General features: G+C 40.3%; 2 protein-coding genes and 1 long non-coding RNA gene across 6 annotated transcripts; 2 read left to right on the top strand and 1 right to left on the bottom strand.

Annotated features, from left to right (window-relative positions):
- Nucleotides 1–1,882: 1,882 nt before the first annotated feature.
- On the top strand, nucleotides 1,883–48,151 carry dcun1d1 (DCN1, defective in cullin neddylation 1, domain containing 1 (S. cerevisiae)). 3 transcript variants are annotated; one of them, XM_067995214.1, is made up of 7 exons: nucleotides 1,896–2,426; nucleotides 11,960–12,176; nucleotides 27,063–27,231; nucleotides 34,168–34,298; nucleotides 38,828–38,910; nucleotides 44,325–44,421; nucleotides 45,326–48,151. In XM_067995214.1, the coding sequence occupies exons 1-7, from the start codon at nucleotides 2,424–2,426 to the stop codon at nucleotides 45,403–45,405; spliced, it is 780 nt and encodes a 259-aa protein (XP_067851315.1). In that variant the 5' UTR covers nucleotides 1,896–2,423; the 3' UTR covers nucleotides 45,406–48,151. The 3 variants fall into 3 exon arrangements, with proteins under 3 accessions (XP_067851317.1, XP_067851315.1, XP_067851316.1); XM_067995215.1 differs by lacking the exon at nucleotides 1,896–2,426 and adding an exon at nucleotides 2,755–2,774; XM_067995216.1 differs by lacking the exons at nucleotides 44,325–44,421; nucleotides 45,326–48,151 and adding an exon at nucleotides 35,678–35,817 and having other exon boundaries at nucleotides 1,883–2,426; nucleotides 38,828–38,911.
- An 18,463-nt stretch (nucleotides 48,152–66,614) lies between these two features.
- Nucleotides 66,615–209,402, bottom strand: atp11b (ATPase phospholipid transporting 11B). 2 transcript variants are annotated; one of them, XM_067995213.1, is made up of 31 exons: nucleotides 209,191–209,402; nucleotides 187,797–187,913; nucleotides 183,552–183,641; nucleotides 181,767–181,847; nucleotides 179,466–179,573; nucleotides 178,614–178,742; nucleotides 167,659–167,762; nucleotides 167,449–167,496; nucleotides 160,813–160,877; nucleotides 158,492–158,573; nucleotides 156,314–156,449; nucleotides 153,735–153,932; nucleotides 153,022–153,177; nucleotides 149,128–149,300; nucleotides 145,838–145,906; nucleotides 144,835–144,908; nucleotides 144,151–144,254; nucleotides 141,622–141,803; nucleotides 136,552–136,755; nucleotides 130,208–130,361; nucleotides 128,614–128,716; nucleotides 127,466–127,611; nucleotides 126,723–126,782; nucleotides 124,156–124,283; nucleotides 122,514–122,652; nucleotides 117,046–117,111; nucleotides 115,046–115,149; nucleotides 112,061–112,226; nucleotides 101,915–102,000; nucleotides 72,628–72,761; nucleotides 69,507–69,595 (listed from the first exon to the last, which is right to left on the bottom strand). In XM_067995213.1, exons 1-30 carry the CDS (start codon nucleotides 209,281–209,283, stop codon nucleotides 72,668–72,670), a joined length of 3,459 nt encoding a protein of 1,152 aa, XP_067851314.1. In that variant the 5' UTR covers nucleotides 209,284–209,402; the 3' UTR covers nucleotides 69,507–69,595; nucleotides 72,628–72,667. The 2 variants fall into 2 exon arrangements, with proteins under 2 accessions (XP_067851313.1, XP_067851314.1); XM_067995212.1 differs by lacking the exon at nucleotides 101,915–102,000 and having other exon boundaries at nucleotides 66,615–69,595.
- A 5,612-nt stretch (nucleotides 209,403–215,014) lies between these two features.
- LOC137331040 (uncharacterized) lies at nucleotides 215,015–229,970 on the top strand. The gene is made up of 3 exons (XR_010965359.1): nucleotides 215,015–215,168; nucleotides 227,745–227,958; nucleotides 229,454–229,970. It is a non-coding gene; the product is annotated as an uncharacterized lncRNA (long non-coding RNA).
- The last annotated feature ends 13,823 nt before the right edge of the window (nucleotides 229,971–243,793 follow it).

Raw genomic sequence — 243,793 nt, 5'->3', positions numbered from 1 at the left:
TATGAAGTTACATTAATTTAAAGAGAAATCATTCTTCATCTGTATGGCTGTAAATGTGGTCTCTTGGCTTGAAAAGTGCGCAGTGACAAATAAGGAATGCTGACATTTTACATCCGAGTATAATTCATTTGGTCGATTGTATCCTGATCTATTACTCCTGGAAGTCCTGTAAATTTGGGCTTAAGAGAAGCCAGGAGATCTTTGTCAGGTCGTTATATTATGCAAATTAATCTTAGTAAATAATATTGGTTATATTATTTGATGTGCTACCGACACCAGCATTTCGTATTAATATAGAGATATTTACCTAAAAATATGTAATAACCTGAGACAAAGGTTTACAAAATTTCTTCCGGTCCCCAACCCCAAGCTATACTTCACAATATCTATCAAAAGTTCCACCACCGTTATTAAAACCTGACCAGTTGCTTCACGAAGATGACATTTCCATAAATGACATTTCCATGGTTACAGCAGCCCAGGAACCATTGTGTTCCGAGGAGTCACAAGTTGAATTTGCACCAAGTGCTAAGTTTGATAAATGCAGTTTGGACATATAAGGTTAGTTTCGCAAATCAGTTTTGTTTTGGCGAGTGTACCCTATCAAAACAGAATGATTTTTTGTAAACAGTCGATCTTTCGCAATGGATATATAATATTCTAAATCATACTCCAGATTAATTTGACCTTTTACGTAAGCGATTATTTAGATAATCTTCATGATTCCACCTTCATGAGCAATCAGCAACCCAGCTGAGTCTGATTTTCAATGTAATTCTTAAATTACAGACTAAGATACCGTATTTTCATAGACAAATCATTGCACCTCGTGCTGGGGCAGAGAGGGGGTGCATTGTCAAGCCAAACATCATAATATGTAACTATTTGTGAGAACGTATATATACAAATATTATCATAGTTCTTACACAAGACTGCACAGTTTTGAAGGTTTAATTTAGCTATGAAGCTATGAGCAAAAGGAACAAGAGAGGTCTTGGCCCCAGTAGGACATTTTACAGCATGGTTATTAAAAAGGAGGTGGGCAGTATTTGGCCCAACAGATCACCATTTGAGCAACACCCGTCCGAAGAACATAGGAACAGGAATAGGCCATTCAGCCTTTTGAGCCTGTTCCATTCAATTAGGGCATGACTGATCTGTATCTTAACTCCAGCTACCTGCCTTGGTTCTGAAACCCTTAATACCCTTGCCTAACAAAAATCTATCAATTACAGATTTAATATATCCAATTGACCCAGCCTCAACAGCTTTTGGGGGAAAGAGTTCCAGATTTCCTCTCCTCTTTGTGTGAAGAAGTGCTTTCTAACATCACCCCTGAATGGTCTACCTCTAATTTTAAGGTGAGACCCCCTTGTTTCAGATTCCCCACCGGAAGAAATAGTTTCTCTCTATCTACACTATCAAATCCTTTAATCATCTTAAACACCTCAATTAGATCACCCCTTAATCTTCTATATTCAAGCCTAGTCTGTGCAACCTGACCTCATAATTTAACCCTTTTAGCCCGGGTATCATTCTGTCGGTTTAATATATCCTGAATAGCCATATTACACTTTCTCACTCAAAGACGATGACTAATGCATCGCATAAAGGAGATTGGAAGTATTGTAGTAGATCTACAATCTAGAAACAAGAGATGAATTACAACCATGGGTTTTGTAACATGTAACACGATATGCAGGGAATAGCAGGAACATAGTAAAATCCACTAGACGAGATTACATTTTTAAAAATCGGAGATGTCTATATAAGAATATATTTAATTTCCTGCGCGGTGCCAATCACTTGACGTAATGCAAGGAAAGTCCCTCCCACGGCCCTCTGACGCAGGGAGACTGTTGGAGGCTTTTTCTTCCTTTTGCGAGTTACTGCCTGAAGCTCTGTTTGTTTGTGTGTGTGTGTGTAGAGGGCATTATTTTATGTTATTTTTTTTAAAGCATTTCTTTCCCCCCCCCTCCCTCATAGCCCCTTCCTCTAATTACCCTTCCCTCATGATCTTCACAAAGTATAACAAATTTTTCTTGCTCCTCCCCTCAAAAGAGTTGTGGTGTGTGTGTGTGGTGTAATTTTTAAAAAAATATAATTTTTTTTTCAGCCCCACAGCAGAGACTTCCTGCAGAGAGTGTGGGCCGGTGTAGCGGCGCTGCTGCTGCTGCTGCTCGTGGCTGTGAGTGAACTCGAGGAGGAGTTAGTTTGGAAGTGAAGTTTGGTTTAGCCCCCGCCCCGTGGCCGCACTGCCCGGGCTGCAGGCAGCGAGCGGCTCCTCCAACTTTTTTGTGTGTGTGTGTGTGTGTGCCGTGTGGGGGGAGTGCGCTGCACTGCGCATGAGTGTCACCCACGGTGACTGCTAATTGTCCGTTTTTTTTTTCTTTTTCTTTTTAAAGAGGCCCGAGCGCTTGAAGATGGTGAGTGTTTTATCAAATGATCTTTTACATTAAAGCGCGCCAGGGAGCCGACACATCCCTTTAGCAGCAGCTGCTGTTCGGTTCGACCCGACCCGACCCGACCGCCCGCTCCGCGACAGCCGGGCCCCGCCGCCTCTACCGGTTTTATTATAATACATTTCCAATTGAATCGATTTATTTTCCTCGGCAATGTGAACATTGTGGGGTTCGGAGTTGTGGGGCCTGAGGTTAGCCTGAGTGTGACAGGCCCAGGTTCTACCGGCACCCGGCTCGGCTAGCACTGGAGGAAAGTCAGTGGCGCCATCGTTACTCGAGGCCCGCTGCTTTAAAGGCCTACATCAGACGGATGTGTGTTGGGTTTTCATAATTTATTTTTAAACTAAATTGTGGACGAGTTTGTTTAACGATGACTGAGGTTCGGTTTCGTGGGCTGGTGTTCAGATTCAGTGTTATATAAACTCTGCTCTCCTCTCCCGTGTAAAGTGCCGGGGTTTCTATGCTATTTTTTTAAATCGCTCTGTTCCTTTTTTCTCTGCCTTTCTCGTCTAAACTGCGTCACTGCAGAGGGTTTCTTGGGTTTTACTCTGATCAAATGTATCCGCCAAATAGAAATTGCCAACTAATTTTCTAATGGGGCTAATACTTTGTCGTTAATGTCAACGCTTGCAACAGCCATTCGTTAATTTAGATTTTTTAATTAATGTTGCCCAGGGTTTAGCAGTGGAGAAGACTGTTTTATTTTTGGTTTACTTAAGTTGAAGAGATTGTATTGTATACATTTTTATTTATGTAGCTCTTACACACCACCTTGCCTGTCATTGCTATTCCATGATTCTTTTCTTGCGTGATTGATCAATCAGGACTTTATCGTATTTGACCATTGTTAATATTTTGTGGCAAGTATGACTGTGGTGAACTTGAATGCATGGTTTGCAAAAAAAAAGCTTTTTGTTGAGAACGGCTGAACAAGTAGGGACAAGAATAGCTGCTGCACTCATTTGTGCTTCTGTAAATTAGTGCAATTTTGTACCTGTATGGAGAAAATGACTACTTGGGAGTGAAGAACAAAGCTGTAGTGTAATTGAAGATTTCAAATTCTGTTGAGGCACAATAATAAAATGTAAGGGTGTTTAATCATTTGACTCTTGACTCTTTCCCCCCCGCCCCCCCCCCCCCCCCCCAAAACCCAGGAGATTGAAAAGGTCTTGAACTCTTCCTAACATATTTTGGGGAAAGAAAAGCCTTATGTTCCTAGAATTTTTGTGCTGCTCTTGTGTCTCTGAGTTATGACATTCATAACCTTGTAAAGCATTAATACTGTTAACATGGTTTTATTACTGAATACTGTGTTTCTGTTCCTTGTCTTATATATCTATCGTGGCATATTGATATATATCGGGCATGGAATTTCTTAGTAATTACCTTTTTTAGACGCTCTCACTTCAGTGACATCCCAATCATACAGTCCTTGGGTTAATGTCACCATATTTCAAGAATATGGAATATGATAATGGTTGATGTCTGCAACGATAGCTACTGCTGGTATGCTCCTGTGAAGTGCGCCTTAGGATGTTTTTCAGGACGAAGCAGTCTGCTTGATCGACACCCCATCCAGCAGCTTAAACATCCGCTCCCTCCACCACCGGCGTATCATGGTTGCAGTGTGTCCTATCTGCAGGATGTATTGCAGCAAGTCGCCAAGGCTACTTCGGCAGCACCTCCCAAACCCGTGAACTCCACCATCTAGAAGGGGAGCAGGTGCATGGGAACACCATCATCTCCAACTTCCCCTCCAAGTCACACACCATCCTGACTTGGGCATATATCGCCGTTGCTCCATAGGTCAATATCCTGGAACTCCCTTATGTAACAATACTGTAGGAGTACCTTTGCCACAAGGACTGCAGTGGTTCAAGAAGGCGGCCCACCACCACCTTCTGAAGGGCAACTAGGGATGGGCAATAAATGCCGGCGTTGCCAGCTATGCCCGTTTCCTGAGAATGAAAAAATATATAAATACAAGTTGACCAAAAATGGGACTAAAATACCTGTGTGCCACCAACAAATGATTTATAGGTTGTATTCTCACCAAGGGTTCTGATGACTGTGTATTTTACAACAATGTTCTCACGCACCTTTTGATTATATTACTGCCTTATATCATTAGTCTACAGGACACTGCACTTTTCCCCAAAATGTACCAGTTTTTCACTGTACATTGAACTATTACTACATTTTCAATTTTTTTTGGCTGTTTAGAATTTAGAAATTCCTTTACACTTTTCAAAACTTAGTAACAAAATGGAAAAATTCTAATTTACTCCTCAGATCAGACTAGCTCAAATTTTGAATTCGTGATGTCAGATCTTTAAAACATATAAAATGATTGTGGTTTACTTATGGATGAGTTGTGCCTAGCTTGGCAGAATGTTAGAAGGCAGAACTTTACATTGTGTATGCGAGTAAGAAGTGTTAATCTTAACATTGGTTTTTAACATTTTTATCTTTCCAGAAAGATCCTAGTTTTATCCTGGTCTGAGTTAGTTGATCTCAGCCTGGTGCGGTTTGGGCTTCTACAATTGAATTGAGCTGCTGGGTTAGACAGGACAAAATGAGCCAAGGTTCTTGCTCCTGATTGCTGTTCAGCAACCTAACCTGGTAGTCCATGTGTGTGGACATTGGGTGAGGATATCTGGATTGAGATCAGCTGTGATGCCCCCAGTGTTTGCAAAGTGTGCTGACACACAGTCGAGGTTCATATGAATAATGGCTACCTCGACGAGGTATTCAACAATACATGGTACTTGTGAAACTGTACAGCAGTAAGTAGTCAATGAAGGAAAATTGTCAAGGAGAAAAATAATTTTTTTTTGGAAGATGTTGAGATTGGAAAAAAAAAACTGATACTCGTTTAAAGTCTTTTTGGAATTTATTTAGTAAGGAGTTATTGGATAACCAGGACAAATTCTGTAACTTCATTTTAGTATGCATTAGTGTGCAAGTTTTTTGATTGTTTGTTTATTTTTCAAAACCAAGATACTTTCATTTTCTATCCCAGTAACTATCTTGGTGTTGCAGACTTACTTTTTAATGCTATATTTTGCACTTAAATGCAGAACGTTTAGGTGCATATTGTAAAGTGTTATACTTTTGAATGTTTTTTAGTGAGATTTTGTTTATGCTCTTTAATGGAAGAATGCAGCTAGAGGATCCCACTGATCTTGTGACCTTTTCCTACCAGAAATCATGTTTCTCAACATTGTTATATAGCTATGATATTACTGTGCCTCATACTCATTGACTGTATTTTATAAGAATGTTGTTTTCGTGGAATCTTTGAACAGATTGGTGTTAATCTTCCTTTGAGTGGATTTTAAAACATCATGCCTTCATAATTAACACCATAAAATGCAGAGAATTCCAGTGGACCAAACTATATCCCATTCACATCTGGAGCATAACATTTAAATAGAATATTCTGATCTGTACAAAGGTTTTTTTAAAAGCTCGTCACAATGAGAACAATTTTCTTTTGAAGACTAATCACAATTGGCATCAAATGTTTTTTCTTGTGTCTTTTTTGTTTAGGTTGATTTGCTGAATGGTAGGCTGTGGAACAAAGATTTTAAAATTGGCTATTTTCTTTAGCAGTTTATAGAAATTCTAATTCAAGCATAACATTTGTTGCCAGCTAGTTAAGGACTTAAGATTCAGCAGTAATTGATCATTTAACCTGAGTAGCTACTGTGTCTGAATCCATTTAAACAATTGCAATTATTTCTATAGTTTCTTATCTCCGAACTACATAATACTTGATAAACCACAATGTTTAATTTAAAAAGTTGTAACATTTTGAAAAGTACATGTGAATTCTGTGCCTCTCAAAAACTATCTAAATCCATTTGCCAGATACACTGCATCTAGGGTTTCAGTCCAAAAATACATGCTGTAATGTCATTGGGATGTGCCAGATCAATCCTGCTTTTGGCATCAGGAAGATATTTTTAGTTTCTAACAGGGAGGACAAAAACACATTAAGAAACTTCTGTAACAAAATGTTACCTCAGTGATCATTTTGGGGTAGGGGCAGTATACCTGTGGCTTTTTAGTAAATTACACAGAACATTAGAAGACAGGTATGAGAGAGGAGATGGCAAACATGATTTTGATTTTGTCATGCTTAAATAGGGGGGTATGTGTGTGTGTTAGAACACCTAGGTCTTATTTTTGTTTTAGTATTTTGACTGCCTTGGGGAAGGAACATAGGAACAGGAATAGGCCATTCAGTCCCTCGAGCCTGTTCTGCCATTCAGTGAGATCATGGCTGATCTGCATCCTAACCTCATTTACCCGCCATGGCTCCATATCCCTTAATACTCTTGGCTGTTGTTAAATTATTATTTGAGCGAGCATCTACTGCTTTTTGCCGGAAAGAATTCTACACTTTACCACCATTTGTGTGGAGAAGTCTTTCCTAACTTCTCGCCTGGCTCTGGTTTTATAGTTGTCGGCTTGTCCTAGCCTCCCCTACCAGCGGAAAAAGTTTCTCTATGCCATCAATTCCTTTCACAATCCTAAAAACCTATATCAAATCACCCCTAGCCTTCTATATTCCATGGAACACAAGCCTAGTTTATGTAATCTCTCCTTATAATTGAAGCCTTAGATCCCTGGTAATACTCTGGTGAATCTGCGCTGCACTCCTAAGGCTAATATATCCTCTTTAGGGTCCGGTGCCCAGAACTGTATACAGTGCTCCAGATGTGGTCTAACCAGGGCTTTGTATAGCTGTAGCAAAATTTCGTCCCCTCTATATATAAAGGCTAACATTTCATTAGCCTTTTTGGTTACTTTTTGTACCTGACCACTACATTTTAGTGATCTGTGTTTACATGGATCTATAAGTCTCTTTGAACCTCCACTGTCCCTAGCTTTTCACCATTTAAAAATGCTCTGATCCCTTTTGGTCCAAAATGGATGACCTCACACTTGCCTGCATTGAAATCCATCTGCCACTGTTTTGTCCACTCATTTATCAATGTCTCTTGTAATTTTATGAAATAATATATATGTAATAGTATAATTTATGCCTGGCCCAAAATATCTAATCAACTTCAAATTTTATTAAGAGTGAAAATATATTTTTCATCGGCATGTAAAAAGCATGTTCTATTAAATGGTCATTGCAAGCGTCCTGATAAATATGTGTGTTACTTAACAAAAGCGTGGCTTCTCCACTTTACCCTGCTTCATGGGTCCTGAGTAGAAATTCACTTTCTTCAGAACTTAATCCCGTTTCTCTGACGTCTGGGCTATACTGTGACTTGCAACTTTGCTGCTGTATGCTGAGACTGTGTTCTTTGCCGGATTGTCTCTAGTCCATTACCTGGTCTGCTTCTCCACTGGGACTTTTCACTGTTGGGCTAGTTCTTATCCGTTCTTGCAGATTCCCATCTACTCTGCTGCTCCCATATTGCTGAATGATCTCTGCTGATATCCATTTGCTTCCATGGTTGCTGCTTCTCTTCCACTTATTGTTCATCACCCCTTGCTGGACTGGATGGGACTGGCTCCTTAAGCTCATGATCTTGTGTGCTTCTTGCCACCCTACAGCTGTTCCTCAGACCAACTCCCTCGTCTGCACTGATTCCCTGGCTTCTTGGTCTTCACTGTGTGCCTCTCTTGGCAGTCTCTGAAGGGCCCATCGTGGCACCCATCGTTGCCTCCTTACGAGCAGCAATTCCAACTACCCCATCCTTTTTTGCTAACCTTCCTGCCCAGTGTGTCCATTGGGGGTTAACTTCGCCAACTGCCTTCCCATCTCCCTTACCCCCACCACTGCCCCTTTGGACTCTGTCTGTGGATCAAGAATCACTACCTTTTCCAACATTTCCCTCCCGAATATCCTGTTCACTCACAAGCAAGGTCCTTGCCATCCACGATCTTATTGTGGATGAATGTATTGACATCCTGGCTTTGACTGGAACCTGATTCAAAGGTGGCAAAACCTTGCTCCTTACCAAAGCCACCCTGCCTGGCTATACTTTCCATCACCTGTATCACCCAAACTACTGCAGGGTAAGCATGACCCTCATCACCAAGTCACACCTTGATCTCTCGCTGCCGCCCCCCCCCCCCCCTTTTTTTACTCTGGTACCTTCTCCTTCGCGCACCACCTTACCCACCATCTATCCTTTAAAATCCTTGTTCTTGACTGCTTCCCTCCAGCCCCATCCCAAGTTTCTTTCCAGAGATCCCCACTCGTTTCCTCCCTCAGCAAGTACGGTAGTATAATGGTTGTAATTGGACCAGTAATCCAGTGGCCTGGGCTAGTAATAGAGTAAGTGAGTTTAAATCCCACCATGGCAGTTTGAGAATTTGAATTCAGTTTTTTTTAAAAAAAAAGTCCAGAAGTAAAAAGCTAATATCTGTAAAAGTGCCCATGAAGCTATCGGGTTGTCATAAAAACCCAAATGGTTCACTAATGTCCTTTAGGGAAGGAAACCTGGTGTCATTACCCAGTATGGCCTATATGTGACTCCAGTCCCATACCAATGTGGTTGACGCTTAACTGCCCTCTGAAGTGGCCTAGTAAGCCACTTAAGTTGTATCAAACTGTTACTCAGCAGCTTGGGATGGACAATAAATGCTGGCCATGTCAGGATGCCCACATCCTGAGAATGAATTTAAAAATAAATCCTTGGCACTGAGAGACTTCTCATCTTCCATGATTTCAATCTCCACCTCAGCTCATTCCTCTAAATTCACCACCCTTCTGTCTTCCTAAATCTCTCCCTCCATATAAGCTCTTCTACCCATGTTCACGACCACCTTCTTGACCTCGCCATTGTCTATTGCCCCTTTACTTCTGCAGTCTCTAGCACTGACCGAATCATCTCTGACCATTTCCTTGTATCTGTCACCACCCACATCCCCTTTCATCTGTGATCTCCTCTGTGGAAAAGCTATCCCAGTTGTTTATGACTGCAGTTTCAAACTCCCAACTTTTAGCCTGCTATGCACTGATTCTTCTGCACAATTTGCTTAGCTGCTCCTTCAACATCACCTTTGCCATTGTCCTCAGCAATACTTTCACTGTTTCCTATCCCTGTGTTTCACTGGTTCCCATATTTGCTGCCTCAAGTCTAAGGGGTGCAGAGTGTATCTGATGCAGAACTAGATAAGCCCTCCATTGCCAGATCTGGCTGGACCACCTCAAGTTCTACTGGGTCTCTTTCTCTGCCCACTACTCTAGGATCATGCTGGGCAATAAAGATAAGCTGCGCTATTGATTGCCTCCTTTGAACTTCTCTCTCCTCCCTCACCTCTAACAACAAATGTGATGAGCTCTTCGACTTCTTTGTTAGCAAGGTAGAGACTATCCTTTCATCCTGTTCACTTGCCTCTGTTGCTTAACTTCTTCCCCTTGGCCACCTAGCCAAACCTCTCCCAGGCTCCAAGAGGGAGATCGCAGGGATCTGGAGATGTCAGAGCTTCGGTCTCTTTCTTTAATCTCCCTCCATCTTAGACTTTAAACCTGAGTGTGTATCTTTTATTTCATCTCACTTAATGTGCTCTTCAATTTCATCTCGTCTTGAGACCCATCTCCTGGTCCCTTAACCGCATTCTTACCAAACTGCCTAACATACCTTCCTGGTTTCCATGCTAGTTGTAAGTGGTTCCCTCTACTTAAGCACTGTCTTCCCTTTCAAACTGCTATCATCTCCACCACCCCCCACCCCCACCCCCGCAACCTCAAAAAATACCTCTCTCTCCCATCCTTGACCCCTCAGTCCTTACAACCTACCATCCCTCCTGGAATGCCCCTTTTCCAGATCTGTGCCCATCTCTCTCCCTGTTTGAATGCTATCAATCAGATTACCACCTATCCCCCTCACCCAGTGCTGAGTGCCGTAACCATATTCACTGACTGTAGTGTGTTATTCATCTTTGTGCTTGCTGACCTCTCTGCTCCTCAATGCGGCCTTTGACACAGTCGGCCACACCATCCTTCTCCAATGCTTCCCCTCTATTGTTCAGCTCAGTGGGACTGCCCTACTTGATTCCACTCTTGCCCACCTATACCTAAAGCATTTCTACTACTGGCTTCTCCTCGCACCCCTAAGCCTTGGATGACCCCAACGATCCAACCTGGGCCCTCCCCTTCCTTATCTATATGCTGCCCCTTGGCAACATCTATGTGTGTACTGATGATACCCAGCTGTACCTCTCGAGCTCTGTGCAGCCTGACTGCTTATTTGACTTCAGCATTGGATGAGCCACGAAACATTGGGGCGACCCAAGTCGTCATCTTTGACCTCACCACTGCCTTTGTCGTATTCCTTTAAAGGAATAGGTCAATTCATAATCGTTGGATCTATAGATGTGTTTATTTAAACTACTTTTTAAAATTTTATTTTGAGTCAATGTGTATTATTTTCTGTAACTTAAAATATGTGCATTTATTTAATCTAATTGTGTGTTTATGTTGGCCTAATGGATTCCTTCAGCATATTAAGTAGAATTGCTGCGATTTTGGTTCTGCTCTGGTAGAACCTCTACTTAATCTGGAGTAGCTTTTCAGATACCTGCACCTGATATTTTGCAGGTTGGTGGTTTGAGCATTTAGCTGCGTATTCCTTACAATCTCGCCATTTTCCAAACGGCGCATAGTGTGACATCTGGTGCTAAAAGTTTTCAATTACCTCTGTTCCTTCATTTGTCGTAGATGAGGTGAAAGAGTTGGGATTTGCTGCATTATGGAAACTGTTCTATTCCATAATGTCTACATTTCAGTTTAGAACCAAAGTATCCTCAAATTAACACTTTTTTAAAAGAAAGCTAATTGGTGTACATTACTGAGTGCTTATTTCCCCCACTCTACTTCCTCTGGCTAGGTTGATAGGGTGGTCGGAGTTGAAGATTTCCTAGTATTAGTGTTCCTCTATGATCTGCTGACAGGAGACATGATTTGAGCAGGCTGAATTAGTTAGTCTATTCTGTAACTTGTAATGGAACATTTGTGCAATGTTTAGTTTAATAGTCTGACTTGAATCAAGAAAACCCAATTAAGGAAAGTGAATTAATCTACAACCTTTGAACTTTCACTGTTTCACTGTTCTGGAAGATAACCCCACAAGTATTTGAACTACTATAGCATGCTTTTTATGTAATTTTTATGGGTAGACTTTTACATGCTTATAATTTACAGATATGATATAAATGATTAACACTAGATAGATGCTAAATTTAGTGATTAACGCGACAGTGTATAATAATGTGGAACCATACTCAGTGCGTCAGTTATGCAGGATTTTTACAGACTCTAGTGGGCACGAGTATATAAAAGGCCGATAGCCTTTTTTAAATAAAAAACTGTAATGTCGGGTGGATCAGCTTATTTTGCAGTGACATTTGCCATGTGTTATGAGATTTGATTTTGTGTGTATAAGTATCTGCATAGTTGTGAAACTTGAACAAGTAATCAATGCATAAGCTAAGCACTAACAACTTGTTCCTTTTGTTCTATGCAGAACAAGCTGAAGTCCTCACAGAAGGATAAAGTGCGGCAGTTTATGGTCTTCACACAGTCTAGTGAGAAAACTGCAGTATGTTGTTTATCGCAGAATGACTGGAAGTTAGATGTTGCTACAGACAATTTTTTTCAAAATCCAGAACTTTATGTTCGTGAAAGTCTGAAAGGTTCATTGGATAGAAAGAGATTAGAACAGCTATACAATAGATACAGAGGTAAGTGGAGTTTTTGTACTTGTTGAGCATAAATTTAGTTTATTAAAGTGTAGGGTTTACTCCTTTCAAAGCTTCAGTGAATAGCTTTGACTTCTGTAATACTTAGCCTTTAGGATCTTCATTGAAAGTAAATGTCCTGTCCTTCTGCGCAGCCCTTGTATTACTTGAGTGTACTCCTAAAGGATCATTATTTTGCCAAAGAAAGAACTGATGGGACTAGTTGATTTAGGCACTCCAGTGCTATAGTACATTGGTTTGATTTCACTGGACTTATAGATCATAGATTATACCTATGATTCACCAAAATCCACAATTATTAAAAATAGGCAAGGCATTGCCCTGCAAGGAAGAACAAATTGGAAGGCAAATCAAACCATGTGCACTTTTAGTAACAAGTGTAGAATGTTGAAAAGGCATTGGTGTGTTGCTTTGGAATTGCGGTAGCCAGGGATTTGATCCTCAATGCAGATGTATTAGCATACTGACATCTGTATTGCCAACAGAGTCCCCTTCATTTGTTTTCCCAACATGTATATTTATGTGGGGCAGTAAGCATAAAATTTAGAGTACTTTCTGCTAAATTGCCACATAATCTTAAATGACACAAAGGTATATGTCTACATCTCGGCTTTCTTCAACTAGCAATTCCATTTTTTTTCTTTCTGATTTTTCTACCTTTATCCCATCTCTTCACAAGGTGGTGACAAGTTGGGGGATGGTTCCTAGGCAGAAGAAGCCCTCTGGTACCTCACCCAAATCACTGTTCCTAATGTGTGCCCGGTTAGTAAATGTTGTTGGCAAGCTATTCACCTATGGTCATGGTTGTTCCCACTCCTGTATTTGCCTGAATTTCACACTTGCATTCTATCAAGAGTAACTACTGGATAGCAATCAGGAGCAAGAGTCCTGATTTGTTTCCCCACCACCCAAACCCTGAAGCCACTGAACCCAACTGTAGTGCCCTCTCTGCTAAACTTAGTGCAGTTGACTAACGGTGCAGACCATAGATGAAACCTGGGGATTTGCCTGATTTGTATGAGTGAGCCACTGTGTATTATGCATTAACCTACAATGCACTTATGGAGGGAAACCCTACTTAGCACATTTGAGGAATAAAATAGGGAAACAGGTGGTTAAATGATGATGAGTGTCTCTTTATAACATTAGGGAATAGGTTAACTTCTTTAAGTACTTTTTGTTGGAATTAGCGAGACCATAATCAGAAGCTGTGAAATTTTCCCAATTCAAATACTGAGGCATAATTTATGGCTGTTGTTTCTATGAAATGTAGTATACTCCTGTGATTTCTGATTTTTTTTGTTTGTGGTAGTCTGGTTTGTCTTGAATTGTCTAGACAAAATTGGGGTGCATGAAGAATACTATGAGTAGTTTAAATTTGAATTTTAAATTGTCACAGTAATCTTGTTGGACTGTTCATAAGGTAAACTATGTGGAAAAAGTATCTTTTATATTACTGGCTTTACATATAATTCAGGAAATGCATTTATGTTCTTCCTTGCTGCTTTTAGTTAAAGCCACACCGAAAACTTTAAAATCGAGTCAAATATACTTGAGTAAAAGAGCCCAGGGGAGAAAATGGGGACGGAGAGGCAAACTCAGAGACTGCAGAAACTATGCTTGTGCTTTTTACATATGAGGATATGTGTTTCCTCTCCTCCATTCTGCCTTCTGTTGAAGGGTTGTGGGGTGGGGGGGAATTGAAAACTGCCAAGTGTTTCAAAATCACGAATGAACAAGCCAGGATCATTGAAGTACAGTAGTGCTCCTTTTGTTTCTCAGTTGGGGAAAAAAATATTAAAAGGCCTGCTTCTTGACATGTCATTATTTTAAAAAAGAAGTGTGTTCAGACATGAATCTGAACAAATTCTCTTAAATCAGATCAAGATTTCATTGATGATGACATGGAGGCTTAAGCTTTGATATCTACAAAAGTGCCAGAACATAAGTTAATTTTGTACCCTGATATGCTCCCCTTCAGGAATCATTTACCAATGTAGGATATTGAATATAGGACAGTTAAGTATTATTTTTATTGCAATGCACTTAAAGCATTCAGATCACCAAATCATTTCATCTTCCTTTATAGATAATCTTGTTGTAGAGGCTAATTTTTGGAAACCTCTTGCTATATCAAAGTTATGTGGGACCTCAATCCTTGATGGGGGAACTACAAATACTAATGTACATATCCAACTTTCAAAAGACTAGTAATCATCAAAATTGTGTTCTAGTCTGTCAGTGTTCTGCATACCTCCACTAACTGCAACTAGAATTTAAAATGCGATTGTGTCAAAAGCTTTCTGCATCTAACCTGATTGTGGTTATGAAAAGCTTAATGTATTAGAATTTGATATTTTACTATCTTGCTATTTTATAACATTTCAGCATCCTTTGTTTTTCCCGTCTTGAAATAGCTCCTGCAGTACATCTTCCCCTTTTTTTTGTGAAAGCTGTTTTTATTATTATCTGCTCCATTGCCTCTGCTGGAGGTGGGACGAAAACTTTTATTGCAAGATTGTCTGAACACTGGGTTTGTACCTCAATTCAAGAACTACCAGATGTTAACTAAACTTCATAAGTATGAGGAAGAAAGAACTTGAATTTATATAGCGCATTTCGTGACCCCAGGACGCCTCAAAGCGTTTCACAGCCAGTGAATTACTTTTGAAGTGGAGTCATTCTTGTCATTGCTCTCTTTCAATAATGGACATGCTCAAGATTTTGTTTCATTCACGTGGATCTTTGAGGGTCGAGAGAAATGCTCCATATTAAAGTGAAATGATAGGTTTGTAGATGTTTGCTGTTGAGTTTCATGTAAACACATTTTAACCCACAATTATGATAAATACCTTAACACTATTCTAGAAACAAGTATTTTTATCTGGAATTTCAATTCTTGTTTTGATCAAAATGGCTGAACCCAGTTTTTCCTTGACAGTAATCCAGGCATTTTTTTTATCTACAACATTCAAATTTTAATCTTTGAGTGGTTGGAAGTGTTAAACTTTTTTCTAAAATGAGCTTTTGATGGCATAATCATATGGTGGTTATTAAGATTTAACAGAATAACTGGTTGTGGTTTAGTTCTACACTTTTTATTTTCCTTTATTTCTTCAAGTTTTCTCCCTCTGTTCCTCTCCTGAAAACATTGGCCTGGAATTGGCTGCAGTGATTGTTGGCGCCAAACGCCATAAGTTAGATCATGGTGCTGCCCGATCTCCAGTGACAAATTTATGTTAAAATTTGCTGGAAAAGTAATTAGAATACTCCACAGCAAGCATAGCAACAGATTGGGAGTGGCGTGGCCAGTGGATAGTTAAGAATTTATTTTGCGGGACTGCCAACCTAATTTATTTGTTTGTTTATGTCTGGCAGCAAATTACTAAAATATATAAACAGGAATAAATATTGTCATAAGAACAAAGATTATTAGGAAAATAGCAGTTCTTAACTTTTACGAGGCTGTGGCTGGTAGTTGTGGGTTGTAAGAAGAGTGCTGTACTTTATTCTTGATTGACATCAGAAAGTGATTTCATAAACAATGGAGAAATCAGCCACCCCAAGATGCAATTTGGGGGTGATTTTAAACCCCAAGGGTGGGTGGGAGTTGAAAATAGTTGTTTTTTGGGTTGTGACTGCAACCCGGCTTTATTTCAAGGTTTAATGTTGGCGCATAAAAGTACAGGTTTCCCAATGGGAATGCAAAGTCGGAAAATGTTGCGGTTGTGACCCAAAAAAACCCAGCTATTTTCAACTCCCACCCACCCCCAACCTTGGTTCTTGGGGTTTAAAATCACCCCTTTAGTGTATCAAAGGTTACCCTAGTTTTTTTTGATTATAGTACCTAGCAGTGTGAGAGGTAAGTATAAATAACATTCACATTTGCATTACATTCAAACTTCAAAAATGTGGGCTCTGCTTGGATCGATTTGATCAAGAAAATTTAGAATTCAGATATCATAGATTCTTACAGCATAGAAGGGGGCCATTTGGTCCATCGTTCCTGTGTCCGCTCTTTTGAAAGAGCTATCCAATTATTCAGAGAAATGGAAAGTTTTAGGGGGTAGGTTAGAGATGGGAAGTGGGTAAGGCCGTGAATGTATTTAAGCATGTCCAATTAGTTTTATATTAGTTTATATATTTAAATTATTCAGATGGCGTATAACAAAGTATAGATAAGTACTGTTAGTGGCAAGTCCAGGGACATAGACAGCTCTCTTGTGCATAATTTTCTTTTAAGTACCAATTTTTCAAGTATTTATTTACCGGGCTTCTCTGTGGATTCTTATGCAGTGGCTATTAAGTTGAGAGCACTTGCTGACTTAAAAGATGCTTAGATTGTAAAAAAAAATTTATGATTAGTCTCTAAATAGATTGGTCTGTTGACACTAATGTTGTCATACTTGCTGGAAAACTGCTTTTCCGTTTGCTTGTCAGAGATTTAGACTGTAGATAAGTAGGTAACTGCAGTACCATTTGTAGGTTGAGTGAAGTGTATGCAGTTCACATGACAGTCATGATATTTCCTTGACAGAATAAAAAGCGTTTCACAGTAAGAGTTTTTTTTGAGGTAAAAAGTTGTATGATAAGTTGTATCACCTGACTAATGTTTAATGAAATCTAGTCCTGGAACATGTAACCTGTCCGTCTCCATTAGATCACTGACTTTTTTTCTCACTAAGTTTCAGAAATGTTTTATCAATACTTGTGGATTAAATAATGGAATTTGAGTTGAAATAATATATCCAAAAGATTGTCAGGATGTTGGTTTTTGAGGTGCTAACCTTCACTTTGGCCAATAAACATTTAATTTGTGATTTTCTGCTATTTTCAGTTTTATTTCAACTCTGCACAAATAAGCTTGGAACCCAAATATAAATCGACATTTTGAACAATTAAAGCAAGATGAAATTGTTTAGAATGGTAAATAAAGTTGGATTTGTCCTGAAATCTGACTCTCTAGAAATTGCCTAAATGGTGTATTCCTAATTAGCATCACATGAAGCAAATTTGCCTCCAGGGCAAGTCTCCTGCTAGTGCCAATTTTGGTATGTGCCAGTAGGAACAGGTGACACTTTTACTGGAGTCCTTTCTACTTCGTGTATCTTGTGTGCTGTATCTGGTGTATGTTCTCTGGGCTTCTTTATCACCTACACTTCTGTCTGGACATGCATGCTGTGTGTACATAGCATCTGATATACAGAAATTAAATATGACGTGGTTTCCCTCAAATCCATTTGCAATATTATGATTGCTAAACCCAGATTATGGGTAACTAGGTTTTGTATAAACAAGGTATCAAATGGCAATTCAGTAATTAAAAATTAGCCAGTGAATTTTCAATTTCACACAATGCTTAGTCCATTATGATGTTGCTAGTTAACTGAAAATACCACAAAATCATAACTGAACAGTTTTCCCACACTCTTTCATGCTATGCAGATTACACAGAGTGGACAATCATACTAAAGCTCACATTCTAGTAAAAGCTTACCTCCTGCATGATGAGGACACGTATTCAAAATATAATGTTGTAGTTTCCTTATTTTAAATGTCTTGCTCTCTTAATACAAACCTCACAAATGCAGAACAAATGTTCAGCTGGCCACGTCACTGGAACCCCATCTTTGCTTTGAATTTTATCAGTTTTTTTTTCCTTACAACTGATTAATAAATGCAGACATTATTATGGTGTATTTTTGGGAAAGCCAGCAATCTGTTTTGTTTGTCCTGAGTAGTTGGTTATTTATCTACCTATTTACAGTTTGGACTTATAACCCAAAATGACTACTTTTTTGTTCTTGAGAAATGGCTGGAAAATGAAGCTGAGCTGTTTTTTTATATATAACTTTGTATAGTGATTTCACCAGCTGACTAACAATTTAAATTCTCCTCCAATTGCGGTCCATTGAAATCTATGAACTCCATTGCAAGCAAATGAAAAAGAGGAAACATTTATAACACTATGACTTGTGTAAAGGCCAAAAAAAAAAAATCATTTTTGTGATAGGGTACAAACTTATGAACTATGATCTTTTCTCTATAAAGATGAAAGAAAGACTTGTATTTATATAACATCTCTCATGATCTCAGGATGTCCCAAAGCTCTTCACAGCCAATGTAGTACTTTTGAAGTGTAGTCACTGTTGTAATCTAGGTAATATGGCAGCCAATTTGCGCATGTAATAATCTTTACAGACTATGGATCAAAGACCAATTGCAACTGGAACTGTCAAACTAATGGCAAACTTAAAAAGTTTTAACTTTAGTTATATGGGCCACTGGTTAAGTTCCCTCTTTTTTATCCACTTGACCTGATGTCTGCCCTCTGGGCTACAGGTGCATGACTTGCTTCCAGGCTGCCATCAATGTCCCATGTAGCTGGCTGCCAGGAAGCACCATGGTCTGTCTAAAAATGATTCTTTCCTCCAAGTTTCCACTTGAATTATGGCTACTTCATAAGCCAAAGTTAAAAGAATAATTCTAGACTCAAGTTTGAACGGCAGTGGTATAATTTCCATGCGATTTGTAAACTCTTATCTGGGCTGAGTTTTGGCTCATTGACCATTTAAGCTGACTGTAACTAATTAACCCCCATTTTATGGCACTACAGTGTATCCTGAAAGTTACATGAAAGGAAGGAATGAATGAATGAAGGAAAGAAAATTGGCTATCTTTATGGTCTTCCAGAGTGTTTGAAAATAATTTCATCCTCCACATTTCTCATTCTGATCCTCCTTCCCAACTGTTTCTAATTGATGAAATGTTTAGACATTACTAAATTTTAAGGAAACTTTTATTTTTCCTTTTTGAAATTTTAGCCTACACTGCAGGCTAGGCTGCCTCCATTTAAAAAGACCTCAGGTCCTGTCTGGACAGGGTTTTAGTAGTGTGGGGCACTGGAATGATACATAGTTATCATGTCTTCAAAATATGAAACTCCTGAGGGAAGCACTTGATCAGTGACATTTTTTCACCTGAATGGTGGGCCTGTGATAAAAGTATTTGGAGGGTAAATTACATTTGAAGAATGAAGAAACCATTCAGAAGCTAAGTAACCTTATTTGCCATGCTTTAGATCATTGTTATGACAAGTGGATAACCACTTAAGTGGTTTTTTCTCATTGGAAAAATATAATGGAGGGAATATAAAAGTTTTTCTTAAAGGAATTTATATGGATGTAGAAATATTTTGAGCAGAATTAGGCTGAGGGTAATGACGACTTAAGGAATAACCACGTAAGACACATTGACTTACAGAATAGACTGCCACCTAATGCATTAAATGCTGGTTCAGTTTGAACATTCAAAAGGAACATGGATGTCATTTAATAGTGAAGAGGCAATAATTGATGTATTGGATTCTGACTTAGGGCAGAATTTGTGCCCTGGATGTGAACTTTTTCATGGCTACTATTGTGGTACAGTGATTTTTATTTCTCCTTGCTTGTATTGTTGGCCAGGTGTGGCACAGGTTGCTGACGTTCCACACTCTCTTGCAGTTGGACTATAAAGGGTTCTTGGTGATTGAGAGGTGATGGCTCAGGGAAAATAGATAGTGTGTCTATATGCAAATTGCCTGCTGCTGGCAAAAACATAGGTAGGAGCTCTTGCCTACAGAGCCTTCTTAGATATGTGGATGTATGGTAATTGAAGTCAGATATCGCAGCATAACGGTTTTTGAATGTATGGGCTGATTTATGGGGAAGGAAGACGATTGACTGAAATCTGAGAACTGATAATTTTACTTTCACCCAAACTGAAAAATTGTTGCTTGTATATATGGCTAGGACTAAATGACCAATACTTAAATAATGAGAAATAGCAACCTCTATTCAGTAACGGAGCATGATGTAGCAAGATGAATTTGATGGTTAGGACATTTGACTGTATAGCTGAAGATTGAAATCTTCAAATGGTGTTGGAATAGCTTCTACCCGGAAAAAGATAATGTAAAAAGCAAAATCTGAGATGATATAACTGTGCACAAAATATTTGAATGGAGGAATGATGGCATGTACACTGCTGAGAGCTGGCAGTGGTGGGAATCAATAGTGAGGTCATATGGTGTACATAGCCAGCCTGACGACTGACCTCAACAGTGCTTGTTAAATTTGAAGAAAAAAAACTGCAAAATGTGTATTATATTTATGTATCTATACATATCTGCTATGATGTTTCTCAGATAAGTCAGATAGTTTTATAAATACAAGTTCTTTGATGAAATAACAGAGCGGGTTGATGAGGGTAGTGCGGTTGATGTGTATAATGGACTTTCAAAAGGTATTTGATAAAATACTACAAGACTTGTTAGCAAAATTAAAACCCATGGGATTAAAGGGACAGTGGCAGCGTGGATAGTGGATACAAAATTGACTAGGGGACAGAAAGCAGAGAGTAGTGGTGAATGGTTGTTTCTCAGATGGGAGGGAATTAAACAGTGGTGTTCTCCAGGGGTCAGTATTAGGACCACTGCTCTTTTTGTATATATTAATGACCTGGACTTGGGTATAGAGGGTATAATTTCAAAGTTTGCAGGTAACATGAAACTCTGAAATGTAGTAAACAACGTGGAGGATAGTAACAGACTTCAGGGGGACATATGGCAGATGAAATTTAACTCAGAGGTGTGAAGTGATGCATTTTCATAGGAAGAATAAGGAGTTGAGTCAAATTGAGAGAGCTTTTTTTTTAAAAAAAGCATATGGGATCCTGGGTTTTATTAGTAGAGGCATAGAGTACAAAAGCAAGGAAGTTATGCTAAACCTTTTATAAAACACTGGTTAGGCTGCAGCTGGAGTATTGTGTAATTCTGGGCACCACATTTTAGGAAGGATGTCAAGTCCCTAGAGAGGGTGCAGAAGAGATTTACTAGAATGATGCCAGGGATGAGGGACTTCAGTTATTTGGAGAGGTGGGAGAAGCTGGGGTTGCTCTCCTAAGAACAGAGAGGTTAAAGGGAGATTTGATAGAGGTGTTCAAAATCATGAATGGTTTTGACAAAGTAAATAAGGAGAAACTGTCTCCAGTGGCAGAAGAGTTGGTAACCAGAGGGGCAGGTTTACGGTGATCAGCAAAAGAGCCAGAGGCAACGGGAGGAAACATTTTTTTTATGTAGCGAGTTGTAATGACCTGGAATGCACTGCCTGAAAGGGTGGTGGAAACAGATTCAAGAAGGGAAAACATTTACAGGGCTATGGGGAAAGAGCAGGGGAATGGGAATAATTGAATAGCTCTTTCAAAGAGCTGGCACAGGCACAATAGGCCGAATGTCCGCTTCCTGTGCTGTACCTACTATGATACTATGAAGTGTTATGCAGTGTAATGCACTCCAGATTCTGCTGATAAGGTGGAGCTGTGCTGCCTTATGGCTACAAAATCTAATTGTTAAAACAGAGTCACAGGTCATTGAATTTAATTATTTTGTTCAGGGCTTTTGCTTATGAATTTCAGGCGCCAGCTTAAAGTTCATAGTATTTTAAGGTTCTTTTATGCCTGTGAGTGCAGAAGGAGCTTTTTAATGTATTAGTGGATCTCATGTGAGTCAGAGGAAATGCTATTTTGTGTCATGTAGCATACAATATCAGGACACTAAATGAATAATTCAAATTACATTTTTATTAATAGTATTCTTGGAGTGTTAGCACTATTTTCCAGTCCAAATTAGGTGTTTGTTACTTATGTAGAAATTATAAATTGGTGACCGTGATTATTTTTGTCTAGCCATGCCCTCAATTTTATCTTTTTCAAAAGAAACTTTAAAAAAAAAGTCCAGGATACAGTGGAAGAAGGTAGAGTCGATGTTGCTGATAGATAGATGTGTGGAGTACTGGAGAAAGTGGTGTGGCATTACTGGGAAGGGATGTTGGGAACTGCTCCTGGAATCTGGACAAGAGTGGTCCCGAGGTGTACTGGGGAGAATGAAAGATGTGACATTCCTTCAAGTATCGCTGTGATAACCATTAGATTTTTCTAGATTGGTGACCTTATAGGTGAAAAGGTAATTAATGTCCCATGCAAATAAGAACTAACTTCAACTAAAGCTTTATTCTTGGCATGGACCCCCTCCTTGTGTACAAGCTATGGTTCATGATCTGAAAGGAACACGTTTAAACTTGCATGAGAACAGGATGTCCACAGTGAGCAAAAGTCCGTCAAGCCTGCTCTATACAGAGTCCATATATGTTTATTCTGTCTTGGAGTTTCCACTAAACCTGTTGAGTCCTATTTTAAGGAATACTACGTTCCTTCCCCGACCTCTTCTGGGTGCTGTTAACATTTTTTTCATAGCCCTCAATCATCCTCCTTGACAAATAGTGATGCAGTTCCATTTTAAAAGTGTCAATTGACCCTGAATCAAGTATTTTCTCTGGGAGTCGGTTGCACATGTCCATAATTCTGTGATAGTGATGGGGAAGGGTGAGAACTATGGTTCTATGTTCATTGTTGAAATTAAATAGCTTACTTATTTCAGCGTTGTGTCCTTTTTCATTTTTCATTGGCCTGGGATCATCATGGTCACTCCTTTTCTAAAACATTTATATAATTTTTGAGGTTGCATGACCAAAACTGTACAGCATATTCCAGAATTGGCCTTGCTCTTTGATCATTGCAAAGTTGGTATAATTTGTTTTGATTTGTATCCCACATCCATCCCAGTCCTTGATATATCTTATTGATAACTCTTTCGTACTGACCAGATCCTTTCAAGGTACAATCATTGACTTCCAAATTCATTCCATCAGCCTTCAAGTAAAGCTTCAAGATTGGATTCTTTCATGTTATACATATGTTTTACTATCACCTGTTCCTATATGCAATGTCATACATTTACATGCACATTATAAGACATCGGCAATATCTCCGACCATCCACAGAATTTGGTAAAAGTCTCTCCCAAGCCAAACTTTTCTGTTTAGATTTGGGAAAGGAGCAGTAGCAGCAGAAGAGGTATGTGAACTATCGTGTGACAGAAGACATTTAATTAGGTTGGCTGTGTAGGTGGACTGCCTAGACTTACTGATTGCTTTAAAAACTGGTTCTGTAACATTTGCTTTGGTGGTGGTTGCTGTTTGCCTGCTTAAAGAATGAAGACTGAATTGTGTTTTTTGAACATTTTGTATTATTCCAAAGAGATGTAAAGGTGTATTTGTTTGTTTGCCTGAGTTTAAAAAAAAACTAGGAGAAATGGATATTTGGGTGCATATGTATTATAAAATGTATGCAATTTTACTGTTACCTGTTCAGCTATCCTACATTTATATCTGCATTAAAATCCACCTGCCATGTTTCAGCCTATTTATATAATTGGTTCAAGTTTCTCTGAAGATAATGGCCCGGAATTAGCTGGGAAAATAACAGCGGGTTTAATGCGCACGCCGTTATTAGTGTGTAAATAACCCAGCAATTTGTGGCGCGGAAGAGATATGGCGTGAGTTGCGAATTGCAGTAAATTGCTGGATGATCTGTGCCGCTCCGCTGTTAGACGCGTGAAAACGGGAGTTCGCTGTCAACCTTCCTGTGAGTTTCAAGAAATTGCTGCATTTGTGCTGCTAAAATGAATTAAATTCGCAGCAGAAAGTTAGGGCTGGTATTTAACGACGTAAGGACCCTTTTAATGATGTGACTTATGTTCCTGCAATGCCATGTAACCCCTCTGGCCCAGAAAGGGAACAGTTGAAACTGTGGCATCTTATTCATGCAAGTAGTAAATTGTTCATGGAGGTTTTTAAAATTTAAAATTTTTCATTTTTTTTCTTTCTTTGAATCTTTTCTCCCCCTCAATCCAATCTTTCTTTCCCTCTCTTTTTATTTCTCTACTGTATCTTTGACTCTAATTCACCCTATTTCTGTCTGTCGTTCCTCTTTATCTTTCAATCTCAGCGGTTAAGGAGATAGACTGTTGGTGCCGTTCACTAAGGTCCCAGTTGCCCCATTGGCCTTGCCGCACCGTTATCAGCTTGCACTTCCAGCAATGTGTGGTGCAAAGATTTTTCGGGCTGAAGGGTGAGGGGGAAAGAAAAATACTTCACTCCAGCGAATTCTGGCCCAATATTTCTACTGTTATTTGTCCACATAGCTTTGTCTTATCAGCAAGTTTAATACTATTGCAGGCACCCTAATACAAGCCATTCCCAACAGAATGCAGAATTTTGTATCTATCTAAATTGGGCACAGGTCTTGGGTGCTGGAGTGCGCATCTTCTATTCCTCTCTCAGATTGGGTTGGGAGAGAGAAAAAAAAAACACAGAAAAGTAAGAAAAATGTAAAAATTTAAAAAAAAATTACTAGGAACAATAATCTGTGCAGCCAGAGCCAGAGAATCACCTGCAATGGCTTCTCTTCCCGCTCCACACTGTTACCTCTGGTGTCCCCCAAGGGTCTATCCTTGGCTCCCTCCTATTTCTCAGCTACATGATGCCCCTCGGTGACATCATCCAAAAACACGTCCGGTTCCACATGTACACTGACGACACCCAGCTCTACCTCAATACCACCTCTCTCGCCCCTCCACTGTCTGATTTGTGTCACTGCTTGTCCGACATCCAGTACTGGATGAGCAAAAATTTCCTCCAACTAAATATTGCGAAGAGCGAAGCCATCGTCTTTGGTCCTAGCCACCGACTCCATCCCTCTCCCTGGCCACTGTCTGAGGCAGAACCACAGCATCCTATTTGACCCTGAGATGAGCTTCCGACCACATATCCGCTCCATCACCAAGACCGCCTACTTTCACCTCCGTATCATTGCCTGTCTCCACCCCGCCTCAGCTAATCTGCTGAAACCCTCATCATGCCTTTGTTATCTCAAGACTTGACTATTCCACTGCTCTCCTGGCTGGCCCCGCCACCTTCCACCCTCCATAAACTTGAGCTCATCCAAAACTCTGCTGCCTGTATCCTAACTTGCATCAAGTCCTGTTCACCCATCACCGCTGTGCTCGCTGACCTGCATTGGCTCCTGGTCCGGGAATGCCTCAATTTTTAAAATTCTCATCTTTGTTTTCAAATCCTTCCATGGCCTCACCACTCCATATCTCTGTAACCTCCTCCTGCCCTACAACCCTCAGATATCAGCACTTCTTCAATTCTTGCCTCTTGCGCATGCCTGGTTTTTAATTGCTCCAACTTTGGCAGATGTGTCTTCAACTGCCTAGGCCCTAAGCTCTGGAATTCCCTCCCTAAACTTCTCTGTCTCTCTACCCCTCCTCCTTTTAAAGATGCTCCTTAAAACATACCTCTTTGACCAAGCTTTTGGTCACCTGTCCTGATATCTCCTAATGTGACTTGGTGTTAAATGTTGTTTGATAATGGTCCTGCGAAGCACCTTGGTATGTTTTACTACATTAAAGGCACTATACAAATGCAAGCTTGGCTCTAATGTGGCAAAGTATGTTCTACCCTCCAAGGCAGAACATTGTCAATACCAGCCTAAATCTAGCTTACTATTAAGTTTATTCCTCTAAGCGTAGCTTTTTGAATATCGTAAATATGAAATGGGAGCTGGATGCTGTTGGGATCAGTCCTGAAACCCCTACCATTAATAACTACCTTAAGGTCATTTATGCCGAATGTTTAATTTGTTGATGTGAGATTGTAAAGAAAACAAAGATCTGATGGCCATAACAGTCAAACGGGAAAGCTGGAGATTTAGTACAATGACAGATGTATTGCAAGCAAAGTTTAGTACAGTACTGATCAATGTAAAGTAATGCAGGGATGTAACCTCATAGATGGCATAGCAGAAAAGAGTGAGTAATTAATTAAAGGCTGCTCAAGGAAGAGGAATGTTTGGGTGTCTAAGTACAGAAAGTACAAGTTCAAAGTGGCAAACAAAAATAGAATATTTCTCAGATCATGCTGGGGTGGGGGCAGGTATTGTTCACATCACATCCCCAATTTCCATAAAGATACTGGAGGTTTTCTTTAGTGTTTTTTTATTGGGAGATTCCTTGGTGTACTTCCCTTATTCCTTTCTGGGCCCTTGCACTGGCTGCAGTATAATTGTACTCCACAAAAATTGTTTGTTTTTATAAAGAAGTTTACAAGGCATCTGTTAGTCTGTGAAAACTTCAGCTTCATTTTAAATTTGTAATGCTGCCAAGAAGCTGACTTTGCAAACTGTTTAAATTTAATTGGCATTTCAGTGGTGGTGAGTTGAACTTGCTCAAAGAATAGTATGGAACTGGCAATATAATTTCATTTTACTTGTAACAGGTACCTGCAGTAAAGTAACACCACTGCTCACTTGTAAATAGCAATATAATTGTATCACATCTATATATGGTATCATGGAAATGGGAATGATCGCCATTGTGTGCTTTTGCTTTTTCATCTAATAATTGAACTCATCAAAGCCAGGGAGGCTGGTGAAATATTAATTCTCAATCTAGAAACAAAAAACTTGCATTCATATAGCACTTTATGATGTCTCTCAAACATCCTAAAGCTCTTCACATAGAATTATTTTTCTGAAGTGCATTCACTATTATGTAAGCAAATGCAGCAGCTATTTTGTGCACAGCAATAGATGAATACTAGTTTAGTTTATCTATTTTTTGGTGGTGTTGGTTTAAGGAAATGTTGGCCAGGAAACTGGGAGAACAATTCTCTTCAAGTAGTGCTTTGGCATTTTCAACCCCAGAACAGGTTGACAGGTGCTTAATTTAACATCTCATCTGAAGGATGGTGTATCAAAATTGGAGCACTCCTTTGGTGGTGCACTGAAATGCCAGCCTAGATTATGTGCTCAAGTGGAGCTTGAACCCTCGATCTTCTGAGTTTGAGTGCTACCAACTGAGTTAGGCTGACACCTCTTCTAGGAAGGTTAGCATATTCTGAGTAAATGTGTATTTTTTGCTTTTAGATCCTCAAGATGAAAATAAAATAGGAATAGATGGTATTCAGCAGTTCTGCGATGATTTAGGATTGGATCCAGCCAGTATCAGTGTACTGGTCATTGCATGGAAATTTCGAGCAGCCACACAGTGTGAATTCTCAAAGCAAGAATTCATAGATGGTATGACAGAATTAGGGTAAGTAAAATAATGTATTTGTATATGTCTAAGAATAGAAAATATGTTTGATAAAGCTTCAGTTCATTATTCACTTATGGATTCCTACAAATCCATGTTTATCACATATACTTTAATAACAATGTTATCAAGTTTCAAGAATTGATTCTGTAGATCCAGATTTTGGACTTCCCTGCTGTCAAAACCATTTTTACAGTACAGGTTGATTTTAACAGGGAAAGCAACAGAGCCAGCAAAAGGACATAATAGCTGTTAGCCTGAGTGCTGAAGCCCTGCTGCCCTTTCCTGCTTAGAGAAGGGATTTCACAGCTATACATTTATACAGGGCTTCCCCAGCGATTGAAACTATATATACAAGCAGCAATCGCTCATGCACTCTATATTGTTTTGGACAAGATTTGAAAACATTTGCTCTAACAACTGCAGTCGCTGAGCAAATGCTGTACAAGCGATTGGTAGTGAAATTGCATCATATCCTGCATGGCGTGAGAGTACTTCAGTCACTTGCATTAGTACCTTGTTTTGTGGCCTCTGCCTTTTGATTTCAGCGATGTTTCTATTTATGGTGAAGACAGGACTCTAGTTTGCATCTCTGTCTAGAAAGCTACATACTCTTGTATGTCAGAGGCAACATTGCCACATTTGCAATATAAATCTGCTAGTTTTAGTAGTTAAGTCGGTAGAAGATACATACTGCAAAAGGACTATTAGCAAATATTTAAATTTATAAAAGTTTAATAATTTGTACGTTCTAAAACATTTTATTGTGCTATTGATATTTCTTCACACCTGAATAACCTATGTTTATAAGCTAAAGTTAAAATGCATTTTCGTCTGGACAACAAAGTCAAAATAAAGTTTGTGTAAAATGCCAAAACTTACAGTTCAAACCACTTAGCAAAAATCTCAATAAAAATTTTCAGCATCAAAGTTGTTCAGGAATAAATTTAGTTGCTTACTTGCCCATGGTATATGGAATATGAGAAAAAAATCCCAGATCATTTGTCTCATTAAATATCACGTACAGTTATAGGCAGCAATCTTGGTTCTTCCTCTTCCAGTAAATAGTATTGGTCAATTGTATCTGCTGTCATGCAAGACCCATTTTTTTTTTCAACAGCAGTGGAAGTTTTTGCTGATCTTAACACTCTGATTTGGTGCTTTTCAAGCTTCCTTTGCTTTTGGCCATACCAGTGTGTCTGATGCTTTGTCTTGAATTGCCATTTCATTTTATGAATTTTGGAAAATGTTTTAAGGGGTAGATTATAAAAGGCTGTAATAAAGAATACTATCTATATAAAACAAGTTTTTGCCTTCACCATTGCTCTAAGTCTTCCTTAGTAAAATGCTTAGTAAAAGTCACAGTTATATTCTCTGACTCTGGTCTGTTATTCCTTCTCATCTTCCTCAACCTCTTTGCAGTCTTCAAGGTTGACCACAGCATTATCTTTCATTGCCTTTCTTTGGTTGTCCACTTTGGGACTGCCTCGCTTGGTTTAACTCGTACCTATCCAATTGTAGCCAGAGCATTTCCATAAATGGCTTCTTTTTTCCCCCCCTACACACTCTCCTCCAGTTTCCATCAAGATCGATACTTTTCCTGAACTCTTCCTATCTACATGTTTCCCCATGACAACATCACCTGCAGATATGGGGTCAGTTTCCTTATGTGCCCCGATGATGGCCAGCTCTATCTCTCCACCACTTTTCTCAACCCTCCACTGTCTCTGATGTCAGACTGCTTGCCCAACTTTCAGTCTGGATGAGCCACAATTTCCTCCAGCTAAATTTTGGGAAGGCCCCAGCCATTATCTTTGGCTCCCACCACAAGCTCTGTACCTTCATCACCTTCCCTGGCCACTGTCTCAGACTGAACCAGACTTCTTACAAGCCTGGTGTCCAGTTTGACCCTGATTTGTGCTTCCAACTGCATATCCTCCATCACAAAGATTGCCTACTTCCACCTATGTAACATCACTAGCCTCTGCCTCTGCCTGAGCCCTTCAGCTACTGAAACCCTCATCCATGCCTTTGCCACGTCTAGACTCAAGAATTTTAATGCTCTCCTAGCCTACTTTCTATCCTCTAAACTTCAGCTGATCCATGACTCTGCTGTCCATGTCATATCCGGCATCAATGCCACTAGCCCTGTTCTTGCTGACCTATATTAGCTCTCAGTCTCCCAACGCCTCAAATTTAAAATGATTCTTGCTCCAGTTTCCCTCCATGGCCTCGTCTCTCCCTGTCTCTAACATCCTCCAATGTTACAAGCCCCCAGAACACACACACTTCCTCTTGTGCATCCCCATCTCTTCGCTCCACTATTGACAGCCGCCTACATCCCATGCTCTGGAATCCCCTCCCTAAACTCCATTTCTCCACCTCCCCCTCTTCCCTCTCATCCTTTAACATCTTCCTTAAAACCCACCTCTTTGACCAAGCTTTTGCTCACCCCTCCTAATATCTTCTTTGGCTCGGTGTCCATTTAGTCCTTGTATCTCTGTGAAGTAGCTTGGGATGTTTTTCTATTTTAAAGGTCCTATATAAAAGCATGTTGCTGCTGCTGATGTTGCTCACCAGTCGAATGAGCAAATGCAGCTAATGCAGACTTTCAAATCTGTCGAACCAGTATATGGATTGGGATTGAGTGGTGTACACTCTGTTTATTCTTCTAATGCTTCGATGCAAGTTTCAATCAATTTTAACATTAGGCTTCAGTAGTTATGATTGTCTCTCCTGCACTAGGCTCTTGATTTTGTTGGGTAGTCTTTGTTGCCTCGCCTATACTATCATTGTCCTGTTGGACATTGCCTGAATAACTCTAGGGTTTCTGTTCCAAGTTTAGAAATGATACCTCAGTCACATTTAAAAACTGTACCTCGCTGTCAGTATGGTCCAAAGATATGAAAAACTAAGACATGTTCATGACTTATTGGATGGATGCTTTGAAAAATGTAGTCTTCTCAGCCCCACTGAAATGTGAAAACAACAGTAGTTTGGTGTAGTCATTGAAAACTTGCTCTACCATATTCTACCCAAGGTGCATGTTGGAAGCAAATCTGCCCTGTATCAAGCACCAGAGCATGAAGCTCCACTGCTGACGCAGGCCACGATACCGTTTCATACCCTTCAAAGCTCAAGTAGCATTAATTTTTAAATGACATTGAAGGAGGAGACAGCTTCTTACTGTATTCACAATAAAGTGAATTTGTGGGGCTAACAAGTGGGAGTTCTTTTCCAAACAGCCCCCTCCTACTCTTGGAGATTTGCAAACACTACCAAGTAGCTCTTGTTATTCATTGAATAGAAGCCACTAGTGACTTGGCATTCAAGGCAAAACTTACACACTGGTCAAAGTCAACAATAAACTATGTTTATGGAACAGGGGTCTGTGTCTGGTATGTTGGGGCTTCAAATAGCTCTTTACCAGTGCTTGACCCCTGTAATACACTCCAATTATAAATGGGCTCATCCACACTGATCCCTGAGTACTAGCTCTCTTAAAACCAACATTCCCAGACAGAGGGGTGTCTGATGGGGATTTTGGGTCAGAGAGATGATGTCCAATAGCTATGGTTTTTGAACAGTTGCTTCTAGAATTCCCAGGATTGCTGCCAGCCTTTGTGCCTTTGGGGGTAATTTAAATTTTTATCACTGGACGAAAAAATAGGCAATAGTGAATCGGATTGACTTCAATGGAGAAGAAAATGTGCCAGGGTGTAAAATGGGCAGCCGATTTGCTATCTATTTTTTGATAGATAATAAAAGTTAAAATTACTGCTTTGGTGTTTTTCCAGCTTCATAGCTTCCAAGAGAACAGGAAAGTTCAGACCCATTGTTGATCTCCAGTGAGAGCACTTGCTTAACACACTTCAGATAGTTGCAACTAAGCTATTTTAAGTCATTGACATGAGAATGTAGAAGTTCTATGTTTACAACCCAAAATATGTATTAGATTGACCCCAAATTCTTTTTAATGCAGTGGTTGCTCCATGGATCTGTGAGGGAATGCAGGCTCTCTAAATGTAAAAAAATGCCCTTTATTGCTATAAGTATAGGACTAAAGACCTGCCAACCTGGGATTGAGGTGGTTTGTAAAGTTGGGCATTTGGTTACTGGACATTCCAGCTGATATCCAACATTGTCCTCCTTTAGCAATAAAGAAAGCAGTCTGTTAACTGCTGTCTTTTTTTCTTCGAGACAGTGTCATAAAGTGAAATACAATGCCCATTGTTTATTTTTGGTGTGCTGTTGTAGCATATTTATCAGTGACTTGGATGAAGGAGTAGAGATTTGTATATCCAAGTTTGCAGATGACAATTTAGGAGGGACAGCAAGTAGTCCAGATGGGGGCAGGAAGTTGCAAAGGAACATAGACTGATTAGGTGATTGAACTTCATTTGCCATAGTTGTGCCCAATGTGGGCAAGTGTGAGGTCATCCATTTGGACCCAAGAAACATAAATCAGAGTATTTTCTGAATGGTGAGAAACTAGAGACTGTAGAGGAGCAAAGAGATTTGGGAGTCCAAGTATACACAATTAAAAGTCAGTAGACGGGTATAAAAAGCAATCAAAAAAGTTAATGGAATGTTGGCTTTTATCTCAAGTGGGCTGGCATACAAAAGGGAGGAAGTTATGCTTCAGTTGTAAACAGCTTTGGTCAGACCCCATCTGGAGTACTGAGTTCAGTTTTGGGCACCGCACCTCATGGTGCAGACTGATACTGGGGCTAGAGGGTTAAATTATGTGGACAGGTTTCATAAACTTGGCTTATGTTCCCTTGAATATAGGAGATTGAGGGGTGATCTGATCGAGGTCTTTAAAATGTTATGGATTTGATAGGGTAGATACGGAGGAACTATTTTCTCTGGTGGGGGAATCCAGAACAAGGGGACATAATCAAATTAGAGCTAGGCCATTCAGGATCGAAATCAGGAAGCACTTTTTCATACAAAGGGTAGTAGAAATTTGGAAAACTCTTTCCCCCTAAAGGCTGTGGATGCTAGGACAATTGGAGCTTTCAAGACAGAGACATAACCTTACATAGATTTTTTTTTTTGTTATCAAGTGATATGGAGCAAAGGTGGGAAAGTGGAGTTGAGGTGCAGATCAGCCATGATCTAATTGAATAGTGGAGCAGACATGAGGGACTGAATGGCCTACTCCTGTTCTTGTGACTTCAGGTTTTATGGCTATGGAGGTTGATACTGTGGCCAATAAGATTTAAATGTCTGGTATTAGTTATGTTTTTACAGTGGTTGATCAATAAGGGTAGTTGACTAAAGGCTTGCTCTGGAAAGTGACTTCAAGATGGGGGAACGGGGAGAAGAGGAGTGCAACTAGCTATGTAGTGTGCAATTTAGTGAATTGGTACCTGAGGTTGATGGGCGGGAGGTCTGGGGGAGAAAGAGGAGGTGAATGCTATTGGTCACAGGACAATTGGGCAATCAAGTTTGGGTAGTTTAAAAGGCAACATATCCATTCCTGGCATGGTTCTCCATACACCACTACTGACATTTCATTTAGAGTAATGTGCCAATATTGCAATGCCAAAAAAAATTATCGGTGACTTTTTAAAACTCAACTTTTTTTTTCCTGTGTAAAGGAGATTTGATGAGGCCTCAAGTGCAGGATAATTTAGGATTCATGGGATGATACATGCCAAAACTTTTATAAATTTGCAAATGCTTGTTGAAAACTGCTAGTGTAGTTGCTTTCTTAATGAAAGTGTGCAAATAGTTATGTTTTCATGTAATGACTTTGACATCTGTAAAGCCGTACTAGTTACGAACTAAATGCTACATTGAAGAACTCATGGGCTATCCAAAAATGTCATTTTCACAAGAGTAGAGCGTATTTTATTTTCCCTCAAATCCTAGTTCTATATTTTTACAAAACAGAAGGAGATAAACATCTCTCTGCTGAATCATGATACTTTTGGCAGCCAGCAAAAGTGCACTAGTTCAAAGGTACTGCCCAGCTGTGATCTTGATGTATTGTAACACTTTGGTAGTTATTTCATTCCATGGGACATGGAGAGCTGAAAGCAATAATCTGGAATTTGAGGGAGGCATCTGTGCATTCCAAAATTTGAGTATATTCAGCATCAGAATTTTGATCTTATGACACACTGCATAATTGGTTGCAGGTACCATTTGAGGCTATGAAAACTCACATAAGGAGCAGATAAATTTAGATAAAACTCCAAATGTGTTTATGTATATAGATCAGAGTGCAGGATAGCATTTTTCCTGCCTGCCTTCCCTTTCCCCTTTGGTCCTTCCTTCCACTCTGTCTCAAACCTTTTGCCTTATATCCCCAGCTACCTCTTTTTCTCCAGAGGTGGGAGGAACTTTTTTAAAAAATTCGTTCACGGGATGTGGGCGTCGCTGGCGAGGCCAGCATTTATTGCCCATCCCTAATTGCCTTGCACAAACCCATACCTCAGGTTCACTACACAGTTGGAAGGAACAAAACCAATAAAGAGAAATCAATACTTTAATTGGGGCCTATGGTAACATCCAATAGTCTGAAGGCTTCCAAATGATCCTAGTACTTTTCCAATTTTACTGTGAATTTCAGTTATTTGCATCTTTCATACAGCAATATGCTGAAATTTTTGAGTAGTAGAACTCTGATTCGCCCTTTTAAACGTGTGATTGGTAAGCTAGTAACCTCCTTGAATTTAAAAAAAAATCCTACATGTTTGACACTTCACTCTAAATTGACCCCCTTGCCTAATTTGTCTGGCTTTCATTGTAATGGATGACAAGTATATTTTCAATCGGGTCTTATTGAGGCCTTATAATACTACAATTTTGTGATTGGGGGGAAAGAGTGGGAAGATGAAGGAATTTCAATAGGTTGATGGTAACAATGAATGAGAATATAGAAATGTGATTTTTTTTTAAAAAACATTTTTCTTATTGCTTTAGGTGTGACAGCATAGAAAAACTGAAAGTCCTACTGCCTAAGTTGGAACTAGAATTAAAAGATCAAGCAAAGTTTAAGGATTTTTACCAGTTCACATTCAACTTTGCAAAGAACCCAGGCCAGAAGGGCTTAGGTAAGTGCATTATAAAAGATCTGTTGACCGTCAAAAAAATTCCAGTGCAGAGGTAAACTGAAGAACAGCAATCTGACAGACTTTACATTATTTATTGTAATTGCTTCAGATTAATGCAGCCTGTGGGGGACAAAATTTTCACTGAATATAAAGAGAAGTCTTAAGGCAGAAGAATACAAATCTTCTAATGTGACCTGATGTTTGAGTCACATAATTTGTTTTATGTTTTTATTGTGTTTCAGCAGGGGCTGCTTGATGCAGAGAGGGCAGAAAAAAATTCATGTGGCATGTTACTGTAATCTAGCTACTCATGGTGTTGTGTGGCAGTCACAAGTTGGAGTTGGTGTGTTGGTAGTTGTGATTGCCCCTAGGTAGAAGTAAGGGATGGTAAATTAAATTAAGTTGTCTGTTTTGGATTTGTTTACTTTTTTAACTTTGTTTAAATGATTGTAAATAGTGTTCCAACTGGAGTGATTTTAATCCAAACTTTTGTAATAAAAATGTCATCCTCCTAGTCTAGTGCTTTTACATGTAGGCTAACATTTCTCCAAAACATTGATGTTAATGGTTTGTTATTTCTCACCTTTTGGCTATATTTATGAAATTGGGGTAAGATTGCAGTACATTTTGAGGAATGCAGATCAACATATATGCAGCAACATGGATTTATCAACAAAATACTTATTTTTTTCCCCCTAACATTGTTATATAGGAAGTCATTCTTTGATAATACCTTGTGTATTATTTAACAAAAACTGAGTTCTAGGAAGAGCCAACACTAAAAATGAATATAGCTTCTCTATCTATAACAGATACTGCCTGACCTAAGTCTATTACAGCAGTTTGGGCAGGTAAGAAATCGTGTATCCACCTGAACCACTTAACTCGCCAAGTGGAGCAGAGGACTCAGCCTTCCAAACTTCAGGTGCTACTATTGGGGCTTAGGATGTGACCTTCCAACAGAATTGGTGGTTAGGATGGAAACCAAAGTGCCCCCTGTGAACCCCCAAAAGCAACCTGCCCTTCCTAAATTCCCAAGAAGGGCTATCAGAGGTCTGTAAATTCCTCAAAGTACCATTAATCCAGAAAGAGGTACTTCACTAAACATGCTCTTGCGTATGTTAGTCCTCTATCCATGCTGGCACAATGGTGAGCTCCCAGAAGTAGTCACCGAGTAGATTCAGAAGCTGACATAAGAAGGCACCTTCAGGGTTAGACAGCTCAGAGATGACCTTCCAGTATCTTATCCAGCTATTTCGCTTCTTCCGAGACCAAGTGATACTCAGCTCCAGCGCAAACCAGCCCATCTGATCTATTTGCCCGCACTCTGGAAAATCTCCACAAATATATCTGCGCCATATTTATCTCCATGTCTGCAGACAACACAGAAAATCTAAAGGAGGCTTGGGAACAAGACCTAGGCTGCCAGATAACGAGGAATAGGGAGAAGTGTGGAGGCAGACCCGCAGGACCTTCACATGCAGCAGAATGCAAGAGGGGCAGAACTAATTTTTCAAAGGTATAAACATAGATTAACTTTAGCAAAATGTTTAAAAAATACAATGATTACCATTCATGGCTTTACAAAATTGCCATGTAACAATTAAATTCATTTTGAAATTTTTTATTTTAATCCTTCATGTGATCTTTGCACATTAAACTGCGGAATTAATCAGATGAGAGGAAAAAAAGAAAATGTTGGAAGTACACAGGAGGTTCTTCAGCATCTGAAAAGAGAAAAGGCAGGTTAAAGTTTTGTGTAGAGAGCCTGGGTCAGAACTGATTCAGATGAATATATGTGGATTGCTAAACATAAACTGGTATAGATTTGATGGTTTGATTCTTTCACTACAAGTGCTAATTCTGCAGCCGATGGAAGTTACTATGTTATGTGATCCTTCGTTGCATGTTTACATATGATTAGTTAAGAGAAAATTCTTGATCTTTTTGACCTGCTTGTGATTTTGGCATTCAAAATCCTGTTTAAAATGCTATTTTCTTGATTCCTGGAGCTTCAAAAATGTGTTTTTTCCTCCAGATATTCTGGCTGATCTTTCTGTACAAAACACATCCTGAAATAAGAATTGATAACTTTGAACAATTTGTTTAAACAGTTAGTGGTCTTTGGAAGATTGACTAGGTCACAAAAGATCAAACAATTTGCTGATTAAGTATGAATAGCTAAATTGAAATGTCATTGTAGTCTGAATTTGCTCTCTTCCTACTCATTTGTGAAAGCCCAAATTCAGAAACAGTCACATTTGGTGCTTGACTATTTAAAAATCTGTAGGACTGTACAGGAGCACAAAATGTGGGCATTTGAGAGTCCTGAAGCTGTGTGCTTTGACAACATTATTTACCATGCCCTGCTTCAATTTTTTGGTCATTTTGCTGACTTGTGTCTGGTTTGATTCAAAATTCTAGATTTTAAATATTTTTTGTTTGTTTTGATGGGATCGGGCAGGATAGTGAAGAATGAGGCACCCCTGTCCAAGTTCAGCCTCTGGCCGTCTAGTGAGTGTGGAGTATCTTTGTCTTTGTTTACCTAGCCTTGGAAGGTTTATCAGACTTTGCCATTAGAAATCTGTCTTAAGCTTTATGAATCTCTGAATTTGAGTTTCTACAACTGAACCTCACCTTTCTCACAGAAAACGAGTCTGCCTGTAAAATAAACTTCTGTTATGGTGACGATCAACAAACATACCAGCGATTTATGCAGTGTTTTATAAACCCATCTTTGTGGCCTCTGTAACACGTCACATTAGTATTCTGATGTCCTGTGTCACAGACTGATAGAATGTGATTGTTCTCTTATGATTTCCATCTCAGCCATGTGGTGTGGGCAAAGGGGTCCTATGAGTGGAAGGCTAGAACAGTAGGCAAATAAATCTTCACTCTGCTTTCTCAACTCCTCTTGGCTGGTTAAAGAAAGATACTAGGAGACCCTTACTTTCCTCTCAATTTATGGGATGATGCATTGTGCAAATTTACTTGTAGATTTGAGAAATCTGGAAGTGAAAGGGAAGAAACTGAAGAGAATGAATCTATCTTTGTAGACTTCAAAGCATTCTACCTAACAGCTATCATTTTGAGGAGGTTAAAAAGAGCATTTTGAATGTTGGTTATTTGATTACAATTGAAGCACTATTACTGACTTAAAAAGCGTACAATTTTTATTGACACGTGCTGTTTCTTCGTTTCTAAAGTATGGCAGCATGATGTAGGTTTTCTAGCCCAGGTCAGTTAATGGCACCTGTTAAAGTCCTAGAAAACACATTTGAAGCTCCTCCACATTTTTATAACACATTTCAAAATATGAACAATGAAAAATAAAATGAATGAAGATTTTAAGTTTGGGCTGACAAAACCCAGCTCCTGGCAACACAATGCTACAGTACAAAACAACCTGTAATTTGGTGGTCAGGTCACATAAGGATGACTATCGTCTGAAGTGTCCTACTCTGGTTAGGATTTAGGGATATTGTTGGAGGAAAAGTAGAGGGAGATATATTCTGCAACTAGCCTCTATTGTACCTAACCTGAGATTGCTTGATGCTCCCATTTGGTGCAAAAGATGGGAAATATTTGTAATGAAATCCCTCTTAATCACAAAAAATTAACATAAATAGGATGAGGGGTATGCAGTTATAAGCTGGAAAGCAAAATCAGATGTCTGTTTTAATCACTTAATAGATGTTGATGCTTAGAAATTTGGGTTGCCATAAATGAAGCAACACTTGCATGTTGGGGAGAAATTCCATGCGAATGGAACTTAAAGGAATGCCACGGGAACATTCTGCAAAAATGCACATTGGATCCCAAGTCTCTGTATTAATATTACAAACATTTTGCTTCTACTGCTAATGAACAGTTTCATTGTTAATATTCATTCTTTGTGTCCTGCCATTTCCATTTGATTTTAAGATGACTGACATGTTGACAATTGGCTAATTTGTCCTCACACTCTCGTCTGTCTGGTTTGGATTGGTATGTTGTGAAGTCTTTAAAATATTAGATTACACTGAACTGCTCCATAGTCTTTATTATGAAGGACAATATCTGTACAGTTGAGATGCCAGTAAATAAACCAGCATCTCCCTTTATAATGTTGAGATTAATGGGGCCATCAAGCAGCACATAATTCCACTGTGAATACATCATTTTAATCAAATATCTTGCGTTACAAGAACAGTAATACCTCTACCTATTGGGATTTACCCATTTTAATTATTTTTTTTAAACCTCCTACTGATGTATCTGTGGTGAGCTTGATCTCTATAGGCATTTACTGCTGATCTTGTGCTGAGATTAGGGAGATTTTAGATTATTGTTTTAATTAGTTTTATATCACACTTCCTCTGGTTAAATAGTAGTTACAGTAGCCAAGACAAAATGGAGGAAAATTTGTATAAGGTTAAGGTTTAAAAATTATTTGGCTATAACACCTACAGCACTACACTCAACTCTTGATATAAATGTTTGAACTTTCCTTTAACTACTAAAGATGTACCTATCATTTTATTTTGCAGATTTAGAAATGGCAATTGCATACTGGAATTTAGTACTTGCTGGGCGATTCAAATTCTTAGATCTATGGAATAAGTTTTTATTGGTGAGTACAAGTATGAACATTTCCAAATGAATCTGGTTTCGTTTTTGTTTCAAAAGTTAGTGATTTCTATTAGGGCAGTCCCCAACAAAGAAATTAAATCTAGTTTATGAAATACAGGCATCCGGTTATAATCCGGATTTTACAGCACAGGAGACCATTTGGCTCATTATGCCTTTGCTGGCTCTCTGCTATCCACTTAGCCCCATTCCTGTGCCCATACCCTTTTTAAAAAAAAAATTAATACTTATTCACCTCTCTCTTAAAGCTATTGTAGATTCTGCTTTCACCACTAATTCTGATAGACTATTCCATGTCCCAAAAACTCTATGTAAATAAATTTCTCCTGACTTCTCCCTTTGTCTTGATCGTGATCTTCAATTTATTCCTCCAGTTACTGACTCACTGACTAGTGGGAATAGTTTTTCATAATTTAAAAACCTCTTATTGGGTCTTTTCTTAACCACCCCTTCTTCTAATGAGAAGACTTCCAACTTCTCCAGTATGTTCTCATAACTAAAGCCTCTTAACCCTGAGATCACCCTGCTGAATCTCTTCTGCATCTCTCCATGGCCTTGATGTCCTCCTGAAAGTAAGGTATCCAAAACCGAACACAGTATTCTAATTGCGTCTAACCAATTGTTTGTATAGCTTTAGCATTACCTCTTTGCTTTTATTATATATCCCTATTTATAAAACCCAGGTTCCCTTATGCATTTTTTAACACTTCATCAACTTACCTTCCATTTTTAAAGATTTGTATATCTAAATCCCTGAGTGCCCCTGCTTTTCTGCTCTTTTTAATATGTTGCCATTTAGTTTATGACCTCTCACCTCATATTTAAATTTCTTATGACATCTACCTGTCCAATCAACTAACTTGTTTATGTCCTCCTGAATATGCTTATAGTCTTCACAGTTATCTATGCATCCTATTTGTGTCATCTGCAAATTATAATAGTGTGCCCCTGTACCAGGTATAAAAGAGAAGAGCAATAGTCCCAACATAGCCCTAGGAGAAACCATTGTCTATATATCTCATATCTAAGTTTGCCGATGACACAAAGATTGGTGGCATTGTAAGCAGTGTAGATGAAAACATAAAATTACAAAAGGATATTGATAGATTAGGTGAATGGGCAAAACTGTGGCAAATGGAATTCAATGTAGACAAATGTGAGGTCATCCACTTTGGATCAAAAAAGGATAGAACAGGGTACTTTCTAAATGGTAAAAAGTTTAAAAACAGTGGATGTCCAAAGGGACTTAGGGGTTCAGGTACATAGATGATTGAAGTGTCATGAACAGGTGCAGAAAATAATCAAGAAGGCTAATGGAATGCTGGCCTTTATATCTGGAGGACTAGAGTACAAGGGGGCAGAAGTTATGCTGCAGCTAAACAAAACCCTGGTTAGACCGCACCTGGAGTACTGTGAGCAGTTCTGGGCACCGCACCTTCGGAAGGACATATTGGCTTTGGAGGGAGTGCAGCGTAGGTTTACTAGAATGATACCCGGACTTCAAGGGTTAAGTTATGAGGAGAGATTACACAAATTGGGGTTGTATTCTCTGGAGTTTCGAAGGTTAAGGGGTGATCTGATCGAAGTTTATAAGATATTAAGGGGAACGGATAGGGTGGATAGAGAGAAACTATTTCCGCTGGTTGGGGATTTTAGGAGTAGGGGGCACAGTCTAAAAATTAGAGCCAGACTTTTCAGGAGCGAGATTAGAAAACATTTCTACACACAAATGGTGGTAAAAGTTTGGAACTCTCTTCCGCAAAAGGCAATTGATACTAGCTCAATTGCTAAATTTAAATCTGAGATAGATAGCTTTTTGGCAATCAAAGGTATTAAGGGATATGGGCCAAAGGCAGGTATATGGACTTAGATCACAAATCAGCCATGATCTTATCAAATGGCAGAGCAGGCACAAGGGGCTGAATGGCCTACTCATGTTCCTATATCTCCCCTCCCCCCACCCCCCCCCCCCACCCCCGGTCCAAAAAACATCTGTTAACCACTATCTTTTCTTGTCCTTTATCGGACTTCCTATCCATGCTGGCACTCTGTTAAATTTGTTGGACACAAATTGGCTTTTAAAGTTCAATACTGGCTATCCTGAATGAGCCCATGTCTTTCTAAGTATTAATTTTCTCCCATATAGTGTCTAGAACTTACCCACTACCATGCAAGGCTGACTGCCCTATAGTTATCTGGTTTACTCACCTTTGTTCAAAGAGGGAAAAAATTATAATTTGTCAATCTTTCCAGTCCTCTGACATAACTTCCATATCTAAGGATCTATTAGATAAGAAATTACTTACACTCAGATGTGTCCTCCATGCCTCTGGTTATCCTTTCCAGTAAGAGAGCTATCTCCATTCATCGTTTTGAATAGTACAAGACCTCTTCCTTTCCCACCCAAACAAATTCCATTCTGCTAAAACAAATTGACTTCTTCATAGCTTAGCAACAAACTTTAAAATTGTCTATGCCTGTCTTTGACTCCTTTCCACTGCATCTGCTTTCTCAAGCATGCTGCCCAAAATGGGACCCATTTGTCCTCCATCCTCAGGCCCCACAGAGAAAGTGGTAAAACTCACTTTCCAGAAAAGTCTGGAAAATATCAGTCAAGGCCGGGATTAGAGTTCTGGTTTCTTGGAATGTTGGACTCAACCAACAATGTGGCTACGGGTCTACCGTTAGAGTAAATATCAAAATGTAACATAACTGAGTTGCTAGTTAACAGATAAGGGGAAAACATTTATTAATGGGCATTGTTACTGCAGTTGCAGAAATGTTATAGTATTTTGCTGTAGTTCAGGTGCATACGTAGAACATTGGGTGGGAGCAAATAGACTCAGAGGCAAATTTGTTCTTAGTAAATGAACCATGTTTTTTTAAACTCATAAATCTGTGTATATGAAATATTGCAATGTAACCTGTTTTCATAGAGTCATAGAGTACGGATAGAGGCCCTTCGGCCCATCGTGTCCGCGCCGGCCATCAGCCCTGTCTACTCTAATCCCATATTCCAGCATTTGGTCCGTAGCCTTGTATGCTATGGCATTTCAAGTGCTCATCCAAATGCTTCTTGAATGTTGTGAGGGTTCCTGCCTCCACAACCCTTTCAGGCAGTGAGTTCCAGACTCCAACCACCCTCTGGGTGAAAAAGTTCTTTCTCAAATCCCCTCTAAACCTCCCGCCTTTTACCTTGAATCTATGTCCCCTTGTTATAGAACCCTCAACGAAGGGAAAAAGCTCCTTAGTATCCATCCTATCTGTGCCCCTCATAATTTTGTACACCTCAATCATGTCCCCCCTCAGCCTCCTCTGCTCCAAGGAAAACAAACCCAATCTTCCCAGTCTCTCTTCATAGCTGAAGCGCTCCAGCCCTGGTAACATCCTGGTGAATCTCCTCTGCACCCTCTCCAAAGCGATCACATCCTTCCTGAAGTGTGGCGACCAGAACCGCACACAGTACTCCAGCTGTGGCCTAACCAGTGTTTTATACAGCTCCATCATAACCTCCTTGCTCTTATATTCTATGCCTCGGCTAATAAAGGCAAGTATCCCATATGCCTTCTTTACCACCTTATCTACCTGTTCCGCCGCCTTCAGGGATCTGTGAACTTGCACACCAAGATCCCTCTGACCCTCTGTCTTGCCTAGGGTCCTCCCATTCATTGTGTATTCCCTTGCCTTGTTAGTCCCTCCAAAGTGCATCACCTCGCACTTTTCCGGGTTAAATTCCATTTGCCACTGTTCCGCCCATCTGACCAACCCATCTATATCGTCCTGCAGACTGAGGCTATCCTCCTCGCTATTTACCACCCTACCAAAGCCAAATTATATGGCAACTGATGTCACGACAAGTTCTGGCTAAGATGCTGTACTCGATTAATGCATTGACTTCCTCAGTAAAATTTTCAGTGGACTTCTGGTAAATACTACAGCTCTTGTTTTCATAGTACGGTATAGCACAGAAGGAGGCCATTCGGCCCATCGTGCCTGTGCCGGCTCTTTGAAAGAGGTTTGCAATTAGTCCCACTTGCTTGCTCTTTCCCCATAGCACTTTAAATTTTTTAACTTCAACTATTTATCCAATTCCCTTTTGTATGTTACTATTGAGTCTGTTTCCACCACCCCTTCAGTTAGTGCATTCCAGATCGTGCCATCTCGCTGTGTTTTAAAAAAAAATGTTTCCTCATGTCACCTCTGGTTCTTTTGCCAATAACCTTAAATCTGTGTCCCCTGGTTGCTGACCCTTCTGCCATTGGAAACATTTTCTCCTTATTTACTGTCAAAACTGTTCATGATTTTGAACACCTCTATCAAATCTTTTAACCAGTCTATGATTTCCATAAAGTTACAGCACAGAAGGAGGCCATTTGACCCATCGAGTCCATGCCTGCTCTTTGTAAGAGCAATCCAGTTAGTCCCATTCCCCTGCTCTTTCCCTGTAGCCCTGCAAATTTTTTCCCTTCAAGTATTTATCCAATTACTTTTTGAAAGCCATGATTGAATCTGCTTCCACCAACCTTTCAGGCAGTGCGTTCCAGATCATAACTACTTGCTGCGTAAGAAAATTTTTCCTCATGTCGCCTTTGGTTCTTTTGCCGATCACCTTAAATTTGTGTCCTCTGGTTCTCTGCTCTAAGGAGAACAACCCCAGCTTCTCATGTCTCTCCACATAACTGGAGTCCCTCACCCCTGGTACCATTCTAGTAAATCTCTACTGCACCCTCTCTAAGGTCTTGACATCCTTCCTAAAGTGTGGTGCTCAGAATTAAACGCAGTACTCCAGCTGATGCCTAACCAGTGTCTTATAATGGTTCAGCATAACTTCCTTGCTTTTGTACTCAATGCCTCTATTAATAAAACCAAGGATCCAATATGCTTTTCTAACAGCCTTCTCAATTTGTCCTGCCACCTTCAAATATTTGTGTATGTACACCCTCCGATCTCTCTGTTCCTGCGCCCCCTTTAAAATTGTACCATTTAGTTTATATTGCGCCTCGTTCTTCCTACCAGAATGTATAACTTCACACTTCTCTGCATTAAATTTCATCTGCCATGCGTCTGCCCATTTCATCAGTCTGTCTAGGTCCTCCTGAAGTCTGTTACTATCCTCCTCACTGTTTACTACATTTCAGAGTTTTGTGTCATCTGCAAGCTATGAAATTATACCCAAGTCCAGGTCATTAATATATAATCTAAAAGAGGAGTGGTTTTGTTTGAACTTTTAGGTTTTTAGTATTTACTTCAGGTCACTTGGATTGCAGTCGGTTGCTAAAATGGGATAAATTGCAGAAACAGATTTTTAGTTTTGTATAGTAAAGCTTACTTTGTTTCTCTGTACATTCAAGCCACAAATTATGGTTTTCATGTCATAAAAATTGTTGAATATTTCAGGAACATCATAAAAGATCAATACCTAAAGACACCTGGAACCTTCTGTTAGACTTCAGCTGTATGATTGCTGATGACATGTCCAATTATGATGAAGAAGGTATGCTATCTGTAAAATAACTGGAAAAAGAGTATTCTAAAGCTGTTTTGGACTACATGATTATTTTTCATCCTATGCTAAATGTCATTGAAAAATTGTTTTGATAATTACTTGGAATCAGTCACTAAGATCTCTGCTTTGTAATTTAGTGCTGAGTTATTTGAGAGGTAAATTTACACTTTATCAAACATTAAGATGAGATCTGTGATTTTTAAATATCAGTGTAAGACAGTTTAAATGGGGCAAATAGGCTAGTGAATGTTTCTGCAAATTGTAGGGCACACCAAATCTAAGCTGTTTCATTTATTAGTAAAAGCTGTCAAACTTTTAAAATCATACCATATCAGTTACTATAGAGACTTTAAAAAGCATGTGACATCGGCTTCTGCTTTGAATACTGTATCCATTTACCATGGGCCTGAGTTTGAATCTAGCTCGGCCTGATGGGTTGACCGCTCCACTGCACCTCAATCTAAGAAAAGTGAATTTGGGTGATCTGATTTTATTCTTGCCAGACATGAGCCAAACAGCCTGAAACTGTCCTGAAGTTGTTATAAAATTAACACTCACTTAGAAGTCACAGAAATGTTACATTGGTGCAGAAGTGGAGGACTACTCAACTGAGGCTAATGTTGAGGCACAATATACAGAATTGTACCTTGCATCTAACCCTTGCAGTACCTGATTCGGGAGTGCTTGCTGTCACAATGTGGTAAAAATTCAGTTTCCCTGATCTGTGCCCCTCTCCTTGGTGAACACAAGATTCACCAAACAAGAGCTGACATATTTAGAGTATGTGCTGGGTAATAGATCACTTTCTTGAGTAACAATCTTAAATGAAGTAGAAATGCTTTTTGGAAATATGGAAAAAAAATTACATGTGCAACTTTCTGATGTGTTTCAGGAGCATGGCCGGTGCTTATTGATGACTTTGTGGAATTTGCACGACCACAAATCACTGGGACAAAAAGTACAACAGTGTAGCATTGGGAAGCCTTGTCGCAGAATGTACATGATGTGTACAGAATGAAAAATACAGCAAATAATGCACAGTCATTTCACATTTAGTTAATAAAATGCAGATCAATGGATTGAAGTGAAGATCAATCCTTTTATTCTATCCAGAGGGTTGTTAACACCAAAAAGGACTTTTCTTCAATCATATCGTATTCATTTAATGGTGGTTTGGGCTTCTGTCTTAGTCAGGACCTCTTTATGTAATTTCATCAACACTGAGTGTGAGTTTCGTCTGTATACCCTTTGGGATCCTGTACCATTCATCTTGTATCCATTTGGAGGACTTTTCTGAAAGGATAATTTTACAGTGCTTTTTGACATCATAAAGCACATTGCTGCCTTCAGTTAGGAGCTGAACAGCATTCATTCTTGGACACCGAAAATCTGTATTTGAAATGGAATCTTCGATTTGATCTTAGAACTTTTTAAATTATGTAAACAGGCAGTTAGACCATTACAGAATCTTTCTTTAGCTAATCTTTTAGCCGTTTCTTGTTCTATGGCAGATTACTTGTCATAAAGTCTTACTTTTCTAATGAAGACTGGATCATACCATGCTTATGTATGAAATTTGGTCCTGCTCCATAATGAAAGTGGCATTAGAATGGTGCAATTCTACAAATGAGATCTGTGGTATTTACTGTTTGTTTATACTTTCTTTTTGATGAGAATAAAGCCCCTCCCCCCGGTCATCTGATACTAGCATATTGCTAAACCTTTTTTGGTCAGGTATAATACAAGAGGCACCTTGTCACCATTGTGATACTGGATTTTGCATCTTGGCTTCAGATATTTGTCCTGTGCAGTGCCCTGGAAGGTATTTCAGGTTTCCTTTCCAACTGCAGTATGCTCAAACTAAGACTGTGGATTAGGTTTGGTGCTGTTGATTAAGAAAAGCTAAAATTCCTCTACTCTTTCCAACTCGGGCAGGCCACAGCCATGCTTAACATAAAGAAAACAGCACAGGCCTTCCCTTGTATTTTTTTTATATAAGAAAACTCATGAAAAGTTGACTAGAAATACCTCCGTCTTTTCGCTGGTGTTTGTAGCCATTTACTTTTTTGAAGTCAAGTTTAAAATAGTCTGTGCTTTAAAGAAAGTATTAAAGGCAATTATTTTACACCTGTTTTGATCCTGCATCCCAGCTCAGTTCATTTGTATGCAAAATGGGATGTTTAAGTTGACTTGGCAACCATTGTTGACATTGGGGAAGAGAAGAATTGAAAATCTCCATTAGTGTGAAATGGATTTTGACGCTTGTGCGCTTAGCATAGTTTTACCAATAGTTGCCCTAATAAAGTTCACATAGGTTGCCATGTCTATTGATTGTTCCCTCCATACGTATGAGTGAGTTGTAAAATAGAGGGTAACGAAATGTTTCAAAAACTAAATTCTCAGGTCAGTGTTCAATGCAGGTTTAAGATTAGCCTTTTTACTACCCAGACATATTTAAAATATGTGGAATAATCCATTTAAATAGTAATCAAAATCTGATTCTTATTGTAAATGGCTCCCATGTTGGTCTAATGCATTATTCAGGTAAAAGCTTAGAGCTGGAAGAGGCTATAGTCATTAGGATGTTTTATTTTTTATTACATATCCTTGATCTGGATTTCATACTTGGGTCTTCAAAGAAAAAGCCGTGTATGTTATGCCCTGTGCTAATCTCAAATGCATTTTAAAATTGTTTAATAAACTTTAATTTATAGGTGTTCTGATGTTATACTGCCATCTGATGCAGTTGACTTTCAATCAGTTTTCACTCACCTGTGCTTTGAATTCTGAAATTGTGTTACATGGCTCCTTTCATTCATTTGCGATATGTACAGCCAATGCAGAGACATCTCAATCAGATTCCACAGTTTGTTATGTGCCCAAATGAGTGTGTTGACTTCAACCATTTTATTAACTTGTTATCCAATATTGATGACTAAAATACACCTAAAAAGTAAAACAAGTCTGTTTATCTTGCTCAGAATACTGGAATGACTATATGCAGCTCCTATTTGAGCAGCATACTGTTGGTTGAAAAGTTAACGGTCCTATATTTAGAGCTTTGGCACTGTTTTGCAACTGAACTGTTTCTTTGGCATCAGTTAAAACACATTACTTTAATTCAATTAGGTAATTGAAACTTTTTTCAATAAGCATTTGGTTTACTTTTTATTCCACTATATCATAACAGTGCAAAGACAAAGTGACCATAGAAAGCTGGCCATTTTCGAAAATCTATTTTTTTCACATTAATTTGGAAATTATACTTTCAATAGTTTTCTTTTGAAGATGCATGGTACATTTTAAAGTGCAGTTCTACTGTTTTTATTTTGGTGACACTAAGTTCCCAGATGGAGTTGACCCTAATTAAAATACATGAAATATGGAAAGTACAGCTTTATTGTGCAGGGTTTTTCTAATTTGCTGTTTATACTGTGCAAAGATGATGTACTTGAGTACTGTATGAACCATGGAGTCAGTTAGAACTCCAGTCATTTGCACATGAGATCAGAAGATTCCTAGGAAAAGAAGGCTTAGCTGTTAAAATGAGGTTATAAAGACAATGTAAGCTAAGTAAATTTTGAAGCTAAGGTTAAGCAATGATTTTTGGTTATGGCTCGAATTTAGGTACTTCTGATGCCAATATAGTCTTTTAAATCAAGATATTAAAGAGAAATCACTATTTTAAAGTGGTAGATTTCAATTCCTTACTCACCAATGCAATCCACTTGCCTGCTTCTTTCAGCGTGCACTTCTTTGGTTCTGGAGAAATTCAGCTTACTGGTGTAATAAAGAATTTATATAAAATGCATACGATGCATAAAATACACAAGCATTCAAATAATGCACAAATCCTATTACAACAGTAATGAGCTATATTATGAAAATGCTGAGAAAGGAGAGCACTTCTTTTAAGAGAGGTTTTTGCACAATTTTTTTTTGTGTACACAGAGCAAAGCTGGGGATAGACCTGGCAAAGTCCATTAATGTCCATTCTATTTTTATTGTGCGTCCTATCGTTTTGGTCATGAGGCTTCTTCCCTTTTGTTTTCGTGAAAACAAATTGCAGTGATGGATTTCTTCCTCACAATGCCATTTTCTAATGAGAACGTTCTTTTAGTTGGGCGTGCAGACTGTTCCAGTTATGGATCTTGAGTATTTTGCATGCACACACTCTCACCTGGAACCTCATATGGTGAGGAAAACTGCACCCCTCTTGTGTAACCAACTGCATGAAGGAGAAATATCACCTCACTTTCATTTTTTAGTTTGTCTAAACTTGAGAATAAAGCAACATACATGGAGAGGAGCAAGCAGGATGTCGAATTGTTGGTGAGTAACTAATTGTGCAATTTTGAACAGGATTTAGTTCCACCTTCAGGATGAGGTGGTTGTCCTAAAACTTAATTCAGTGCTATTCATATGAATGGCCTGAACATTTCTTTGCTACATTTGTGGATGATTCTCCAGCTTTCAACCCTGATGGAAACTTTTTGTTTCAGTCGACTGTTCTCACTTGCCCCTGTGGGAAAATTATCTGTGTGCTAGATCTGTGGGAATGTAATTCAAATGAATGAGAAAGGTACTTGTACATACATACATTCTTGCATGCCAGGCCTGGTTTGATGGAGAAAATGCACTTACTCCTTTTTGGTATGTTTTAAGAAAAACATCAAAATATTTGGATTTGATCCTTTGATTTTTAAAAAAATTAACTGCAGCGTAACTGTTCATTTTTAATTAGTTGGTTGTCTTAGGCAGTCTGATATCCAACTAGTAATCTTTTATATTTCTGTTTGATTTATCTACCATTTAGTTCTTCCATGCCACATAGCAATTCCTAACCGAGGGTAGGCAGAGGACCTACTTCCAGACCTTTTGTCAGTTATTAACTTGCCATTAGTATATTGACTCAGCTTAAGTTTTTCCTTCCCCATGAAGAAACTCTTTCCTTGTTTGGCATCCATGCCCAGCATACCTGCTACATTAAGAATGTCAAAACTTAAGGTGTGAGCTCGAATCTTGTCACCTGTACTCCAAGATGCCCATTAAACTGTCAATTTGGTCATGTACATTAGTACTGTTTCTGTATTCACGAACTGTGCTGATGCAACTTTATAACTATTGCACTGAGCTATTCATAGTGATTCAGATTGCACCAAAGCTGTTCACTGGCAGAGATGTTGTACTACATGAACACAAACTTCGGATGCCTCTTCCCAAAGCTTGATGAACCTTATTACATTTTGTACTGCAGTGTTAAACATTTTGTCGGTACATTTCTTCTGCACATTTAAACAAAGGTGTGATTGCAGTTATGGCATGATACCCATTTTAATATCAAAGCTGACTTAAGTAATAAAACTATCATAGAACTAGTTCTTTAAGATATTTAGTCACTTGAAGGGATTAATAGTTTCTTTAAAACTACTAGTGGATCATAAACATACTATTTCAGTAATGTTAATCAAATACAGAAAAACATTCTGAGGGGAAGGGAACAGGAGGAGATGGGGCATTTTTTTTAAAAAAACAAATTTTTAAACCTTTTTTCATAAACTTGCATCTCCCTGTTAAAATTTGCTTAATGGATGCTCAAACGTTCTTTATACAGGTACATAAAAATGTAAAGCAGAAATCTTGTTTTAAAGGAAAACACAGACACATGTACCTATTGACCCATTACAGAATCATCTGCAATGTTTATGTAGTGTGCCAAAACCATTGTCTTTCATTGCTTGGCATAGAATAAACCAACATGGTTCGGTGTATTTTTGCCCTGTTTAGCCACATCCTTGAATATGTTAAGACTTGATAAGGGTCCATCTGTTCCTTTGTGGTATTTTAAGGATTATAGAGAATTGAACACTTGTTCAAACTGAACATTTGTTAACTGTGAAGTCTTCATCCTCGGGTATGGGACAGGGAAACAGTATTGTAATTCAGGCCTAATATAGTGCTTTGTACGTATTGCAATTCTGTACACTTGTAGGTAGTACATTTTAGAGTATTGAAAGCTTGTTTAGGAAGAGCTTGTTTAAATGGATGTCTTGTAAATTATGTAAAATTTTTATCTCATTATGGGCAAATGTATTGTAAATTGACACATAAGATGAAAATCTACAGGGTCCACTGAGAAATGCCAATAAAAGGGTTGTAAAAAATTTTCAATTTATAAGTATCTCATTGCCTGTTTGCTATACATAGAATGGACCTAGAAACCTGTTCTAAAAATTGATGAGGTGTAATAAATGCTGTAAATCAAGAGTTGGACGCTCTTGAATTAAATGTCCAAAGTAAGTGTGTGTGGGGAAACTGCCTTATTTCACAATTACAAGTATTGATTTTCTCTTGCCTCCATTCACTCCCCCACTTCTCCATGTGCACATGCTTTTCTTTTTGTCAGTCTTGGTTACAGTCTTTTTTAAATTTAGTTTTATTTTCCTCAAGAATTTTTAGGAACAGGAGAAAAGCCCTTTAAGTTCAATAAGCTTGCTCCTTTTTTCTTTTTTAAAAAAAAATCTCTCACCTACACACCTCCTTGCCATAACCCTCAAAACCTCAACAAATTTATCATTCATTCTTGAACACTGTCCACTTCAATGACTTTCTCTAGTAACTTATTCCAGGTTGCTCTGTTACCCTTTAGGTGAAATAGTTCTATTGACTTGCCTTATTGCTCCTAACTTTTTTGAATTTTTAATTTATGTCCCCTTGTACTTGTACACTTCAATGTGCCATAGTGAGCAATTTTGTCTGTTCCCTCCATAATCTTGAAAACTTCAATTAAATCACCTCAAAGTCTCTTTTCCAAAGAAAGCAAGCTCAACATTAAACTTGCATCAAAGCTCAGATTTCTGATGTCTGGTATTATTTTCCCTCTATCCACTCAAAGGCAATAATACTCTTCCTATAAATAGCTGACCAGGCTGCAGAAGCAGATCTAACTAATAACTTATACAGTGGCAATTCTAATGCCAATGCTAATGCAACCCAGTACTTTATTTGCCTTTCTTATTGCAGCTAACCACTGGGATGATGATTTCATACATTTATCCACTATAGCCCACATATCTCTCTTGTAGAGCTGTTCCATTTAACATGTACATGTTCTTTTGGTTTCTTGCTCCCATACTAATTGTTTTTCACAAATCAGCATTGAATTGCCCTTGTCCCAGTTTTTTAAAACATTCTAATCCTGAATTTGGTTACATTGTTCCTGATTTGCTCTAACTTTTATTTAGATGTTACCTACCAACTTAATATAAAAATAGCAGTGTTCCCAAGATTGATTTCTGGTCTAACCTCTTATATCTATTGTTTCTTGTCTTTGAGACAATTTTCTATGTAGTGCCATACTTGACTTCTGTGACTTAGTCATTAATTACCTTATCAAAAGCTTTCTGAACATAACATACGGCCCCTCGAGCCTGCTCTGCCATTCAATAAGATCATGGCTGCTCGTCTACATCAACTCCACTTTTCCTTGACAATCCAAGTATATGTAATATCGGCTTCATTTTCCCTGTCCACTATGTCAGAAATATTTTTAAAATTGCAGCGTCAAATACAATCTCTTGCTTGAATCCATTCTGATTGCTTTAATGAGTTACACTTTTCCACGTGTTCACCATGAGATGTTTCAATCATTTGAGTTTCACTATAATTGATTAACTTGTTGATCTATGGTTTCTAGTTGTGTCTTGTCCTTTGTTTTCAAAATACGGAGTTATGTTACCTTATTTCTCAAAGCTCGGCAAATTAAAAGTTATCCATTGTATATTGTTCAGCTCATCTCTTGATCTTGGAAATCTGAAATTTGACTTGAACTTTTGCTCCTTTTTCTAGGTAAAGATAGAGTTTGAAAACTGAGTTAGGAATAGTTACTTAGTTTCCCATTATAATTTTTAAGTAGACCAATACTTTTTTTTTTCATCCTTTGTCCAAAAAATCTTATATACTTACCTCAGTCAAAAGTGGGTGGTTTCAAGCCCTGCTCCAGGACTTGAGCACATTATCTAGGCTGACACTTCAGTGCAGTACTGAGGGAGTGCTACATAGTCAGAGATGCCATCTTTTGGGATGAGACTTTAAACTGAGGCCCCACGTCCTATTTAGATGGGTGTATAAGATCCAACGGCACTATTCAAAGAGCAGGAAAGTTCTCCTAGTGTCCTGGTCAACATTTATCCCTCAAGCATCACCAGAAATAAATTAACTGGCTATTTATCTCATTGCTGTTGGTTGTGAAGCACTTTGGGGTGTCCTGAGGACGTCAAAGGCAAGTTCATTCTGTGTGTGTGTGTCAGTCAAGATGTAAGTGTGCAAATGTAAAATTTGTGTTTTGTTATTTGCTGATCTCAGCTTCTTTATCTTGGATTCAGGATTTAAATTTTCTCCCCATTGATTGGGTAAACATCTAGCTTAGGAATTTTTGACCTGATTTTGCTTCTGTTGTGTCTCCCTTTATAAGTTTTGAAAGTCTGAATACTGTTTGTTTACATTCCTACAGCTGGAGCAAAACATTAATTTGGATTGTAGCTTCATTATTTTCTTAGATAATTCCTACTTTTCTACTGAAGATCTCCAAGCTAATGCTGTGTTACAATTAACCTTTTAAAATTTATTTTGCATTCCCCAGGAGTCTGCTCTTTTAAATTATTTGTGTTGATGTTTTTTGCACAGGATCATTTCTATTCCAATGATATTCTGATTGGATCCTGGACACACACTTTCTATTTTACAGTACCATTCTGGGTGGTAACTAAAATTCCATTATCTTAACTCCCATTCACCCATCACCCCTGTACTTGCTGACCTACATTGGCTTCCAGTCCAGCAATGACTCGAATTCTCATGCTTGTGTTCAAATTCTATATTCCTCCAACTCTGGCCTCTTGTGCCTACCCAATTTCCTTCAGCTGCCTAGGTTCTCAGGTCTGGAATGACCTCCCTAAACCCCTCCACCTGACCTTTTAAGATTTTCCTTAAAACCTACCTCTTTGATCAAGTTTTTGGTCACTGATACTAATGTATGGTTTGGTTCGGTGTCAATTTTTGTCTTTGCTCTTGTGAAGTGCCTTGGGACATTTTACTATGTAAAAGGCACTATATAAATGCAAGTTGTTAAATCCAGAATAACTGACACTGCTGACTATTTGATAAACTGATTGATGAAATAATCCTGCACCACCTTTAGAAGCATGCACTCTAGCATTTCCTTTATTTCTCAGTCAGTGTCTACATAAGCAAAGTCCCCTGTGATTAAAGCTTTGGCCTTTTTACAGGCCTCCTTGATCTGGCAAATTACAAAAAAAAAAATTTTCCTCTGCTGCCTAGGAGGCCAACAACCAGTAATCACCTTTCCTTTTTTGTCCTTGACCTCAACTGACACACTCAGCTGCTCAGCCAAAGCACTTTATATAGATTATTGTATGAATGTAATGTCCTCTCTACCATACTGCTGCCACTCCATCTGCTATCTTCAGCTTGTTCTTTTTGTAGACTTTACCCTAGCATTTCAATGTTCCATCCAATGTAATTCCCTCTGCATCAAACTGTTCCTTCCAATTCCACAAACTTGTCTGCTTTTCCTTTTATTATCTTTTTGCCTATTTTCCCATCTTTACTAGTAGCTATCTTCCCTGCAGGTCCAGACGATCTCTTCCCCCTCCCCTCCCTTTGTATTTCTTTACCACCATCCACAAGTATAAAAAGCTGGGCCGGTGAAGAAAAGTTTTAATTTTTACTAAGGTGTCACTGTGTTATCACTAAATAGTAATTTGTTTTTTTGCTAGGCATCAGTGACCAGTTCTGAGTTTTATTAACTGTGCTAACCAATCAATATGTTCAAAATAACTCTCTACAACTTTTCAGTTCTTTTGCAAAATCATCGTATGCATGTTGCCAGATCTGGATTTTGGGAGAAATGCTGGAGACTAGCTCTTGGGTTATTATTAAAGCATTCTGTATCAGGCTTCCAGGCAGTATGTATGTTGATACTGCCTTTCCATTTTGATTTTTTTTCAATTTTTCCTTCCCTGTGGGGAAAAATCTGCTCAGTGTCTGCTTACATCAGAGAATTTATTGTGTAAGGAATTGAGGGCACAAACCCACATTCTATTACTCCATGATAAAATAGTTCCTAGTGCTCTATGTAACACTGCTCCTCAAACTAAGTTTTATAAGTGCTGTACTTGATCATAAAAAATAGGCTGCAACCTTTTGATTAAAACATTTATTTATTTGCTATAAATTGTGTAATCATTTTATGCCAGTCATTCACAGAAATTTGATTTATTTTGAAGATCACCATAATCCCACTTAGTGTCAGCCATGGCTCAGTGGTAACACTCTCGCCCCTGGGTCAGAAGGTTATAGGTTCAAACTCCACTCGAGAGACTTGAGCACATAATCTAGAGTGGTGGTTCACTGCAGTACTGTCGGAGGTGCCATCTGTTGGATGAGACATTAAACAGAGGCCCTATCTGCCCCCTCAGGTGGATGTAAAAATCCCATGGCACTATTCAAAGAAGAACAGGAGCGTTCTCCCCATATCCTGACCAATATTTATCCTGCAACCAACAACAAAAACAGATTATCTGGTCATTATCTAATCGCTGCTTGTCAGATCTTGCGATACACAAATTGGCTGCTATGTTTCCTACATTACAATAGTGACCACTTCAAAAGCTCTTCATTTCTGTAAAGTGGTTTGGGATGTCCTGAGTTTGTGAAAGGTGCAATATAAATACAAGCCTTTCCCTCCTCTTCTTCCCTCCTTCCCCTCTCCCTCTAACCTAGCACAATTCCACTATATATCAATAATATAGACTTCCTGTCTATAAAACCTTGTCACGTTTTTGAGACACTTTGTGTCACCTGTTTCCCATTGTAAATTGCTGTTTCCACCTTAACAATGGAAACTTGTCTTAATAACCGTGTCATGCTGTAACTACAATCCGTTGTTAGTGGTGGTTATAACCCAGGCTATACGTGAGAGAAAAACAAAATGCTGGAGAAACACAGCATGTGTGGAGAGAGAAACAGTGTTAATGTTTCAGGTCTGTAATATTTCATCAGAACTAGATGTTGGCGACTAACAGTTTTTAAACAGGTACGGAGCCCGGAGGTGGGGGTCAGGCAGAGAAGGAAGAACAAAGGGGAAGGTCTGTGATAGGGTGGAGGGCAGGAGTGATTAAACGACAAAAGGGATGATGGTGCAAGGCTTAAGGGGGTGGTAATGGGACAAGTAAAGAAACAAAAGATAGGTCCAGAGGAGGTGTAAATGGTTACAGCAGAGGAGGTGGGAAACCCTCATGGTATGGGAAACATGGCAGAGAAAGGTAGATAGACCCCAGGGGTGTGGACCATCCTGCTGGCTGTGTATTGATAGAGGAGCCCACCACAAGCACCAGCCCATACCTCCTCATTCCCAGTAACTCTGACTCAGCCATCCTCCATTGCCAGCACCTGCTGTCCAAAAAAATGGGAGCAGTGGTTCAGATCTAAACAGGAATTTACACTAGAGAAACTCCTAGCTTCAACCAACTCTTCTTTGAAAAGAAAGATTCGCAAATTGCTTTTTAGAAATAAAATTATACGAAAATAAAGACAGAATGTTTGACTTTAAAGTGGAACTGAATTATGTCTGTGTGTCCTTGTCCAATTATTCCCCCACCCACTAACTGCTTCAATGTAACATTATACTTGGTCTCGACATCCCCCCCTAACCCCCAAACCCAATGTAACCCCCTCAAAATAGTACCATTTAGATTATACTGCCTTTCCATGTTCCTCCCAAAGTTCATCACTGCACACTTAATCCGCATTAAATTCACGTGTCTGCCCATTCCTCCTGAAGTTTGCTACTATTCTCCCTATTTACTACGTTGCCAAGTTTTGTATCATCCGCAAACTTCAAAGTTGCACTCCCTATAGCTAAGTCCAGGTCATATATAACAAGAAAAGCAACGGTCCTAATACTGACCCCTGGGGGACCCCACTGTTTACTTCTTTCCAGTCAGAAAAACATCTGTTAGTCACTACTCTCTGCCTCCTATCCATCAGCAATTACATACCCAGGTTACTATCGTCCCTTTAATCCCATGTGCTTCTATTTTCTGAATAAGTCTGTTATGTGATACCTTTATCAAATGTCTTTTGAATGTCCATAATATATATATATATATATATATCTACTGCACTACTTTCATCAACCCTCTGTACTTTATCAAAGAACTCAATCATGCTGGTTGTCCCTTATTAACCCATGCTTCTCAAAGTGAGAATTAATTTTGTCCTTGACACTGGTTTCTAGTAGTTTCCCCACCACTGACGTTAGACTGACTGGCCTGTAGTTACCAGGTTTATCCCTCTCCCCTTTTTTGAATAGGGGCATAACATTTGCAATCCTCCAGTCCTCTGGCACCGCTCCCATATCCAAGCAGGATTGAAAGATTGTGGTCAGAGCTTCTCCTATATCCACCCTTGTTTCCCTCAGCAACCTAGGATGCATCCCATCTGGATCGGGTGACTTGTTAACTTTGATTCCAACCTATTTAGCAAATCCTTTCTACCTTTTTATTCAATCCTATATCTCTACTCCTTACTCCTCTACTACGACATTAACTTCATCCTCTTGTGAAGACCGATGCAAAAAGTATTCATTTAGCACCTCAGTCATGCGCTTTGTCTCCTAGAAGATTTCCTTTTTTGTCCCTAATGGGCTCCACCATTCCTTTTAACTATCCTTTTTACTTTGTTTGTTTATAAAAGATTTCTGGGTTCCCATTTATGTTACTTGCTAATCTTTTCTCATAATTTCTCTTTGCCCTTACATCCTTTTTCAATTTCCCTCTGCACGCTGTATTCTGTCTGGTTTTCTATTGTATTCTGTGCTTGACTCTTGTCATAAACTTCCTTTTTTCTGTTTATTTTAACCTCTATTGCCTTTGTCATCCAGGACGCTCTAGCTTTGGATGCCCTATCTTTCCTCATGAAATATGCTTGGTTTGTATCCGAACTATATCCACCTTGAAGGCCTACCATTGCTCATTTATTGTTTTCTTGACCAATCTTTATTTCCAGTCCATCTGTGCTAGATCCCTTCTCAAATCACTGAAATTGGCTCTCTTCCAGTTGGGTATTTTCACTGTTGATTTTTCTTTGTCCCTTTCTGCAACTACTTTAAACCTAATTATATTATGATCACTATTGCCCAGATGCTCTCCCATTGAAACACACTCCACTTGCACTACTTCATTCCCTAGAACTAGACCCAGCACTGCTTCCTTCCTTGTTGGGCTAGAAACATACTGTGGAGATGCCGGTGATGGACTGGGGTTGACAATTGTAAACAATTTTACAACACCAAGTTATAGTCCAGCAATTTTATTTTAAATTCACAAGCTTTCGGAGGCTTCCTCCTTCCTCAGGTGAACGAAATGAAATCCTCGAAATGAAATCGCATTTATAATTCACAGAACAATGCTTGGTGATTACAGACAGTTTTTTCAACTGCCCGTTGTAATCTGTAATCACCAAGCATTGTTCCGTGAACCATAAATGCGATCTCATCTCGAGGACCTCACCTCGTTCACCTGAGGAAGAAGGAAGCCCCCGAAAGCCTGCGAATCCAAAACAAAATTGCTGGACTATAACTTGGCGCCGCAAAACCGTTTACAATTGTCAACCCCAGTCCATCACCGGCATCTCCACATCAGAAAAATAATAGGAATTGAATTAAAATTGACGAGCCCTCGGTCAGCTTTGCTTAGTTGGTGGCACTCTCTCCTGAGTCAGCAAGTTGTGGGTTCAATCTGCACTTGAGAACACGTAGGCTGACAGTCCAGTGCTACATTGCAAGGTGCTGCTGTTGGGAATAGAAGTTAAATTGAGATCCCTTCTGGTTTTGCGGCGCCAAGTTATAGTCCAGCAATTTTGTTTTGGATTCGCAGGCTTTCGGGGGCTTCCTTCTTCCTCAGGTGAACGAGGTGAGGTCCTCGAGATGAGATCGCATTTATGGTTCACGGAACAATGCTTGGTGATTACAGATTACAACGGGCAGTTGAAAAAACTGTCTGTAATCACCAAGCATTGTTCTGTGAATTATAAATGCGATTTCATTTCGAGGATTTCATTTCGTTCACCTGAGGAAGGAGGAAGCCTCCGAAAGCTTGTGAATTTAAAATAAAATTGCTGGACTATAACTTGGTGTTGTAAAATTGTTTACAATTAGAAACATACTGATTAAGAAAGTTATCCTGTACACATGTTAGGAATTCTTCACCCTCCTTGCCCTTTACACTGTTTTCCTCCAGCCTACATTAGGGTAATTGAAGTCCCCTACTGTTACTGCTCTGTTATTTTTACATTTATCTGAAATTTGTCTACAGATTTGCTCCTCCATCTCCTCACTATTTGGGGGTTTATAGAAAACATCCAGCAATGTAGAAGCTCCTTTTCTGTTCCTTAACTCTAACCAAATAGATTCAGTCTTTGCACCCTCTAGTATATCATCCCTCTGTAGAACTGTAATATTATCATTGATCTAAACTGCCAACCCCCTTTTTTCCTTCCCCATCCCTCTCGAATACATTGTAGTCAGGAATGTTTAGTTCCTATTCCTGCCCATGTTTAAGCCAGGTCTCTGTTAGACACTATATTACAACCCCATTTGGCAACTTGTGCCTGCAGCTCATCAACCCTTTTTGTAACACTCCTCGCATTAACACAATGCATTCCAACACCATGCTAGTCGGCTTTGCTTTTTTTTCCACCATCTAATTCCTGCTCTTGCTACACTACTCTTTATATTCTGTTGCGGTTTATCCCTCCTGGTTTTCTATGCACCTACTCTGTCCTCTCTGTTGCTACGTCCTGGTTACCTCCCCCTGCCAAATTAGTTTCAATCCTCCCCCACAGCACTCATTAACCTCCCCGCAAAGACATTGGTCCCAGCCCTGTTCAGGTGCAACCCGTCTGGCTTGTACAGCTCCCTTCTGCCCCATACTAGCCAAAGAATGAAATATTGCCAATGAATACAAAACTGAAAGCTAGTTTTCAACTAACAAGTTTTAGAAGGAGCTGGAGCACCAATGCATGTGTTATGGAGCAATAAGAGGTGATAGGTGTGTGTCTACAATTTTTTGAAATGCCACAGACCCAGTTGCAGCAATGCAGTCTGAATCAAACTTCACGGGATTTCCTCATCAATTGTGGACTTTTTATGCGTATTGTGTCTGCATTTGTTAATGCAAGTTGCGAGAATTGGCAAAGGTGTGTACAATTACCTTTTAGGAAGGATGTCAAGCCTTGGAGAGGGTACGCAGGAGCTTTGCCAGGGATGAGGAATTTCAGTTATGTGGAGAGATTGGAGATGATGGGATTGTTCTCCTTAGAGCAGAGAAGGTTAAGGGGAGACAAAATTATGAGGGGTTTTGATAGAGCGAATAGGGAAAAACAGTTTCCTCTGGCAAATGGGTCAGAACTCGAGGGGAAATGAGAAATTTTTCACACACTGGTGTCACTACCTGACAGGGTGGTGGAAGCAGATTCCATAGGAACTTTCAAACGGCAATTGGGCAAGTACTTGAGGACTAATTTTCAGGGTTATGGGGAAAAAGCTGGGGTGTGGGGTGAAACTGGACAGCTCTTTCAAAAAGCTGACATAGACACGACTGGCCAAATGGCCTTTCTGTGCTGTAAGATTGTATGGTTCTATACGGAAGTATTAGAATTCTAGCCCTTTCTACAGTGACAGTCTACGTTGCTATTGTAAGAATTGGTAGGTATATTTTTCTGATTAAACAATTTGAAAGAGAAGTGTGTAGGTATTTTAAAAGGTCCAGTATAATCACTGGTGGAATGATGTCATTGTTTTAATATATTTTAAAGCCAAAACTTACTTTTGTCTGCATGAATTACAATTAATGTTAGATGTGTGCATTTATTAAATTGTATTCTACTCTCCATCTTCTGCCAATATTGCTCTTGCCTGGTTCTGCATGTAGTGGTCACAATAAAAAAGTTGCCTCCGATGACTTCTTTGCCTGCATAGTCAAGTCCATTGTACCTTAAGCTCCATTCCATTGTACCTTAAGATCCATTCATGATTGTCTTTTCTCTCTTTCCCCCCCCTGCACCCACCCCCCCCCCCCCCCCCCCCCCCGTAATTCATTATTTATATATTACACCTCAGGAATTTTTTTTGGGAGCATAGCAATCAGTGTCCATGTGTAGACTAACTCTCTGGTCTATCCATTTGATGCAAAGGCAATTTGTGCCCTCTACAATTGCCTTACAAATAGTAAGACCTAGATGAGCCAAAAATACTTCTAGCTTAGTGAGTCAGCCCAAAGATATCCTTCCTTCCCGACCCCCATTCCCAACCCTAAAGCACTTGATGTGTTTCTGGCCGTGACTCCATTAACCTTTCTTAGAACACACATCTTAAGTTAAATTCAATCATGGTATTGTTCAACTTGGTGCTGCATTTCCTTTGCTACATTCATTTCATTAGCAAAACTGCCTGTCTACCTTGGCAAAATTGCCAGCCTCTGCTCCTTATCTCCACCACCCCTGTTGACATCCTAGTCCATGACTTTTCAAATACTCTCCACCCTCTGTAAATTACATTGTCTTTTACAAGCTCCACTAGCTGCTCATGTCTTTACAAATTGACTTCAAGATCCTCATCCTCATCCCTCCAAGGCTCTGTGGTAGCGATCTCCTCCAGTCATTTGTCCTACATGACCCTCTGACACTAGTTTAATTAGTTTAATCTTGTTCTCTGTTCCATAATTAATGGGCACTTTTTTTTCAGCCATTGCTCCCGTACCCTTCAGCATTACTTTTGTAAAACCCTTCACTTTGTGGCTTCCCTCCTGGTTTCAAAACCTATCTCTGTGACCGTCCCTTCAGTGCTTCGGCCTACCCCCATGACAACCTTTTTTCCATTTTCCGTTTTCCTTCCTTTGCATTCACTAATTATCTTTCTAAATGTAAAGCATTTTGAGACTTGTGTGAGGAGCACTGTAGAAATATGTTGTTGTATGTTGTGGCTGTAGTATGACCAATTTACAACACACTACAAACTTGCTTTCCCATATCAGTCTAGGCCCTGAGTAGGTTCATTTCTGACATTTACTTGCCTTAATGGTTATTTCTGGTTGTCTGTGTATTTAATACCAGTTGTATATAGGAATATTGCTGGGTCACATGGCATTCAGTGAAAAATCAATGAAAGTAGGGTTACTCAGCCTTCTGATGTAAAAAGCCATTTCCAGTATTACTTTGCTTAGATGAGTGGCTAGCAGACTCCAGCTTTAGTTTTGTTTATGATGTAAACTGCAACGACAACAAAATCATTGGCCACATAATCTGTTGCCTCATCTGTCGAACCGAGTCACGAAGATCCCGGACTTTATGCTCAGCATATGCCTCTTTTGCCTGAGCGCCTTGGACAATTGCTTGTGGCAGAGTGATTGTCAGCCACTCTGACTTAGTAGTCACCCTGTGTCTTGGGAACAGTATTTTACAGATGCAGTTGAAGTGCACAGGATGGGCTATTGTAATATAAAATCTGCCCCTATCTTTAATTGGCTGCAGAAACAGGTGTAGGATTTATTTCTGTGGGCTTGAAAAGACTCAGCCTGGACTTAAACATTTTATAATGGTTTTGAACACAAGTTCATTGACATTAAGATATGGCAGTTTTCCAGATAATGAGGTCGTACAATATTAGCCGGGGAGTACAACTCAAAACTGAGTTATCAGTTCCTTGTTTTGGGAGAAATGAGGGGGTTAACTCTTTGTCTTTAACAACATCTATGAAAGCTCTCCTACCAACTATACACTCTGCTAGTCCAGGGCTTCAAGTCCACTACTTTTATCCATCTCATGGTTCCCAGGTGAGTGTCGCCCTGACCGTTCTTGCTGCCTCGACCTTATTTAGTCCTCAAGACTGGCACCCAAAAAGTCCAAACTTCGTCGCAGGAAGGGCTTGCGCAGAGTGCTTGGCCTGGACAATACTGGGCTTGGAAATGTACTCTGGCATGGCAGTGCCTCTTAAACAGCCTGACGAAAGGTGGTGAAGTTCTGGTGCTAAAAACGATGAACTGCTGCCCGGGACCAATACACAAGAGACAAGAGTTGGAGCTGCAACTTCAAGTGCACCAAGGGAGGTTGGCCCTAAGTGGGGCTGCAGAAAAAGCACAGGTACCAGCTGAATGGAGCGAGGTCACTGCCTGAGTCAGTGCAATCACTCAACTAACTCCCTTGTATCTGGCTACATCTGAAGCAGTGTGCTCCTTGCAAGAGCAAGACAAACTGAGAACTCATATTTCATATAGTTCTTTTTGGGTCTATCAAGCATGGTTCAGACACATGAGCAAGCCTTGCTAAATTTACCATAATACTTATGTATGTTCACTTTATATATTAAAGTGAACATATATAAACAGCTATTGGCATTTATTTAGCACCTTTAACATAGAAAAACATCCCAAGACGCTTCACAGACATGCAAGGGAAAAACGGGAGGTGGAGCCTAAGAAGCTCGTGGAAGGAATGTCCAAACGCTTGGTCAGAGAGATGAGTTTTAAGCAGAGTCTTCAAGAGAAGGGAGGCTGCAGGGGAGGGAATTCCAGAGAGCAGCCCACAGCCACAGCTGTTAATGCTGAGGTGAAGGGAGGGAGGAACTACACAAAAGGCTGGACTCAGGATCAGAGGGAGGAAAACTTGTAGATTTGAATGGTGTTTTTTGAGCTAGCAAAGGGATTAAATACAAAGATAAAGTGACCTGATAAAGGTCTTTAAAATTATGAGGAGGTTTGATAGAATAGATGTAGAGAAAATGCTTCCACTTGTGGGGAGTCCAAAACTAGGGGCTATAACTATAAGATAGTTACTAATGAATCCAATAGGGAATTCAGAAGCAACTTCTTTTTACCCAGAGAGTGGTTAGAATGTGGAACTTGCTACCACAAGGAGGAGTTGAGCCAACTCGAGATGCATTTAAGGGGAAGCTAGCTAAGAGAAGATGAGGGAGACAGGAATAGAAGGGTATGCAGATACAGTTAGATAGAGTGGGAGGCGGCTTGTGTGGAGCAGAAACATCAAAACCAGTCAAGCCAAATGGTCTGTTTCTGTGCTGTAAATTCTATGAGACATTTAAGCTGTTGAGGGCAGAGCCAATGAGAGGTCAGCTAGGGAACGTGGAATTAGGTGCAGTGATAGGATATGGGCAGCAAAGTTTTGGATGAGCTGAAGTTTATTAAAAGTGGAGGATGGGAGGCTGGCTGGGAATATTAGAATAATTGATTCTGATGGTGACAAAAGGACAAATGAGGGTTTCAGTGGCAGATGGGCTAAGGTAGGGGAGAAAGCGGGTGATGTTAGAGGTGGAAGTAGGTGATGAAGAGCTTATGGTGTCAAAAGCTCAGCTCGAGATCGAAGACTAATTGCAGTTTGGGTCGGACAAACAACTCAATCCCAAAGCCATCTATTCCAGTGGAAATTAATGAGTCCATCCAGACAGGTGGGTCACATCTAATGAAGCAAGAATTGCATTGTTAGAGTTGATGCTGTAGTGTGTTGAAGTGGAAGTAATGTTTGTTTTAATGCATTTCCCTGCATCACAGCATTGCCTACACTTCAAAAGTACTTCAGTAGCTGTAAAGTGCTTTGGGATGTCCTGACATAGTGAATGGCACTATACAAATGGAAGTGTTTTCTTGCATAACTTTTTTTTAATAATGGTCTCATCAACAGTTTGTATCAGTAACACACCAAGACTGTTAGTCAAATCGACACTAAGACAATTATAGTAAATCAGTTATTTAAAATTGGATGTTACAATTGTTGTGCATTGGAACTTCAAGCTGACATAATTAATGTATTGCAGAAATGTTTCATCAAGATATGATTGAGTAAATGTTACTGTGGATGATAAGTGGTTTCTTGCACATTTGATCTACTTTCTATAAGAAATCAAAATTGGGGTTATTCTGCAACCCAGAGGAAGGCATAGGTGTTTTATTGATTCCTTTTTGAAACCACACCTGTTTGGAGCTGAAGGTTGGATGAAACCAGACCGTCTCAAAAAACGTGAGCTGAAATATGAAATAACACTGACCATTCCATTTTATGAAAGGGTCAGGCGGTTGCTGTATGCCACATTAACAGGACTTAGTAAAGCAAATATAACATCACTGCAAAGATTTATCATCCTTTCAATTTTTAAAATATTTTTATTTTAATATAAGCCTATAGCTTTTCTGGCCAGAAAACTATTTTGTATAGTAAACAGCACTATAATGTTACGCTTCAATTACCACACTTTGTATAAAAGATTGATTTAATCTAAAGTGGCTTTTGGTATTCATTTTGTAAATGTATACTGTGATTTGTTGTATCAATTTGCCTTTTCAGGATCAGTGCACATTTATATATGAAATGTGGAAGTGAGATTTGATAGTTATAAAATATTCTAATGAAAAAAGCAGAAATGTACTATTAAAGAGAGACCTGGATTGGGTGGTGAAGTGGGTTAGACATTAGCTGTTCACTGGAGAAGCTGAGTTTAGATCCATCCCTGACTGATGGGATAAAAGTCTCTGTGATGGCTGAAAGGATCCTCTGAAGATTTGGGCAGTTGGCACATAATTGGCAATATCTGGAAAGCCTGATGTGAGAAATGGAAAACTATTGCACTGGTGCAGTTGGGTGTTCTTCTGCAATTTGGCCTGAGACACATTAGGCCAAAGTCAGAAGCAGTATTATTTTGCATCTAACTGTGCTTATACTTAAATATACCTGACCAGGATGTGCTAAATCCGGGTCCTATCGCCAAAAAAGAAACATAACATTGTCCACCACTAGCAGCCTTCATCTTAATAAGCACAAAAAAATTGAGTAATATTTAAAACAAAAGGCTCAAGTGTATAAAAAATGTGTTGGAGGATTGGTGAATAGTTTGTGATGCCTCATGGAAGGAACCAGCAAAATAGTGTGTTATTTTTCTTCTTCCCCAGGTCAACATTCAAGGTCAGTAATTCATGAGTTGTTGGCCTGTGTATCATGTATTTTTGATGTGCTAGATGGTTAGAAGACATGGTATGAGGTGATGTAGGACCATCTGACAAAGCATTTCCAGTTAGAGAGACCAGTGGAATGTTTGATGTATTGCACAGCCCATTATTATTTTAGAGTTCGAGTAATATTTCTAACCACTAGATGGCAACAAGTGGACCAGAAATACTTGCCACTATGATAGTGAGCCCATAAAAACTAAAGGGAAAGCTAGAAAAAAAACTTTACACAGGTAGTTAGAATACAGAATTCTCTGCCACAAACTCTAAAGCAGACTCTATAGATTCTTTTAAAACAGGGTTAAATAATCTATGAAAAAGAGGGAAGTCTTTCATATGGGACCCTGTCGGAGGCTTTTGAACATATAAGTAAATACATGATAGGGAATTCAACTATTACTTTTATGTAATGTTCTCAGAGGTTGGTCAAGTAGGATTTTCTCCTCCTAAGTTCATGTCAATTCTTATATCTGCTTCTTATAAGGGTTTCCATAATTAACATTAAGCTAATGGATGTGTTGTTGCCTGGGTTGAACTTTTCTCCCTTTTCAGTACAGGTAGATTCCAATTCTGCAGAATCTCACCAGTAAGCAATGATTATTTTGTGACCATAGCCAGTGTCCTTTAGTGCCATAGTAGATATGCCATCTGGCCCAGAAGATTTGTTAGTCTTCAGTCCTTTAATTGATTATGTACCTTCTCTACATTCAAGAAATTTTAAAATAATATTATACAATACTGCAGATATCATTCCTGTATGTACCCTTTATTGTGACAAAAAGCTGGGTTAAATCACAAATGTTTGGTCCTTTTCACTAGCAGCACTAATGTTAGAAAAGTTTTCTTTGCCATCCTGAAGTTTTTCTTGCACAATTACCTTTATTATAGTTAATATTGCATCAAAACAATGATAAAACACAAAAAATGTTATTTTAGTTTTATTCTTTTCCTTGGTTTATTGGTAAATATGAACATAAATGTTGTAGGCAAGCTTTCACCAACAGAGTGGCTTAGGAATGAGACAATCAAACAAAAGAACAATCCTAATAAAAAACATAACGCAAACACACAAAACAGTGAGAACCATACTTTGAGGTACAAGATTCTCAATTTTTTATTGCTTCAAATAATGTAAAACATACCAAAAGCATCTGTACCAGTGCAACTTTCAGACTAAAGTATCGCTGGCCACAAACAAGGCTTTTGAGATTCTCTCAGCCTTCAGCAGCTGCCTCATTATTTGCCAACATGACAACAGATCAAATTGTACCACCGCCATTTCCATCATAGAAAGGAACTTCAGAAACACTTTGAAACAGGTCAGGATCATATCACACAAAAACTGGAGCAGATTTACAAAGGTTTTTCAAGCTTTGAAATTTTACATTTTAATAAACCCAATTTTTTCTCATTAAACCCCATTTACAAGGCACGTTTTGTTTAGATTCAATCAGATTAAAAAGCATTTTGTAAACATTTCAAAATTCTGCAACACAATCATTAAATTCAATATTTAACTTTAATGCATTTCGATGCAGAGCCAGCAACTGTTACAAATCTAACACCTTTCAAGTGGAATTTGCAGCTTTCCCTTTTCCTGCATTGGGTAAGTGTCCATGATTTTGAACTGAGAATGGGGATGAATAAATGGATTTATTGTATTATAAAAAGTTTTCTGCCCAACATTAGAATTTTGGTCTTCCTAATTATAACATTAGCTAGTTGACAGAATGCAATTATCACTATCAACTGATTACTTTTTAAACCTCCTAATGTTATCTCAAATGGGAGTTTGACTATTTAAGAGTGAAATTTCAACAGTTTACTCACAAGTAGGATTTGTCAGTCCAATGTATTGAGCTGTGGTGCCCTTGCACTCTGAAACACTGTAATCATTCACCAGACAGGCAATGTGATTTTCTTTTCTCCTTAATACTTGCCTGCCGTATTTACAAACAAAGTTTCCCACTGAAAATGGTACCAGGTGGGGCACAATGTACAAAGTACTTGACTAATAGTATTTTGCACCCTTCTACTCTGGATAATATCACATCTGGTACTGTTTTTACTGGGAAAACCTGTTACTAGGGAAGCAGATAGACAGCAAAAGATCATCATTCATGTGGTGAACATCTGCAACATCACACATGGGCTATCTCTGCAGTACAGCAGCAGAGGGTACAAAACCAATAAAATTGTGCTGTGAGTAATCAATTAAAATTATATTTTTTAATACTGCACTGACAATTGAGTAGATAACCGTACCTGTCTATTTAGGGGGGAATATATTAAAATCCCACTAATGTTAACGTCTACCAAACCCATTTCAATAAAACTAGTACAAAGCAGCAAATGCTAGAAATACATACAAGGGAAATTCAGAAATTATGAATTTCCCATCTTCCACTGGAATAAACTTTGAACCTCCGCTGAGAAACACTGTTTTAATTCGATAAATGAAACTCAAAAAATAGTCATCTTATTTTGACAATATTCATTAATCTCCTTTGAAAAAAGCTTCCACATTGTAGTATTTTGCTTCTCTTCAAATACTGGTTAACTGTTGTGTTAAATAGGTCAGTATTGGGAATGGTTTACATAATTCAGTTTAGTAATACTGAACAATATTCTCCAAAAATTTGGATATAGATTGGGAACATAAATCAACAGTGCAACAACTGCCAGTTTCTGACCTGCAATTGCATTTAAAATCTTGTTTTGGTTTGCCAACATTAACTTGTTGACAATACAAGTAATGTCATTTTTGTATAAAATCACAGAAACTAATGTGGTGTAAAGGTAGGACCAATGTTTGTGTTTGGCAAAAGTATGGGTCAATTATCTAGCAGACTAGATTACTACATTCTTCGATATGAAAGTATAGGTCCAGATGAGCCTCAAAGGAATACTCCAGTATGATCCTCAGCAATGATTTTAACTTCCAAGATATACCCCTTACCCAATCAACAATTTTAAGCAATTTAAAAAAAATCTGAATCGAATCTTGGGCTCTTGATAAGCACATTTGACTCTTTTGGCATTTCCAAGTCTGCTGCAATAAGCAGGTGGCAGGTGCTGGAAGCTAAGGCAAACTGCAGAAACGTCGGCCAAGGTTTTCCACTTCTGCATTCACCCATCTGCAATTTTCCATCCATTCATTTTAATTGCCAGAAAATTACAGGCTGGTGTCCCAAAGTGGAAGACCCCGCCCATCGTTTTTTGTGCCCAGTTTTGGAAACACCACAAAGAAGAGTTTCTGATCGAGAGAGACACTGCACCAAATTTAAAAAGTTGTTTTTAACATTTAAAAAAACAGGAGATGCTGTAAGATCTTAACTTAGAGTATTTCTTTACTGCACCAGCTCATAAATCCAGCTCCAGTATTAACTGAAAACTGCTCACTTTATTAGTCATTCAGCTGATCACTAAATGCAAGATCCAACATCAGGAGCAATTAGGATGGTAAGGATGCTACCAGCTTTTGAGGTTTACAAGAATCAGTCATAAGCCAGAAATTCCACTTCCATAAAGTCACTTGTTTTACTGAACAGCTACATTATATGTCAAAAAAATGAATTCAGCATCTAGACCTAAAGAAAGGGGGTGTACCAAATGAAAGTTTCCTTTTTCCCACTCCCTAGCCTCCCTCATCCAAGAAAGAAAAAAATAGAAAAATATAGCTCCAGAAATAGGACATCTTGTAAAAAGAGGACAATGTGGTAACTATTTACAAATAAATTACAATCTTAACTATCATTTTCTGCCCGCTTCTTATACAATGCATTACGATCTGAGGGCTGCAATTGGGTATACATGCAAAAACAAGACATAAATGAAATGGATTAAGATAGCCAAGGACAAACGTTTACAAATATTTCCATCTTCCCCCATGACTTGACTCAGAATTAAATAGGGAATTGAAAAAAACAACAGCAGAAAATAAAGACCCAGCATCCACTATGTCTTCACTCAACTGTTAAACCCCTGAAGCATATGAGGGGCCATCCATTGATGAGAGAGTCAAGATGCTTCTGTCATTCGTGTAGCAGGGATCCGAGTCACTCCAAGACCTAAACAAAAACAAAAAATATGTTTTGACAACTTGATACCTAGAGTACATTGCAATGTGGAAATTATGTAGATTTATACTTGGGCTAAGAGCCTAACTGGTCAACACTTTTGTTTTTGAAACTACATCCTTAATTTCTACATTTTGGATTAGCCAAAGTACTTATAAATTCAACAATTTTAGCATTAACTTTATCTTAAACACAAATGGCACTGTTGTGCTAAAACTTGTAAGAAATTCCTATTAACATTTTAATATAAAAGTTGTTAAGTTACAGTGTATTTTGCTGTTCTTAAACAGTACTTTAATTGGTAGGCTAATTTTGTTCTAAACTTTTTCAAAAGAAAAATATTTTACAAAATAAGAAATGATTACAAACCATCACTCTGAACTAAAACACATGGTCAGAGCAGAAATATACTTTCAGTGATAGAGGTTGAAGCTGCCTCAAAAAGCCTTTCAATTCCTGGATGAACTCCTTGAACGTTTTCAAAATTTATAAGTGATAGTCTAAAACTTAAATTTAACTGCACAAATCTATTTGCTATTTAGGTTTAAAGAAAATGCTTTTAAATATATAAATTAGCTGAATTCATCACATAGGCTAACCTTTTTTAAAATGGAGAAACCTCGACGAAGGCCCATAGTTCAGGACACCATCAAGGTTGAAAAGAGAAGAGATGAGATAAATCAAGTTAGGTGATGCTAAAAGTTGGGATTTAAAACCTGTAGATTGCAGGGAAAACCAAAAGAGGTAAGGCCTTCCACAGTTTTGAGGTGCAGAGAAAGAATGAATTACACTAAAGGACCTTGCAGTGACTTTTGATTTCAATACAGCAAGGGAGTATATAGAATACTGTATTTGGAGCTTAAGAAGAACAAGAGAAAAGTTCAGAGGAACCTACCATGCTTGCTGTAAGAAATATTACCATAAAGCATAGAAGAAGAAAAGATCATCTGGTCCAACAAACCCACATTTTCCAGAGCGCGTGCAATCTACCCTCCCCTAAATGCTACCTGACCTATTCAATCTGCGGAGATAACATTCTGCATAAAAACTGCAATCCTCAAAGACAATAATTCAAAACTCCAGAATATTTAGCCTCTGCTCTATTCAATCCCAGCTTAAAGCACTCTATTGCCCTCTACAACTCAGGGGTCGAAATGTCTATGGAGCCTTGGCTCAGTGGTAGCACTCTTGCTTGAGTCAGGTGGTCATGGGTGCAAGCTCCACTCCAGTGGCTCGAGCCCATAATCTCGGCTGACAGTGAGTGTCTGCTGCATTGTCTGAGATGTCTTCTTCAGATGAGACGTTAAACCCAGGCCCCACCTGCTCTCTCAGATGGATTCAAAAGATTCTCTGGCACTATTTGAAGAGGAGTTCATCCCTCAACCATCTCATTGCTATTTGTGGGATCTTGCTGAGTGCAAATTGGTTGCCATGTTTCCTTCATTACACTTCAAAAGTGCTTCCTTGGCTTGAAATGCTTTGGGAGGTCTTGAGGATGTGAAAGGTAGTATATAAATGCAAGCTATTTTTTTCTTTATTTAATCAACTCTGTCTGTATCTACCCCAATACCTCCAATCCCAAAATGGGCTATGCAAGTTCATTTAGATTGACAAATTATTAAAAACAATTTACAATGTCTGTAAAAAGTGTGGTCCCTTCATTGAGGATGTAATCAAAGTATTGCCATAATATAAAAAACCTCATGTAAAAAAGCCAGAAAATGTGTTTTTTTTTGCTGTGTATTTCCAGTCTCCAAACATTCTAATGGGACAAACCACAGCTAATTTACAAAATAGAAAATTCATACAGAAAATTGAAATTTAAAACTTTTGTCCACTCGATTGCTCTAAAAACTAAATGTCTGTCAAAAAGCTAACTTCTTTACACCTCTAAATTTACTATAAGGACACAATCTGCTTATTTTCTAAACTCATGCACTTATATCGTAGAATGATAGTTTTAGCATAAAAATGACAGTGAAGCAAACTATAAAAGTTTAGATATCCATGAGGACGAGAATTTGAACAGAATAAGTGAGTGAATGTTGCTGAATTAATCATTGATTAAAAGCATTAACAGATTTGATTCCCAATCACTGTGATAATGAAAAGGATAACACAATTATAGTACCAGCAGACAATTCATGTCCAAAACTATTTCTTTAGCCCAGTGTAAACCAATAATATCGGATGGCTTTTGAAAAGTTGATGAAGCATAATGTAGTATTCTTTTTAATATAAGGACAGGACAAATTAATTTATTTTAAAAATAGATTTAGCTCAGTAACTTGTCTGTCCTGAATTTTTTCCTCCCCAAAAGTTCATTCAATGTCAGTCATTTTAGAAAAAGAAAGCATAGTACTTAGATTGTGAACTGTCACCTTCTTGCTTGTTTGAGTAAACACATGCATAGTGATTTAGGAGCTTTTAAATCGAGCTTGGATGATCTGTGACCAGTAACTCAGGAAAACTGAAAGAGTGGATGCACAGACACCACAGATAAATTCACCACTCATCAAAGAGGGGGCTTGAGAATGCCCCAGAAATTAGGACAGATATAGTGAGGAAATACCCACAAAGTTTTTGGTTCGTGAAAACTATTCATTAGCAGAAGAAAGCTCAACATAAACGCGAAGGTCCACAACACTGCAAAGAACAGCTTGAAAAGTTCCCAATTTGACAGAAAAGAAATACAATTTCTGATCATATAGACAAAGCAATTAAAGAATGACAGGAAAGTCCTACTTATATTCAACACAAAAAACAATCAGACAATACAAAGTACTATGATAAAACTAAAATTCAATTTCCTTTATCTTACTTCTGGGATCAACTCTCCCCACACCGCAACTGCAAACTTACTGTTTGCCCAATGTTTTAAAAATGTTTTAGAAACAAGAACAGCCTTTATTTTTATGGAGGCACATCTACAGCTGTTCTATACATCAACAGCAGCAGGCTCCTCATGTTCCAGTTTGTAAGAGAAATGCTTGCAGCACAGTCTATTTAGAGAAATTCCACACCTGCTGACTCGCAAGGAATTGCATCTTCCCATTACTTGATCTAGTATTCTTCTAAGAGGTGAGCATGCTGTTTCTCCGTTTGAGTAACAGCAAATCGATTCCATACAGGTGATGCCAGAATTGGCCTCAGTGAGCTGCAGGGCAAAAGAAGCCAAAAGACATTTACTTGCAAGGAGTATAGTGTGCAATAACATACAATAAGATCCATTATTTACAAATGTAATCTAAAATTTAAGCTATCACCACTTTACTCTGGATAGTATATTTACAAATTATTATTTGAATCTGTATCGAAATTTAATTTAATAAAATGGACAGTTGGCTGGGATATTTCAAGAATTGGAATCTTCAAATCTCAGCTTCAACTATCAATCAAACTCTGATGTGCGTCATTTAGGCAAACCTTCTGGTCCTGAGCTGGGCTGTGTGATGAGGCATCTTATCTCGATGATTGGGGGTGGAAGAGACATAATGGAAAAGGGAAGGGCTGAAGATGCGGAACCATCAACAGGGAGATGTATCTCACTCTACAAATGGAGACTCATTAACAGAGGGTATCGCCCAGAATGTCCCATCCTTCCGGGTTAAGAACAGTATAGCGAAGGAAGGTGAAGGCTAATAGCATTGGAATAAAATCATTTGGATGAAATAAGAACAACCTATTATGAAACTTATTTTCCCTACAATACTTGTAACATGCATAAACCACAATGCATTGTTTTGCACAAGTGAGATATGCAGCAGAATTTATGGTACTGTTCATTAGAAACATTACCCAGCATGCACGTAACTCATGATCATCAGATGTTAGATTACATGCTATGACACGTTTATTGCCAGATCTATGCTGAGAACTGACATGTGCTTCAAGTTGATGTTATGTTACTAACATTTTGTAAACAAACATCCAATAATTCAAATCAACTTCTGTGTCCTTCATCAAGAAGCCACATTGCAGTTGTTAATTGGGGAGAGGGGAAATGAACTGTAAGTCCATGGGTGGTATTACATACAATGCAGGAAGCAGAGACATGTGCAATGAAAATCTCAAAAGGAATTTAATCCCGGTTAAAGCTCAAACCTATATTCTATACTACATGGAAGACAACATATAACAATAAATACAACAATGAAACCACCATAGGTATGGTTTTCCTCACACTTCACATACAAAGAGGTCATTCTCATCCTTTGAAGAAAACAACTGAGAACATTGTCCCATTAAGAAATTTGAGCCTCACAAAGTTCAAGTGATCTATTTTCTGCCACACAGCTGTATTTAAGATCTCATCCTGGATTGCACCCTCAGTACTAAGATCAGAGAAAGCAGCACGGGGAGCCCAAGTAACTCAAGAGGACTGAAACCAGTAATGATGGAATAGTTCCAAGCCATGTCAGAAAAACAGGAATGAAGGGGAAGTTGGGAGGGAAATCTATATGTGGTCAATGAGCTTGTTTCAAAGAGTGAAAAGCACCATAAGCACAACAATCGAACATACTTTCTCATTCATTTAACATCACATATAATAGGGCACCAAGGTAATACAGAAACCACTGCCGGACTCTGAAGGTGGCATGGAGCAGAACAGCATCAAAACATTTAACATCTTGATCTGTCAAGTCAAGAACATTTCATGAAAGCATGCGTACTGGTCCAGATCACCACTTCGCAGAAGGCCTCAAGTGGAACTGTCTGCAAGTTGGCCCACGAAGTGGCCACTGCACAGGGAGAATGAGCTCTGACTTTACTTAGTGACCCCAGACCTGGCAGGGATCTACAAAGCTATAACATTTTCTAATCTCCGTTTAGTAATGAATTTCCCCAAGATCCTTCTCCCAAAGAAATAAAACTGCCTACCTTAATGCAAATATTTCATCTTCTGAACATAGAAATCTAAACCCCTGTACATATCAACTAACAAATATTTCAATAGAACAAATGTGACTGGTGAATAAAAAATTCATTTCCTGAGACAATCGAACAATTCTTTGGCCAAAAAGGCGTGGCCTGAAGCCTGTCCTACCCCTGTACCAAATGAAATAACATTTGGCCAACCATCTATGATTTCAGCCAAGATGAGGGCAAATAAAATTATTAAAACAATGTCTTCCCCTCCTTCTAGAAAGTATTCTGCAGTTTGGCACTACTGGTGCCAGTCACCATTTGGTTTCTTATCCAAGTGGCGATTATGTATTTGTGAGCCTCGAAGGCTTGATCTTGGGAGCATTATATCAGAGTACAGTTTTATCTCGCTCTTTGTTCATTTCCAGGGGGTCACTGGATATTGAGTGGGAACTTTGGCTGATTTTTTCCATCTTTAACTGGGGCACATAATGACATAATGAGGTAAAGTACTCATTCTGAATTGAAAAATTAAGTTCACAAAAAAGCCACATGTTAACTTGTTCAAATCCCATATAGACCAACCTAAGGAACCATGGATCTCATTTCTCTGGCAGTTTTCATAAATCGAGACCTATAGGGTCGTTTCATTCATCCCCACCAGATGCAGATACAGGATAGAAATAGCAGTAATCTGGACTCTCAGTGAACTCAAATAGGGCTCCTAGTCTACACAGAATTTATAGATGTGACTTTAGTTAGGGTTTTTTCAGTGTTCACCATCTTCGATGCCCTTGTCCCCCATTACCTCTTCCACGTTGTTCCCTTGTACAACACGTATATTTTCTCCTTCTGCTGCCCGTTTCTTAACTCACACCAAGTCCAATTCTGGCCTCTTGCGTATCCCTGATTTTTATCGCTCCACCACTGGCAACCGTGCTTCAGCTGCCCTAAAGCTTTGGAATTCCCTCCTTAAACTTTTCTGCCTCTCAACCTCTCTCTCCTCCTTTAAGTTGCTCCTTAAAATCTACCTCTGTGACCAAGCACCTATCCTAATATCTCTATGTGGTTCGGTGTCAAATTTTGACTGATAATGCTCCTGTGAAGCACCGTGGAACATTTTTACTATGTTTAAGGTGCTATATAAATGCAAGTAGTTGTTTTTGTTTAAGTCCAAGTGGTGCAAACTTGAACGTACCTGGCACACAACTGGCATAGCCATCCATCACCTGATCTGGCTGATCCACATAACAACTTGCATTTATATAAAGCTCTATCAGGCCTCAGTCTCCTCTGCCACAAGCATCCACTACTCAAGGATCATCCTGGAGGACAAAGATAACCCCAAGCTCCATTTCACCATTACCCCTCATTCCTGCCCCTTCCATACTGTACAGTTATCTGGTCAGATCACACCTTGAGTACTGTTTTCAGTTCTGATCAGACACAAGGGACACATTCAAGCACTAATGGTGCAAAGGTGGGCCACAAGGATAATCCCAGTTCAGTTATGAGGAAGGACTGGAGAAACTTAGGCTCTTCGATTTTGAAAGACGACATTTGCGAAGTGGTCTTATAGAGGTATACAAGGCTATAAACAGTATGCAAGAAGTAAATCCAGAAAATCCTTTGGATTAAATTGCAAGAGTAGAACAAGGGGGTCACAGGTTCCAACTAGTAAAAGACAAATTTAGGACTGATATCAGGAAGCTTTTCTACACAGTGATTAACATGTGGAATGGTCTCCTAGATAAGAGTAGTGGAGGTGAAATCCCTAGAATAATATGAGAACCATTTGGATGCTGCACTGGGGGCTCTAAAATCATCTGAATGATTGAGCTAAAATGGGTTGAATGACCCTCATCCTTAATTATCTTGTGAAATGTGAAGAAAAGGTGAGTGAACCAAGTTTCTACTAAACATCTTGTTGCGGCCTACTATTTGTCATATTTAGCTAAGTGTTTTGAACCACTTAAGAATCACAGATTAGCATTTTAACAAGCAGTCTCCAAACTCCAATAAGGTTTTACTTTACTCTACTAGCAGATTCTTTACAGCAGGATGGGAATGGACCAGAAAAGCACCGTTGACTGATGCTGTGGTAAATTTGATTGTGCAAGGCCATGTCTATCACTCGTTAAAAATGGCAAGAGGTTCAGAACAGATTCCATGAGATCAAGAAGAAAACCAGGCAAAATTTAGCTTTCACACAAAGGTACAGAACTCAAAAGTGCTGTTTTGGAAATGTTTGGCATGAGAAACGTGGAAGCAGTCACTGAAGCCTAATGGATGTAGCTCCCACCATTAGCATCTATCTTCTCACCGCTGCTTTCAAATGTACCTTTACTATACAAGAAGTGTAATCTACAGTAAGAATTGGCTATATATCTACCTTGCAGTAGGCAGACACAAGGAATACTTTGGATTCTCAGTGTTATCAATTATCTAATCTCGTGTTCTCTTCACAGAACCTGGAAGATCAGACTCCATTGCACAACTGCATCATTTGCTTCACCAGAAGATAATCTTAGAACTACCACTATTATATCAGGCAAGAGCAGAGCCAACTGTTCCTCTACAACCCAGTGAGTTCCCAACAGAGGAGGTAGAACTTCCACTAGCTGAGGGGTCTCAGATGTCCTATACCCAAAACCCAAAGATAATGATTGATCTCTGTGCCTATGAGGCTGCTTCAAACTGAGGGCAGTGAAATAACCCTGCTATGTGCACAACGGTTAGGCCGCCGTGCACATTATGGATGGAGGCTGAACAATGGAGACAGCCAACTTAGAGACCTCCATGTCTCAGTTGAATATCCATATCCCAGAGATGAGCAGCTCCATCCATTATGTGCTAAGCCAAAAGTTAGCTGGAATAAACAATGATCTAGGGAATAGCAATATAGAGGCATGGCTCCACTGCGGCTGTGTCTGACATGGAGTAGACTTTCTAAGACAACTTGCAGTTAGGATTAGATAGCCTTGGAGAAAACGTCAACCGCAAGGGAGGGTTTTGCTCACCTCATAGTTATGTGCACCTCAGACAGATCAGTAGCGAACATGCTGAGATGCTTACTATTGATGGCCTAAGTAGACCACTGCTCAGGCAATGCCTACAGCCTGTCCCTGATGTCATACTGCTCTAGCTACATTTCTTTTGGTATCCCACTGTAAGGCAGGAGGCCCTCTGTTGGGACTGCATAGGTTGGTCTTTGCCCTGACACTGCATCATCAGGGAGCACCTGCACCACTCCCTGTGAACAATATAATGTCAAACAGTCAGACAAGGCACATTTTACCCGTGGCACTAACAGAAAAGGAGCACAAAAGTCACCACCAGAGACATATTCACATGGTACACTGATTGTGTGTGTGGGAAAAAGGGACCATGAAAAACACAATTACAACATGAATTTGGCATTACCTGTGTAAACAATGCAAGCTCTTTAAATGATACAAACATCTGTATTGCACAATAGTGAATCATCAGATTAATCCTGGGGTATTCACATTCAAAATTAAAAATTCAAATACAAAACTTTAAGACTAGCATGTGCTTATATGAAACAAATTAAACACTTTAACGGTGCACTAAATGTATTAAAATAGATCACTAAAAGTTTAAATATTCTGAATATCAAGCACCTGCTTTAAATGTTTCAACACAACTTCATTAAATGTGCATTTTCATTCACTCAAGACTATAATTATTACTCAGTTATAGCTGACCTATATCTTGGTATGGTTAGGTCAACCCTCTCAAAAGCCAAGTCATAAAATGGAGGCTCTGAGGAGTTGTGGTAGATCTGGTCAGGATAGCCTATAAATTAGAGCCAGGACTTTCAGGAGTGAAGTTAGGAAACACTTCTACACGCAAAGTCTGGTAGAAGTTTGAAACACTCTTCCGCAAACGGAAGTTGATGCTAGCTCAACTGTTAATTTTAAATCGGAGACTGATAATACCTTTGGTTAACAAAAATCTAAGAGATATAGGGCTAAGGCAGGTTTATGAAGTTAGGTCACAGATCAGCTATGATCTCAGTGAATGGCAGAACAGGCTTGAGGGGCTAAATGGCCTACTCCTGTTCCTAGTTCCTTTATCTGACACACTAGGTCCTGCACATATGTAAATGTTGACGAGCTGCTGTTGCTCAATTCCAACAAGTGCAAGACCAAATGCTGAAAATATAGAGCAGTAAACGCTGAATTACCTTTTGCATGTTTCCAGGACTTGCAATTTTTGTTTCAGATTTCCAAGGTTTGCAGTTTTTTTTAAAAACTTTTATGTACGACTTCTCTTGCCTTTGATTGGATCCTCGCTTAGATTTGGTACAGCAAGAAAATCCAGGAGGGTATACTGAGACCTTCCACCTTAGAGACACCGAGACCATCAAAAGACCATGCTAATTTTTGCAGAAATATCTTGTATTGAAAGATTGTTATGAGATCTCTGTATAAACCCACTGGTTTGAATATTGTGTTAATTGGCAACTTATGTGTTTGGGCTCTGTCCCTGCTCAAAACATCTGATATTTTTCACCTTTGAAGTGTTGAGTTGAATGGATTAAAATATTCTAATAGCAATAACAAATCTGCATTGCAACCCCTTCTCTCTATAGATAATATAAAATTTGCCCCATTATAATTCTGCCCAACCCAGTTAAATTTCTGAGGCAGACAACCAACCATCCCTCCAACAACTCTGCCTGTAGATCTACTGTAAATTCCTGCTTTTCTCTCTCAAAGCATGAGAGGTGCCACAACATTATCTGTTGCGTTAAATTTGCAATTTGTATTAAGTCACGATGAGACCACATCTGGAGTATTGTGTGCAGTTTTGGTCACCTTATCTAAGGAAGGATGTCCTTGCCATGGAGGAAGTGCAACGAAGGTTTACCAGACTGATTCCTGGGATGGCAGGACTGACGTATGAGGAGAAATTGGGTTGACTAGGCCTATATTCGCTAGAGTTTAGAAGAATGAGAGGTGATCTCATCGAAACATATAAAATTCTAACAGGACTAGACAGACTAGATGCAGGGAGGATGTTCCCAATGGATGGGGAATCCATAACCAGGGGTCACAGTCTCAGGAAACAGGGTATGCCATTTAGAACTGAGATGAGGAGAAATTTCTTCACTCAGAGGGTGGTGAACCTGTGGAATTCTCTACCGCAGAAGGCAGTGGAGGCCAAGTCATTAGATGTATTCAAGAAGGAGATAGATATATTTCTTAATGCTAAAGGGATCAAGGGGATATGGGGAAAAAGCGGGAACAGGGTACCGAGTTAGACGATCAGCCATGATCATTTTGAATGGCGAAGCAGGCCCGAAGGGCTAAATGGCCTACTCTTGCTCCTAGTTTCTATGATTCTATGTAATGGACTAGTGCCAGTATTTTGTGACCAAGGTATGCTTCAGCTATGGTCAGTATTAACATTGCACTGGTAAGTTGCCTCCTGATGATGCAGCATCTAAAGACTAGATCGGGTGCACAACTCTAACCAGAGTTCATAGAATCATAAGTTTACGGCAAAGGAGGCGGCCATTTGGCCCATCTAGTCTCTGCTGGCCGAAAAAGAGCTATCCAGCCTAACCCCACTTTCCAGTTCTTGGTCCGTAGCCTTGTAGCTTGCGGCACTTCAAGTGCATATTCAAGTACTTTTTAAATGTGATGCGGGTTTCTGCCTCTACCAACCTTTCAGGCAGTGAGTTCCAGACCCCCATCCCCCTCTGGGTGAAAAACATTTCTCCTCAGCTCCCCTCTAATCTTTCTATCAATTACTTTAAATATATGCCCCCTGATTATTGACCTCTCTGCTAAGGGAAATAGGTCCTTGTAATCCACTATCTAGGCCCCTCATAACTTTATACAATGTTAAATCTCCCCTCAGCCTCCTCTGTTCCAAAGGAAACAACCCCAGCCTATCCAATCTTGCCTCATAGCCAAAATTCTCCAGTCCTGGCAACATCCTCGTAAATCTCCTCTGTACCCTATCTAGTGCAATCGCATCTTTCCTGTAATGCGGTGACCGCTGTATGCAGAAATCTAGCTGTGGCATAACTAATGTTTTATACAATTCTAGCACAACCTCCTTGCTCTCATATTCCGTGCCTTGGCTAATAAAGGAAAGTATTCCGTTTGCCTTCTTAACCACGTTATCTACCTGTCCTGCTACCTTCAGGGATCCGTGGAGATGCACTCGAGGGTCCCTCTGTTCCTCTACACTTCTCAGTATTCTACCATTTATTGAGTTTGCCCTCCCTAAATGCATTACCGCACACTTCTGTGGATTAAATTCCATTTGCCACTTTTCTGCCCACCTGACCAGTCCGTTGATATTTTCCTGCAGTCTACAGCTTTCCTCCTCACTATCAACCACACAGTCAACTTTTGTATCATCTGCTAACTTCTTAATCATACCCCTACGTTTAAGTCTAAATCATTGAAATATACTACAAAAAGCAAGGGACCTAGTACCGAGCCCTGCGGAACCCCACTAGAAACAGCCTTCCAGTCACAAAAAAACCCGACCATTACCCTTTGCTTCCTGCCACTGAGCCAATTCTGGATCCAACTTGCCACTTTCCCTTGGATCTCATGGGCTTTTACTTCTTTGACCAGTCTGCCAGTGGGACCTTGTCAAAAGACTTGCTAAAATCCATGTACACTACATCAAACGCGTTATCCTCATCGACCCTCCTTGTTACCGCCTCAAAAAATTCAATCAAGTTAGTCAGACACAACCTTCCCGTAACAAATCCATGCTGACTGTTCTAGATTAATCTGTGCCTTTCTAAATGATGATTAATAATGTCCCTCAGAATTTTTTCCAATAATTTGCCCACCACCGAGGTTAGGCTGACTGGCCTGTAATTACTCGGTTTATTCTTTTCTCCATTTTTAAACAAGGGTACAATGTTAGCAGTCCTCCAATCTTCTAGCACCATGCCTGTAGCTAGCGAGGATTGGAAAATGATGGTCAGAGCCTTAGCTATTTCCTCTCTTGCTTCTCTTAACAGCTTAGGATACATTTCATCCAGGTGTGGCGATTTATCTACTTTCAAAGATGCTAAACCCCTTAATATTTCCTCTCTCTCTCTCCGTTTATCCCAACCAATATTTCACACTCCTCCGCAACTACAATGGCTGCATCGTCCACTCTTTTGTGAAGACAGACGCAAAGCACTCACTAAGAACCATACCCACGTCTTCCGCCTCTACAAACAGGTTACCTTTTTGGTCTCTAATAGGCTTTACTCTTTCCTTCGTTATCCTCTTGTTCTTTATGTATTTATAAAACATCTTTGTGTTTTCCTTGATTTTACTTGCCAATATTTTTTCATGCCCTTTCTTTGCTTTCCCAATTTCCTTTTTCATTTCACCCCTGCACTTTCTATACTCCACTAGGCTTTCTGCAGTATTGAGCTCTCGGTATCTGACGTAAGCTTCCCTTTTGTGCCTTATCCTACCCTGTATGCTCCTTGAGGAGCTGAGAGATTCTGAATAACTGTGAAGATGTCAAAACCTCCAAAAAGGCAGGGAGTACTCACATGCTTTAAGTTGCTCTGTCAATAGTGTCATGCTGACTGCTGTGGCAATGTTGGCAAAACTGAGGTAAGATCATCTTTGATAAGATTCTGGTCAACACATCTATAGAAGATTCTTGGTTATTTTTGGTACAGTGACTTTTTTTTTTAATATTGAATGTTATCAGAGATGGATGAAAGCCAGAAGAAACTGTACCAAGTCCTAAAGGAGTCGATACTTTCAAGTTGGTAAAGAACAAAACTCAGCTGGTGCTTTAAATTTGGTCAAATTATGGGAAAAGCCCAATTACTTGCACATTATTCTCTGCCTAATCTGGAACATATGGTCTCTTTATTCTATGAACTGGACTCTGAAGTGTATCTTTGTAGATCATCAAATCATTTTATATCTCCAAAGATCACATTTAGTTTTACTACACGCACTGCCTTTTATATTCTTTGGAAAAAAGTGTATTCTCCACTGAAACATAAGATACAGACATCATCATTTGGGGGACAGGGGAAGACAAATTCCTGAAATTAATGCAGTGCATTCAGGCCATTTTTTTCTCCATCGATCTACTAAATATATAGCAGAATTACTCCAGGTTATACAAGATTACAAAGAGAACTGACAGGAAGGACAGTACGGCAGTGGGAATTGAACATACTTTCTTCCTCACCCGGTAAGATACAGGTAGACTACAAGAGATGGAGAGTGGTAGTAATGGGAGATTCAACAGCCAGGATTATGGATGGCCTTTTTTTCCCCCCAGCTGTGACTGATTCCTGAATGGCATGTTGCTTCCCCGGTATCCGGTGAAGGACATCATGGAGCAGGTGGAAAAACTTCTGGAAAAGCAGGGACAGCAGCCAAAAGCAGTAGTCTATGATGGAACCAATAACACAGATAGAAGTATGTGAGGTGTTTCACAGGAAATTTAAGGAGTTAGACACTAGATTGAAAAACAAGACCTTAAAAATGTTAATCTATGGATTGCTTCCTGTGTCAAATACTAAACAGGTTAAGGAGAGGAAGATTAGGAAGTTCAATGTGTGGCTGCTGGGCTGGTGCAGAGAAGGGAGTTCAATGTCTTGGGGCATTGAACCAAGTTTTGGAACAAGGGAAGGCCCTATCCAAAGGTTGGCCACCACCTGAACTGAAATGGCAGCAATGCCTTTGTAGAGCAGGAGGATTTAAACTAATTTGGCAGTCCATGTGGAGAAAGTCTAGGTTTGAGACAAGGAGAGGCCAATAAAGAGTTGGAATAAGAGCAAAAGGCTTCGATGAAATAAACAATGAGAAAATAAAGAGGAGAAAGGGAAAGAAGCTATAGTGTAGCAAGAAATAAAAACACTGCTGTAAAAGGGACATGGGATATCAAAAAATCAAAAGAAAACTACGAATAAGGGTCAGTATTCCAACTAATTGGGAGTCAGGATCGAGTAGTGTACTCAAGAACACATAAAGCTTTCGAAACAAAACTTTAATGCAGACAAATCTGCCAAGGCACTTCACAAAGGCAGAAGGAAAAAATGGATGCCAAGCCAAAGAAAGAAATGAGGAGGGGTGACCAAAAACTTGGTTAAAGAAGTGTGTTTTAAGGAGAGTTTTAAAGTAAGAGTTGGAGGTGGATGGAGTATAACAATGGAGTTCCAGAGTGTGGGGCCTTGGGGGCTGAAAGGATGGCCTCCAGTGGTGGAGGACACGAGGCCACAGAGAGAGAGAGAGAGAGAGAGAGAGAGTGTGTGTGTGTGTGTGTGTGTGTGTGTGTGTGTGTGTTGGGGGGATGGGTGCTTGAAGCGCTCGAGAAGATTACAGAGTTGGAGAGGGGTGTAGCCTAGGTGAGATTTAAACAAGGATAAGAATTCCAAATTTGAGGTGTTGGGGGACCAGAAGCCAATGCAGGTCAGCAAGGTGAGGGGTGATAGGCGAGTGAGACTTGGTGCAGGATAGGATACCGGCAACAGTTTTGAATGAGCTTTGAAGGTTATGGAGGGTGGAAGGCGGGAGGCCAGCCAGGAGAGCAATGGAATAGTCAAGTCTGGAGGTAACAAAGGCATGGATGAGAGTTTCAGCAGATGGGTTCAGGTAGAGATGGAGAGAAGTGATGTTATGGGGGTGGAAGCAGATGGTCTTTGTGATGGAGAGGATTATAGGGTCAGAATTTCAGCTCAGGTTTGAATAGGATGCTCATGCTGCAAATAGTCTGAACAAGCCCAAGACTGTGGCCAGGTAGGTAAATGGAATCAGTGGCAATGGCTGGTAAGACTGAAGCTATAATTTTCAAATGTACAGCTGGAAGGAATTGCAGTTCATCCAAGACAAAGTCAAACAAGCAGTCTGACAGAGGCAGTAGAGGGGCAGAGAGATGGTGGAGAGATAGAGCTGGGTATCATCACCATACATGTGGAAGCTGACCCCATGCCTGTGGCTGATGTCGCACAGGGGCAGTATGTAGATGAGGAAAGGGATGGATACAAAGATAAATCCATGGAGGACTCGAAGTAATAGTTTGGGACTGAGCAGAAATCATTGGAAATGGTCTGGTCCCACTGAGCTAGATTCAAGGTAAAAAGCGGGAGGTTTAGAGGGGATTTGAGAAAGAACTTTTTCACCCAGAGGGTGGTTGGAGTCTGGAACTCACTGTCTGAAAGGGTTGTGGAGGCAGGAACCCTCACAACATTCAAGAAGCATTTGGATGAGCACTTGAAATGCCATAGCATTTTGGAGGGGGAGGGCGAACAGCCAGCTGTCGTGGTGCACATAGGCACCAACGATATAGGTAAAAAAGGGGATGTGGTCCTAAAAGCAGAATATAGGGAGTTAGGAGGTAAATTAAAAAATAGGACCTCAAAGGTAGTAATCTCAGGATTGCTGCCAGTGCCACGTGCTAGTCAGAGTAGAAATAGGAGGATATTTCAAATGAATACGTGGCTAGAGGAATGGTGCAAGGGGGAGGGATTCAAATTCCTGGGACACTGGAAACGGTTCTGGGGGAGGTGGGACCAGTACAACCGGACGGTCTGCACCTGGGCAGGGCCGGGACCGCTGTCCTAGGAGGAGTGTTTGCTAGTGCTGTTGGGGAGGGTTTAAACTAAAGTGGCAGGGGGTTGGGAACCTGAGCAGGGAGAGAGAGGAAAGCGTAACAGGAAGGGACAAAAGGTATGGAGTAATAGGTAAAGTGTTAAAAAAGGAAAAAGCAGGAACTCAGCGTCACAAAACAGATTTGAAAGTTCTTTATCTGAATGCACGTAGCATTCGTAACAAAATGGACGAGTTAACGGCACAAATAACTACGTATGGGTATGATCTTGTGGCCATTACAGAAACATGGCTGCAGGGTGACCACGACTGGGAATTAAATATGCCAGGGTATTTAACAATCAGGAAGGACAGGCAGGAAGGAAGGTGAGGTGGGGTGGCTATGTTAATAAAGGAAGGAATCACTGTAATACAGATAAATGATATTGGGACAAAGCATCAAGATAATGAAACAGTTTGGGTGGAGATAAGGAATAATAAGGGGAAAAAAACATTAGTGGGCGTAGTATATAGGCCTCCTAATAGTTGCAACTCTGCTGGAAGAAGTATTAATCAGGAAATAGTCGGGGCATGTAATAAGGGAACAGCTATAATTATGGGGGATTTTAATTATCATATTAACTGGACAAATCAAATTGGGCAGAGCAGCCTTGAGGACGAGTTCATTGAGTGCATCAGGGATGGATTTCTTGAGCAGTATGTAACTGATCCTACAAGGGGGCAGGCAACCTTGGACCTGGTCCTGTGTAATGAGTCAGGATTAATTAATAATGTCCTAGTTAAGGATCCCCTTGGAACGAGTGACCACAACATGGTTGAATTCCATATCCAATTAGAGGGTGAGAAGGTTGATTCTCAAACAAGCGTACTGAGCTTGAATAAAGGAGACTATGATGGTATGAGAGCGGAACTGATTAAAGTGGACTGGGAAAATAGATTAAAGGGTAAGACGGTACATGAGCAGTGGTGTGCATTTAGGGAGTTATTTTACAACTTTCAAAATAAATATATTCCACTGAGGAAAAAAGGGTGTAAAAGAAATGACAGCCATCCGTGGCTAAGTAAAGAAATCAAGGATAGTATCCGACTAAAAACAAGGACATATAAGGTAGCCAAACTTAGTGGGAGGATAGGAGATTGGGAATTCTTCAAAAGACAGCAAAAAGTAACTAAAGGATTGATTAAGAAAGGGAAGTTAGATTATGAAAAGAAATTAGCAAAAAATATAAAAACAGATAGCAAGAGTTTCTATAGTTATATAAAAAGAAAAAGGGTGGCTAAGGCAAACGTAGGTCCCTTAGAGGATGAGACCGGGAAATTAATGGTGGGAAACATGGAGATGGCAAAAATGCTGAACAAATATTTTGTTTCAGTCTTTACAGTAGAGGACACTAAGAATATCCCAACACTGGACAAACAGGGGACTCTACGGGGGGAGGAGCTAAATACGATTAAAATCACTCAGGAGATGGTACTCAGTAAAATAATGGGACTCAAAGCGGATAAATCCCCTGGACCTGATGGCTTCCATCCTAGGGTCTTGAGGGAAGTGGCAGTAGGGATTGTGGATGCTTTGGTGATAGTTTTCCAAAATTCCCTGGACTCAGGAGAGGTCCCGGCAGATTGGAAAACTGCTAATGTAACACCGTTATTTAAAAAGGGTAGTAGGCAGAAGGCTGGAAATTATAGGCCAGTTAGCTTAACATCTGTGGTGGGTAAAATTTTGGAGTCTATTATTAAGGAGACAGTAACGGAACATTTAGATAAGCATAATTTAATAGGACAAAGTCAGCATGGCTTTATGAAGGGGAAGTCATGTCTGACAAATTTGCTTGAGTTCTTTGAGGATATAACGTACAGGGTGGATAAAGGGGAACCAGTGGACATAGTGTATTTAGACTTCCAGAAGGCATTCGACAAGGTGCCACATAAAAGATTATTACTTAAGATAAAAAATCACTGGATTGGGGGTAACATTCTGGCATGGGTGGAGGATTGGTTATCGAACAGGAAGCAGAGAGTTGGGATAAATGGTTCATTTTCGGACTGGCAACCAGTAACCAGTGGTGTTCCACAGGGGTCGGTGCTGGGTCCCCAACTCTTTACAATCTATATTAACGATTTGGAGGAGGGGACCGAGTGCAACATATCAAAATTTGCAGATGATACAAAGATGGGAGGGAAAGTAGAGTGAGGAGGACATAAAAAACCTGCAGGGGGATATAGACAGGCTGGGTGAGTGGGCGGAGATTTGGCAGATGCAATATAATATTGGAAAATGTGAGGTTATGCACTTTGGCAGGAAAAATCAGAGAGCAAGTTATTTTCTTAATGGCGAGAGACTGGAAAGTACTGCAGTACAAAGGGATCTGGGGGTCCTAGTGCAAGAAAATCAAAAAGTTGGTATGCAGGTGCAGCAGGTGATCAAGAAAGCCAACGGAATGTTGGCTTTTATTGCTAGGGGGATAGAATATAAAAACAGGGAGGTATTGCTGCAGTTATATAGGGTATTGGTGAGACCGCACCTGGAATACTGCATACAGTTTTGGTCTCCATACTTAAGAAAAGACATACTTGCTCTCGAGGCAGTACAAAGAAGGTTCACTCGGTTAATCCCGGGGATGAGGGGGCGGACATATGAGGAGAGGTTGAGTAGATTGGGACTCTACTCATTGGAGTTCAGAAGAATGAGAGGCGATCTTATTGAAACATATAAGATTGTGAACGGGCTTGATCGGGTGGATGCAGTAAGGATGTTCCCAAAGATGGGTGAAACTAGAACTAGGGGGCATAATCTTAGAATAAGGGGCTGCTCTTTCAAAACTGAGATGAGGAGAAACTTCTTCACTCAGAGGGTGGTAGGTCTGTGGAATTTGCTGCCCCAGGAAGCTGTGGAAGCTACATCATTAGATAAATTTAAAACAGAAATAGACAGTTTTCTAGAAGTAAAGGGAATTAGGGGTTATGGGGAGCGGGCAGGAAATTGGACATGAAGCTGAGTTCGGATCGGTCAATGCCCTGTGGGTGGCGGAGAGGGCCCAGGGGCTGTGTGGCCGGGTCCTGCTCCTACTTCTTGTGTTCTTTAGATTTGTGGTGGGATCAGATCAGCCATGATCTTGTTGAATGGCGGAGCAGGCTCGAGGGGCCGATTGGCCTACTCCTGCTCCAATTTCTTATGTTCTTATGGCTACGGACCAAATGCTGGAATATGGGATTAGAGTAGACAGGGCTGATGGCCGGCGCGGACACGATGGGCCGAAGGGCCTCTATCCGTGCTGTATAACTCTATGACTCTATAACAGTGGAGAGGCATTAAAGTAGGATGGTGTGGCCAACCGTGTCAAAGGTATCGTGCCTGAGGAAAGGGAACCATTTAAAATGTGGGCTAGCATTGGGGTCAGAAAGGTGGTCAGCAGGTTAGTGGGAATGGAGTTGAGGGAACAGTAGGTAGATCCCATGGTCAAGATGAACTCGGTGAAGGGTTATGGGAGAAAGAGACCGGAAATGAGGACTTGGCTTGGCTTGGGGGAGGGTTAGCTTGGTGGACATGGGGAAGGGAGCGCAGCTGAGGCTATAACAGAGGCATTGTTTTGGTTTGAACAGAACTGGGAACTTGCTTTTTTTCCTTCCCTGTCTCCTGAAAATGTTATAACCAGGAATATCAAGCATTGGTAAAGAACTCTATCATAGTACTAAAATGTGAGGATGTCCTGTTGTTTGCATTAAAACAGAATCCATATGGATAGAGTTAAGAAATGGGAAGGATAACAGTACAACTTCCTCATGTTCATTACAGGCCACCAAACAGTAGAGATGAGATAGAGGGGGAGATTCATAGCCAGCTCAGAGAAATATGCAAGAAAACAACAGGCACCAAGTCCCATTCACCCATCACTCGTGCTCGCTGACCTACAATGGCTCCTGGTCTGGCAATGCTCGATTTAAAAATTCTTATCCTTGTTTTCAAACCCACCATCGCCTCTGCCCTCCTTATCTTTCACCTCCTCCAGCCCTACAACCCTCCCAGATCTCTGCATTCCTCCAATTCTGTCCTCTAGTGCATCCCCGATTTTCATTTTTCCATTGGTGGCCCCAAGCTCAAATTCCCTCCCTAAACCTCTCTGCATTTCTCTCCTCCTTTAAGACACTCCTTAAAACCTTCCTCACCTGTCCAAATATTTCCTTATGTGGCTCCGTGTCAAAATTCTGTTTGGTAACGGTTTCTGAAGTGCCTTGGGATGTTTTACTTCGTTAAAGGTGCGAAATAAATGCAAGTTGCTGCAGGTAATATTGGGTGATTTAGAAACATAGAAAATAGGAGTAGGCCATTCGGCCCTTCGAGCCTGCTCCGCCATTCAATATGGTCATGACTGATCCTCTATCTCAATACCATATTCTCGCTCTCTCCCCATACCCCTTGATGCCTTTTGTGTCTAGAAATCTATCTAGCTCCTTCTTAAATATATTCAGTGACTTGGCCTCCACAGCCTTCTGTGGTAGAGAATCCCACAGGTTCACCACCCTCTTGAGTGAAGAAATCTCTCCTCATCTCACTCCTAAACGTCCTACCCCGTATCCTGAGACAGTGACTCCTCGTTCCGGACCCCCCAGCCAGGGGAAACATCCTCCCTGCGTCCAGTCTGTCTAGCCCTGTCAGAATTTTATATGTTTCAATGAGATCCCCTCTCTTTCTTCTAAACACGAGTGAATACAGGCCGAGTCGACCCAATCTCTCCTCATACAACAGTCCTGCCATCCCAGGAATCGGTCTGGTGAACCTTCGCTGCATTCCCTCTATGGCAAGTATATCCTTTCTTAGGTAAGGAGACTAAAACTACACATTACTCCAGGTGTGATCTCACCAAGGCCCTGTATAACTGCAGTAAGATATCCTTGCTCCTGTACTCAAATCCTCTTGCAATGAAGGCCAAGGTACCATTTGTCTTCCTAACTGCTTGCTGCACCTGCATGTTTGCTTTCAGTGACTGGTGTACAATGACACCCAGGTCCCTTTGTACATCAACATTTCCTAATCTATCACCATTTAAATAATACTTTGCCTTTCTTTTTTTCCTTTCGAAGTGGATAATTTCACATTTATCCACATTGTACTGCACCTGCCATGTATTTGCCCACTCACTCAACTTGTCTAAATCGCCCTGAAGCCTCTCTGCATCCTCCTCACAACTCACGATCCCACCTAGTTTTGTGTCATCAGCAAACTTGCAAATATTACATTTGGTTCCCTCATCCAAATCATTGATATATATTGTGAATACCTGGGGCCCAAGCACTGATCCCTGCGGTACCCCACTGGTCACTGCCTGCCACCCTGAAAAAGACCCATTTATTCCTACACTGTTTCCTGTCTGTTAACCAAGTTTCCACTATCTCGTGAGCCTGGACTGAAGATAATGCATAGGATCAAAGTTGGGAACATTGTTTAGAATACACCAAGGACTGCGTCCTAGATCAGTATGTTTCTAGTCCAACAAGGAAAGAAGCAGATTTAGTTGTGGAAAATGAAACTGGACAAATAACTGGTGGGAAAGGAGAATAATTGGGCAATATATACATTGAACCTAATTATGTTATAGTAAGAATAGAAAAGGATAAAGAAAATAAGGGTGCTGGACGAAAGTTCAGTGACATAAAAAGGGATTTGGCCCAAATTAACTGGGCAGTTATTTTTGCTCACTGGTTATAATGCGTTAATCATAATGGGATGAAGTTTCAATGATTGACAACATAGATTTAAAGGAAACCCAATGGTTTAGCTCCTTCACTGACACCCTATTCTTTCTTCTGATGAAGTACATGTGTTACTGAGTCAGTTCAGTGGTCTGAGCTGTTTCATGTTGAGGCTTGCTACTGGAATTGACCTGGATCAATAAGCAATTTGAAGGGAAAGGTAACAGTTTTGGGCAGTGCCAAAGTCTGTGCTCACTGAACAAGGAAACTGGCTGATAACCAGTAAACAATCTGGATTCTCTCGTCATTCAACCAGAATTGACAATGTTCAATGCAATGTTGGATTCTATATCTGATCTGACCTGGGAGTGTATTGTGGCCAAATTTGCTGATGATACTAAGATAGGTGGAATAGCAAGTTGCGAGGACACAAAGTGTCTGCAAAGGGATATTGACAGGTTAAGCGAATGGGCAAAAATTTGACAGATGGAATATAATGTGGGAAAACGTGAAGTCATCCACTTTGGGAGGAAAAATAAAAAAGCAAAATATTAATTGAATGGAGAAATACTACAAAATGCTGCGGTACAGAGGGATCTGGGCGTGCTCGTACATGAAACACAAAAAGTCAACATACAGTTGCAGCAGGTAATTTGGAAGGCAAATGGAATATTGGTCTTTATTTCTAGGGGGGTGGAGTATAAAAGCAGGGAAGTCATGCTACAGCTGTATAGGGTGATGGTGAGACCACACCCGGAGTACTGCGTACAGTTCTGGAGCCCTTATTTAAGGAAGGACATACTTGCATTGGAGGCAGTTCAGAGAAGGTTCACTAAGTTGATTCCGGGTATGGAAGGGTTGTCTTATGAGGAAAGATTGAACAGGTTGGGTCTATACTCATTGGAGTTTAGAAGAATGAGAGGAGATCTTATTGAAACATACAAGATTCTGAGGGGACTTGATAGGGTAGATGCTGAGAGGATGTTGCCCCTCATGGGGGAATCTAAAACTATGGGGGAAAATAGTCTCAGAATAAGGGGTCACCCATTTAAGAAGGAAATGAGGAGGAATTTCTTCTCCTAGAGGGTCGTGAATCTTTGGAATTCTTTGCCCCAAAAAGCTGGGAAGGCTGAGTCATTGAATACATTCAAGGCTGAGTTAGACAAATTTTTGATCAGCAAGGGAGTCAAAGGATATGGGGAAAAGGCAGGAAAGTGGAGTTGAGGTAAAAATCAAATCAGCCATGATCTCATTAAATGGCGGAGAAGCTTGAAGGGCCAAATGGCCTACTCCTGCTCCTATCTCTTATGGTCTTATGGTCAAAGTGCTTTGTGCCAAGCTGGACCAAAAGGTGTGTCTGTGCCAAGAGAAATCAAACAGCAACATTCTTGCAGTCAGGATAGTGTTCCCATATGGAATGTTAACAATATCTTATTTACATATGGAAGTTAAATGCCAAAAAGCATCTAGGGGTATATTTTAGGTAGGCATGGCTTTAGATTCCACTCAAAAATGAGGTCACAAGGGGGAATCGCTTCTAATGTACAGCAGTTACCCCTTTATGTCTTGTACATACATGTAATAATTCTATTAATTGTCAGAAAAAATAATTTTACAAACTGTTCAGCAATGACCAGTGGAGTTATACCTGCTTTGAATATGGGAATTTCAACTGGGATTGACATGGAGTTGGTCCATGTTGCTAGGTGACTTTTTCAGTCACCAAAGACTTTTCCAGTTTGGATGGAGGTATTAGTTCATGCTTCTAGATGATTATTCCTGTCAGCAATTTAAACTTTCCATTTGTTGTTCAATGCAATGTAACTCCACTGGCAATTTCATTAGCTTCTCTGACATGATAGTTGATGGAATCACCAATATTGTGTACTGAGTGGTGATTTGTGTAGTTGCAAATTGACCATCCATTCCAGTTGCTAATTGAATCTGAAAGTGAGACATGTTTGCCAAATAGGTTACAGGCTTCTAAACTAGGACTTTATGGTATTTTCCTATTTTGCAAGTCTGCTTACTTTCAAAAATGAACATGTTCCCAGAAACATTTCATAAGAAAACGAGACTCAAGTCTAAAGTTTTCTTTGGCCTACCAAGTACAGGTGGTGTTAGAGCTGCTTGAGTGTGGCATCACAAGCAATTCCTGGGTTTGGATCTGCTTTGTCTTGTGATTTTCATCTCCCTAACTGAAACTTTAGTCCTAGAAAGCCTCACTTTTGACTGAAGTGGCGAACTGAAATGTGTGTTCCTTTAAAAAGCCGCAGAGGCTGAAGCAGCATAAACACCATTCAGAATTTACATGGACCGTGCCCATCTCAACTTTACAGATTACCCTACAGCAAAAAAGGTATCTATTTCAGCCACTGTTGATGTCATTCTCTCTTTAAAACATGGACTCTTGGAATTTTTCCACAGAATTTGCACAGTATGAAGTTACGATCAGTGAGGCTGCATTGGTCAGACACCAAAAACAGCATTCCTGCAATTTACGCTAAAGCCTGCCTTAATTTACAGAAAACTGAATTAAAACTCAAAATATATTTTTAAACACAGAATGGAAAATGGTTATAGTAAATGACAATTAAAAACAGTTAACCATTTGAATGTGAGGAAGAGGGGGAGAAACCAACTTAAGAATGTAGCCAGGTGATAAGCAAATTTTCTAGTGATTTCATTCTCTGATTATCTTGTCTTATTTTCACACATCACATGCATTGTGACAAGCTGATTTACAGCATAAACATAAATATTATTTCAACTTTGCAATATGCTGTCTCATTTGTGCAAAATTTAAGGTATAAAATATGAAATAGTTAACCAAGCATTCCATTGATGGCTATGTCATTCATGAACAAACCTCAAGATAAAATTCAACAGACACCATGAAGGGAACATAACTGGATGGCATAAATTAAGAGCATGCACCCTATTCTAAGAAAGTCACAAACAAGTTCCAAAGTTCACCTAAATAAATGGAAACAAGCTGCTATTCAAAGTCAACTTGCACAAGACAATGCACAAAAGACAAATGTCAGGAGGAATGGAAATGCTACCTACAGTAAGAACTGTCTTGTTAGCTGGAAGAATGAACTAGCAGTCACTTACTGTCCTTCCCTCTGTTTCTGATTTCAGCAGTATCATATCCTGAGCTGACTTTACTCTGGTCCTCTTCCATTTAAAGAATAGAAAAGCCATGAGTCTCAGGACTAAAGACATCCTGGACATGGCATAGTGCAGAATGCTCTCTATGCGCATAAATCTAACACTATAGTGTATAGAATGGTACTGGTGAGTTTATTATCTCTGTATTATAACAGACCCATATAGACATGTTGCAAGTTGGTTTAACTTACTGAGGGTAAAACTGCTACTATTTCAATCAATTCCTGGACAAGCTGGGAAATGTTTATCCTGCTCTGTGGAAGAAATTTCCACAAATCGAAATAACTATTCTCTTCCCCAAAAATACATCAGCAATAAAATATCTCAGGTTTTCCCAGATGGCTGACTGCGTAAATGCACTACTTGGTGTGGTACTGAGCCACACAGAGTAGGAAGACCCCAAATTATACCTGAGTTAGCTATTCTCAGCTGGGGCAGCAATGAGACAAAGCCATGCTGTGTTCGGTTTTAATGTCACTGGGCTAGGGAGGAGATTCAAAAGAAAAATCATCCAGGATATGCACATATGGACATTAGGTGAAAACAGGATTAGGTTTGGTTGTGATGTCCCCCACAATTAAGGTTGCCTGTAGATGCTCACCATCTAGCATGACTCCTTGGGTGAGGTATTAGAGGGCTACTATTCTCCAAGGAACTGTACCTTAGTATCAGTCCCTACCTTTAGGAGAAAAAAGTGGGGGGAAAAACTACTCCCTTTTACAAACCTTTCCCATCCTACAAAACCTGAAGTAGTTTTATGAATAGCACAAAGTGCAACTGACAGTAGATTAATTTACTGTAGTAACTATGAATCAGAATATTGTTTGTGAATTAATATGAAGCTTGCATTGTAAACTTCAACACTGTTCTAAAATATCATTAAAATCATTCCTGGATAATCCTGACCAACTCCAAATTATTGCTAATGCTTTGTTTTGTTTCAATCCCTATAAAGATTGTGCTGTATATAAAATTATACACAAAATGAAAAATGAGTTGTTACTGCATACATCAGTACTAGCTTAACGACTCAGAGCAAATGGGAATTTCTGAACACATCCAAACCTACGGTATCTGCCAAAACTCAAGGAATTTTCTTGCTGACTGTAAATAGGGATATTGTCAGCATTAGAATTTTTGCAAGTCATTTTTGCTTCACTCCAATTTTCTCCCCTCTCAAGTATAGTGGGATTTAAAAATCAAAAATTATTTACCAGTATTACTAATTAATTGATGAGAAGGACTTGATTTAAAAAAAAAAGTTTTCTTGTGGAAGGAGGGGGGGGGGAAGAATACGGTGCAATACAAACTAGGATGGTCCCAAAGGTTTGCTCCTTAATATGTGCTGAGTTTGTTGATCTCAGAAGGGGTTGTGATGGGGGCATTAACTGGACAATGTCCTCGGGCTAGTAAGAACAGCACAGGTTCCTACATCCGATCATTAGCAACTGAAACCTCAGGGAAAATGCATCCATGTATAAATATCGGGAGAACTCAGCTGTAATCTCTCCCCCTCCTAAATTCAACAGCTCAAAGACGCTCATTGTTTGAACAGGCACATGGAGAATGGTCGCTTAGCAAGATACCATAGGGCAGCTGGTTCCCATGGAACTAAGAATTAGTGAATATTAACTTAATTTTCACTTCCTTCTGTTTGGGTTGGTAACATCATGGAGTAAACTAAGGGGAGGAGTTGCTGAACCACATTTTGTAAAACAGCTAAAGCTGAGATGGTCTTTGACTGAGGGAGACTCAGTGACCTCGCTATTTCGTGCAGGAAAAACTTGCATTTATATAGCGCCTTTGATGTGGGAAAACATTCCATAAAAACTTTGCAGAAGTGTAATCAGACAAAAATTGACACGAGCCAAAAGCAAGAGATTTTAGAAGGGGTGACTAAAAACTTGATCAAGGAGGTGGGTGTCAAGGAGGGTCTTAAAGGAGGAGAGAGATGGAGAGGCAGACGGGTTAGGCGGAGAATTCCAGAGCTTCTAGCCAAGCTGGTTGAAGGCACAGCCACCTATGGTGGGGTGAAGGGAGTGGGGGATGCGTAGGAGGCCAGAATTGGAAGAACGCAGAGTTCTCAGAGGTTGTAGGCTGGAAGAGGTTAGAGAGATAGTGAGGGGCGAGGCTATGATGGATTTGAACACGAGGATGAACGTTTTAAATTGAGGTGTTGGTGGACCGAAAGTCAATGTAGATCAACAAGTACAAAGATGATAGGTGAGCAGGACTTGGTGCGGATTAGAATGTGGACAGCAGAGTTTTATATGAGCTCAAGTTTATTGAGGGAGGCTGGACAAGAAAGCATAGGCATAGTCGAATCTGGAGGTGACAAAAGCATGGATGAAGGTTTCAGCAGCAGATGGTCTGTGGTAGGGGCGGAGACGGGCCATATTAGAGGGTGAAGTATGCGGTCTTTTTGATGGAGAGGATGTGGGGTTGGAAGCTCAGCTCAGGGCCAAATAGGACGCCATGGTTACAAACTGTCTGGTTCAGCCTAAGACAATGGCCGGGAAGGAGGGATGGCATCAGTGGCGAGGGAAATAGTTCTGTCATAAGAGTCTTACTGGACCTCCATTATAATACATTATTGGGGCCAGTACCACTAAAAAAAAACTACAATTACAGAACTTTAACCTCCTAGGTACAACAGTTGTTTTCCTTCTGCTGGCCCCAAAAAACATGCAGTACTATAAAAGTGTATAAGGTCCCGTATTGTTTTTTCTTTTGAAAATGCTATTGCAACTGCAGCTAATGCAATACCCATGTTTCAATTACTTAAAATAAAATCACAGGTGATTTCCCATGGCATTTATCTTTCCTCCAATTGAAAATAACTCTCTGTCCTAGGACAGGTGTAGAACCCTGCCAGAGCCCTTTGTGCCAATACTCATACGGCACTAGTATTGCGACTGTAGATATTAATATCAGGACCATGTTTACTATATTAAAGTATCTAACATAATTAAACTGAATCTTTTCACACATCATTTATGTGTGACTAGCACCAACAATCCATGTTTATTACCAATTGACATGAAAAAATATTTTTTCAAATTTTTCTCACCTGTTCAATTTGTTTAAAACCGTTCTCCTGCTTTATTATACCTTTTCACATTTGCCTCTTATTTTCTTCAATTACCTTTGTTAAGTTAGTTTCTGCCTTCCTTCTCTTTAGTTTGCCAGTTTGTTACAACTTTGGTTTAAAGATTGGGAAAAATAATAGTGCAGTAAATTCTTAAAGTTGAATCTTCATTTTAAAAAAAAACTTGGGCAGGAACACAACTACTGGTTTTGAAATGAAAAACTATTAATACAAATGTCAATGCATGACAAATCAAAGTTACAAAAAAAGCTAAGGAAGTTAGATTACCTGCTCTGGGTATGGTGGTCTTGGTTCTTTGAAAGATCAACCTTCACATACAAATGTGACGCAGTCATCCCACAACAGAAATCACCTGGGATACTGTCCCTTTAAGCAATTTGTACCCTGAGCAGTCTGAAAATTTAAACCTATTATACCAAAATGCTTATCATCCTGAGCTATTAAGTCAATACGGTAATGCTTAGTGAAAGCTTCATACAGTTCCAGATAACAGTCTTTCAGATGGCCTTGAGGGAAACCCTCTACACTACTGTACCCAAAAGTGGCCACTGCTTCAGTACAGCAATTTTAACTTTCTCTGCTGGGACCTAATCCGCTAACAAGTAACACAAGATACACTATTATCCAATTTGATTAGCTCTGTTGCGTAATGGGTTTAACCAAAATCTTGTTTTCAAATGGAAAAGTCTTACAAAACCTTATCTTACCTGTATAAAGTCCACATGAGCCGAATGATTCTTCCTTTCAGTGAAGAACCACAATTTTCTGCGTAACTTATTAAAAGTCTTGGGCAAGAAGGATGTATGAGGCTGCAAAATGCCCTCATATCCAAATAAGATAAAGTGTCATCATGTAGTGTTTACTTATACGTCAGGTCAAGCTTTGGTTTAGTAAAGCGACTATCTCAATTTGCAATTAGGCTCAAAAAGATTCTGATATGAATTTACTCAGAATCAGAATCAAACTCAATGCAAAAACAACCAAGGAATGAATGGCTCCAGTTTAAGTTCGCAGAAAATATGGTGTTCTTCTCCATATTATCCCACCAAATATCAATGATGGACAGAGACAAAGGCTACAGTGAACTCTTAAATGAACTCTGAGGGAGCACTTGGTCTGTCAGAATCGGAAGAAGCAGTAAAATTGTGAGTACATCACTTCCCAGTAGCCTGAAAAAGCAATGTGGCACCATGGACAAAATGCTTCCATTTAAAACTGCAATCCTTTAAAATATAGGCTTTCCTGTATACTATTGTAGCAACAAATTGCTGGAATCCTTCAAATCAACCCTTTCAAGAGCCAGACCACCGGTTAGAAGCTCTGGGATTTCTGTGTCAGATTGTATTGCTATCTAATGAATCAAAGCTAAGCATACTGCTTGGACTTCAAGTTTAGGTGAAATGAGATGAATGAGCAACAATCCCTGAACCTACATGCCCTCTAGGGCATGCCTCATCCTGTTTGCGAGCCATCAGTCACAAAGGCTAGTGATGGAGGAGAAGGCTACAAGCCTGTATTACTAGTTGGTGTCAAAACACTTTTTTTCTAGGACAGTGAAGAACATGTTCAAAAGTTGAATAGTAGAAGCCATATGAAGAATACTACCAACGACACTTAATCATGACAGATTTAGGCTGCAAAACTAACATCTTCTCCCTGATAGTGCCAGTTGAACTAGAATGCAACTTGGCTGGTCTAGGCTAATGAACTTTTTCTGCCTCTGCTCAATTATTTGACCTGATTCTGATCTACCTTGTGCCAAGGGTGATCTGAGATGGGTCAGAAATTGAGCTTCAATATTATTGTGGCTAGTATCATATTTTAGCAGACACTCAATTCACTTTGAACCCTGTTACTGAGTCTGGTGCAAGTTTTACGCTTCAAAAGAGTTGTGCAACAATGTGAAAGGCATCGAGTTAGTTGCTGGGAAGGAACTCAACACAAATTATAAAGCCATAAACTAGCAGTGGCCGGAAGCCACAGTCACAGAGAACAGAGGATTTTGGATTGAGGATGGCTGTGGTGGGCTGATACGGATATCGATGAAAATCTGCACAAGAGCTTTGCAACAAAAAGTATAAAACATACACAATCAAAACTTGAAGAAACTTCTCCCCTATAAGTCCAGAAGCCACAGAAGATGATTTAAACTATTGAACTAGAAAACAGAGCAATCTATTTCGATGACAAAAAATGGAGCGACTATAAAATAATGTTTGAATGTGTCAAGAATTTTAGAAGGGACAGTGTCTTGGGTGATTTGTAGAAATGCATAAAGAGTTACTTGACCATATTAATGTAGAAATGCATGAACAGTTACTTGACCACAGTAAAGAAGAAATGCATTTTGGATATTTGACCATGTTAGCTCCTTGGCTCACATAATGGGGTAGCTACAGCACACACACACAGAAAGACATAATTGTGTAATTACGTTTAAGCCTTGGTATGTTGATAATTAAGTTGGCTGTGCAGGTGCTTGGTACTGTCTGGTTCCCCCCCCCCCCCACCCTCGAGCAGATAAGGGTATTGTTGACTATAAAATATGAGAATACAGTTTCTTGAGAGGCCATGTGGCCGTGAGACTGACTTCAGCCCTACTGATAACCAGCTTTAGAATGTAGGGAGGATAAGCGTGCTCGGGCCTACGAGGCCTACGTGCCAAAACAGGAATGAGCTATGGACGTCCAGAGGGGGCAGGCTCACTACTTGATTGACCAACTACCTGAACCAATAAAGAATGTACATGTACGCCCATATTCTATGACAGGTGGGCATTGCTAATTAAACTGTATAAATGTGAACTGTTTCCTTTGTTCAGTGAAGAGGTTATTCTGACCGTTGTTCAGAATACAGCTTCCCTTGTATACAAGTCAATTAAAGTAAAACTTTTCCCTTTGTGATACTGGTCTGAGTGTGTTAGTGCATTGGTATAGTGTTAAGTTTCGACAGATTTCCCCCATGGGTTGATGGGATTATTTTATTTTTATGTAAATTTGAATGAGAATGAATGGCGAACTATCAAGCTGTTTCTCAAATGTTGGTATTTTCCTTCCTTAAACACTTAATTACATAAATAGCAAACGCACCCACATAATTTGTTTGCGTATTTCTGAATTTAATAAATGCACATATATAATTTCTATCTAAATTTGTTTTGAAATGTCTGAACTTTCCTGTTAGAATAAAATGAACTTACAATAAATTGATTTAACTAGCTGGTGGCTAGATGAAAAGTTTAAAATAATCTTTACAGAAAAAATAAGACTCCTTTAGATTTATCTTAAAAAAACACTATACATGAGCACACAAATGAAGAACAAACCTTTCTGGAACGAAACTTATCGTATACTCCCAGAAGGAAAGACAAATACAAGGAACTTGATGACACGAACATATAAATTAAATTGATTTCCAAAACAGCCCAAGCAGTTTCATCATATGCTTTAATACTCCCATTCTGCATGCTGTTTAGAAGAGTAGCCACATTCAGTTATGAACAGAAATATTTATTGGGTCCATGCAGTTCAAACAAAAAAGGTGCCACATCTAATTAGAAACATTTTAAGCACACGCACGCAGAGATTTAGTACAATACATGCTAAGCAGAAGTGGCAAATTGCACTTAGGTTTCCAGTAATTTTCCACTAATGTCAGAATGTGAATGAAACCAATTTAATGCAGAAAAAATATATAAAATCCTTAAAACATTACTTGTTTGGTGATATGTGAATGCAAATTAGTTTTATAAATAGTTACATCAAGTTTCTACATACCAAAAAAATGCAAAACTGCATTCACACACAAAAGCCAATTTCTGTGTATAACTCTACAACATGTAAACCTCATAATTGGAAACAGTTGCCTCCACTGGCTAAGTAGATTGCCAAATATCTCTCAAAAATGGTGTATTTTAAAGTTGGATCAAACCATAAAGTGGTGCCAATTATAAAGAAAATATGCATGATGAAATTAATCAAAACTAATCATTGGATGCAATCACAATTACACAATTATTAATTTTAAAGATTCTTCAATTTCCAGTCACACAGAAAACATTACTTAGCAATTTTCATGCCAATTTAATTTTCACCAAAGACTCAAGTGCATGTGTTAGAATACAGCATTCAGCACACTGTGCACTCCCACCTTTTGTACCAACTTGTACATATTAACCAGTCTTCTTGCCATACAAGATTGTTCTGAGTAATAGTATCAAAGTTACATGCTCATAAGAGCATGTGACATCAAACAAATATGTTTGAAGTTAGAGTGGAAAAAATTGAGAGCAAGCTCACTCAAAATATATTTCTCAACATTTAAAAATACAAATTTATAAAATGTGGCCAAATACTTATTTAAAAATATCAGACACTGTTAAACTGTGAAAATATGGATTTTCTATTTAGAAACTCATGCAAATCCTTTCCTAGTTAAAATTTATGTATTTAAAATATTTAAAGAGTAAAACCTCTTTAAATTATGTAGAGTATATTGCTTAAGTTGCAGAAACCTACCAATTGCAAAATATATTACCAAATAGAAACAGTGCAAAATATTGGAAATTTTAAATAAGGTTTTCAAATAGATACCAAAAGATGCATGGTTGTAAAAGTGCTTTATTTATAATAAAACAAAGTAATTGTTCAAACCAGTTTATATTCTTTAAAATGTACCAATTCATGCAAGCTTTCCAACTGGTTTTGCTATTTCTTAACAGGAAAGCAGGAAGGCCCTAATGCAGATGCTTGATAAGCCATTGTCCTGCATGCAGGTAGCTATGTTTGCTTCTCCACCCTACCCCAATGTTCATGCCTTTTCTTCCTTGCCTAAGCACTGGTTAGTCCCATCATATCTGCCATGCAAATAACTGAACAACTGTCCCTTCTACTCTACCTAATCTTGCTCAGTTGATTCCTGGCCCTGGCCAGTGGTTGTAGAGCGATGTAGTCATCCCCTAAAGCAATTCTGTTGGTGTATATCTAAAGAGGAATAGAAAAGGGATGGAACACATAATATATAAGTAACAAAACAGAACAATTTTAGTACCTTTTCCCAAGAAGACCATAAAAATAAGCCATCTTAGATCAAGGTGATATTTTAATACAGACCTTTGTTTCTGAAGAGAACAAACATTTTTAAAAAACCTTCTTCCTATAATTGTTGGGGGTAAAAGAAAAAGCAGTAGGTGCTCCTCCAATGGCTTAGTGGCTAAATTCGCCATGTGATGTGATATGAGGGTCACAGAGTCTCAGACAATCCTAGGTTTGATTCCTGATCTGTGCTATTTAAGTTGATCTCAGCTGGGCAGTGCAATAACAGTTAGTTTTGGTTTTCTTTTGGTAGTGTGGGGGGAGGAGGGAAGAAAGGAGGAACAGAAATCATTCAGGGTTTCTTCCACTAATCATTCTCCAGTATATTCCTGGTGTAAAGTTATGTGCGTTGATGTTAAGCAGGCACAGCTATACTTCCCTTTGTCAAAGAACCTGCCAACACTCACTGGCTGGATTCCCCCGAGACAGTTGGCTGCTTGGGTAAGGTACCACAAGGCTCCCTTGTAACCAAATACATAATGAGTCACTCCTTCAGGACAAGAGGAAAGAAAGCTGAAGAATTGTTTTGTTTATAAATCACATAGGTCCACACTACAAAATAATCTGAGATGGTTATACTTTTCAATATTTGACATCTCAAAAGTGCTGACACAATGATTATGTTTTCCTAATTTACACTCATTTAATGTTAATATTTTCAATTTATCTTTGTTATATCAAGAATGCCTCCAATTAATTGTATTTTAAAAGTTATGATGGGCACTAATTATGTGGGATTATATAGTAAACTTTGAGAAAGTATTTGTAAACTTACTTACATAACAAAATGGATGAGACTATAAATGTTACTCTATATGCACCATATATTTTAAAGGATTCCCAGGCCTCATTGTATATAATTTGTAAAAAACAAAAATATTTATATATTGCATTTGTTCACTTTTAATCTACCCAATTCAAACTGTGTAACACTGACTTCAGCTCTTGTCGGTTTAGAAATAATAGTGAGCTTCTTCAAATCATCATTGTTTGGAAAACCAAGATTTCCTTGACCTGATTACAGCCAATGCTGCAAAGCTAGTAACAGTGCAACTCTGTAGTTAAATTTAGCTGGTGGTACAGTGTTAGCGATTCTACAAATAAGAGCTGACCATTCAGTTAATTCACCGTGAAAGAGTACTCCAAATTACTACTAATTCTTAGATGATCTTTAACTTGATGCTCAATTAATAATTCTCATACCAAATGCAGATAAGTCACACATTTACTGAACAGTGCTCCTCTTCACAAAGTGTGCTCAAATTTAAAAAAAAAGTAATTTTGGAAATCATTCAAAACCAGCCTAGATGTAATAAAAAAAGGTGCATGTAGAGGTGTAACTGTAAACTAAAACATCTGTTAAACAGTCTCGTCTTTTGAAATCAGATATATTATGGAATGTATATTAGTCAAAATTCAGCTCAAGAGGGAATTAATTTTATTAAAATCATCTTTCATTTAGGCAGTCACCATTTTTAATACCAACAATGACATGCTTATTTATGGCATTATGCAAATATGAAAATACAGCAGAGTAGATAAGCTAACAAATTTCTTGTTGCCATTTCTGAAAAACTTCCATTTTATTCTATGCGTCTATGTGACAATGCAAATTTAATTGTCTTGGAGGCCAACGATAACCACTGATCTACTGTGATTAACATGATGACTGCTCTGTGTATCAGAATAATTCACCTGGTCAGCATCAAGAAGATTAGAATAAAGTGTTGCAAAAATGCACTAACCATATATATTGAATAAGATGATTTAATATATGTGGTCAATTTTCAGGAATACATATCCTATTACCTTAGGGCAAATAGACAGATACCAAAAGATCGAGACCCTTACATGGCTGTGACATAGCATTAAGAATATTCCAGGATGCAATAACATTTCCAATAACCATCTCTCTCCAGTACAACCTGGAACTTTCACAGTTGTTGGGTTAAAAAAAATGCATTATTTTCAATTGAATTGTATCAACCAGCTCTTAGTAAATTTGGTCAATAATGTTGGCCAGAACACCAGGAGTACTCACTGCTCTTCTTCAATTAGTGCTGGAGTAAGCAGTTTATTGGCTCAACTGAAATACGGCACTTCCAACAATACAGTACTACCTCAGTACTGCACTGAAGTGTCAGCCTAGGCTATGTGTTCAAGTCTTGGACTGGGGCTTGAATCCACAACCTTCTGACTCGAGTGCTACCATTGAGCCAAGGCTGACCAGGTTAATTTAAAACCCTATTCGGTCAGCCTGTCACAAACAAAATTCTCAATTAATCCATGCACCCCCTACAATTTCTATAAATACAGTACCTGCAGCTCAGTCATGAAATCTTGGTTGATTTGATAATCGGATTTTCTTCCTAAACAGGCTGAAAAAAGATCAGCCCTCTATAGGGGGCCATCGACAGGTAACAAAAATAGGCAACTTCACAAGTTTGGGACTATAAGTTAAAAAGGAGTGCATTAACAGATAAAGTTATGAGGATAAACAGAGATTATGACAATATTGAAACCTAAAAGGAAGGTTTATTATAGAACTACGGTTAACAATACAAAAGAAAATTATGAGGAATATAGGAAATACAGTGGAAAGATGAAAAGAGAGATTAGGACTAACAGAGAAAATGAAAGAAGTAAAACAGATAATGTAAAAACAAATAGTAAGGACTTTTATAAGCATATATTAAAGTAAAAGAATAATTACAGATGGTAGAACCATTTAGGGATGAAGGTGGTAATCTAGTTGTGGAGGATGAAAACAGAGATATTAAATACTTTATGTCAGTGTTTACAAATGGTAGAAGTGAGAATGCAGGTGTACTGGAGGAGGATGTGAAACAGTTGTTAGAGACAACTGTAGAAAAGAAATTGGTTCTGAAAAAAATTGGTGGAACTCAAAGTGGATAAGTCATCGGGTCACAAAGGCTTACAACTCAGAGAGGAGATAGCACAAGTTCTGACCATACTTTTTCAATCCTCAGATTGTGTGGTGGGACTGGAGAGTGACCAATATAACACTTCTGTTCAAGAAAGGAGAGAAAGATAAGCCAAACAACAAGCATTTATATAGCACCTTTAATGTAGGAAAACATTCAAAGGCACTTCACAGGAGTGTAATAGATAAAAATTGGCACCAAAGGAGATATTAGAAAAGCTTGGTCAAAGAGCAAGGTGTTAAGGAGGGTCTTAAAAGAGGAGAGGTGGAAAGATTTAGGTAGAGAATTCCAAAGCTTAAGACATGGACAGCTGAAGGCACAGCTGCCAACGATGGGACGAAGGGAGTGGAGGATGAGGCCAGAGTTGGGTTGCTTGGACTTTAGACCATTTAGTCTGACTTCAGTTATGGGCAAATCTTAGAATCCATAATTTAAGATCAAATTAATGAACATTTACAGAGAGCCAGTAAGAACTTGTTAAAGGCAAGTCATGTTCAAGAGTTTTTTTTTGAAGTGACTGACTACATAGCCAAAGGGAACATAGTAGATGTACGTAGATTTGCAGAAGTTGTTCGATATAGGTATAAAACATTATATTTGATGGGAAGGAAACAATGGGTTAAGATTAATGGGTGTTGCTTGGAGAAAAGTCAGAAGTAGTGTACCCCTGTGGTCAGTGCTGAGTCCACTTTTATCTTGAGGATATATAATTTCAACTTGGCCAGGGGGAGCACGATATCGAAATTTGCTAAAGACGCAAAAGTAGGAGGACTGAAATAGCGAAGATTATAAAAGATTTCAGGAGGACAGACAGGTTGGTGGAATGGCCAGACAGGTGGCAGAAGTACAAGGTAATGCATTTTGAGGGGAAAAATAAGGAACAAAAGTACAAGCGCAATGAAAAGATATTGGAGAGTGGAGGAAGAGAAACAGCTAGGGGTTCAAATTCATAATTCCTTGAAAGTGCAAGTACAACAGAAAAGTGGTTTTCAATACTCATTATTGGTGAAATATACTCAAAGTGGTCATTAAAGCCATAGAAAATGTACAGCATAGATTCACCAGACTGAATTTGTTTTGATAACAGTCTTGCGACGCGATGTGGACGTTTTACTATGTTAAAGGCGTAGATAAATGCAAGTTGTTGTTGAAAGCAGGGATGTGAAACTATAGTTATGAGAAGAAAGTTCAGATACCAGGACTATTTCCAATGGAGTTGAGAAGGCTAAGAAAATAGAGGTTTTCAGCTGCCTAGGTCCTAAGCTCTGTAATTCCCTCCCTAAACCTCTCCGTCTCAAAGTCGCTCCTTAAAACCTATCTCTTTGACCAAGCTTTTGGTCACCTGTCCTAACATCTCCATGTGGCTCGGTGTCAAATTTTGTCCAATAACGCTCCTTGGGATATTTTTACAATCTTAAAAGGTGCTATATAAATGCAAGTTGTTGTTGAATCTAACTTATTCAGCCATCCTGGTCATGGGCTTTTAGTCAGGGTTCTTTTTTTTAGTTGTACAGTGTTTATTGAGTTGTCAGCATTTTTGGAGCCATTGGTCAATTTCTACAAATTTTGTATGCTGGCATGTGGCACTTTCCACTTTGCAATGCTTAAATCAAGTGTGGTGCAGTCGTATCGCAAACGTGGGCCTGGATATTCTGGTTTGTTGGAGGTCAGAGATGGAAAATGGGAGCTCAATAAACAGTATGACGGCAACAAGTGACAGATTTGGGCAGTCAAGCTGGATGATAAAAAAAGTCAAGAAAATAGATGGGTTTAAAGGTAAAGATTCGGGCAAGCAGTTTTGAAGTTTGAAGTTCAGAGCTAAAGATATTTCTAATTCAGACCAATTTATCTTCAAACCTGAATTAAGAGAGGCTGATTCTATCTGGATTCAGCCAAACAATTGAGGAGCTTAGATTAAAATTTGGCAACGTATATGGTTGTGACTGTAAATGGCGATACCTGATTGAATGGATTGCTTTGGCAAATAGTTCCAAAATTAGTGGGGGGAAGGGGTGGGAGGTGGCAATTTTACAAGGGTCTTTCTAGACTTGTCTGATATAGCCTCAAAGTAATGATACAAGCCCACTGTTGATTATTGCTTCTGTCAGTTCATTATAAATTATGTAAAACCATTCAGTAAAGAATAAACAATTCCCTTTTTTTTTAAATGGCAGAGTATTGTCCATTTTTCTAAGGCCTTCAAAGTATCTGAAGCATGTGTTAAACATCTTGTTCATGAACCTTCTTGCATTATCTGCTAGCAATCAATTATACATGGTTTGAGAAAATATATATATGTATGGACAAGTTGCTGGTACTTCAAGCCAGCTTTTATTAATCTGTGCTGAACAGAGAAACTGGTATGCAGTTACAACAAAGGGCTGGATCCTTACAATACTAAGGAATCAGGTGCTAAGGGAATAGTACCTTTCATCTTACGATCTAAATATATATTCAGTTAAATGCTTCCATCAAGCGGGGTTACCTTTCTTATTCAAAAAGTAAACGAACAAAACCAGTTTATAGCCACCTGTAGGTATTCGTATGGGTAAATGGGCAATTGCAGCTAATATTTCTTCTATTGCTAGAGGACTATCCGGGAGGTTTGCATCCTCCTTTACAGAGCGGCACAATCGCGATCTGGTTGAAAAAGTAATGTAAAGCAGATAAAAATGGAAAACACAGTTGTTTATTTGTACAAAATAAAGCAAATTCTGCATAAAATTTAATTTTATTAATATATTCCAACTGAACTGGTAACTTTCACATTTCTCTCCATTTTAAAATAAACTCCTTCTAACCACTTAGGTTGCCCTGTACAGTGGGCCATTCCCAGGCAGAAGGGTCAGGCCTCTAATGATAACATTCTAAACAGCCCGTGAAGCATGTACAACAGAATCAAACTGACTTCTCTCTTCTCCTGAAGGGAATGTACCTTGCTTCAACTCAGCTCTCTTCCCTCCTCCAATGTTCCTGACAAGATCTAGAATTTGGTGTGTTGAGAATTGTTTGCAAGGTCCTGTCGCTCCAGTTTTGGCTTTTATTTTAGGAAGCCTTACTAAAAGCCTTCCTCTACTTGTTCAGACACTGGTTAGAATAATTTCTAAATATGATCTTTAGGTACACTTTGTAGGCATCCCAAACAGTAGTTGAGCTTAACTCGGTGTTGCTACTTTTTAAAAATAATAAATAGTATTCAATATAATTGTATAATTTCTCATCTTGAATGAAGGCATTATTTAATTAACACATCATGGGCCTATTGGATATGCAGCTGCATGGGAAGTAGGATTTGAGAGGAAAAGTAGTTATAAGCATTAGTTGAAGACACAGAATTCAGAAGTTCAAGGGTAGTCGGAACTCCATTCTAGCCTATATTTGATGGCCTTCTGGATGTACATATCGCCCGGCATCAACATGACATGTATGCAATGACATGCCAAAGCTAGAAGGGTTTGAGTCGTGTTCAAGGATTTAAAATCATGCTGACATCTTCCCAGTGTGTCTCTGCGTACGAAACTGCTTATTGACATTAACAAGGAAATCCCGTAAATTTGAATTAGAAAGAACTTGCACTTATATAGAAACTTTTCACAACCAATTAAGTACTTTGGAAGTGTACTCACTGTTGTAATGTAGGGAAACACAGCAGCCAATTTGCGCACAGCACCGTCCCTCAAATAGCAATGAGATAATGACCAGTGAACCTATTTTTGGTGGTTTTTGGCCTAGATTATGCACTCAAGTCTCTGGAGTGGGGTTCGAACCCACGACCTTCTGACTCAGAGGCAAGAGTGCTACCACTGAGCAAAAGCTGATACCTGAATTAGGAGCAGAGATAACCAGTCAACTTATCCCTGACCAATTTAAACTAATCAAAATGTAATTTTGTGACAATTAAACCCTTCAGAGATCTAGTAGAGATAGAAATGTATCTACCGTTACACCAATTTTGAAATGATTACTTACAAGGTAAACATCAAAGGAACACTGAAGGGAAGGCTCACAAAAATATTATTTATGATCCTTTATGACCTGGCAGATACTATGATTAACAATGCTATTAACTACGTTTACTGTGGCACTCATGTTTGAACATAGTTCAACCAGTACGTTAGTTATTACAGTAAATAAAATAGCTGGAAAGCAGCACCATAGAGGATTGTCTTTGTTATCTTGGCATCATCTGACAAACCACTTTTATTTAGTGGTATAAACTTCTTGTTGAAGGAGAAGAAGCATCATCGCGCTCTTGAACTGGCCAAGAGAAACACAACAGGGATGTTGTAGAACCGAAATTCCACTATTTCATTAAATCAAATCTGATTCCAAATTTTAAAGAGAGCTGACATTGATGGTTTCGTTTGGGCATTTGAGTTGTCACCACAATTGGGACAAAAATGAGCGTGTCAGCCACTTCGTGAGATCCTATGCAGGAAGGCCATTGTGGTGTTTTCTCGTGTCAATCCAGCTGACAGTATGAACTATTATGTTGTAAAGCATACAATTCTTGCTGCATATGATCTTAACACCAGAAGCGTACAGTCAGGAGTTTAAGAAGCTAAGGAAAAATGCATTCAGTACATGTAGTGAAATGGTTATTGAGTCCGATGATACGTGGTTCGTAAGTAACTACGAAGAGCATACTCGTGTAAATACAATTTTTGCAAGGCTTTCTGGGAGGATACTACTCCAGGATTAATTTATTTTCAGAACAGAGCAAATCGCCTGAGAGGCCTTCATAAAAAACAAATTTTTAAAAATCTAACTGAGGGCTAAAGTATTAATTTAAAAATAGAGTACCACACCTTCCCTGGAGATCAAATATTTTCCATTGGGTGGGAGCAACAAATTCCATTCAGCTGATGCCAGCAATAGGCTGAGTTAGTGAACACCTGGTCTGAAAGTACATCAGAGTAATTTTCGTTTCTAAATTTAATTCTAGATGTTAATCTATTCTCTAGCTCAGCAGCTGCCAAATATAGGCGTGCTGATCTTAAGTTTTCAAATCAGTCGTTAACGTCATGGGCCAGGTAAAGCAGTTCAGCAAAAATCATTCATCCACCCAATGCTAAATGCCAGGACCACATTTGGGCATTTTGCTGGTCTCAAACAAATCCTTTGCATGTAAATGTTTTAAAAATCTATCCCCTTTCACTGTAGGGAATATGCTTTCAAAGCAAAGTACTCCATATCCCCATCAAATGAATGCGGCAGTACTTTGCTTTGAAAGTATTTTCCCTGCAGTGCTATTCTTTTTAAAAAACATTTAAGCACTTTTCCTTTAATAAGTAACGTATTGATTTTAAATGCTTGCATTACTTGCTGGATTTTTCCATGGAGGGGAAAAGCTGCTCCAAGAAACATCTTCATATTTTTGTAGGTTTGTACTTTTTCAAGATGTTTTATGCACAAGTGCTGCATTAGCATTAATACTGCAGCCAATTTGGCTACATACCAACATACAAAGGGGGATGGGGTATTAACTATCTCAAAGTGTGAAGAGGTTGGTGCTTTTTTAAAGATCCTCCCTCCGGACAGTTTTGCAGTCATTCTCTCTCCTTTATCTTGAAAATATACATAGATAAAAGGCAGTAAAATCCAAAGCCAAGTCCAAAAGCTCAGTACCATAACCACTAGACAATGCCCACTGTACCCACTAGGAACAGCATAGAGGCTGTCCAAATATATTTCATATATAGGTTGAACCTTACGTCCAACATAGAGAGCAGACAATTATTCTAATAATATGGGCTCAATTTGAACATAGTTTCAACTTTGGATCAATATGTGTTAATCACTGTGCAATCTAGTCCATGCTGAATAAAAGTTTCCCTGTGCACACTGTGAGCTGATTGCAAATTAAATGGATTACAGCATATTTTGTGTGATCTAAACATTTTAAATACTTTCAAGTTTCTGTTAAAATGTGTGGCACAGGAAAGATTTACAAATTTGAAATTTAGCCCATTGTTTGTAACCTGCGAATACTCAATACTGTTCTGTTGTAACAGGTTATATGGCTGGATGTGCAGTGCTGGTTGAAACCAAAAAATCACTAGAAGGAGAAAATAGCAACTTCTCTTCATAAGCAACAATCTACAAATAAACATCTTTTTAATTATGTTGTAGACAAACCAAAGTCATCACCATGCTACCCATCGTGTAAACATGAAAGTAAAGCTGTCTTCGCTTAGTATTTAGGATATATGTGTGTATATTAAATACTAATTGAAGACCGCTTTGTTTCCATAACTTAATATGATAATAGTTGAACAATCAGGCAACCAACTTATAATGGCAAGTAATGCATGTAAACTTTACTCTGCTTGTGCTGTCCTCCTGACACTCATTACATACATATATGGATACATCAGTTAAGTAACAACATTTATTTTGAGGATTATGCTGCAACTTTCATATTTATATTATTGGTTAGATATTTATGCTGTATTTTAAATGATCAACTGATAGTTCTATATCACTTGCCATTTTATTCAATCCTGTGCACAAGTCAGCAGGATACAACTTTTGTTATCTAACCCTCACAATATAACACTTGCATATTGTAATAATTGAGAAAGTAGAGTTATACAGGCATACTGTGAAGCAGCAAAATATAGCTCAAAATAAAACCACTTTGACTACAACTTTTACTTATCATTTAGCACATGGACAAACACATAGCATATTAACTATAGTATCAACCTGTTAATGCTGATCTTAAGAGTAATTGCATCCAGCTATTACCATGTTGTACTTTTGTACTGCAGTTAAGAATATACAGAAAATTACTAAATGGTATCTGTTTGATGTGAACTGCAAGCTTAGTGTATCACACCATTATAAATTTGTAAAATTCACACAAAAAAGGGCATCACCTAAAATACCAAATGTTATTCAACTGGATGTTTTTTCTGGTAACCTACATAAAGATTTACACTCAATAGCTAAATCACAATACCTCTGAAATATGCTACTGTTGCTACAATAGCAGCACTTACCTGTGATCTTTGTGCCAAGGTAGGTTGTGTATGTCTCCAAAATACTTTCCTTAGGATATCAGGGAACAAGCAGGCAACTACTATAACAACAATGCCAAGCCAGGCCGAAGCACTGGACAGTAAGTGAATGAAGACACAGTACGTTTGTTGTGACTGCAAAAATGGCCTATAAAGAAAGAAATTGGAGACCAATTAAACATATTACAAGTACATTTTGTTGCACAGTTCTGTGAATCTCTTCCTTAATCCCAATTCATAACTTTAAAAAAAAAATCCTCTCCAAAGTGATAAACCCCATGCTTTCACTTACAATGAAATGCCCTTGAAACATCCAAAAATTGAATATACATCACAGCACAGAAGGCGGCCATTTAGCCCATCGCGCCTGTGCCAGCTCTTTTGTAGAGCTATCCAATTTGTCCCACTCCCCTGCTCTTTCCTCATAGCCCTGTATTTTTCTTCCCTTCCCTTCAAGTATTTATCCAATTCCCTTTTGAAAGTTACTACTGAATCTGCTTCTAACATCCTTTCAGGCATCCTTCCAGATCACAACAATATGCTGCGTAAAACATTTTTTCTTCATGTCGCCTCTGATTCCTTTACCAATCAACTTAAATCCTCTGGTTACCGACCCTTCTGCCACTGTAAGCAGTTTCTCCTAATTTACTTTATCAAAACTATTCATGATTTTGTACATCTCCTCTTAACCTTCTCTGCTGTGAGAACAACTCCAGTTTCTTCAGTATCTTCACATAACTGAAGTCCCTCATCTCTGGTACCATTTGAGTAAATTTCTTCTGCACCCTCTAAAAAGCCTTGACGTCCTTCCTAAAGTGTGGTGCCCAGAACTGAACACAATACTCTAGCTGAGGCCTAACCAGTGTTTTATAAAGGCTTAGCATAACTTCCTTGCTTTTATACTCAATGCCTCTATTAATAAAGCCAAAGATCCTGTATGTGTTTTTAACAGCCTTCTCAATTTGTCCTGCCACCTTCAAAGATTTGTGTGTACACACCTCCAGGTCTCTCTGTTCCTGCACCCCCTTTAAAATTGTACCATTTAGTTTATATTGCCGCGTCTCATTCTTCCTTCCAAAATTTATCACTTCACACTTCTCTATGTTAAATCTCATCCACCATGTGTCTGCCCATTTCACCACTCTGTCTATGTCCTCCTGAAGTCTATTACTATCCTCCTCATTGTTCACTACACTTCCGAATTTCATGTCATCTGCAAACTTTGAATTAAAGCTTGTTGATAACAGCCTCATATTAACTGGATAATCCAGCCCAAATTCCTCTCCATCTTTACTGAAGGATTCTCATTATTTTTGCATGTTTCACATTTCTCTACCAGAATGATACCAGGGCTAAAAGGGTTAAATTAAGAGGACAGGTTGCATAGACTAGTCTTGTATTCCTTTGAATACAGAGGATTAAGGGGTGGTCTAATTGAGGTGGTTAAGATGATTAAAGGATTTGATAGGGTAGACAGTGAGAAACTATTTCCTCTGGTGGGAGAGTCCAGAACAAGTGAGCATAACCGTAAAATTAGAGCTAGGCCGTTCAGCGATGATGTCAGAAAGCACTTCTTCGCACAAAGGGTAGTGGAAATCTTGGAACATTCTTCCCCCAAAAAGCTGTTAAGACTAGGTCAATTGAAAATATCAAAACTGAGATTGATAGATTTTTGTTAGGCGAGTGTATTAAGAGTTATGGGATCAAGGCAGGTAGATGGAGTTAAGATACAGATCAGCCATGATCTAATTGAATGGCGGAATAGGCTCGAGGGGCTGAATGGCCTACTCCTGTTCTTATGGTCCTAATGTATATGGCCAAACATATTAAAGTAACCTCTGATTCCATTCACTGTGATTCGATGTACAAACCAAGCAGTTGTTTCTGCACTGCACTACCAAGTACTTGGCATTAGATACAACAGAATGAATTTCCAAATGGATGTTCATTACAGCAACAAATGTCAAGAATGAGGTACTGTAGCCCCATAACAAACTGCTAGAAAAAAATGATCAGCTTAACCTAAAAGCAATAGTCCCAGTACCTTAAGACTAAAAATTTTGACTCCTGAATTCAAAATATTTGTGCATTTAAATGAACTATATAATTATACGTAGTGTATTGTACTTTTATAATCTAAGCGAAATTTTGTACTTCCATGAAAGGGCAGATGGGGAACAGAGCATTTTCCCCAGTGTGGCACCAAACATTGTATGAAACATTTGGCTAGTTCAGATGCAGAGCCTTCTCACTCTGCCCAATAATATGCTTTAACTCCAACTTCAGTAGAGCATTCTGTTGCAAGTGTGAAATTTTCTCATCTCCCACACCATCCATCCTTACAGTTGGAGTAAGAGTGACAATGTAGTACCAGTCTGTGCAATCCTTATGGACAGCTTGTTTTTTTTTGCTCAATGGACTTGAAGGTCACTACTACAACTGGGTTGAGACAACTAGAACTCATTTAACAGAAAACCATTGCACCCAAGGTGAGGGGAAGACTTTCTTCTTTCATCTGGGCTGATTGCTAATCCAGCCCCCAGATATGAAATAGCAGTATTCTATCTCACTGCATTACTTAGTCTCCCTTCATTTAGAGATTACATTCCATATTCAGGAACACACCATCTTTATCCATTTTCAAACATTGACTTGAATTTTATTTTGTAGTACTGCTACAGAACTTGGATGCTAAAATGTTCTGTTCTGCAAAAATTGTACATATCTTCTTGGTATTTGATTCTCATGATTATTCTGTGCAACTATAAAAAAAGCTATTGAGTGGCAGCAACCAAGAACTAAAATATAATATTACAAAACAAAATTCAGATTCAAATCTCAGATTAGTGGAACTTTCAAACTGTAAATATTTGCCTTCACATTATTTGAATATCCACAATTGTATTTTTCACAACAGAACACAGAGTTTCTCACATTTTCTATTAGGCAGTACAATACACTACTTACCAAAGTATCCCTCCATAAAGCAAAGAGAATGCAAAGTAAAAAATTATTGAACCCCAGGTAACAAAGTGGTTTATCCAGGTCCAGTAATGTGTCTCTATTCCCAGCTTGTTTTTTTTCCAGAGGAGGAAGACGATAAGGGCGGGGGGGAGAAACAGAAAAAGTTAATTTAAAAAGGATTACTGTGAAAAGCAGCATCAAAAACACCAGCAGAGTTGGCATAAAAACTCTAACATACCTAAACTTTCAAAAAAAATCCAATTAAAACAATAAAGCATCACTCAAATGAATGCTGATAACTAGGAGTTTCAATTTTCACATCACTAACTTCCAATGAGGTCAAGTCTTTGACAATATTATGAACAGGAGCCCATCTTAGCAGGTGAGCAATTAATGATGGCAAGAAAAAAAATGAAATTTCAAGTTTTGCAACAAAATTCATTTTTAATAGTTTTGACAGTGTAATTATGAAGCTTCCACTTGCAAAAGCTGATTATTTCAAAAACTGCAAGAAATTTGCACTATTTACTGCCTCTTGATACCACTCCACCAAAGAAAAATTGCTAAGTAGCAGTGCCAACATAACTAAATCAAAAAAGATCTAGCTGCTACTGAGATGATGACTGGGAATGAATGTACTGTGATAGATGCCCATCATGCAATGAGCCAATAAAAGCCTGAGACAGAGCAAAACGGAACGCCTTCCACTGATAACTGACGATCTGGAAATGTAACCAGAGAAATTTCAATGCCAAGGTCAGATAGGTTTAGGATAATAAACCTTTATGGCTAACAAATTCTTGGGGCACACACAAGAATGAGATCAAAATGGACAGTAGCAGGAGTGGAAACCTTTACCTTTGCTTAATGGGAACAAACTCAATAGGCCCGGTTACCATAAATTTGTGGTCAGATGAAAATGATCTACATATGAAATTTGTTCTGAAAATGAGATTTTTGCTGTACATTCTAGTTTGTGGTATACAGCTGAGGAATCATCCTGTTTATATTTGCGCACTCAAGTCTAGAGTCAGGGCCCATGGGCTCAGCTGAGGAATCCATGGGAATAATTCAAGATACCAAGCTCCATTTCTTTGGGAGAAAACATTTAACAGAGGGGGAAAGGTATCTTTATTTTTGGTGCACACAATCCTCTTGACTTGCTCACATCTCAGGGTATTTATTGCTCTTTAGAATGTCTATTTACTAAGCTTGTTATGTGATTAAAAACACTAAAAGATGCAAAACAATCCTAAAATGCAGTGGGTTGCTGAGCTTTAGGCTAAAACCAACAAGCATATTCCAATTTGCAAAGTCTCTACGCAAACCACAATTAAACGCTCAAGAGTCTGTTTACTCAACAGTTTGACTTTGTGGCCTTAAAATGTTCAGAGCTGCACCATAACAGTATATTTGTACAACATGGTATAATATTCCTATCCTTATAAAGCAGCATATCATTCCACATTGCATGAACAATGCAAAGGGAGATAAGCAACACACACACACACACACACACACACACAGTTGGTGGGCTCTATTTTGTTTACTCTCTTTCGATGCCATTTGTCATCATGAGTGAAGAGAACAGTATGAACATTATGTCCAATGAGATCCTCACACGTATTAATTAATGTGGTGTAATCACTGCATCAAGTTTGCTGGAAATCATTATATATTACAAATAGTTTCAGTACAATAGTTTTATACAAAAAAGTACCAAAAACAGGTCCAAATAATATGTAAATTTCAAGTCTTTTTTCAACTTTTGTTTGAATTAGCTTCAACTCAAAGATATAAATGTTATCATTTTCATATAATGCAGAGCTAACAAAGTGCGAGCCTTCAAATCTGTAATAATGCTTAGATTTACCACTTATCACTACTTATTTGCACCATACATCATGCTATTAAATTAAGTTAGCACAGGAAAATGCCTATTACTAACATATTTCAATAAACTGCACCTTAATGTCTAAGCCCTCAGCTTTAGAAGTACTTACCTTTAACGTAACAGTAATAAGCATAACTGTGAAGACCAGAGAGCCAAATGTCCATTCTCCAGATGTCTAAATGTAAAAAGAAGTTAAAACACAGAAATTCAAATCTTCCAAAATCCTCACAAAGAATGCATATTAATGACTAAGAAAATTGAAGGAATCTTACAACACCAGGTTATAGTCCAACAAATTTATTTTAAAATCACAAGCTTTCGGAGATTATCCCCTTCGTCAGGTGAATGAGTGAAAAGGTTCTCAAATCGCATATCTTATACTAGGCTGGGACAGCATCACACCAATCAAAAGGTGTCGTTGTTATTCAAACAGGCCAGTCACGGAGAACAGCACGTCCCAGTACACTGGATATACATTGTGTCAATTACACAGACAGACAGAAAGAAACCCAAATGGCAGAGAGAGAGAGAGAGAGAGAGAGAGAATATTAAAAACATAACTTTTTTTTCCCCTTTTTGCTGGTGGGGTTACGTGTAGCGTGACATGAACCCAAGATCCCGGTTGAGTTCCATCCCACCATCAAACTCACCATGGACTACTCCTCAGAATCGGTTTCTTTCTTGGACACGCAAATCGCTATCAAAGACGGGCACCTCAGCACCTCACTCTACTGCAAGCCCACGGACAACCTCACGATGCTCCACTTTTCCAGCTTCCACCCCAACCACGTCAAAGAGGCCATCCCCTATGGACAGGCCCTACGAATACAGAGGATCTGCTCAGACGAGGAGGAACGCGATGGACACCTACAGACGCTGAAAGACGCCCTCGCAAGAACGGGATATGACGCTCGACTTGTCGATCGACAGTTCCAACGGGCCACAGCGAAGAATCGCATAGACCTCCTCAGAAGACAAACACGGGACGCAACCAACAGAGTACCCTTCGTCGTCCAGTACTTCCCCGGAGCGGAGAAACTACACCATGTTCTCCGCAGCCTTCAACATGTCATCGATGACGACGAACACCTCGCTAAGGCCATCCCCACGCCTCCACTACTCGCCTTTAAACAGCCACCCAACCTCAAACAGACCATCGTTCGCAGCAAGTTACCCAGTTTTCAGGAGAACAGCGTCCACGACACCACACAACCCTGCCACGGCAACCTCTGCAAGACATGCCAGATCATCGACACGGATACCACCATCACACGAGAGGACACCACCCACCAGGTACATGGTTCATACTCCTGTGACTTGGCCAACGTTGTCTATCTCATACGTTGCAGGAAAGGATGCCCCGGAGCATGGTACATTGGCGAGACCATGCAGACACTGCGACAACGGATGAACGGACACCGCGCAACAATCGCCAGACAGGAGGGTTCCCTCCCAGTCAGGGAACACTTTAGCAGTCAAGGACATTCAGCCACCGATCTTCGGGTAAGTGTTCTCCAAGGCGGCCTTCGAGACACACGACAACGCAAAATCGTCGAGCAGAAGTTGATAGCCAAGTTCCACACCCATGAGGACGGCCTCAACCGGGATCTTGGGTTCATGTCACGCTACACGTAACCCCACCAGCAAAAAGGGGAAAAAAAAGTTATGTTTTTAATATTCTCTCTCTCTCTGCCATTTGGGTTTCTTTCTGTCTGTCTGTGTAATTGACACAATGTATATCCAGTGTACTGGGACGTGCTGTTCTCAGTGACTGGCCTGTTTGAATAACAACGACACCTTTTGATTGGTGTGATGCTGTCCCAGCCTAGTATAAGATATGCGATTTGAGAACCTTTTCACTCATTCACCTGACGAAGGGGATAATCTCCGAAAGCTTGGTGATTTTAAAATAAATTTGTTGGACTATAACCTGGTGTTGTAAGATTCCTTACATTTGTCCACCCCAGTCCATCACTGGCATCTCCACATTAAGAAAATTGAGTCATTGATGAAGTATTACCTTTGCTAAAAAGCAAGGAATCTCTCCTCTGTATCTTTCAACAATTATAATATTAAGCAGATTGGATAGAAATCTATGTAGACTATGTTACTCATTTGTTTAAAGTAAACTAAGATTACTTTTGTGCACAATCTTTATTAGTAATGATTACTGCACAAATGCATTCTCATCAAATTAAAGACTAATAGCAGGATGAGACTGAAGGCCAATTTATAATACAGGTTCAACCCCAATGCCCGCTCTGCGAGCAGTACAAGTCAGCCATGCTTACAATGCACTCTGGATAGGGAAAGCAGAACTCTGCATGTGCATTTAAACATAGACACAGAACTCTGTTCACCAGCCTCCCCGTGCCAATAAAATGTTTTATTACAGAGCAAATGGGGCAGTTAGATCTATTCAAACATTAGAACCTTAAAGGAAGTCCACTGAGTCTTTTTTAAACTTCAAATATAAAGCTTAAAATGTTGGCTTTGATCACTATTAAACTGGAACTAGTGTTTAACCATAGCAGTGCAAGATAACCGAGATTGTTGCATGCTACTTCTGATAAGTGATCTGAGATGTGAATTACCAAACTCTGTAATTTGGCTGGTGCATTACTCAATCCCATCACCAATCATGTTTGAAAAGCAGACAAGTTCTTATTATTACCATTAAACCACATGCACAAAGAACTTCAAATGTTGCAAGCTTCATAACTTAGCCTAGAATCTGTTTGTCATCAAGCTAACATGGAACTATCAATGTCTAACCTATTCCAGCAACGTCATGGGGAACACTTTTACCTGCAAATTCCCCACCAAGTCACACAGCATCCAGGCTCTGATATAAAGCACCGCTCCTTTATTGTCAGTCAAAATTGTGGAATTCCCTATATAATACCATGTGGAAGCATCATCACTACGAGGGCTGCAGTGGTTCAAGGAGATGGCCCACTACTTCCTTCTAAAGGCAACTAGGGATGAGCAATAAATGCAGTCTTGCCAACATCACACACCCAGAGAACAAATAAAAAGTCCTCACTCAACATTCATTTTCCATTAGGGGTCACCAGACAGCAATCAAAAGCAGGAACCCTGGCTTTTTATCCCTCGCTGGCCCTGGGACAGTGAGGCCAAGTGAAGCATCCCAAACATTGTGTTGGCAGAGATCAGCTAATTTAACACAGACCTTTGATCTTCCTCATCCGTATGGCTCAAGACATGCTTTTAAGCATATATACTAACAAATACACAATGGTGAACTATGAAATACAGATTTCCATTAGTGAGACAGGTCTTCAACTTGCAGGGGACGAGCCACACAGGAGTTATCAGGACATCTTTACTCATCATGCATTAAAGAATTCACTATTTTATTTGTATTTTATGAGCAATGTAATTTTACTTTACTTGGACATAACCTTGCCAGGACAAGTCAGCATATTCTGAGAATAGCCAACTACATGCCCACAATTATACACAAAACTGATAATTACATTAAGAATATTGAGTCCCACATCAAGAATATGAAGTAATAATTTACATGCTGAAAATAGTTTTGTACTTGGAAATTATAAAACTCTATAAAAACATATTTTTGGGAACCTTACTTGTTCAACATTTCACTTCAACTCCCCTACACAATACAGCCCTCCCAAATATAGCTGATAATCCAAAAAATTCCATCTTTCTGAGAACAGGATTGACCACCAAATTTCCTGGCTAGGGATGGTAATATTCATTCAAAAATAGGCCAGTTTTCATAGTACTGTAGATTTACATGTTATTTCTAGATCAGCACAAGTAGCAAAAAGAAATATTGCTTATTAACAATTCAAACCTACCTACCAGTAAATATTACTGTTCGTAAGTCACCATGGTATTTTTGCTATGTTTAACTCTATTTCTATATCAGTAGCAGATCAAAAAAATACATGTTTGTATGCAAGTAGGCATTGTTTCACATTGCTACAACTTGCCTTAAATGTCAAATATAGCACCAAGTGGACTTTACCTACTACATAGAATGTACAGCACAGAAACAGGCCATTCGGCCGAACTGGTCCATGCCGGTGTTTATGCGCCATACGAGCCTCCTCCCAATCCTCTTCATCTAACCCTATCAGCATAACTGTCTATTCTTTTCTCCCTCATGTGTTTATCTAGCTTCCCCTTAAATGCATCTATGCTAGTTACCTCAACTACTCCTTACGGTAGCGAGTTCTACATTCTAAACAGTCTCTGGGTAAAGAAGTTTATCCTGAATTCCCTATTGGATTTATTAGTGACTAGTTTTGGTCTCCCCACACGTGGAAACGTCTTCTCTACTTATGAACATAATGGATCTCAGCAGATTCTATACTTCTGTAGGGGACATGCGGCTGATTAAAGCATGAAGCAAAAACTTTAATCAGTGCTCTTTCAAAGGTTTCAGAGTATAGCACTAAACCCATTACGTTGTTCATTAAAGCTTCAAAACAGACTACATTTTCCATCATGCACACAGATTTATACAATTTCTTTGGCATTCATTCATTCACAGATTTGAAATAGTTGTAAGAAAAGAAATCAAAGATCCAGTTTAGAAGAACAAAGCAATGGCAGTGCTGAATGACTGAAATGCAAATAAATTTGCAATTTTTAGTAAAAGAAACCATATTGTGAAGTGTGGGTCAAACAGTAATTAATAGTTTAGATTTATCGATATGAAATGAGAAGGGTTAATAATGTATAAGCTTTTATCCCCTCCTCACCCACCCCATCATAAATATTATAAGATCCAAAACAGTCAACTCTTACCAGTTGACTGTTAGGTTTCAAAATCTGAAGTCATGCATGCAATGAAAGAGGGGAAAGGAAAAACAGTAGAAAACCAAAAGTTCAAACAGAAGTTGTGCACAACATTTAATGCTGAATAATTTTTGTAAGCATTTAGAAAAGCTTATCAATTGGAAACACATTGGTTGCAAAACTGTTGAAGTAACAATTTAATAGTTATAACATTGCATTCTATCACACAGAGCACCTACTAGAGAGAAAAAACTTTTTAGTTAGCACCTTATCACATCCTCAGGCCGTTCCAAAGTGCTTCATAACTGATGAATTACTCAAAATGAAGTCACTGTTGTTAGGTGGTTTATCAGCACAAATTCTCCAACTGCAGCACCTGTTACTGTTATTTGTAAGCAGCATGACATTCTATTTGGACTAGCTAGCTTTACTGCACTGTTTTTAAAACCAGAGTCATCATCTTAGTTGTTTCCAGTATTATATTGATGAATGTACTGTTAGTATTAAGTTAATAAAATTCCCAACAGAATTCCGTTTTTTGGAGTATGGCACACTGCATCTGAAGGCTGTAAAGGCAGCATGTTTTCAATTATTTATGCTGCTCACAATGTAAGCAATGAAGATGACAATTTTACCAATGGAAATTCTAAAAGATGCCCATTGTACTTCTTTTCATCACGCTTCAAAGTCAAATAAACTTTAAAATGATGGAATAATATGTTAATATTAATTAACAAAAATAATTTCAGTATTTTAGTTTTTAATTTTAAAAAAAAGTCCTACCTGACCATTCCCCATCATGGATGTATCATCTCTCCTCAGAAGGTAAGAACCAAAGAAAAATATAAAGGCATGACAAAATCCTAGCAGGGTCCAATACAGGAATCTTTTGAGGGACAAAACTTCATTTCTGCTAATCTCTCTGTAAAAATACAAGACATTGCTCAAAGAAGTTATACAAAATAGCAAGAACAATTTTAGTTAAGTGACTTTATAATGTCTAAATATTGTATTTTGCAGAGACTTGAAACTTATTTTATACCCACCTGAAAACTTATTCACAGATTGAATTTAGGACCAGAACTACTACATTTAACTGTGGCCCTAACCAAATAAACATATAGGCGCAGAATTTGCGGGAAAAATAACGGTGAATTAAAGGCGCCGCCGTTGTTAGTGCATTAAAAAAATCCAATAATTTGTGGTGAGGAAGGGATACGGCAAGAGTTGCGAGTTGTCACTAATTGCCGGGTGATTTGCGCCGCTCTGCCGTGAGCCTCACAAAAACTGGAAATTACTGTCAACCTCCCCATGGGTGTTGAGAAATCGCTACATGTGTGCTGTTAAAAACAAATTAAACTTGCTGTAGAAAGTTAGGGCACGGTACTTAATGATGTAAGGACCCTTTTAATGGGCTAATTTATGTTTCCAATGGCATTCCACTTTGAAACCAGTTAGCAATTAAATGATAATTGTTCTGCACATGCCACATAACATACGCAACCAGGTTGCAAGTTAAACTGATTTGTTAATTTGATTTGTTGTGGATTCTGGCTGGGAGTAAGGTCGATGCTAAATTAATTTCAGCTTGTCAGGATTTAGAGTTACACCTACACCGTCCCCACACCCACCCACCTGCCCCCCCCCCTTTAATGGGGTCCACTAGTTTGAAAGTAACCAATAATCACCATACTGATTCCACAAGTAACACATGAATTAAAAAACAAGTTAAACCTGAACCTTGGGCAGGAGGCTGCCTTATTCATATGTTTGTGCGTCACGTTCCAGAGGCAAAAAATTTTAGAACTACACATTTTCCTGTATGTAATTCAGTGATAAATTTAGTTTAAAGACGTCCAAACTGCCACGTCAGAGCTTTGTTAACCATTCAAATCCTTAAATTTCACTGGTTAAGGAGATAGATTTCTGGTCCTGTCGTTCACCAAGGTCCCAGATGCCCCGTTGACCCAGTTATCAACTCATACTTCCAGCAATTTGTGGCGCAAAAAAAATTGGAACTGAAAGGTGAGGAAGAAAAAAACTAACTCGGCGCTCACCGCGAGATGCCCCACTCCAGCAAATTCTGGGCTATAATTCTACTATTGCCTACCTTTTGCCCATCTTAGATATTACCACATTAAAAAAACAAAACTAGTGAGAAACTGAAAATTTGGCAGCAGCCCCCTTCTCATCCCAGATTTGTTTATTTTGACTGTCCTCTACTCAAGAGTTGTTTGACTTGTTTCACTATTCCAGCTCCCAGATTAAAACGGTTCTTTTATTCCTCTCAATCCTCAAAATAACTATATACTTACAATCTGAATATTACATTTCATTGCCAAAATACAAATAAGGAACCAATCGTTTCCATTCAGCATGTGGAAATGAAATGAAATGAAGAGTGCAATAATCAAATTCAACCTACTTGTACAGCGCTGGCTTGCTCTGCAATACGGAAGGGTGCACATCTTGTTCAAACAAACTGTACATGAGGATGGGTAAGGAAGTGAAGCAAATGTTGTACAATGTCAGGTAAGCACCGTCATACAGTGTCTGTAAGAAAAATACATTAATGTGGTACTCTGAAGTTTAACTATCTCTCTAGCTATTAACTTATATGTAAATACATTATCGGCACTCCTGCTATCCACCTTCCCGATTATCTGAAGGACAAAGACTTGTGTAAAACATATATATTACAGTTGAACCTCCTTAGATTGCTTTAATGGAGGGGACGATAAAGAATATATATATATTCTTGATTATCTACCAATTTCCAGGATCTATCAGGGGTCCCCTCCATTAAAGTAGACTAAGGAGGCTCAATTGAAATAAGTGTGAGGAAAGCATAGTCCACAGGGCGATTTGCAGAGAATGTTTTTACTGTATAAAAATCTGACATTTAAAGGATCTCACAATACTTCTTTAGAGATGAAGAACTTGCATATATATAATGCCTTTCAAGTCCTCAGGACATCCCAAAGCACTTCACAGCCTACAAATTGCTTTTTAATTGTAGTCATTTTATAACGTAGGTAAACGGAAAAAAATGGAGATAGTGTAAAATTAAAAATTCTGTGCCAAACTTCTGCGTGTATTGGCATAAATTGATTGCTTATATCGTAGTACTGAACTGCCAAATGTCACTCCGTTTCACCTTTACCTTCCACCTAAGATGGGTCATGTCACATTCGCATGTCAGAAACAGAGCTTAGTCGTATCTCAAGCAGGAAAATTGCAGTAGTACACCAATTGTTGTTACAAATTCAGACAGAATATTGTGAATTTAAAATAGGCTGTGGTTGGGAGTTAAGAGTTCTTTTGTCTTAGAGTCAGAGAAAAATATACAAAAACTGACTAGACATATCTACATTTCCATGAGGACTATCGGGCTTAGCCAGTTCCCTCCAATGGCATAGCTGCCTATATTTACAAGTTAACTGCATCAGAAATTGCCTCATTTTTGAACTATGAATGCATGAAACTTTGCACACTGGCAAGAAGATGAACCTCATTATCTCTGATGGCTCAACTATTCAGAAAGCTGTACTTTAATTGAAATTCCAACACATTGTTTTACACTTCAGCAAGTGTAACATGTTGACTGTGATTGTTCATTTACATGCCCTGCCAGTACATTATAATATCTTTGATCTTGGGTGTTAAAACCTATTTTTGGAATCCCAGAACATTGTAAAATAGCTGGATTTCCATGAGGAGTTTAATTCCCAGTATTACTGCCTTTTTCCATTAGAGGTGGCCAAGAGGGACACCCTACACTCTGCCATCCAACATACAGTCAAACTTCACTATAACAAACCTTCTCGGGACCAAAAGAAAATATTGTTACATCAGGGTGTTCACTATAGTAGGGTTTGGCGATTTGCTGCATCAGAAAATGAAGGAATGACCAATTTGAATTGAACACTTTATTCTGTTAAAAAAACGATATAGTGTACACTGCTTCATATTATTTGTGCCTATTAAAAATAAGACAATAGGTTCCATCCAGGTTTCCTCCTAGAAGAGTAACTCGTCGTTTGCTTTGTTCAGTGCCAGCACAGGCATCACCAGCACTGGCCAGAGTTTTATTGGAAAAGAGCAGATGAAGTCTAGTTTCGTCTATCTTATTCTTTCCATCCCCAGTCAAAAACACAAACACTTGTCTCAAAATAAGATGTTTTACAAACAATCTCCGCTTAAATTTCACCATTAAAATCGATTTACATCAACATCACTATTCCCTAAGTAGCAACAAAAAGAACCACAAGGATGATAGCATAGAAATAACCTAAGTAATCTTTGTATGAGTGTTATGGTGCTACTATCAAATGCAGTGGTGGATTTGTGTGTTTCTATTCATTCATGTACCTGAAGACAAACCCACCGAAGGCTTTTTTTTTGATTCACCAGGAAACTGCACCGCATCCAGCAGTACAGGTAATAGGTTTATGTCCAGCAGACTTGTCAATAAAAAAGTTTCCAGGTATTTCAATTCTCTATTCAAAATGGCAAGCTACAATCTCACAATCAGAATCTCAATTTTTTTCTCTCATTCAAGTTTTTATCCATGAAAGAAATAAATGGAGAGCACATACCAAGCACCAACCAAACATCAGGAGCCTCCCCTGTCATTCAGGAGTTATTTATTCTATATAGTTACTTTTTCCAATTGTTTCTGGTCTCTACGTAAAAATACATAGCTAAATGTGCATTAAAAGGTAATTTATAAATGTATATTATTTCTGTGGAACAATAGAATAAAAAGTTCATTCCAAAATGCTGGAAAACGCCCTGGTGTGAAAAAATAACAAAAAAGCAGTTGATGCCCAGTCACGCTACCCCAGAAAATAGATTTTGCACCTTCAATAATTGCCTCTCCCTTCAGAAACTTGTAAATCCACTGACAACTGCCAGAAGAGATAGAAAGCGTGCAGAAAAAATTAATACATTTTTGCAAAGTTCATTAATTATATAAAAAGTAATGCTTACCTGTTGCGAAAACAAACAGTAGAACTGATATAAAAACTGAGGTGTGATAAAACAGACATTCTGAAAAAAAATTGAAAACAGGACTGGTTAAATTAGAGTCCTTAATACAGTATCATGAGCCTTTGGAAAATAATATTCTGTATTAGATTCACTATAGGCAATTACGAAATGCCCACATATCCTAAATTTGTGCACTATGATTCTGTGCAGCCCATAAAGAAGTTAACTTAACTTTCTGCAGAAGATATTTTACGCTCCCTCATTGACATTACCTAGGATATCATACACTGCCTATGTATGATATCCTAAACCGAAGCTCTCAGGTTTGATTCCTGGTCTGTGCTGAGTTTGCTGATCTCAGCCTAATCAGCAGCTGGAGCACTGCCACAATTGCCCTCAGTGGCCCTAGGTTAGGGGAGGGGGAAAAAAATTAGCCATGCTTCCCATTCCTGATTGCAATATTGTGACTCTTGCTGGAGAAGTGCATAAATGGGCAAGAACAAGATTAAGCTTGGGTGGGATGCCCTTCATTATCAAAGAGCCTAATAGCAGACACAGTCTAGTTCATAGATGAACAATAGGCATTTGGTCATGGTGCCAGATGGCTGCTGCCATACACGCACTGCACAATAGAAGTCAGGAGAAGAGGGCAGAAAGGGAAGAAAAATTAGAGGAAAAAAGTTTTGTGAATTAGCAGACCAATGTGACCAAAAATGCTGGTAAAATTTGTCAAAACAACATACCTTATAAAAAAAGTACTGTACAAGATGTGATATTCTAATATAATAGAAGTGGCCATGGACAAATAGTAACTTAGCAAGGAATCTGAATCTTGCTATTGCATAGTCACTGTTCCTCACTGCTTGCCTTCCTTCTTTGCCCATAATTCCTGTGGGAAAAAAAATTGTAAGACAGTATTTTCAGTTTATTTTAAAATTTAGAAATCTTTAAACCGGTTACAATAACTAGTTAATAAAGTTTAATATGTAAACAGCAACAAGAACATAACACAATATTTTAAGGCACTTCATAATGAAAGCAGATCAGACGCCGAGCAAGAATTGGGAGAAACGTTATGAAAGGGGGCCATAAGCGTTGTCGAAGTAGATTTTGAGGAGGTTTTTGATCGGAGAGGTATGATGGTTTAAGGCCCTGCCATTAGTGGAGGAGTGTGGGAGCGGGGGTGGTAGGGAGGGAGAGGCAGAAAGTAGCCCAGGGAGAGAAGAACAAGAATTATAATGTTGCACAAGCTATTTTTGGTCTTGAGGTTCAGTGCTATGAGGGCACTCAATTAATCTCCAGTTAAGGTTTTACTGATCAATCCAGTGGTCTATTACACATTCTAGTTGACAAAACATGTAAATATATCACACAAACACACACACAATGCTGAAATTTGGTTTTGGTCATTAGTTTATTAATTGGAAAGCTCATATGGGATATTGGAGAATATCTCAATGCATTTTCCTCTGATGCTGACCTTACTTTTGTTTAATTTGGGAGAGAAGCTCAAACCTTGGGAAGAGATGAATTACATGGTACAGCTTCAATTGCTGGCCCATACACCAAAGAAACCTGTATTTTTTTGCAGCCAGTTATATAAGTATTAGGTACTTCAAAATATAGTTTTCAGCAAGTATCCAAGAAAAAAAAATTAATTGGTCAAAATATGCACTAAATATTTACTTTGTGATAAATATACATGAAAAATAAAAGTCACATCGGGAACATTACAATTAATTTATTCACAGACATTTGGCTGCTATGTGGTGTATTATGACTTTCAGCTACTATCCACTATCCTTAGGCATTGTTGAGCTCATTACAGTCCTGCCCATTCATGTGACACACAATAATCTATAAACAATTTGGCAAATTTCTGTTTACATACCTATACCAATATTAGCTTCCAGTATCATGCTGACATCATTTGCACCATCACCAATTGCTAAGGTAATAGGCTTGCCTGGCGATGTCTTTAAAAGTCTGACTACCTGAAAATGTATCAAAACAATTACAGACTTTATGCCACAAGGCACAAGGTTTCATACACAAAGAACTACGTACATGAAAGCAAAATTTCAAAGCATTAATAATGGGTAAAATCTAATGTTGGATCCTTTATCTTCTCAAAGTGAGTGCTGCAGCCCACAAGGAAAGTAATCAGGCACTGCAGCTACAACCCACTGAACACAACAGCAATCTGCACCCACCATTGGAGGGTAATGGCCTCTGATCCACAAATCCTTCTAAGGGAGAATGCATGATGAGGCTTAGTTGCAGAGATTGCAAGGATAGCCATTAAAGATGGCTGATGCTAGACAGTCTAAAATACACAAGTCATACTGAATCCATGTCACACATTCTGCCTAAGCTGCCCAGTATTTTGCTTGGGTAGTGGCAAACTTGCCCAAAGAGAGAATGTAAACTTCAAATGTTGAAACAGGCTTCTGTGAAAAATAAGTTTTCCAGAAACAAATAGGATTTCTCTCAATTGACTAAGTGTCAGAACCAGTTATATTATATTTTCTGTCAACTCTGGGGAGGATGCCTTTGTTAGCCAATCATCCAAATACAGACAGATGTACAACCCTTACTGTGCACTATGAAAAGGCACTTGGTAAACACCATGAGGCACAAGGCACCAGGTAAAAAGGAAAACACAAAGTCCTGGTAGTGCAGTGCACTTCACCAATACACTTTCTGTTGTTTTCCTTGATCTTAAAATGATATGCAGTCTTTAGATCGACTGTGTCTACAGTGTGTCCTGGCCATACTTGCTTGCATGGTCTGTAGCAGGGTGATCACTTCAAAGTGAAGGCATTCATAGCTACGACTCAATCAAATTCATCCATTATTTCTGAGAGCTTCAAAGTAAAATTTGTTTACTGGCCTGACAAAACCATTTTGTGGTCCCAGCAAGCAACTTATTCTACGGCACACTGTTCTAAAGTACTCTGCCCACCCATTCTGACTTTGAGAAAATCACCACACCGAGTTGTGGAAGGATGATGGTGAAGAAGGGCTGCGTCACACATGCACCTGACTAAATTTATAATACATTTGCCCTTGGCTGATGTACAAACCTTCCAGCAGGGTTCTCTAATCAGATGCAGGTTGATTTTTTTTTCTGTCGCCTGAGGAAACAGATGAATTGATGCACTGGCACCCTAGTTAAGATTAGAGATCAAACCTAGGACCTTCCTGATATGATCTGACTAGGAAGTAAGTTTTATCCACTGAGCCATCAGAGCAGAATTAAGACTTATTTGTATGTTGTATCAGGTAAAGGAAATTCATTTCTATTACGAGACCAATATACTCAAGAATAAGGCCATTTTAGAGCAATTGGTCTCTATTACCTTAAATTTCATACCACACTACACAGAGTTTGATGTTACCAAATTAACAAACAATATTAGACACTGCATGAGTAAGTTGGACTTCTTTCTGAGTCTAACTGCACTTTTGTGCACAAAACTTACTTTTGCTTTTTGCAGTGGTGCCATTCGGCAACATAACACAGCACTGCAGTTTTTGCTAATCTCCATAAACAGTTCTTCATGTCCCCTGAGTGCAATTGTAAGGCTGATTCCATCTACAACCAAGCCATGCTGAATCACGTGATCTGCTTTGATTCTGCAATAATAAAACACTTATTAAAGCTTCTAGGTTTCAGATTTCTAACGTCTGCTAAACAGCAAACCCTTTTACTTGGTTAAACTACATAGAATGTACAAATGTAAGGAATCTTACAACACCAGGTTATAGTCCAGCAAATTTATTTTAAAATCACAAGCTTTCAGAGATTATCTCCTTCGTCAGATGAAGGAGATAATCTCCGAAAGCTTGTGATTTTAAAATAAATTTGTTGGACTATAACCTGGTGTTGTAAGATTCCTTACATTTGTCCACCCCAGTCCATCACTGGCATCTCCACATCATAGAATGTACAGCCCAGAAACAGGCCATTTAGCTCAACTGGTCCATGCTGGTGTTTATGCTCCACACGAGCATCCTCCCTTCCTACTTCATCTAACTCTATCAGCATATCCTTCTATTCCTTTCACCCTCATGTGATTATCTAGCTTCCCCTTAAATGCATCTATTCTAGTCACCTCAATTACTTGTGGTAGCAAGTTCCACATTCTAACCAATCTCTGGGTAAAGAAGTGTCTCCTGAATTCCCTATTGGATTTATTAGTGACTATCTTGTATTTATGGCCCTCAACTCTGGGCTCCCTTGCAAGTGGAAACATCATCTCTACGTCTACCCTATCAAACCCTTTCATAATTTTTTTTTTTTAATTCATTCATGGGATGTGGGTGTCACTGGCAAGGTCAGCATTTGTTGCCCATCCCTAATTGCCCTTGAGAAGGTGGTGGGTGAGCCGCCTTCTTGAATCGTTGCAGTCCGTGTGGTGAAGGTTCTCCCACAGTACTGTTAGGTAGGGAGTTCCAGGACTTTGACCCAGCGACGATGAAGGAACGGCGATATATTTCCAAGTCAAGATGGTGACTTGGAGGGGAACGTGCAGGTGGTGTTGTTCCCAAGCACCTGCTGCCCTTGGCCTTCTAGGTGGTAGAGGTTGTGGGTTTGGGAGGTGCTGTCGAAGAAGCCTTGGCAAGTTGCTGCAGTGCATCTTGTAGATGGTACACACTGCAGCCACGGTGCGCCGGTGGTGGAGGGAGCAAACGTTTAAGGTGGTGGATGGGGTGCCAATCAAGTGGGCGCCAATCAAGTGGGCTGCTTTGTCCTGGATTGTGCCAAGTTTCTTGAGCATTGTTGAAGCTGCACTCATCCAGGCAAGTGGAGAGTATTCCATCACACTCCTGACTTGTGCCTTGTAGATGGTGAATAGGCTTAGGGGAGTCACTTGCCGCAGAATACCCAACCTCTCACCTGCTCTTGTAGCCACGGTATTTATGTGGCTGGTCCAGTTAAGATTCTGGTCAATGGTGACCCCCAGGATGTTGATGGTGGGGGATTCGGCGATGGTAGTGCCGTTGAATGTCAAGGAAAGATGGTTAGACTCACTCTTGTTGGAGATGGTCATTGCCTGGCACTTGTCTGGCACGAATGTTACTTGCCACTTATTAGCCCAAGCCTGGATGTTGTTCAGGTTTTGCTGCATGTGGGCACAGACTACTTCATTATCTGAGGGGTTGCGAATGGAACTGAACACCGTGCAATCATCAGCGAACGTCCCCATTTCCGACCTCATGATGGAGGGAAGGTCATTGACGAAGCAGCTGAAGATGGTTGGGCCGAGGACACTGCCCTGAGGAACTCCTGCAGCAATGTCCTGGGGCTGAGATGATTGGCCTCCAACAACCACTACCATCTTCCTTTGTGCTAGGTATGACTCCAGCCACTGGAGAATTTTCCCCCTGATTCCCATTGACTTCAATTTTACTAGGGCTCCTTCATGCCACACTCGGTCAAATGCTGCCTTGATGTCAAGGGCAGTCACTCTCACCTCACTTCTGGAATTCAGCTCTTATGTCCAAATTTGGGACTAAAGCTGTAATGAGGTCTGGAGCCGAGTGGTCCTGGCGGAACCCAAACTGAGCATCAGTGAGCAGTTTATTGGTGAGTAAGTGCCTCTTGATAGCACTGTGAACGACATCTTCCATCACTTTGATTGAGAGTAGACTGATGGGGCGGTAATTGGCCAGATTAGATTTGTCCAGCTTTTTGTGGACAGGACATCCCTGGGCAATTTTCCACATTGTCGGGTAGATGTCAGTGTTGTAGCTGTATTGGAACAGCTTGGCTAGAGGCGCAGCAATTTCTGGAGCACAAGTCTTCAGCACCACAGCCGGGATGTTGTCGTGGCCCACAGCTTTTGCTGTATCTGGTGCACTCAGCCGTTTCTTGATATCACGTGGAGTGAGTCGAATTGGCTGAAGACTGGCTTCTGTGATGGTGGAGATCTCGGAAGGAGGCCGAGATGGATCATCCATTCGGCACTTCTGGCTGAAGATGGTTGCAAACGCTTGAGCCTTGTCTTTTGCACTCAGGTGCTGGACTCTGCCATCATTGAGGATGGGGATGTTCACGGAGCCTCCTCCTCCCCCCATTAGCTGTTTAATTGTTCACCACTGTTCATGACCGGATGAGGCAGGAGCTTTGATCTGATCCGTTAGTTGTGAGATCGCTTAGTTCTGTCTATAGCATGCTGCTTCTGCTGTTTAGCATGCATGTAGTCCTGAGTTGTGGCTTCACCAGGTTGGCACCTCATTTTTAGGTACGCCTGGTGCTGCTTCTGGCATGCTCTTCTACACTCCTCATTGAACCAGGGTTGATCCCCTGGCTTGTTGGTAATCGTACAGTGAGGGATATGCTGGGCTATGAGGTCACAGATTGTGGTGGAATACAATTCTGCTGCTGCTGATGGCCTACTGTGCCTCATGGATGTCCAATTTTGAGCTGCGAGATCTGTTCTGAATCTATCCCATTTAGCACAGTGGTGGTGCCACACATGTTGGACGGTGTCTTCAGTTTGAAGGCAGGACTTTGTCTCCACAAGGACTATGCGGTGGTCACTCCTATCAATACTGTCATGAACAGATGCATCTTCGGCTGGTAGATTGGTGAGGATGAGGTCATATAGGTTTTTCCCTCATGTTGGTTCTCTCACCACCTGCCGCAGGCCCAGTCTGGCAGCTATGTCCTTCAGGACTCTGCCAACTGGTGCTACCGAGCCACTCTTGGTGATGGACATTGAAGTCCCACGCCCAGAGTACATTATGTGCCCTTGCTAACCTAAGTGCTCCCTCCAAGTGGTGCTCAACATGGAGGAGTACTGATTCATGAGTTGAGGGGGGGGGGGGGGGTGGTAGGTGGTAATCAGCAGGAGGTTTCCTTGCCCAAGTTTGACCTGATGCCATGAGATTTCATGGGGTCTGGAGTCAATGTTGAGGACTCCCAGGGCCACTCCCTCCTGACTCTATATCACTGTGCCACCACCTCTGGTGGGTCTGTCCTACCGGTGGGACAGAACATACCCAGGAATGGTGATGGAGGACTCTGGGACGTTGGCTGAAAGGTATGATTCTGTGAGTATGGCTATGTCAGGCTGTTGCTCAACTGGTCTGTGGGACAGCTCTCCCAACTTTGGCACAAGTCCCCAGATGTTAGTGAGGAGGAATTTGCATGGTCGACTAAGCTTGGTTTGCCTTTGCCATGTCCGGTGCCTAGTGGTCCAATGCCTGGTGGTTCCTACAGTTTTATTCTTATGATGACTTCTTGTAGCAGGATTGTACAACTGAGTGACTTGCTCGGCCATTTCAGAGGGCGATTAAGAATCAACCACATTGCTGTGGGTCGGGATTCACATATATTCACATTCACGGGTAAGGACAGCAGATTTCTTTCCCTAAAGGACATTAGTGAATCAGATGGGCTTTTACGACAATCCGGTAGTTTCATGGTCATAAATACTGATACTAGCTTTTTATTCCAGATTTCATTTAATTAACTGAATTTAAATTCCCCAGCTGCAGTGGTGGAATTTGAACATTGGACACCGGATTTTAGTCCGGGCCTCTGGATTACTAGTCCAGTAACATAACCACTATGCTACCGTACCCCAGGCATCCCTCAGTCTTCCCTTTTCTACAGAAAACACCCCACGCCTGCTCAATCTTTCCTGATAGGTATAGCCTCACACTTCTGGTATCAACCTAGTAAATCTTATTTGCACATTCTCCAGTGCCTCAATATCCTTTTTATAATATGGAGACCAGAACTGTGCACAGAACTCCAAAGTTCGATACAAGTTTAACATAACTTCTCTGCTTTTCAATTCTATCCCTCGAGAAATGAACCCCAGTGCTTGGTTTGCTTTTTTAAAAGTGGCCTTATAACCTGCGTCGCTACTTTTAGCGATTTGTGAATCTATACCCCCAGATCTCTCTGCTCCTCTACCCCATTTAGATTCTTATTATCTAAATCAGTATGCGTCCCCCTTACTCTTTCTATCAAAATGTAATACTAAGCTGTGTATGTACATCAGGTATAACATTACCTGTCCCAAATATTACACGTAAGAGGATGCCACCAGAATGGAAGACTCATATACTTCAATTGATGTCAAGTAGAACAAACAAGTAACCCTTTTACCCTCTTCAAAAAAGCCTACTTTAAAAGGAATTGAAGATCCATATGAATACATTTATTGTTCATTTTCAATTAACTGCTGCACAGGGAAACGTATTTGTGGCACAGTGTAGTGCTTGCTTAAGCCAACATTGTGCTAAAGAGAACTCATTTACTATAGTAATCTCTGCTGTTTATAACAGGAAGTACCTTTTATGTATGCTCTATAGATTTTGGTAGCTAATTGATTCATAGACTAGAACAAAACACAGCAATTAAATTATGGATAATAATTTTAGCAGTGTATGAACGTAAGCACATTGCCTGTTTTCTACATTGTCAACCAACCAAATTTAGTAACAGTCTTTCAACGTGTTGTCGCTTCCCAAATTCGTGCCCACCTTTCTCGCAACTTCTTGTTTGAACCTCTCCAATCAGGTTTCTGCCCCTGCCACAGCACTGAAACTGTCCTAATCAAAGTCACAAATGACATTCTTTGTGACTGTGGTGCACTATCACTCCTCGTCCTTACGTCCTCTCTGCAGACTTTGACAAGGTTAACCACACCATCCTCTTCCAATGCCTCTCCTCTGTTGTCCAGCTCAGTGGGATTGTCCTCAAGGTCCCATTCTTACATATCCAATCGTAGTCACTGCATTTCCATCAATGGCTTCTCTTCCCATCCCAGCACTGTTACCTTTGGAGACCTCCAATGAATCTATCCTTGGCCCCCTCCTCTTCCACATCTACATGCTACCCACTGACAACATCATCCAAAGACTTAGGGTCAGGTTCCAAATTTACACTGACCAGGCCCAGCTCTAGCTGTCCACCACCTCTCTTGACCCTTCCTCTGACTGTGTTGTCAGCTTGCTTGACAGACATCCAATCCTGGACGAGTGGCAATTTCTTCCAGTTAAACAGTGGGAGGACCGAAGTCATCGTCCTCAGCTCCCGCCACAAATCCGTACTCTTGCCATCGATTCTATCCCCCTCCCTGTCTCCGGTTGAACAGGCTCCGTGCAACCTCGGTGTCCTATTTGACCCTGTGCTGAGCTTCTGACCCAATACACTCTCCAAAGAAAGCCTACTTCCGCCTCTGTAACTTCGCCCATCTCCACTTAATTTAGCCCAACCACTAGTGAAATTTTCATCCATGCCTTTGTCACCTCCAGATTCAACTATTTCAATGCTCTTCTAGTCGGCGTCCCATCCTCCATAAGCTGATCCAAAATTCTGCAGTCCGTATCCTATCCTGCACCAAGTCATACTCACCAATCACCCCTCTACTCGCTGACCTAAATTGGCTTCAGGTCCAACACCTCAAATTTAAAATTCTCATGTTTAAATCCGGTCATCGCCTCCTTCTCCTGCTTAAAACGCACCTTTTTGACAACTCGCTTAATATTTCCTTCTTTGGCTCGGGTTGATTTTTGTCTGATTATGCTTCTGTGAAGTGCCTTGGGATAGCTTTCTATGTTAAAGGTGGTATATAAACGCAAGCTGTTGTTGTTGTGGGACCAGAGGATTTGTAAAAAATGTAGCTACAAACAGTATACTTTAATTGTAAAGACGAATGCAACTGTTACTGACATTAAGATTTACAGTATCCAATTATTGCTGGATGGCTTTACTATACAATTCACTGTACAATCACAAAATACAGAAGTGTGAAATAGGTTAATTTGTAGACCACAGAAACTTTTCAAAAGATAACATGATTACCTTCTATCAAGCCTTCGAAGTTGCTCAGCACATTCACTGTCTGATTTCTGATCAGTAAGTTTCAAAATATTCATTGCCCTGTGAAAATGTCCACTGGATAAACTCACACTAATTGCAGTTTCCTGTTTATCTCCTGTAAGAACCCATATTTTGATGCCTGCCAATTTAAGAGCTTCTATTGTCTCTGGGACTTTGTCCTGTAACCTGGAACAAGAACCAAAGTTGTCAAGATATTTATAGCAAGCAACATTTTATATGTCCAGTTAAAATTTTTGATGGCTATTCAGTGACATTGGCAAAGTACACATGCAGGTGGATATCAGCACAGAAGCGGGCTCAGCTTTGATACCCCCGTGGTCAAATATTCTACACACACTCATTGCCTGGACTTGTACATAAAAAATGGCTAATTGTCTGATGTACCAAAACTCCATCATTGTCCATGGAATTGTACTTAGAATGAGTCCTCATCTTCTGGAGACAAAAAGAAAATGGGGTCAGGTGAAAACAGTTATAGAAAGCAATAAAATGACATTCAAATTAGTGCTATTTTGTACACTTTTATGAGTGACATACGTGCATTAAAAGGGGCCACATTTTTAAATCAAAGCAAGCTATTGTCACTTCTAATGAGCGACTCTGATCAGGTCCTTTGTTTTTAAAAAGGGATAGTGATGATGAAATTCAACCTTTAAAGATTCAGGCCCTAGAGGCAGTGCAGTGCAAAGCAAACTAGGTAACTCCTGTTGTCAAAGGGAAGACGTATAAAGAACATCTTGATAAGTTAGGGGTCTTCTATCTCAAAAAGTAATTCATATGGATCCTTATAAAGCTATGCAAGATTCCGAACCAAACAGAGAAAGTAAACTTGAATCAATACTTTCAGATATACCAGGATAGCAGACAGGAGAGCACAGGCTCAAAGATATGTAGCTCAAATTTAAGGTGGACATAAGGAAGTATTTATTTGCAGAACAGCTGGAACAGGTTACCAAGAAGAGTGGTTGAGGCTAGGCTATGGATTCATTTAAGCAACAGCTGGAGATGTTGATGGGAAAATGACAGAATTGGCATTCTGTTTAAATGAAATAAAATGGCCTGACGGCCCTTCATCTGAATTCATCGTGAGAATAAATTCAGTGCTACTTTCCTCGATGATTAGGTTAACAATATAATCAACTTTTTCATTTAAGAAGCTTCACATCACAATAGAGCACAATCAATCCCATGAGATGAGAGCAGTTCTTTTCAAAATACTGTAATAGTTTATACATTGATGTAGATGCAAAGCCTTACAAACGCCTCAGCAGAATCTTACGATGCACTGTGTTAGAATAGATGGGGCCATAAAACTAAAATAGATTGAAGATGCTAATGTCAATTATAAGAACATAAGAAATAGGAGCAGGAGTAGGCCAATCGGCCCCTCGAGCCTGCTCCGCCATTCAATAAGATCATGGCTGATCTGATCCTAACCTCAAATCTAAATTCATGTCCAATTTCCTGCCCGCTCCCCATAACCCCTTATTCCCTTTACTTCTAGGAAACTGTCTATTTCTGTTTTAAATTTATTTAATGATGTAGCTAATTATGTCCGAAACACAACGCTCTAGATAGCTAAATACTTTTGAGAAATGCCTCAATAAAGATATTTCACTTTCAAGGAATCAAGAACATCAGCTCACAAACTAGTACCAACATCTAACCACCAGCTTTAAATTGATACTGAAACAATGTGCATTATATCACCTGACTTTGCCAAATGTTACGTACAACTAAAATCAATGAAAAAATATAAAACACTAGAATAGATTACTTACAATGAAGAGTCTTCATCATTGTATGATCAAAGTTCAACATCTAGACACAATTAGGAATTGCTGTTATCTCACAGGGGAAGTTACCAGGAACAGTGTCACTTGAACTTCATGTTCTGGGAGTCTGGTGACCTTGTCTCCACCCTTATGTATCACCATCACTTTAAGACAGGCCTTCACTCTTCTGTCTGGCAAAGGCAGCAATGAAACCTGCAGGACCACCAAGAGCACTGACATTTTACAGTAATAAATAACTGCTAAAAAGAATATTGGGGTTGGCCAGGAGGGTGCTTTATATGTGGAGGCTAATGCTCAAAGAGTGAAGAAGTCTTTACCTACAGTAAGTAATTACAATAAGGTGGTTATATAAGGTAGTTTCTTCAAGCAGCATTTTCCCTCAGAGATTACATTTTTGGGCCATCTTGGAGCACAGCTGAGTCAAAGCACTTTTTGTCTGGACAAAAATGATTTGTGACAGCTAATAAGCTGCTCGAGGCAACTATCTTAGAAATACCCTTGAGGGAACCCTGCACAAGTTGGCCCAACAAGGGACCAGCGCACAAGCTGAGTAAACTCCGCCCTAGTAGGTCCTGCTTTGCAAACAAGCAACATAAGATATACTACACTACCCAGTTTGCAAACTTATCTCATAATTGTCTGAATTGAAAAAGGTCTTTCATCCTATTTGCATAATAAGCTAATGACCAGGCCACTAAAGCCAAGTGGTACTTTCACAAGAAGAAATGTTAAATAGTTGATAAAACTGTCAGCATGATTTCCTGAGATAGGTGAAATGCCAATCATTTTAAGCAGAGATGGAGAATTAGCCTTATCCACTTGTCAAACAAGGTGAGTCTACCAATGAAAGTCACTCACTAACCCTTCTTATTATGAAAACTGGTACAGCTGGTTAAGCGATTTCAGAAACCCATGGGTTGATAAGAATTTAACTTGAACTTTGAACCCAGCAAGTTAAAGTCACATCCAGGGTCAAATCAAGGAGCAAATGGTTGCACTTATCAAATACGCTTAATAAGTAGGATTAAGTGAGAAGTTCTGCTATTGCCGCATCTCCCAGATGTAAATCTCAGGCAGAGATGACGGGAGTATAGAAGCCAAAAGAATTTGGAGCAACTCCAGCAATATAAGAGAGTTACTGGTATATCACCCTACATAATTATACTGGTCGTTTGATATCATTCCATGAAGCAATTCCAGTTAGTATGCTAAGTTTTCCAAGTGGAATTGTTCCTACTGACCAGCATTGTTATGAATGATTGTTGGATTTCCAACAGGTAAAAGCCATGCATTTGAACAACCATGCTGACAACTACATTTTCTCTGTATGACCCGCAAAGAGAGATCCATTTTCTCCACCCTCACTAGAGCCTCACTGAACAGACTACTATCCTCAACCACTGTACTTGGGAGGTGCTCTCTTTCCTTCCGCCACCCGCCCCCCCCCAATACATGTTGGAGGACACCAATGTCGATTTTGCATGCATTAGTATCTTTGTTGCGATTCCAGAGCAAGGGTTTTGTGGGATAGACCTGGTCAAAAAAAACATGATCCTTTCTTCTAAAAGAACCTCAATGCTGAAAGAAACCAAGTGGACTGATTTTCTAATCAGCAGGTTTAGTGGGGCATCCTTGGCCAATGCCGTGGACTTCTGTTTTCTCAATGAGCGCTAGTGTAGGTGGGCTGGTACCAGCGTCAAAGCCCAGTCAGTGCAGACTTAGTGCTGGAGTCAACCTGGCTGAAAGTCTTTTGAGGCTGAAGCCAATGCCAAAGGCTGCATCAATGGCAGTGATGTCCTTGCCTGTCTGCCAATGACCAGGAGATTTTGAGGAACCCTGCACCTTCTCCACAGCCATGGGAACCAACGAAAACACAATTAAACTGATACAGCTTTATAGAAACAATCTTGTAAATTCTCCCTACTCACTCAATTGCAGGTTAAGAGTTGCTTCACTGTACTGGATATAGAGATCTCCTTGTGCAAGGCTGAGATGAACTTGAACATTCTGGAGGCCAGAAACTGCTTTCAGTTATTAAGCCAGTCATGTTCTACTCTTGAAGTAAGTCTGAAATAATCATGGCTGTCTCTCACCAGGAAGGTGTATGGCATCCTACAAAGATTTTGATGCCGACACTAATCAGCAGCCTGGAGTTAACTTGGGTCAGGTTAGTTGGCAGAGCCTTGCCAGTCTTGATGAAAAATGGTTTCAGTTCCCTTCAAATTGAATCAAAACTTTAAATAGGATCATTGCTCTGTGTTCTCAAATGACTAGAAACAGACTAAAATCTAATAAGTAGCTGAAAATACTGGGAAATGTGGGAGACAACAGGAAGCTGCCTACTGCCTCAAATAGGAGAAAGAAAATGGAAGGCTTGCCTTTTAAGTGACACTGTGTTAGAGCAGGATGGGGAAAGGTCATCTCATGCAAAGAGCACAATATTAATAGCAATTCCTGATTGTGCATGGAGGCTGAGTGAACTTTTAAATAAGCAGAATCCACATTGGGAATTGGTGGTTAACATAAAATATGCCACTCATTTATCTGGCAATGTGCCTGGTGCCAACTTGTTTTTTCTCCCCTAAAACCACCGTCTCCTGATGTGTTCTTTATCTTCACATTTGCACATGCAGCATGGTTGATGAAATATGAGAAGGAAAATGTACAAACCTGAATTCCAATTCCCATGAGGAACAAAAGTATCCTAGTATTTTGATAAATCTCTGAATTCAGTTAACACAATTTGAATGAGTATTGGTGGAATTATGTTCATTTTCCAGGATAGGAAAATACACCAATAGAGCAAAATATCTATCGTGCATTCTCAAATTGCAATAAAAACAAATAATTGGATTGATGGAAATGCATTATGGAGCGACTATTGGTTCTAGCTTAGTACAACATATTCCTGAGGTTACATTTGCACCAGTTAAAAAAGGAACCAAATTTTCATTATAAGTTGCAGTATACATGAAGTGAGAGATGATCAGCTTTAAAACAGATAAAACAAAATAATCTTTTGCCTTCTACTGTAGACCAATCGGCAATATTTCAGAACTAATTACAGTATAAAAACATCTTAATCTACAGAACTCTCAGAATAATTACTTTATTAAACTAGACTTTCTTTTTATATTAATGAATATATTTACATAATTTACTAACTTCATGGCAAAGTAAGAGAATTCATAGATATCTAACTACACTAACAATAATGACAAAGCATACAACATACTTGTCCTCTATTCCAGAAATTCCCAGCAGGTGCAGGTCTTTCTCAATAAAAGTGAAAACGTCTGATACTTGTTGTTCGCGTTGATGCAGAGATGTCCTGGCTGTAAGAAGCCGAGCTTCTATGTCATTATATTCTTGTCTGGTTAAAAATTTGCATGCTACACAGAGTGTTCGTAGTCCTTTCTAGAAAGAATACAAAAATATTTTTTATATATATATTATAAATAAATAATATATAGTACCTTGCACATCTTCAGGACGTCCAAAGCACAGCCAATGAAGTGGTTACTTTTTGAATTGTGGTCACAGTTTTGTAGGGAAACACAGCAGCTAATTGTGCACAGCAATTCCCCACAAGCAGCAATGACTAGATAATCAGTTTGGCAGGGAAAACAGGAGAATTCCCTTGCCCTTCTTCAAACAGCACCGTGGGGTATTTTATGCCCACTTCAACAGATGGCAGTGTCTCAGTTTAACATCTCATCCAAAAGATGGCACCTCTCAGCACTTCACTTGTCAACATAATTAATGTGCCCAAGTCTCTGAGGTGGGGCTTAAACCAATGATCTTCTGACTCAGGTGAGTGCTACTACTGAGTTGAGGCTGAACACTTCATAAATTAATGATTAAATTCTGGATCCTTGAGTTAAATCTCAATCTTTTTACACTTGTTTTGCAACATTTCTAGTATTTGCTTTTCTCAAAAACATTTTCTCCTTTTCATGGTTTTTGGTTTCTACCCCTTCCTTTTTAAGCCCATTTAATAACAAATTTGGCTAACAGAATAAGGGAAAAATGCAATGCAACTGCTTCTCCATAACTGGGACTTGGTGCAGTGGATTAGATAAAAGCACTTTACTCCTGGAATCTAGGTTCAAATTAGGGCCTGACAAATTGAATGAAAGTCTCTTTGTCTGAAGGCTATTATGAGTCCTAAGTAAAATGAATTTGGGCAGTCTCCATCAGTTTGTAGTGGGCATGTACCAACAGCACAAAACTGTTCCGAGTTTGACACCAATTGGAAATCTCACTCAGAGGATACAGAATGCTTGGCAATGTAAATGGAAAAGTGGCACTGCTATAGTATGGAATGCTGAGGTTAGCTGGAGCAGGGTAGAGGGAACTGCATTCTTTATCTAACTGCTACATCTGATGTGGGAGAACCTGATGTTAACAACGGATGCCTGAAATGGAAACATTTTCATTCCCGACACCAACATACCGTACATTGATTAGCACAAAATAAATAATTGTCAACCCAGCTTAATATGTAATTGGATCACTGGAAAACAAAAAAAAATCATATTTTTCAACAGAACGGTTTAGAAATACTGTGGCATTGAACAGGCAGAGTTTTTGTTTAAAAAGTTATGCAATCCGAGTAAGTGCACAGCTAAGTTTCTCTGAGCTGCCTGAAACTCCCAAGGCAAAAAAAGGATTCACCCTTCCAAATTAGATGCTACTATTGGTCGGCAAGCAGACCAAAATTGTGGCATGAAGTGCAAAAAATGTCCCAACTAACTCCAACTACTTCCATATACACTGCAAGAAGGGATGTATAACCCCCCTCCTCCCAACATCTGCTTTTAAGCTAATGAAGACAGGCCAGCTCCTAGATTGTGAGCCCTCTCCTCAATCTGTCATGTAAAGAATGAATTCATAGCCTGGAAGGACCATGCTCGGCTAGGTCAGCTTCTCCAAAAGAGCAAGATCAAGGTGGCACAAGTTCAAACTGATGAGACACAAATTTAGGACTGATATCAGGAATAATTTCTTCACAGAGTGATCAACATGTGGTATGGACTTCTGGATGGGTAGTGGAAACAAAAGCCCTTAAATCATTTAAGAAACAATTGCATGGTGTGTGCGCATGGCAGGGGGAGGATCACACCTCTAACCCCATAGAGACACACAAAAAACCTGTCCATTCTTTACACCGCACTCATCTTCGCAACAGCAGACTCCACACAAAGCATAAGGGAGCCTGGGAGCCAGACTTAAGCTATCGATCAATAATGGAGAAAAGTTTGTGAACAGCCTCCCAATTACAGTTGGAGCACTCCATGCAGATTTAAGCAGCCTATTATAGAAAAAATATTGGAACTGTGGGAAAGATGCAACATGGATTCATTAGGATGATACCAGTCATGAGGGGAGACTTGGAAAGCTCGGGTTAGATTTACTGGAGCAGAGAAGGTGAAGAGGGAATCCAATTGAAATGTTCAAAATTTTGAAAGGATTTGATCATAAACAGTGAAGACTTATTTCCACCGGTTAGTGAATGGGAGCATAAATGCAGGATTAATATAAGCAGCATAAATGGGGAAGTTAGCACAAATGGAGAAGTGGTTATCAAGATTTGTCCAGTTGTATCTTTATGGAATATATAAATATAAAGTGTTAACAGACAATAGACATTAATTTAACAATTTAGTAAAGCCACCAGAAATATGAATATATGGACTGGTACTTGGTTATAAAACGAGAAAATCTAGAGATTATAATTCTACGAAAATGGGGCATGACTTACCATAGCAAGTTCATCCACGTGAGCGCTCATTAGAGATACTGCCCCACTTTTGGCTACTGGAAGGATGGAAGATTCTGCCCCTTTAGTGAACATTATCATTTCTCCTGAAACAATCAAATATTAAGACCTCTCAATATGAAAAACATTTATTTACATGAAAATTTGTTGAACTCCTATATTTCCTCAATCATTAGAATGATATTCTATGCATGTAAATTGTTTCAAAGAACTTATTGAACCAGAAAATAACTTTAAAATATAACAGTAGCAAAGCATGGTATTTCCTGTAAAATAGATTATGAAAATCATGATTGTTAAATGGATTAGCAGAGCAAAATTCATAATTTTCTGATGTGTATGTGTTTGCATAGTTTCTAAGCCAACTGAAAAAAATCATATTTACCAAAAGGTGCTTTTCAATTTAGTGTCATATTAGTGCTGCCAGTTCCTGATGCACAGTTGGGTAACTAACTGGCATGCCCAGCTTCATCAATCATACTTTTGCTGTTATATGTACAGTCCATCAACAGTATTAGACTGCCTCATCTACATATTTGCAAACTGAATATATAAAGTTTATTTTTATGTTCTAAGCTTTTCCTTACATACACACATTTACTTTACATTAATAAGCATCTTGATGTTCTCTTAAGCTCGTGTAGTTAAGATGTATTATCAATGTACCTTTTGGTGTTTCTACAATCACACTCATTCGCCTGCGATCTGCATCAAACTCTAAAACATCAAGAAGTTTGTATCTGTAGAAAGGGAATAAGCAAACAAAGTTACCTGCATCTTAAGGAATTTTTAACTAGCTGAATAATATTAAAAATATCTGAGACCTGTAATTTTCAGTATCAGTACTGCTTTAATCTCATGTCATTCATGTTGCATACACTTCAGTAAATTTACTGCATTTCAGTAATGGACTAAACAACTTGGCACTGAGGCTGCAGCAGGACCATGGTAAGAATCAGAAACTGTACCATAGGTCACACTGTACTCACGGGCAACTTCACGAGTAATGATCCAGTAATTATAAACAATACTCAGACTGCATTTATACGAAGTGCAGCATCGATGCAAAGCGAAACTGCTTAGCATCAACACTACAGTCATAGTGTAAATGCATTCAAATACATTATTAAACAGTAATGTTGGGTAGGAGCAACGAAAACCATCTTAAATACACTGTCCAGTGTAGCATGCAGCTATACAAATCAAAACTTTCCAAAGTTTGATTCCCATCTATGGCAAGAAAGCTAACCTCATCCAGGATAGCGGTAGGAGTGTTGCAATGGCCTCAGGACTTTTAGTTTAGGAGGGTAAATAAGCTGGGGTCCAGTTTGAGATTGCCACCCAGTAACCCTTGTGGGAAAGTGTGTCTGCATGTGGGGGTACAGAATTGGGAACAGCCTGCTGACAGTCACTATCCAGGCTGACACGAAGAATGGCCACTTGAACGAGGTACCAGAGAGCAGGTGACAACAGTGGAACCATACCTTAACCCGTGTCTGTACATTCAGGAAACAAGGGAAGAAAATCAGTAAGAAAGAAAAACTAGAAGCAAACCTAGAGATGAGGTTATGATAATCTTTTAAACGCCTGAATTAAACTTTCTTGTAATCGCTCCCATCCACAATTTGAGAAAACATATCAAGGTCATGCACAATGGTTTTTTTGTTACCTTTCAGTCTTTCCGAACGTTTTAAGAAATATAGATTTCTCATCGGATCCTGCAAATGTAACCCCAATCCTACATAAAGAAAAAGAAAACATCTTAAATGCATTGTCAATACAGACAACATTAGGACAGAAGCTGGAAAATGGGTCCGTGAGAAACTCCACTATAGACTCATTTTAAAGGAAAGGAGCCATGCACGGTTCATTGCTCAGCCGAGGGTCCACTAGTCTAGATACTCGGTGCACAAGATCAATTATTACAGGTTCTAAGTTTACCCGTGGAAGCTGCTTAAGCATTAAATACAAGTAAAAAGTATTTGGAGATCTCCCAAATCATAACACAGCTAATGATATCCAAGCTGTATTACATATGTAGTGGTACTGCTCCTTGTCACATTGCCATGGCAAAATGGATTGAACGTTAACATTTAAAAAACCTAACTCTCCCAATGCCTCGTTGGTTGAGTGTGGTACTGAACATAGATACCAAGAAGGTCCCAGATTTGATGCCCACCTGTGCTGCATTAGTTCATCTCAACCCCAGCATGGCAGTACAGATACTACAATGTGCCTCAACAAACCTGAGTCCGGTAGTGAATAAATTAGCCAGGGCTCCCATGAGTGATTAGTATTCAGTGATCCCTGCTGGAAAGTGCAGGAGTCTTGTGCTGGGTGAAGACAGGATTGGGCTCCACAATGATGCCCCCCAAGTCAAACATCCTCTGAATCTTATTGCATACAAAAAGAGTGATCACTTGTATGAGGCAATGTAGAACTACCAGCACCTGTGCAAAAATACTCTTGAATAAGTCACTGCTGTCAAGAAGGGGTAACATTAGGGGAAAAAAAGTAATAACTCCATGTGTGGATGTTGGGAGAAAATTTGACTTGTTCAAAATATCTTCCATGGAAAAGTAGCATAATACAAATGTCTACGTTTACACCTGAAGAATAGCCATTTGGAGTAACAGGAGACTGCCAGTGCCCATGGAACTGTACTGTAGACCGAGTTACCACTTCTGGCAAAAAAAGGAGAAAATTGGGGCAAAACGAAATAATTAACATTTAAAAATATGATGGCAGCAAAGTAACAGGATGATATTTCATAATTGAAGATGGCTTTGGGATAACAGTTTTTGGATTTCATTATTTGATCAACCCAGGTTACAATTAGTGATTATTGTAATATTTGAATCAACTGAAAGGATCGCTTCTATCATATTTCAGTTGAAAAGCTGCTTTTATTTGACTTTGCTAAACTGCTATGCAGTTTATAATAATTCATGATGTGGAGATGCCGGTGATGGACTGGGGTTGACAAATGTAAGGAATCTTACAACACCAGGTTATAGTCCAACTGTTTTATTTGAAAATCACAAGCTTTCGGAGGCTTTCTCCTTCGTCAGGTGAGCTTCTCCTTCCTCACTCACCTGACGAAGGAGAAAGCCTCCGAAAGCTTGTGATTTTCAAATAAAACAGTTGGACTATAACCTGGTGTTGTAAGATTCCTTACATATAATAATTCAGTAAATACTTCACCTTCTGCCTGCTGATAATTTTGAAAGAAAGAAGAGAAAGAGGAGAGAAGAGGTGAAAAGAGAAAGAGGAGAGGGGACAAGAGAAAGAGGAGAGGGGACAAGAGAAAGAGGAGAGAAGGAGAAAAGAGAAAGAGGAGAGAAAGCATGCATGATATTACAGCATTGATATGGAGGAGTCTGCTTTAACTGGCACAAGTAGAGCCCCTTAAACATGACTATATTGACATCAGGTCCCACAGGACGAATAAGGGCATGAAACTAAATATTCAACAACAAATTGCATTTATATGGCACCTTTAACAGTAAAACATCCCAAGGCACTTCACGGGAGCATCATCAAACAAAATTTGACAACGAGCCACATAAAGAAGTATTAGGTCAAGTGGCCAAAAGCTTGGTCAAAGAGGTAGGTTTTAAGGACCGTCTTAAAAGGAGGAGAGAGAGGTAGAGGGCAGAGAGGTTTAGGAAGGGAATTCCAGAGCATAGGGCCTAGGCCGCCGAAGGCACGGACGCCAATGGTGGAGCAATTAAAATCGGGGACGCGCAAGAGGCAAGAATTGGAGGAGCGCAGAGCTCTTGGAGGGTTGTAGGCCTGGAGGAGGTTACAGAGATAGGGAGGTGGGAGGCCATGGGGGAATGGAGGGTGGAAGATGGGAGGCCAGCCAGGAGAGCATTGGAATAGTCCAGTCTGGAGGTAACAAAGGCATGGATGAGGGTTTCAGCAGCAGATGAGCTGAGGCAGGGGTGGAAACAGGTGATATTACAGAGGTGGAAGTAGGTGGTCTTGGTGACGGAGTGGATATGTGGTCGGAAGCTCATCTCAGGGTTAAATAGGACGCCAAGGTTGCGAATGGATTGGTTCAGCCTTAGATAGTGGCCAAGAAGAGGGATGGAATCAATGGCCAGGGAATGAGGTTTGCGGCGGGGACCAAAGACAATGGCTTTGGTCGTCCCAATATTTAGTTGGAGGAAATTTTTGCTCATCCAGTATTGTATGTCGGATAAGCATTGTGACAAATGAGAGACAGTGGAGTGGTCGAGGGAGGTGGTTGTGAGGTAGAGCTGGGTGTCGTCAGCGTACATGTGGAATCTGACGTCATATTTTCGGATGATGAGCTGAGGGGCAGCATGTAGATGAGAAATGGGAATGGGCCAAGGACAGATACTTGGGGGACACCAGAGGTAACGGTGTGAGAGCAGGAAGAGAAGCCATTGCAGATGATTCTCTGGCTACAATTGGATAGATAAGAATGGAACCAGGCGAGGGCAGACCCACCCAGCTGGCTGATAATCCATTAGAGTTACACCCTGGAAACTGAGTAGCAGCCATGCTATAGGATCAATTTTGCAATTTTACTGTCTACCACAAGCATTGCACAATGTCACATTCACTGGCATATGCAAACGTCGCTTGTTGATGCAACAGATTAACAGAATGCCAACTAACTTTTGAGTGTCAATTTACCATGGAGGATATTAGGTTATAACATTTTCATTTGCCTTCAGTTACTGCCACGTCACTGAGTAAACGGTCTTAATAACTAGAAATGAGGACCTCTGTGCCCATATATTACACAAGGCGAGTCCAGCACAATCAATAAAGTGAAAGTCTGATGTGATGCCTTACAAAAATATTCCCATAAATTGCTAATAATTTCCAAGTTCAGATTTAACAAAAAAAAACTACTTCTGAATCAAAGGAAGATTACATATATCCACTGAATATATCAGTTCATTGTAGAAAAAAAGTCCTTACTTTTTGGCAGCTTCGACCAAAGCCTTCTCATCTGGTGAGGAAGCATAGTATTGTACTTTGGATGGTTCAGCAATGACATGCCTCAAATTAGGTCTCTGGGTCTCTTCGAAATCGCTAATATGGACTGTGTGACAGAGGGATATTGCCTTCAAGAACATCTCCTCCTCCATAGTCTAGGAATTGAAGCATGAAAAAAAAATCAGAACACTGATTATATTAATTCAGGCAAATGCTGACTTTTGGAAAATAAGAGTAGCGTTTTTAAACATTGATATTCATTGGGATACTTTATTTTGCCTAACCACGGCTCATTAGCTAATTTATATTAGTATCCGATACAATGAAATAGCCAATGCAGCTCAACTGCTGGTTCAGGCAGTGAGTAGCTCAGCCATGCAAATCAGGAACATCTGAGGTTTGATCTCTGATCTCTAGTTAAGCTGATCTCATTTAGCTATGCTAGAATTATCTTCAGCACCTTCGATTAGGAAGGGATAACATCAAGTTCCTGATTATCATCCAGCAAGTCTGTATCTGTCACCTCTAAATGTAGACAGCATCAGGCTCAGGCTTGACTGAATAGCCTGTCAACAGTTACTATCCAGGTTTATACAGGAAGAATGGGCACTTGGGTAAAATGCTGGAAGGTGACCTGCACTGTTGCAACTGTACCCCAGCAAGGTGTCAATGCCTTTAGGAAAAAAAGAGGCAAAAATTATCAGGATAGAGAAGAAAAAAAAAGGCATTATTAGTCCATTTTGAAAAGAGCTAACAAAGTCCACGGGCCCGATATTACCATGGCGGCGGAGGGTAGATTGGGCGCGTGGGTAACGTGCCTGGTGAAATCAGTCTGCGCCTAACGCAATCGCAGGCTGATTGGATCCACTTACCTGTTCTTCCGGGTTCCCCACTGCTAAGCTGCATGGCGGGCGGACTGCGCATGCACAGTAAGGTTTGTCAGCTGGAGGAGCCCTATTTAAAGGGCAGTCCTCCACTGACTGATGCTGCAAGAAATAGGAAAAATTACAGCATGGAGCAGCCTAGGGGGAAGGCTGTTCCCAGGTTAATGATGCCTCTCTCCAGCTCTTATTGGATGGGGTGAGGAGGAGGGGGAGGACAGAGATCTTCCCCCCGGCGGGTGGGCGGAAGCGGCCTGCCTCTGCCTCTGCCACTGCCACCAAGAAGGCCTGGCTCGAGGTGGTAGAGGCGGTCACCTGCACCACCAACATATTGCCCACCTGCATACAGTGCAGGAGGCGCTGCAATGACCTAAGTAGGTCAGCCAAAGTGAGTACACTTACTCATTTCCCTACACTCCGTCTGCCACATCACCGCCCCCACCCCACATCGCCTTCTGCACAGCCAACACTACTCTGTCACATCACCCCTCACCCCCACTCAAACCTCATCCTCATCTTACCTGCACTTACTCACCTCGCCAGTACTCATCCTGCCACTACCACTCAACCCAATCCTCATACAATCTCATGGCTCTATCTCATACTCACCCTCTCATGCATCTCTTTCACAGTCAGCCTCACTCAACCTGCCACTACTTGTGCTGCAGCCACAGGGCATGCATCACATATGTGCAGTAGGAAGCGTAAGTCAAACATATCGTGAGCATGAAGGGGATGCACAAGGGTGTTTGAGGGTTTGTCATGGTTTTTTTTTACTTACATTTAATTTCTGATCAACTCACATTACATATTATATTGGCACCACTACTGCCACGTCTTTGCAAATCTTGTCTGGTTTGTGCAATAATGCCCTTTCCTGAGGATCACAATGAAGACCCACAACTGATGCCACCCATTGTGTTACTGCAGAGTAGGTGCAGGTGTATTTGCAGGGCTCTTTTGCGCAGACGACTGAGAGACGTCGGCGATGTCCCCGGTGGCACCCTGGAAGGATGCAGAGGAGAAGTTGTTGAGGGCAGTGGTGGACTTTGTCAGCGACAGGTAAGAAGATGGTGCTCGGGCCACCCAGGAGCAGCTCGGCATGAAGGAGGCTGCAGATGTCCACGACTACCTGTTGAGTGACTCTGAGCCTCCGTGTGCACTGCTGCTCAGAGAGGTCCAGGAAGCTGAGTCTTGGTCTGTGGACCCTGTGGCGAGGGTAGTGCCCTCTGCGACGCATCTCTCTCTGCGGTTGCCCTCCCTTCTGCTGTGCAGGTGGATGTGTCACAGCACTGTGTTGTGGAGCTCCACGTGTCAGAGGTAGATGGCGTGGCCGGCGAGGCTGGTGATGCTGTTCATCCTCCGAGGAGGTCATGACTGCAGCTACGGTGGCCCCCATCCGGAAGAAGTACATCTGAGGGGGTCCGCAAGGTAGGTAAATGTGTCTGGACAACGGGGTAAGTGTGCAAGTTGGTGAATTTTGATGTTAGGAGGAGGGTGGTGGAGGCCAAACTTTGTCCAAAGTGACAGAATGGCCTCCTGCAATGAGTGAGGGTCTCCCCCCCCACCCCCCACCTGTCAAATGGACCTTTGCAGCTGCCACAGGCTGATGGCTGCAACACGTCCATTTGAACTGGGAGTGTTTTCCCCAGTACGGGAAAACAGTCTCAGTCAGTTGCAAAATCCCATCCCTGCTAAAATAACAGGTCAATCAGGTCTGTAAACAACCTGAAGTACCTGTTCAAGTACTTTAAGTGGCACCCTGCCGGCTTTAATTGCCGGCAGGAGTCCCACATGCGAGGGCTGCGTGCGCATGTGAGTGAGTCAGTGGGAAACCCGGAAGTGGGCGGGTTGGAGCCAGGCTCCCGACCCGCCCCGGGAATCCCCGATTTTCGCAGCTCCACCGCCACGAACGCACCCAATAGCGGGTTCGAAAATCGAGCCCCACATGTTTTGTAATACTGATCTGCTTCTCAGTGAAGGTCAAACTGTTGTCCTCGAGTTAGCTTGCTAGTCTCAACAACAATTTCTGATATGAGAAAGGTCAGAGAAACATGCATGGGTGCTGGCAATACATCAGCTGTTTAGTAAAGGCAATGATGTGGAAAACATCCATTATAATCCACCTTTGGGTCTGTTTCAGTCCCTGAGTATTAATTTAAAATCTGTGGAAGAGGAGAATGAGGGCTGGGGTAGGATGCAGTGCTTTCTCTTATGAAATAAGGGTTCAAATCCAGTCCAGCTCAATAGAATGATAGTCTGTTTTCTCTGCTGGCTATGCAATGAGTGAAACAAGCCTCAACCCAATTCCTTGCAGGTAATGATCTACAACATAAAAATAGTAATAACACAAATGGGCAATCTCACAGACAAGCCATAAAAATACTTGATTTGAGAAATGTAAAAATTGATACTAGTACAAAATGGAGTGCTGTTCTAAGTTCTAAAGCACATCTGTTGGGCAGAGAAAAGAGGGCTTTACTTTATATTTGTGCCTCTGCTCTGCCTGACCTGAGACAACTTTATACTGATATTGCATGCGAAAATAAAACAAGTATTCCTTTCCCCACCATCGACATTCAGCACTTTAATAGGTACAAAAAGTAACTAAAAAAAAAAGAAAATTTAATTGATCCAATCCATGATCAACATCATCTTGAACCAGAAGACACAAACACCTGAAGTTTAAGCCTGATAGTGAACTACTCGGATGAATAGCAACCTGCTGGAGACAGGCACATTTGAACAAGTCATTTGAGCAGTTGTTTTCTAATCAGAAGATCCAATGTGGTGGATCTCCAGGCTATATTTTTAAACAAAAATGAAACAGCAAATGTCTTGCAGCCATCCAAGGAACATTTTTAACCCGTTTCCTCCCTGAATACTTGAAAGTTCTCTGCTCTTTTCACCCAGCATATTGTTATCCTTTGACTCAAGAATTAAAATAATTATGTTTTTAAAATAAACATGGAAAGCAAATGCGATTGGAACTTACAAAAATTTGTCTGGATTCTTCAACCTCCTGATTCATTCCTTCAGGGATTAAACTGCCATTGATATATTTGTATTTGACGCCATTAATGGAGCATTCCCTGAATTTCATTTCATTTTCAGTTAGTGTTCCAGTTTTGTCCGTAAACACGTACTCCACCTAATTATAAAAAGTACATAAATCAGTATTATACATATCTGCTGTGACACATACCTTTTATTTAAAGCACACAGCTTCCTGATCGCTCAGGGGGTAAATGCACCACTTACTGTGGTACTCAGCTAGAGATCAGGAAGGTCCCAATTTCCATCAATGGTGTCTCCAGAGTTACCCAATCTCAACCAAGCAACAATTGGCCTCAGCTGCCCTGGACTAGGAAGGGGAAGAAGCGGGAAAACAATTGCAGGAACGTAGTAAGTGATTCAAACAAATTATATTGCCAAATTATAGATCTGTCATTTCCTTCTTCAAACGTTTCATTTTGCATGGGAAAAAAAAATCACTGGCATGCTGCATTGGCCAAACTGAGCAACTTAACATGGTCCACACTTTCATCCAAAAAAAGATTCCATTGCACAAATACTTGCAATGTAAATGCCTACTAAACATACAGTTACAAACGATCACTTTTGTTGCAAAGTGCCCAAAGGGTCCTCTCAGCTTCATCGGACTTAATGCTTGAAGACTATATACCAACTATGCAAATTAATTCTCACCTGCCCAAGTTCTTCATTAAGGTCTGAGGTGTTAACCTGTGCACGTTGATTTGTCGCTTCATGGTACAAGTCAAGATCCCACACAATGAAAAAAGACCCCAAGAACTTCTGCATCTCAACGGTAACATAGAGTGAAATTGGAATGATGTAATTGTATAGCACCATGAAAGCCAAGAAATCAGATATACCGGTCAGAATCTAAAAAGAAAACAATTTTGTCACTGCATTGTATTACAATATTAAAATAATACACTGGTGTATCATGTTCATATAGCTGTCATAATATTTTGAAAATGTACACATTACTCACTTCATATGCTCATTACAGTTTTCTTTTATTCTGTGGAAATACATTTTTAAGCTATATAGTTGATCACCAAGCTACTGAAAATTTTCAGCTCCCCAGTTCTTTCAACACATTGTAAATATTGAGTCTATTCCAAATTTTGCCTCTCAAATCCAGGTACTGATATCATGTTAAATATGCAAAACTTGGCACGAGCCAATATTGGAAGGTGTGTGTTTGGATTGGGGGAGGTGACCTTACCCAGTGGTAAAGAAACTTTGCCTTCTCCTATCTGGAAACTCATCCCTATGAAAATTAGTTCTCTAGTCAGGCACAACTAAAATTTCTTTTAGTTAATCACAAATCCAGACAGAGTCCAGCAATGTTAGAAACTATTGGACCTCTTACTGAGTGCTCCTGCAAGTGAAGCTGGTGTCATATGCCCAGTTGTTTCAACTCTCTTTCAGAAGGATTGGCATTTTCCATCTAGAGGGGGCTTATTGTATTTGTTTGCAATTGGAAGACGCCTGGTATGTGGCTGTGGAAGCACGACTCTTTGACTCTTGAGGATCCCCAGGATAGGCTGTCTGGACAAAAGACTATGCAACTATCACACAGTAAAGACAGCTGTGAACACTGGCCAACACTCAGATGAAATACTTTCAGCAACCAGTCAGCTAAATACCAGAGGTAAAGTCTTACATTAAGAGTATGATCCTTTCATGCCCCAAGTATACCGTGGAAATAATTCTGCTGCCCAAGACTCAAGGTCCGTTCTAACAATTACACTTGGAGATCACTGCGGAGGCCCAGATTTTTCACCATGCTGAGCAGGACAGAAAGCAGATAAGAACACAGGACCAGGAGTAGGCCATTCAGTCCCTCCAGCCTGTTCCACCATTCAATTAGATCATGGCTGATCTGCATCTTAACTCGATTTACCTGCCTTGGTTCTGTAACCCTCAATACCCTTGCCTAACAAAAACCTATCAATCTCAGTTTTGAAATTTTCAATTGACCTAGCCCCAGCAGCTTTTTGGAGGCCTGGCTCTAATTTTAAGGTTATGCCTCCTTGTTCTGGACTTGAGGAAATAGTTTCTCTCTATCTACCCTATCACATCCTTTAATCATCTTAAACACCTCAATGAGATCATCCTCTTAATCCTCTCAAGGGAATACAAGTTTAGTCTATGCAACCCATCCTCAAAATTTAACCCTTTAAGCCCCAGTATCATTTTGGTGAATCTGTGCTGCACCCCCTCCAAGGCCATCATATCCTTCCTGTATACTTCAGATGGGGATCTAAACAGAGCTTTATATAACAGTAACGTAATTTCTCCCCCTTTGTATTCCAGCCCCCTTGAGATAAAGGCCAACATTTCATTAGCCTTTTAAAATTATATTTTGTACCTGTCCACTAGCTTTGTGATTTCTGTACATGGACCCCTAAATCTGTCTGCTCCTCTACAGTTCTCACCATTTAGAAAATACTCTGATCTATCTTTCTTAGGTCCAAAGTGGATGATCTCACACTTCCCCACTTCAAACTCCATCTGCCGCAGTTTTGCCCACTCACTTAATCTATCAATGTCCTTCTTCAACTTTTTGCTCTCATCTACACTATTTATGGTGCCACCTAACTTAGTGTTGTCAGCAAACTTGGATATATGGCTCTCTATTCCTTCGCCTATGTCATTTATAAATATAATGAAAAACTGACAACCCAGTACAGATCCCTGGGGGATACGACTGGTCACATCCTGCCAATTTGAGTGTATACCCATTATCCCTACTCTCTGTCTCCTACCTCCTAACCAATTCCCTACAATATCTACATTATGGGGAAATCATTCAACATACAGCTGGTCCTGTCAGTCAAAAACAGACAAGTGTTTAAGCAGTGGAGCAGGTTTTTAGCATAAGCAGTACACACTCAAATTGATATCAACACAAATCACAGCTTAAATTGCACTGCACAATTACTAAATTTGAGTGTTTTAGGAAGTTACAAAGTACATGCAGAATCCAAAAACAGAGACAAGACGTTGCATAGACCCCAAGAAAGAAGAAAATAGTCAGTAGCATTTGAAGCATCTTATAATCCTAGTAGTTGCAGATATTAAAAAAAAACTTTTCACTTTAAAAATGGGAACCATCTCAGAATGGTTATATTTAATGCAAATGTGCATATAGTACAATTAAGCATTCAATATTGAAAATAACATTGCCTACATGTAAATAGTTACAAAAGTTTAGAAGACCTTAAATGAAATTATAATCTCTCCATACTCACTCTGCTGCTATTTTTCTCTAGTACAGTTCTTTCATTGTACGAAGCCTCATACCACCAAATGTATTTCAAGATGGTACTAATAATTGCTTCAATCACAAGAATTTCCAGGAAGACTATCAGAAAGGTGTTCATAGACCTACAAATGGGAAGAAATATCAATTACGTTCTGTAACATTTGCTTCTGCTTGCTGAGATTCATATCACCCTAGAATTGTGCATGCAAACAATTTAGAATTATATATTAGTAACATCTATAATATTAAAAAAACCTTATACCTGTACTTACTTTCTGTATGCACCACTTGACTTCCTGCTGTCATGCTTTTGTCACACTTTTGGTGTCGATTTTTTCAATTATAAATTCCTATGCCCACATATGTAAATGGAAAATGCCTATGTAAACTTGCCACTGATTACACAATTTGGCCACTGAGTTATGCAAACAAGCCACTGGGTTGCAACAACTTTCTCAAAAATGCTTTGATTTGTTTTCCATCTGATATTTCTTTCTTCAGTAACTCAAATTTCTAATGTCCAAAAAAAGGGTTTAATGAAAATTTTTGAAAAATAAAAATTGCAAGTTTCACAATAACATGATTAAATGTATCCGCTAAATGCCTTTATTGAAGTTTTACTTGAAGGTCTAAGCATCTTCCATAAGCATGGCATTGGAGTTGACGTGTTTACCCAGAGCAGTGATGTCGTGAGTGAAATTTGGATTAGGCAATCTGGGTATGTGCCATGTACTTAATTTCCCACGACACAACAGTACTGTAGAGTCAACACTGAGGAATGTTTTTCTTCAGCTTCTATTCAAAACTAGATAGATTTCAAAAGCTTTAGAGGTAAAATTCATATTGCTTTTCACAAAAAAGTGGCTCAGTGTGGGAACGTTCTGATTACACACCACTGTTAGGTCCCATAAACTTTAGAAAATAAAATTCACACGGATAGACTGGAGATGGGGGAGTGGGAAAGGGGAGAGTGCGAAAGAGAGCGCGCACGGGAGAGAGGAACTGGGGGAGGGGTTAGGGGAGAGAGGGGGAGTGAGAGCATGTTTTCTGGAATATAATGTTACTTCAACTTTCAAAAACAAACTTTTTAAATTTTGATCCCATCTGATTATCTCATCCAGGCTCTTCTGACAGTTAGAAGAGGTAAATGCTAATAACATCACCAGTGAGACAGATTTTAATTCCTAACACCCATGTGCAAGGGAGAGTGTGCGAGGGAGAGAGTCAGTTTCTTTCTTCATTCTAATTTGGATTTCTTTTTAAAAAAAATAACAAAGCTGAATTTTGAAAGCAAACAAATCTGCAGAGGGAAACTGGTTGAGGGCTTTGACCTCTGGTGTCTCACCATCTGGAAGTGAGTGGTAATTAGGGAGTGGATGGAGGGTTAAGGGTGAGGCGAGTGACAGCAGAGCAAGGATGACAAAGGGATGGTGTGGGTAGTTCCAAGGGAAAGATTTGAAGGTAATGATGGGAATGAGGGTGTCATAGCAACAGGAAGGGGTAGTGGGAAGGTGGAATGATGGGGTCATCCTAGGATATCTCCAAAGCCTTTAAGAGACTCTGCTCCCATGCAGTTCTTTAGGGAAGGATTGGCAAGGTTGAATTTCAGCCTCAATTAAGAACTGCTTTCAAACTCTGGTTAAAACTGCAGATGGGTTACTGGAGGACTATCCTTTGCAGAACATAGCTCTCATTGGATGATAATAGGGATACTTCAGGAAAAGGCTCCATCGGAATGATCCTGTTCCAAGCTTCTCCAAAATTAGAGTACTCCATAATGAACTTGTCCCCAGAAAACGCCAGTCCATACTTAATATTAGTCTTGTTAATTTTACCCAGGTAATGTAGGACAAAGTCTTAAATTCAAAGCAATGAAAAGTAAATTAAATCAGATCTTAGAAAAACTGTCCTTATACAAAATCTGATAAATCTACCGGGTGAAGCGGAAAGATATTGGAATGTTTCCTTACAGTAAAAGCACTATACAAGTGCAAGCTGTAGGGGAGTTTAAAATGTGATTGGTTGAATTGGAATACTGGAGTGACAAACTAGAGGGACTGGATGACATTTTTGTTTCTTTCCTTAACTTCTTTATTCTGGTTTGCACATTTAAGGAAAAATAATCATCTTTCTTCTCTAGAAGTTCCAGTGAAAATAAACTTACTTTTCTACAGAGGAGCGTTTCTGTGATTTTCTCTTATAATTCAGAACGATTTTAGCATCCATTCCTGTGTAAACAGCCACACCTGGAAATCAGAAGCATTATTTACATTGTAGAAACAGATAGGTCCAGTCAGCTGGTTCAAAATGGCATATTTCATCAAGAACAATATGAAACTGTTTCCTGTGCCTGCTTCAAGGGCACATTTGTTATGAAGTTAATTTTATCTAATACCTGCATATGACGTCCACATAATTCAAGGTTCGACACAGGGCAAAAAACAGATAGGAAGTGAAGCAGACTGACATTAAACAAGACAAAAGTAAAACACCTTGGGCAATTTGTTTTATTAAAACAAGTTCATTAGAGTAGAATAATCTCTTCCACCAAAGAAAGTGACAGTAAATTTTGAGATTATAAATATCTAGTTACTTCTGTTGATGATATTTGGTACTGTGAGGTTACCCAAGATACATCTGTTCAAAAGAAAATCAATTTCCACATACAAATAGGAATTACTGTCATTCTTCATGAATGGATCATTTAGGGACTCTACGCTGCTAAGTAATGTGTACCAGTGGGCTACTTTCCTTCTCCAATTGACATTTCTGCAAAAGACAGGTGATAAGCAAAGATTAATTGATCACAAACTCCATGAGCCAGGAGTAGTTGGCCAAGCAGTATTTCCACCAAAGACAAATCACTGAGATATCACATTCCCATGAGGTTTTAGTTATGGTCTCAGCACCAGTAGATGAGCGGCTTCCATTTAGAATTATAAAGGTTGAGGGCTCTTCTGCATGCAAAGATTGTTCTCACTTAGGATTCCTGAAAAGATAGTTTTGCTAAGCTGTCAACTGGAGGCTCTAAGTTATTGTGTCATATCTGGCACTCCAATTGAGTCAGTACATTCTGTTTGCGTGGGTTTCTAATACTGAGAAACCCAGTCATGAGAAAAGGGTTAACAACAGCCACAGTTTTCTTCACTTGGATTTTGTGAATGATCCTTGCAATAAGCGAAGAGGGGTGCAGGGAGCAGGCATAAAGATTTCCCATTTCAGGAGATTGGCATGATGTTGAAGGCTGACCTCAAACAAAACCTTGGAAACCGTTTGCTTTGGAAGATAACTCTGCAAATTCCAATTCTTCAAAATGAGATGAACAAATTAGGTGGGAATGTGCCCTACTTGCTCATTTGCGTATCTAATTAATGCTGCGCTATTTGTGAGAGTCAATTACTACAGCAAAAGACAGATAGGAGATTACAGTTACAATCAGCAGATAATATTTGCCTCGAGACCACTATGGTAGAGTAGTAAGCGTCTCCTGGTTGATGACTTCTTGGATCAAGAGGATGTTAGCAATCGTTTTGCAAGATGACTGAGATGTAAAAGTCTCCAAGAACTTTGCATTAGGCACTACAAATATAGTCACTGTTTGCCCTAGGAGCAACAAGTGATACATTGCTTGGGTCCCACCTAGTGGAGAGAAGTACCCTGAATGACTGAACTTCAGGCAATATCCTTTATGGTCCAAAAACATTCTCTATGAACCAGGTCTCTTTCACAGGACATAATGGGCAATTTTCTTGGTTTATAATGAAACCCATATGCTGAAATTTCAAGACCTGCTGGGTGGATGTCTCACAATCTTCCTTCTCCTTGCATTGTGTGTGTTGAAAGAGACTCATTGCAGTCTCTAACTTATTCTTTCCCAGACCCTCTAAACTACGAGACTCATCAGCCCCCTCTGTCTTCCTGTTCTACAATCTACAAGCTTTTAAAGCTCAAACTTAACATGCAACCACTGCTTCTTGATTTACCTCCTCATCTATCCGTTTATTATTTGGTGTTGGCCTTAGCCTTTCATCTAGGTTTATCAGTAATAAGAAATGCAGCTTCTTTACTGAAGGAGCAATGCCTCTTGGTAAACCCTCTCTTCATTCCCTTCCACTCTCCCCACTGGAATGACAAATTCATATTTGTACATGAAAATTGAATTATGACAGTTACCTGAAAGTTTATTTACAATCAAACTGCTAACTTCATTCAAAGCAAAATGGTGTTTAACTCAATGCTCAATTTCATTGAAATTAAATTCAAAGCCTACGAAGGACATACATGACAACAGACTTGCTTTGCAATATGTTTCAGACACACTAGTGTTTCTTCATTTTTTAAATTAAAATTTTAAAATGACTGCAATACAAACTTGTTATGCAACAAGTTGTTTTTTTTTTAAACTGCAAATTTAATGTACACCCTAGTCAAAAGTAATTGTATTTAGTTAAGAGGACACAAAATAGGACAAACAAATCTTGGTACCAAAAATTTCGTTGGTATTTTTCAAACTTGCTCCTCTAAGGAGAAGGTTTTCTGGTCCCAGGGGTCTGAGGAAACAAAAAAAAGTCAGGTTTGCTTTCAGCAATGCTTCAATCTAGACCATATAGACTGTCTACAAGGTTATTGAAGAACTTTTTCTTTGTAAAAGGCACTAAACATTTTACATTATAGTAATAAAGCAGGTGATTTCTAGTGTTCCAATGGGAGCAGTTCTGCAAGACAACCCAGTCCCCTTGCTGTAGAATACACCCCATTGTTATTGAAAAGGTACAGAACAGACAAAGGATAACTGTATGTGCAAAATTTGCACATATGCAGCTGCTCTGAAGTCACATTTATAACTTTGGTAGCCTGGTCAGGATCTTCTGCAATACTTGGGGAAGGTCTGTGCTGTTCAGCAATGCAGAAAGCACATGCTGGTCTGTACAGGTAGCTGAGAGGTCAGCCCAGCCAAGTCCAAATAAATAATGACAGGTAACCTATAAAGGTTTGACAGAGATTGTTTGTATTTATAAGTAGACACCACCTAGAGTTAGGGAAGGTACCAACTAACTTCCTCCTCCTTCAAAAGGGAGTCCCTCCAATGGGACATGAGTTGCTTTATTACTTTACTGATTTGCAACCAATGGTGTTTTTGCTACCAGAGGCAATTCTGTTATGAAATACTCTTAATAGCCAAAAGAGCATTCTACTAAATGATTTCAAAGGTTTCAATCAATGTTTCACTTTAAAGAAATATAGAACTTATAAAATCAGGACCTTTTAGCATTACGGAACAACTTACATTGGAAGGGAGTATATAATTGAGCTGGGCTCCATTAGTGACAAATTGCTCCCTGTATAACATAGGACAGACACTGCAACTGTGCACATACAAGAGATGACTACAACAAGAAATGACACAGATAGCCGCCAGGTGCAGGGCATAAAAAAAAACTGTGATCTGGGAGACTGACCCAAGCTATCCAACTGGAACAAACGGATGAGGTACATGTACCAAGGTTCACAACAAGTGCTTGTAACTAAAAGGATTCTGTCCCAGCCATACCAAACTTCATAATGCAGAAAACATTCTTCCCTCTGTCATACGTATGCAGTATGATCAGTACATAGGTCTATCTTTTGTTGAACTGTCCAACCTTTTTCTAGAAGATAGAAGCTAGCATGATATTGGCAGCTGAAATTAATGTTACTATGCAATACTGCATTCTGCGATTCTCTAACAAAAGCGATGTAGTGTACAGATGACTTCAAGAGATGCATACTGATGAAGCAGGAGTTACCTAACTCACCAAATCGAAAACGAGAGGAACCCCTGCTCTGCAACCTCCCCCCCACTCCCAATCCCAAGATTGGCTAAAACTGTTAGCTTAATTTTTGCCTGGCACTTAGTCCAATGAGAACTTTCCTCCTCTAGGAATGCTGTAAGCAATAGGAGATGAGAGTGACCAGTGGTATTAATTCAAGGTTATATCAGATTATTTCAAGTAGGTAAGACTGATCTTTTAAAGAGGTTTTTCAATAATGCTTTTTGGCAATATTTTTTCCCCTGTCCTGATCTCACTAAGTTAATAGTTCCACAAGCACAAACTATCCTCCAAAACCTCACCTAACTGGCCATTCATTGTGTGTAAGCAGAGACGGTAAGTGCCAACAGGCTGTTCAACACTGGAGGGTACGTCATTCCTGTTTTCACCTGTGCCCATTCATGTACACGTTTTGGCTGCCGCCTCATGAGCAGCAACCCCAAGTGACCCATCCTCCTCTCTCGCTGACCTCTGCACCCAGTGCACCCACTGTGGGCGAACCTCACCAACCACCATACATCCTGGGGAAATGCGAGGTTATTCACTTTAGTAGGAATAGAAAAACAGAATATTTTTCAAATGGTGAGAAACTATTAAATGTTAGTGTCCAGAGAGATTTGGGTGTCCTCGTATAAGAAACACAAAAAGTTAGCATGCAGGTACAGCAAACAATTAGGAAGGCAAATGGCATATTGGCCTTTATTGCAAGGGAGTTGGAGTTCAAGAGTACGGACGTCTTACTACGATTGTACAGGGCTTTGGTGAGACCTCACCTGGAGTACCGTGTACAGTTTTGGTTTCCTTATCTAAGGAAGGATATACTTGCCTTAGAGGCGATGCGACGAAGGTTCACTAGATTGGTTCCTGGGAGAGATCGAGTAGAATGGGCTTACACTCTCTGGAGTTTAGAAGAATGAAAGGTGATCTCATTGAAACATATGAAATTCTGAGAAGGCTTGACAGGGTAGATGCTGAGAGGTTGTTTCCCATGGCTGGAGAGTCTAAAACTAGGGAGCATAGTCTCAGGATAGGGGGTTAGCCATTTAAGGCTGAGATGAGGAGGAATTTCTTCACACCGAGGGTTGTGAATCTTTGGAATTCTCTACCTCGGAGGATTGTGTATGCTGAGTCATTGAATATGTTCAAGTCTGAGATAGATTAGATTTTTGGACTCTAGGGGAATTCGGGGATATGGGGATCGGGCGGGAAAGTGGAGTTGAGGTCGAAGATCACCCGTGATCTTATTGAATGGCTGAGCAGGCTCGAGGGGCCGTATGGCCTACGCCTGCTCCTATTTCTTATGTCCCGCTCACCCCACCAAATATTGCCACCTTAGACTCTGCCAGTGAACCAACAATCGCTCGCCCCTCAGCATTTCCCTCCAGAATGCCTGTTCACTCGCAAACAAAGCCCTTGCCATCCACGACCTTATGTGGATTTTTACAGTGACATCCTGGCTTTAGTTGAACCTGAGCTCACATGTAGTGCCACAATGCCCTCACTAAAGCCGCCCTGCCTAACTATACTTACCACCATCTGCCTCGCCCAAATCACTGCAGTGAAGGTGTGGCCCTTGTCACCAAATCAAAGCTGGGTCTCTCCCTCACTCCTCTGATACTTTCTCTTCTTTCGAGCACATCACTTTGTGCTACCTCTCTCACCTCTTCTTTAAAATCATAATTGCTTACCGTTTTCCAAATTCCACCCAGAGTTTCTCATCAAAATATCCCTCCTCTTTTCTCCCTCGCCCTCTGCACAAACACAGTCCTCACCCTCAGTGATTTCAATCATCTCAGCGTCCCTTGCCCTCGCCCCTCTTAATTCACTAACCACCTTTCCTAAACCTCTCCTTTAATATACACCCATATTCATGGCCACCTCCTTGACCTTGCCATCTCCCGTGACCATCTCCAACCACTTCCTTGTACCTCTCACCATCTACATACCCTACCCAACTTCCAACCTACTTCCTTCAGCATCAGTCCCTGGAAAAAACTCTCCAAGTCACTTACACTACACTTTCTAAATCCCATCTGCAGAGCCTTTGGCCCTCTGTTTGCCACAATAATTGACATCAAGGCAGCATTTGACCGAGTGTGGCACCAAGGAGCCCTAGTAAAATTGACATCAATGGGAATCAGGGGGAAAACTCTCCAGTGGCTGGAGTCATACCTGGCACAAAGGAAGATGGTAATGGTTGTTGGAGGCCAATCATCTCAGCTCCAGGACAGTGCTGCAGGAGTTCCTCAGGGCAGTGTCCTAGGCCCAATCATCTTCAGTTGCTTCATCAATGACCTTCCCTCCATCGTAAGGTCAGAAATGGGGATGTTCACTGATGATTGCACAGTGTTCAGTTCCATTCGCAACCCCTCAGATAATGAAGCAGTCCGTGCCCACGTGCAGCAAGACCTGGACAACATCTAGGCTTGGGCTGATAAGTGGCAAGTAACATTCGCACCAGACAATGACCATCTCCAACAAGAGAGAGTCTAACCACCTCCCCATGACATTCAATGGCATTACCACCGCCAAATCTCCCAGCATCAACATTCTGGGAGTCACCATTGACCAGAAACTTAACTGGGCCAGCCATATAAATACTGTGGCTACAAGACCAGGTCAGAGGCTGGGTATTCTGCGGCGGGTAACTCACCTCCTGACTCCCCAAAGCCTTTCCACCATCTACAAGGCACAAGTCAGGAATGTGATGGAATACTCTCCACTTGCCTGGATGAGTGCAGCTCCAACAATACTCAAGAAGCTCGACACCATCCAGGACAAAGCAGCCCACTTGATTGGCACCCTATCCACCACCCTAAACATTCACTCCCTACACCACTGGTGCACAGTGGCTGCAGTGTGTACCATCCACAGGATGCACTGCAGCAACTTGCCAATGCTTCTTCGACAGCACCTCCCAAACCCGCGACCTCTACCAATTAGAAGGACAAGGGCACAGGCACATGGGAACACCACCACCTGCACGTTCCCCTCCAAGTCACACACCATCCCGACTTGGAAATATATCGCCCTTCCTTTATCGTAGCTGGGTCAAAATCCTGGAACTCCCTTCCTAACAGCACTGTGGGAGAACCTTCACCACACGGACCGCAGCGGTTCAAGAAGGTGGCTCACCATCACCTTCTCGAGGGCAATTAGGGATGGGCAATAAATGCTGGCCTTGCCAGCGATGCCCACATCCCATGAACAAATAAAAAAAAATAATTCTGCAGTCATTGATCTGCTTAACCACGCCTTCACAACCACCTTTGATGCTCTTATCTCCATCTCGGTCAATCCCCCCAGCTTTGGCTCCCATTTTCACTCCCTCAAGTCTTAAGTGGCACAGATTTCAGCCTATCTGGCACCTGTAGTCATCCATCATCAGATCTGGTTTGACCACACATTAAGTACCATTGGCCCTCACTCTTTGCTGCCGAAAACACCCACTACTGTAGGACACCAGAGAGTGGTGAAGGTCAATGACTGCACAAGTATTAAGATGAATGGGGGGGGCAAAAGGCTGGACAGATGGGACATCAACTTGGAGAGCAAAGATAACTCCTGGCTTCTTTTCTCCACCACAAACTGTCTCCCTAAACCCCTCTTCCAACCCCCATCTCTGTAACCTCCTCCAGCCCTACAACCCCCAGCCAAACTCTCAGTTTCTGTGATTCTGGCCTCGTGCATTTCCCTCACGCCCCCCCCACCCCTTCGCCTCATCATTGTTGGGCATGCCTTCAGCAGTCCAAACCCCATATTCTGCAATTCTTCCCCTTAATCCCTCTGCCTCTCCACTCATCTATCTTCCTTTAAATCTAACTCTTTGACCAAGATTTTGGTCACCCACCTAATACTATCTTTGGCTCAGTGTCCTTTTCTTGTCTGATTATGTCTCTGTACAGCATTTAGGATCATAGAATCTTACAGCACAGAAGGAGGCCATTCAGCCCATCATGCCTGCTCTTTGAAAGAGCTATTCAATTAGTCCCACTCCCCTGCTCTTTCCCCTCAGCTCTGCAAATTTTTCCTTTTCAAGTATATATCCAATTCCCTTTTGAAAGTTACTATTGAATCTGCTTCCACCACCCTTTCAGGGAATTTTTCTACATTAAAGGGGCTATATAAATGTAAGTTATTGCAGATGTTTACAGATGTGCACTTTCCAATAGGGGCCATTTTATAGCAGTGAGGAGCAGGAACCATGGGTGATTTTTCCCATTCACTACCACGTCTGTACTGAGGTCAACAGTGACATCCCAATTGCTGATCTATGATGTTAGCTGATCCCAACCAGATCAGGAATAAAACATGGGGCCTGCTAGTCTCTTTGTTTCAGTATTACATCATGTGGTAACTTTTCTAATGGGACCAAAGGAGGAGCTCCAAAGAAGTTTGAGTGATCTGCAAATGTGAATTGCCTGCCATACAACGATTCGTCACAAGTAAAAACTGTCCTGCTCTTTCACAACCATTAGAAATAGATAGTAATGAAGGGACTCTTGAAATTACATTAACACATAACAATTCTCTAGCCAACATTACTTCTCATGTTATTTGAAGGGAGTGGTACAGGGAACTTTTGGAAGAAGCAGAAATCATTAGTGGAGCCCTGGAGGAAAAGTAATCGCACATGTGGTTCCGGTGGCAGGAGTTATTTGCTGTGACTGACATAGGCTGCAGCCGATTGAGAGAAATCACCAAATTTGAGATAGGTGGCCCGACCTTGAAAGGGGAAAAATAGGAGACTGAGCATGTGCAAACTGAGTGGTACCAAAGGTATCCAGGAAAGCAGCAAAACTCAAGCCCATAACTCCTGAAAGCAGGGTAGCCTTTAAAAGAATACATTATTAGAGATTTGAAATACCATGGAGAGAACTGTATAGGCAAGTTTAATTATTTTGGTGTGACTTGTTTATTGGTATAAACTGGGCTGGCTCACAAATCAAGACAGCATGTTAAAATCACTTTAAAAAAAAATCTTTTAAGTAACTTGGCTGCTTTTCTGTTGTTTGCTAGATGGTGTTTCCAGCTGTTTAGTAAATGAAAAGTGGTGAGTGAGTGAGTGAAATCAATTATCCAATCAACACTGTTCCCTTAAAAGACAGTGAGCTCGGAATGATTCATGAATATTTGATCCTTAGCATTTGTCTTCACAAAATATTCCCAAACTTGCTATTTTGCCTTTTGGCAAAACCAAAAGTATTTTACAATTTTTGTCTCCACTAGAAGTTATAGAGAATTTATAAGTCAATATTTTTGTGGCTTTTTATTAATTTTATAGTAAACCAGATGGTATAAATTCTCATACTTCACTATTTCGTCTGCCTTTCCTCTTATCGTAATTCGACCAATAAATCTGTAAACAAACAAACAAGTTATGAAATATTGAAAGAGAGAAAATAGTTTTACAAAAAAAGTCAAAGCTAAAACTTGCTATAGAAATAAACTGACATTCACAAATATCAAATCATATTCATATTCAAATCCACTACAGTATAATTATAGGTTCTGATCTCACCTATACAAGTCTGGCTCTGGCTGGTGGCAGTTTATGACAGCCCTCAGAGTGTCTAGCTGACGAACAGTCTGCAACTTTGCTATTTCTGGAACTGCTTGATGCGTCTAAAAGAGAATATAACAAAGCTTGAAATAAAAAAAGCCCCCGAAACCTACTCAACAAACCACTTAACTACCAAAAAGAAAGTTCAGCATCATTTTTCCTCACTGTGCCATTGAATGAAATTTGAGAATGTCTATCCATTCCCCAATCTCCATTCTACCAATTATTTTCCACAAATAATATTCCACAAGATCGCAAGACGATTATTGATGAGAAAGACCACTCATCCCATCTTAATTCATCCATCCAGAGAGATCCTCGTGTGCCCCCGATTTCAGAATCCAACTGTTTCTTAAAAAGTCTTTAGTTACTTAGGCCACACATTGTGGAATTCCCTCCCTAAATCCCTCTACTTCCCTCTCCTTCTTTAAGACCCTTTTTAAAAACTACCTCTTTCACCAAGCTTTTGGTCAGCTCTCCTAATATTTCCTCCTTTGGTTCGGCATCAATTTTTTCTGATTATGATTCTGTGTAGCATCTAGGGATGTTTTTCTACATTAAAAGGTGGTATATAAATGGAAGTTGTTCCTGTTATAATAAAAGATTGCAGGGTTTTCGCCTCCATTACTCTTCCTGAAAGTATATTCCATATGTTGATCACACACTGTGAAGAACTTCCAAACATCAGTTCTAAATTTAATCTTTTGCTAGCTTGAATCTGTGTCCCCTTGTCCTACTTCGGGTTTCTGGTTTTACCTTTTCCATTTCCATGACTTTTTTAAAAAAAAGTGAATGGTCAAAAACAAATCATAGTACTGGGATGCCAAAACATTTCAAATTGAGTAAAAATCATATTTCAAATATTAAGGAGCTAAAAAAAGGATCCGAGCTGGATATTTTAAGAAACGGACATTCACAGCCCAAATGTCAGGCCACTGATCCCAAAACTTCAACACCAGAACCTGGACTAGAAACGAAGAAAGGCAACACATGTGTCAGAAAACAAGGCATACAGAAAGCCCAAAAAACCAGTAGTGACTTAAATCAAACAAGCCCTTCAGCAACCTACTCAACCAAATGGAGCAGAAAATGGGTGCAAATCTTCCAATCACAGACTGAACTTCGCAAGCAATTGTTAATTGTATCCATGTGATTTATCAATTAGTGTTAATTATATTCAGGTGATGTGTTTCAATTGGGGCTCTCTTGTATCAATATGTAAGAATAAAGGCTAGAAAGCAACGGAAGACCAGGCTCTAGTATTCCATCCTTCACCACCAGGCTATCCAGTTTAGAAACAGCAATACCATCTACATAAAGTAGGAACCGGGTGGCAAATTACAAATGTAGATGGTTTGAAAAATGGCAAATACGTCAAACAGCACCATCAGCAACTAGCTCTCAATGACTGGCTATAGAGGTACAACCCCTCCCCTAGTTAATAGAAATCATGTCAGTAGACAGTATCCTGATCCAACTGACTGGAAAGCGTCCGTGACACCCATTCTTTCAGTGAGCACAGAGTATGTTCTATTTGCCAGACTGCAAAGTTCATACAGGGATGGTGAAATGGAAAATGGAAGATTGAATCAAGTTGTAGTCTGGCGTAGCGACAGAAAGAAAAGCCAAAAGAAACAATGAACAGAAAAAATCACGAACATAGGACACCCCCTTGCACTGCTGAGGAAGTATGGGAATACCTCAAACCTCCCCCTCACACCTGTTGAGCAAGCAATTGGACATTATTCACCCCATCTCCACAACCCATGATGAGCATGATTTCCTAACCACTGAAACACGCCCCTCTCATACCTTGGAGCAACATTTTGAAGAACCCTCTCAACCACCCCACTCCCCCACTGATCAATTCATGGAAACATTTCAGCACCTAATGAGTAAACCACCCGACCAACTCCGTTAAAAAGCAATTTTGAGAAACCCTACCACCTCCCCATCCACCGCTGAGATAGTTATTCAAGCCTCTTACCCTCCCCCTGCTCAGCCAGTTATTGCATCCTTTTACCACCCCAACCCCACTGAGCAAGTTATCATAACCATTTAAACCTTTCCTCCCCCGAGTAAGTTATCACAACCTTTCAACCGCCCGTCCCCACACTCAGCTTTCCAAGTTTTTGGAAATGCTGACAACCCACCACCACTGAACAAGTTATGTATCCCTTTACCACCGCCCACCCCCATCCAAAACTGGAGTGTTGTTGCAGCTGTAACAATTTAAGTGCCAGCGAATAAGCACCACTGTTGGCTTGATCAGTCCCCTCGGCCAATTTCCTTTCCCATTCCTCCCCCGAGTATTTTTGCCAGCCAATCCTATCCTCACAAACCATATTTACCTCTCTCTCACTGAACGTAAATGCCAACCAGTGCACCTCCCCCCCACCAAACAAAATTGTTCCTGACCATCTTCCCCCTACTGAACCTTTTTAAACTGTGGAACATACCCACCTCCACTGGAGATGCTCACTGGCTAGGGTCCCCTCCCAACACTAAGCATGTTTACGGAAAGGCACCCTTTCCACTGAATACCAACCACCCCTTCTATAACTACTCCTGCTGACAATCCCAGTAATCATACTTACTGAGCACTCCAGGGACCAAGCTGGCTATCACCCCCACCACCTACCCCCATGGAGTATGTCGACTGGACATTCTCCTCCCACCCCCACTGACTATATTCACCAGAAGAGTGTTTCCCAACCAGAACACCATGTCCCCACCCAGAGCATAAATCCCAGCCACTCCATCCCACACAGAAGAATTATTTCAGGTCTCCTTCACTGAGCATGAATCCTGGTCAGCACCCCCATCTTCCTTCCCGGGGTGTCAGCCTTCACCCTTCACCCTCGCCTCTGATTCAGAAAGTCATAGGATCAAGACCCACTCCAGAGACAGCAGCATGGAATCCAGGCCAACACTTCCGTTCAGTACTGAGGAAGTGCTGCACTGTTGGAGGTATTGTCTTTCACAAGAAGTTAAACCAAGTCTACTCTCTCAGGTGGACATAAAGATCCCATGGCATTATTCGAAGAGAAGCAAGGGAGTTCTTCCAGTGTCCTGGCCAACATTTATCCCTCAACCAATTTTGGATCCAAAATTGGCACAGTGGCAGGAAGCAAAGGGAATGGTTGATGGGAGTTTTTGCGACTGGAAGGCTGTTTCCAGTGGGGTTCCGCAAGGCTCAGTACTAGGTCCTTTGCTATTTGTGGTATATATTAGTGATTTGGACTTGAATGTAGGGGGCTTGATTAAGAAGTTTGCAGATTGTACAAAAATTGGCCATGTGGTTGATAATGAGGAGGATAGCTGTAGACTGCAGGAAGACATCAATGGACTGGTCAGGTGGGCAGAAAAGTGGCAAATGGAATTTAATCCAGAGAAGTGTGAGATAATGCATTTGGGGAGGGCAAACAAGGCAAGGGAGTACACAATAAATGGGAGGATACTGAAATGTATAGAGGAACAAAGGGACCTTGGAGTGCACGTCCACAGATCCCTGAAGGCAGCAGGACAGGGAGATAAGGTGGTTAAAAAGGCATATGGGATACTTTCCTTTATTAGCTGAGGCACAGAATATAAGAGCAGGGAAGTTATGCTACAACTGTATAAAACATTGGTTAGGCCACAGCTTGAATACTGTGTACAATTTTGGTCACCACAGTACAGAAAAGATGAGATTGCACTAGAGAGGGTACAGAGGAGATTTACAAGGATGTTGCCAGAGCTGGAGAATTTTAGCTATGAGAAAAGATTGGATAGGCTGGGGTTGTTTTCTTTGAAACAAAGGAGGCTGAGGGGAGATTTAATTGAGGTATATAAAATTATGACTGGACTAGATAGAGTGGATAGGGAGGACCTATTTCCCTTAGCATGGAGGTCAGTGACCAGGGGACATAGATTTAGAGTAATTGGTAAAAGGATTATAGGGGAGCTGAAGAGAATTTTTTTTTACCCAGAGGAGGTCTGGAACTCACTGCTTGAAAGGGTGGTAGAGGCAGAAACCCTCAACTCATTTAAAAAGTACTTGGATATGCACTTGAAGTGCGGTAACCTACAGGGCTACGGACCAAATGCTGGAAAGTGGGATAGCTCTTTTTCGGCCGGCATGGACACGATGGGCCGAATGGCCTCCTTCTGTGCCGTAACTTTCTATGGTTCTAACCAACATCACTAAAACCGATTATCTAGCTATTTATTGCATGGCTGTTTGTGGGACCTTGCTGTGCATAAATCAGCTGCTGTATTTGCTACATTACAACAGTGACTACAATTCAAAAATGGTATTTAATTGCCTTCGAAGTGCTTTGGTACATCCTGAGGTTGTGAAAGGCAATTTTTAAATGCAAATTGTTCCTTCTCTCTTCCCACTGTCTGTCTCTCCTCTCTGTCCACCTCTCCACCCGCTTCCTGCATTCTCCTCCTTCCACTTCCCCGCCCCCACCTTCTGCCTCCTCCCATTCTCCTGCCAGAGTTCAATTATGCCCCACCCTCTAACCCTGCTTGACCTGAACACTGCACTTGGTCTTGACTCCACGTGTGCAACATCATGGGAGATTGACAAGTACCTCCATAAGATCACTTCTCAGATGTCTCCCTTCCAGCTCTGCATTGGTTGGACATGTTGAGTACTGAGTTTTTACTAAGATCCCTAGGTCTCTTTCAGCTTTGTTCTGGTTATTTCAACACCATTCATGTAGTACAGGTGCCGCTTATTTTTTCTTGCATGCAGTACTTTACACTTGTCAGCATTCAATTTTATCTGCCATTTTTCTGCCCACTTAACATATTTTATCCTACTCATTCTATATTTTCATGAACTGCCTCCTCCAAATTCACTGCCGCTCTTAGTTTGACGTCACCTGCAAATTTGATCACTTTGCATTGAATTTGAGTCCAAGTCAATTACGTAAATTATAAAACAGTAGTGGACCCAACACCAATCCCTGGAGCACCCCACTCAGTATTCTCTTCCTTCCCCACCCCTGAATCGGACATATCTCCGAACATGTGCTTGTGGTTTGCTACCCGTTCAGCCAATTTCTTATCCATTCTTCGAATTTAACTTTAATCCCTACAGCTCTGAGTTTAACCAAGAACTTTTCATGTGGAACTTTTGTCAAATACCTTTTGGCAGTCTAGGTATACCACATTGTTTGGGTTGTCACTGCTCAAAGTTGTTCATACAGTTGGTTAGGGAGGATCATTCCCTTCAGAATCCATGTCAAACCCTGTTTACTAGATTACTGCAGATAATCCTCAAGTTTACTCCTGATAATCAATTCCATTATTTTATATTGAAAAGAAGACTAATGGGTCTGTAGTTGCCTTTGTCTGTTAGTCTCTATTTAATATGCGCACATTAGCCTATTTTTAATCCACTGCACCTCCTCAGTGTCCAATCAGTCCCTCATAATGATAGTCAGTACGACACAAATCTCCTCCCTTGTCACTGAGCACTCTGGGATAAATACCATCTATTCCTAGAGATTTATTTGTTTTGAGCCCTTTTAGTCCATGTAGGATTTCCATTTTATTAACAGTGAAATCCTTGATTTTACTTAGGTGAACTCTATTTGGTGAGGACATGCTGCCCTAGCAAATACTTGGAGGAAATAATATAGGAACAGGAGTAGGTCATTCAGTCCCTCGAGCCTGTTCCACCATTCAATTGGATTACAGATGATCTGTACTTTAACTCCATTCATCTGCCTTTGTTCCCCATCTACCCTCTCAAGTGGACATAAAAGATTCCATGGTGCTATTTCAAAGAACAGGGGCTTTCTCTCTGGTCGCCTGGCCAATATTTATCCCTCAGCCAACATCACTAAAAGCAAATAATCTGGTCATTATACTTGCTTTGTGAGACTTTGTTGCGTGCAAATTGTCTGCCACGTTTCCTACATTACAACAGTGATTATACTTCAAAAAGTACTTCATTGGCTGTAAAGTGCTTTGGGACATCCTGAGGTCATGCAAGGTGCTATATAAATTCAAGTTCTTTCTTTTAGGCAATTCTAAAGTTACGTGCCTAGTCTGTGCTGAGTTAGCTGGAGGATAGTGGAGCACAATTAGCCTAGGTATCCTTGAACTTGTTAAGGGTGGGAAAGAAAGTCGCACATTGTAGGAACAGTGCCCTGTAAAATTGCCCAAAGGGTTGCCTTCAAGATCTATAAACTGCCTAAGGATGCCCATACAATATGGAGTTCAGCTGTTGAATTGAGTGCTGGGAAGTAAACATTGAATACAGGCTTTTAAGAAATTAAGTTGTAAAGTCATTATTCCAACAACTTGCATTTATATAGCACCTTTAACATAGTAAAATGTCCCAAGGTGCTTCACTGAGCCACATAAGGAGATATTAGAACATGTGACCAAAAGCTTGATCAACGAGGTAGCTTTTAAGGAGTGTCTTAAAGGAGGAGAGAGAGGTAGAGGGCGAGGGATTTAGGGAGGGAATTCTAGAGCTTAGGGTGCTGAAGGCACAATCGCCAATTGAGGAGTGAAGGAAATCGGGAATGCACAGAAGGCCAGAATTGGAGAAACGCAGAGTTCTCGAAGGGTAGTATGGTTGGAGGAGGTTACAGAGATAAAGAGGGGCGAGGCCATGGAGGAATTTGAACACAAGGGTGAGAATTTTAAATCTGAGGCATTGCTGGACCGGGAGTCAACGGAGGTGTCTCCAATGAACATTGAGGCTGCTTACTATCATGACAAAATACATGCCAATATTTCTTCAATGTACATTTCTTTATAAATGAATGATCCACCTATGGCAGCTACGATTTGGGTAGTCTGATAAACAATGGACTCAGGTGCTTAGCTCTTTTGAACCAATCAAAAAGTGTTTAGCAGAACTTAAGACCACCTTGAAAGACGTCTGTTATTTATTCGATCTAATACATGCTCCTCTTGCACAGCCAAGAGATAAGATGACACTTCTGCATGGCCACTTGCTAAACCCAGTTATTTGATGAGGGTGAACGACAGCTCCTCAGGCTCTGTCCCTATTTTGTACTCTCATAAGCCAGTCATCTATACAGAAGTATAGAAACATTATCCTTTAAAAACAAGTGCGCAACTACCACTGTCAAAATCATGGGATGTTAAAAGTTAAAATAAAGCCTTATTTCGCCAGCACGGACATGATGGGCCGAATGGCCTCCTTCTGTGCTGTAAATTTTCTATGATTCCTGATCCCTGGGGCAAAGGTCAGCTCCAAAACAATCAGCCTGGAGGCCTCAAAATAACCATTTTGTTCACTAATCAATTCAGACTCTTATCTGATCAGTACTGGTTTCTTTACAACGTCCCAGATTCAACACTGATTTCAATAACTTCAGATCATAACCACTGGGCCCATTTTTTCCAGACAGTAGGTGCTGGTAATGGTTTTGATGTTGCCATTTACAGCTCCTCTAGATCCATATTTTGTTTCTTTACTTGTCCCATCACCACCCTCCTTGCTTTGCACTAGCATCCCTTTTGTCATTTAATCACTCCTACCCTCCATCCTATCACAGACATTCCCTTTTGTTCTTTCCTCCCCTCTCTCTGCACTCCTCCTCCTCCTCCTCCTCCTCCTCCTCCTCCTCCTCCTCCTCCTCCTCCTCCCCCTCCCCCTCCCCCTCCCCGCTTTGTTTGACTCTGTACTTGCTTAAAAACTGTTAAATCTTTAACTTCTTCCAGTTCTGACAAAAGGTCATTGACCTGAAACGTTAATTCTGTTTCTTTCTCCACAGATGCTGCCTGACTTGCTGAGTATGTCCAGGATTTTCTGTTTTTATTTCAGATTTCCAGCATCCACAGTATTTTGCTTTTGACTACTGGTCTCTTGTTTCACTGCAACAAATGATACTGTAAGTTCAAGTAATTTTTTAAGCCTCACCTTGACTGAAGTAACAGGTTTAACATTCTATAAACACTCACAAGCCACTATATTTGTAAAAGATTACCTACCTTGAAAAACAAGAGACACTACAAACAAAGCATCCTCCAGATACCAAAGAAGTGCAACAAGTGACTCAACAGACCAGGCTTCAATCCAAGAATCGAAGGGGCCTCATAATACATGGCCCAAATGTCTATTTACAATGACAAAATTCTTTCTCTTTATACTACAAACATTATTTGTGAAAGTTTGCTTGCAAGCTTTTAACGTTCCAACCGCTTAATAGCTAGTTATGGCACTGGACTAATAACCGAGAGTTACTAGTTCAAATTCCACCACGGTAAGCCATGAAATTAAATTGAATAAATCTGATAAGTTTTCTGGTGCTAGTCCACAAATTATCAAAGCTGGATGTTTTTGTTGTTAAAAACCCAACTGGTTCACTAATGCCACTCCTATCTAGTCTGGCATACACATTAGTCCAGTTTCACAATACTCTTAATGCTCTCTAATAAGCCATTCAGGTGTACATACGACAAAACAGAACAGTAAAAAGAAATATTAGAAGTACCTATCAGCAATCACCCTGGCATCAGATCAGGATAAGACTTTGCAAAAGTCTAGTCAATCCTGCAAGTTCCTCCTCACTAACATCTGGGAACTGGTAACCAAGTTGAGAACACTGTCCCACAAACTAGTCAAGCAACAGAGGTACTCAGTCATGTCTTTCAACTAATATCTCAGACTACTCCATTACTATCCCTGGGTATGTCCTGTCTCACCAATAATTCAGACCAACTAGAGATGGGGGGCATAATCTTCAATATTGACTCCAGACTCCATGAGGTCTCATGGTTTCAGGTCAAAGGTCAAGGAAACCTCCTGCTGAATACTGACTCCTGTCCTCCCTTCAACTGACAAATAGCAGTCCTTCATAGTCAACACCACTTGGAGGAAGCACTGAGGGAAGTAAGGGTATTAAATGTATTCTGGGTAGGAGGTTTCAACATCCACCATCAAAAATGGCTCAGTAGCACCACCACTGACCAAGCTGGCCAAGTTCTGAAGGATATAGCTGTCAGACTGGGCATGCATCAGGTGGTGACGGAACCAAAACAAGGGATTAATCTGCTTGCTCTCATTTGGTCTGCCCATACAAACTTTTAAGAAATGAGTTACTCCAGCAAGCTAGCCAAAACACTCCTGGTTGCTGCCAGTTTCAACTTTCATAGAGTTATACAGCACGGATAGAGGCCCTTCGGGCCATCGTGTCCGCGCCGGCCATCAAGCCCTAGTGCCATAGGATCTTTTATATCCACCAGTGCCATAACTAGCTATTAAGCGGTTTAAAGTCTGATCTGAAAGATGTCACTTCCGACAGTGCAGCTCTCCCTCAGTACTGCCCCCCCGACAGTGCAGCGCTCCCTCAGTACTGACCCTCTGACAGTGCAGCGTTCCCTCAGTACCGACCCTCCGACAGTGCGGCGCTCCCTCAGTACTGACCCTCCGACAGTGCAGCGTTCCCTCAGTACCGACCCTCCGACAGTGCGGCGCTCCCTCAGTACTGACCCTCCGACAGTGCAGCATTCCCTCAGTACCGACCCTCCGACAGTGCAACGTTGCCTCAGTACCGACCCTCCGACAGTGCGGCGCTCCCTCAGTACTGACCCTCCGACAGTGCGGCGCTCCCTCAGTACTGACACTGGGAGTGTCTGCCTAGATTTTGTGCTCGAGTCTCTGGAGTGGGACTTGTACCCACGACCTTCTGACCCAGAGGCGAGAGTGCTCCCCACTGATATTTTCCCTTTGTGACATGCAGCAATATGTAACAGTTCAAATGATCCGAAATCAGCAGCTCGGTTGTGACCAGGTAAGGAAGAGGAGAGTAAGTGACTAGTGGCAAAGTCTGGCTGCACTGCCCCTCCCTGTGGGGAGCACGGTTCTTTGCCTCCTCAATTCAGCCCATGTTCTAACCTGGTCCCTTTTCCGGTTTATTCAGTCCAGCTTTCTTCATCAATTTCCTACATTGCAACAGTGACTACACTTCAAAAGTACTTCATTGGCTGTAAAGTGCTCTGGGACGTCCCGAGGTCGTGAAAGGCTCCATATAAATGCAAGTCTTTCTTTTTCTTTAGTGAAAGGAATACACCTACTGGTTGGGCTGAATGGCCTGCTTTCCTGTATTTAATACACACTGCTCAGTACAAACTGACAGATACCACCCAGACACCCCTTGCATTGTTGTCTTCATTGTTAAAATCTCAAAATAAAGATGCATTGAAAATTACATGATACACTCTTAGATATCTTAATCTGAAATGATTTGTTTTGAAAACCTCCATTGTACTTCTACATGGAAGCAGGCCATTCAGCCCAACCAGTCCGTGTCAGTATTTCCCCTCCATACAAATACTTAAAAATCAGCAGCTTTGTTGAAGAAATTTCACATTACTAGGAACAGACCATAAATGCAAAATGTATTCTTAAATTGATAACTTCTAGTTCATTAAAATGCTGATTTTTAAAAAACAAACAAACCTTGCACATACTTTCCTACGGAACTCACTTTTTAAATAAACAATTTAAGATAAATTTATTATTTACTGGATAAAGTAATACAAGTAATTCAATTGAATTTCTGTTTTGCCCAGAGAAGTCCAAAATTCAAAAAAGTTCTGTTTGTGTGCACAACTCGAGGTGATTTGGCTTCTCACTGTGTAAAGACCATAAAATTCATCCATTTGTACCCTGAAAAATACACAGCTATTTATATTTTGTATACTTACTAAAGAGGCAGAAACTCATATTTACAAAAGGACCAACTTAAATAGCAATGTTCTATAATAAAAGTCAGACTAAAGTTTTATACTTAAACAACTTTGTAGTAAAAATGGCATCTTAAATCCTTCAAAAACAGAATGCAATTAATTTTTTCAATGTACGATAAAACCTCTACTTCTTTCATAGGCAGTTAACCAATATAATTTCTTGTATAAGCAAAAATGGTGACCTTCAGATTTGTTTCTCCATCCAAGCTTGCTGTAGTGACATAACATATCCCATTCTCCCGGTCAGTTGACAGCAGCAATAAATCTGCGGGAAACGTTTGATCTTTTCCAATTCTGACAATGTCCCCAACCTACAAGTAGAAATAAAAGGCTGCTAAGTAGTTCAAAGGAAAATGCAATTTAAAAATTTGACAGTTTCATATCAATTTTTAACTGCATTAATATTTTAGGATTTCTCCGGCTGTAGGCAATGCAGTTAAGGTTGCATTTATTGCCATTCCTAGCTGCGCTGAGAAAATGATGGTGGTCACTTACTTGCTTTGTAGTGATTGATTTTACAACCAAGTGGTTTGCTAGGCCATTTCAGAGAGCATGAACAGTCAACCATGCAGTGTGAGACTGGAGTCATGTATAGGCCAGACTAGGTAGGGGTGGCAGGTTCCCTTCCCTTTAGGACATTAGTGAACCAGTTGATTTTAACAAGCAGCTTTCATGGTTACAAATTATCAGATTTACTGAAGTCAATTTCACAACATGGTGGGGTTTCAACTCTCAACCTCTAGTTGCTGGTCCAGTACCATGACCACTATACTACTATACCCAGTTATAGTTCAAGATTTGAGTAGGCCATTCAATTAGATTATGGTGGATCTGCACCTCAACTCCATTTTCCCAATTTTGCTCCATATCCCTTGATACCCTTATCTAACAAAAATCTATCTACCTCAGTCCTGAAAGCACAACTGTCCTAGCATCCACAGCCTTCTGGAGGAAGAGTTTTCCAAATTTCTACTATCCTTTGAGTGAAAAAGTGTTTCCTGATTCCCGATTCAAAAACTGCAGTAAAGACTTACTCTTATGTTTTGTGATCTTGTCTGGACAAGGCCACCACTTCGAATCACATACACAGGAGTGTTATTTACTTCATTGTCTGCTTTATGCCGTAGCCAATCTTCATAACCCTAAATATATTTAAAAATTAAAATTTTCATTATTTCATTATCTAATCTTTCCATGTACAATCAAAAATGTAACTTTTTTTCTAAATTGAGAAACCAAGTAAACAGCCAAATCTCAGTTCAGGACTCCACAAAGGTTGAAAGAAGTGAATCGGGAAGTAGTGATTAGGTCACACCAAGCTAAGGTTTTAAAAGCCTGAAGACTGCCACAGTTTTGATAAAGGAGATGGATAATGGGATTGTATAACCACCAGGCATAGGTATAGATTAGTTAGTGGAGGTTATTATTCAAAGAGAAATGGCACTAATCAGAAATTTAAGGTAGAGAAATCAGTCAGGATCCTGAAGAAGGCACGGGAAGAAAGAAAACTTTGCCAGAGGACTGGAAGGTGACAAATGTGATTCCCCCTTCAAAAAGGGATAAAACAAGGTAAGTCTTACTTCAGTTGTTGGTAAACTATAAAAGTTTAGAAATGGGATGAAGTTACTAAGCATTTGAAGAAACATGAGTTAATCATGACAGTCAGCATGATTTCTGAAAGGCACATAATGCTTTACTAGCCATATAGAATTCTTTGAAGAAATAACAGAGGATAAATGGAGATAAGTAAATGCAGTCTGCATGGTTTATATGGATTTTCAAAAAGCATCTGACAAGATACTACATCAATAGACCTTGTGTTTTCACATTAAACAGTTAATGTAGGCTAATGTTCATGTATTTTTCATTTTTGTAACAGTACACAAACAGAAGTTGAACTGATTGAGTTATGGTGAAGGTCACTTGTCATAGTGTTCTGTATGTTTTACCTACTGTGGAATAAAGCAATTTACAAACCAAACCATGCTTCGCCTAGTGTTAACCTTGGTCTGCCTTGGGAGAGACTAAAGGAGTACACCTGCTTAAAACAGAGATACGGTCAGATCACAAGGGAGCTTCACTGTTACATTCCCAGGACCCGCTACAATGTTAGCAAATACAGGGCAGTGGGAGTTAACGTCTGTAAAAAGGCAGGCAACCCAACCACTTTACAGAGCGACTGGCACCACTGAGCGCATGTAGATATTTGGGGTAGATCCAAAAGTGCTTTGTTAAGCACTTAATAACCTAGGATGCAATTGGTCATTTTCAGCTTCAGATTCTGATCTTAAATTCTGAAAATACATCTAAATCAGGATTCAAAAGTACTACATAACAGGGGGGAAAGGAAATACAACATACATAACTGTTCATGAGCCAAAAATATCTTCACTGAAGGAGAATGCCCCCAAAGGCTGAAAATGATTAGGGCTTTCTTTACTTTCTTGCCATTGTCTAGGGTAGTGTAGTATGTAGTACTAGGTTAAGAAAGCATATGGGATCCTGGGTTTTAAATAGAGGCATGGACTACAAAAGCAAGGAAGTTATGATGAACCTTTATAAAACCCTGGTTCGGCCACAACTGGAGTATTGTGTCCAATTCTGGGCACCACACTTTAGGAAGGATGTGAAGGCCTTAGAGAGGGTGCAGAAGAGATTTACTAGAATAGTTCCAGGGATGAAGGACTTCAGTTACATGGATAGGCTGGAGAAACTGGGGTTGTTCTCCTTGGAACAGAGAAGGTTGAGAGGAGATTTGATAGAGGTATTCAAAATCATGAAGGGTCTAGACAGTGTAGATAGAGAGAAACCATTCCCATTGGTGCAAGGGTCAAGAACCAGAGGACATAGATTTAAGGTGATTGGCAAAATGATCTGGAATGCACTGCCTGAGGGGGTGGTGGAGGCAGATTCAATCGTGGCTTTCAAAAGGGAACTGGATAAGTACTTGAAGAGAAAAAATTTGCAGGGCTACGGGGAAAGAGTGGGGGAGTGAGACTAGCTGGATTGCTCTTGCAGAGAGCTGGCACGGACTTGATGGGCTAAACGGCCTCCTTCTGTGCTGTAACCATTCTATGAGTCTAGCAGTAGTACATAAGTTTTCCTCCACAAACTGAATGGAAAACAAGGACTTATCACAAGGAAGAATAAAACAAGCTAAAATTAACCTGGATTTCTCATAGATGCCTGAGTGGCTAATTTCATAGTGATGCGAGTGGGTTGATCATCTGCCTTCTTAGTCAGAAATGGTTTGTAACAGACACAAGCAAGGTAAAAAGAACTCAAAAGAATTAAATGATTTCAAGGCTAATATGGTGATTAGCTTTATTTCTTACCTGTTTGATTGCTGTTACTATAATTACAAAAAACAATGGCAGTCCACTGGTGAAAGGGCTGGTAGGAGTATCTATCATCAGCTGGAAAAGATGAAAGTAACCAATATGAAAGGACAACTTAAAATCCCATAAACTACTATGTGAATGCATCAATGTACACATTTTAAAACCATCACTGAAAGTTTTAGCACAAGGGGGAATTTATTTTTTTAATAGTTTTAGTTTACATAGTTAGCAATAAAATGCTGACCAGATAGCACACGTTGGACTAAGAGGGGATCTCAAGATCAAATTACTGTTATGGCTTTGAAAATTTACGTAGAAAATGAACTGGAGAAGATGACTGATGCCAGAGGACGGTATTACTCTAACACATTTCCTCCTTTCCCCTCCTCTACAAACCACAGCATGGTTCTCATTGCTCACCTTCCCTAATAGCAACTACCAGCACACTTCTACCTCTTATCTAAAAACTCTTTTATATTACCATCAACAGCAATCCCAGAACAGTAATTGCAATAGTGTAGAGGCAACTTTAAAAGTGGATATATTGTTAAAGGTGAGAATTTTTGAGAATGTTCTTCCCTCCTGGGGGAGGGGGTGGGTCTAGGGGCATGTGCCTTCAGAAAATTTAGATTCTTGACATGATTTGGTGCACTTTCCAACATATTGGAGTAGGCCTTTTATATAAGCAAATATTTTCTGATTATGCTACTTCACATCAGAGAACATACCCCATAAATGGTCCAAAAATTGTAACAATGTTTCATGGATGTTGTGGTAATCTATTTATAAAATATATACACTTGTTTCTTGATTTTTGTTTCTGACTATACCATTACTTTATTTATGCCTGGAAATTACTGTTGGTGTTATCTCTAAGTCTCCATTAAACATTCTTCTGCTAACATCGCCAACAATAATTTCTAGGTTTTGCTTTCAAAATGCATTACCAGTACAATAGTATAGATATTATGAAAATAGCTATAATGGCAACTTCCACGAGTCTTAAAATCTTCATTAGAAGATGGCTACTCATATTGTTTTGACATTGTGTTATTTGCCATTTGTATTTTTGGAGCCACAACCTTAGCCTCCAAAAATAAAAAGAGTGGGTAGACTCCATAATTACCCTCAATTACATACTACAGAGCATCAGGAGAGCATGAAGCACGAGAGCAGCCACAAGTACTTAAACCAGAGTGCAACAGGGCATCTGGAGAGCGCAGTCCACCACAGGAGTGGCCCCAAGTACTTAAACCAGAGTGCGGCGGAGCAGCAGCAGAACGTCGGGAGAGCGCGGAGCACCACGGGAACGGCAGAGCAGGGAAACCAAACTGAGAAAATTTGCAAAAGTGATCTCACAGTCGACGTAGCAGAGGAGCCCGTGAAAGCTCAACTTAGTATACACTCTATGATATTAATTGCAGTTGGTTATCATTGATTGAGAAATAATTATCTTAAAAAAGGGTAAATAAATAAATAAGAGTTAAAGGGGTACTAAGATAAAACATATAAATAACATAAGAGGTGTACTCTAAATTGAATGGAGGGACAGCTGAAACCTGTTGCCTGCAATTCCTGCGCCATATGGGAACTCCAGGACACTTCACCACAGGGCATACGGGAGCCTGAGAATTTCCTGGATCAGGATGAAAATTTAATGGGGTGTTCAACATTCATAGGCAAGATGAATTCAGAATTAAATATTTGTTGGGTAATTAAAGGCAAGAATGTTCAGCCAGTGACAACAATCACTTTCATACAGTTACTAGATACACTTACTTGTACAAGAAAAATTACAAGAAAGTAGAAGTTTGCTATTCTTCTGAATTGTTCAAATAAATTCTTCGGGATAAAATTCCATACTGTGTACTGTAAGGGGAAAAGAAAGCCATTATACATACAATATTATAAAAATGAAAGCTGCATTAATAAGTGTTTCAAATGCAAAATAAATCTGTTTTATTAAATTAGAGGCCTGTAGGATATTGCTTATCCGGAATAAGACTCATTTATTTTGGTTTAAATGTATAACCTATCTCACTTAACACGTGTCGCTCAAAAAATAAATACAACTCGAAATACTTAAATGAGTTTGTGAACTATCTTAACCTGGGAATATGTCACCTTCTTCAAGGAAGAAACTGGGATTGTGTCCATCAACCAGGTCACAAAACACAGGTCAACAACCTCATTATTAATACAAGTATGGAAGTAAAATGCCTTCAGCCAATCAACTTTGCTCTTTCCAAGGAACTACGGACAATTTTGTGTTGTCATCTCCCCTACTTAATCTTCTGACAGAAAACAACCACCACTGGTAAAAACTTTCAAGAAAAATCCTGAAACACCCCACCACCGTCGATGTTAGAAATCAATCAAGCAAAAGAATCTTAGATATCAAACATTACAATGTATTTTAACTTATTCGTCAATGGGTTTCATGCTCCATGGAGACTTCATGTATGCTCATCCCCTTCGACCCTTTCATAATCAGATAACCACTTACCTCATTTTAAAAGGAATCAATCAAATTATTCAGCAACAATGATAAAGGTCTAACTTTCTACTTTGGGTGGTGAGGAAGGGAAGAAAAGGGACACAAGAAGAACGCTCATTTCTCACCACTTTAGACTTGTAAATGCTGTACTCGTATCCTCTGGTTTTCAATCAGAGATTAACTGAAATATCCCTGCATGTTCCCTCACTTTCCATAATCTGAACATTTTAACAACCTGAATTACCATGACCTCGCCCCTCCCTTTCTTTGTGACCTCCTCCAGCCCTACAACCCTCTGAGATCTCTGCGCTCCTCCAATTCTGGCCTCTTGCACATCCCCGATTTTCATCGCTCCACCATTGGTGGCCATGCCATCAGCTACCTTGGCCCTAAGCTTTGGAATTCCCTCCCTAAACCCCTCTCTCCTACTTTAAGACAATCTTTGAAACCTACCTCTTTGACCAAGCTTTTGGTCACTTGTCCTAATATCTCCTTATGTGGCTCAGTATCAAATTTTGTTTGATAATGCTCCTGTGAAGCACCTTGGGACGTTTTATTACGTTAAAGGCACTTCATAAATGCAAGTTGTTATTGAATTATATTCTCTTTTGTTATTTCCAAAAAGCAAGTTCAATTTTGTCAGCCTATTTTCAGATCTTAGTATTTGAGTCCTAGAAACATTTATGCTTTTACATCATGCCATCTAAAGTGGGGAAATTTGAATCTGCACATTACAATGTTCAATAACTGACACGTGCAAAACAAAATTTGAATAAAGCTTTTCAGCCCGCATGCACAAAAAAAATCCATGTGTTTCATTCAGAATGGATAGAGAGAAACTATTGCCATTGGTGGAAGGGTCAAGAACCAGAGGACATAGACTTACGGTGACTGGCAAAAGTACCAAAGACGACATGAGGCAAAACTTTACACAGCGAGTGATTAGGATCTCACTGCCCAAGGGGGTGGTGGAGGCAGATTCAATCATGGCCTTCAAAGGGGAACTGGGTAAATACTTGAAAGGAAAACATTTGCAGGGCTACGGGGATAGGGCGGGGGAGTGGGACTAGCTGGAATCCTCTTGCATAGAGTTAGCATGGACTCGATGGGCCAAATGGCCTCCTTCTGTGCTGTAACCTTTCTATGATTAGAAAAAAGAATGACCTAATAGAGGTCTTTAAAATTATGAAGGGATTTGATAGGGTAGATGTAGAGAAGATGTTTCCACTTGTACGGTGTCCAAAACTAGAAGTCATAAATAGAAGATAGTCATTAATAAATCCAATAAGGAATTCAGGAGAAACTTCTTTACCTAGAGAGTGGTGAGAATGAGGAACTTGCTACCACAAGGAGTGGTTGAGGGGAATAACAAATACTCAAACTTGTGAAAGAGCACTGATTAAAGTTTTTGCTTCATGCAATAATCAGCCGTATGTCCCCTACAGAAGTATAAAATCTGCTGAGATCATCCATTATGTTCATAAGTAGAGAAGATGTTTCCACTTGTGGGGAGACCAAAACTAGTCACTAGTTACCCAGAGAATGGTTAGAATGTGGAACTTGCTACCGCAAGCAGTAGTTGGGGCAAATAGCATAGATGCATTTAAGGGGAAGGGAGAAAGGAATAGACGGATATACTGATAGTGTTAGAAGAGGGTTGGGAGGAGGCTTGTGTGGAGCATAAACACTGGCATAGACCAGATGGGCTGAATGACCTGTTTCTGTACTATACATTCTATATAATTCTATGTACTAGGTAAAGGTCCACTTGGTGCTATATTTGACATTCAAGGCAAGTTGTAGCAATGTGAAACAATGCCTACTTGCATACAAACATGCATTTTTTGATCTGCTACTGATATAGAAATAGAGTTAAACATAGCAAAAATACCATGGTGACTTACGAACAGTAATATTTACTGGTAGGTAGGTTTGAATTGTTAATAAGCAATATCTCTCTTTGCTACCTGTGCTGACCTAGAAATAACAAGTAAATCTACAGTACTGTGAAAATTGGCCTATTTTTGAAATGATCACTAAAAATGAATATTACCATCCCTAGCCAGGAAATTTGGTGGTCAATTCTGTTCTCAGAAACATGGAATTTTTTGGATTATCAGCTGCATTTGGGAGGGCTGTATTGTGTAGGGGAGATGAAGTGAAATGTTGTTGAAGAAGAAAGGTTCCCAAAAATATGATTTTATAGAGTTTTATAATTTCCAAGTACAAAACTATTTTCAGCATGTAAATTATTACTTCATATTCTTGATGTGGGACCCAATAGTCTTAATGTAATTATCAGTTTGTGTATAATTGTGGGCATGTAGTTGGCTATTCTCAGAATATGCTGACTTGGCACTGGTAAGTCCACTGGAATGTCCAAGTACATTCTGTCTCTTAATTTGGAATCGGAAGTACAATTTCAAAATTTGCAGACGACACCAAATTGGGGGGTATAATACTGAGGAAGACTGCAACAAAATACAAGACATTAATAAACTTGCAGAATGGGCATGTAATTGACAAATAAATTTCAATATAGATAAGTGTGAGGTGGTACATTTTGTAGGAAGAATAAGGAGACCATATACTGCTTGGATAATAAGAGTCTAAATGGGATAGAGGAGCAAAGGGATCTAGGGGTATAGATGCACAAATCACATAGTAATGACACAGGTTAATAAGACCATAAAAAAGGCAAACCAAGCATTGGGGTTCATTTATAGAGGGACAGAACTGAAAAGCAGAGAAGTTGTGTTAAACATGTATCGAACCTTGGTTAGACCACACGGAGTACTGTGAACAGTTCTGGTCTCCATATTATAAAAAGGATATGGAGGCACTGGAGATAATACCTGGATAACACAAGGATAATACCAGAACTGAGTGGATGTACTTATCCGAAAAGGCTGAACTGGCTGGGGCACTTTTCTCTAGAAAACAGAAGGCTGAGGGGTGACCCGATAGAGATCTTTAAGATTATGAAAGGGTTTGATAGGATAGACGTAGAGAAGATGTTTCCACTTGTGGGGGAGAACAAAACTAGGGGCCATAAACATAAGATAGTCACCAATAAATCCAATAGAGAATTCTGGAGAAACTTCTTTACTCAAAGAATGGCAAGAATGTGGAACTTACAACCACAAGGAGTAGTTGAGGTAAATAGCACAGATGCATTTAATGGGAAGCTAGATAAGCACGAGGGAGAAAGGAATAGAAGGATATGCTGATAAGGTTGGATGAAGTAGGGTGGGAAGAGGCTCGTGTGGAGCATAGACTATTTGGACTGAATGGCCTGTTTCTGTGCTTTAAATTCTATGTAATTACTACAGCTATGCGAGATCTTTTCAACAGAAAGGATCTGAATAATCAGATCAAAACATGATTAATATTATGGCAGCTATCACCAAGACAATCGTGTGAACTAAATTTCCTATAAATTACATGGATCGTTAGCACAATTCTGATAACTGTTTGAAAAAAAACAGATGTTACAAAACCATTGGTTGAATTACATTCCTCCATACCTTGGATGATACTATCCTATTGTCTGGAAACTTCTGTTGAACAAAATGACCGTACAGGGGGAAGTGATTGGCAACATAAATTGTCCTTGTGGGTGTCCGGTGTGGTGGATCTAATCCCTGCAACAGAAAATAAATTTGTCACTGGATGCATTTTATGTTATGTCAATAAGAACCAGAGATTTCAACATCAAAATTTAAATACCACTAATTTCTGGCATTTACTGAATAAAAAACTCATAACCCATCTTCGTGAACCTGACTAGTAAATGTGATCACAGTGGTACCTTAAAGCTGTAGGAAAAGTAGCAAACCATACCTGATAAGGTCAGTGTCTTGGAAATATGCTGAGCTTAAAAGGCAGGTGGAAACAGTGGACAGAATTTAAAGTACGTTTTTGTTAAAGCTGAAACAATAAACACAGATTCAACCAGGTATCTGCCAAGAGTAAGTTGGAAATGTAAGGCATGTGGCTCAAAGCACTATTGAAAGGCCAGGTATTTAAGGTGCAGAGAGATGTAGCCAGGACAGAGGTGCTTAGAATAGAGTGCCAGAGTGCAAGGTTCAGATGGTTTAAGAGCAGAGATTGTTTTAAACAGGGAGTAGTGATAAGGGGATGGCAACTTTAGGTTTTAAAAGCCTCTGGATTGGAGGAGAAAGGAAACACTGAGGGAGGCGAGACGTTCTACTGTTGTGTGAGGAACAGTAGGTTGGAATAGGAGATAGTTTTTTTTTAATATTCGTTCATGCGATATGGGTATCGCTGGCAAGGCCAGCATTTATTGCCCATCCATAATTGCCCTCGAGAAGTTGTTGGTGAGCCGCCTTCATAAACCGCTGCAGTCCGTGTGAAGGTTCTCCCACAGTGCTCTTAGGTAGTGAGTTCCAGGATTTTGACCCAGTGACGATGAAGGAACTCTGATATATTTCCAAGTCAGGATGGGGTATGACTTGGAGGGGAACGTGCAGGTGGTGTTGTTCCCATGTGTCTGCTGCCCTTTTCCTTTTAGGTGGTAGAGGTCGCGGATTTGGGAGGTCCTGTCGAAGAAGCCTTGGCGAGTTGCTGCAGTGACGGTGCACCAGTGGTGGTGGATGAAGTGCCAATCAAGTGGGCTGCTTTGTCCTGGATGGTGTCGAGCTTCTCGAGTGTTGTTGGAGCTGCACTCATCCAGGCAAGTGGAGAGTATTCCATCATACTCCTGACTTGTGCCTTGTAGATGGTGGAAAGGCTTTGGGGAGTCAGGAGGTGAATCACTCGCCACAGAATACCCAGCCTCTGACCTGCTCTTGTAGCCACAGTATTTATGTGGCTGGTCCAGTTAAATTTCTGGTCAATGGTGACCCCCACAGTGGGGGATTTGGCAATGGTAATGCCGTTGAATGTCAAGGGGAGGTGGTTAGACTCTCTCTTGTTGGAGATGGTCATTGCTTGGCACTTGTCTGGTGCGAATGTTACTTGCCACTTATCAGCCCAAGCCAGGATGTTGTCCAGGTCTTGCTACATGCAGGCACGGACTGCTTCATTATCTGAGGGGTTGCGAATGGAACTGAACACTGTGCAATCATCAGTGAACATCCCCATTTCTGATCTTATGATGGAGGGAAGGTCATTGATGAAGCAGCTGAAGATGGTTGTGCCTAGGACACTGCCCTGAGGAATGCCTGCAGCAATGTCCTGGGGCTGAGATGATTGGCCTCCGACAACCATTACCATCTTCCTTTGTGCGAGGTATGACTCCAGCCACTGGAGAGTTTTCCCCCAATTCCCAATGACTTCAATTTTACTTGGGTTCCTTGTTACCACACTCGGTCAAATGCTGCCTTGAAGTCATAGAGTCATAGAGTCATAGAGTTATACAGCACGGATAGAGGCCCTTCGGCCCATCGTGTCCGCGCCGGCCATCAGCCCTGTCTACTCTAATCCCATATTCCAGCATTTGGTCCGTAGCCTTGTATGCTATGGCATTTCAAGTGCTCATCCAAATGCTTCTTGAATGTTGTGAGGGTTCCTGCCTCCACAACCCTTTCAGGCAGTGAGTTCCAGACTCCAACCACCCTCTGGGTGAAAAAGTTCTTTCTCAAATCCCCTCTAAACCTCCCGCCTTTTACCTTGAATCTATGTCCCCTTGTTATAGTACCCTCAACGAAGGGAAAAAGCTCCTTAGTATCCATCCTATCTGTGCCCCTCATAATTTTGTACACCTCAATCATGTCCCCCCTCAGCCTCCTCTGCTCCAAGGAAAACAAACCCAATCTTCCCAGTCTCTCTTCATAGCTGAAGCGCTCCAGCCCTGGTAACATCCTGGTGAATCTCCTCTGCACCCTCTCCAAAGCGATCACATCCTTCCTGTAGTGTGGCGACCAGAACTGCACACAGTACTCCAGCTGTGGCCTAACCAGTGTTTTATACAGCTCCATCATAACCTCCTTGCTCTTATATTCTATGCCTCGGCTAATAAAGGCAAGTATCCCATATGCCTTCTTTACCACCTTATCTACCTGTTCCGCCGCCTTCAGGGATCTGTGAACTTGCACACCAAGAGTCAAGGGCAGTCACTCTCACCTCTCCTCTGGAATTCAGCTCTTTTGTCCATGTTTGGACCAAGGCTGTAATGAGGTCTGGAGCAGAGTGGTCTTGCTGGAACCCAAACTAAGCATGGGTGAGCAGGTTATTGGTGAGTCATTGGCGCTTGATAGTGCTGTTGACGACACCGTCCATCAGTGCATTAATCCTGATTTCAATACAAGTTTGCGTTAATGCTCATGATTCACATAGGAAATTTAAATTTAGCTTTTTATGCATTTATACTTCCCATATGAATTGCAGCATTTAAAAACGTCTGCAAATCGTGATTGTTAGCAACATTGAAGATGATGCAGGAAGGAGGAAGAGCATGTAGGATAGCATATTTGGAGCTCAGGAGAAACAAGAAAGTTTAAAGGCGCAACGGTCACATGGATACTGATGATACAGAGAAAGACAAGAAATGTGAGAGAGAGAGACATTCCAGGATCAAGCAAGCTTTGTCGTGAATTCTGCCCAGGACTGTGAGAAAAGTGCTCGGAGAGCCCTCCTCGGTCTGGGAGTTTGACAGATTTGAGCTTTATAGGAAATAGAAAAAGTTGAAGGAAAGTATTTAACATAGAAGAGGAAATCTAGCTCATTTGAGACAGCTTTAGCAATGAATGTGAAAATTCCAACTGATGGCCGAGTAAATTGTACATAAATTAAACAATTTAATATGGTCAAGCAAACAGCATAAAATTAGAATATATGAATATATTTAATAATTCAATACAATTATTTACAGCAGACTTAAATCTACTTAATCATGATCATATCTGTGCCTAACCTGCTGAGCTGTCTTGTTTTCCATTTTTTATTACAATTTCTCAAATTCACCTACCAGTGGTACAATCCTCAGGGGCCATTTGCATTATAATTTGTCTTGCAGCGTAAAGAAAGCTGGAGAGAGGGGGCACCTTTTGTTCATGTATTACTCTCCATTATTTTATAAACAAAAATGATACTTAGAAACTCAAAAAAAATCCTTTTTCCTGCTGGCATGGAGAGGTTTACGCACAGTTTCCATTCCTGCTAAGACATCCCTATAATTTCAATTGTGCCCGAGTGCATCCTGGAGTGGTTCCACCTGACCCCTGGAAAATTTACACTCTCAAGGATATGGCTTCCTGGGGCCAGATAGCTTCACCCACAGGCTAGTTTCAAATTGCACGTACCACAGTTTGCAATACAACCTTAACCACACGTTTCCTGTAATTGACGCCAACAGAGCAACTGAGCAAAGCCTAGTCAAGGGCCTTATTAATAATGTTAAAAAATAGTTTGGAGAGCATAATTTTCTTTTATGAAAGGGGGAAGTAGTATTATGAAAAAGTACCCGTTCTAAAGTTTCCTCCCCGTTTAAGTGCTTGTAAATCAAAAATGAATAACCAACTCAGAGTGTGACAAATCTAACAGAGGGCTCTGATGACCCAGACCAGAAGAACAAAGCCAAAGAAGCTTATAGTCAAACTTTTGGATATTCTACTGTATCGTTCCTTCTAGTCAATGTGATACTACGTGGTGCATTTACCCACTGGGAACCAAAACTTAAGTATTTTTATAAAATACATACACTATTGCATGTGACTGATAACCACTGGGCTCTTTCAAAGAGCCGGCACAGGCACGATGGGCTGAATGGCCTCCTCCTGTGCTGTACCTACTATGATTCTATCATGTTGGTTTCTATTTGATCAACCCAAACTTCCAAAAATGCGATTTTGGCAATAGGTGATCTAATACAGAACTGTTAAATTGGAATATTTTCATGATTATCAAATAAAAAGCCGCACCTGCAGCCAACTTGGATTTTGTCTGCTAATACCCAGAAAAACAGCACAAACACTTGGACTTCATTATCACCAAGTATAGCAACAGTGGATCCCAAGCATAATTCAGCAAAAATCAAAAGCAGAAATGACATTTTTGTTTCAATATTAACAAATAGTACAAAAAGCCACAAGAATTCAAGTGTTTTCCAAACACTAGCTTATCACCGCAGCACAACTAAAAAGGCACTGAGCAACATTAATAAGCACTAGCACATTACCAATGCTCTTGAAACTAAAACTTTAATTGATCATAGCAACAATCCAAATTATATTATTGCCGTAGCATTAGGCCTTTACATAATGGGTCATTAAAGAAGGGAGATTTTCAAGGCGAATTTCCTTACAAGTTTTTGGTGATCTTAGTATCAACTCTTTGGAACAACACTTTTCGTAGCCCTGATCAGATGTTGAGCTCCAAGCCCACATTAATACTAACTACTGCACCATGGTGATTTATCATTTGCCACACCAACCATCCTTTAAGCCATTTTAAGACTTCCCAAATAGTCTAGTGAGTTTATGCAGCAAGTAAAAGCCATACATGCTAGTTTAATCTGTGCTGGATCAAGTGATCTACAGCAGTTAAGGGTACTATATTTGGCTTCAGAATCCATAGGTTAGAAAGGGGAGACATGTTTAGTACTTCTGATTCTTGACTAATCACTCTTCTGGAAGTGATTGTGAGGGCAGAGTTGGGCTTGGTTGTGGTAACCCTGTGACTGAATAGTTGCAAATACTGCCAAGACAAGATAATTATGGATTAGTACAATCATTCGGTCCATCTTAGTTCATCTATCCATTATGCCCCCAGGTCTCCTCACTGCAACACCCAATTGGTTCCAGAGGTTTTACCTTCACTACTCTATCTGGGTGCATATTCCATGCATTGATCCCTCTGTGTGAAGAACAACTTCTTGATACTAGTTCTAAATTTGCCTTTACTAGTTTTAAGCAATGTTTCCATGTTCTACTCTTACAATTTAAGTAACGTCCTGGATTAATCTTTTCTAAAATGCCTACTGCCTTGTATACTTCTATGAAATTATCTCGACTTTCAAGGTTGAAAAGCCCAAGTCTCTACAATCTTTTCTCATAATTCAGAGATCTAACACTTACGGCTTTTCTCTGCAGTGTCTTCAACGCTTGAATGTCTCCCTTGCATCTCAGTGACCAGAACTGGACGCAGTACGCAAGGTGTAATCTGACCAGAGCGTTACATAGTTTGATCATGACAACTTCTGACTTGTATTCTATCATTCTCGCTATATAGTTCAACATTATATTGGCTTTATTGATTGCTGCTCGGCTTTGGTTAGACATGTTCAGCGTCAATTCTAAGACACCTAGGTCTCTTCCATGGAGCACGTGTATGTTGCCCATTTTTCCTTCTGGCATGCAGTACTTTACATTTGTGTTAAATTTTATCAGCCCACAAATATTTTGTCCAGCTCATTTGGTAATTTCTGAGCTGCCTCATCTGAATCCACTGCTATTCCTACAGTAGAATATGCAACTATGACCAATTTATATTGGATTTCTAAGTCATTGTTGTAAATTCGAAACAATGGTGAATGAATGATTGAACTAGCACGTATATAGCAAGGGAGAAAATTGTCCAAGCAAGACCGTTCATTAGTGGAGAACCATTTTTTTTATTGTAGCGTGCCATCTACTAAGAACTGAATTAAGGATGCCCAAACTTAATTCATTAAGCAAGAGAATAACTCCATCCTATCAGTATCTCTTGCACTCAAAGTCAAAAATACAGGAGGAACAATTAGAAGACATATTGTTTAAGATAAGTTCAACAACCCATTGATGTGGGAAAGTGTAGCATTTCCACTTTATTTTAAATCAAGACACAAACTTTAACTGTACTGATTAAAATAAGTGAATCTGATCATTACTATGATCACTCGCTATGAAATAAGACAATTCGGAATAAGCCTCACCTCATCACGTGCTTACTTGATCCACCTTCAGAAAGATCGAAGAAATAAGACATGGGTATCTGACTGAGGTGACATGGGCTGCTATTGTTACACCACTGAAGCAAGCTATCATACACGATATAGGGGCGAGAGTCAATTCATACAAATGATGCTCAAGCTGCTTACAGAGCAACTGACGTCACTTAAACACAAGGTGTCTGCAGCAGACCCGAATATGTAACAGTCACATTACTGGGAGTATATTATAGTCATATGTGGGAGATTTTAACTATGCAAGAATAACAGTACAAGGCAAACACTTGTGGTGTAAAAAGGCTTGTTATCTCATTAATATGTTGCTACTCTAATAAGGAAGAAAGCACTACTTGGCAGTTTCTGGGTAATGAGGTAGAGAAAGTAGATGACCAAAACATTGGGGAACACTTGGGATCAATGACCACAATGTAATTACGTTCAGTGTAAGAACAGAAAATGAAATAGATATATATAGAAATCTAAGATCGGAGAAAAGCAAATTAGGGAGAGTTTTATAAAAGAACCTTGTCCTCATTAACAGAAGGAAAAATTAGCCAACACGAATATAAATCAGCAATGGTAAGCATATGAACAGGAGGTAGAAAGGGTACAAATCAAGTATATTCCAGAAAAGGGAGCGTGTCGAAGGCTGGGTTCCATGAATGAAGTAAATTGGGTCAAATTTGAAATTTTTTAAAAATTAGTGCTTACAGGGCAAATAATAAAAAAATCCAGGCTAAAATAGAGGAAAGCTACGAAAAGGGAGATCACAAGGAATGAAACAAAAGTAGCAAAAGGGCAATAAAAAGGTTTTCTACAGCACATAAGTAGTACGAAGGCATTAAAGGTAGAGTCATTAAGAGATGAAGGAATCAAGTTTGTAGCGGTGGATGAGGGACTGCTACATACTAAATACTCTGTCCCACTTTAGGGGAGGAAGTGGATATTGAAAATGTAGAACCACCTGAAGTGGATATAGAACCGTTAGTAAAGGTAAGTGGTACTAAAGACGCTACTCAAATTCAAGGTACACAAATCACCAAGTCCTGATGATTTACATCCAAGGAATGATTGGGGAGAAATAAGAGTCTTTGACTATAAATTTTCAAAATTCTGTGGGAAGAAAAGTATCCCTGAAGACTGGAGTGGGGATGTTTCCACTTGTGGGGAGTCCAAAACTAGGAGCTATAAAGATAGTCACTAATAAATCCAATAAAGAATTCAGGAGATACTTCTTTACTCAAGAGCGTGGTGAGAAAGTGGAACTCATGCTATATATAAAGAGAAACAACAGATATACTGTCATCAGAACTTAAAAAATTAAGTAGAAGGCACTAAAAAGGGAAAAAAAAGGGACAGGGAAGAAACAATTGCTCCAAATGCAGAGAAAAAGGAGGAACAGATACTCTAATCTAATTGGAGTATTTGATTCTTCCCCCTGAATTCCACCAGAACCGAAACAGAAGAGATAAGCAAGCATTTTGGTAAAGGGTTACATCTAAAAAGCTAACCTGTCTATTCTCTTTACAAAAGTTGACAGACCTGCTATGTATTTCCAACATTTCCTACTTTTGTTTCCGATTACTAGTATTTGCAGTATTTTTCCCCTTTTTACTAGCTCAAAATATAATGAATATATATTGCTTTTTTAATATACAATGATTAAGTCACCTGGAATATAATCCTACAGTACAAAACAGCCATATTCTCTGAATCACAAAAATTGGCATTATACAGTAAATGGTATACTGCATTACATATTACAGCAACTATGTTCAACATTTAACTGCAAACTAAGAAAATGCTAGCCTGGAACAGGAATACAACCGGCCTGAGGAAGGGAACAATTAAGTGAAGTGTCAACAAACTTTCATCCAATGCCTCTCTATTATGTTCATATAAACAATATAACACAACATAAGTTCAAAAATTAAAAAAAATCAGAGCACCTAACTATAAACATTTTAATATCTGATCTATGGTATGCCCCACAAAATGCAGGGCATCAAAAAATTAAAAACTTAATTTTCCTTAACAGAAGAGTCAGAAATGCAGGATTCAGACCTGCAAGAAAGGATACTGATAAACACAATTTCACCATGTACTAAAAAGCCTAAAAATGTTATTTCTTTTAAACCCACGAAAAGGAATTACCCTTTTCAGCATTTTGAAGTATTTGTAGAGGAGAGTTTGGCACCTCATTAAAAAAAATTACCATACCTTTTTTAAATTCAGTATCTCTGTGATAAGTACAAATCACTTACAAGTCTGAAGAAGGTGCTCATGGGCAATTGAGTGTATCTGATAAATTTCTGCTTTGTCCAATATTAAAAGACACCACAAATCTGTTACAAGAAATCTCTTCAACCAGTTTGATAAGTTAATGCTCAAGGACAGAAAGTTTAAACCTACTTGTGCAGAGCACCAATAGTTCCCAGAATGCTTACTTTTGACAGGAAACTTAAGTTACTTTTAAAGGGTCAAATTGGGGGAAAAAGGATGCCAGTCAGGTGGCACTGTCACCAAGTAAGGTAGTGCCTCAGATTCTATGCATGGGGTAGGACAGGTTCTCATTCAGCTTAGATACAGGCCAGAATTCGGAAGACATCAGGTGCTTCCCCAAGGAGACAGGAATCAATGTCTCACCTTGGCCACACTCATGTTTTTTTGGAGTCAGCTTCTAAGCAACGTTTGTTCTTCTACATTATGTTAACTGAAAACTAAGTGTGTGGGTAGGGCATGCTCAGCAGCACTGAAAACCACTTCCAGCACTAACATGCAAAACCTGTGAAATGCAGTTTACACTTAACACACGGGTTTTAAAAAAAAGGCTTTACATTTTACATTTCAAAAAAACTGAACAGAAGCTAACATTATCCAACTACTGGGTAACTAAATATTCAAATACTACCATTCCATAAAAGTTTACTTCCCTGCAATAATGTATTACATTTAGAAGGCCTGAAATAGAGCACCCAATCCCAGGCAGTATCTAATCTCCTTTCTTAAAAACTGCCCCTCAACAACATCTGCAGCAAAGGGATCAGCTTTCACACGTAAACTAATGACACCCAGCTCTAGCTTGCCACCACCTCTCCGTTCCCCTTAACAGGTTATAACAGCATACAGGCTATGTCTTGGATGAGTCATAACTTCCTTTAAGTCAATGTCAGGAAGACTGTCATCATCTTCAGCTCTGTCACAAGCTTCCCCCTCTTACCACCGACTCCATCACCCTCCTCTGCCACACTCTCAAAAGGTGGAATCTGGCTGCTCACAACCTGTTCAATCCTGAACTGAGCTTTAAACAGCACATCCTATCAACGAGATCACTTACTTCCACCTTAGTAATACTGTCCCCCTCCACCTCCACGTCAGGTTCTCCATCACTGTAACCCTTATACATACTTCTGTCACTCTCAGACACAACTACTCTAATGGTCTCCTTGCTTGACTTGACCCTGCACTAACGGCAACTTGTACAAAATCTGCCACATGTATTGTGTGCTAATTGTCTATCAGCCCCACCCTCATTAACCTACATTGGTTCCCTGTTCCCAAATGCTTTAAATTTAAAATCCTCATCTATAAATTCCCTCATCACCTGGCCCTACCCTATTGCCCCAAACCCTACATACACAGAAATCAGAGTTGGAGCAGAGTATCACCCCCTTCCCCACTTTGCCCCATTTTTGATGACACAGCCTTCAGTCACTTTGGTCCTACTTGCTGGATTCCCTCTGTAAAACCGCCACTTCTGAAAACATTCTTAAAACCCATGTTTTCAACCAAGCTTTTAGCCAACATTCAGAATCTTTCCCTTCCTACCGAGGCATCTATTTCCTTACGCTTATTTGTGAAATGCAAGGAGTCTTACAACACCAGGTTATAGTCCAACAGCTTTATTTGAAATCACAAGCTTTCGGAGCTTTCCTCCTTCGTCAGATGAGTGTAGGATTCCATAAAGGCACAGCATATATAGTCAGAGAACAATGCCTGGTGATTACAGATAATCTTTCCAACTGCCCGTGATCACACCACGGCAGAGATATAATCAAAGCAGCGGATGGTGTTCAGACAGAGAAACATTACATCCCAGACTACTGAATACATAAGCGGTCAGAACACAAAGACAGAGAGAGAGAGAGACATCCGAAAGGCAGAGAAAGAGAGAGAATGACCAGTTGTATTAAAAACATAACTTTTTTTTGTTGGTGGGGTTACATGTAGCGTGACATGAACCCAAGATCCCGGTTGAGGCCGTCCTCATGGATGCGGAACTTGGCTATCAATTTCTGCTCAACGATTTTGCATTGCCGGGGAACACTTCAGCAGTCAAGGACATTCAGCCTCTGATCTTCAGGTAAGCGTTCTCCAAGGCAGCCTTCGAGACACACGACAACGCAAATCCCTCCACGGCCTCACCCCTCCCTATCCCTACAACCCTCCGAGATCTCCGCGCTCTTCCAATTCTTGCCTCTTGTGCATCCCCAATTTTAATCGCTCCACCATTGGCGGCTGTGCCTTCAGCTGCCAAGGCCCTAAGCTCTGGAATTCTCTCCCTGAATCTCTATCTCTTGACCTCTCCCTCCTCCTTTACGATGCTCCTTAAAACCTACCTCTTTGACCAAGCTTTTGGTCACCTGTCCTAATTTCTCACGTGGCTCGGTGTCAGATTTTGTTTGGAAATCACTCCTGTGAAGCACCTTGGATGTTTTACTGCGTTAAAAGGTGCTATATAAATGCAAGTTGTTGTTGTTGGTGGTGTTATTCCTGGTACTGTGGAATCCATCCCATATTGTAAACTGGGATGATGTCACAACTTCAAGTGCTAAGACAAACTGGACCATTCTACTTCAAGTGGTTCTGTATAATATAAGCTGACTATAAAAGATTAGGTAATGGAGAAAGGAGGGTTACAGGGCACATTCTGCAGGCTTTTTAAAAAATTTGTTCATAGGAATGTGGACATCGCTGGCAAGACCAGCATTTATTGCCCATCCCTAATTGCCCTAGAGAAGGTGGTGATGAGCCGCCTTCTTGAACCACTGCAGTCCATGTGGTGGAGGTTCTCCCACAGTGCTGTTAGGTAGGGAGTTCCAGGATTTTGACCCAGCGACGATGAAGCAACGGCGATATATTTCTAAGTCAGGCTGGTGACTTGGAGGGGAACGTGCAGGTGGTGCTGTTCCCATGTGCCTGCTGTCCTTTTCCTTCTAGGTCGCGGGTTTGGGAGGTGCTGTCGCTGGCTTCTGTGATGGTGGGGATATCGGGAGGAGGCTGAGATGGAACAGCCACTCGGCACATCTGGCTAAAGATGGTAGTTTTGTACCAATCACTGAGTTATGAATAAACAAACCGCCAGGCTATGATGCAAAAAGGGTAGTCTTTAAATTAATGAAGACACGAATATCATCCAAATAGCCAAATTACTGCAAGATCTGCCATGGATGCATTTGACAATGGGATATAGATGGCAGCTAGGGTATTCTGCTTCTGATATGTATGCTTTAAAAAGTCTTAGATTTTCAAACAGACTTTCAAAATAAATTCCTAGAGCTTCCATTTTCAGAGAACACTTGATCATACAGATCAGCCTCATCAAAGCCTGAACACCTCTGCCTTTCAAAAAGGCCATGATGTGGAGATGCCGGTGATGGACTGGGGTTGACAATTGTAAACAATTTTACAACACCAAGTTATAGTCCAACGATTTTATTTGAAATCTACAAGCTTTCGGAGGCTTCCTCCTTCCTCAGGTAAATGTTTACCTGAGGAAGGAGGAAGCCTCCGAAAGCTTGTAGATTTCAAATAAAATCGTTGGACTATAACTTGGTGTTGTAAAATTGTTTACAATTGTCAAAAAGGCAACACAGGTATTATGCCAAAATCCAAGAGATCCAAGCTTGGACAAAAACCTGAAGAAAAAGTGTTTCCTGTCTTCATTTCCTCTCCAGGATCCCAAAAGTGATTTTCACCCACCCCAGTACTTGTGGAAATTCCAATATGCGTCTTACTTTGGAGTCATCGCAAAGGTGAGTACTGATGAAGGCCATTTAGCCCATCCTTTTAGAGAAGTATGTTTTCCCATCATAGCATTTACACCTTGAATGACTCTAGAGTTTCTGCCTTCATATGCTACCCAGGCCATTGCAAGTATGGAGTCACTCTTTGCATGAAAGGATACTTCCTACATCAGCCCTGAAATTGCCTTTTAATAGTTCGAACTATGTGTATTAGCTCAATGTAGTTCTTAGGGTTAACCTTTTCTGGTCCACAATATCTAAGGAGCCCTCAAATATGCCTCTTTTCAAGGCTAAAGAGTCCAAGTTTCTCTAACATAATAATCAGACCACCATATCCAGTGTTTCTTCCCAAAATTGTGCCTGTTAGACATCAAGAAAATCATCAGCCTACCAGTTAACAAATCTTCTGTTGAAGTCCTAAGATAGCCCTGAATACCATCTCTAAACTCAACACTCGTTTAGTATGCTCAATTTACATGTGGAATTAAATGAATGTAGTGCAGCTCCTGAAACAAAGTTGCCACCTTTCTTGCCCTCCATTCTCCATTTTTGCTTTTATGAAAAATTGTATGTCCTTGTTCTATACCCATGTTTTCCTATTGCCTCCACTGGTCAAGAAGAGGTCACAGCCTACATCAAGGCCATATAAGTTTGATCACCCCGATACAAGCATGGTACAAAGCTTTTAATGTGACTGTGTGCTTGGTTTGGAATTTAACAAACATGGAAGAAAAATTAAACAGATTTTACTGAAAGGTGTATTCAGCATGTTGCACAGCAATACACTGCTTTATCAATGAATCTGTCCAACTTCAAATAACATTTAAATTCACTTCCTGTATTAAATTAAAACACAATTTTATCAAAACAATGTTATCAGCCTTAAGTAAAATAGTATTTCAAAAGTCAGATTCAATGTATCAAATTACCATAAGAATGGTGGCAGCCTTGATAATAATTTGATTAAAATGACTAAGGATTTGCAGTTATTGGATAACCTTTTAAAAGTATCTTTAAACCTCAAGAGGTTGACCGCATCATCAGGCTGGCAAGGGAAATAAATCGGTGGCTGTTCTCGATCATACCAGTGGTCTGAATTAGAAGAAGCACTTGAGAACAGTCTTTCATGCCATTCCTCAGTCTCATTTCCCAATAGATTTTCCTCTGCCCATCCTTTCAGAATTTTTCTCCATATTTTCCACAGCCTGTTTATATATATCCCTTTTGAAATTAAATTTCTTTTGTCTCTAATGAACTTTTTACAACCACCACTAACCAAAAATATGTTCAATATATACTGTTATATATTTCACCCACTCTTCTACCCTCAACACCCCTACTGATTCCACATCAACATGTTATCCTCATTACACCTGTCCATTTATTTGCTTAACCTCAGTCAATAAAAGGGTTTTTGTGGCAAAATTTTCATTCCAAATTTTTATACTTTGCTCAAGCTTTGCATTATCGTAAAGTGGTGAATTAAAAAAGTATTACATTTTAAGACAGCATAGCATGTCAAAGACAGGTTCTATTTCCTATTCAACTGAGTTCCCAATCTCAGCTGCAACTGTTGTGGGAAGGATCAGAGAAGAACAAGTATCACTGAAATTGAGCAGGAAAAGAAGAAAAACATTAATAAAGGTGGAGTCCTGTCAATTTAATTTCCGGTCTCCCTTAAATTGGATCACAAAAGATTATTTTTTTTTCTCCCAGGCAGCCGATAGTGGATTTTAGGCAGGTTATCCGGCACAAATAAAAAAGGAAAACAACAGTGAAAAAACAAGAAACAGCATCACAACAACCCATAGGCAAACTATAATATTCTTGTTTTCCCCCCCGGGGCTGACAGTTGCTGGGATAAATAAATTGCATTTAGTTGATTACATAAATGTACTGAAAATGCATGATCAACACATCTTAATTGTGTAAAAGTCTTCAGTCCAACGTTATCAGAGGGAGAACAGACAGCATTTAATACAGACAAAACGTACACCCCAAAGACAATCTTTTAAAAATTTGAAGGGGGCATTTGCCATGTAGCTGAGACTCTGGAAAATGTAGCAATTATGTGTTAATAACAATATAATTGGTAACGCATAGTTTTACTGAAATTTTTGCAATTAACTACAAACTTAGAGGCAGTGAACTTTCAAGTAACATCATAAACCACAACAGTAAAGTTCAAATGGTTAGTAGTGGCCATTTATAGCAATGATAACATCACTGCTTGGAAATTGCTCTTATGTAGAACTTCTGTTCGACGCTGAGCTGAGTTTCTACATCCGGTCCATCACCAGGTCTGTTTACTTGCATCTGCAAAACTTCACCCTGCCTAACCTCTACGTTATCTACCTGACCCACACTGCTACTGACACTCTTATCCATATCACTGTCACTTCAAGTTTCAGCTTCTCCAACACTCTCCTTGCTGACCTCCTGTGCTCTACCCTACACAAACTATAGCTCATCCAAAACACCAGGTCCATATCCTGATCCCTGCACGCCACCTCTGTTCTTGCATATCAATTTCAAAATCCTTGTCCTCATCTTCAAATCTTTTTAATGGCTTCACTCCATCCTACCTGTACAATCTTCTGCAAACTTGCATCTCAGCAGGCACTATCTGCTTTTCCAACTCTAGTCACTGTGTGTTTTTCCTCCTACCTCCCCTTTATTATCTCTTTAAAGAGGCATGAATCACCATAATGTTGCACTCCAACTCTCTCTGTAAACCTCTTGGACAATGCTTTTGGTTACCTTCCCTAACTTCTGCTGTGTATATATTGTTTCTCCTATAAAGTGCCTTGGGACAATTGTTACGTGAAAGGCACTCAATTAATGTTGTTTAGTGTTGACGTGCGCAGTTTTATTTCATATTTACAATAAAAGGGTAGTGCCCAACATCGGTGGGCAGGGCATTCCATGTAGTTGATTCGTAACGTCATCCTCAATGAATCAAGTTTTAGCAAATAATAATATGCAGTTGATTGCCAAAAAATCAGTGCACGTGGATTTTATGCAACGGAACATTCAATTTTGACAAAAGCAGTTAAACCAAAGTTATAGGTTCTCCAATTATTCAACTGGTTAAATCAGTGAGTAGCTGAGCAATACAATTTATATTTTTATAGAGCTCCTCACAGCACTTTACAAGGGGATAAGCCCTGGACATTGAGCAGGAAATGATAGAAAATGGGGGAGAAGGGGAAAACCAAAGACAGGCCAAGTTAGGTTTTAGGAAACATTTAAACGTGGGGAAAAAGCTAATATGGCAAATTGGAATTGAATTTCAGATTTCAGGGGGATAAGTGGCTGAAAGATCAGCCTCTGAGAGTGACCACAGTGAGTTCAGGAAAAAAAACAGTAATCCAGAATCAGGATAGAATGTAGAGAGAAAAAAGATTTGAAGATGACAGCAATGATCTTGAAATTAGTTTGTTGGGATACAGGGAGTCAGTGAGCTAGCCAAGAACTGGTGTAATGTGAGAGTGTGAATTTGACCGGGAGAGGACCTGGGGCGGAGAGTTCTCAATTAGCTGAAGAGTGGATGAAGATAGGAAGGCCACTGTGGAGTGTATTTGAGAAATTGATCCTCGAGGTGAAAAAGGCATCAATAAAGTTTTCTAAAGTGCTGGGCATGAGGTAAGAGCCAAGCAAACTCATGGTAGAACAGAAGGCTGACATAATGCACCACTAGGTTGAGCAGGCAGCCATGGATTTGATGAGAGAGATGTAGGTGCTTGCATGAACCAAAGAACATGGCTTTAGTCTTTCCAACACTGAGCCATTGGAAATCTCAGCACATCCTGGAATTGATGTAGGATAGGCATTTAAGATAATGCAGCAGCAGCCCTAGGGCCAATGGGGATGGCAAGAGTTAAAATTGCATGTTATCTATTTAAATGTGGTGGCTGCCCCCACGGGTTAGCATATAAACTGGGAAGGTCCCAGATTAGTTCTGTGGTTAGCTAACTTTTGACAAGGCAGCAGTAGGGGGTCCGACAACCAGCCTCAATTACAGAAAGAAAAATCAGCAATGGCTCCCAATGCCTTGGTAATGGCACTGGGTGGAAACAGGATTGGGCTCAGCCCCCTAGCCCCTCAACACGATGACTAAATAACTTGCCAACATTGTATAAGCTCACAAATAAAAAGTCGTTTGAACAAGGTACTGAAGGGCATCCACTATTTGTGGAACTGCAACCAAGAGGTTAACATCTTGAGGAGGGGAAGAAAATGGTCAGAAATGGATAGGGAGAAAAAGTCTAATAAAAAAAATTAACTGTTCAAATCAGCATTGACCTACTCCTTATTTCAGGCATGTGATAAGTGATGCTTAGATCAGACTGCCAACAAATTGTGAACTAGGAGATCACAGTCCTTTTCTCTGAGGGGAGCAGAAAGAGTCAGGAAGTCAGAAAAACAATGCTGTGGGGCTTTTGAACCTTTGCCTAAGGAACAATGGTTTTAGTTGTCCAACAGTTTCACAGAAATAACTAATCTTCTAGTCACAAGTTTACATTGAAATAAATCACATCAAATCTTCAACTGTTATCAGCCACTGCCCTCCAATCTCTCCCTCAAAAGGAAGGTCTGAGTTTCACATTCTGTTACCAGCCAGGTTTAAGCATTCCTTATCACGTCTGAAATGATGAATAACTAAATTCTTCCAAACATTTAAACAACGAATGCAATGTGATAAGTTTGGACTTTCAAAAAACTTTTTAAATGTAGACAGTAGATGTAAATTGACATTTTTCAGATCACCAAGATTCAGCTAACAGAATCACCCAAGGATCTGTGTTGGGACCTCTTGTTTACCACACACACAAATGATTTGGGCATGGACATAGAGAATATATAAGCTTTCTGACAATACTAAATTTGGGGGAAATATCAATCAATGAGAAAGCAGATGGGAGATTGCAGGAGACAGCTTGAAAAATATGGAAAATGCAATTCAATCTAGACAAATTACATTTTCGGGTATCTTTACTCTTTTTAAAAACTCAATTATTTTAACTTCCCAGTTTCAGACTACTCTTGCATGTGATCCCTGTTTCATATGTCTCAGTATTACTACTTGCTCAGCTATCCAAGTAAATTCATAATGTAGCCAGGCAATGAACAGTAGTTTATTTCAACTACTGTTCTTACCACATGCCCCTATGTGATCCTCCTTGTCTTCAGAAAACAGCAGAATAACATTACATTAGACTTTCACTTGGGCTTTAACCACCTCTAGGGTGGTTAAATTTTTATTAAATAGTAAAACAAGTGACTGGTAACATTAACATTTTTAATTTTTTTAAAACAGTAGTTAAGCCTAGCTAGTCCATAAATGCTGTGAAAATCTAGGACAGAAGTAATAGAACAATACAAACTGTTAAATGCCATCAGAATAATGACCAGGACTATGCAGATTTTTTAAGCAGCCAGTTAAACACACGCAAACAAATCCCACAGGGAGTTGAATGGCCCTCAGACTTCAGGCACACAGAAACCAATTAAAATCTGTAAGAGTTGTATCAAGTTAAACTGGAACTTGATTTCTGTAAGTGAGGCTGGTTTTTAATCCCTAATGAATTCTTCATAGAATTAAAGCAGCAAATACCAAGCAAACTGATGGAAATGAAACATTTTTGTCAGATTGAGTATAACAGTAAGGATGAACTAACAAAGAATGGAAATACCATCTATTCCCAATAATTTAGCATATTAGATTCTCAATTTAAAGTCTGTTTTTGCAGACAACTGAATTATTCAATAATTTTAATTAAATAACTTAATTAACAGTACTTACTTCAAGCGACTTTAAATTAAAAGTAGACTGTATACCCTAAACAATAAAATTCTGATAATGCAGTGACAATAGAGAAATCTAGGGGTGTGGATACGAAGATCTTTAAAAATCAGGAGAGCAAGTGGAGAATACCATATAAAGGGGAAATTAATTCTGGACTTTATAGGGGCATTGAATACAAAAGCAAGGATTTGATGAATTTCTACAAAACACTGTTTATGCCATAGTTGGGAGTACTGTGTACGGTTTTAGGTACCCAATTATAGAAAGGAGCCACAGGCAAGGTGCAAAGTAAATTAACTAGGATGATAGGGATGATAGAATATAGTAGAGAGGGTTGTATGATGGTTGGAAGATGGGGAGGGAGAGACCTAACAAAAGTGTTCAAAATCATTGAGGGTTTGGAAGGATAAATAATAAAAGATTCCCATTGGTAGTTGTACTATGGTAACATAGTGGCATAACCAATGATTAGTACTAGAAGCATCAAGGGGTAGGTTAGAAGAATATTTTCATGCAAAATATTAAAATATGGAATGCAATGCTAAAAGTGGCCATGAAGCTGAGTTGATCACAATATTTAAGAGGGAATTAAAAATGTAAAGAAAAAAATAATAAAAAACGCATGGGAAAAGCAGAGAAATTAGGTTAGGGGATATAGCTCCAAGAGTTACCACTATCATTGGCACAACAGCTCAAAGGCCTTCCTACTGTGCTGAAATTTATATGATTCTAAAATACTCAAGTATCCCATACTAACCATTGTAGACAATATTTTTACAGCAACCTCAGCATCCTATTTGACCCTGAACTGAGCTTCTAACCCCATATTCTCTCCATCACAAAGACCGCCTACTTCCACCTCGCCTCGCCTTATCTGCTGCTGAAACCCTCGTCCACGCTTTTGTTACCTTCAAACTCAACTATTCTAATGCTGTCCCAGCTTGCTTTCCATCTTCCAACCTCCATAAACTCATCCAAACGTCTGCTGCCCATATCCTAACCCATACCAAGTCCCGCTCAGCCATCACCCCTGTGCTTGTTGACCTACATCAGCTCCCTTTCCACCAATGCCTTGATTTTAAAATTCTCATCCTCATATTCAAACTCCTCCATGGCTTCACCCCTTCCTATCTCTAACCTCCTCCAGCCCTACTACCCTCCAAGAACTCTACATTTCTCCAACTCTGGCCTCGTGCATTCCCCATTCCCTTCACCCCACCCCACCATTAGCAGCTGCGCCTTCAGCCGTATACGCCTTGAGCATGAATTCCCTCCCTAAACTTCTCCGACTCTCTCTCCTCACAACCTACCTCTTTAACCAAGCTTTGTCACCCATCCGAATATCATCATCTTTGGCTCGGTGTCAATTTTTGTCTGACTATACTCCTGGGAAAACGTGCCATTGCACTTCACGTGTTAAAGGTGATTTAAATGCATGTTATTCAATCTTCCTACAAATGTTTCTAAAGGATTTGTAGCATGTGATTTATGTGATGTACTAATACTATAAGCACTTGAAAGATACAAATTAAGAGCATACACTAGCATAGATGAAATATTACACCTCGGTGTCAGCACGGCTCAGCGGTAGCACTGACCTCCAGCTCAGCGGTAGTGGGTTCAAGCCTTACTCCAGGCACTTGAGCATATAATCCAAACTGACACACCAGTGCAGTACTGAAGGAGTGCTGCATTACCAAAGGTGTCATCTTTCAGATGAGACATTAAACCAAGGTCCTATCTGCCTGTTGAGGTGGACATAGAAGATCCCATGGCACCATTTGAAAAGCAGGGGAGTTTCTCCTGGTGTCCTGGGCATCAATTACCGCAACCAACACCATAAAAAAAATTAGGCATTTAGCTCATTTACCAGAATGATACCAGGGCTAAAAGGGTTAAATTATGAGGACAGGTCGCATAGATTAGGCTTGTATTCCCTTGAGTATATTAGATTAGGGGTGATCTAATTCAGGTGTTTAAGATGATTAAAGGATTTGATAGGGTAGATAGAAACTATTTCCTCTGGTAGAGGAGTCCAGAACAAGAGAGCATAACTGTAAAATTAGAGCTAGGCCGGTCAGGGGCGATGTCAGGAAGCACTTCTTCACACAAAGGGTAGTGGAAATCTGGAACTATCTCCCCCAAAAAGCTGTTGAGGCTAGGTCAATTTAAAATGTCAAAACTGAAATTGGTAAGACTTTTGTTAGGTAAGGGTATTAAGGGATATGGAACCAAGGCAGGCAGGTAAATAGAGTTGAGATACAGATCAGCCATGATCTAATTGAATGGCTGAAAAGGCTCGAGGGGCTGAATGGCCTACTCATGTTCTTATCTTCATTACTGTTTGAGAGATCTTGCTCTGTGCCATGGTGGGTGCTGCCTCTTCAAAATAATTAATTGGCTGAGAATTATTTGTGATTTCCTGAAGAGATGAAAGAGGCCACGTTAATGCACGTTCTTCTTACTCGGAAAATTACAACACACGTTAGAGGGAAGTAGAGCTTTTGTCACAATTAATGAATCATTTAAGATCACGTAAATGTTCATTCCAGTTCTTCTAAGCGCGGTTGACATTTTCAAGTGTGGCGTCACCAGTTGCTTGCTGAGTCAAAACTACTGAAATTATATTTAATTACAGTACCGATCATTTGGCACCCACATTGCAACATCTGACTGATGTACAAGACAGCAAAAAAAAAACTGACAACTAACCGACAGACCTGAGAAACTCGTCCTTTTTCAAGACATTTACAAAATCCTAGTGCCTGAACGCGCAACTGGTGTTAGGTAAGTAACTTAATTTGAAGACTTGAGAAACCACCTCGAGTCACTGAAATAACGATTATGGATGTAAAACACCATCATCTCAGGTCAACAATTTCAGAACATTTTGAGATAATCCTGCAATAATTGGATTCTGCAAAAAAAAATCATCTCCTTTTCTACTTAAAAGAACTGTTGATAAAAGTGCACCACCAGGTGAGAAGCCATTCCCGTCCTATCTTTCACAACTCTCCGGCCCAGCCCTTTAAACACCGCCGCACGCAGGAGCAATACTCAATATAAATCGTTAGCCCAGGGGTTCTTTTTTTTTTATCGACGCGGACCAGGTCACCGAGCCGCGCACAGAGTCTGAGTCTGCAGCCGGTCTAATCCCACCTGCAGGCTTTACAAACAAGAAGCGGCATTCAACCCACCAGCTGCTGCCGTATCCAGTAGATCACGGTTCGACACCAGGCCGGCGGACTGATAAAGCAGCCCCTGCTCCACCTACTGCCTCTAGCCGCCATGCCGCCCCGCACTAATCCGTCGCTGCTCTCTCTCAAGGCCGCTCTCTCACACGCTGAGTCCCCGGACGCGGCCTCCACACTCTGTCACCGATATTCCCACATCAGCTCGCGCTGTCCCCCCCCTCTCAGTCTACCGGAAACAACACCGCCATGATGTCATCCTACTTCCGCTGGAGGGTGAATCTGGCTGTGGAAGGAGGTGCAGTTTGGGGGAGATGGTTCAGCAACTCACTTTTGTCATAGAAATAAACCATGCGAAGTGCAAGCTGCATTTATATAATGCCTTTAAAGTAGTAAAAACGTCCCAAGGCTTTTCGCAGGAGCGTTATCAGACAAAATTTGACACCCAGTCACATAAAGAGATATTAGGACAGGTAACCAAAAGCTCGGTCAAAAAGGTTGGCTTCGTGGAGCATCTTAAAGGAGGAGAGAGAGAGAGAGAGATAGAGAGGTTTAGGGAGGGAATTCTAGATCTTAGTGTCGAGGCAACTGAAGGCACGGCCGCCAATGGTGGAGCGATGAAAATCGGGGATGCGCAAGAGGCCAGAATTGAGGGGCGCAGAGATGTCGGAGGGTTGTTCGGCTGGAGGAGGTTTGATAACGCTCCTGTGAAGTGCCTTGGGACGTTTTGCTACATTAAAGATGCTATATAAATGTATGTTGTTGTCCAATACCATGTGAAATCAACTAGAATTTATATGTGCATTTATGTATACTTCTCATTACTTAGTTTACTGGTTTATTCTATCAAACAAAATAAGTGAAAGGTTTGTGACAACGTAAAGCTTCTGTGGACAAACAGCCTCAAAATTCCTCTAAATCTGGCAACACTTTGTGCATTCAGCACTTGGCTATTGGTGGGTTTTGGACAGACCAAAATGGAAGTGGGCTATTTACACTCTTAATTTCTTAGTTTGGGAGGTCTGCTAAGCTTTATTGCACTGCTTATATATCTATTTGCATAGCATATATATCTTTTGGAGAAACTCCATTAGATCAATAGCAAATTGTATTTTGGCCTGGATTTTTAACTTACAATATTTCTGGAATGCTAGATTGAGCATATAAGGGGTTGACTCCCAGGACTACACACAGATCTTTTTCTCAACAGTAGGCCAGCAGCATGAAAGTGCATTTAGGCTCACAAGGTGATTTGAAGTGTTAATGAGCTATTCAGAGGACGATTTTGTACAATCTCAAACATTTTGTGTTATTGTGAGAAAATGGCTCCTTGCAACACCTGATGGTCTGTGGTGTCATTCCATCCCATCTGCATTGTGTGGGCTTAGTCACACAGGTGCATGAGAGCCTCCTGTGCACACATGAGAGGGGTAGGCTCTCACCTCCAGATAGTAAGTTTGGTGGATGCTTAACATTGGGCAGTACTCACAAATGCTGCATCCCCTATGGCATCTAATGGGCATTTCCCACAGGGGGCACACAAACAGTAATTCCTGCCATCCCTTATGTAAGTAGGTGGGGCTGGTGGGATGGCATCACCTGTTGTAACTCCGGTCACTCTTGCCTCCTTTGCACCAAGCAACCTGGATGCCAGCAAGCTACCAGCGTGCAGGCCCTTGGAGTGGCAAAAATGGGGCTCAGGGGTTTCCACATGCAATGTGCAGCGTCACATCTACCCCCCCTCCGCCCATAATGGGTGCCCAAGATGCACTCATACTGCTGTGGGTGCCCACCGGATTTATTTAAATTCGGTGACCCCAATATTTCAGCAGGGTCAGGAAGGCTGATCAGCAACTGGTTGGGATTACAGTAGTGGAATGGGATGAAGAATTTTGGCACCATTGTCTAAATACATTGTCAAATCTTCTGCCAATTTATTTCATGATGCCTTAATTTCAAACTACATGCTAGTAGTTGGAATGTGTTCTCGGATTCACCTTTTAAAAAAACATGAAACAAAGACGTGCATTTATTTGGTGGCTTTCACATCCTCAGAATGTCCTGAAGTGCATAAGTGTATTATGACAGAAGTACAGAAATTTATCGATATGGGGCAAAATTTTGTTACCACACCCATTAACAAGAGCATGTTATTGCTATATCTGTAAGGTAAACCAGGCAGTTAAGTGACTATTCTGAAACACATCTTGTTAAAATTAAAGTAGATAAAAAAAATGTAAATCAGAGAGATTACCTTTTGCAATAATCCACGCAACTCCTGATTGAAAGAATATACTATGAAAAAGGACATTTTCATTTTCAGTTGCAGAGTCCAACTGCACTCATAACATTTGTATAGCCATGATGTATTTGATAAAAAATTTAAAATAAATAAATTATGGGAAGTGACTGAAAGTGTACATAAGGTGATGGTTTAATTGTGTTGTGTATCGTCCTGCTGAGCCATTATCCTGTAACAAAGTGAAGAAAGTCACACAATGTATTGATTCAAAACATAGATAAAATGCTACTGCTTAATACTCATCTGGTCAGTAAGATAGGCAAATATGTAGATATTCAAAATCCAATAGTCTCAATGAGAGTTCCTTTCCTGTTCTAAGTTCTAACTGCCATAATATTCAAGTAAATTGGTAATTTCATGTATGATCCACATTAGAACTCATCACACTAAATCTGTTGCAGAAAAAAATTATGCTGTCATTGGCTCAAATAAGCAACAAAATAAGACTGACTTATTGAGATATAGATCACCAAAGAACCTGCAGAAACCTAACTACGTGAAAGGCTGCAATTTCAATTGCAGCTTTTGCTGCTTGCCCCCATCCCCGTGACACCAAGCCAACCTCCCTGCTGCCCCCCAGGTTCCCCCCTGTCATAGAATCATAGAAAGGTTACAGCATGGAAGGAGGCCATTCGGCCCATCGTGTCTGCACCGGCTCTATGCAAGAGCAATCCATATAATCCCACTCCCCCGCCCTATCCCCGTAGCCCTGCACATTTTTTCTTTTCAAGTACTTATCCAGTTCCCTTTTGAAGGCCATGATTGAATCTGCCTCCATCGACCCCTCAGGAAGTGCATTCCAGATCCTAACCATTTGCTCCGTAAAAAAGTTTTTTCTCATATCACCTTTGGTTCTTTTGCCAATCACCTTAAATCTATGCCCTCTGGTTCTTGATCCTTCCGCCAATGGGAACAGTTTCTTTGTATCTACTCTGTCTAGACCTTTCATGATTTTGAATACCTCTATCAAATCTCCTCGCAATTTTCTCTGTTCCAAGGAGAACAACCCCAGCTTCTTCAGTCTGTCTATGTAACTAAAGTCCTCATCCCTGGAATCATTCTAGCCCTGAACTCTAGTTTCTCTTCCATCTCCCCTCACGCCCTCACCTGCTGTGCTTTTCTAGAGAATCTAGCTTGTACAGTGTACCCAAGAGAAGACGCTATGAAGGATCCGGTGATATTTGAAGCGAGTTGGTCCCTGAGTGGCATGTCAGTCGCATCTGCTACTGGTTCCCCTCACTGAAGATTCGATGTCCTTTTGTACCTCCAGATTTGGTGTCATTTTGTACCTCCTCACTTTTCTCTTCTGAGTTGGTTCTTACTTCAGGATTGAATTCAACTTACTTAGATATCTCATCTGTGGAAAGATCAAGCACTTTGTTCCACCAACAGCTTTGCATTAAACATGCACTGATATACAGAAGGACTGCTACATATGCCACAGAGATATAAAATAAGTTAGTTATTCTGTTCTATGTAACTAAGGTATTGGAGTAAACTTTAAAGTCGAGTCGGGAGGAGAGCGGAGGGGGATTTCCAGAAGTATGGGTTTCCTGGACGTCCTTATGATTTTGACGTAGGGACATCTTTCAATTTTTTTCAGTAGGTTTCCCACCCGACAGCCAGCCAGATTGATAGGCTGGCTATCAATCAGACAGGAGAGCGGCCAGGGAGCGGATGCCAGCAGGTAAGTCTTTGATTGGTGGGGGTGAGGGTCGGCAGTCATTGGGGGGGGTCATTGGGGTCGGCGATCATCGGGGTGGGGGTCAGTCATTGAGGTGATTGGTCATTGGGGGGGGGTTGGACATGGGGGTCGGTGGTCATCGGGGGGGGGATCGATTATCAGGGTGGTCAGACATGAGGGTCGGCAGTCATCGGTCGTCGGGGGAGTCAGAGGTCATCGAGAGGTCGATCATCAAGGGGGTCGGAGATCGTGGGGGCGGTCCAACGTGGGGTGGGGAAGAGGGTCAGCCGATTGTGTGTGTTGGATCACGGCAGGTAAGCTTGTTGGGCTTGGAGGAAACACTCCTGCTCCTCCTGGCTCATGAGCAGTGCAATAAAGGCATTTACCTGGGCCTTCTCACCTCTTCTTACGTGGTGTGAATCAGAAGACCCGAGAATTCCGGCCCCCAGGAGTTAAAATAATAATGCTGTTAAAATGGAGGCACGCAACCTCCTTAAAAGATTTTACTGACCGACCCACCTCCTGAGTGGATTGGTCGCCTGCCCCTTGAACCGCCTCCGTTAAAACCACAAGTGGGTGAGTTGGGGTCGGGCTTTACTTCTTACAATTTTTACTTTTGCACCCGCCCCCAATCCACCCGTTCTTAGGGTTAAAATTTACCCCATTGACACAGGACAATCTTCATGTGGTTTCCAGCTATTGTAAGTGCAAGTTCCTTCTTTTATTAAGCAGATTAAAGAATTGTAAACAATTTTACAACACCAAATTATAGTCCAACGATTTTATTTGAAATCAAATTTTATTTGATTTCAAATAAAATCGTTGGACTATAACTTGGTGTTGTAAAATTGTTTACAATTGTCAACCCCAGTCCAACACTGGCATCTCCACATCACAGATTAAAGAAGATAGCATGAACAGTGCTTTCACACTAATTCTGTGTTTGACAATTTTTTTCTAACTGACCTGTTCCAAATGAAAGGGTGCTAGGTCTTTCAACAAGTAAATGGAAGTATTATTTTAATCATCTACTTCCCAACACAGTCATTTCTGGGGTATTGTAGTTTCTTTTTTTGTTAGATGTATATTGTTGTTTATTGCACTCAATTTCATTTTAACACTTTTTAGTGATGATTGATCTTAGGGTGAAACTGCACTTTATGGATTATTTGAGACTTTGCTTGTTATAATGCTCAAAGTTCCCTTGGTCTCTTCCTTTCATGTTAACGCTCAATGAATCATTTATTAATTTGCTAAATTGTTAGACTAATGCAAAATGTTCAATTTCAGAAAAATGTGTGGTTATCTCAGTTTTGCTTTGGTAAAGTGTCACATTTATTAGCATAGCATTGCTCATGTACTTGCTCCCAGTAATTTCAAGTAACATCTGATTTCAATTCATGCTGTGTGCCACAAAATCATCTAAAGCAGGCATGGTCAACCGATCCAAACTAAAGAGTGAGAAGACAAAATTATACTGGCAAAGAGCTGCAAGTTTCACACACTTGCATTCCCACTGACATTTCTACTGCAACCACCACTGTAATAGGAGTACTATGCAAGAAATCCTGAAACCTATCCCATTACAGTTGACCATACTTGATCTAAAGCGCCTTAGTGCCTGCCAGTTTGAAAATAAGGTGCCTAGATTTTAGTCAGTCTACGCAGAACTATTGTAACATTGAGAACAATTTTAGCTCGTTCTAAGATTCTAACAATGCGGGCAGTTGCTGTCACTACCTTTAAACATATTGGCTTGGAATTTGCTCCAAAAATAATGGAGAACCGAACAGTGTTCATTGTTATTTAAGGGTAAATGGAAGAGCAACTTCCGGTGAGTGCACATGCAGTCAAACGTTCAAATCGGAAAGTGGCTCTACGAGATTCCCTGCTCATTTGAAAGCTGCGTGGGAAGGACAGCTCGCCGGTGAAATGAATAGACCAGCACAAAGTTGCTGCATTGCCCAGCTGGTAATGAACTAATCTACACAGAAAAAGGTACATTGGGTTTTTCAGTCTAAACTAACTTTTAACCCTTAATGACTGCCAAACAACCTCTCTGGCACTGAAAATTAACTTTTAAAAATGTGGAGTCTCATTCCTTCCCATTTTAATTGTTCTTTGGGATTTTTTTTAAATCTCCAAGAAATACCTTTTATTGCTGTCTCTTTTATCTCTGTCTTTTAGTTCAATATTTTTTTTCCCTTTCCTTATTTTGATTTCTTTGACTGATTTTACATTGTAGCTTTCACTTCCTGGTCTGTGTCTGCGGGACTTGTCAAGGACATTTCAATCTGATTGGTTCAGGAATCAGAGTGATCTTTTCCCCGCTCAGATGCCCGGGAGAGGATGCTGCAATTTTTGCAGCTCACCATTAGAGGAAGTTCCCTCACTAAAGCCCGTGGATCATTTGTGGGCAAGTTTAAATATGATGAGCAGTGGGCGCTGTTCGTTAGCAGCTCAGAGCAAATTCCGGGCCATTGTGATAAAAAGTCACAGAAGGTTTTCAGATGTCTGAATGTCTGGGACTTGTGCCAATTCTCCTGCATTCCCAACATAAATCTAATTTTAAGTAAGTTGATTGTTTCTTGTCACAAGGTTCCACATTGAAGATTCTGGAAGAAAACATCTCAGTATTCCCCAAAGACCATGTTATACTTTATTTCTGAAAATTATTCTAAGAAACCAAAATAAGGATGAATGCCTCATTAAACATGCAATCAGTACAGATACAAAGAAAAAATACAATGCTGGAAATTTAAATTGAAAACAGAAAATGTATTCCAAAATAGCTATGAGTAAATTAATATTATTATTACACACCTCTGTTTTTATTCCAATCGTATATTAATGGATTCCCCCATGGCATTACTCAAGGGAAGTTAGGGAATGTGGTCTCTCTTTCCTGTCTCTTGTTTTTATTGTTGCTCTCTGTCTCTCTTTTCTGCATCCTCTACGTTTCCTGTTTCTCTCTGTGCTCTTCTGCTTCTCTTTTTCTTTCCTTTCAGGTTGAAGGTGGTAGGGAAGACGAGATCCATAGGGCCAAAAATCACATTTTGCACTGGAGGGTGTGGGTCTGCTTTGTAGGCCTACCTGCTCTCATTACATCCTATCGCACCTCACCCCTTCCGTCATGCTTTCCTCCACCCATTCACTGCCACCACGTCTCCTTCCCACTACTTCCTCACGACCATTACGTCCCAAACCATTCTTCTTTGCCTTACCATCTATTCCTGCATCCCTCATAACCTTCTCTGGCTTGTTGCCTCTCCTTCCCCTCATCTCACCATTGCTTTCCTGCTCACCTGAGCCCCCATTCTCTTTCCCATTCAACCCCATCACTTTCCCGCTTCACCCATCAACCCACAATCCCTCACTCCCACTGGGTGAGTATGTGGAACAGGAAGGGAGGGTGTAAAGCCCAAGAAGTGGGTGGGTCAATGGTACAATGGCCCAAGGCAGGAGAGGGGCTGTAGGGAACGTGACAGGTGAGTGTCCAAATTGGTACCAAGTCAATGGTAGGAGCAGCAAGTTGAGGGGGCCTGAGTCCCAAACCTCTAAGATATGGAAGACAGGCAGACCAGTGGAAGCAGCTGAAAAACAGTAAGTAAAAATTCACTAAGTAAAATTAAAGTAAAGTAAATGTAATTAAAAGTAAAAATAAAATATGTTTAAATAAGCTTAAAATAATAAAAGGTTAATAAATGTAAAAGAAAAACTTACCTAAAGCTTACCTGCAGTGCTACCTGGTAGACAAAGGTTGGAGGAGCAAGAGTACAAGAAGAAGCATGAAATATAAATAATTGTAAGTATAGAAACTTAGGCAAAACTGACAGTTTAAAAGCAATTCTAACTGTTACACCCAGCTGTGACTGCCAGGTATGACAAAACAGTAATTAAGTGTGCTGAACAGAAAATGCATGCTGGATGCAAAACTTTGTTAGTTGATCAGCTGGTGATGGGTATCAGCTTTACAATTGGCCTCAGCATCTCTTGGCTATGGAGGTTCCTACCTCTGATCACCATCCTGGAATTCCCTATCTAACAACATTGTGGGAGCACCATCACCACAAGGACTGCAGCAGTTCAAGGAGAAGGCCCACCACCACCACCTCAGAGGAGCTAGGGATGGGCAATAAATGCAGTCTTGCCAGTGTTGTCCACACTCCAATAACAAATTTTAAAAATCTAGTACATCATTGCAGGTAAAGATAGAGTCAGGCTCTGTTATGATACTCTCCACAATGGAATATCCTTTCAGTACTCACTGCCTAAGTTCATGTGAAGAATGGCCAATTGGTGGAGGACAGCAAGCAGTATCAGGTTGAAGTCCAGTTATGGCAGGAGGAGGGAGAAGATGGCAGTCATGACAGACAGCAGCAGGGAGGGGGATAGAGAGCAGTGAGCCACAGGCCCGCTTTCAAGATCTCCAAGGTAGGTGACACTGTCGACAAGCTCCGTGGAGACCTCAATTGGAGGTAAGTAAAATGTTTAATCATGACACAAAAACATGACAGGCAGGCATGATGGAAATAAGCAAGACAGAAATAGGTATGATTTTATAGGCAGTGACAATTACAGGAAGTGTGTGCATATACAGGACTTTTAATATATTACGAATCAATTTTCCATAGTATTGCACATGGGCAGTCAAAACCAAGTGCAGTCTTCAGGTGAAGTGGGGTTAGAAGGCAAGGAATAATTGGACCTTTAGGAAAGGAAATAAAGTTGTTGGAGCATAGGGGTTTCTCGGCAGTGTAGGCTGAGAAGCTGGGAGATGCAAAACTGAGGCACGACAGCATCACATTTTACATAGGCATTTTCCATTATAAACACAGATACAGGAATTTATAGTGGATAAAGTTGACACCCAGAAATGTGACAAATTATGACAACAAAAAGTAAGGTTTCGTAAACAGAATGTGTATCCAGATGCAAGATTTTTAATATGTTACTAGTCCATCCCCTGTACTGCATTTTAGCTCAACACTTCTGGTCTTTGGCCACTGGAGTGGGGGAGGGGGCGGGCAAGTTGGAGGACATTCTCGTGGGTCCACTCCTGGGCGCGAAAAGGACAGCTATTCACAGGTCCAGGATGAATGCAGCCCGCGCGGAGGGGATTGCTCTGGCTGCCTGCCTGTCTTTCACTGTCTAGACTGTGGCCATCGGTACATTTGGAGCCATCCATGACCGGTGGTTATTATCAACATCGATAATAATGTTGTGATTTAAATTGTGAGTTTATTTAAGTTTAATTAGATTTTATGTTTAATTATATTAATGGAGCTTCCTCAGTTTGAAGGGGCACTTGTGCAGTTGCATTTCTGTTAGTGACACTGGGGCAACCCAGCATCATCCCATTGGTTTATTTAAAATAGGCAATTGCGAGTCACGATCAAGTAGAGTTCAGGTGAAGCAGGGTTTGATGGTGGGAGATAACTGGACCAGGGCCAAGGGAAGACTTGACACTAAAGGTCAGGAGAGACCAGATGGGAAAGGTAGAATGGGGTTATTGTGCCCCCACCTGCAGCGAACCCGCATTCCTTTTCTCCACAACTGCTAAATACCTCCAATTGATGTATCTTGCAGTGTATTCTTAGCTTTAAAGATGATAAGAGATATAAGTTCAATACACAGGCAAAGAAATATATATAAACTAAAGGTCACTCATTTACAATTATGGACAGAGTTGTGGAATTTCACTTATTTAGTCACTGAAAGACAATGGCCCTGATGTTATTTCCGATATGTTTAAACAGAAAGTCCTCTAACTCATTACAGACAATGCCACGGTATATATAAATGTGTATCTTTTTAAATTACGCCTTGTGACATTTTTCCAACGTTAGAGGCACTATATAAATACAAATTTTTGTTGTTGAGCTGATTGCATAACAAATATGACATTATGAAATGATACAGAATAAGCAGCATTGATTTTTGAAAACATTAACTTAACTTTTCAAGTCCAGTTAAATAGGATCTCTTCTACCATCATGCAATTAAGTTCTGCAAAATAAATTACTGTTTTAATTTAAATAGATTATGTGAGTCATTTCAATATTTTCATTGTGTAACAAGACATTAAGGATGGCAGGTGCATATAACAGAAGCAGTTTAGTTTAATGATATACGACATGCCTAATTTGGTGTTAAATTGGACTTGGAAAATTCAACTGAACTGACGAAAACAGTAAAACGTATCCATAATTTTTAAAAATACTATGTGGGCTATTTTTTGGAGAATACAATCAGAACAATCATGAAATAAAATTTGAAGCTTTAATTGCACCATCCACAGCACTGTCAATTTCATCCTTCCAATTATTTTAATGAGACTAACTCTGAATTTTATAAAACTTGAGGTGGAGAGGTACACCTTATTTTTTTATGACAGTGATATCACAAATAAGTAACAGAATGATGTTTTATAAATGTAACGATATATTTCAATGTAAATGATGCCATTGCATGTGTTTCTGGAAAAACAAACGCAAAAAGGATTCCCAAAACTTTTTCCAGGGCAATTACACCTTAGTGCAAATGGGTTTTAAAATCACAATTTGCATTTTATCCTGCGTTCTGACTTACAGTCTTATGAGCAAATGATCTCAGACGATTCAGTCCTTCTCAGCTGCAAGCTGAAACTGAATCACATTCCAACCTCAAAGTTCCCTGACTAAACAAATAAACTCTGAATGACCATTGAGTCTATGTTTATTTAACATTTAGACTTTGTGGCCCTAAAGGGATACAGAACTCCTTAACAGAACAACCTTCCATTACATGGTATAACACTTTTGTCCTTATGAATAGCATATCATCCAACTTATCGTGAGCAACATCAAGGGAGGTCCCAAGGTAATATATTAAAAATGATATACCAGTGTGCTCAAACTTCACACCAAAGACATCATACACATACAAAACAACTTTTTTAAAAAAGAGAAAAAAGCTACTTACTTAATGTTGGATGCTTTTGGAAAAAACTGGCAAGCACTTTACAATTTGCAAAGTTCCATGGCCAGACTACAAAATATTATGGTAGGTAATGGCCAAGTAGCAGCGAGTCCAAGTACTTCAGGCAATTACATTAGATGTTGAAACACTGAAGCAGTGGAATTGCCAGCATTTAAGCAAAGCAAGTGGCAAAGGAAAATAAGAAATAAGAGAAAAAGCTTCACACCCCACAACCTCATTGAGCAAGTTTCCGGACCTTTTCTCCAACCCCGCACCCCTCCTCTGAGCTGTTCTCCACTCCCACTGAGGAGCTCTTAACCCCCATCAAGTTTCCAGCCCCTTTCCCCCTCCCCACTGACCAAGATCCCCTCCCACCCACTGCCGACTAACTACAGTTCCCCCACAAGTTAAGTTTACCCTACTTCATTTTCTCTTATAGAGTAAGTCCCCGACTGTATTTCTCATCCACAGCACAACCCCCACTAATGGCTGTCTGTCAAATATTTCAACCCTCTGCACCCCCTCCCCCAAACCATCCATCCCCGATATATATGAATTCTCTGTACTCAGCACTAATCAATCTCAGATGTTCACTCCAGACTTGAATAATAGAAGTCCTTCCAGAATTGGCTTTTGTTCATATGAATCATTGCTGATTGCTTTGGAATTTTGAGATAACTAAACATACATAAAAAATGCAGCTGGTGTAACCATTTAGAATCCATCACAAAATATAAAGACTCCCTCCTCCTCCAAGTCATTCCGTCCTGAGGCCTTTCCCACTTGTCAGTTCTTGTCAGATTCATCTGTGCCCAGCACTCTTACTGTAACTGCAAATTCTAGTTGTGAGATTTCAACTAGCATATATGTATACATCATTTATATTTTCGAAGTTACCTTAGAAAAAGTTGAAAAGTTCCAGCTTGCCCTTGTTTTTAATTTTTGTACAAAGAAAACATACAAATACTTTTGTTGCTTCTAATGTAACTCCTGTAGTGAATGTAACTCCTCTATTGCGAATGTAACTCCTCTATTCAAGAAAGGAGGAAGACAGAAAGCAGGAAACTACAGGTCAGTTAGCTTAACATCTGTCATAGAAAAAATGCTGGAATCTATTATTAAAGAGGTTATAGCAGGGCACTTAGAAAATCTCAATGCAATCAGGCAGAGTTAACACGGCTTTGTGAAAGGGAAATCATGTTTGACTAATTTATTAGAGTTCTTTGAGGATGTAACAAGCAACGTGGATAAAGGGGATCCTGTGGATGTGGTGTACTTGGATTTCCAGAAGGCATGTGACAAGGTGCCACATCAAAGGCTATTACACAAAATATGAGCTCATGGTGTAGCGGGTAACATATTAGCATGGATAAAGGATTGGTTGGATAACAGGAAACAGAGAGTAGGCATAAATGGGTCATTTTCAGGTTGGCAAGATGTAACGAGTGGAGTGCCACAGGGATCAGTGCTGGGGCCTCAACTATTTACAATCTATATCAATGGCTTGGATGAAGGGACCGAATGTATGGTTGCTAAATTTGCTGATGACACAAAGGTAGGTAGGAAAGTAAGTTGTGAAGAGGACTCAAGGAGTATGCAAAGGGACATAGATAGGTTAAGTGAGTGGGCAAAAATTTGGCAGATGGAGTATAATGTGGGAAAATGTGAACTTGTCCACTTTGGCAGGAGGAATAGAAAAGCAGTATACTATTTAAATGGAGAGAGATTGCAGAACTCTGAGGTACAGAGGGATCTGGGTGTCCTGGTGTATAAATCACAAAAAGTTATTATGCAGGTACAGCAAGTGATTAAGAAGGCAAATGGAATGTTGTCATTTATTGCAAGGGAAATGGAATATAAAAGTAGAGATGTTTTGCTACAGTTGTACAGGGCATTGGTGAGACCACATCTAAAATACTGTGTGCAGTTTTGGTCTCCTTATTTAAGAAAAGACATAATTGCTTTAGAGGCGGTTCAGAGAAAGTTCACTTGACTGATTACTGGGATGAGGGGGTTATCTTATGAGGAAAGGTTGGAGTTTAGAAGAATGAGAGGTGATCTTATTGAAACATATGAGATCCTGAGGGGACTTGAAGGGGTAGATGCTGAGAGGATGATTCCCCTTGAACTAGAACTAGGGGAAACAGTTTAAAAATAAGGGGTCTCCCATTTAAGACGGAGATGAGGAGAAATTTTTTCTCTCAGAGGATTGTGAGTCTGTGGAACTCCCTTCCCCAGAGAGCAGTAGAGACAGGGTCATTGAATATTTTTAAGACTGAGTTAGATAGATTCCTGATTAACAAGGGAGTCAAAGGTTATAGTAGGTAGACGGGAAAGTAGGGTAGAGGTCACAATCAGATGAGCCATGATATTATCAAATGGCAGAACTGGCTCGAAGGGCCGAATGGCCTACTCCTGCTTTTAATTCGTATGTCCGTAAGTACATTCATATAATAGCTTCCCTACGGAATTCTGTCCACAGTCATCAACATAAAGGGCAGGGCTTACAAACAGCAAGTTCTGGCATGCTCTGTGAATGTCTAGCTTCAATGTCAATCTCAGCCAGGAGATTCACCAAGTTGCAGGGTACAGCTCTCAGCATGCATTTGCACCTACAACTTGTAGAAGTTTTTAAAAAAATGATTGATAGCATACAGACCAGAGAGGAGATCAAATGAACAGTTTTAAAAAAAATAATTTTCAAGACTAACAGATTACGGTGGATTTTAACCATCCAGGAGGAGTTTGGGAAATGAAATTAAGATTCTCAGTAGGCAAATTTCCATAGATGCTTTGGTAGACAATGGAAATAAACAAACAGACAACAGGGGGAATTCTCTTCCTTATTCTCACCTGAAATTGGACAGGATCACAGCGGAAGTTTTGGACGGAATGGCTTATCATCACCTCACCATCCCAACTGGGATTTCTCTCCCCCCCCATGTCCACTGGAATCGCACTGGCCGCTCCTTTCTCACTCGCTGCATGCAAGTGGTGGTCGGGTGCAGGGCACAGGTCCCAATTATCACCCCTTTGTGGAGCTGCCATGTGGAGGTAGACCCTGGGTAGTGACAGTCTGGGCCTTATGTTTCCCCAATGGAGGGAGAGGGTCTTGTATAGCATTCTCTCCCTCCAGTCAGCCCCAGACACTTACCTGCTGAATTCCTCAGTCAAGGCTGGGGGTTTCATTGAGAGCCTTCCTCATGATCTTCGGGACACTTCTGCCCCTTTAAGGTCCCTTGATGCCTTTTCTCGTGCTCAAGCGGTCTTCCAGCTTCAGCTCTGCTGGAGTTTCCTCATTCGCATCGTCTGGTGGGAATCTGTCCGGGGGCTCGTGTGCATATGCAATGAGCCCCAACCCAGGAGAATGTATCGGGCATGGAGCGGATACCGAGGGTCAGGTGCAAGTCCCACTGCACCGGAACTCAGCTCCAAATTGGAGAAGCCTTCCTGAAAGGTCAAGTTAATTTGACAGTGATTGAGTCAATGGTGTTGAAAATCTATCAAATCTGCTCATTACAGGGGCTTTAAGAATAACTAAAAATAAATTTCACCAATATTTGGTTTGACGTTAAATCTGCGGATAACAGAAAAATGTCAGAATGGTAACAGGATAGTTCTAATATGTGGTTGGAATGCAACTGGAGAGGATGTTCAAAATTGTGGGAGTACTGAAACATGCAGGAAGAGCGACTGTGAACCTGGAGCTGGAAAGGGATGTCCAATGATTCATTAGTCGTTCTCCAAGAGACTCATTATAGTTTAAAATTACTGCTTTTTGGTTACAAAAGGACACTGCTATTTGAATATATGTAGAAGATACAACAAAGCTGTAGCATTTTTGACACCTTCAAAAGAGAGCTCAGGAGCCAATTATTAATTATTGGAAATTCTCAAAGATACTTCTCATAATTAAGAATAAGCCACCAGGGTTAAACAAAGATATGTGCCACATGAGTGGAGGATGCACTTTCATTCTCTATGAGTGGTTAAACCTATGCTTGAGGATTTACTGTAATGTAAGACAACTAGTGTCAGTGTCTGATTTATTGAAGCAATAAAAATATTATGTAGTGATGAATGTTCATAAGAAATGTATCACTGCCTGGTTTTGCATTTAATATTGTTAGTCACTTAGAAAGCATGTCATGTTTTGAGATTGTTTGACCATTTTTCCACAGAAAGGATTTGGAAAAGAGTTACTTTAAATCTTGTGTTTTAAAGTATAGTGTATTCATGCAAGTGAAAAAAAGAGAGGGATTGTAGCGCAATAGGAATCCCCAAAGGAATTCCCATCCTCAGCACTTTATTTGCTATAAGTTCATTTGCAGTAACTAGCAACAATACTGTATTAAACCTAGGTACAGAAACCATATAAATAAGCAAAAATGGCACCCTTTGCAGCAACATTAACTAACGCAGGGAGAAAAATGCAACTAATTATCAATAAAACATAAGTTTGGAATCAACTTTTGGAACTGAAACCTAAATATAAGAATCCAACTTCAACAGGCCAAGCCAGTGAGTTAGTCATGCACGCACTTTATATGGGCAAGGTGAGTGCTGAGGGTACAGCTCACAGAAGAATTTGCGTTTTGGCATCGGGCCTCATTATAATCATTTTATCTTCACAATAAGGATTGTGCCAGCCAGCAGTGTAGGCTCCCTTTGCCTCATGCTTTTCTTCACTACAAAACGTGGCATGCTGCAAGTTGGATATCTATGCGTAGTTTCCCAACCAGTGTTCCTCCAGGATGAAGCTCTGCGTTCACAATTTTATGCTGTTTATGTGCATTTCTGCCCCACAATAAATTTTAGGGTTTTTTTCCAGATATGTTCCCATTCTGGGGGAGTCCAGAACAAGGGAGCATAACCTTAAAATTAGAGCTAGGCTGTTCAGAAAGTCAGGAAGTACTTCTTCACACAAAGGGTAGTGGAAATTTGGAACTCTCTTCCCCCAAAAAGCTGTTTAAGCATCATTACAAATCACAGAGCCTAATGACACTGACTCAAGACCAGCTTCCATTATTTTGGTTTCATTTTCCATTCAAGGTTAGAGTGTCATTTTTCTTGGTCCTGTTCCATATTCTTACAGCGTTATTTGGATTCCACATCTAGTTGTTTGCTATTAATGTCAATCTTTTTGATTATGATCATTAGAAACTGCTAGGTCAACATTGATCAAAAGACTCACATGATCCCAGCTCTGTATTGTACACGTATTTATTATTCACTAGCTACTGATGCATACATTACTGCTTGAAGCACTGTGTTTGGCTTAGAATCGATGCTGCTGTTTAGTTCTAAGAATGGGCATTGGTGGCACCAATATTGTATTGAAATTGTTTACAAACTGCCTGTACCGCTATTGAACCATGTAATATTCTCTGGTGATTCACTGCCTTTCGCTGATAAGGAACAGAGACAGATGCTTGAATGCTTAATGTTTCATTAATAATTAATTACAAACACATCAAAGAAAACAAAATAGGTGTTTTGTTGCTCATATCTGCAAGTTGCCACAACAGCATTACATTTGGAATGGCTGAAGTAGCCCCATTTGTTTTCATGTTTCTCATAATGTTCTCTTTTCTGCCTCCTCTGATGAGGTTTATTTTCTAGATTCCAGTTTATTTTCAGTTACCATTTTTATTTTGTTCATTCTTTCTTTTCTCGTTCCATCCTGTTTTCATAGCACATTGTGAATTATAGCAGATTTGTGTCTTAATTAGTTTTGTTTGAAATTAAATGGATAATATTTTGCCAACAATTTGCCAATAAAGAAACATAATTAAACAAACAACATATTTCTGAATTAACTACCAGCAGAGTGATACTACTGCTACCTCCATGGGGCTGGCATTTTCAATGCAGTTAGGCTGAGGAGACTGCAGCTGGACATTGCCATCCAGCTGCAGTCTAGCCCCATTTCCCAAGTAACGCATGCTACAATGCCACACCATGCCTGGTTCTCAACCATGTCCAGCTGCCCTGGCTATATTCAAAATTGGATATAATTAAAAATAATATATACTTGATAACTAAAGAAAGTGAATGCCCACAAAATGGAGGTGACATAGACAGGCAAAAGATTTCTACTCTCTACGGTATTCTGGCCAAGGGAACCAACTTGATTCCTTGGCTTTTCATATTTTGATTAGTGAAGTATGTTCATTTTTCAATAATGGACTCACAAATAAGAAATAATAATCATTGCAATTTCTAGAACTTTTCCTATAATGTAAATATTAATGATATTTTGTAAAGTCTCATAAATCTGATGTGTATATATATGTTCTTTGTCTCTGTGGTGTAAATAGGTCAGCTAATGTTTTTTCTGTCTCATTACTTAGTGCCATGTTTTGGGGTTTTTAACCAGATATTCTGCTCAGGTTCAGTGTCATCGACCACTCATATGCAGACTTCACATCCCTTAGGAAAAGTAGTATACCTTTACCTGTCCAATATCTAGCTAAACAATATTGAGGTCCAGGGATCACTGGGATACACCACATGCCACAATATGACTTTCTTCATCTTTGCGAGGTGAACTGAGCATACAGTCTATTAGACTGAAATTCAGGCTATAAACCAACTGACAATTTATTTAGCATGGAGCAATATGGGGGTGACTTTCAACCTCTGGTCACCCGTTTCTCACCTGAAACAGGAGGGAGGCTGCTTAAATATGAAAATTGGGGTCCTATGCCGATTATAGTACCCCGTTTGTAATTTTCAAGTACAATTGTGCGCCGTGCCCACTACGCCTATTTGTACCAGGCATTGAGCGATCAAATCAATGGTGTTTAAAGGGACCGTTGGTGGCCGCTCAAAATTGGTGCTGCAAACTTTTAATTTTTTTTGGTGGGCCCAGGAGGAGTAGTGGTGCTCCTCCTGGGCCCCCCCAAAAAAACCCCGGCCTGTTGCCAGCCTGTTTGAGGCCCCCATCCAGGATTGCCTACCCTCCCATAGAATCATTGAATGTTACAGCACAGAAGGAGGTCATTCGGTAAATCGTGCCGGTGCCAACTCTTTGAATGAGCTATTTAATTAGTCCCACTCCTCCGCTCTTTCCCCATAGCCTTGCAAATTTTTCCTTTTCGAGTAGATAGCCAATCCTTTTTTGAAAGTTAAGAGTGGATCTGCTTCCACCACCCTTTCAGACAATGCATTCCGGATCATAACAACTCGCTGCATAAAAGAAATTCCCCTCAACTCCCCTCTGGTTCTTTTGTCAATTATCTTGAATCTGTGGTTACCGACCGACTCGCCAGTGGAATCAGTTTTTTCTCATTTACTCTATCAAAACCTCTCATAATTTTGAACACCTCTATTAAATCTCCTCTTAAACTTCTATGCTTTAAGGAGGACAATCCCAGCTTCTCTATTCTCTCCAAAAAGCTGAAGTCCTCACCCCTGGTATCATTCTGGTAAATCTCCTCAGCAACCTCTCCAAGTCCTTTATACCCCTTCTAAATTGTGGTGCCCAGAATTGGATACAATATTCCAGCGGAGGTGTAACCAGTGATTTATAAAGGTTTAGCATAACTTTCTTGCTTTTATACTCTATGCCTGTATTTATAAATTAAATGATCCCCAATGCTTTTTTAACAGATTCATCAACTTGAACTGCCACCTTCAAAGGTTCGTGTATGTGAACCCCCAGGTCTCTTGGTTCCTGCTCCCCTCCCAAACCTGATCTGCTGGCTGGCTGAGCGTAGGAGCCGGATGATTTCCTGCCCTTCCAGAACCAGCGAGCCGCAGTGGGGCACCCGCAGCTCGCTGGCAGCATGCTAATGAGGTACAGGCCTCATGCTGGCACAAACAGGTGGGCAGAGCTTGAAAATCACCCCCTATATGTTACAGTCATTACAAATCTTCCTGATATATATCAAAACAATAAAAATGTTTCTCTCTGAGCTGTCCCTGAACAAGCAGGAGTCTGTGAAAATGGATGCTCACTTACATGGTGAAACACTACCAAGAAGTCAAACTAGTCCAGGCCCTCTGACTGTCGACTGACTAACTGGGCTGAAGCAACCACACATAACTCCCCCAGTCAGAAGCTTCTGACCTCAGAGCTGGCCAACAAAGGACGACAGCCCATCATTGACCCTGTCCCTTCTCATGGGCCTCAGTTATAGCTGTCAATCAAAACCACCACCCCATGATGTTTGATGTTTTGATGTGTGTCAGATTCCGTGAAAGGATAACTGGACAAAAGACATTAACAAACTGTACAAAAAGAATAATACTGCAGGTGCTGGAAATCTAAAAACAGAAACAGAAAAAGCTGCAAATGCTCAGCAGGGGAGTACCACTCAGTGGACATTTCAGGACTGGGAAGTGTCTTAGACCTGAAACTCGACTGACAGACATTCTGTTTCTCCACAGATGCTGCATCACCTGCTGAGTATTTCCAGCTTTTTCTGACATTAACAAAAGTGGCTCCTTTAATTACATAGATTGGTTAAAATTTTGCATTATTCAAACACAGACAATGCTTGAGGAAAAAGCCTCGAACCCCATGTGGTTCAGAAGCTTCAAAATGAATAGCTAGGTCATTTAAAGAATTAACATATTAATCTTGCTATGATCCCACAGGAATCGAAAACCCAAATGCACATTAATTGACTTTTGGCCTGCCCGATCAAAATTGGGATGTTGCAATTGAAGTAGTTCAGTAATTTTATCCATAGAAATGTTGCAATTGCAAGTTTACAAGTGTTCAGAACAATGCAGTTGTAAACAACAGTCTTGATACACAGGCCAAATCCAGGCAGCAATGTTGGAAAACAGCCTTTGAATTCTTTCATGATGAATCACAATGCCGCACCAAGGTTTAAACATTCAGGTTTGGTAACCCTACAGTTCATAAAACAACTGTTGGAAACAGGAAGCTGGGGGGAGAGGAGAGGAGGAGAGATGTAGTGTTATCAGCTCTGGTTGGGCTGGATTCTGGAAGATTTCATCACATGACCTCCCACCTCCAAATGCTTCACCCCCACGCTTCTGCCAATGTTAGCTAATCAATGATTGCTTCTGCTATTGTGGGAAAAGACAGCATATAACAAGAGGGTGAGAACATCTATCAGAGGAAGTCCAACTTCCAAATCCAGGAATGGTACTTGGATAAGGAAGCAGGTGAAGGAGATGCAGAGTTATGGCCTAGCCTAGGATATGCACAACTCTTATCCTTCCTCTCCGTCCTTTAATGATACAATCACTAACACCAGCTCCATGCCAGCTCGTCAGAGAAGGTAGCTTGACAACAAATTATAATGAGGACACATTGCTTACACTTTTCCTCTTTATGCCTGCAGGTATGGCAGAAGAAACTGTATTGGGGCTCTCTGCACTGGTGTCACCAAGCACCTCAACTAGCACCCATCACTCAATCTCATTCTAACAAGAAGCGTCACAGTTACATCCGCCCTGGGGATCCAGATGTTCAGCTTGAAGACAGCACATTGGGTGAACCATAAGAGGACAAGGAGCAGGTGGAGATGGCACAGAAGGAGCAGAAAGTACCTGGCCAACAGATCATCTTGCATTCTTTCATCCCCAGCTGATAGGGCAGGAATACTGAGCTCTGGGGCCCAGCTTTTAAAAGAAAGATGCTTTCAGCGCATGAGAGATTGGGGGAACCTACCTAGGAGCTTTCAACATAAAGCAGCTATTGTGGAGGATTCCACGCCAGTCCTGTGCAGCTCTTAGTCGCTGGCTGAAGAGCAGTGTTAGAATCCTGCGGCCAGTTTCCAACCAGAAATGATGGCGACCTTAAGATACAGGGAAAAAATAAAAAGTGACAAATGATGGATTAAAAAATAATTAAAATAATCCCTTTATATGTGGAATTTATAGAACTGATTTAATCTTATATTTTTCAAGGTTAAATAATCTCAGTTAGCTACAGTGTAGTAGAAAAATGATTCCACATCAGTCCAATGTAGTTCCATTAAACCATTAGCTCTTGTACAATCATAACCACTGAATTGATTCTCTAGCACATTTACACTTTTGGATACTTTTGGATTTTTACCAAGTTCAAATCCTATGCTGAGTTCATTGATCTCATCTGGAGGCAGGGAAGGGATGAAGAAGAGGTGGTAGGGTGGGGTACTGCAGGAAATTGGTTTCAGTGCCTCTGGACTATGGAGAGAAAAAAATCAGTGAAGATTCCTACTGCTAATCTCTATCCAGTGATGCTGGAAAGTACCTGCTTGTGGATATCAAATGACGACAGGATCAAAATCATCTGTGGTGTTCCATATGGTTGAATACCCTCCTAAAACGGATGTTGTAGACTCATGCGAAAAATGGCAACTTGGGTGAGGTACTGGAGGAGTCAGCATCTTAAGGAAAGGATGGGAAAGTGAAAGACAAACAGAGAGAGAGCGAGGCAGGAAAGAATTAGAGAACGGAGACAAGCAGAGAGACGCACACTTGTAAAAATTTTAGTCTTTGAGGAAAACCATAGTTAATCAACTGATGTTAAGAACAATTTATGGCAATGAATCTGTTTTATTCCATTATTTGACTTCCTTGTTATCTCCCTTTCATTTTTTTTATTTCTCTATAGTGTAATGTGTGGCTGTGATAATAGAATTGGGTTATCTCAAGAAATCAACTCAAGAGAGAAACTGAGTTCAACTATGTTCTCTTTTCAACTAACAAATTAAGAACAGCTTCTTGCAGATAAACAACAGTCACAGTTTTTCACAAAGAATACCAAATGCAGAAATTGACTTGTTCTGCAGCAGCTTTGAACAATGCAGTAAATACAGCTCCAGCTATCTGGAAACAAGCAAATTATTATTTTGCAAGCTGGTGAATATTAAAATACAATTCAAAATCACATCAGCAAATTCTAAAGGGCCTTAACATTTTAATTTTCCTATTATCCCATTCTGTATTATAATATTTATACAATAAGAGAGGCCCACTGTAAATACAGTCTATCCCTTTACAGGTTCCCATACCTATTGTGCTGCTCACTGTATTGTAGTATATGTCAATTATATATCAATAACAGAACCTTTTCATTGTAACTTTCCAGATGACAGTTTAAAATATGGCAGTAAGACTTTTTTTATTTGTTCATGGGATGTGGGCGTCGCTGGCACAGCCAGCATTTATTGCCCATCCCTAATTGCCCTTGAGAGGGTGGTGGTGAGCCACGTAGCAAGATTTTACAACTGAGTGGCTTGCTAGGCCATGTCAGAGGGCGATTAAGAATCAACCACATTGCTGTGGGTGTGGAGCCACATATAGGCCAGACCGGGTAAGGACGGCAGGTTTCCTTCCCTAAAGGGCATTAGTGAACCAGATGGGTTTTTACGACAATCCGGTAGTTTCATGGCCACCATTACTGATACTAGTATTTTTTATTCCAGATTTTTATTTAATTAATTGATTTAAATTCCCCAGCTGCCGTGGCAGGATTTGAACTCATGACTCTGGATTATGACAATTCGACTTTTGTTCATGTTCACTTTTATTTCCAGGTTTTTTAAACTGAATTTAAATTCCCAAACAGCCATGGTGGAATTTGACTCACATTTTCTTGATTATTGGTCCAGGTCTTTGGATTACCAGTCCAGTAGCATAACCACTACACTATCGTGTATTGCAGTGAAGGGAAACTGCCTTCAAGGAAAAAGCATTTGTCAAACCCTGTTTTGCTTAGGAATGAAGCAAGAAGAACTTTGTATTATTTATACGAGTCAATCTCCCCTAATGTTGCTCATAATGAGTCATACGATTTACCTCCACTATCCTATCCGAAAGTCTTTTTGAAATGTTTGTTACTCTTTAAGTAAAGAATTCTTTCAGATATCAGTTCATTTGTCATCAGTTTGAACCTATGCCCCTTTTAAACAAAAGCCTTTCCCCAGCTCTGTAGCTGTTTGCCTCTATTCCTCGAAGAATAGCTAGCAGAGAACCCAGCTAGCAATGAATCGACTTCAGAGTGACCTCCATTTGTGAGAGAGGAGGGTGGGGAAGCTCCCCTGTTGCCTGCTACTAATGGATCCAATGGGGCTGGAAAGTGATGCTAACTTCAAAGTGTACAATGGGAGTGGGGGAGTGTGCCTGCAAGAAAAAATGATCTAAAAAATTATTTGGGAAGGAATCTAAAGGTAGCACTGTGAATGAAACATTGATAGGCCGTCTGAAATTCCTCTCTCAGATGTCAGTGTATACTTTATAAGGAGCCTGAACAGGGCTGGACACTGACATTTTAATACTAGAGAGCAGGTTTGTGGTTGATACAAAGAGTTGTGTAAGTGTTAGTGGAAGAGCAAGTCCCCGCTCTTGCCTGCCCAAAATCCCATCCAATGTTTATGCTAGAGCTAATTCAAAATTAGTAGTTAAAGTAGAAACCAAGTTTTGGATTTCAGGACAAATCAGCTGACTTATGCCACCATAAATGGCATCAACATTGCTGATTTTGTGATGAATCACAGTCAGTGAAGGACAAGCAATGAATCTAACTTGCGATTTTTCATAGCAGTTTTCACTTGCAAATCCGTCACTGTATGAGAGACTGAACTGGCCAGCAACAGTATTGCAGTGCAATGTGCATCTTGGTGCACTAAGGGGAGCTCTGAGCTTACAAATGGGTTCTAATTACACTATAATGCTAAGGTTTTTTCTTATAATCATGAACCATAGAATGGTTACAGCACAGAGGAAGGCCATTCAGCCCATTGAGCCTGTGCCAGTCTTTGTAAGAGCAATCTGGTTGGTCCCATTCTCCTGCTCTTTCCCTGTAGCCCTGCAAATTTTTTCCCTTCAAGTATTTATCCAATTGCTTTTTGAAAGCCATGATTGAATCAGCTTCCATCACCCTTTCAGGCAGTGCATTCCAGATCATAACTACTCACTGTGTAAAAAAGTTTTTCCTCACGTCGCCTTTGATTCTTTTGCCAATCACCTTAAATCTGTGTCCTCTGGTTCTCGACCTTTCCGCCAATGGGAACAGTTTCTCTTTATTTATTTTATCTAAACCCGTCATGATTTTGAACACTTCTATCAAATGTCCTCTTAACCTTCTGTGCTCTAAGGAGAACAAACCCAGATTCTCCAGTCTATCCACATAACTGAAGTCCCTCATCCCTGGAACCATTCTAATAAATCTTTTTTGCACCCTCTCCAAGGCCTTCACATCCTTTCTAGAGTGCGGTGCCCAGAATTGGATAAGATACTCTACTTGTGGCCGAACCAGTGTTTTATAAAGGTTCAACATATCTTCCTTGCTTTTGTACTCTATGCCTCTATTTATAAAGCCCAGGATCCCGTATGCTTTTTTAACCGCTTTCTCAACCTGTCCTGCCACCTTCAAAGATTTGTGCACATATAGTCCCCAGATCTCTCAGTTCCTGCACCCCCTTTAGAATTGTACCATTTAGTTTATATTGCTTCTCCTCATTCTTCCTTCCAAAATGTATCACTTCGCACTTCTCTGCGTTAAATTTAATCTGCCACGTGTCAGCCCATTCCACCGGCCTGTCTATGTCCTCTTGAAGTCTATCACTATCCTCCTCACTGTTTTATACACTTCCAAGTTTTGTGTCATCTGCAAATTTTGAAATTGTGCCGCGTACAACCAAGCCTAAGGGCTCGATGTTACCAGGGCGGTGGGTTCGCGGTGGGGGGGGTCTACTGGGTGCGTGAGTAACGCGCCCGGTGAAATCAGTCTGCCCCGCGCGCAATCGCAGGCTAATTGGATCCACTTACCTGGTCTTCCGGGTTCCCGCTGCTGAGCTGCGGGTTGGGCGGACTGCGCATGTGCAGTAAGGTCTGTCCGCTGGAGGAGCTCTATTTAAAGGGGCAGTCCTCCACTGACTGATGCTGCAAGAAATAGGAAAAATTACAGCATGGAGCAGCCCAGGGGGAAGGCTGCTCCCAGGTTTAATGATGCCTCACTCCTGGTATCACTGGATGGGGTGAAGAGGAGGGGGAGGACAGAGATCCTCCCCCCGGCGGGCGGGAGGAAGCGGCCTGCCTCTGCCACCAAGAAGGCCTGGCTCAAGGTGGCAGAGGAGGTCACCTGCACCACCAACATATCGCCCACCTGCATACAGTGCAGGAGGCGCTGCAATGACCTAAGTAGGTCAGCCGAAGTGAGTACACTTACTCATTCCCCTACGCTGCGTCTGCCACATCACCGCCCCATCCCACATCTCCTTCTGCACTGCCAACACTACTCTGTCACATCACCCCTCGCACCTGCTCAAACCTCATCCTCATCTTACCTGCACTTACTCACCTCTCCAGTACACTTCCCGCCACGACCACTCAACCCAATCCTCATACAATCTCACGGCTCTATCTCATACTCACCCTCTGATGCATCTCTTTCACAGTCAGCCTCACTCAACCTGCCACTACCTGTGCTGCAGCCACAGGGCATGCATCACATATGTGCAGTAGGCAGCGTAAGGCAAATGTGTCGTGAGCATGAAGGGGATGCACAAGGGTGTTTGAGGGTCTGTCATGGTTTTTATTTCTATTTAATTTCTGAGCAACTCACACCTCATATTATATTGTCACCACTACTGCCACGTCTTTGCGAATCCTGTCTGGTTTGTGCAATAATGCCCTTTCCGGAGGATCACAATGAAGACCCACACCTGATGCCACCCATTGTGTCACTGCAGAGTGGGTGTAGGTGTATTTGCAGGGCTCTTTTGTGCAGACGACTGAGAGACGTCGGCGATGTCCCCGGTGGCACCCTGGAAGGATGCGGAGGAGAAGTTGTTGAGGGCAGTGGTGACTTTGACAGCGACAGGTAAGAAGATGGTGCTCGGGCCAGCCGGGAGCAGCTCGGAATGAAGGAGGCTGCAGATATCCACGACTACATGTCGAGTGACTCTGAGCCTCTGTGTGCACTGCTGCTCAGAGAGGTCCAGGAAGCTGAGCCTCGGTCTGTGGACCCTGTGGCAAGGGTAGTGCCTTCTGCGACGCATCTCTCTCTGCGGTTGCCCTCCCTCCTGCTGTGCAGGTGGATGTGTCACAGCACTGTGTTGTGGAGCTCCACGTGTCAGAGGTGGACGGCGTGGCCGGCGAGGCTGGTGATGCTGTTCGCCCTCAGTGGAGGTCATGACTGAGCTATGGCGGCCCCCATCCGGAAGATGCACATCTGAGGGGGTCCGCAAGGTAGGTACATGTGTCTGGACACCGGGGTAAGTGTGCAAGTTGGTGAATTTTATTGTTAGGAGGAGGGTGGTGGAGGCCAAACTTTGTGCAAGGTGACAGAGTGGCCTCCTGCAATGAGTGAGGGTCTCCCCCACCACCTGTCAAATGGACGTTTGCAGCTGCCACAGGCTGATGGCTGCAACACATCCATTTGAACTGGGAGTGTTTCCCCCAGTACGGGAAACAGTCTCAGTTGTTTGTAAAATCCCACCCATCCTGAAATATCTCCTTAATCAGGTCTGTTAACGACCTGAAATACCTAAATAAATACTTTAATTGGCACCCCGCCGGCTTTAATTGCCTGCGGGAGTCCCACATGCGGGGGCTGCGCGCGCATATCAGCGCGTCTGTAGGAAACCCGGAAGTGGGCGGGTTGGAGCCGGGCTCCCGACCCGGCCTGGGAATCCCCGATTTTCGGAGCCCCCCGCCAGGAACGCACCCGATAGCGGGTGCTAATATCGAGCCCTAAGTCATTCATATATATCAAAAAAAACAGTGGTCCTAGTACCGACCCCTGGGGAACATCACCATATACCATCTTCCAGTCTGAGAAACAACCGTTCGCCACTACTCTCTGTTTCCTGTCACTTAGCCAATTTCATATCCATGCTGCCACTGCCCCTTTTATTCCATGGGCTTCAATTTTGCTGACAAGTCTATTATGTGGCACTTTATCAAACACCTTTTGAAAGTTAATAATCACATCAACTGTATTGTCCTCATCAACCCTTTCTGTTACCTTATCAAAAAACTCAATCAAGTTAGTTAAACACGATTTGCCTTTAACAAATCCGTGCTGGCTTTCCTTAATTAATCCATGCTTGTCCAAGTGACCATTAATTTTGACTCAGATTATCGTTTCTAAAAGCTTCCCCGAGGTTAAACTTACTGGCCTGTTGTTGCCTGGCTTATCCTTACACCCTTTTTTGAACAAGGGTGTAACCTCTGCCACCACCCCAGTATATAAGGAGGATTGGAAGATTATGGCCAGCACCTCTGCAATTTCCACCCTTACTTTCCTCAGCAACCTAGGATGCATTCCATCCGGACAGGGCGACTTATCCACTTTAAGTACAGACAGACTTTCTCGTACCTCCTCTTCATCAATTTTTAGCCCATCCAGTATGTCAACTACCTCCTCTTTTACTGTGACTTTGGCAGCATCTTCTACCTCGGCCATGCCTTCTGTCTCCACGTGTAGATCTCCTTTTTGGTCCTTAATCGGCCCCACCCCTCCTTTTACTACCCGTTTGCTATTTATATGCCTATAGAAGACTTCTGAATTCCCTTTTATGTTAGCTGCTAGTCTATCCTCATACTCTCTCTTTGCCCCTCTTATTTCCTTTTTTATTTCTCCTCACTTTCTATATCCAGCCTGGTTCTCACTTGTATTATCAACCTGACATCTGTCAAAAGGCTCCTTTTTCTGCTTTATCTTACTCTCTATCTCTTTTGTCATCCAGGGAGCTCTGGCTTTGGTTGCCCTACCTTTCCCCCGTGTGGGAAATTACCTTGACTGTAGCAGAGCCATCTCCTATTTAAAGGCTGTCCATTATTCGATTAGTTTTGCCTGCCAATCTTTGATTCCAATTTACCTGGGCCAGATCCATTCTCAACCCACTGAAATTGGCCCTCCTTCAATTAAGTATTTTTCCTCTAGATTGCTCCTTGTCCTTTTCCATAACTAATCTAAACCTTATGATACTATGATCACTGTTCCCTAAATGTTCCCCCATTGACACTTGCTCCACTTGACCCACCTCGTTCCTCAGACCCAGATCCAGCAATGCCTCCTTCCTTGTTGAGCCAGAAACATACTGATCAAGAAAGTTCTCCTGAACACACTTCAAAAATTCCTCCCCCTCTTTGACCTTTATACTATTACCATCCCAGCGTATATTAGGATAGTTGAAGTCCCCCATTATCACTACTCTGTAGTTCTTGCACTCTCTGTAATTTCCCTGCAAATTTGCTCCTCTATATCCTTCCCATTAGTTGGTGGCCTGTAAAATACACCCAGTAGTGCAACGGCACCTCTTTTGTTTCTTAACTCTAACCAAATAGATTCTGTCCCTGTACAAAGATAGGTGGAAAAGCAAGTTGCGATGAGGACACAAAATGTCTACAAAGGGATATTGACAGGATAAGCGAATGGGCAAAAATTTGGCAGATGGAATATAATGTGGGAAAATGTGAAGTCATCCACTTTGGGAGGAAAAATAAAAAAGCAAAATATTATTTGAATGGAGAAATGCTACGGTATAGAGGGATCTGGGTGCTCTCATACATGAAACACAAAAAGTCAACATACAGGTACAGCAGGTAATCTGGAAGGCAAATGGAATATTAGCCTTTATTTCTAGGGGGATGGAGTATAAAAGCAGGGAAGTCATGCTACAACTGTACAGGGTGCTGGTGAGACCACATCTGGAGTACTGCATACAGTTCTGGTGCCCTTATTTAAGGAAGGACATACTTGCATTGGAGGCAGTTCAGAGAAGGTTCACTAGGTTGATTCCGGGTATGGAAGGGTTGTCTTATGAGGAAAGATTGAACAGGTTGGGTCTATACTCATTGGAGTTTAGAAGAATGAGAGGAGATCTTATTGAAACATACAAGATTCTGAGGGGACTCGATAGGGTAGATGCTGAGAGGATGTTGCCCCTCATGGGGGAATTTAAAACTAGGGGGCATAGTCTCAGAATAAGGGGTCACCCGTTTAAGACGGAAATGAGGAGGAATTTCTTCTCCCAGAGGGTCATGAATCTTTGGAATTCTTTACCCCAAAAAGCTGTGGAGACTGAGTCATTGAATACATTCAAGGCTGAGTTAGACACATTTTTGATCAGCAAGGGAGTCAAAGGATATGGGGAAAAGATGGGAAAGTGGAGTTGAGGTAAAAATCAGATCAGCCATGATCTCATTGAATGGCGGAGCAGGCTCGAGGGGCCGAATGGCCTACTCCTGCTCCTATCTCTTATGGTCTACCCCTCAAGGCCATCCTCTCTCTCCAGCTCTGCAATATTCTCCTTAATCAATACTACCAACACCTCCTTTTTTTCCTTCCCTATCTTTCCTGAACATCTGGTATCCAGGAATATTTAGTATCCAATCCTGCCCTTTTTTGAGCCAGGTCTCCGTTGTTGCTACAACATCATATTCCCATCTGGCTACTTGCTCCTGCAGCTCACCAACCTTATTTACCATGCTTCGTGTGTTTACACACATGCACTGTAAACCTATCTTAGACCTTCTCGTATTCTCTCTCAGTCTGATATCACCTAATACTGTACTATTTCTTACAATGGAATTTATCAATAACATTTTGGGTTGAATCATAGAAAGAGTCCATTTTGGCCTATTCTGCCTGTGCCACTGCTAGCTGCACACTGGAGATATCTACTGTAATCCCATTTCCCGCTCTCTTCCCATATCCATCAATATTTTTGTTTTTCCAAATGTTTATCTAATTTTCTCTTGAATGTGATTGAATTAGCTTCAAAAGCCACTTGTGGTAATATATTCCATATTCTTCTAACCTCTTTATGCTTTTTGGTACTGCATTTAGTTTATAGCATTGCTGCCAATGGCAGCCCCGACTTTAGCAGTAGCACAATAAAGCAAACAAAATTATCGTAGCTGTGCTGCCTCTGGAGGATCTAATAGCCATCAAAGGAGATGGTTTATGGCCCCCAATGGCAACAGAAATAGTACCACCAGAGAGACAGGGGTAGCAACTTTTTCAGGAAGCCAGTCGCTCGGCTGTACAGTCCAGGGGAGCAGTTTTATGCTTGCTGCTGCTGTGAATACTTTCCCTAGCGATTGGGGCAGGTGCAAACTGTGACTTACAAACAACTGCTCATGTGCATACATTTCTTTCATTGCCATGGCAGGTTAAATAGAACAGTTTACACATTGTCAGAAGGCTTGAAGCAATATCCCAACAGAATGGTTCTGCATTATGCATATGGATGTCATGGACTATGTGCATCATTCTCTCCTTTCCCACTTATTGTCCCTTTCTGTTGCCTTCGTGCCTCCACAACGCTTGTTACGTTGGAGGCCAAGACTAGTTTCATCACGGATGTCTTCACAGTTGTCATCAAGGCTGCATATTATCAGTAAGGATATACACGTTAGTATTCCGTGTCCTTCTTCCCACCTGAGGTGGGGACACTTTCACATTGCAGTGATCCATCTGGTGATCCAGTCCCAAACCAGAATCTGCCCTCCCTCATACAAATAACTGTGCATATTGAGGCTGCTTTGAACCACTAGAACTATTGGATCACGAATAAGGTTAAAAATATTATTTTTGGTGCAATTCAACAACAACTTGCATTTATATGATGCATTTAATGTAGAAAAATGTTTCAGAGGCATAATAAAAAAAAATGGATACTGAGCCAAAGAAAGGAGATATTAGGAGAGGTGACCAAAAGCTTGGACAAAGAGGTGAAAGGGGAGGGAATTACAATGTGTTGGGCGTAGGCACCTAAAGGTATGGCCTCCAGTGGTGGGGTGAGGAGAATGGGGATGCACAAGAGGCCAGAGTCAGAGGAACTGGTAGTTTGAGGGGCTGGAGGAGATTACATAGCTAAGCAGGGGCAAAACGAAAATGAGAATATTGAATTGAGGCGTTGGGGGACTGGGAGCCAATGTAGGTCAGCGAGGACGGGGAGTTGGGGAGGTGGGGGTTGGTGAGAGGGAATGGGTGAGAGGTTCTTGGCACAGTATAGGATATAGACAGCAAAGTTTTACATAAGCTGAAGTTTATGGAGGGTGAGAATGAGATGCCGGCTAGGAGAGCATTGGAATTCCAGTCTGATGTGTTTTCTTTAGTACATTGAAGTCTACATTATAAATACAGTAATATAATAGTTCATTATTGTATATTTCAAACTTCTGACAATATTTGTTGAGCCATTTCAAATATTGAGACTTTGCAGTTGACCCAGTGGTTCTTGGATATTTTATGGTTGGCGTGGAGCTTGGGGAAAGCAGATTTTTGTGCGTGTGTTTGGTGGATTAGAAAACAAATCATATGAAAGACTTTGATGTTATGCAAACATGCAATTGAAAAGGACAACCACAGTCCTAGCTTTCATCTCACAGCATATGCACCTGCAACTGAACATAACATCTAATGGGGAACAGCAGACCATGCTGGGCGTGTATCAATGATATCACTGCTGTGTCTGGGCAAGTCCACAGTTCAATTGATTAATGCATGGATGATTTTAACCAGTGAGGATACAAACCAAAGTTTAGAGTTGGAAGACAAATTGGTTAAGATTGGGTATTTGTCATAAGACTGTCTATCATATTTTTGTTGAAATCTGAACTAAAAATTACAGGTGAGCATAAGCATTTAAATTTTCATTCATCGTTAAATTGTTTCTTACCAATTTGGATAAGGGGCAGTACTTTCAGTGTAAAGTATTCTCCCTGTCTGGACAAAGTGGAAATGAGAGTGGCAGTGACTACCAGGGCCCTCCACCTGCTGAAAGTCCCCTTCAATATAAAGGGTGTGATTTGACCAGGAGGAAAGGTCAATTCTGAATGCACAGAGCAACTTTCCAAAACTAAGCTCAATAGGAAGAAATTTTCCCAGTTCAGGTGTCTCTTAATTAGCCTCCACAACATCCAGCCCAACCAAGAAGGAAACAGTGCTGCATCTCATTCTGGAGAATGAAGTGGGGTAGGTGAAGCATGTTTCAGTGGGGGTTGGGGAAATGTGATCATAATATCATTAGGTTTAGAATAGTTGTGGAAAAGAAAAAGGAACAATCAAATGTGAAAGTGCTTAACTGGAGGAGGGCAAATTTCAGTGAGTTAAAAAGGGATCTTGCCCAGGTGGATTGGAATCAAAAATTGGTAGACAAAATAGTAATTGAACAATGGGAGGCCTTCAAGGAGGAGTTGGTTCAGGTACAGAGTAGACACATTCCCATGAGGGGGAAAGGAAAGGCATCCAAAGCCAGAGCTCCCTGGATGACTAAAGATATAGACATGATGTGGAGATGCCGGTGATGGACTGGGGTTGACAAATGTAAGGAATCTTACAACACCAGGTTATAGTCCAACTGTTTTATTTGAAAATCACAAGCTTTCGGAGGCTTTCTCCTTCGTCAGGTGAGCACACTCGCTCACCTGACGAAGGAGAAAGCCTCCGAAAGCTTGTGATTTTCAAATAAAACAGTTGGACTATAACCTGGTGTTGTAAGATTCCTTACATTTGTCAACCCCAGTCCATCACCGGCATCTCCACATCATGTCTATATCTTTAGTCATCCAGGGAGCTCTGGCTTTGGATGCCTTTCCTTTCCCCCTCATGGGAATGTGTCTACTCTGTACCTGAACCAACTCCTCCTTGAAGGCCTCCCATTGTTCAATTACTATTTTGTCTACCAATTTTTGATTCCAATCCACCTGGGCAAGATCCCTTTTTAAACTCACTGAAATTTGCCCTCCTCCAGTTAAGCATTTTCACATTTGATTGTTCCTTTTTCTTTTCCACAACTATTCTAAACCTAATGATATTATGATCACATTTCCCCAACCCCCACTGAAACATGCTTCACCTACCCCACTTCATTCTCCAAAATGAGATGCAGCACTGTTTCCTTCTTGGTTGGGCTGGAAACACATTGGGCTTGATATTGCCAGGGCTGTGGGTTCGCGGCGGGGGGACGATTGGCGCCCGGCGAAATCAGTCTGCCCCGCGCGCGATCGCAGCCTAATTGGAACCACTTACCTGGTCTTCTGGGTTCCCACTGCTGATCTGCGCGTCGGGCGGACTGCGCATGCGCAGTAAGGTCTGACAGCTGGAGGAGCTCTATTTAAAGGGGCAGTCCTCCACTGACAGATGCTGCAACAAATAGGAAAAATTACAGCATGGAGCAGCCCAGGGGGAAGGCTGCTCCCAGTTTAATGATGCCTCACTCCAGGTATCATTAGATGGGGTGAGGAGGAGGGGGAGGACAGAGATCTTCCCCCCTGCGGGTGGGAGGAAGCGGCCTGCCTCTGCCACCAAGAAGGCCTGGCTCGAGGTGGCAGAGGAGGTCACCTGCACCACCAACATATCGCCCACCTGCATACAATGCAGGAGGCACTGCAATGACCTAAGTAGGTCAGCCAAAGTAAGTACACTTACTCATTTCCCTGCACTCCGTCTGCCACATCACCGCCCCCACCACTCATCTCCTTCTGCACTGCCAACACTACTCTGTCACATCACCCCTCACACCTGCTCAAACCTCATCCTCATCTTACCTGCACTTACTCACCTCGCCAGTACTCATCCCGCCACTACCACTCAACCCAATCCTCATACAATCTCATGGCTCTATCTCATACTCACCCTCTGATGTATCTCTTTCACGGTCAGCCTCACTCAACCTGCCACTACCTGTGCTGCAGCCACAGGGCATGCATCACATATGTGCAGTAGGAAGCGTAAGGCAAACATGTCGTGAGCATGAAGGGGATGCACAAGGGTGTTTGAGGGTTTGTCATGGTTTTTTTACTTACATTTAATTTCTGATCAACTCACATTACATATTATATTGGCACCACTACTGCCACGTCTTTGCAAATCTTGTCTGGTTTGTGCAATAATGCCCTTTTCTGAGGATCACAATGAAGACCCACAACTGATGCCACCCATTGTGTCACTGCAGAGTGGGTGTAGGTGTATTTGCAGCGCTCTTTTGTGCAGACGACTGAGAGACGTCGGCGATGTCCCCGGTGGCACCCTGGAAGGATGCAGAGGAGAAGTTATTGAGGGTAGTGGTGACGTTGACAGCGACAGGTAAGAAGATGGAGCTCGGGCCAGTCTCCGTGTGCACTGCTGCTCAGAGAGGTCCAGGAAGCTGAGCCTCGGTCTGTGGACCCTGTGGCGAGGGTAGTGCCCCCTGCGATGCATCTCTCTCTGCGGTTGCCCGCCCTCCTGCTGTGCAGGTGGATGTGTCACAGCACTGTGTTGTGGAGCTCCACGTGTCAGAGGTGGACGGCGTGGCCGGCGAGGCTGGTGAAGCTGTTTGCCCTCCAAGGAGGTCACGACTGCAGCTATGGCGGCCCCCATCCGGAAGATGTACATCTGAGGGGGTCCGCAAGGTAGGTACATGTGTCTGGACACCGGGGTAAGTGTGCAAGTTGGTGAATTTGATTGTCAGGAGGAGGGTGGTGGAGGCCAAACTTTGTCCCAAGCGACAGAGTGGCCTCCTGCAATGAGTGAGGGTCTCTCCCCTCCCCACCTGTCTAATGGACCTTTGCAGCTGCCACAGGCTGATAGCTGCAACACGTCCATTTGAACTGGGAGTGTTTCCCCCAGTATGGGAAACAGTCCCAGTTGTTTCTAAAATCCCACCCCTCCTGACATATTCCCTTAATCAGGTCTGTTAATGACCTGAAATACCTGAATAAATACTCTTAAGTGGCACCCCGCTGGCTTTAATTGC

This window comes from Heptranchias perlo, chromosome 13 (genome assembly GCF_035084215.1).
Source record: "Heptranchias perlo isolate sHepPer1 chromosome 13, sHepPer1.hap1, whole genome shotgun sequence".
Classification (NCBI taxonomy): Eukaryota; Metazoa; Chordata; class Chondrichthyes; order Hexanchiformes; family Hexanchidae; genus Heptranchias; species Heptranchias perlo.
The sequence above is the reverse complement of the archived record's forward strand: the minus strand, read 5'-3'. Positions and strand labels throughout refer to the sequence as shown.

Excerpts from the sequence above, each read along its gene's own strand:
- dcun1d1 (XM_067995214.1), top strand. Across the intron at positions 27,232-34,167 it reads GATGGTATGACAGAATTAGG|GTGTGACAGCATAGAAAAAC; the intron begins GTAAGTAAAATA and ends TTATTGCTTTAG. Across the intron at positions 38,911-44,324 it reads TATGGAATAAGTTTTTATTG|GAACATCATAAAAGATCAAT; the intron begins GTGAGTACAAGT and ends TGAATATTTCAG.
- atp11b (XM_067995212.1), bottom strand. The coding sequence starts at position 209,283 with ATGGCGGCTAGAGGCAGTAGGTGGAGCAGGGGCTGCTTTATCAGTCCG. Across the intron at positions 179,574-181,766 it reads TAGTAACAGCAATCAAACAG|GGTTATGAAGATTGGCTACG; the intron begins GTAAGAAATAAA and ends AAATATATTTAG. Across the intron at positions 136,756-141,621 it reads ATTTCTGGAATAGAGGACAA|GTTACAGGACAAAGTCCCAG; the intron begins GTATGTTGTATG and ends TTCTTGTTCCAG.